The sequence below is a fragment of the Neodiprion lecontei genome, chromosome 4 (assembly GCF_021901455.1).
Source record: "Neodiprion lecontei isolate iyNeoLeco1 chromosome 4, iyNeoLeco1.1, whole genome shotgun sequence".
NCBI classification, from domain to species: domain Eukaryota; kingdom Metazoa; phylum Arthropoda; class Insecta; order Hymenoptera; family Diprionidae; genus Neodiprion; species Neodiprion lecontei.
The window spans coordinates 21,748,572-21,973,133 of NC_060263.1; the positions used below are offsets into that span (position 1 = coordinate 21,748,572).

The 224,562-nt window shown below is 37.7% G+C and overlaps 9 protein-coding genes and 1 long non-coding RNA gene across 27 annotated transcripts in view; 7 read left to right on the plus strand and 3 right to left on the minus strand.

Annotated features, from left to right (window-relative positions):
• Window positions 1–282: 282 nt before the first annotated feature.
• On the plus strand, window positions 283–20,253 carry LOC107225528 (pickpocket protein 28). Its single transcript, XM_046738784.1, has 11 exons — window positions 283–1,757; window positions 10,333–10,470; window positions 11,510–11,713; window positions 11,796–11,916; window positions 12,007–12,155; window positions 13,315–13,516; window positions 13,892–14,162; window positions 14,891–15,014; window positions 15,817–15,942; window positions 17,173–17,264; window positions 17,891–20,253. Exons 2-11 carry the CDS (start codon window positions 10,460–10,462, stop codon window positions 18,076–18,078), a joined length of 1,488 nt encoding a protein of 495 aa, XP_046594740.1. The 5' UTR covers window positions 283–1,757; window positions 10,333–10,459; the 3' UTR covers window positions 18,079–20,253.
• LOC107225529 (uncharacterized protein KIAA0930 homolog) lies at window positions 20,136–36,505 on the minus strand. Of its 3 annotated transcripts, XM_046738779.1 has the most exons (10): window positions 36,382–36,505; window positions 33,952–34,193; window positions 28,441–28,760; window positions 28,043–28,306; window positions 27,090–27,189; window positions 26,691–26,996; window positions 24,535–24,732; window positions 22,940–23,455; window positions 20,402–20,551; window positions 20,136–20,326 (listed from the first exon to the last, which is right to left on the minus strand). In XM_046738779.1, the coding sequence occupies exons 3-10, from the start codon at window positions 28,744–28,746 to the stop codon at window positions 20,286–20,288; spliced, it is 1,881 nt and encodes a 626-aa protein (XP_046594735.1). In that variant the 5' UTR covers window positions 28,747–28,760; window positions 33,952–34,193; window positions 36,382–36,505; the 3' UTR covers window positions 20,136–20,285. The 3 variants fall into 3 exon arrangements, with proteins under 3 accessions (XP_046594735.1, XP_015521520.1, XP_015521522.1); XM_015666034.2 differs by lacking the exons at window positions 33,952–34,193; window positions 36,382–36,505 and adding an exon at window positions 31,634–32,122; XM_015666036.2 differs by lacking the exons at window positions 22,940–23,455; window positions 24,535–24,732; window positions 33,952–34,193; window positions 36,382–36,505 and adding an exon at window positions 31,634–32,121.
• A 1,195-nt stretch (window positions 36,506–37,700) lies between these two features.
• Window positions 37,701–44,707, plus strand: LOC107225530 (spondin-1). Its single transcript, XM_046738778.1, has 12 exons — window positions 37,701–37,843; window positions 39,850–40,037; window positions 40,589–40,773; window positions 41,328–41,522; window positions 41,601–41,887; window positions 41,990–42,393; window positions 42,475–42,646; window positions 42,725–42,968; window positions 43,039–43,222; window positions 43,305–43,468; window positions 43,907–44,083; window positions 44,211–44,707. The coding sequence occupies exons 1-12, from the start codon at window positions 37,716–37,718 to the stop codon at window positions 44,289–44,291; spliced, it is 2,409 nt and encodes an 802-aa protein (XP_046594734.1). The 5' UTR covers window positions 37,701–37,715; the 3' UTR covers window positions 44,292–44,707.
• LOC107225531 (transient receptor potential-gamma protein) lies at window positions 44,550–154,520 on the minus strand. 7 transcript variants are annotated; one of them, XM_046738776.1, is made up of 19 exons: window positions 154,013–154,520; window positions 109,456–109,498; window positions 76,338–76,612; window positions 68,031–68,161; window positions 65,085–65,358; window positions 62,479–62,627; window positions 60,837–61,032; window positions 59,269–59,439; window positions 58,829–59,063; window positions 57,609–57,708; window positions 57,114–57,392; window positions 56,855–56,988; window positions 56,576–56,711; window positions 55,883–56,078; window positions 55,615–55,809; window positions 55,256–55,481; window positions 53,047–53,424; window positions 50,664–51,137; window positions 44,550–50,058 (listed from the first exon to the last, which is right to left on the minus strand). In XM_046738776.1, the coding sequence occupies exons 3-19, from the start codon at window positions 76,506–76,508 to the stop codon at window positions 49,865–49,867; spliced, it is 3,639 nt and encodes a 1,212-aa protein (XP_046594732.1). In that variant the 5' UTR covers window positions 76,509–76,612; window positions 109,456–109,498; window positions 154,013–154,520; the 3' UTR covers window positions 44,550–49,864. The 7 variants fall into 7 exon arrangements, with proteins under 7 accessions (XP_046594732.1, XP_046594733.1, XP_046594731.1 ...); XM_046738777.1 differs by having other exon boundaries at window positions 50,664–51,134; window positions 55,256–55,475; window positions 65,121–65,358; window positions 109,446–109,498; XM_046738775.1 differs by having other exon boundaries at window positions 50,664–51,134; window positions 53,047–53,397; window positions 65,121–65,358; window positions 109,446–109,498.
• A 9,190-nt stretch (window positions 154,521–163,710) lies between these two features.
• On the plus strand, window positions 163,711–168,803 carry LOC107225444 (probable tyrosyl-DNA phosphodiesterase). Its single transcript, XM_015665919.2, has 6 exons — window positions 163,711–163,896; window positions 163,990–164,067; window positions 165,001–166,162; window positions 167,123–167,665; window positions 167,983–168,184; window positions 168,646–168,803. Exons 1-6 carry the CDS (start codon window positions 163,860–163,862, stop codon window positions 168,784–168,786), a joined length of 2,163 nt encoding a protein of 720 aa, XP_015521405.1. The 5' UTR covers window positions 163,711–163,859; the 3' UTR covers window positions 168,787–168,803.
• A 1,639-nt stretch (window positions 168,804–170,442) lies between these two features.
• LOC107225445 (protein THEM6) lies at window positions 170,443–183,922 on the plus strand. 6 transcript variants are annotated; one of them, XM_015665922.2, is made up of 5 exons: window positions 170,443–171,006; window positions 174,365–174,721; window positions 177,604–177,818; window positions 181,013–181,204; window positions 182,239–183,922. In XM_015665922.2, exons 2-5 carry the CDS (start codon window positions 174,565–174,567, stop codon window positions 182,344–182,346), a joined length of 672 nt encoding a protein of 223 aa, XP_015521408.1. In that variant the 5' UTR covers window positions 170,443–171,006; window positions 174,365–174,564; the 3' UTR covers window positions 182,347–183,922. The 6 variants fall into 6 exon arrangements, with proteins under 6 accessions (XP_015521408.1, XP_046592896.1, XP_015521406.1 ...); XM_046736940.1 differs by having other exon boundaries at window positions 174,370–174,721; XM_015665920.2 differs by lacking the exon at window positions 170,443–171,006 and adding an exon at window positions 172,999–173,566.
• Window positions 183,923–204,283: 20,361 nt separating this feature from the next.
• On the plus strand, window positions 204,284–209,815 carry LOC107228131 (protein THEM6). 2 transcript variants are annotated; one of them, XM_046736770.1, is made up of 4 exons: window positions 204,284–204,438; window positions 205,768–205,926; window positions 206,954–207,168; window positions 208,234–209,815. In XM_046736770.1, the coding sequence occupies exons 2-4, from the start codon at window positions 205,773–205,775 to the stop codon at window positions 208,468–208,470; spliced, it is 606 nt and encodes a 201-aa protein (XP_046592726.1). In that variant the 5' UTR covers window positions 204,284–204,438; window positions 205,768–205,772; the 3' UTR covers window positions 208,471–209,815. The 2 variants fall into 2 exon arrangements, with proteins under 2 accessions (XP_046592726.1, XP_015524990.1); XM_015669504.2 differs by having other exon boundaries at window positions 204,286–204,438; window positions 205,675–205,926.
• A 1,360-nt stretch (window positions 209,816–211,175) lies between these two features.
• On the plus strand, window positions 211,176–213,897 carry LOC107228130 (protein THEM6). 3 transcript variants are annotated; one of them, XR_001525737.2, is made up of 4 exons: window positions 211,176–211,425; window positions 212,790–213,004; window positions 213,104–213,397; window positions 213,650–213,896. XR_001525737.2 is itself a non-coding variant. In XM_015669503.2 (4 exons), exons 1-3 carry the CDS (start codon window positions 211,281–211,283, stop codon window positions 213,338–213,340), a joined length of 597 nt encoding a protein of 198 aa, XP_015524989.1. In that variant the 5' UTR covers window positions 211,176–211,280; the 3' UTR covers window positions 213,341–213,379; window positions 213,650–213,897. The 3 variants fall into 3 exon arrangements, 2 of the variants coding, with proteins under 2 accessions (XP_015524989.1, XP_046592727.1); XM_015669503.2 differs by having other exon boundaries at window positions 213,104–213,379; window positions 213,650–213,897; XM_046736771.1 differs by having other exon boundaries at window positions 213,104–213,345; window positions 213,650–213,897.
• A 1,799-nt stretch (window positions 213,898–215,696) lies between these two features.
• LOC124293892 lies at window positions 215,697–217,134 on the minus strand. Its single transcript, XR_006903772.1, has 2 exons — window positions 216,752–217,134; window positions 215,697–216,531 (listed from the first exon to the last, which is right to left on the minus strand). It is a non-coding gene; the product is annotated as an uncharacterized LOC124293892 (long non-coding RNA).
• A 3,254-nt stretch (window positions 217,135–220,388) lies between these two features.
• The window catches only part of LOC107227079 (tetraspanin-9), a 16,834-nt gene continuing 12,660 nt past the window's right edge, over window positions 220,389–224,562 (plus strand). Inside the window, exon 1 of one of the 2 annotated variants that reach the window (XM_046736177.1) lies at window positions 220,389–220,559. The gene's annotated coding sequence lies outside the window, so the exon portion shown is untranslated. The remainder of the gene's footprint in view (window positions 220,560–224,562) is intronic. The other variant, XM_015668121.2, reaches the window with a different exon arrangement.

Genomic DNA, 224,562 nt, shown 5'->3' on the forward strand with positions numbered 1-224,562 from the left:
TGAAGCGAATACTTCATACTATTTTTTTTTTCTTAACTAGACATACTTTGTTTTGTATAACAATAATAACAGCGGTATGGAAACGAAAAAGTAAAATGAACATAGAATATGGTTCGAAATATACAAATTGGTTCACATCCCAATCATTCTGATTCATATTCTGCAAGCGGTATCTTCCAGCTCGTCGAGATCCTTGATTTCGTCGCGTCGAATTGAAATACGAAACCGCGGTAGTAAGTGCGGTATGCGCCTACTGTAGTTTGGGATTAAGAAATTTTTAGCTCTATGCAGTTTTAAATCTTGAAGGTATTCCAAATATTACGTTTACTAAGGAACAAATAAACAGGGACTCTCGTTAAAGAAATGGTATACTACTCAAAATATCTTCCTCGTGGATATTGATTAGCGATCGACCTTCCTCAGTGTAGTTTTGAAAACACTGCAGCATCTTCGTTCCGGGAAACGGAAAATTTTGGATTCCATTTTACAGTAACATCTAATGACGTGTGACGCATAGGAAACGAGATGCAGAACAAAATCGAACGATCTTTGATACGTTGACTCGTGGACACGAGATTGTATGAGATTTTTTAGGCAGTGTTTAGGAAGGTCAGAACAAAGCTGTTACCGGGGGTGTTCCCAGTAGTCAATTTCGACATTGTCGTATATACCTCCAAGTATCAAAGTCCACGTATCTCAAACTCGAAAAAGTGCTTAACAACCCCATTCTATACGCAATTATAATTAAAAACACCGTGAAATTTTCATTCGACGCAAAAATAAACAAATGACATAAATTCTACGAAATTGCTATTGCTCAGACTTGAATGGACGTAAGTGACGCGTAACTTTCATCAATTTCGATTGATTCGACGCTTTCATCGGAATCTATTCCTCAAGAAACCTCCAAGGCCGCAGGGACAATCGGTTTGGATGCACCGTTTCGGTGATATTGGAAAAAATTCTCGTAGTCGGTAATTACAACCAGGGCCTCCCCTTCAAAGTGAAGTATAATCGATAGAGAACATGCAACAAAAACTCCTTAAGGATGCGCTAATACTGATGACCAGTCTTTCAAGCGTAACTAGTAACATGCTCACGTAAGTGAAAGTAGGTCTTGTTAGAAAAGTGTAAAACAAGTATTCTCTCTTACACGGATAGTATAACCGTGATGTAAACTTGCCGAATTTGGAACATCATCGCATCCTCTGGAATCGCGTGATGATTTTTATCGGAGGACCAATTTAGTATGTTTGTAGTACCTTGATCTGCAATAATCACTCGATAGTGAGCGACGCGCTAGTTTAACTTCGATTATGTATTGAATTACATCAATTCACTAGCTTGATAGCCTTCCAACATGACAATTTGTCAACACCACACAAGCCGTTTTCTCCATCAGTTTAAATGGGCAGACAAAACAAGCCTCGTGAGAAACGCAACATTGAGTTTAAGGGCGGAGTCGAAACGCAAGCATTAACGGTTTGTACACGTAAGTTAGTCACGAGAAGGTGACAGTCAAGTGTCGGCCACTGGGTAGGATCGTTATGACCGCGCTCGATGAAATTGAGGTATTCTTCGTTAACTGAAGTTGAATTAGACACGCAGCAACCTGCATAAACGACTTCGAGCAATACATTCGCTGATTAAACTCAAAGTGTATCCGTACCAAAATTACCTGACTAGTAAGATTTGGGTAGCAAAATTATTCAAGTTTCACAAACTGAAGGATGGTATACGATTTTTTAAAGATTTAGGTCAGTAGTAAAAGGCTCGTTTGTATTGTGAGACTAACTATATCCTCAGCAACCAACTTATTAACGTCATTATATTTAAAGTGATACACAGCTATATCAATGTGAAATATTACAAGTGAACAACAATTGAAAATCGCATGAACACTCCGATTGCAATTTCTTATCATCATTATTAGCACATCCAATGATTCGTCTGTTCGTGAAATCATAACAATATACTCGGAGTCAATTTTACCTAATTTTAAAAAGAAACAAGCTTGTTCTGATATGAAATTGCTTTTAGTCTCGTTGAACACTGATTGATAATTGATACAATAATAGGTCACTGGAGAATCATTTTCGAATAGACAACTTGCCCCTTGTGCCGAATTTAGGTCAGCATGCCCAGATATTAAAACGTCAGAAACATTTGCTTCACAGGGGGGTCAATTTTGTGAGTGATTTAGCTCGACAGGAAATACGAACGGAGTCTCATTAGCAACACAGAGTTGGGTTCTAAAACGAAATCATACCCAAACGAAGTGTAAATAATATAAAGTGAAACCAGATATGAAAAGTTCTAGAGACGAGGCTAAGGTAGAAAGAAATAATAAATTCAAGTCTAGAGATACTACAAATTCAGATACTCGGGGTAAAGATAGTTCGCCCTTTTCAAAGTCCATCAACGCGGTTTACCTGCAGTATCCTTGCGACCCACCGAAAGAACTGGAAGTATACGCTTTGAAAAGAGCCTTTCCGACGGTGAGTATTGCAGAGTGTGAAAAATTCATGTGTGATCGCTTCGCCAAACGATAATTCTGATGCGCAAAGGCTAAAATGTCCGCAGATTAGTCAATCGTCTTCATTGAAATACAACTTTTGAGTTGGAAAACAGCAAACAAAAATGCCAAATATATATTCTGAAATAGCAGAACGTTCGTTACTCATTTGATCACAGAGGTGATCACTGAATTTTTGTCCTCGACATTTTCTCAAATCAAAGCAGCTGTAACGTATAGTCAAATTAGGTAATAATAAGCAAATTAATACAATCAGACACACCACATTATTATTTAATCTTATGATACGAGCATGTGAGGAAACATCGTAAGTCTTCAATATTATGGGAGAACTTGAAGTGGCTGTCATTTGTTTTTGCAAACAACTAAATTTTGGGGTATTTCATGATAAAAGTTTTCCCTGCTTACCCAATGACTTGGATGTTAGACTAAATTTGTAAAAAAAGATAAGGAAATTATGTCTTAACTCTGAAATTTCGTAGAGCTACATATAGCTCTATTTAAAAATTTCATGTAGCGTCAAAATCGTGATTGTAATTAATCTGTTTATCGACTGGAGGCGCAAATTACCATTTCGATGCCTGCATTAATAAATCTTTTTCGTGGCAAAAGTGGAATTAATCTGTAAACGTATACGAATCACAATTATCGTCCATGTATCTTGAAAAATGTATAAAAATTATAAATGAGCTGACAAATCACAAGGTCCATCATTATAATATTGAATATTACGAAATAATTGTGCTTAAAGTCTACCTGATCTAATCCTAATCACATGGAAAATTACCATCTTAACAGGCATCAAACAAATCAGATGCGTCTGGTTCCTTATCTGCCAGAAAAATGCCCTCCGTATCGTTAACTTTTAAGGAATCCTCCGGTATATTAATAATGATGCAGAATAATTATAAATTTTCAAAATTACCATTCACGTAATTAGTCTTTGGCTTCAATGCATATGAAGTAGAAAAAATGGAAAGACTGGAATTAATGGTGGTCACCGTTTGAAATGACGAGCATTGACTCCGATGCTACCAGTGCTATGGGATACCAATTTATTTCAAATCCGCTACAGAAACAGCTTAGATGTGTTACGAACTAATAGCGTAGGCAGCTAGAATTCTGGCACCTACGTTCCTCTGTTCCGAGGGATTGAGACATAGCTAAAACAAAAATCTTATGTCGTATAAAAATCTCCATAGTGAATATAATGGGATAAAAAAATCTGGTAAGTCTTGAAATTTCAAATGTCTCGCTTGAATATTTTGTGACGACGTCAAGTCAATTTACAGACGACTTTTGCACGCACTGTTGAGTTTGAATTGACAATCCACCGGAATTTGTGGGTGTATCTCTGACATTTAGGTAACTATTGGCTCCAAATATACCCTCTTCATTGGTCTCTGTTCGAGATTACTTTCTGCCAACAATAAGTCAAAGGTACCTGAGTACTTTTTTTTTTAATTAAAATGCATCATCGTAGAGTGGAATCTAGCAAATCGAGTAAATTTGTGACCATTTTAGAGTGATTCGAAGTGAAGTATCGATATTCGAAATTTCGTTTATAATTCCAAAATTTTCTAGTATTGTATGTTCGAGGAAACCTACGCTGCTTCGGAACATAACAATTCGATACATTCTTGATGTAAGATTATCTCGTAATAAAATCAAGCTATGGTATCGATTTTCGGCCAGCAAGTTTCTTGAGGCAATGTCGCGTTGTATGCGTGACTTACGGACGTCAAAGTTGCACTCGTTCAGTTTGCGATTCAATCGTTTGATGAATGGGCTAATGACGTGTAAAGATGTCATTATTCATTACGATTGTAAGTACTAAGTAAACTTGAAAATACGTTTCATTGAACATATGTCTAGTGGACTTGGAGAACGCGTAAATTTGGATTACTATTCAAATTTTGTTGAACAAGGATATTGCGTACAAAAACGTTGCAGACGTACAAAAAGCATGTAGTAGGGAATGACGAATTTATTTGTGTGCCCAGTACACAATTAAAAGATAGTTGTTTCGTTTGCTATTGGAAAGATCGATAAACGTTGCGGGTACGTAGGTAAACGGTCCTTTTAAATTTTATTCCAATCATTGAAGGAACGCTGAGTAGGTATAAGTGTTGTACAAATGCGATCGCAGTTAACTGGTCATACCGTAATGAAATAGTACCAATTTAAATCCAATTCGATGAGGTGGAGGGCTAGCCAAATTCCAATGTGCATGTCACAATGTAATCACATTTTATTTTAATAACATCACCACAAGTACTTGCAATTTTCAACTTCTTCTTTCCAATTAATCAAAACAATGTTTCTTAATAACAGTAATATATATATATATATATATACATAGTTGATATTTTTTTTTAATTACAAACATCCATCAGTAATACAAATGGCTGATGAATGACACGATACAGTCACTCTCTAAGTATTGTATTGGCGGTTTTCAAGTTTTGTGAGGAGTTGGAGCAGCGTAATAGAATCATAGATATACGCGTTCTTTCAGATTATCTCTCGGACAACGTGTCGAAATTTCTACAGTACACGACGCAATGAAGTCAGCTCTCAGAAAGTGGCATTTTGTACTAGAAATTTCAACATTTCATTCTATGAATCCAGTTAATTCGGGTCGTACCAGCTGCTACCACTATGTGCGATTGAAATTATACTCTTTACACAACACTTTAATTTAAGGTACACATTTATTAACAAATAATTCTTCTCGATCAATCCTTAGGGTTGGGTTTCGAAATAGTTTTATTCTCTCGTGAGGATGTTCAATTATCGCTGCAATAGCAGTACTTTAACTTAGGTTTGTGGTTTCTGAATCCAAGAGTTACTTAATTTCAGTTTACTTGCTCTGCACGTGAATTTGGAAATGATTCTAGGTTCAATTTAGTTTTCTACTCTTCGATGTTGAATATCGTTTTCATATTGCGGCGAGGCAAACCTAACTCGCCTCTTTATAGAGATTTAAAGACATTAGTCGAGCTTGGTCTGGCTTTAAATACGCGCGCCGAGCAGCCATGACAGGTGAAGACTCGCGAAGCCGAGCTTTTGACACGCCGGTTTGTGTTCAGGGCTGGGCGAGGAGTCTTCGTGCTACACTATCTTAGGGAGCAACACGTGCTCTGTTGAAAAATAAAGTGAAGGGAAGCTAAAGATTGAGTGAGTGGGAGTTTGAACATCAGTGAGAAAGAAAATGAACAAGGTACGGTGTCAATGTGCATTCTGTGTAATTTCTAACAAATCCAACACGATCCTCTTCCCAAAAGAAATTGCTTAACTTCGATTGCCGGGAGTTTCGAACAATCATCACCATCCGGTGCCGATATACACACCACGATCTAGTCTGCACCCATGTCCAAGGCAAATTGGCAAAATAGAAAATAGTCTTCCTGGCACCCAATAATACGATTATACTTGATGATAATTCGTTGAATTCAGTGAGATAGGCACCCATTTATCCGGATTACGATTTCGTGTTTAGCCGTCGCGTTTTCGATAATTCTTGCTCCAATATCCAGAATTATTCCTTACTGTCTAATGTCTAATTATGTTCTGTGTTACTCGATGTTAGAATACGTTCTGCTTTCTGTATTTCGAGATTTCTGGAAAGATGGAAGTAGGAGGAGTTTGAGAAGGAGCTTTCATTGGTGAACTAGGTTTTTAGGTAAGTCAGCACGAGACGATTGATCTGTGAGGGCCAATCGGCGGATGCTGAGAGAACATATCGTTTATTCGCGGTTCTAGGAACGGAAGATGTTGCGAAATGCTTACGAATTTCCCATCTCACGCTCTTCGTGTTTGCCGCGATTACTGCCTGGACGTTACACTTGTTTGCGATAACTTTTCAAAGTCACCTAATCTCCGCACATTTTTGAATAATTCAATACGTATTATTTCCCAACTGCAGTTAGTGAATTATTTTGTAATATTAAAATTGAATTCGTTCAAAAACTTCTCTAATTGTTATGTGACAAACGTCTGTCTATGCGGTATGTTAGAGGAGGATTAGCGGATTACCCCATTCACGAAAAGCAGTGATAAGTCAATACGATCCGGTTTTAACCGGATTGCCATTATATCAGGCCGGGCTGACCAACATCACCAGCAGTGCCAGAGCAAAACGCGTACCTGACTCAGGACGTAAAGTAGAGCAGATGAAGCAGAGAGCTTTTCTGACTCCAGGGGGATTTAGGGAATTTACTTTGATCAGAATTCAGATTCACGATTTAAAATTACTAAGTAGAGGTTAGAAAGAAGTAGCATCTCAAAGAACCAGAAAAGTAGACTTAAGGCAACCAAATTTATTTACATTATCTCGCGAATTTCGCGAGAGAACCAGCGTAATTTCTACAACAGAAATTGATCAATATATTCATCAACAAAATACGCAGAGCAAATCAGACTTAGAAATTAGCTGAGCAATGTGCGTCTTTATTTTATTTTTGTTAATTTTCTGCTGTATGATTTTCATCGAGGATTCATTCCATTTATAATTAAAAATTCAATATTCTGTGCGCATTTCATTTTGCGCACTCGCAATTATTTCCTTATCTGACTGAGTTAGGAATTATCTCGTTAGCATGGATCTGAGCAACGGCGATACGAATTCGGTGTACGACACTGTTATTATTCCGTGTCCGATGACCGATATTTGTGAATCCCGGGTCTGATGGGCAGTCACGGTTAATACCCCAGATCCGCAGTTAAGGAACTGGTCGCAACTCAAAATGATAACAGGCACGGGGCAGGCTCGCTTTTTTTCACCCAGCTCTGCAGGACGGCCGCGGCAACGGTAATTAAAAATTGACCGAGCCCGTGACATAGATAACAAGCAGCGACTGTATTTAACCTGAGTCTTGCGATGCGGCAACGGTGATAAAAAACTACCCGAGTTCGTGAAAACTCAACTAGAACAAGCAGTGTAGGATTTTTGAGCGAGCTAAACTTAAACCTTTTGTACCCTATTCCCCAGAGCTGGTTCCTTTTCTATTCATTACAAGTAATCAGTAACTCACTAGACTGTGAACACTTCGACTACTACGTCTTTCACGAGCAAGTGCTCCGAAAAAAGACCAAAAACGGTTACAATATATACACAGTATTAGAAATATCCAGGTACGGTACGAGGGTTGCATCATGCGAATGGAACTTCGGTACGTTACTTGAACGATGGATGGAATTTCTCTTCTGTTGTTCTTGAATCGTGATATATTTCTAACGACGTGTCGGAATATCTGGCGGCCAGAAACTGTTTTATTGCCATAGTTTTTTTGACGAGCGTTTTCCCCTGATTAACTCGCTGGGCCATCCGGTAACGGCTTGATCCGTTGCCGTTGCGACCGCGTCAAAAGAGATCAAGTTTCGCATAGTTTCGTCATATGAATGTTTCTGTACTGTTGAGGGCAGCGTGAGCAAGCCGGATCGAGTTCTAGTGTAAATCAACATATTCACATGCAACTCGAAAATTTATTTCATTACGAAAATGGTACTTTCAGACGGACTGCCTTGATGGTGGTTGCTCATCCTCCGGGAATGGAGCTTTGCCAAACCCGTGAAACTTCTTTCCATTCTCCGCCAGTGTTCGGTGTATCCTAGTCAATTTTCTAACAACAACTATTCTAACAAACAAGTACAATATTAATAACTTGACGTTAGTTAAATTAATGGTAAAATAAATATACTTTTGAATAAGTAACAACGCAACAGATGAGTGTGTAAAATTGACAACTCTCACAAAGCTTCACGGTAACTTGATGATTATAAACGTAATACGAATCTTTGAATGGTAAGAAATACTGTAAGGGTACGAAGAAACGTGACAATAATGTAGATTTCCGAGGAGTTCTGGGTAAAACTCTGATATTTGTTGCTGATGCTGTGAGTGATTTTTAGCGTCTGTTTGCTGAAATTATTCATGACAGCGAAGGCTCCGGAGGGAATGTTTTTTTTCTCGAGTGACTTCTTCCTGGGGGGTGCTGCTTTCGGGGCTGCGGGTGTATTTTTTGTGTTGTTATTGCGGTACGTACATTAATTACTCCACTCTAGACATTTTATAGGAATAAGTTTGAACATGGCCTAGTGGCGGGAGTTTGTGGATATAGTTGCAGATGTTGATGAAGCTGCTAAATCAAAGTGTTGAGATGTACAAGAGATACAAAATTGTTCCCAGAATCGTTATTGAAATGACATGTTACCTCATCATTTCACAAGTTGAACTCAATTATTGGATAAATATGTGTTAATATTATAGGTACCTAAGTATCACATTAAAGTCAGTCGTCCATTCGAACAAGTCTCCTCTCTTACTTTCCAAAAGACACATCATTCAGCCACAAATTTAGCAACTTTGGCAAGTTAGTAAGTAGTGAGCTAAAAATATTGAAAACGATTCTTCGTGGTGTGATGTTTAGGACAATTATTATCCAGAAGGTAACATAAAATCGACGTACCCCTCGCGCAGAACCGCAAGAGGGTAAGTTTACACATTTGGTTAATGACATTGCTAAATTTACGAGTTTGTCAATGTTAATTTCTTACAAGTAGACAATACCGTTAAATTTCAAAATTTACCGACAACGAAAAACCGAATTCTTCGAATAATCAAGTTGTACACAACCCCTTAATGGATTCGGATTTTTCCCGATCGCAGACAGACTTAATCCAAAGAACCAACTGGCGAAGCGATGCCACGTAATTTTCCTCATACCGTGCACTAATAATCGTTCAAGTCTTTATCACCTGCTACGAGCTCATTGCAGGGGTCATGTGATATTTTCCCAGGTCATGTACAACGCAAGCGATTCGAATGTGCGGCCTCGACGCAATAACTTCGTAGTAAAGTACGAGGATCAGAATGGCTCGGCGGGTCTAGACATTAATTCCACGAAGGTCAAGAACAAGGATGGCAGGTAACATGATTCACCTGCCACGCGTCTATTTCAGTCTGAAATAATTTTTTCGGTGACATACTTTTAAGATATATCTTGCTAGGCGAAAAGGTTTCTCTTGTCTTTCAAATGCAGCTGATGTCAAACATCAGTTTTTAGAAAGAATTTGGAAGCTCAAATGGTTCTTAAGTTGGTGTTTCATTGACGTTGCGAGATTTGAGAGTCTTGTTTCTTTATCGAATTCTTTGCAAAGATAAGATTTTAGACTGTGCCAAACCCTGTTTCAACGTACTCTTCGTAGTTTTCAGTTTTCAGTCAAGAACTGAATTTGTGCTTTTCCCATGCAAATCTTCAAAAATCATTTCAGCAGTACACCGCACCGTACAGAGTAGTAGAATAAGCATGAATACTTTGAGGGCTGGAGCCTAGAGGGGTCTCATTGATAGTTTTTGTTTGCCTAAGACGACCCAACTTCCATTAGGGCGTATCGACTAGAGTCTAAAATTGGAGTCTTATGAGAAAAAAATTTTCGGGGCGATCTGTCAGAAGGTCACAAGTCTAACGTTTTTCAACGTAATACTGTCAAAAGATGAAGACACAAAATTTTCAAGTGTTTCAAAAAAGTACCATCACCTAAAAAAATGATAAAACAAAGACCATCTTGTTATCTCGTAACGAAAAATGACCCAATACATTGTTTTGAGATGAGTATTCAGTGTCTTAATAACATATCAAAATCAAGTTGATTAGTTAAACTAATGAAGCGGAGTACATTTTTTTTTTCAATTCAACAAATTGATCTTGTATGTCTGACCTTCAATCTCTAGAGCCTTTCCAGTGAGTGAAAAATTAAGAACGGACTGCAAGCTTACTGCGATATTGTGTTAGATTACAGTTTCCGAGAGATGGAAGTCATCTTTGCCTCAAGAAGAACAAGATCGGTGTTACTGCGCAGCAGTATTGCTTGACGAGTAGCTTGCATGGACTAAGATATGTCGGAGATGCCACTTTGTCGATGCTCGAGAGGTGAGATTTACTCTTGATTGAAAAAAAAGGCATCTGCTCCACCATCTCAAGCTCCAAGCCACATCTTATACTTATTTTTGAATAATTTGAAATGAAATTTCCGGTCAAACTTATACGGCACTATTAAGTCAACTAAGTTCCGAACAAATGAATAACTTGCTATACCAAGTAAGCAATAAGTAAGAATTCGTAATAGGTGATCCAGCGGAGCGGAAAAGGTATAGCTAGGCTAGAGAAAGAATATAAAAGTTTCGGGGAAATGTTTCGTCGCGTTTAAGCTCTAAGGGACCTCACCAAAAGTTAGATTCTGGTAATTAGCTTTTGTGCAAGTGTGTGCTCTGACATGTATGAAGCAGGTGATATAGCGATGATAAGAATCTTTCGAATCACTTTTATTCACTAACTCACGGTCGCTGATTTCGCCGAAATTATTTTTTTAAACGGACTATATTTTGACAACGCGTTTCTAAATACAGATAGTTGATTATGCGCGATGACCCATATTGATACAACTGGAAAAATTTTTGTCACGGTGACAAATTAAATGGTCATCGATCGCACCGGGCAATATTCTTCTGAAAAACTGCGCGCAGGACACATGTGTAATAGACGCCTGTTAAGTACGTAGCTCTTGGAACGATGATTCGACATCACAACACAGACTAGCAAGGTCCAACTTCATAACGTATAATTTCTTGAGACATCGTATAGCGTTTGGTATTTTTTTAAATTTAACCACGGAGATTGGCGATAAGTTTTTCGTGTCTTTTTTTTACCGTGAATTTATTATTTGGTTCTTGGCGGCTTTGTTTATAGTCCGAACGTTTTCAATTGGAAATAATTCTACGCAATAGATAAAAAATTTTGCTACACAAGATATTTAGAAAACAGTTTTCTGATACAGTCGATGTTAAGTGTGAAGTGTTTTTGGAATAAATCTGAAAGGTTTCGATGCTATATGAGACGTGTAAGACTGTAATTTTCACAAAACTGCACACATTGTGGGGTTAAAATATTTACACAGAAAAACTGTCTTCAGGTTTTTCTGGATTTTTTCATTCATCGTAGCCGTTTTGACAGCAGCATATTACATCTGGAATCTTTATCAAAAGTGGACGGACTCTCCCTTAATAATTTCTCTCAGCCCAGACCCCGTATCGTTGGTCGAGATACCGTTTCCATCTATAACTGTGTGTAATATGAACAATGCGAAGAAATCCGAAGCTGATCGTATAAATCAAGGGTCAGTAAGAAAGAATTGCCGCTATGAATCGATTATTAGGATATGTCGAGCTTGCCTATCACAGAATTGCTTTATATTTCAGAACAGATAATTTACAAAAAGTTCTACTTAACGATATTTGTAAACTTGAGAATGGAACATCCACTAACGATCTCGATTCGGAATCAGGCAAGTGGAGCAACGTACAACGTTTCATGATAAACGTGAGTGGAGCTGATGAACTAGTATTTCTCTATTGAAATCGATCCAGGCTTACCGATAATTTGTAAGACCAAATGTCTCCGTCCCTACAGGTCAGCCAACCATGCACAGATATGCTATTCTTGTGTCGATGGCATCAAAATACTACAGAATGTGAAAAAATCTTCAATCCGACATTGACTGATGAAGGCATTTGCTGTAACTTCAATGCCGTGCATCGAAAATACTTATTTTATAATCCGTAAGTACAGTACGCGTTAACTTTGTCCTTACCAAAACTGTTTGATTGTCAAGCTCAAATCATTCTTTGGAAGATAAACCTAAAAATGTCTTCAAAGAGTCCCCATAATTGGGAAAGATATCCTTCAGTTTCACCTAAGAGTCACCCACAAGATGCCTGAAGTATACTGAAAAAAGGCTAACATCACATGTTACGTTATGACGACATTTTCAAGACAATCTTTGCTGGGTGCTGTTAAGACCTGCTTCGCATTTTTCAAAATTATCGTAATTTGTTAGGTAAATTAGTAATAAATGGGCTTCAGGCGTGGGATACGGCAATGCATAGAATTTTCAGGGTTTCCCTGGTCATGCTTAAGCTACAAGAACTTGTTGAATATCGTTTAAAATTATTTCTAAGATTCAACAACTGCAATCTCACATAAGTACATATCTTCGAATTTCAACGAGTTGTTCTTTACAATCCTCAGGAACTACCAGATGATTTTTTTTTATTGGTTGGTAGAAAGTTCAGAAGATCTCAGACTCGCAAATATCACGATGGTGTTGAGGTGCAGAGGTTAGAACAGAGTTTGATTCACGTCTATTATCTAAGTGATCCATCCGTCTCACCTTGGCATTGCTGTACACGTCATAATAGTCAAATCTTCCGACATACGGTGTAAAATACTTCTTTTGACAGTAAAAAAGTTTCTTTCACCAAACAGATCATTTAAAAATTAGAAAAATAATTTGTAATTTGTAATTTGTTTGTAATTGTAAAAAATGATATCAGTAACAAATTAAAAAAGTAACTTCGAATGGAATCTATTAAAAACTGCGAAAGTAATTGACAATCTTTATTGAAATGAGTCACATTTCCGAAATATAATTGTTACTTTTTTTCGAATTAATTACAATTTCGAAACGGGGTTGACGGATCATTTATATATCGTGCGTGAGTGATGATAATACTGAAGAATATCACTTTTTCCAAAAGTTTCCCAAGCAAGATTCACTTTGCTGTGTATATCTGTTTCATACGTATGATTGAACAGAATTTGACGAACATGCAACAATACAATTTAGTGTACGCTTGAGTGTACTTGGCGCAAGGTTTTGAATCTCAGATACTTTTGAGTAAGATGATAACTCCTGCACGATTTATTGAACTTTTTCAGACGTGACATGTCTGATTTGAACGTGACATTCCCATTCACGAGTGTCGACTGGACTCCGGAGCAAGGGTACGCGTCAAAAACGCCTGCCGATTCCATACCTTGGAGACCGTATGGTGCAGGGAGACATCTCGGGCTTACCTTGGTTCTCGATGCTGAAATCTCGGAGTACTACTGTTCATCCACTGCCAGTATTGGTTTTAAGGTACGTGAAGGTATCTCGCTGCAACATTTAATCCAGCACGAAACATCTCAGCGAATCAAGAGTTGAAGGCGAAAATTGAAAAAATTCCTTCGTATTTCCTCAGCGATTGATTCTACGATGCTTTACAGCATGCAATTTTCCAAAGGATTTATTCGGTGAATCCCAGTAAAATGACTTGTAGCTTAGACGTATGTACTTAGCTAACAGTGCGATCACTAAAAGTCGTTTCGTATTTGACCTTGCGACAATGCTCTAATATACAGATAAAATGGAAATCGGCACCCGTCGTGACCAGGTTGAAATCGGTTGAACCACCCCTCACAGATACGCAACTATACAATTTTATTAGGACCGTGAATTTATTATTCCGTACAGATGCTCCTGCATAATCCAGTGGAAACCCCGAAAATAGCGGATTTTGCGTTTACCGTAGAACCTGGTAAAGAAACAAGAATCGTGATTCGACCCACCGTCACATCTGCAAGCAGATCGATAATTAGGGTGCCAAGAAAAAAACGGAGGTGTTTTTTTACCTCTGAAAGATCTTTGAAGTACTACAGGACTTACACGCAAAGGAATTGCATCTTGGAGTGCGAGGCTAACTTCACCCAACAAATTTGTAGCTGTGTTCAACATTACATGCCAAGTGAGGAAATAGTACAACCAAAATACCGTAACGCCTATTAACGTGCACAAAGGATTCGATCTCATTTTACGTCAACACTTGAGGTCTAACAAAGAATTTCTTTGTTTTTATCAAATAATTCGTAACGAACTTACGGATGTGCAGTCTAATGTACAAAAGCCGGGCTTTCCGTGCTAACCTATAATATCTCAGGTGGAATTTTAAAGTCAAGTCAAAACTGAAGATTGTATCACATAATTCGACCGAAACGTCTGAACAAGCCAGTCTTATTTCAGAATGGACTGTACACCACTGAATTCTCCCTGCACTCTAAATCCAACAAACAAGATAAACAACCAGATACTTATCAAATAATGACATGGTCAGGTTGGAAATACCGAATACGTATTTAACCGATGGTGAATTGTTGATTTTTTTTTATCACTGTAACGGTAGTTAACCTCAAAATATTACGAAATTCGAGTGTGGATTACGTAAAACGTAATTTTTCATTTTGTCAAAGGTGATGCGAGCAGGGTAACTGTTATTTTGAATGTAAGTTTTGGTAAACTTGGAAAATGGTTCGACGGTATGTCTCGCAAACGGTGTCGATGATTCAAGTTTAGACAACTTTACACTACAACCCATGTGCATGCTTGGATTGTAGAGGCCACGTGTAACAACGTTCACATCTCTAACAGAATCTCGATGCATATTATGCCTAAAGTACTTACCTATTTTTGACTTAGAATCAGCAAATACCACTATATGTGGAAAAAAGGATGAGAAATGTGCGGATCAGGCTCGACTCATAATGGAATTGAAACTATACGACGACGAAAATACTACAAGTTTGTTCAACGCAAGCCAAACGTGAGTTCATATTTTAATATTCACTAGTGATTAACAATAAGTGCAATTGGCGTAGGGAAGGTCATTCGATGATCACCAAAACATTCAGAACTTCGTGTATTCCATTTAAATAAGACTAACAAGTCGAAAGAAGCTCTAGCGTAGTACCTACGGGGTTTCAGTTGGAACCCAACTGTGAGGTCTATTTTGACGATTCCAGAAAAAATGTTTGAAAGCTTGGGCCGGACTGGGACTTGATCACGGAGCGTTTCGCTTCTCGGGTTACTGTATCTTCAATTTTTGTCAAGTTCGTCCATTTGGCCATAGCAAAGTCGATATAAATGTGGGTTACGCCCTTCTGGCGGAAAAATCGCCTTATGAAATTTACGTGTTGAAGTATAGGACGTACCCGAATGGTAGTAATGACATTGGAAGTGAAAAAATCGTAAATTACACCCCTGTGGTCCTTGTGAAAGGACTTGTGAAAATTGAACGAAGTTCACGTACATGGTGAAGCATTTCTCGTTGTGCACAGCTGCCAACTCGTTGGTGCGAGTGAGAACGACTCATTTTTTCTACAGCTCGCTCAAGGAGCTCTCTTTTGTCGAAGGTTCCGGTAAAAAAGAGTGCACGATCTAAACACAAAAAATAAGAGACAGAAATATCTGATTTGCTCACGTAGGCTTCAGAGGAAAGCAGGAATTCTTGTTCATACTTGCGGGTACTTATAGGCAGTAGATGATGATGCATCGTGTAATTTATATTCAGAATAAATCGATTACATTGTGACCAAGAACTGAGAAATAATTAATTTGTGAAATAGGAGTAGCTGTAATTGTTGGCCGGGATGCTTTGAAATAAATTACAACGCGGAACTTTCCCAGAGCAAATTGGTTCGGAGTTTTGACATTGATTCGGACTACATAAAGAAGGACAGAGAATACTTCGTGTGAGTAAGATATTTCAACACTTTAATTATACCTTTCAATGTCCGTATCATTTTTGGAAATGAAAAATTTGATTACTGAAATCCGGTTGTCTGCCCAATTACAGTGAGTTTCAAGTCTCACTTGAATTAATTAAGTGTACAGAATTGTAGACTACTGTACAATTTTACTTTGTATAATCAAACAAGGGAATCTCAACCCTTAGAGATGAATGCATGTCGTCAATAGATGAATTTCTAGGTTGCTTTGGCAAGCACTATTATCGTAAAAGACAGTCAATCCCCAAACTTCAACACGACACAACGTGTTTATAAAATACACATTTTGCCACATGTTTGTCTGTGTTTGCTGCACTTGCTTTATTTTATCGGACAGCTATATTATTCTAAAGTAACTGAAGTTACAACATGATAACGAGTTGACGAGCATCGTACTGCTTCTCCGAAAGTTCCATCGCTGACAAAAGCTTCAGATTTTAACAAGGTACATCGGTGAAGTTACACGTCACAGCAGAGTCTGGAATATTAGACTTACGAAGATCAAATATCATAGTCAGTGTTACGCTGATGGTTTTCCCTCTCTATGATTTCGAAAAAAATGAACACGAAAAGAGAAAATGTATGCTTTGCTGAGTGGAAGAGATCACTGGTTTTCGTGTGTCATGCAAGATCTCTTTCAGGACCTAGGAAATTTCGCATTATTCACTTTTTGACGAGTTTACAAGATCGCCATAAAACAGGTCTTCTGGATCATGATCCGATATTTTTGTCAGACGAAAAAGAAAATCGTGCAGCAATTGAAAAATGATTATTTAACATGTGACGGACCAGATTAGAACTGTTGTGTGGTTGCGGAGGAACCAACTCTATATACACAGTTTAAAGCTCGTTCGATGACAGATTATTCTGAATAAGATTTAGCTAACGTGAGCACGGATTTTTTTTGCCTTGAATCCGATGAATTAAATTTAGTTTGAAAGGAGATGAGCTTTTGAAATAAAAGTTGTCGCTTACCTTTAGTCGATTTGTATTGTCTCGGGCTGCGTGTTTGGATATGGTATAAATTACGACGTCGTCTCTACCTTTGCTAAAAGTATGCCGTTAAAAAACTTCCTGCATTTTATTCGGGTCTACTTTATCTTTCATTTGGGTCGATGCTACCGCTTCAGAGTAAAATTCCCGTTCGATTGCCTGGAGTTTGAAAATTTTAAATTATATTTTTCAAACTTTCAGAGAAAACATTGCTGTAGTTCATCTATATTTTGTGGATTCGCAATTTACGGCACATGTCAAAAATGAATTATTCGGATTCACTGAACTATTGTGTAAGTATAAATCCACCTTTTCGTTCCTAGATGGAATGAATTGAATTATGTTACGCAGACAAGTTATGGCGTCTGCAAAGTTATTTGATTGACATGGAATTTCGACTACAAATTAAGTTTGATGTAACAAGTTCTTTCCTGTTTTTCGGGATTAATGGTTCAAATTTCGTCACATATTAGTATTTTTTAAAATACTACTTGTCACACTTCCTCATGAAAATGTGATACACATATTTCCAATACACAAAGGATTATTGATCTAGAACATCTTTAACTCGATTTCTTCAATGAGCATGTATTTGAAATTAATATCTACGAGTATTCCATTTCTTGGTGTCATAGGTCCAAAGATACTTCATATAACATTGATACGGCTTACGCGTATTTTTTCACCTGCGTTCCGTACGTAAATTAAGTAATCAAATGATGCTTATGATCTCCTAAGCAAAACATCTGATATTTTCATCGTTAATGTCACCATTGTGTAAAACTTTGGCTTGTCAGGCACCAGATACCTTTAGTGACAAGTGTGCTGAACAAATATAAAATAGAATTTCAATTACTGTAAGTAATGCAAACCAAACGGATAAGAAGCGAAAAATTGAAGTAACTAATTCGAATTTCAGCAAACACTGGAGGCCTACTTGGACTATTTATGGGTTTCAGTTTCTTGTCACTAGTGGAGATAATATACTTCATCACTTTGCGACTCTGGTGTCGAATTTATAGACGAAAGTCACTGTCTCTGCAAACTCCTCTTCAAGTAATGCCGCAGCCTCATCAATATGCCACCGTTTATCCGTTTGCTCAATAGGTAGAACACAGATACACGCAGCAAGGTGACGTTGTGCCTGTGTATTGTACGCTAATGAATACATCTTTGATTACAAGTAACTACGGAGAGAGGGTGTCGATAATGTACAGTACAAACGGTTCACAGAGATGCGGTACACAATTCGTAAATACGTATTTTAATAGCAGAAGTTAATAAACGATCGGTAAACAGTACTGCAAGTAGCATATCCCTGTAATATATATCTGCCACATATACCGAATAATATCCGCAATATTTCTAGAAACAAAAGTACGAGACGTTAAAATTCGTTAAATTCGATGGTTATCGTCTGAGCAGATCGAATATGTATTATTACATTGCATATTCCAAGTTTTGCATTGTCACACCTTGTGTCCATTCAATTCAATCGATGAGACTATTTCTGATAGAGTATAAAACAGTAGATGTCACCAACTGATTAAGATAAATATTAACTTAAAACAAAAAGAATAATTTTATGCTCACGGCAATGCTAATAAAAGGAAGAAAATATTTAGTTTAGATCAATAAAGAAAGATATTTTTGTTGCTGTACCTATAAATAGAGATTTGAGTTGAATTACGTAGGAGGTATGTATGAGTAACGGATCCCTTATCGTTAGTCGAAAGTTTTCGAGAATGGCCACTCGAGCCGGGCGCTACAATCGGTTATAAAAGACGTGAGCGAGGGTAGCGTACCAGTTTTGAGGATAGTCCGTCGTGGTCCAGACGTGGTAGAGACGAGAAGCGCTCGAGACAGCCAAGTTAATGTCAGTTTCTGAGTTGAAAACGGTACGAGGGGAGAGTCCGTCAATTTGAATTTGAACACGAGTAGGCGCAGATACATGTTAGACGCGCCTGGTTCTCTGCGGCGTGGACACCGAGGTGTTCATGTCAGCTCGTGGAGATCCCGGTGTCAATTATGAGCATTTGCATGTATCGAATGGATTCTTTTTTTCGGGTTATTGGCATCGTTGGAAGAAAAAATTGACGGCTCCTGTGGCTTAAACTTGAGGTGTTTTTGGATCGAGGTGGGTTTAAAATGTGTGCTGGAGCCCCTGACGTCACGATTGATGAGTTAGTGGCGGTGGCGTGGACTTAAAAATGTCCATGTGACCGTGTTGGGACTCTGGCGTGGGTTGCACTATTTACATGCGCTAAATTTCGATTTTCATTTGTGACTACTTGATCAAGAATCAAGACATTTTGATACATTGTGGTGTATTATAATGATTGTATCTGACATGGGTGTACGCCAGGCTGTGATGAATTATGAACTATAGAATAGGAGAGGATATGAACAAGAATGAAAATGATCTGTGATTGTGACCACGAATTTGTAAACTGTAAACTCGTTGAGTCGGTGACCGGTAGTGTCAGGGACGGTAAAAATCGCAGGTTATACTTTATTTATTTCTTTATTTCTAGTTTGGGATATGTGAAGCAAGAGCCAGATGGTATTCCACCATGGTTCATAAATCTTAAAAATATTTATTTATGAGGTCGCAAGTAAATCATGTTGATGCACGATCGCAAATTAATAAATTAAAATACGAAATCGATATAAGAAGATGTAGAAGGTTCGTTGTTGATCAGGAAAGGGGGTTAATTCACCATTGAAACGAGTATGAATTGTGGACACACCTGATGCTGCTTTCCATACGTATATCTAATTGTTAGTTTTGTGTGAACGATAATTCTGAGAAAATTGAATGAATAGTCGTGTCTAACAGTTAAAACTGCCGAGAAACAGGTGTGGTAATAATTTACAAGAACAAAAATCAGCGCCCAATAACTTTACTAACGCAGCAAGTCCGATGGAGTTTGTGAATTGATTAGTGCCACTCTGGCACGTCTTGCAGCAAACCCTGCGCTGTTTCCGGGCGAATCAATCGCCTGCAACGAATCATCCTACAAGGTATTTTAATGTGAAGATGGATTGGAAACGGGAGATTTAAATCAACAATTATTTTTATTTGCTGTATTTGTCGAAATATATTTTCACTGTATAAATCAAGACGATTTTTTCTTGGTACATTATGGATAGAATTTATATACCTTTCCATTTGATTTTTTTTTTTACATCAGCCTTAAAATGTTCAATTTTTTCAATGCATTCGTACAGTTTGAACCATGTAATAACGTTGTAACTGCACAAAAATGTGAAGTAATAAAACAATGTTGAGAAAAATTCACCTCCGTGACCGGCTAGAACGTCAGAATCGGACCTTCTCTGTGATCTAATATATCTGAAACATCGAAACGAAGTACGTTCAACTAAGTGATTACAGTTTTCTCCAAGTTGTGTCGAACTTCCATCCTACCTTTGGCTATGCTCCACCAAGGTAGCGTGATGTATGTCAAGAAAGCGTTGAGAGGAACTGACTGGGCCCGCCGCGTCTCCTTCCAGAAGTGAAACGTCTGCGTGAATCCGCGCATGGTCCACAATGGATTGTACGCTCCGTCGTCGAGTTCTGCCAGCAGACAGACAGGACATCGGTAACTACACCATCCTTACTTGAAATTTCGCAGTGACACACCCTCCACCACACCCAAAGTCAGAGGCTTCTATATCTCAATGCTCAATGATCTTTTCGACTACCAAAACAATTGATTTCTCTACATGATTTGTCGCCATTTTCTGACAGCCGATTCAACGTTTATTTTTTCACTGTCAGTTACCGAATGCATGACTACGGTCAGGCACGGTTTAAACGCATGGAATTTGATACTCTATGAATCTTTGGAACAAACACCGTTTGAGTTTCTAAATTTTTTGCAGCATTACAATCAAACGAAAAGCCGAAACATTCCGTTGCATTGGTACCCGTGAGGGTACAATCACTTTTAACCAAGATCGAAGCTCCACACGTCCAACGGACCACTTGTGAAGCATGACCGACAAGCATAAGGGATCACCCCCAATAATAGAGTTTCACGACCTGTATATATGACCGTGGTTGCAGCTGAGCGGCGTAGTTCAGTGGTCAGAGCAATCACGCGAAAAGCCAAAGGTCCTTGGTTTGAATCCCGGTCCAGTTCAAGCCGTGAACCATTTACCATATTCGCCAAAATGCACGTCACGATACTCACACTGCACAATGAATTTCGCGTTCTGGTGCACGAAAATTTGTAACTAATACTGGTCGACTTCTACCGATACGTTGTACTCTAGAGCAGTAATATCTTGAATTTTACTGTGATAGTTACCAATCATGCATTCCACGTAGCTTTACCAACAACTACCAGCAGAGCATAGTTTGAATTCGAATTGTTCGGAATGAAATTGTAATTAGTTTTACCATAGTTATCAAGGAAAACGTAGAATTTGAAAGGTTAAGCTAGCTTTATATCACCTGTACACAGTCATGGAGTTCGTATTTTCACATCTCAACATACTCTTCTTTTTAATACTCCGAAATGACTTGGAAATATGTTTTTAGCGCTGCGTGCTTCAGTGGGCAATAGTAAAAGCAGCAACGTGTTTACGCGAAATGCTCGACATTACGATTCATCAATATGATTGACATACATTTGTGTTATTCATGTTTATTAGCACAAGAACGTTAATCGTTCATCTTCATGTTATCTCGGTACACATTAGAGTGGTTCTTATTAGAGTTTGAACGAACTTTGAAACAGTCGTCCGTCGAATCGGTTCTAAATAATTCAAAAACAATTCCCTAATTTTGTCTATTCTTCATCGTAACCCTGCCTGTTAGAGGGTGGATTTCCCCATTTAAAATACACGTGTTTCGGTTATATTCTCATTATTTGATGCAAGAGTAATAATTTTCAAAAAAATCTGTAACTAAGAAATTTTAGTGGGCGTTGGTGCGGTTATCTAACGAAGAAGTTCATGTTATACCTGACAATCAAAATAAATGTAAAAACGTTGGGGAAAAATTAAGGCATCGTTATTGAATTATTTGGAGCGGATTTGGCATGTGACTTTTGAGAAAATCGTTCGAGCCCTAAATAAGGACCAACCAGGTATGCATATTATATGTATATTTATTGGTCAGTATCTGGTGGCCCAAAAAGTTTTGAGGAAAATGCATCGTTTCTTACAAACAAAATAAATCTCTGCAAATCATGTCGGATAAAATTTTTCCCACATCCCTATCTTAGTTAGTCAATAAATCGTTCCACACAAAATCATTACAAGTCATAATTAATAAAGTCATGCATTATTCGAAGAGATGTGTCATCAACACTGAAAATTAGTAACGAGTCCATTCATAAACTGAATAAATCTTGCTTTAGAAAAATTGGACAACTATTACGATTTACTCTTTTGAAACGCAGATAAAAAATATAAGCTTCATAGAGTTATTCAAAACCAAATTTTAACCATCTAAATCTGCTGTTGTTAATTTCTTTTTTCGGGCTAAACACACCTGACGCATCCTTAAATTTTTCTCGATCTGTTTTAAATGCATCGTCTACTTTGAATACAGAAATGTCTTTTCACTCGGAACGTTTGAAACGCCAAATTTTTCTCTACTTCGGGACCTTCATGGCGAGTAACCCATACCCTTGGAACTTCAAAACACGCACATCGAATAGAAAAAAATTAATCGAACAAATTACTTCAGAAAAAAAAAAATAAAAACGTGATAACGTAGTCGCAGGCAAACAAGCTTGGTATACAGAAATATGGCTGACAAAAGTGTGCAGTAGAATGAGAAGCGTTCGGAACTACGATACAGACTGTGAATGAATTTCGAATGTATCGCAACGTTTAGGCGAGTAAATGACAGTAGATGCAGTATGTAAGCGCAAAGATTATTCGCATCATCAACCTCGTCGTTACAACCGTTACAACTATTCTTATAATTGTCATAAAAATGGCTGATTACCCTGTGAACCGGGGCGGCGCGGGAGCTCGCACCAATAGTAGATGGCCGTACCATCGGGAGTGACCCGATGTGGAGGCAGCGGAGTTCCTCGAAGGCTTCCGTGAAGAGCGCGTCGCCTTCGCCTTCTGGGGAGTGTCGCACTTTGTTTTTGGGCGCATCCATTGGTTCTCGGTATTTTAGTGTTTGCGTTTTTGTCGCAGGGCGTCGACTCGTTCTGGTTTTTGTTCTTGAGGGTGTCATCGGCGATAACCGTCGTTCCATTCGCGAGTTCGATATCGCCACTGTCGATGGTCCGATGGAGCGACTCGGCGCTCAGACTTTCCGTGCTCTTAAACATCCGACGATCGGCGTCGGTGCTCACGGTGTTATTATCGTCCTCGTAATTCAGAGGCAGCTCCTCTTTTCCGTGGACTAATATCGCTCCGGAGTCTAACTTTTGCCGTACGTTGTCATCTGTCAGACACGGCCCTGGTGGCAGTATTTCACTTCCGACTTCGATATGGTGATTCTGGGGGCCTATCACGAAACTCAAGTGAGTAATGGTTAAACCACCCCGTCGCTGCTCTGTTCGGTATCGTGAAAACATTTTGAAACATTTTCGATCGGTCTCTCAACGCACCGATTCCTGTACTAACATCGAACTCGACACTCGCTACGGCTCTGATTTGGTGAGGGCGTACAGTCCGGTAGAATAAATTTTAGAACAATACAGTGATGAGGTATGAAGGAGGTCAAAAGTGAAAGCGAATATTATTAAGTGGAATTTTTATAAAGAATTGAGTTACCCCAAATCAATTGTAGAAAGTTTAATTAATAAGCGGCTGCTGGACTTCCGTCAAATACTGCAAATCATATCATCGGTTGATCACAAAAACGTTATGTGCGAAATCATTGCGTGGTTAAGATATCAAAAGTTATGCATATTCGAAAACATTATCGTGATCGCAAATTGATTTTAAGTGAAATTATATTTCCATCAATCTTTGAACTGTATACCAAGTGTATTCCTAACATACCGATCGCACTTCCAAATTTCCACGTCTGTTCTTGATCCTATATCCGGACTTTAACGCTTTGTTTACCCCAGTAAAAACCCGTCATATCCGCCCTTTCTCCCGTACTGTGATTCGAAATCTTTGGAATCTCCAGAATCCCGTCGTTTCTTATTCCAGATACGCGATCATTTAAGCTCTGGAAAAATTAACAACTTCAGGATCTCTAATTTGTTATTTCCGCTTTACGACCTCTAATTATGTGCAAATGAACGTGCTTGGATTTTCCTCAAGACCGATATGGCTAAAAATTCCAAATTTCAATTAGCTACGTACGTTCAACGAAATTCGAAGTTACATCCTTAAATTGCCCAGTTGGTGTAATTTAAACTCGGTACGTTTCGCTTGGCCTTTTTTCCCCAGCAACGTCACGATCACGATTTCGAACTCCATTCCGCGGATCAACATCGAATGACGTTTCAAAGTAAAGATTTTGGCGAGGTGGGCAGTTTTGATTCCACGATACCACAGAGCCGGGTATAATCCACCGAATCCGCTGAAGAGACTTGAATGTCACTCGACACGCCGCACTCGCTCACTCACCGCCAGTCTCGTGATAGGCCTCCTTGCGACTGGGTGACACATTTTCATTTGGAAGTTCCCGGGAGTTTCGTTGTTTCCGGTTGACGTACCTCGCAGGCAGTAGAGGCGATCTTCTCCGTTGCGAGCGTGGACTTCTGCTATTTCCAATCAAGTGCGGCGAGCCCCGCCCGCCCCAGCTGCAAGTCTCCTGCACTTCCGCTATAAACGAACAGCCAGCAAACCAGGAACGACAATTAATTAAAGAAACAAGCTCGCATAAGGAGATACGATGTGTTCTTGTACGTGTGCTCGCTTCGTGATACACCTGTATGCTGGTCTGACAATGTCGTGTACTACGCATGCCTAAAGACGTCTCTTTGGTTGTGCCAATGCGTGAATGCGGAGCTTCGAATCAAGTTTAGACTTTCTGAAAATCCTCGTAAAGGTAATAATTTTTAAGTAACATCAGACTTCGCTGTGCGTTTGAAAGGGTCAACCGTCACTGCTGCATATTTTGACAATGAGTAATTATCGAGTCGGCCTGTTCCAATTAACTGCTTGAAGTGAAGATAATTTTTTATAAGGTTTTTGCACCAGTGCCAGTATATTGTTTGCAAGGAATGAAATTACAGCTTCTTTTTCGCCTAGTTTTTATGAGTCTAATTAAAGCATTGTGCAGAACAAAGCAATACTCGCTATTTCACTAGTCATAGATTTGATGAAAATAATATTGCTCGTAAGGTGTTCTAAGCATGCTGCACATAGACGAAAGCCCGTGAATATGGTCAAATAAAAAGCTTAGGAAATTTGAGTCTCGCTGTTGGATTCAGTAGGTATCGCTACTTCAATATTGAAATAGTTTTTTATTTTACTTGCATCATGTAGTGATACCTTGAATTGAAAAACATTCGAAGATTACAAGAGCTTTTGCATTTCACGAAATTCGCGACGGTACGAACAAGTGAATGCCCGATTTACCGAGGGTCGAGTTTATTCCGGTTCGTATCAATGAGATCTGTGTAGCAGTTTTCTACCATAAACGTTGAGGATAAAGTGTAATTTCTAATATATATAAAAAATGTTGAAAGGTTTGAGTTGTTATTTTTCTAAGATGTTTCATGTTTTCTATAAAATTTGGTATGACGTTTTTCGTATCATCGCTATCTAATTTTGATTTGGTTGAAACCAGGATCGCCACAATACTAAAAAAAAAAAAAAAACTGCCATGCAAAACATTTAAAGGATAATATTTTTCAAAGAGAATGTGAAAATTTCTATTGTGACAATATTTTTAGGATATTTAAGACTCCATTAATGGTACTTTAATCTAATATGATTACATTTGTTCCTCTTTTGACGAAGAAAATAGACATAACCTCTTTCCGTAGTCAAATATGACCAGAGGGCTTAGATTATCTATAGTTATAGATTATAACGGTTTCCATTCTGCCTAGGGGATACTTGGATTCACGATTGACGTTGGAATAGATTCCTAGATTCACAGTAAGCGAGAAAATGTAATTTGATTTTTTTTTTTTTAGGATTTCTTCATAGAAGTATTTGAGAATGCATAACAAATTTTTTGGGATCAAGATACTTCTGAAAGCTCGTAAAAAATTAAGAGTAAACTTTCTTTTCAAACGAACCGTTTAAATGTTACCCGATCCAACTATCGATATCGCACGGCATAATTTATTCGCATTCTCTCAAGGCACGTATAAAAATTGAAAAATCCCGTAAAAATATGACGTTTATCTACCTGAGATTTCTGAGAACAGTTTGCTGTTTCTTGAGGATCGGAGCAACAAAAATTCTATACGTAAATAATACATACATACATAAATACATACATGTTCATGCGGAGTGTAAACGAATGATAAAAAGATAAGAGTATGCTTGTCGAGCCTTACGATTTAATGACGACAGAATCGGATTCATTGTATTTGAGTTGAAATTTCAACGCCATTATTACCGACAGTAAAACACTGGCTACTTCTCCGCGATGTCGCAAGAATCGAAGTCACGTGAAGTTTTTCACAAATACGTATAAAATCAACGAATGTTGTAAAACTACTTCCGCAAGCTTGCGTACCGTTACGGTGTGCATTGCAACCGATGATCGATTAGTCGCGCATCTGTCGTTACCATTACGTAAGTCCCGCAGGATTTAGAATTACCATCCCGAACATCGCCCGCTTCTATCTCACTAAGCCCGTTGGCCATCGAGTCCAGTCCTTCGTTCTCTGACCGAGCTTTCGTGGCCGCAGAATCCGGCTTTGTCCGCCATCCGCCGCGAACAAAGTTGTTCAAATTCGCACTCGGATCTGAGAGACGTCTCTGGTGACGGTACATGAAGATCTCCTCGGCGTCATCCCAGTCGGCGTCCCACAAGGCGTCTGTAGCGCAGTAACCTGGCTCGGAAGTCGGAGTCTCGGCGCCGGATCCTTTCGGCTTTGTCACGGCCATTTCTGCGTGACCTTTACCTGGGACGGAAGCAATGGAGTAGATTTCATCCAAAGAAAGCGTACTGTACCGGTAGCGTACAAGTCGGGAAATCAAAGACACTCGGACCCTACCTTGAGGGCCTTTCATTCGAACGAACTCGACCCTCTGTGACGCTGCTCCAGAAAAGAGACCGAACGTCATTCGCTGTGCCATTTTTGTACTCAAACTAGACTGGAAAAATAAGGGGGAATTATTCACAGGAGGAAGTGACGAAAGACATATTTTTCGGTCATTTTTATTCCGTAACATTAAAAACAAATTTGTTTACCAAGTTCATTTTATTCTTATCATACAAATTGAGAATAGCCGTTACGTGAGTTCAAATTTGATTCGAATCACCCAAGCTAAGATATCAACGATACGACCAGAAAAGGATTTATAATTGATATGTTAAAAATTATTAATCTACTATGAACTACTGTTAAATGACGATAGTGTTTTCGATTTGAGTCTGATATATTTGGGTGTATTTCCTTTGCGGTAGATATCTCTGGAAATCGTTAGAAAGCTATTTTAAAAGTAGTCATCTCCAGAGTAGATAAAAATTAGATTAGAGTAAGTATGGTACAACAGATGATCGTCAACAATATTATTTTCTCGTTATAACTATAAAATAATGTTATATTTTTTCATATATTTTCAAGACAATATATGAGAATCTAGTCAGCGAAAATGTGCCCGCAAACGTGAGACTTGAATGAAAATCACCAAAATCAAAGCACGGTACAAATTCATTTCTCCAATTGTTAATATCTTAACTTAGCTGTTCGATTTACTGCTCAGAATCATTTCTTCAATAGTATAGAAGCAACGTCGTTTTATTTGTGTTCCCAACCATTGACACAAACCATACAACTTGAAATTCTTGGACTGTTTCAGCGTGTTTTTTTTTTTATTTTGACATGATTCAAACAGAGCGTCTCATTTGTCTTTAACTGTTACCAACTCACGTTGACGAGGCGCGACGAGTGGCAGTCGAATCTACGTTTACTCCGAAATACCCTGAATTTGGTTGCATACGTACCCTAGCATCATATACTTTCTTTAAAGCGTCATAGCGGATGGATCCGAGAAAAATGACACCTTGAACAGCACCGTCTCTATCCGAAGCCACTAGTTCAACACAGACCATTTCACCATCCCTGACTAAGATATCACAGAAAACTTCGTCAAAGTTATCCACCATAAAACAGATGTGTGGGTAAGTCATTTCTTCCAGGTCGCCCTTGGCATCCATGCGACGGCGGCTTGGACTAGCGTAAACTTTTTGCGAGTGTCTTCGAAGAACCTGAAAACACGGTTATGCTTAGAAATCGTCATATTTGCTTCAGCAAAAGTCTGTGGAGAAGAGAGAAGCGGAGAGAAAATGATAGAAAATTGAAAAATGATCGATGAGGTATTCATTATTTTACTCGCTAATACCTGAAGTTCTTTCGGGCTCGTTCTAGTGCAGATCGCCAACGTGAGGGTGTAATCAAATTGATGCACTACAAGATTCAGGTACACTGTTTCTTCCCAGTCAATATCTGGATCGCCAATAGGAAGTTTCTTGCTATCCTTGCGGAAGACGTCAACTTCTGTTTCGAACTTGGGTAAGTAACGCGACGAAGTTTTGACGTGTTTCTTGCGGACGAAAAATAGCAGATCGTCACCGTCTATGGTGTGCTCTGCTTGGAATAGGAAGTGACGCACGAATAAGTCTGTCCAATATGTTGTACCCTGGAGCATGACGAAACCCGAATCTAAAACAACAATCTTTGGCGTTTGAACTCTAACTCGAGCGAGTGCTTATCGGATGATCTTATTAAAAAAAAAAACCATCCAAATAAATGCCTTCACGTACAAAAAATATTGAAATCAATCCTTATTGCCAGCTATATAAATATAAAATAAAAAACGAGGGATGCAATAAAAAATTCGAAGATAATATTCCTTGGCGGACCTTTTTAGAGAATGAACGATGAATCTAGGTAATGCTCAAGATTTTCTTTGTTCATCATGTCGAAGAGCTGTAGTATAGCCGCAAATGACATCGTCGACCATGATTTGACTAACGAGCACGTCACCAGAGTAAAGAAACTGCAAGTTATTATCACTTGGATATTCAAGGCTGAAGGCTACTGTGACTGCCGAATAAATAACCGATTCTTGGGAATTTTTTTCGCAGGGACAACTAATTAACAAAGGGATCGGATAGTTGGTACTTTATAAAGTGTATACTAAATTTGTTTTGCAGAAATTTGATTGAAAAATATTTGAAATTAACAAAGATATGGAGCTCGACCTAACTACTAATAAAAAAAATTCCCCTCCTTGCGGCATTAATATCTTTTTGAAGGGTTATCTCAAAATAAAAAAAATAATTTTATCAATACCTATACAAATGTAGCTATCGTTGTACGTGACTGTTTTTCCTTTCTTCGATGATTTACAAAATGCCGACGGCTTGAAGAAAAAAAATGACTTGTAAATTTTTTTTCAAACCGTCGATATTTTGTAAGTAATGAAAAAATACCACCACATACTGCGATAGCTACATTTGTATAGAAATTGATAAATATTTGTTTTTTATTTTCAGAAAATCCTTCACCGAGATATCAATGCCACGATGGAGGGGAAAGTTTTTTTATTAGTCGTTAAGTCAAGGTCTTATCTTTGTTAGTACCAAATATTTTTTAATAAAAAGTTACATGAAACAAGTTTAATATACACTTAAAATAATAACGACAATCCGATCTCTTTATTAATTAGTTTTCCCTGTAAAATAAATTCTTTAAAATCGGTTATTTTTTCGACCGTCACAGTGGCCTTCCCCCTTAAGACTATCAAGTTGTTTATATTGATCAGCTGACGCTTAGTAAACAAGCACTTTCGTTACGTATAACGTATTGGGTTTAAGTAGCCGAAACTGAATAATCAGAATCAGAAACATGATGGAAGTAGTAACGTTAACGTAACCAAATTTCAAAAGAAAAAACGCTATTTTGAATCTTTGGGTTAACTCATAGGAGTTTAATTTTTAAAGTATAATGAATTGTTACGATTACAATCTTACGGAATCTAAACGGAATTCAAACAATGCCAAAGTCCCGAGACAAAAAGTTTTCATGAAACTGCGTCGTTACAGTAACTCACAAAGTTTGAACTTACAATTAGAACGGGAATTAAAATCTGTACATAATTGAGAAAATTGACTGTCATGTTCCGAGCAGCTATCCTCGCGGTAGTTATAACTACGAATGTCTTCCTATGCAGCTGGTTTTGCTAAAGTTGCACCTGCGTTAACGATTTGTGGTCAAGTGATAACTGACGTAGCGGTAATACTAGATAATAATAGCTTGTGAATAATTATTATGCTAATGTAGGTATTATTATCCAAAGCGGTGTATAGTAGAATTGACAACAATTACAATCCTGTAAACAGTCAGTTGAAAGACACCGTTCAAATATTACGCTACGCAGTGTTTTAGGCCGTTCTACATGAGATTGAAGTCCGCAAAGTTGATATAACGATGCAATTGTACGAAAAATTGTTTTCCCAGCAGTGATAAAACTGCAATCCTTTTATCTAAAGTATCTCTTATCTCCTAAAACATTTTGACATTGCACGATTGTTATTCTCTTTCACGGCCTCCATCCAGTACGTGCGGTGTATGGGATTTTAAGCGTGAGTCTAATGAGAAGCGAAGCATCAATCGATTGCTTGCCATGAAACCGATAAAAAAAAATTTGAACGGTGCCGAGCATCAGACAACCGTTGAAAGTATATTATAGATTCTTGGTGATCGGTCAATTAAGAAAACGTATTTTTAGTTAACGTTTCGACCCGGATATGGGCCCTCCTCAGAACGATTTATTTTAAAAAATATAATAGGTTCACCTTCACTCTGGATTATATTGTTTTCTCCCATCAGTCGTTATTCACCTGTTGACCCAATTGGTTCAACCAACAATCTTTCGTTAGACATGTAGAACTTAATTATAAAGAGCCTACCTCCACTTAATTGACACCTGTGAATTAATTTCATTGCTAAAACGACCTTCTTTAATAACCTTTTAACACTATGACATACTGACTGTGAAGAAACATAGTTCTCTAATCTTTTTAATTAATGACTACCAACTTTTAACTCCCACATATAAAATAACTTGAAGATTGACATTGTCTACCGTCACTCAAAAGAACACTGTTTCCACCAATTGTAATTGTGAATTCGACTACATCTTATTACACTTACTTAATCCAAAAGGTAAATAACACCAAAAAACATCCTTATCTCAATTAATCATAAGGTCTTACTATCAACAATATTTAATAGCTCTAAGAGTATTACATCTACAATATTTAGGTCCGATTACTTCTAGTACCATGATTTATACTATAAAATTCTTTTTTTGTTATTTTTGACAGTTTTTTTAAAATAAATCGTTCTGAGGAGGGCCCATATACGGGTCGAAACGTTAACTAAAAATACGTTTTCTTAATTGACCGATCACCAAGAATCTATAATATATTACATACGAGGTCGAGAATTCTTATTCTTTCGCTATCTACATAATATTAAATAATGGTGAAAATAACATGGAAAACGGCACAGTTCGGGGGAATACAAACCATCTTTGAGTAGCTGACGCATCTCCTTTGTCCTCTGAAAATTAATCTCCTCCAATAGCTGTTCAAGCATCGTCGGAGGACGCAATAATCCGGTGGATCCACCGGCCAAACTAGCCATCGAGAATCACTTGTCAGTATCGGCACGGTCGACTCGAGCCGCGTCACGATTGAAGAGAATATTGTCACGAACCGCGCAATGCACTGACTCAAAGAAAAGAGCCGTCTCTCTCTAGCGCGTAAAAAGAGAAGAACGTACTATCGTGACTAATCGAACGGCAACGATAGCCAGTGTGAGAAATTGTCCGATTTCTCAGTTTCTCTGAATGTAGCGCGTCACGAGGTATTCATCTTGAGCAAATCGGATTATTGTTATTGAACGATCGAACCGACAGGTAACCCTTGAACACACTTTTATCGTTATCCACGTCTATGATGTCAGTCCGCGCCGCTTTTCTCTCCTTTCAACGAAGAACGTACGCAATGTTCCCCCCGCCTTGGCGACTTGCGGTCGATAACTACGAGTCGACGCGGCGCTCCTTTGGGCGTCTAACCGCGCGCTAGATTCGAACTTTCATGCTGGTTTAGCCGCATTGAGAGAAATTTTTAGTACCGGTTACGGGCTCAGTCTTTGACTATTTTCATTTTTTACCACGATCGAAAAATATAGTTCCGGGTAGAAAATGAATATTAGTTTTATAGCCGTTACCGGCAAGTCTGGTATCCGTTGCTATTCTTTCTCGTTACGATCACTGTTACTATGCTTTATCTTTGTAACTTTTGCGAAAATTTAATGCTCGTGCAACGATAAATTGACGTTAAAGCCTTGTTTAACTAAAAAAGTAGAGTAAACCGAAGAAACTGATCTTGCGTTGCAATATTTAACACGTATGAGTGAAAACTAAATTCTGTAGCTTCTGACAAGAGCTCTATAGATAGCATTGGAAATACGGGACATTTTTTTTTAAAGTAAAAAATCTGGAACCTTACGGAAAACCACTTGTTCAACTCTCACTTGCTACGCCCGTTCAGGTCGCTTTAGGCGTGGCAGCCCTTTTTGTTCTACCAATAACATGTATAGAAGCAGCTTCTGATGAATTTCGTCACATTATAAGACCATACCGAAGTGCTTCTTGACCGATATTCTAACCAAACAGACTGGGCACGAAAACTGGACTTCGCATTGCAGTTATTCGTGAAAGAAACGCGATTGCTGTCTGAGGTTAGGACGAAATGGAGAAAAAAAATACCATTCGTACAGATTACAGTCGCGAGTTTAATTATTTCGACATGTACCGCGATAATTGGGTCACAAAACGTATCTGAACCGGACATGGCGATCTAGAATTGAAATCAGGAATCAATAATGATTGCCGCTTCGGCTGGTTTTTGTATTCCATTTGGACAGAAAACGTGTGTTTTTTTTTCTATCTTAGAAAATTTTTAGTAGTCTCGAAATATTGGGACATCGCAAAATCAGTTTTACCAAAATGCCGGATGAGAAAGACCGTTATTAGGATGGTCTCGAGGTAACGAAATATTGAAAGAACTCTGTCCTGAAATTTTAGAATTGCCTTGCACAAAACCCGTTTGCAAAATGCATATGAACATGTTTTACTTCATTACGATTCATTGTATTTTTTGTAACCCTGAAATTATGAAATTGCTCGTCAGTTTTCACGAAAGTTTCACCCTTAAATTGACGGCAAGAACTTCAACGGCTCATTTTGAACATCTAAACCTTCTTCAATCTAGAAAATATTTTTCCCTCATCTACAAAAAATAAATATTATCTCAAAATTAGAAAAATTTCAGTAGATCTAATCGGATGAATTTTTTACCGAACGTAACGTTCATTTGCCAACTTGCGATAAAATAATTTTGTCAACTTCGATCTATGATATGAAACCTTGTATATGAATATCATCAGAATAAGCTCATTAAAAATAGGTAAGTGCCATTACTTTCTCGTCATTCATTTTCATCCTAATCCTGGTAGTATTGAGACCACCGCAATAACAAATCGATACTGCTGACGTGGAAGATGCTGTATCGAATTGCGTTACACAATTTTTAACTTTTACGTTGAGTTCGATCGGCTGAATACTGCCAATTTTAACGTTTTCCTTTTCATTAAAACAGGAAATAGCATCGAAATCTTTATTAATACCATCCAAATCAGTTATAAATGTTTGTTTAATGTTTCAAAAGTATGAAATTGCAGCTTCTATAGTTCAGCAATGATGAAAAAACTTTACTCTACAAACTACTCACGTTAATCTCATCCCGCGTACGTTTCGTTCGTACCCTAACTTTCTCACCTGCATTCAAGCATTCCCCAAATCTGTGCAGGAGGTAACGTCTCGCAGTACCATACAACGATAATCCATGTTAATTTCTTGACGGACTGTACCCACAGAGTTCGAGACAGAACAGGTGTTCACGTCACTTCTTTTCCTTTTCTCTTGGATCGCAGAATTCCAGTCCCTACTACGTCAGGGCACGTTCCTGTATTATCGTAGTTCAATGAGCCCGAGCGTTAAATTTTGAATGTCGAACCAGGCTAAACAACAAAAGAAGTGTCATCTTGAAAATGGATTTACGCATTGGGAGAAACGTAAATGTCGTAGGATTATAAGTGATACAGAAAATAACGGAAACAGTGCTGTTTGCGTGAATTAAAAAATTCCAATTTCTCACGAGTATTGACAAAATAATCAAACCGAGCTGTGAAACTCAACCAGAATTACCGATTATGTGCGAAAAATCATTTTTCTTCGCAACGAAAGTAGATTTCTTAGAATGATTAATTTTTTCTGCCCAAAAAATTTGACTTAATAATTTACGTAAAAAATAACCGATCAAAAAGGAAAAGTAAACAAAAACTGGTGAATTTTGCTGTGATTATTTTTAATTTTAATTCTTGTCCTACGTACTTATGGAGATACCAAGTTCCTTTGAGTTATTTTCGATGTAAAAAATTCTGAATTTTCCGAAAAAAATATTTTCCACGATCTAAAATTGAGGGCAAGGGCTGGAAAATTGATTTTTAGATTTCAACTTTGATTTTCGAGGTTATAAACATATATGATTAAATTTTCGCTGACAAATGTGAGTGTATAATATTTTATTATTTTATGACAACACAACAACTATAACAAATAATGGCATTTATGTATACAAATTTTAATCGAAAGTTTAAATTGTAAAATATGTTTAATTTAAATTAGCTAATTTTGTAATTTTCTGTATAATATTTTTTAAGAAACCTGATGATGGCAGGCGTGGTCCTGCCGAAACGTCGTAAATAAAAGCATCATTCCATGAATTGCATCTTGTCATCATTGACTGTTATTACCGACGAAAATTTAATCATACAAGAAGCACGGTCACGAAATTCAAACCTCAGTTATAAACATAGCATTGGTTATTGATATATTTTTTGTTTAAAACTTCAGAGTTTTACGAAAAAAAACGTCTCTGAAGTTTTTTTCTATCTATTCAGGGAAAAAAGATATATCGAGTTGAAAATTTTGTAATTTCGAAGACTCGAAAATTTGCCGCCGCCGTTGCTCAAAAACCACTGGCCGAAAAATTTTTCAAAAAAACATGGATATCTTTTTGAGTACTATCTTTCGAAAAGCAAATTTAGTTTTTTGAAATTTTGACCACTCGGTACAACTTTGGCCAATCTTTGGCGAAACGACTCACTATTAGTGGTTCGCTTGTATTAATCGAAAGATACATGTTAACTGTTTTTGCTGGAAACGCGAAAAAATTGACGTCAACATTTGGTAGGCTTCTTTAATTCAACCATCAATTAACATCGTCTGTTAGCAGCGATAAAAACTTATCTTCACCGAATTTCAAAGTACCATAAATCTTCTTAAACATGTACTCATTATGGAATTATTTCATATGACATTACAATCCATGAAATTCTTTGTTTTCTTTTTTCATACAAACCAAAGTTCGATAATTAATCTTCTGTAACTCTTAGGCTCGTAAAAATATTTTATGGCTTCTAAAAGTCGAGACTCTCCCCACAGATTCAGCAGTTTCGTAATTACAAACTGTGTGTCAATATCCGTATTGTATGCAGATATTTTCCCATAATCTATAAGTTTTTAAATACTTTGATTTTCGTATTTCGGCCAAGCCTTGTACATTTTAAGACTCCATCCATCCGTGAGAAGAATATAAATGTAAAACTTATGTGCAGAAAATAACATTGATTCTTGTAAATTGTTTACCCAAAGCGATCGCGCTACGCAAGTCCGTCGTGTCAAGTGATACGATGACCTGGACGAACTGTATGTAATTACTTTCAAAGATACGAGCTCTCGACATTCACGAGAAACGAAGTGGCGTGGGTGGGGTGTTGAGATCGCTGCTTCCTTTTCATTACCTACATACTATTTTAACTATAATCATTATTTCAGCGATTATAAATATGAAAAACGAATAGCGCCAATACACTGATATGTAAATTTAATTCCCACGGATAATGGAACGCCACTGAAGTATTAATCGATAAAATTTACGGCGATTACGATCGAGTTCAAATTATTACGCATCGTATTTCTAACTAGCCTGGGGCCATTTTCTGTACGAGCTGGTTTACCCTCCGCTGTATAGTCGGAGATTTACGATTAAACCTGGCGTAAATTATTATTGGAAATTTCGTGATTACACACGTGTGCACAGGTGGCGAAATAAGATAGGCAATTAATCTGATACTTTCTACAAACCTATATGCAACAACGCGCGAGTTATCCAACTACTCGTGCAATTATCCAAAGCAGGGCAAAGACTCTTGGGCAACTATCAAGTCCGGTGCAATAGATGCGAGCCACAACAATTCAGTTAAAGATTCGCCGGTACAACGGCGTCGAGAAAAGGCTGAAGACGAGAAAAATTAAGAGTGAGAATTGTGCATGGGCAATGAAACGGTTAACAGATATAGTTGTAGTCTGAAGGGGCAAACGCACTGATTCCATTTCTTGCTACGTCGTTGTCGTATCAGTTTCCGGTGATCTGTGGACGAGTAAAGCTCGTAGTACTGAGAATCTGTATCTTGACACGTCGCGGTCAGTTCGCTTCTGTCACTGTCCAAAGCATCTTTCTGCTCTCCTTCGGCGGATTCATTCTACTGAACGAGAGCCGTTTTCGTGCGGCTGAAGAAGCAAAACTGGTACGTTAGTTAACTGTTACTATAATTATTTCAAACAATCTTATACCGCGAACGACTGATGAAGGTTTAGCGACTAATTTCAAGTTTACGTAGAATTGTTGAGCGACGGATCGTTCGACTAAATTCAAGTGCATTCCTTATCCAGAATGGATAATGCATTCGAAATCGACTTTACGTAACATTCTTTCTTATGAGATCCATAGATGGGACATTTTTTAACATAGTTTTGACAAAGTTGTGTAAAGTTGTTACGTACATTTGGTACATTATTTTTACATAGGTACGAAATGTAAAATGAGTTTTGGTATTTTGAATTTTGAGCAATGAGGGTGAAAGGACATTATTAATCGTTATCAGTTAATGCACCAAATAAGGAAAAAGTATTATCAATTTGTTGTTAATGTATTTCCTTATTCGTCAAGACGGAAAATGGGTTCAATGACAACTGTGATTGTATATCCAGTCCAATATTCTGTCTTCTCGGCAATTATGGTGATTCATTTTTTCTTCCATCGTTCGAACGAACTCTTTATGTGTGTTTTTTTCATTGTGATTACTTTTTCAGTGTACGATCACTTACATCGAATTGTCTCGTGACCACAGCGATAACCATTCGGCGTGGGTGTAAAAAAGTGATGTTGAGGCCGTATTTAACTTAGAAAAAACGTGATAATAAACAGATCGTTGTTACAGTCAAACGAAAGTGCAGTTTTGTTGACTGTAATTACAATTAAATATTATTTGGCGTGCATTTATTTATTAAAATGAAAATGATGTCTACTCATGAATGTAAAAGCGATGCTCGTGTTACTTCAATTTCTCAGTAACTGTTTTAACCATTATAGGTTTTAGACTCGCTTTCGGTAATACATGTAGCGATAATATAAGAGTATGCGCAAACCGGTTTCCTCAGATCTCATTTCAAAGGATCTCATTGTTAAAATAGAGTCCAGTTTTTACAAACCTGTCGTCGCAAATTTACACAACACAGCTGCAATCTTCCAGCCACCATCCGATGAGTGAGCTTGCTTGATTAAAAACAAATATTTTTTTGTCTTGATAACTTTTGCAAGTCGTACAGTAATCGAAGAAATTTTCCGCCGAACGAAGTTATCTTGATGTACATATGGCTGTGGCTATACATATGTAAACTATAGTTACATAAAATAATCCACATTTTCCCTCATCACTCGCAGTAACGTTCGTTGTAAATTTATTACACGTAAGTGGAGCAACGTAAAAGACGATATTTCCGATTCGGGGTCTTACCTTGAACTTTTCACCCGATGCGATATGATTACGTCCGTTGGATCTTATTTCTTTTACGACAGACATAAAAACGTTTCCGAGATTTTTATATACTTCGCAATTTGATGCGCTCTAATATTTTTTGAACTCTTAACTGACCGCGTGCCCAAAGTTACGCAAGAAGTATTACGAAATACGAAGATCGTCTATCAATTGCTCCGATCGTTCCAGTTTTCATAGTGAATAAATTTCTCAATTTAACCGGTCAAGCACTGGTCCAGTAGAGTTGCAACTTTCCGCAGTTAACACTTTACCTTATCATGCACGGCTACCAGTCATCAAAAATTTGAATAACACTATTAGTGAAATTAAAACTAGTAAAAAACTGTTGAATATTTCAGCATTATTTGAATTGAATTTCTATCGTTGCAGTACTCTTGACTTACGTTGGCAGTATTTCGATATTATAGCAGACGGTTATCAAATATACCTAGGCCGCAGTAACCGGGGGCTTCTGGAAGGAGTAATTGTAACTTGATATTTTTGTTGCGTTGATCGCTTAGCAAAAAGCATCTGGGTTCTTCGAACTATCATCCAATTCAACGACATCCGTTCTTAAAAGTTTTTTTAGGGTTCAAAGAATACAATCATAAGCCGAGGAGTAGTTTAGTAGAATGTATTCTCTTCCAGTTTATTGGATACAACTGCATTATTGTAGACTAAAAAATTATGTTGGGACAGTGTAAGATTTCAGAATTAATTTCACCGGGAAAAGTACGAATTCACGATCTTTGTATAAATGTTTCTTAGAAGCAAGAAGATAAGCCACACAAGACTCCCTGCTGTTGATCGCTTTCTGCACGCTCTCCGTATTGCGTAATTAAACCCAAGTTTGCGGTTGGCATGACCAGCACGTGTTCACCATATACTCATTACGATTTTCTTTCTTTGGAATGAGTACAAGTTCCCCTACTAGTCATGGTTAAATACTCAAGCTCGCCACCACATATGAGGTCAGCAGATGCAACAGTAACTCGTCACTGCTTAATAAAAGAAACCACAGTCGAATGAATCCTGACTTGGCGCCGAGACTTTGTCAAAAGAAGCTGATCTTTCACTTCGAGTCTCTTTACTTAGGACGATGGCGTAATCACTAAGAAATTCAGAATCGTCAGTAAAACCAAAAAAGTTATTTTTCTATCAATTCGAAAACGAAGACTGCGAAAATAAGTTGCCGATTTGAGCTAAAAATGTGATTTTTCAAAGTCGTCAGAGAAGAAATTGCGTGCATTGATAAAGTACACATCGAAAATTGTAGTTTCTTTAGCCCACATTGTTTAATCAATTGAGAAAGTGAAACATATATTGTTTTACACTGCAGTGAATGCAAAATGGCATGACGACAAGTGTTACTTTTTGTGTAAAAGATGCAGATTTCATTGAAAAAAAAACGACGAACTTTTATGGAAATACTGTTTGTTTTTTCATTCTATTGAATAATAATACAGCTGCCATAATTCGTCTCTCTTTACATTTGATTGATAATGAATACCACCCGGAAATTAGATACCACGACATTGTTTACGGGTTGATTCAAAAACTATATGGGTGATCCAGGTCAGCCAAGAAAGACGCTATCTCGCTACAAAAAAATATTGATAACCCACGTCCAACCGAAAATTATGAAGTTTATGTCGCTAACCGCATATATAAAATTCTGCACCTCGTTTTTGTTTGAAAATACTTCAGTTCATTCACCGTACGTTGCATTTTATAGAGTCATCATGATCCGAGTTGTGTTGACGCTCTGTCTCTTGGCAGAGGCACTTGCCAGCTGCCCCATGAGACCTTCTGCACAATATACCACGACCCGACGCTACCCTGGTGACGGTGGTTACCAAATCGCCATAAGTGGAACTTCCGATAAGTACATACCAAACGCTGTGTACACGCTCAGTCTTCAGGGTGAGTGAAATTTTTCTTTGTTTTGTTAATCTGAACCAGGTTAGCACACTTGTTGTGGTGTCGATTGTCATACTTTTGACTATTCGATGCTGACATAAAGTCGGCGAAACAAAATTTTGCTCGGAATTGGAATAAAGCCGGCATACCGGCACCTGTCCGAATTCGAGTAACTCGATTGTCGGAAAGCTTCGGATCGAACCTTCTCAACAATCCTGTATCCAAAAATGTCTTCAAAAACGTTAAGATCAAGGCGAAGTCAAAGTCAAAAAGAAACAAACAAATGGCATTGCCATAAATTGACTGCTCAAACATTTGGAAACTTGTAGTTGGCATATGATCGATCATTCGCTTTGATTACCTGTTCTCCATATATCTCAAATTAGATAACTTAATTTTTTGCCGGAAGTAAGTAAAAAATGAATCTACTGTGCACTGTCCGGCACTTGGTGAAAAATTTTGCCAATTTTGCCAATCCAGATCGGATATTATTATTGATTATTTTGCTCGGATAATGTAACAATATTATTTACATATGTTCTTGTCTTTTTCAGGATCACGGACACATGCAAAGTTCCAGCAATTCACGAGATTCACCCTCTCTGTCGAATCTCTATATTTACGCGACAGTCCAATCTCACGCGTTGGGTTCTTCCAACTATTTCCCGATTCCTTGACAACATTTAATGAGGATTGTGTGAACACCATCTCTGAAGCAACAGACTATCCCAAATCCGAGGTATGGTATGGTATATTTCAACTTCAAAAATCGGGGTATATACCGCCTCTGTAAGATTCATTCATATTTACTTGAATGGAATCTTATCATTGTAAGGTGCTAACCAATTATTAACAAATAGTGTTTGTAAGAGAGGTTATCATCAGATTTTTCTGTATTATTTATTGTTAGCCCTTGTCGTGTTGTTGAAATAGGTTTTCAACAGATTCTTCGCTTCTTTGGAAAATAAGTTAGTTACATACATCGAAAAATGGCCCCAGGTGATTCTCTAGACTTTGAAACCTCGAGATCCATTAACAACTCGGTTGTTGTTAGGGTGATTACAATAACTGCCTTCTTCTCTAAAAACAGAAACGCGAAGTTAAAAAACAGATTTAAAAAAACACGCAGAAGTGGTTTATGCGGATTTTGAATATCTTGTCGAATCGAATTATTGAAATATACTCTTCTTCCCATCTTGTGAATGGACTAACGAAATTTAAAGCTCTCCAGCGTTTCAACGAATGTAAAGAGACCCTGCTCTAGTTTGAGTGGTAATCAAATTTCGGGCACAGGTCCAAGTGATGTGGAGGGCTCCAGCTTCGGGTTCAGGTTGCGTTGTTTTCAATGCTATGGTATTCGAAGGCGTCGATCGTTGGTATGCCGAAGATGGCAATTTGACAAGAACATTCTGCGAAATTAGTGACGAGGAATCCGCAGATGTACTGAAAGAGAAACGCTGCTGTGCGTGTGACGAAGCCAAGTATTCCGTAAGTAATTGTGTGTATTGATTTTGATCGGAAATGCGGAGAATGTTAATTTTCTAACCATCACTTCTTATTCGACAGATCATATTTGAAGGAATTTGGTCGAACCGCACTCACCCTAAAGACTTTCCATTCTCAACATGGTTGACACACTTCAGCGACTTAATTGGTGCATCACACGAACCCCGGTTTTCGTTTTGGGGTCGTGAGCATACTGCAACTGATGGGTTCCGACAGTTGGCTGAATGGGGAAGTGTTTCCGGTGTTGAGGCCGAGCTCAGAACCAAGACTAAACATTTGAGAACATTGGTCAAGGCTTCGGGTCTCTGGTATCCTAGAGTGAACACAAATACCACCACCAGCTTCAGGTGACACTCTATGTGTTCATTCAACATATATGATATACTTCATAAAATGGGAATAAAGTTGGTTGCAATGAAAAATTCACGTTTCATTCATCACTGTTGCAGGGTCGATCGTAAACACCATATGCTCTCTGCGGCGTCGATGTTGGGTCCGTCTCCTGACTGGGTCGTGGGAGTCAGCAAATTGAACCTTTGCCAAGAAGACTGTACGTGGATTAAGAGTATGATCATTGATCTTTACCCATGGGATGCTGGTACAGACAATGGAATCTCGTACATGTCACCCAACTCCGAAACTAAGCCGCGAGAGAAGATGAAGCCTATAACCACCTCGTATCCAGAGGATCCACGGTCACCGTTTTACGATCCTTCTGGTAAACCGATGCTGCCGTTGGCAAGGTTTTACATAAACAGAGAGAAGATATTCAAAAAAGGCTGTGATGAAGAGACTCTTAAGGAGCAAATTGCTGAACTCGAAGTCGCTGAGAATACGGAGGATACATCGAGACGTGAATATTTTATTCTACAGTGATAAGTGGTCTACCAATTCATTTTAATTCTAGTCATACAATTGGATAATACTATTTCAGCCGAATGTGTTACATCGGAATGGACCCCCTGGTCATCCTGTTCGGTAAGTTGTGGGAAGGGCCTCCGAATGCGCACCAGAGAATATCTAATGTTAGAGAAAGCCACCATGCTGAATTGCAACCGTCAACTCGTATCGAAAGAAATGTGCGTCGCCGCTATCGCTGAGTGCCCGTAAGTAACTTGAGTGGCCAGCACTTGCGCTTCATATGTTACCTATAATTTAGTCATAAAAAATCTTTATCCGTTAAGTGGACAGGAAGAAGAACCTGAAGCGCCATTACTTGGAACTGAGGAAATTTGCCAAACTACAAGCTGGTCTGGCTGGTCTGAGTGCTCAAGTACGTGTGGTGTAGGATTCAAAATGCGTACCAGAAAATTCAATAATCGTATGGGTCGGAAGAAATGTCCACACATTCAAATAGTCGAGAAGCAAAAGTGTATGGAGCCAGCGTGTGAATCCGGAACTGAGGAACTTCTCGATCCAGTTTGCAAAGTAACTTAACACGCCTTTACTACCACGTAAATTTCTTTTGTAATAACAACTTGGAAAATATATTCTCTAGGTATCTGGGTGGTCTGACTGGTCACCTTGCAGCGCTTCTTGTGGTAAGGGAGTCAAGATGAGGATGAGATTGTTGATGGTAGATCCGTCCTTGCAACAAGAGTGTTCTTCTCGCGTCGAAATGCTTCAACAAAGACCTTGCGAAGGCCAATCGGACTGCACCTTCGACATGGCAACGGCAAAGGGTAATGCAGAGAGCACTTGCCGTCTCTGTACATCGTTTGCGTGCAGAAAAAATGATGGAAAGTTTTCGCTTGGTGTTTTTAGTTGTTTGCATGGAAGAGGCTGATCCAGGTCCTTGTCGAGGATACTTTGAACGTTGGGCGTTCCAACCAAATAAATTGATGTGCGTTCCGTTCGGATACGGTGGATGTCGTGGAAACCGCAACAACTTCCTCACCAACGAAGAGTGTACACAAACTTGTGGCATCGTAAGTGAACTTTGATATGTGTCATGCTTACTTGTTAAAATTCATTTCATATTGTCCTTCAATTAGAAGTAAATCGGTGAAGCCGTTTTCAAGATATCGTGGGTACCTTGAAACGTGTGACTAAGCGAAATGGTTAATATTGTTACAATTTATTATCAATAACAATGCCTCTCAATCATTGATTCTTCGAGGAAAAAAATATGTTAATCGCTATCTATCTGTACACTTTCGATTAAAATAAACTCCACACGAAGTGAATGATTCATTCTTGAGGTACAAATTCTCCAAATTTAGCAAGATATACTCCTTGAAAGCAGGTGTTCTGTTCGATATCAGTTTAGCCAAGTTAAATTCTGTTCATTATTGGAATAAAAATAGTCTTGTCTCTTTGAATTTTGGGTTTTCGGCGAAGCAAAAAAACAATCCGTTAATCCGCAGGTAAGAGCAGCTCTCACCGGCGAACCGATTGCAATTCCGAATTCGAGGACGGCGCCAACTCCACATTCAACTCAAAGTCTGCCTCCTATCGATTGCATGGTTACTCCGTGGTCTCCATGGACGCCGTGCAGTGTCACTTGTGGAACGGGTCGAGTTTCCAGTACCAGAATGATAAAAGTGAGCTGCATTTTGAACGTGCTATCGAACAAGGCTACACCTGTGCTACGAAAAGCTCAACATTGCATGTCGACTACTGACTTTTAGCGAAGCCAAACGTCTTTAATTTTACATGTTCTATTTCTAGCGTCGTCCTGAGAATGGTGGACGAGCTTGTCCAAGGAAATTGCATCGTCGGTCTCGATGCCAGCTTGCTCCATGCGAATGATGACTCAACTAAAAAGTGCCTTCACCAAAATTACTTAAACTAAGGGACAAAAATACGGGCATTAACGCAGTTAACCTCAGCCTGGATATTAATAATATAATATATATAATAATAATAAATCCAACTAGATGAACAACATTTAAAAATGAAATTAGAAATTGCAGAAGATTGGAGGCTGATAGGCAAAAAATAAAAGTTTGAAAGAAGTTTCCTATTCATTACTTAATTGTTGTGCTTGGGTGATAATATTTTTGTTTCATTACGATCGACCAACTAATCCTTCAGCACCATAAGGTGTGTCAAAATTATGTAAATATTGTGTGCAATCGTTCTAGAAAATGACTAGAACTTATCGCAGTATCCCAAGCAAAAGAATGCGTTCTTATAAATCTCAATATATAATATGTTTCACTCTATATCTGTCTATTGTTTTATTTAAACAACATAGCATAAATCGTAAAAAACATTACATTTTTTACTTCTATTTTTGTACAGGGTAAAGGGTAGATAATAAATTAATGTATCAGAATAAATGGTATTTATTAGGGAATAGTTTCACCAGCATAACGGACCATTTAATTCAATTCAATTCAATTCACGGATTCCATTTGAAGTAACGTCTGATATCTACGCTCAACTCTGTTAGAAAGAGGAAACACAACATACGTTTTAGTCACTGGGTTCAGGAGTACATTACTCATCTGAGGATCATGCGTTATTCCCTAACAATGAACACCAGTTTGGTGTTCCCTTTCGGATTCGTTACAACTAATGTATGTTGTAAAATATTAGAAACTAAACACGTTTTTTTTTTCTTAATACAGCGGAAAAAAGGTTTAAAGTGACAAAAACGACCCCCAAAGATTGGCATCCGACGCGGTGATTTCCCGATGCGTTCAACGTATATTTGATTGAAAGCAACGCTGAAATGTTCCTATTGTTGAATAAAATATTTCACTGTTGGTTCCATTCAAGTTGTGAACGAGTTCTCAGTTATCACTTTAGTGTCTTTAGCTTTCTGCTGGTGTTTTGTTTCGGTAACAATAAGTTACACAAGTGATCAAACTTTTCATTTGTATAAGTTCTTGTGTCCTTTTATAATGGCAGACGAAAGAGACGATGCAAATATTTACGACGAATGCGCGGACGATTTGTCTGACGTTCCGGACGACTTGGCCGATTGGGAAGACATTGAAAATGAGAACTAACGACGAGATTAGTAAAACTTAACAATTTATAATCTCCCGATAATGTCAAGAGCGGCCGGCGACAAGTCAAGTGATCCGAATAAGCGCTGCCGGCGCCAGGCGAATAAATATTTACGAATCGTGCGGACGGCGAAGTGTTATTATATCAGATACGGGTCTCCACGAAGTGAATGTCCGAAAAGTATTGCGTAGTGTGTGTGGTACGGGCAAAAGTGAGTGTGAGGATTTTCCAATGTTTTGCAAGAACCTGAGACCGGAGGACAATGAATCAAAGGTATTGTGCTGTTACGATCTTTACGACCTGGTGTCGCATTAAACAATATGCCGCGAGCTGGGTTGGGACTACGTGGCCAAGGTATGGGGGCCAGCATAAAATAACCTTTCTGGAGCTCAGCTTTTCCTATTTAAGTATAAAAATCAAGGATAAAGTGGATATATTGGCACCCATTTGTTCGAATTGCGTATTAGTTATAATAGCTGTAGCTATTATTCACGATTGGTGTTACAAAGTACATTAAGCGATTCTATCCGAAACTGCAAAACCACCCCATTGAGCGATCACGTTTGAAAGTCGTTTTCATCCCGTGAAACTGTTTTTCGCTGGTTAAAATAAATACGTGTTTTTTAGTTTTCCATATTCTTCAATATATATGAGCTGCAATGAAATTTGAGGGGGGCATCAAAGTCCCTTGTCAGTAGCGCTTCAATTTCATTTGATTGTGCTTAGTATGAGTCGTCTCTTACAATAAACTTCGTGGACAATCATCGTTGTATTTGTGTTTGAAGAAGAGTGACGATAGAATATCGATGTAGAGAATAAAGCCGTAAACTTATATTTGCTTGAAATTCCGAAAGTTTTTTTCAAGGAAAATATAAACGGGCTTGTACTAGGCTGTTTATTTCGTAGAATTTCTTTATATAGTGTGCAACAGTTTTCTTCAAAATTACAACATGAATTAATATAATCAGTTCGTAACTTGATTTGCAGGAAAGTTTAACAAAAACCTTTTATGGTATAAATTGTTAAAATCGCAGTTGAAATTAATATTTGCAACTTTAGGTATGTTACACTCGTGCTAGGCGTAGTTACTTCCAATCAACATTGACTGTTTGAAGAGATGAGAAAAATATCTGCCCAAGGAACATCGATCAAACCATTGGTGATTGTGTGAAAGATGAACAAGATACGCTGAAAACACGTTCAAAAATGTAATACATATTTGCCAAACGAAACACTCGTGGTCCAGTGAACGAAACCGAATTAGACATTCTGCAGTGAGTGCGATATTGAATTGTTTTCTTGTGCCTTGAATATACTATGTATGTTGATTCGGCTTGTTGGAAAAAAAGGTATTGTATTCTCAGCAATTAGGAAAGATTCTTAGATTAGGAAAGATGAATTCTTATTCATCAGTTCTTATTCATCAAAGATTCCTTAGCTTTCATTGCACACCTTTGAAACGAGGAAACAGATTTCCAATCTGACTCATGGACGGGAGGGGAAGTAGGTTGACTTTGTTGGGTCTAATTAACTTGCTTCACTGCACCATTGGTATTCCTTACTTTAATTAGAGCGATTGAAAGATTCAAATCTGATGAGGTGTAATAATAGTTTCCTTCATTTTCCAACCTCACGAGGAGACGACTCGTAATCTCTAAGACTTAAAATTATTAGTTTCATATGAATAACTATACATAGTTGTGCTATGACGACAAGTGTACTTAAGCTCACAATTAGACTGTCACGTTTGCCGGGTAAGAGTTCAAAACTCTGTTTTGTGATTTTTCGGCACCAGACTTGGTGGTTTTCTGACTTCGGCGCTATAGCAAGTCGTTTTCATATTTTTCCTAAACTATGATTTTATCTATACTAATCGTAAGTGAAGTTTGGTCGTGGCAATTTCTTTCAACGTGTACCAATACCGTGTACCGTGTTTTACTACACATAATTCTTTTACTAATTTTATTTTTAAGATAAATAATTAAGAATAAACTACGTACTAACTATGGGCGAAAACGGTTCTGCATTGGAGAATAGAAAATTCGGAGAAACAGTCAATATCCTCAACTTCTGTTTCAAAATTTCTTCGTTGAGATTTGTCGTAAATGGATCACAAAGATCAAAAATAATGTTATTTCCAATCCATGCGTGGTTCCATTTGCGGCAACTGTTTAACAATCGTAATCGTAATGGTGATAATAGTATTGTACATGAAGATAGGGACACTAATAATAATAATAATAATTATAATATTGTATTAACAAATGCTTATATTTAAATGACTGGCTGACAAGACTAGTTGATGATTCTGGCCCGCGAAACTCATTTTGGCAGTATATTATACGTCTGAAAGTTCAGGAGCAATCTTGTGTAGGATAGATACCAAGTAAACAAATCATGAAAGTACGAGACATGGTTCGACACTTCTCGAAAAAATTCAACTGCAGCTGGAGCCGAATTGTTGTAAAATAAATTTAAACTAATGGTCTGATCGTTCAACATGCTTTACGTGAAACATTCAACTGTTCCATACATCACTGTGATTATCGGTAAAAATATTTAAAATGGGTGTGGGTCAAGGTAAATCCATTATCGAATCGAAAAGATCTTTATCATCAGTAGAGAGGTCAAGATGCTTTTGAAATAAGGACAATACATTTTTTCAAGGCGTAGTGCAACGTTTTGGTTCGAAATAAGGGTCCTCCTCGGACGTACAGTTTGTCAAAGAAGTCTAGATAGAAAAAAAAAAAAAAAAAAAAAAAAAAACGAAAATAAACACGAAAGGACCAAGGATCAAGCTCCGAGGCCATACAGATTAGAGGTTAATTTAGCTTTAAAACAAGTAGCATTGCCTCCGTTTTTTGAAGACTATACCTTTTTTTTTATTCCCTAGGTTAGTTTTTCCTCTCTCTCTCTAAACTTCTTTAATAAATTATGTGTCTAAGAGGCGCCGCTCTCATTTCGGGCCGAAACGTTACGCTTCGTTTCGGAGAAATGCATTGATCTTATTCCCAGAATCTCATCACCGTATTCAATATTTCACACGATACAACCGATCCACTGACAAGAAAATATCTTCATCGATTGGACGTGCGCTAAAAAATATTCTGACGTTACATCCCAAGTATCACAATTGTCAAAATTTCGACTATCATTGGGCCAATTAAAGACGACGTAATGGCAATAGATGAAAAATTTGACTTGAAGTCGGCAGGAAGTCGACAAGGCGGTGACTGTTCGCCTAAGAAGCGATAGTGACTATTAATGATTCAAAAATCTAAGCAGGGCCAATTGTCTGTCGACGAAAGTCCTAAAAAACTTTAAGATCAAGGACAGTGTCAAAACAAAAATTGGATATCGAATAGTAGCCACCATTGCGAATGCAATAGGATTTAAAAAATCTGGTCATTCTCGAAATTTCATAATTTCGCTTGATTATGTTTTAATGACAAGTCAATTTATAGACGATTTGTACACCGTTGACTGCCAAATTACAATTTAGTGAACATTTGCGAACACATTATTTACATGTAGTCAACTATTCGCTTCAAATACGCCCGCTTTTGAAATCTGCGATAGATTAACTTCATTTATTGCCGGCAATAAATCAAATGTGAGTCGACGGTGCTACTTGGGATATGGTCTGTACAGTGGCTACTATCAAAATTAAAGAAACAACGCCACAGCAATATAATTTACAGTTCCGAAAGTGAAAAGCCAGAAGTTATCGGTTTAATTGTTGACAAGTGATATACTGGCAGAGCATGTGAAAGCTTTACAACATCGCTTCAACTCAGGTTGGGAGACGAAAAATAGATGTATTTATCGTGGGCCTTGCAGTGGGTACAGATAAGAGAGTTTTCAGAAATATGTCGTGGTCAAAGTGAATAAGGCCAAACATAGGAGATTCGGGGCACTCGAAGACATTTCGTATGTTTAAATTTTAAGTGAGGTATCTTCGTTTCTCTGTCGTTCCTTATTAGAATATTGTAAAATTCTGCGAATCATTTGCACAATGGTGGATGTTAGTGGTTACAAATATTCTTAGACTGTGTAGTTTCAGTGATCGATAACCGCACGAACTCTAATGTGAAAAATCAAACAGAAAAATACGACTGAACACTGAATAAGGAGGAACGTTGAGAATCCGAGATAAAAGCACGGGCTAGAAAAGTTCAAGTCAACGCGACCTCGAAGCGCGTTGGCATTAAGGCATCGTTGTGCATGGGCATGATGAGGACTTTTCACAGCCGCCGCGCCGCAGTGAACACTCGAAATCTCTGCTAGATATTACAGCTGAGTAGTTTGTAGACTGGCAGAGACTCTTCTCAACCAGATCATACTACGTCAGCTGATGCGGAGTTTCACAGCCATCCCGCAGACACATCGTGGCCAGAGATGGGCTCAATGCCTGGCAATCGTTGCAATTGGGTGGCGGAACCATTTCTCTTTACTGATGTCAATGAAACTGGAGTTCCAGTTCCGGTTCCGGTTGCAGTTGCGATGACACTTTCCTCCGTCGTTGATGGCGTCAATGGCCCGGCGGCAACAATAACTCCTAAATAAATTTTTAATAAATAACATCCTTTTCTTTAGATTCGTATGGTGAGCTAAGTGCAGGTAGTTACGAGTACATACGCAGAGTGAAGTCCTAAGGACTGCATGAGCTGTTGTTTGCTAAAAGTACGCATGAATATGCCAATTTTTTTCATCCGCTTTTCACGCAAAGTGAATTTTCAAAGGGAGTAGGATAAGATGAATAGTGTGTGTGACGGGCAAAAGGCGTTTGCACTCGCTTGATTACTACCCCTACTCCACTCGGCGGGAGACATCATACTCGTAATCGTCTTCTTTTCGCTCTTGATACACAATGTACTATTTCGTGATTTACGTTCTCCAGGTAGAACGATTTTGAACGGTCGTTCTACGACTCCCTATTTTGTGTCTTTTCAAGGATCACGATCATCTGGTTCCTGAGGTTGATACAAACCGTTTTACAGCGTGCGAAGACAAAAATGACCAAAAATATTTAAAAACTTATACTCGAATGAAGTTTCGTCATGTTAGTTGTACTATCTGCACTTAGATATTCTATGGAATTAAAGCTTCCAAACTTGAGCACCATCAGAGAGATGATGAGTGAGATACGTTAACGATCCTTACCCTGTGCTTCGTGGCTAGCGATCATCTCAACTGCGTCTAAACTTGGCTGCTGACTCTGGGTAACCTCGTGACATCGAGGTGTGATCGGAGGTATTACAGTCTCGGGTCCTCTCGTTGGAACGCTGCTTGCTCTCTGCAACTGCTTCCTGGTGACCTTTAATGCTAGGGCGGAGGTTATCGGATGCATAACACTTTCTACCGGATTGGTATGGCTCGCCATTGCTGGCGTTGAAGCACGAGATGCTGAAAATTTCTTCCGCTTTTTTCGCAGTGCTGCTAGAGCTGGTCCCAAACCGTGGGAAAACATATGGTGGACATCGTGAGGATGATGATGATGGGAATGGACATGCTGATGAGCATGCGAATCTGGCGTCGTGACGTCTAGAGATGACTTGGAGTCCGATGAACCATCAGATCGGGAGCCGTCATCCGATGCTGGTGAATAAACTGAATCCTCCGACCGAGATCGACCTGCTTTATCATGAGATGACGATAATTTATTACACATAAAAATGGATAACAGAAAAATTAGGTCAATTTTGGAAGATTTTACTTCGAAAAGCGATTATTTGGTTTAATTGGGACTTGTCTGATTTATAAGTGCGCGGGTCAAAATTCAATCGCACATTTTTTCTATTAGAATCAAATAGTCGGAAGCATCGTTATTTTCAATAACGTCAACCATTTTACTTGGTAACATATTTTGCGGTGCCAACAGTATCTCAAGAATGGCTCAAAAGATTTAGTTCAAATCGATTTTGAACTTGAGATGGTCTCCGTTTTGTGAAAAAAGTCGGATATCAAAAAGGATGAACTGTCCAAAACTACTGTACTCAAATTTAAAGTCAATCGTCCGAGCCATTTTCAAGATATCGTGTGCAATGCAGAACATTGTCATCGGGTGAAATGAGTGAGGTTATTGTTAATAACAATGCTTCCATTCATTTGATTCTGATGAAGAAAAAAGTGAATCAAGCTCAATCTAAATGCTTTTCAATAAAAAAAAAAAAAAAAATAAATAAATAAATACAATGGAATTCACTCATTGGTTGTCTAAATACAAGTCCTGTTAGAAACGTAGAGAAAAAAAAAAAAATTTCTGATAGTTTTCGATTTTGTTTATTTACTCCGCAATTATCGCGTTTCTAAATAAAATTTTTGCTACGGTGAAAACGCGAAGATGCGGCTGTTCTCGGGCTGATCTCGATCGCTCGGTTAGAATGATTCAAGTTTAAGTTGGAAGAAAATTTAATGTTTAATTTCTTATTGTCGTCACCGATAAATCAAGGATTGGCCGCTTTAGGCGCTATTATCATGCTCGTTGTATTTCAATACAAGGGTGCAGGGAAGGGTAGAGATCTAGTAAGCTGGTTTGGATAATTATGTTTATGTTACGATAAGTTTAGTTGGTTACGATGAAAGATTATTATGTTAAGTTTGTAAGTTGAAACGTAACACGATAGAACGCGAAATATCATAGGCGACGACTCTATTACGAGCAAGCATTAATTTTACAATATCGCATAGAATAGTGATTGGAAACTATATCAGCATCTGATGTATATGTTAATTTACGAAAATTAAAGTAATGGCAATTGTTGAGGCGAAAGGGCGACATATCTGATTGCGCAAGAGCCAGTAGAATCAAGTTCTGGCTCCGAAAATGACGGATAGTCATTTCCAAATTAGTGGATTCGAGCGACCGAAAAGGTTGCGCGTCTCTCTCACGGTTCGACGCTCGCCCACGAACGTGCTCGAACACGTGATATGTGTCATCGAGTACGTAACGCCAATTCAGCTTTGGGGAGTATCTCCCTGAAGGCTATAGACCTCCCGGGAAATTCGTTTTTCTCAAGCCCATGCAGGTCACCCTAAACGGCACGACGAGGTCGCAAGACCGATCCGAGGCCGATGGCCGGGCGAGCGTAGGAGCGAGCGAGAGAGAAAATTTTGGAAAGCGACCGCCGAAGGCGCGTCGGGCCCTACCAGCAGGCCTTCTAGGCTAGCGGCGCGGTGGTGGGGGAAAAATAGCGCGACGCGTGAGGGGCGCAGCTAGTCTTATCACTTCGGCTCTGATCACCAACCAGGCAGGTCGCGCTTCGGCCGTAAAACTTTGTACGGCGCTAATAAATTAAACCGAACAACGTTCCTCGGCTACTTCCCGCTCACCTCAACCTTAACAAGTCCCCAAAATTCACCTACTTTTTAGCCCTACACTCGTATAATATACCCGCTTGGAATTGAAATACCAGGTCACTCGAGTGCTATAAGAATATTCGGGTTGGTTTGAATCCATCGCGTAATGACTGTTAGTGAAAAAAGCATGCTCTCTATTAATGTAAATTTCTAACTTCTAGCCCTGTGACGTCTCATTTGCGCTCACCAATCAATTTCGACACGCGTCCCACTTTTGCAGCTTCGATTAAGGTGCCCCACCTCCTTTTTCTAGAACTTTCTCTAGTGCCCCTTGGAGGTCTTGGACCTGTCGTAAGACCTGGGACACTGTTAGTACTTGTGTGATGAGGATGCTTCTTTGGTGTCGCTCCAGGACCGAAAATCCCACTGAGGGTGCTACCAAAGAGGTCATGGTGAGCGTGTTCGTGGTGTGCTTGCTGAAGGGAGGCTATGAATTCTGCCACAGGTGGTAAGGTCCCACTTCCTCCTGGTTGAGGGGCGATGTTGAACCCTTTCATCAGTCTCCGTTCTTTTTGTCGGTTCTTCTTTCCACCAGCACCTAAAGACAGTGCTTTAAAGCTACCACCTATAAGGGAAACAGAACCCAAAGAGCCCACTCTACATCAAACTACGTAAGCAGAACTGAAAGAAATGATAGGATTATTGAAATGAAAGAAAATTGGTCGTGGCTTGTACAGCGGAGCTAAATCATACGTATGTAAGTTACTGAGACGTTTCATTTATATAGTCCCAACTGAATGTATTTTATCTCTAGTCCGTAATTATTTCGGTGATTGATTAATTATATGCCCGCGTTTAATGCTCACAATAGGTGAAATAAGTTCATGTACTCGTATGTGGTTTATTCATTGCGGTAACAGGATAACGCGATAAATTTTTAAACGTAGTTTTATGGGCTCAAACTTGTTATAATTTGCAGCCTAACGTGCATAATTATCTCTGAACACAACTGGCGATAACTAAATTGATTATAGAATAGGATTTTGCACCTGATTGTGAGACGTGTTTGGATTTGTCATGCGTGTAAAATTATATGTATAATCACAAAAAAGTGTAGAAATCAATCCAGAAATACAGAAATTTGAAATAAGTGGGGATGATTTTAAGAACCTTGAGAAAACTACAATAGAAGCTTCATATTTCTTCGGGCATGTTCGATGTATAATCCACACAACTACATACCATGCATTGACTATCTCTATCCAATGATTCACGATTAAGTTACATATAAAATTGTATAATTTTACAGTGTATTGGAATTTTCATACTAACTTGGCCAACGTCCAAGCCAAGCTTAATCTTTCGAGTTCTGTACTAATTTTTCACTGAATTTGAAATGAAAACCGGACAAAGTAGAAACTAGGCGTCGTTTCCAAGTTTGATTCCCGTACAATTCTTGTGATATCAAATTTTTATTCAAAGATTTTCGCCATAAAAAATAATTGACTTGAATCGTTGTCGGATAACGATAACACACTATGGTAACTTTGCCGAGGAACTCGTCAGTAACTAATATTCAGAGTCGAGATTGAAAGCTGCCTCCAACGAGACAGTACAATGCGATGGCTCTCGAGGTCCTTCTAGTTGGAGGAAACCTTAACACGAATTGTGCTGTCGCTTTGTGAAATGACGCAATAGATTTGCTGGATATCTAGTACTATTTTTGCTCTCTGGAATCAAGCTGACATATGACAGCAGATTTTCAAGATAATGAAGAGTTTAGGACGTACTTGAAAAAAAATACTACAAATAGGATTATCGTGTCACTCTCAAACTGTTCGTTACTATGTTTGAAAAATGTTGACATTTGAAAAGAGAAATTGCAAATTTTAGACTTTCTGTAAAATTGATTTCTCAATTTTGAGGTACGATTTCGTTGCCTAAACATGTTGTAAACTTTGTAAGTCCTTCTGTATTTTTTGTTGAAAGTTCATTTCGCTTTAAACAGTTAGATCTTATAACTAATGGTCCGATTTGGCATTCAGGATTTATAATCAATTGAAAACATTCTTCCCAGCGGAAATCGTCGAAATTAAAAATTTGATTTAGCAAAAAAAATGTTCACTTCAATCTAAGAAATATTATTAAAAATTAGAATAGAAATGATCAAAAGTAAGGTTTGGACGTTGGTCAAGTCGGTATAAACTTTCCCATACATCTTAGCATTCAGTTAACACTCGGTTTAGTCTAAGAAATTTAATCGAAAAACTATTTCCCTGGATACACAAAAAAATACTCCTTTCAAAAATGATATTCACGTTGATTACTGGTGCGTTAAACTGACTAAATTGAGATAGTCAGAAAACAGCAAAAAAAATTCCAACAAGAATTTTTTTAGGTTTGATTCGCTAAAATCTGAAAACCTTAACCGTTGGTGTCAAAATGCGACCACTCACCGCCTCCAGCGCCGGTCGCTGTTGACGTGTTCATGCCAGAATTTTTCAAGATCTCGATAAGCTCGCATCGGAAGGCACTAATATCTTGCTTGATCTCGTTCACGTCGTCCTCGGTGACACCTTCGCCTTCTGCCTTGCGTTGTTCAACCGTAACGTACCGCCTTACAAGATTACGCATGATCGTTTGATACCTGAAGTCTCTTTCTGATGCCTGTTTCACCTTTCGCTAGAAAAATTGGCCATTAACCACTTATATAGTTATTTGTAGCAAAGCTCCTCCGACCCTTCCCTTGGATTAGAAGCAACATTAGTTCTCCAACCATGATCAAACATCGAATAGCACTTTCCAATCGACTCACCCTGATCGTCCGCATGTGCTCTTTCTTCGCGGCACGTCTGTGACCACACAACTTTCGATAAATCCACTGACCGATGTACCAGGCACTCTTCGGTGCTGGAATGATGTTGAATGGAGGAGGTACTGTACCACCTTCTTCAAAGTAACTAATCCACAGCTTACTACGAGCAAATTTCCACTCAGTGTCAGCACGGTCCTAAATATTTTTCAGATCTGAGTAATCGTTAACCCAAATACAAAAAAGACGATCTTCGCAAGAATTTACGTACGGATATCAGCTGATAGGAGTGATTCATCATGGCAACGAGAAGATTCAGAAGAACTACGATGTTGATGACCGAGTAGGTGCCAAACATGAGCATTCCCCAGAACCTCGTGAACACCTTGATTCCGTCCAACTCAAAACTCTCGAGTTCAACGAGCCCAAACACCGCCCAGAACAAGGTCTGCGTTGTCTCGAATAGACTATAGTAGGGCAATAATGTAGGTATGTACATATCTTACGTTTTGCAGTTGCATGATGAAAACGTTATATTACGCGTATCATGAGCAGAAAGTCTAGTCTTATCAGTATTTTAACTCGCAGATGAATTTATTTAAAACGCATAAAAAGCAAAGTCATCATTGCTAAAACGCTTTATTTCGAAACTTCACATTTTAAAAATACTATTGAGCTTCCACTGAGGGGCTGAAATTAAATTTGCAGTTTGGTGAAAATCGATTATGGCCGGTTTTTAAGAGTGGCTATGTATCGCGCTACGACAATTTTTTCCAACGTACGTAAATCGCAATGTTTTCCTGCTGCTATGGGTTGAAGAGGTAAAGTAACGTAGATACGAGTTCATTTTTTAGGATTATAAGATTAAAGATGGGACACGTTCAAGTAGATGTCAAAAGGTTTCTTGCTGATTTTTCAAAACCTTAATCTACCTATATACCGCACTCCCGAAGGGTATACTTACTTAGCGAATCTTCTCCACAAAACGCAAGAATTATTATTGGAATTTGCTGTACTGTTGGTACTCGAGATGTCAGAGCTATTGGATGGACAACGTTTCTTCTCCATGTCAGCGTAGTACCACAAGAGTTGGTTGAGGCCTGTTAAAAAACGACATGATATGAACTGCTAATACCGGAGATAAACAGCGGTCAGAGAATTCAAACAAATGATTTACACGCTTGGAAAGTACGATGTATATCTATAACAATACAAGGGACGCAGCAATCCAATGCCAACTTACCACATGAAAACGCGAAAAGAACCAAAACGTAGAGGAAAAAGAACTTCATGATGTCCATCACCATCCTGGATAGCGATACTTGTAAAGGTCCCAGATGAGGGTTTACAGAGAAGATGTAAACAAGCTTCAGCGAGCTAAGAAAAACGGAAGAGGAGAGTGTTTGAAGTGACATTGCCTTTAGCTTACGATTGGCGGTTAGTTCATGCAACGGATTGATTATAGCGTCCAGTTGTGAGCTTCGTGCGAAAAAATGGTTTACCTGAAAATATTAGCAGCCGAAAAGAGTCCTTCGGAAATCAACATAGGATCCCACGCATCCCATTCTTCCCGACGGAGACGCTCACTGTCAGTGAGTTTTTGCTTTTCTTCCTGCACTCGGTAGTAGGCCACAATCCTTAACGCGAGAGTAGCCACGTATAAGGAGTTCGTTACAAAGTCTATCACGTTCCACATGTCATGCACATACTCCTCCAAACCGACGTCCCACAACTGTTTCACCTCTGACCATATCAGCCCGGAAACCCACGCTATGATGAATCTGGTGTATGGATTTTGTATTAATGAAAAAATTAACGAAATTGCTCACATGTTGATGCGAAAGAATAATATTCCGAAAGTTAAAAATTAGCTCGAATTGAGTAATAATAATAACATGATGAAAAAACTTTGAAAATCGTATTAATGAAAGTTCTTAGACTTGTCTTGATCGAAAAGGAATCGGGTTTGCTTTCTTTGATAGTAATTTATAGCTTACGCTTCGACGGGTGAGGGCATTTCTCCTCTTTTCTCTAGCTCTGAAGGATCTCCAATTCCAAGTAGATTCTCTATTCTTTGACTGGCAAGAATCAACATGACTGAAAAATGAGAAAATTGGTAAATTCTTAAGTAGCCACATGCAAATCTACAAGTGATCGTTCCGTATAAAAATAAAAACTTTAATCGACCAAGCGCTGTCGATACTTTCGTATGTAAAAGTTTAATAGAGCAGGAGATAATTGGAATCTTAACGTTTTGCAATAGAAGGGTGAGTAGCTTGAGCCGATAGAACCAGAACGTAATTTAGAATTTAATTTTTCGACATTGGTTCAGGATTGATACCCTAACCTCTGCTTCTCCCCTTCCACCCATTTGTTCTAATTTTGCCCTTGAACTATAAATTGACGTTGTCCAGCGAGTAAGGTATTCCTGTCAGTATACTTATAGGCTCGCAGCGAATTGTCGACTGATTAATCACCGCAAAACATCCGCGACGCCACCTTCATGATTGATCAAGATAAGTTATAGAGCAAGAAATGGGCTATCGCTAATGCCATTATTATGTGCTGCAGCTTATGTTTCCCACTTAAATAATTACGGTATCTGTATGAAATGCTTCTTCGAATAACTTATCAAAGTTCGGAGCAGCCAGATCAAAAATAAATAGATCCATCTCATTGGTGGATAAAATTATAGTCACATTTTCTAAATTATTAGCGAGAATCATTTCTCATATAGCACGTCAATAGCTTACAATAAATATACATTCATATTTAACGGACATGTTGGATAGAAACGTTGATATTCCTTGGCCGGGAAAATTTGCTTTGTATGCTTATTAAGCAATAGCTTCTTATGAAAGTTGGGGAGTCAAAATTCAATACCATTATTTTTGACTCACCAATATCCCTAATATACGACTTAATATTCACAGTAAGAAGAAATAGCTTAAGTTACGTGAACAATCAAAGAGTTGACCGTAATTGCTTTTCGCTTCCGGCCAGTGTTTTCAATTCCATCACGCACTTTGTCGCGAAAGGTAAGCGTCTACGTTTTTTGCATTCCGCTTCAATCGACTGTACCAACCTTATTGATGAATACATAACATTTTTCTCCGACAACATTCTTTCCCATGACACGATGCGTATCGATACAATCATTTTGCCACCGTCACTTAAATTCTCGAAAAAACATTAACAGATATTTTGAAACACTTACACAGAAACGTGAAGTATGAGGCGGAATGACAGATGAACTTGATGAAGGGTTTTCTCATAGTCTGACCGACGACACTGTGAGGTGCTATGATGTAAGCCACGCTGAGAAATGGGAAGAGAATTCCAATCCGCATAGTCTCCAAGGCTTGAAGCAAAATATTTTTCCGACGGAAACCAGGCAGTCCCTCGTACCAAATGGATGCAAGCAGCTGCTGCACGTTAGGATGTGCAACGAACTAGATTCAGACAAATAAAAGCTTTCTCAGATATCTCAACCGGCCAAAATTTATGAAAATCTTACTTACTTCGGCCGGTGTCATATTATGTCTAATTTCTGTCAATTACTACCCAACAGTCGGATGTCTCTTCAGGTCAAACTCATCTTTATAGTCAATTGGCGTAAAAAGCGATCAATTTCGAATGCGTTGTGCGATTCCCTACCTTCTTTTGACGCAACTTTATTGCCAATTTCAGACGGTTCAAGTGCATCCTTTCCCCGTGCTCAAAGGCTGGTCCCGTGGGGTCATGGTTCAAGAGCACTTCAAGTTCGTAAGAGCTCCTCGTGTGATCCAGCAAAGCTGTTGCGAAGTCCTGGCACTGTCGTCTCAGTTCCTACAATGATAAATCCACAAAGTTCTTAAGATTGATTTCATCTGCAGTACATCTGGGAACCGAAAGAAAATATTCGACTTTCTACAAGTAAGGAGGTAAATTTTTAGGCCCTCTTCGAAATGAAGTTTTTGAATGGATATGCAGGTGGTCAATTTCTTTCTTCCTGTTGTCCTAGATTTTCAATTATCCTGGTTTTGTGATATGTTTTTCCCGGCTCTATTATACTGTGAAGAAATCACGAGTTTTAAAGGTTCCCATAAGTTTCGACCACCTTATAAGTCCTCTGCGCTCAGCAGTCGGATATCGGACAGCATCCCGTTTGGAAGAAACTTTCGCATTTCCTCCGAATGAAGCTCGAACCGTTCGATACTAGTAAGAGATATCAATATAGTTTCTCGATTAAATTTAAACCCATTGAAGCTCTACCAGCAGAAACCCGCGGGCTGAGAAATGATCGGAGAAAATCAGAGAGAGTACGGAATTGAAAGGAAGGAGTGATTTAATGCCAAAATCATCCCCCGTGTTACAAGACCACGATTTACAACCGTATAAATCAAAAGTTGGGTACCAATAGTGAGTATCGATAAGAGGTTGTGATATTTAGAGTATCCGCCAATAATATAAAAAGAGGTTACCGTGGTAATCAACGTGGTATGTGATGATTGCAAAATACATAGCGGAAAAAATAAATATGTTCTGACAAAGGGATGTGATTTGTTAATAACTGATTATTAATTACAAGATTTTGAGCCGATGCGAAGTTGTTTTCGTAGTTGAATAGTATTATATTAGCTGGAATATAGAACAGATGTATACTTTTTCGTAAATTGAATAGAAGTACTCTTTACGAAAGATGGAATCGATTATTTATAAAATTTTGGATTATTCAAAGGAAAAAAAGAATATCACATAGTACAACATGCCCGAAAAAAAACAATAGAAAATGATTGAATGTCGAGGTAAATATCGGATTGATGTGGCTAGATCCATTTATAATGTATTATTATTATTATACGAATTTACTTTCATTCCTCTGTCTTGTTTTTTCTCAGAGGCTAATATCGGTAAAATTCCCAAGTTTTGGTCCCACCACTAACGACTGAATAAATGAATAGATGAATACGTAAATGAACAAATCAATGAATGAGAAATATGTGAAAACTAATTCTACGTACATTTCATTTAGCAGTTTTCGAGTAATCATGACGAAGCAGGTGCCAGATTTAGGTACATGCGCAGTTCCAAACTACTGCGATATTTTTAGGAGGAACTTACGTCTTGAAGGAATTGCAAACAGGATGAAGGATCGAATGAGACTTAAGCTTATAATATGGTCGCATCGAGGGATAGTTTTGAGATTCATGAGCTGAGTTTGAAGGGCGATCCGGTAAGCTCACCTGGTATTCAAGCTTGAATTCGTGCTCGAGGAAAGACAGCCGCCGAAGCTCCCACGAAAGTTCGAACGCAGTAAGTATGGGGTCCTTGGAAGAAAGTGCTATCAAAGACGGCGATGCCAAAGCCCGGTAAGCGTTAATTCTGCTCCGTGAGTGCCTCAGAGAATCTTCCATTCGTGATGTTACGCATTCGTCACACCTAATTAAAACATTAAGGAAAATGACGGACTCGTGGCTCAGATTTTAATTGTGCTTTATTGTTGGGTAGATTCTTAATTGTATCCTGGGGCTTTTGCTGGAAGAGAACTTTCCTAAAGTAATTCATAGAAATTTGACGATAAATTTTTTTCTAATTGGAATCAATTTGTGTGACGATTGCCAAATTTGTTTGCCTTCTCAATGAAGCAGGATTCTTAATTTATTCATTCTTAGACGGTAGCGAATAACCTTACGTAGCAAATCAATTGAATTTATTATACGTTACGGTGTTCTCATTTCGTGACTAAATGAAACTCGCAAAAAAATTCTCTATTTCATTACATTGTTCGTACGCAGCAAGAGCTATTCAAAACATCCTGTAGGTTTCCGATAATTTCTAATTTCTGGATTTTGATAATATGCTGTAGAAATCTACTTTGAGGTAAAAATGACATGTCAAAGTTAGATCATTGTAATTTTCGTCCATCTTTAGGTCCAATGATCAAATTCTGAATAAGAAAAGAAAAGAAACGCGAATTGAAAAGAACTACGGGTAAAAGTAATAAAAAAGTGCTCTTCTGTCGCATGCGGGAAACAGTGTTCGTTATTATTCAGAATTTGTTTCGACTTCCGGACACGGGGAAGTCAGTCGGTTCCGGTGTAGCCGGAAATTAGACCGGTCGGAGAAAAGAAGGTTCTCATTTTAGATCGTGACCGAGTATACCTTGAAAATTTCAGATGTCTATCTACAACCGTTTCGCAGATAATCGTCCATATGATAAAAGTCAATCTGGCAGTGCAACAGTTTTGTTGGGTGCTAGAGTTCACGAAACTTGAAGGTATGTCAAAATTAAGAGACGCAGTTTGGTTCCTAACCGATTCTTATCCTGTTACCAAAGCGATGAGCAGGAAAAAACGAAAGGTTTTCGGAGTGAAGTCTCAAAATTGTTTATGAAACTGTAAAGAAATCGTTATTTCGGTTTTTCTCTTTGCTCAAGTAAAAATGCTAATCTCGTCAGAGCATTTCATTTTTTTTGTTTTACACGGGCAAAGAACCAACTGAACTCTGGTAGAACCTTCCTGGGATCACGCGGATCAACTCCTCACGTGAATATTCCGTAACGCTTAAGTTTGGTTGGATCAGCATAATTATAGAGGTTGACAAGTTGATGAAAAGAGTGATAAATATACCTCCTAATCTCGCCATATTTTTCATACTCTTCGTCGCAACGGTCGTAGATCATAGAAACAAATCAAGTTCTGAGAGTATAATGTTTCCTGAATAACGTGTTTAACTCATTTTATTATTAGTAATCAGTGAACCTAGTTGGATATGTTTCACGTCACCATTGTTAACAGGATCGTTAACCCGGGTGATGCGGCAAGGGAAGCGTACAACTTGGTATAAGATTCAAAATGCGAAAATCGCAACGCATCGATCACTCACCCACAGCGAACATCATGCGGCATCGGTAACGTGGCGCCTCTGTCTAGCAGGATCTTAATGATTTCGTAATTGTCTCTGTGCGCGGAAAGAATCAACGGAGTGATGTCTGGGGTGAAGGTGGCCGTATCGGGAGGAAGTGCCTCCCAACTCTGCGAATTCAAGGCTTGTTTAGTATTACAGCAATCGCCAACTTGTGTCGTGATTCTCTATGGCTTTACTTCATTCGCGGTACAGTTCATACACGGTACCACATATTAAACATCGATGCAAATAACTTTTTGTTTTTACTCGTAACGTCAATTCATTTTTCTTTCTCACAATGATGATAGTACTAATAACAAAACAATAAATTTCAAAATAAATGATAATAATATCTGTTAACATGTATCATGACAAGACGTTACGTTTTTAGCTTCACTAAATCATGCTAGTACTCTGTTCAATTCGTACGGGGTGCACTTATTATTACGGACGATTAGCGGATACATGTAATTTTATTTCAGGGGATGAGATGAATATCGTCAATGAAACGAAGATTTATAATTATTACATTGAAGTGGTTGATTTCTTGAATTCTCTCATATTACTATAATTCTTCGCTATCATGAGGCCTGATGCCGGAGAACCATGTTTTGAATGTGATGTACATAATGTACCATATAGTATATCGGTGTGTCGAGAAGTAGGTAAAAAACGAATATCCTAAGCGGCAAAAAGTTGTCGACAATATGGCATGAAATAGATGTCTGTAATCATCATATATATGTATACATTGCTTACCGGTTTAGCAATCAGATTGTTCGGCGTGGTATAAATGAACCTCATTGTTTCGATATGATTATAATTAGATTATGATTCAATGCTGGGGAGATTGATCGAAGTGAGTTAATTAAAAATTTGTACCGACAGTCAAAAATTGTACAACACGAGCAAGCACCGCACTCAAAAAAATTTTTGCTTCGACAGCTAAAATTTTCTTCAACGTGAATAAATTTGAGGGAAACTATTTTTGATTGACATCCAACCGTCGATTGATTATTGGTTGCTGAGTGATTGAAAACGACAAAAAAATACTTAGCCATAAGAGTACATTTTAAATTATACAAAATAGGTTTAATGATATCTTGGCTTGAATCACAATAATTTAACGGATTTATCTTTACACGATTAGGTACCCATATTTTAAGTTTTGTCATTCTCTAAGCGTCGAATCATTTTGCGATCGAACTCCTTTAATTTCAGAACCAGAAATTGGAAGAGATTATAGAATCAGACGATTCTGTAAGGGTAGTGCCAATCTTTGACCTCATCATCTTGAATGCAATTCGACTTGGAATCTGAAGATAGTCTTTGACTATTTATATCAAAATGCTCTTTAGAGCATTTTTCTTAAAAATTTATAACTCAACCAGCCTTAGTAACTGGCCGGAGAATTTAAACTCTCTTCCTCACAAATACACAAAATATATTTACGTCACAGACCAAAATAGAAATAAAAGTCTCAACACGTACAAAAATCTCTAGTGCGATTAGAAAATAACCTCTTCTTATTCTACCATTTTACTGTAACGAAAATAAATACACCCCATCGACCGTACGTACACATGAATACATAATACATGAATTGAACTTGAAGTATCAGAGGAGGGACAAAATCAATATTCATTTCAGTTTGGAAACCTCGCAAAGAGGCATTGATAAAAAAACTTAATTGAATTGAAATATGTAGTTATACAAAGAATTGGTATCGATTCCGAGGTATTTTCAACATACAGAGTACGTATGACATGCATTCACATGAATACCAAAGCGGAAGGATATTGATATTGACAACATCTGCCTAAAAGTGAAATGGTCCAAGGACTCAAAAACTTTTTCAAAATTTAGTGACTTGAATTTGAGGTAGTATAATGACGATTTACGTTTGTGTTATAGGAATTGTATGTAGAGCATCTTCCATGGCGATCGGTCCCACCCAAATTCTGTACAGTCCTTTGGTTACGCAGGACTTTGGAGCAATGGAACTTGAGCGAGGGAGTGGAGGATGGATTCAATTCGACAGAGGTTCTGCATACAATTCCGATGTAACTTCACTCATACGTATCACAGGCAAGTGCGTTTACTCGTTAAGTTATTGGTTGTTTGTATTGGCTCAGATATAACTACAAACGGAGGAAAAAAAAATCATACAACGCTACTCGAAAAAAGCACCATAAAAAGATGTGGTGATTTCAAAGGTATGCTGACTCACAAGAATTTCATTAGCTCGGGGTAACGTTCGCTTCGGAACCAAGTAATTTTGTTTCGAACGTGTGTCGTTCAGTAGGTATCTTCAGTACTCTAGAGTATATGCGAAGTGTTATCACAGTGAATTAATTAGAATAAAAATTCTGTGTAATTCTGTTGTATCCAGATGTATTATAAATCATTCACCACGGGCTCGAGATATCACACTAAATTGATGTATGGATGTTTAGATGAGTAACATTCTCCGCAACTGACATGCATAACGCGTAATATCGAGCTATGATGAAGGTAACTTATAAAATCGGCCGGGATTTAATTTGTTTATCCATAAAAAATAAAGTACGAATAAGACTACGAACTGGCAGGCGGCAAGCCGACGACACAGAGCTGCTTACGTGAGGATCTCCACTCCTGTGGAAGCTCTCCTCGTGCTCTAGAAGAACCTCGACAGCCTCCACAAATTCTTCTGAGATGGCGTGGAGCAAGGCATCTTTGGTATCTACCCGATGCTCTATTAGTAGCTCTACCATTTCCAGGTTCTCGTTGTCGATTGCCATTAAAAGAGCAGACCTTCCCAGAGGATCCACGCAGTTGATGTTCGTGTAGTCGGTTTCTTGGGCACGTTGAAGCATTCTGTGAAATAAGTTGGCAATTTTGTAGCATTTTAGCAAGCTCACACAAACAATTTTCCGACCTTTAGGGGAAGCTGGTAGCCGGTCGGCATCTAGTACCGGACACTGCTGTTATCTGTCGAACTAAAAATAGTAGAACCAGTTTCTTTGCGTGGTTCGAACGTGTTAAGGGTACGTTAACTCTCAATGAAATCAGTATTTTCGTACACCGTTTTCTTATTTATGAAAAAAAAAAGAAGCGAACCATGTATGACAAAGTCTATTTATCAGCATAGGATCGGTTTTGTGATCAAGAAAAACCTGGGGTTCGTTAGGGCCCCAGTCATGCGATTGACGGTAGAAAAATAAAGTCATGCGTTGCAGGGTTTATCGCACAGCACTGCTATTTACTAGAAGCTATATGTACAGTGTACTCCACAGGGACCAGTCCGATTTTACCGTGATCGATAAAATTCATAGTCTACTCTCTTCTTTTCTTTCTTTCCATATTTCGCGTCCCAACGGATATAAGTCTCCTCGATAAGAGACTCGGCAACCAATTCCAGATCGAGTGTGTGCAAACTTCAAGGAAACATGCAACACCATTGACATCGTGAAATAATATTTTATCGGTCGTACGTGAACTTTGAGAAGATCGAGACACAGGTCTATCTGTGTTAAAAGAATGAAAGTCAACGCCATTACATATCCAAGTTTAAGAACAAATCGAGTTGACTATCTCAATGCGTATAATTCTACACTACTCGATAATTCAGCAAGCATCCTGTTTAATTAAATTCTTTAATTGGAGTATAAACTTTTTTTTCACAAGACATCTACTGCCTTGCAATGATTTAAAGTGCAGTTCACGAGATTTCAAAATCACGGCATTCACAAAATATTTGCAATGTTTCCTCTCTGTGGTTGAACCACTGTTACCTGTTTTGCATCTCAACTTTTATTCGATATCATCTGATGCTGGTGATAGAACCGAATCTGTTCGAGTCATTTTAAGAGCAGCCAAAGTGCTTCTAAAGACGTTGCCCGCGGTTAGATGAAACTGAACCAATCTGTTATTGCGCAAGTTTTAGGTGAGTGCTGTATGAGTAAAAGATGATTAGTAGGCACGATAGATTTATGACGATTCTGTTGATGTAAATATTTACCTACTTTATCGAAATATATTATTCAAAGTTACTAAAGTCCTGATCATCCTTTATGTCAAGGTCCGAACTATGAAGCATTCTCTGCGAACATAGCCGCTGTTTTCGCTTGATCACGTGAAATTTTTTGGAACTTGGCCAGTGGGATCGTTTCTCAACTGTCCGATGGTCCAGATTCAACTTCGGAGGTGGGAACTGATGTTTTACATGCATCATACGTGGAAATCGTATATTATTTACTCAATGACGTGTCAGGCATTGAGTCTAAAAACGTCAGTGCCAAAGAAATGATGTATAAAAATTTCAGAAGTCAGATTGGAGTCAAGTAAATTTGATATCTTTTATTTAAATGCCAAAATGTAGAACTTTCGAATCTGAACTAGAATAATCCAACTATCAATAATTTTACATAAATTATATTGAAAGAGTGCACAGTTTTCGAAACGCCAAGTAATTTCCACATCAACGTTCTGAAACGACTCAATTTTATTTCTAGTTTACAAAACTACCTCCGACGTGTTTTAAGCAGCTAGATCCTAATACCTAATATACAAATCAGGAGACCAATCTTGATTAGGAGCTATCGAAATATTGCGACACGCTTTGCGGGGTGTATTAACTTCACTGTCACAATTTGCGACAGGGTGGTGGGGGGCACACACTCGCAGTGTCACGTCACACTCTGGTATGCGTATTTGTTTATTTTTTGATCGGAGAATTAATATTATCCGTCATATCATTGACAAATTTTCAACAGTGCAGAGGACTTATGCGAGGCGAGTATTACCCGTCCTTTAGATTTTTAACAGTATTTTCTATCGGGTTGAAGTTCGTTTATCCAACGTTTTGACAACTGTATAAGGCACCGAATTTCAAGTATATATAGCCTCTAGAAAATAATAAAATCATATTTTTTTGTAGGGGCAAAAGAGATAATGTAACCCTCTCATCGACAAGGGGCATCAAATTTTTAACAAGGTGAAGGAGTTTGCTTGGATATGTTTTTCGAAAACGGGACCGTCGAGTCTTTATCATTTTGCCATCACTGCTCACTCGCCAATTTATTTTGTAAATCTATTCTTCTCTTGTGCGTTGATATTGTGCCACTCAGCCGTTCTGTCTAACGTAGCAGTTTTTACGTATCTGCAAGCGGTATAGGATGATTACGTTATTTGGAGGGATTTCGCAGGATCCTCTCTACGACGCACTTGATGGATCAAGTAGGTTTTGGGTTGGGAGTGGGGGACGAGGGACTTAAAAATGCCTTGAGACGAGTGATACTCATCCCTCCCTTCGACGATCAAGTAAGCGTTACTTTAAGTATGCGGGGCTCGTATCTGGTGTACTGTGATCACAAGAATGTATGTGGTATTCCATACTACGTAGACTTGGGTCTAATCCTTGACATCTCGGAAAAAGCCAGCGATTATTTTTATGATCGTTCTGACTTTGAATTGCATTCAGGTTTTTTCGCATTTTTTCGTATCAATTCTAACAATATATAGAAAACGTTAATCGCATAAAAACTTACCGTCTTACGGAAGCAATGTCACCACGTTCAACTGCCAGTAGATATTTTTTTTCGTCCAGAGTGAGACTTGCCATTTCTTGATGAGGTCGAACTACGTTCTCCTCCTCCATCATTCCGTGTATGCTGTGCCTCTGAAGAATAACATCCTTGTTCATGAGACTGACTTGGATACAAGCATGATATTTTTGAAAGTAATGAAGCTCTAAGGTAGTAGCCCTACAAAACATGGAATTGCAATTAAGCTCAATTTAATGTAGCAACATTTTACTTTACAAGGAAAATGTCGTTCCGAAGTCACATTCATCCTCGCCTCGGAGGAGGATTTATAAGCCATTCGACATTCCCACAATTATTATCACATTAGGTATGTTAGATGCTACTCAAATTACACTCACGCCCGGTCGAAACTCGATTTATTGAATTCTCACGGCGCTGGAATCCTTGATCATTACTTAACATTCACTACGTTGGATCAAAGTTTATCCACTAAAAATTTGTAATAATTGGATCCAGGTGTTAACTTGTTAATTTCTGGAAATAGTTCTCGATTGGCAAGAGGATACAAGGCACGCAGCATTCGCATTGAACGATTCAACACCCGATCCATGAATACTTTTCACTAAATAATACGCTGGTATCTTCTTTGTGCAGTTCTGATGCTTTCAAAAAGCTAGGGCATTGTCAATCAGCCTATGCTTTCACAAGTGCTTACACGCGGCAATCACACCGTGTATGATATAAAGGGTTAACAAATGAAATTTTTCATTCTGTTCCACATTCGAAACCAATTTTTCAGGTCCACTGAACTTTCAAGCGGGTTACTGACTGTAGACATTGTGAGATCCTTAAGCTCGATACACATTTATTGATTTGCCCCTCCGTACAGCTTCCGGTAATCACAGTGGCATTTATAAGTCATTAGGAAATGTCGAATATTTTTATCGTTCGATGACTTGACGTGATTAACGCTTGCAATGAATCGTATGTTGACTTGTAAAAGAGAAAAAAAAAGAATATAGTCTAAGATAAATTGAGAGTCAAAGCTGCAGAGATACGAATGACAATCTAATAAAAGAGATATCATATCAATCAGTTTGTTTTCAAGATTCTTTAAAACATACTGAAGCGTGACACTTCTTTCATTCGGTGAAATCCACACACCACAATTGTCCTCAAAAGCGATAAATATGAAAAAAAAACCCCCAAAAAAAAACAAACCCACGGAAACCTGACTAGCTTCTACCGCTTCGCCTTATAAACTAGACTATCAATTTCATTCGGTAAGGGTAAGAAGTTGGTTAAAATCGTGCGTGACAGTCAGCGATGTTACGCAAGCTTATTCAACTAAGTGACTTTCTTATTCGAGCTATATAATGCGACTGATCGTAGGGTGAAGTTGGTTATGTTATGCAAGATGCTTTCACGCTTATGATGGTCGGAGAGAATTCAAAATTCCAGACAGCATTCCGGGTGAATTAGACGATTTAAGAAATCTAGGAGTTTATTTTTTATAGTTCAATACACGTGTCGTCTAATCGTAAATTATCGATGGTTACAAAATATCAGCTAAATCGAACCTCCTTTATCTTCTTAGATGTTTCGTTAAGAAGAATCGACCGAGCAAACACGAAGGCAATCGTCTTGGTTGGGAATTCGTAATTGTATAGTTTAGATTTTGGTTTCGAAGAACGTCATTTTCGCGTGTGTAGATTTTTGGAAAAAGTATTGGTAGAGGATTAGGAAATGTGTATTGAAGGACAATGAAGCGTGTGTGAAGAACCTTATGATGGACAGTGTATGGTAAGGGCGTGGCGCGGCTTGACAATTAGGGAGCGCCCGGATAAACACGGAGTGCCAGTCTCCGGCGTCATCCGAGTGGGCTAGTTATGTCTTTCCCTTTTTATCCATCTTTATCCCCGTCATCTTTCTCGCTCTCTGGACGTTCACTCCTTTTCAGAGTACCACACCCCTTCTACATTACACCCTTGTACGTCGACCGGTCAACCAGCGCTTCAATTTCTCTCAGGAATAGGAGAAGCTTGTTTTATTTTTCTCCGTCGTTATCGCTACCGACGATGACGAGGACCTTAAAGACGAAGCTCTGAATTGTGTTTCTATACTCAATTTATGTAGCGGATTTCGTCCTCGCGTTGGCACTACCTTATAATTTATCATCTTGAAAATATCCACTTTGACGGATAAGGGAGACATCGCATAATTGGACAAACTGATTTCAACGACCAAAACTTCGAAACCACTTCTGGCACAAAGTAAAGCGACCCATGTTTCGGTGTTCCAGTAAATGGACATGTTATTCCAAAGAAAACACATGTTAGAAATTTGTTTTTGTCATATGTGGTGACAAAATTACTTTTCTCTGTTAATTTTCTCAAAGCGTACTGGCCATTTTTCTCAATTGCCTCATATTTCCAAAGTAACTCACGCTTAACGAAACTTGAATACCGATTTGTTGGCTACGAAATTATCATTTAATAACATTGATAAAAATAAAAATGCAAAATTATTTCCATGCAGGGGGTAATTTACGGGGTGTCGATTAAGACTAAGTTGCTACAAAATTTTGATATGCATGTACTGCTTGAAAAACAAAGCCCGATTTCTTTTCGAGTCATTCCTATCTAAGACAAGATTTAATGTACCGTTCCTAGAGCGCTGATTTTCCATAATCTGAAAAGAATCAGAAGAAACTAGTGAAATATAACCAATTTTTGAGTCCTCGTTGACAGCGGAGTTTTTATTACAGCAAAGGACACGTGAATATTGAAAATAATCAAAATCTAAAATATGGGTATTGGAATGAATTTCTAATGCCAAAATGAAAAGAAAATATTTTTTGTAATGTGAGTTGAAAAAAAGTAACGATGTGAATTGCGCGTCTTTGACTATTACGAAAGCTGTGTTTTTGAAAAGGAAGCAAAAATGTTAAATTTCATGACATTTTTCTGATTGTTTTCAGATTCGATAAAATGGGCATGCTATATTCAGGAACTCAACAAATACGCTTCGCTTTATTTTTCCCAAATGTGTTTCGATAAATTTGTTACGAAATCGGACTATCCTATTGCACGACCTCTTCTTGTCGGCTGGCCACGGTGTTGAATAAAATTTTGCATGTTGCTTGGCCACAGTGCAATCCTTGACAAGTTGCGGAGAAGTTACTTGACTTGGCGGATTTTTGTCTATAGATATAGTCAGAAAATTCGTACAAAATCATCTATTTAACAAGTTATTCTTGGCATAGTAAAATGAACGAAGCAATCCCTTGGAAATATCAGAATTCTGTAGCGTAATAAAATTTCTGAAACTCGGCTATAAAACTTTTGAATGTAAAGTTTGACACGAGTTTTCAACGATGAATATAAAAAAGGTAACGAGCTTGGAGATCAATATAATGTAAATGTTTGCCTCTGAAACCTGACCGTCTTCGATTTTTTTCCTTCCTGAATCTTGCAGTGACTACATTTGGTAAAATGCGTTAAAGTTTTCCTAAATTTTTCTGAGTGACCTGTTCAATAAAAATGACAGATAATTTTAAAAAATGAGGACATCGCTATGAGTTTTCTTACAAAGAATAGCCAAAAAATTTTATCAGATCTAATTGGATTGAGATGAAGAATTTGAAAGATATATTCAGGTTATGTCCTACACGTTATTCAGACATATATGTGTACCTAACATTTATATAGAAATATATGTAACTCTAATCTCGTTTTATCGGTCAGTGAATCGAGAAATGAATTGGCTTCGGACAACCACCTGGCAGTTGTTAGCTTCAACTTCTCTTCTTTCCATTACATTTTATGTAATTGTTTGCCCACCAGCGAGGAAAAAATAATGCCGAGAAAAAAAAGACCCGACGATTGTAATTTCATTTTGAAATGCCCCTCGGCCATCGAAATAATCTCAACTAGTCCAGTTAAAATGAAGGACCCTAAGGATGGACCAACTTTCGAGAGATCGTAATTGTCAGCGTCTCTGCCTTCGCTCCAAGTTGAAGCTGCGACCCTCCCGAGACTCGGAAGTTAATAACAAGAAATTAGAGCAGCCCAGATCTTGAACGAGTTCCGTTGAAATTATCGGTGCTCGATACTTTTCGAAGATGGTTATAGGACAGTGGTTCTCAGTAGAAATTGTAATGTCTTCGCGTAACAGTTGCCTCGATATCTAACGTGAGTTGACATTCGTCTTACCTTACAAACAAGAATTGGTTTTAGCTAATGCAATGCAAGTGCCAAAAAGTCTTTTTTTAATGTTACGATTGACAATAGTTGTTATTTATTTACTCGAGCACATTCATTTGTCACTTCTTGTTCATGTCTTATTGTTTCTCAAGGCATTGAAAAATCAAACTTATTTTAACAAAAATTATGCGTTGCTGGTGAAATATCGAATAACAAAAGTGAAGGAAAGAAATAAACAGCAAAAAATTCTAGAGTAAAGAAAAGAGTCATAACACGACCAATCATAATGATCGAAACTCCGCAAGCTCTTTTGCGCGATGTTCATTATTTGAATTTTTATATGTATACTCGTATATGTACAGAATTATTCATTCGAACACGTTCCTTCCAACCGGCAATCTGAAAAGAAAGTGTTGCGAAAAGAAGATAAACAACCAATATTATTTCGAAGAAGAATAAACGTCATTCAATCGGTCACACCGATCGGCGATCCAACGATCTCTCGTTTATTTGAATAGTTCCAACATCACTTGTACCATGGCTAAACGTAATAACCGATCAAAACCACAAAATTGCAGAGTGCAGCGACAGTACGTGTCGTAGCATCAAAGGTGCAGCAATCATGCTGCGTTCACTTCACAGGTCGAAGCTTACACGTTCAACTTGTATTAATGGAAGATGACTCAGAATGCCATCGTCTAATGGAACGTCCCAAGTCTGGCGATGGGAGAATACTGCGTTGCATAAAATGCGGTGAGTATAAATAAAAATACCGTTCGGTTGCCAAAAAATAATGAAGTATCAACAAGAACACGGAACGCATGCGCAATGAACCTACAATCACTTACTGCGATGTAATATAATTTAGAGTTTCGGAGTTTCGACGTCTGATTAAGAATTTAAACTTTCAAGCTCACAATGATACCTATTTACATGAATTTTCCTGAACAGTTTAGCTGCTTCTTTTCGAAAACTTTGAGCACGGAAACTGTCTTGGGTTGACTAAAAGACTTCGACTAATGCATCAAAGTTGAGATATTTCTGAACATTATCAAGCAATATAGTTGTTGAAAATTATCCTCTGTTGAGTTATCGATAATTTTTAATAATTAGCGTCATTATAAAACTGCTGGCATTGTTTTGACATGTTTACTATTTATGGAAATCAGTTTCGCTGAAATTTCAGGAATATCCCATGCTCACAGAACATAGGTACTTAAAAATTATTGCTCCCAACACAGTTGCATTTAACAATAATGTGAGATCCCCTACTAGCCTATAATGTTTCGAGATTTACCATTTTCCTAAAACCAAAATTTTCATACTTGTACCTATGTGTTTAGTAAAGTCATTTCAATATGTTTTTACTGGGGACGAAATCCCTTCGAAGTTGAACCCAATGGTTGTTGGTTGACTAATCATTGCCATGGCCCGGAGCACCTTGTTGGTACCTTAAGAATTACCGTGGTAGAGCGAGGTTAACAATAGAGTGAGGGTTATCGATTACACAAATATCGAGTCCGTTCAAAGCTCGGGATGTATTTCAGTGAACATCTTACTAGCACATAAATCACGAGGCATCAAGATGCGAAATAGATTTGAAAATCTCAAGGAACTTCGAAGGCAGTGATCCCTTGAGAAAACTCCGCCGTCTTATAGAAAAATTGTAGCTGAAAAAAAAGAAATTTGGTTTGCTTTAAAATTTCACTACACTCAAAAATGACCAGGAGCGAGACTGAGAGGAAAATAAGAAAATCAATAATATCCAATGACCAAAGACTCGATTGGATTCGTCCTCTGTTTTCAGATTCCTAATATTATTTGTTGCGAGATTAAAGATACAATATGCTCTTCCAGCATTCATAAAGTCACTTAATTGATTATAGTTGGACATATTACTTAGGCAGTAAGAATCGAAGTACTAGTAAAGTCTCCATAATAGCTTTATAAAGAGCCATTTGTGTTTCAAGAGTACAAATTCTTTTTTATAAGTCGACGAAGACTCATCAGTTTTTCTCCCGTTGTGAAAGATCGTATCATAATGCGAGCAACAAAACAGTTTTTGTTGTTCTAGTTCTTCATCGTATTTTCCGAAACCGGTACCATTCGAGCAGCTTTAACATTGAGAATGTTTATGTTATCGTATGTGACTTATGTCATCAATTAAATATGAAATTGATTCCAAAAAAATAATTCCACCTTTTATTGTCGTAAAGTAATTCTTTGATAATGGCTTTGTTTAAAGAAAACTATTTTGTTGGTGTAAATATTTTCAATCAAATTTTATAACCTCGGTCAACGCCTGATCAATTTTGTCGGCATGAATGTAGAGATCATTCAAATCTCCTTGAATAATTTACGTTAAATTTATCGTAATTTTATAGCTGTTGATTGACCATAACTTTGGAGGCAATAGAAATCGAATCACTTTCGTTGGTGAAAATCATCATCAAAATACAGCGAGCAGATACGGAATAAAAAATAAACTTAAACATGGGAACTGTTTAAATTTGAAAACGACTGAGTTATCAAATAAACATCCCTCAACATATACGCCATTGAATGATCGTGAAGATGATTTTTAAAAAAAGTGGTCTCACCGCATTTCGACAATTCTTGCTGTCAGCATCCTTCGGATGTTATCAATACTCTTCTATATTTAGGTATAATAAGATAAAATTCTCTGATCAATTACCTAACTCGTGCATTAGATGCTTCGTTTTTATTATAGGTAAAAGTTGGAATTGTCGATAAAAGATAAAGGTTAAAATGTCACTGCAATAATTATGGTTTTTCAATGATGACATGAAAGGGTAATCTTTTTTTTTTCTCTTTCTAAGTAATTTTCGGTAACGAAAATGTGTGTCTGTAATCTAATTTTTTTTTTCACAAAGTTTAATTCAGCACAAACATGTTGACCACTTCAGTTTTATTAATACAATATCTCATTTCATCGTCAACATCGATGGAAACTTCTTGGATTTTGTAAATTATCAATTTTGGGTCCTGATAACTCTAGAAAAGATACTCTGGGAAGATACTTCTCATCGTGCGAAAATGCAACTGAAGTCTGGCTTATCATTAGTCACTCTACACCCATTTCCTGCAGTTCCTCATCCAACACATAATCATATTTACATCATCGTTCTTGATTATGGAAAAGAGTGGCTTAAACTGAACCGATTGGTTACTCATCAAAAGCTGTGATTATTGATTGAGCTCGAGTCAATACTGTACCACGAATTCTCTGAAGTTCTTGCGGATTTGGAATCAGTTGCCCAACTGCTAAGTAACAAATCTTGTGTAGGAAATGGGCCGATAAATGCCACTCAGCTAGACCGTTGTTAAAGTTTAATTACCTAAGCGCGTTGCTTCCGTTCCAGTTATCAACACCCTGCAAATTTAAACGAGGATCCTTCTGTTTATCTTTGCAACTACGCGTATAAGATGTGAGTGTATGCATGCGCATATTCGCTCTGCTGTAAAACTCATATCATTCAGATTCAGTGACACGTTTCAGGTAGAGGAGTAAAATATGTTAAAGACTTTTTAGTATATCATGAATTCTGTACTCTTCTATTTTCTCCTGCACTTATACCAGCACCGCTTAATTTATTGTGGCCTACACTGTTCCAAGAACCGCGTATCGAGTACTTTGTTCAACAGTTAAAACATAACAAGGCTGAGGGTTGGGTCTTCACTTATTTACCCTAAAAGTACACACTTGGATCTTACAGAGACAATCGAATTTTGCAAGTTCTGATACCGCGAGGAAGATGATATAATAAGAGTGTAAATTTTTTACTCAACAGATTGTTCCAACCAATGAGTTTCCGATAAATAATTGAATGCTACAAAATTGTGACAAGATTGCCCCAAAAATTATATCAAGTACCATCAAGTATAATACAAATTCGTGTTAAACATTTAATAAAACGAAATATATAAATAAAATCGGGATCAATTGTTGAAGTCGTCAAAGTTTTAAAATATTGCAGAGATTCTAATGGAAACGAGAAAAGTTCAAATTCGGTTCGGCAAATTTCACATCCAAACTTGTCACTATCGAAACCATCCAACAGCTCAAGATGATGTTTATACACACCTTGACTTTCTTGTCGATTTCCGGTTTCTCGAGTAGATTGGCCGTCTGCATCGTAGACTGTAAAAATAGGGGTGGTTGCGGTGGAGCCTCTGGGTCGTAGTTCGGGTTAGACGCGGGAGGGCCGCGGAGAAATCCGCCGGTACCGGAACGCGCCCTCATCGCAGCCGCCATTCTCAGCGGAAACGACCCTCCGCTACTTCTCCTTCCTTCGCCCTCTTGGTCGCCTGCCAGGCCGATGCCCCCGGCGATGCTCTCCTCATCCTCCCCCGCGCTCTCTGTAAAGACACGCAGAAAATCGAGAATCAATTCCAATACTGTTGGAACTAATGAAAATATTTTTCAACCTGGTCGAACCAAAAATTTGTACGTAGATCCAATCTCTTTCAAAGTTTCGATACAGTTTGCTACCGTATCGTGGTTAGGCGGTACCCTTTTTCGTTTCGTATAAACCGAAATCAACAGTAAATGCATGTTTCTGATCGATAGTCTGTCAGGTGGTTTGTTTTTCAGCTAACCAAAAAATGTTCCAAATCATCACCCAATATTTGTTTCTCATGAGGACATTGAGAGACTGACAGTATCTACAAGTAAGAATGACTATATCTTATTGTGAGCCCATGCTGGCTACCAGATTCCATCACTGTTCGAAATACCCGGTGCAATACATCCGAAGATCCCACGAAGAAAATAATTATTAATAAGTGACGTCCCACGAAATTACGCATTATTAATCACCCGAGCCTAAGGGTATCCATAATCTAAATGTCTAGTATCTTGATATTTAATTATGAAATCAGCCACGCAGAGCCGAAAAGCTTCCATGTAATCCATGAATGTCCAACCTCCCAAAACGTCACATTTTATAGAAAAGTTTGGGATGGATGAATTGCTTTTTATCCACCATTGACGGTTTTTCTTCTCGTATCAACAACAGAGAAGCAAGAATTTTTGTTCACGCAGCATGTATTGTGAATTGCGTCAGAGGATTCTGTATCCGGTTTCTGAAATGGTAATATATCATTACCGAGTGCGTCCACCTGCCTTGAAGCTATTCCGTCAACTCGGACGCAAGATTCCGTACAAAATAAATCTCATGTTCAGCCCCTTGAGATCAATCAGTCTTTCGTTTACGTGCTGCCACTTCGCTCAAAGCATCCATTTCATAACTTGAACCATCATCGTTCGAGTTTACTTCTGCTCTAGTTCAGTAAAGGTTACCGCTAACACTATTCTTATCGATCAAGCTGTGGCATAGAGTGACGAAGGTATTAAGGTAGTGTATAAAATGACGAAAGGAAGGTTGAACCAATCAAAGGTATCAAAAGAAATTTAAATAATTATTGCAAAGTAATATCCAAATCATTTAACAACCGGTACGTTGATTCAATTCAATCCTTACAACTTTTTCCAGTTGTCGCTCAGATCGTCATTGACTCTGTTGGGAATTTAAACTCATGTTTTTCTGTTTTGTCGTCTAGCATGCTATGCGTGACGCTACTACGGTCGGTAGGGCAGTGCGATTTTCAATATTGGGTCAATAAAGTGTCGATACAGCATTACTGATCAAACAGAACGAAAAGGTGGGCAAGTTCAATCATCAACAGTGGCAGTGACGTCATTGCAGAAAAGGGTTTCCGTCGCCAGCTAAATGTTGGTGAGTGCCGTTAACAGGAATATGTATACAGAACTTTCCTTGTATGTCAACTGCAGGATATTTGACAGTTCGTGATGATTCACAGTATTATAACAAATAATTAAAGGTTGTTCACTGAATTAAAAAGAGATGCAAAATTAGAAACGACTGTGATAAAGCAGTCATAATGCCAAGGCTTGAACATTCCACAAATCCATGACATTATGCCGAGAGATAATTTCCACATTTGGAGTTGTATATCCTAATAGTTTAATTCGCAAAATTCCATTCTATGATTTGATTATCATTACTGTACAAACAAGAACGTGTGAGCTACCTCAAATTGAGTAGATATTAACAGTTTGTGTGATCATCTGGTGGAAGTTCATGATTCCCGGATAATTAATGTTATATTATAAATTTGAAACCGTGTAACATCTGTCTTTGGAACAAGGCTTTGGAATGTGTTTACGTTTCTATATCAATTAAGTTGTACCGAGTTTTCAGTCTGAGCAAAAACATGAGAAACCAATAAATAATCGTTTTGATATCCTAAAATGTAACTCAACTTGAGAAGATCGATTATTACTTCCTTCTAAGAAATTAAAAATTTATCAATTCAATCAAACGTTTCTCAGTTTATTGACAAACGCTTCGCATTACCTTGGACACATTTTTACCAGCTCCTTAGTAAATCAGACGAACATTGCATTCGAAATAATTGTAAATCAATAAATCAATTAACACAGGCTTTATTGAAAAATATGTAAATATTAATGGAAACTCATTTCAACAAAGTGACTGAAAATATTGATTAACGAAGAGTATCATGCATCATACATCATACATAGTATTAAAGTTCGAAACCAAAGTGTGAATGTTCGAATGACGGATGTTCAGAAAGTGACGTCGCCCAAATTTTTTTCTCTCTTGACGTCATCGATCTATAGTAATCGTAACGACCAAAATCAGTTAGCCGAATTCCTCAGTCCCGAAACAACCGCGCAGTAGAGCCGACGTATGAAAATCGCGCTCCGGATCTGCTTCCTGGTGCAACTCGAGTTTCAGGACAAGTGCTCCGTAGTTTCTAGGCTCCGGGTCCGCTACCTGGTGAAACTCGACTTCAGGGACAAGCGCTCCGTAGTTTTGGCTGTCCAGGTCCTTGACCTGATGACTTTTGACCTTCCGGACTAATTGTCAAGTTTACAAGTTTTATTATTGAGAACGTCATGTTTTTTACTATCAAACCAATATGCGTGCTTCAGATAACATTTAGAATCGGAAAATAAAACCGAACGACCAGGATCAAGAAATTGCAATTGGTGAGTGGTTGGCATTGTATACATAGGAATACATGACAATAACGTCGTTCAGTTAGAGCTAAAATTGCTGTGTTTTGTGTTTCAAATCTTTTAGCACGTAGCTGATTGTTCTTTGGTATTTTTTGACGAAATTCATTGTCATAAAATCACAATACTTTATACTTACATGCATGTGTAATCGTGATTTGTAGTATTGTATAGAAAAAAATCTTACGGGCAGATTTGGTTTGCGTCACGTGCACAAAGACAGTGTTCATTCTGTATACTGTGAAGCAAATACGATAATTTTTTGGGAAGTCCATCGTGCCCCAGTCTCCCCTACAACTATGTCATCTCGTAAAACACTGACAACGAGTAAGTGAGAGCACGAGCACAAAAACTAGTTACCCTAGGCATCCGACCCCTGGCGAGCTTTAGCGAGCGAGTGTTTTAAAACTAGTTAGTTTTAAATAGGCAAATCATAAGATTTTATATGAACTCGCTGTATTCGTATGACTTTTCTCATGGAATTCTTATTGGAATTTCTTTTCGGAAGAAGAAATTTTTTAGAAAGAAATTTTATTTGATTAAGGTCATTTTGATTCGTAGATTTGGAAGATACAATTAATCCAGAGTAGTATGAAATTTGTAATCCCTAGACAGATCAATTGCACATGAAACAAAAAACGCTGAAAGTAAGAATTAAATAAAAATGTTACGGATATCATTAAGTGATAACACTCCACAATGAGATTTATCAAATAAAAAAAATACATCTAGGTCTGATTGCGCGAAATTTTCAGGATTCAAGATTTCTAAACTCCGAACAGTAGTTGGATAAACGTTTTATGATGTATTTTGCGTTTTATTTCTTATTTGCGATTCGAATAGAACATACGATGAGTAATTATTGTTTCGGAGCGTAGTATCATCTACATGCGTAAAATTAAGGACCTAAACGGGCTCACTTTGTAGCATCCAAGCCCGAGAATGACGAGAAGGTTTGAAGATTTCACGACGATTTTGCTTGGGAATCAAGCGTCTGAAATTCTACGTTATCACAGGCAGCATTTCTACTCGTGAGTATAACAAAGCAACTGCATGCTATGACCAAGTTTGTGCCGAGGTTATTGACTTGAAATTCAGTTGCGTGTTCGCGTTCAGAGGTTCATTCATTGTTAATTCTGCATATTTACGAGAGATCGCGGACGAGGTAAAATCGCGATAGGACGAAAAATGAACCAAATGTTGAAACTGTGAACAACGAATACAAATAATTACGTAATTAACCATGCAAATGTACTACGTTTCATTTTTACTTACGCTATTTTGGATTACGAATATCCATAACTTTATAGCCACTAAGAAATTGGCTTTTCGTGTCGCTAACGCATTGTAATTCAACGAAACACATCACAAACCCAATCTTAGTTAGACTACTCATTTGCTCTGTTCGTAAGAAAAAGATCGAAAAAAAATTGCTTCTCACTTATTGTTTTTCGAAACTGATGGAACACATTATTATTTCCATTTTCACGCTTGCTCGAGCTTTCACATGACAAAATTCTCTGTTGCGAAAAATCATTTCAGATATATGATACGTGACAAGTTGCAGGTGACGGCTTGTGGTTTGTTCGTTGACTGGATAATCTACTGAGGTACTATTAGAATTATCAGAGGTATACACTTGAACTGATATTTCCATATGTCAACAGGATGTTAATACCATAATGTCTTACCGTTTGCGCCATGAAAATTTGTCACTAAACCAACTCCCGTGACACATGTTATGGTTTTCGAGAAATGATTTGCCAAACTAGCATGCCATGTGTAATTCCCGATAAGGTATTCTGCGAAAACTAATCTGGTCCATATGGTGAGGCGAACAACGCGAGCGTTTCGTAAAGGATTACGGCGACGTGCATTTCTTCCGTGTTCTAAAAAGGCATACGTGGGCGTCACCCCTGGGATTTTGCCCGTCTGGCTTGCCGCTGGCCTGATTGTGCGGTAAGCAGATCCCCGTGGCTGGCCCGATGTTACCGACCCCAGACCGACGAACTGTCGACTTCCCCAAGTGGTCCAAATGCGAGACCCGATGCCGTTACAGCACTTGTAACGGGCGTACGGTTTAAACTACGGGTAGATCGCGAGAATGGATTGGTAATCGAACCAGACAGGGATTGAATTTCATTCAATCGAAATAGTACATTCCATTTCAAGTGCAGAGAGTAAGCGGTTTCCGACGAGTAGAAGGTTTACAGCGTGAGCCAAGAATCGTGCTCCAATGACACATGCTACTTTTTCCAACACTTGTGAGGAAAAGTTTGCTTTGAGAAACACCGAAAGTGCCACTGATGGCATGCGACACCGGGGTTAAGTAGCTCAACTTTAATAACATAGTGCGTAAAATCAAATTGTCTAAAAGTGCGCATGCGCCAAAGAAAGCCCTAGTGTTCGAAATCGAGCCTTTCAGTTGCGCACGTGCGCCAACGTCGTTTTACCGCACCGTTCGGAAATGGGGTGATATACGCACGCGTCACAGACTTCGAAAATCGAAATTTCCAAGCAGATGTCGGGAACATGTTTTATTCGAGCTGCTAATAGACAAGTGACGTGGGCACAGGCAATATTGAGCGCGGTATGAAGAAAGCGTTACCCAGACGAGAGAGAGTAAAGGATCGAACTGGCGTGAGCCCGTGACAAGGCGTCATCCAGCGTTTACTCGTATCTTTTGTCTGTCTTGATTGCACTGGAGGGTGGCCTTTTATACGTATTGATTGACAGGGTGTTTCGTAAAAATCGCCTGTTAGCTGAGAGGTGGAAAATTGTTCAGGTCGAAACACTTTTAGCGACACGGTTTTGGGGACCTGCAGGTTTAGTTTTCGTTACGCACTGAAACGGCTCCGTGTAGTTTCTTTTATACCAAACGTAAGTTTTCCATATATGAGTCGTAGGCAATCGTGTACGTAAGCTGAAGACGAAATTCGAAAACATGCGAGACGTAAAGTACGCTTTGTCTCCATTGTGCATACGAAACTTTATTTAAAAAAGTATAGTTTCCAAGTTTTTGTACTGTTCGGAGTACAAAAAAGTGCACTTTTAATTATCAAGAACGTAAAAGTGCATTTTTTAACGTCGCAGAAGCGATTACTTTAAACACGAACTGCGAGAAAAAAAATACGCATTATTCATAACGTTAATGTAGCGCGACATATCTATGATGTTTAAGTAATTTGAAAACTGATACATAAATCTCTACATTTGATAAAGCAAACAGTTAATTTTTAGTCTTAATTACAGCGAGGTTCTTCGCCAATTTCTGGAATGAAATTTTATTCAGCATGTATGAATTGGCAGCAAAAAAAAAAAAAAAATCGAACCACGTGAGCTTTTGTGCACATGCGGGATTCTCGATAATTTCTTACTATGACGAGCACTGAAAAGGGATTACCTACGCTGTCTGCTTGCGAGTAAGATACCTAAAAATATTCCAAGGAGAGCATCTGAAGGGCCCAGTCAGGTTTTCGTGTGAAATGCATCTTTCAATCGCGTCAGACTTGCTGTGCACTAAGTTTTATCTAGTCTTAGAAATAACAGCCTTGTAGATATCTGTGTTTGCCTTACAGAATTTTATCAAATATTTCAGGGGAAAACTCGAGCCGCGATAAATTCTTTAAGGTTTAAATTGCTAATTACTGATGTAATTTAAAAAGTCTCTAAGAGCCCACTAAATTCAGGTGTCCGTAGGCTATACTCACGCTAGCTTATGCTTAAAGACGGTGTTAAGTAGAAGCAACAGGTTTTAAAGCACCAAGAACTTCAACCATCTGGACAAACGGTGTACTTGGTCTGGTTTATCAAATTTGCACGTCAAATCATCTAACTGTCCTCGCGAACAGAGACGTAGATTCTTTCTGAGAAAGTTTCGACATACCCTTCCATTAGCTTCAAGATGATGGACGAGATTCATCATTAGAACAAGCCAACACCATGCTAATATTTGATCGAATGTGAAGTGCAACTTGTGCGTACAAGATGATCGAATTCACGAATGACGGATCGAGCGATGATTGTAGCTTGGCACGAAGCAAATGCGTATCTCTTGTTTATAACAATAAAACGAAATAATTCGAGGCAATTTTTTCCTGGTCTATTGTTCTGTGCAGAGGTGATCCATTTTTTTCATACGCTTTCTGTGCCCGCTGATGAGTGGGGATCAGCCTGGAGTCAATCCTTTGAACGAGGAAAAGTAAATATTTTGAATTAAGGAGATACATGGAAATTTTCTCGATGCGGAAGTGAAAACATAATATTGCAGTGTGTACGCATGGATGCAGACGCCTAACGGCTCGTTCCTTACTGGATCTCAGCGCAGCGATGGGCTCAGTTTGCCAAGACAAACACCAATGTGCGGTGATGAACGTAATACAGTAGAAGAAAGTGCGTCTACCCCCTTTGCGGTACTATTGAATAACTGCCATAAGTTCGCATGATGTACAAGCCCGTGGTGCAGTGGTTATTATTATTTATGACATTAAGTAAACACGAACGGAGTGAATGCCCGTTCGTGGCGTACATATCGCAGTTTGAAGTATGGCAGATTTTCAAGTATGGTGAATAAGACCAAGTAAAACGTTGGTGCGAATACGTGTAATAAAAACCTCCATGATCCGTCGATGAAAATTTTTGCTGACTTAATGTCGATGAAATTTTCTCAAAATGTAATCTTTGGCGATGTATGTACATACGTACAGTAATGTTCAATAATGCCTTCCCTTTCCGGCTACCTTGTTTTTGGTCCGAAACAAAATGCGACCTCCATTCTATACAAATTACGTGACAATGACTAGCGATGTAGTCGACGCGAGTGATTGGGACTTCTAGAAAATTTAGAAACTTTCCGCAGCAACGGATCAGGCTTTTCGAACTTTACTGTTATGTATCGAAGTGATTTCTTCTTCGTGTACAAAAGATAATCATCTCCTATCGTTAGTACGATGCAAGTGCTCAATGAATAGTAAATAATTGGGGATTATCTTTTTCAAGATGATGTGTTAAAAATTTCTCAGTGCGAGAAGAATCAAATTTAAAGTGATATGTAGAGGGTAAAAAAGTATATGAGACTATCTCTCAAAATTGCATTAGGTAATTCCTTTCATTATTCCGATTTCATCAAGAGATAATGGAATGAGGATTAGGATTCATAAAGGTGTAACTTATTGTTGGGAAATTTTTGCCAATACTACGTAGGTACATTTCACTGATGAATATCACATTTTCACTTAGCTTGACAAGTAGCCTTGAATCATTTATATCAATCTGTCCGCATATAAATAGGATGAAAATCGTGGATTTACGTTTGCTGTATTCCCCGTGAGTAATTACAGTAATGGATGTAAAGAAAAGTAGCTCATTATGCCTCCGAAATAAGCTGTCGTACAGAGTGTTTGGTATCAATCGCCCCAGGTGAATATTTTAACCATGAAAACATATAACGAGTTGTGTATAAAACTGGACGAGTTTTAAGGGAAAAAGATGATGCTGATATGGATCGAATTTTTGAACTAAATTGTCTTACTTTGGCGTTGTCACACGCGATCACTTATGAAAGTCCTGTGATCATAATTCGCGATCCAAAGCAAAATTGCAAACAATATTACCATACCAAATTCGCCAATTTTGTATCCGTGCAACAAAATTGGAATTTTAAGAATTATTTTGCTGTCTTTCAATTTTTTTCTGATCTCGCTATCAGTTACTTACATTAAAAATACGAGTTTCCTATCGGAACCAAACGTGACTTAGAAAAAGTTGATCCAAATGAATGTCATCTTTTTACCTCGAAATCCCACAAGTTTGTATCAAACTTTTTCTTGTATCTCTTTTCATTGCTAAAATATTTGCCTCGGACGAATAATACCGACCACCCCGTATACGTTACTCACGTAGGTATACATGTATACAAGTCCACAAAATTTTAAAACACCTCGTTCAATATCTGCTGAAAAAATATCAGCCTATTTTCTGCTTATCACGCTCCAATTAGGTCTATCTCTCTCATCACTGTGTTGTATTTTAACGCGTGACATAACTTCGGGCCATAATGACCTCGTCTAATTTGCAATGGATTCTACGGCCACATAAATATTTACCATATGGCTAGGTGCTGGATCAAGGTCTTGGCACATTGGTAGAATTCCCCAGATCTGAAGTACGTTGAAGAATGTGGGCTTAAGATTTTTTAAAAGAGATGCTGCTGACTTGGTAGAAACCTTTCAATATTTTATTTTTTTGATTTGACAGCACTGATGTAACTAACGATAAGGAGACAATATTTGACATTGGGGGTTTAATGACAACCAGAAGGTTGAAGATTGATGTAGGAATTTTTATTCAGATCTAAAAAACATCAGTAATTCGTATTTCGTATTACTTTAATGGATAAACAAAAAACTTAGGTCTACCTTTCGGTGCAAAGATGCGTAAATACAATTACGCTAAACTGTCGAGATTCCTATTAATTTCACCCTCGAGCGCACACGAGAGGTTTGGAATACGTGAGCAAAATGTAAAATTGACATGGGGTACCTGTGTGTTCCTAACGCAAAATCTAAACGAACAAAAAATTTTAGGCGCACACAAATTATCTTATAACATTCAACCCTGTATTAGGACCTGATCCTCATTTCAGTCAGTACGTGACGCAATGTATTATTATAATTCGATTCGAAATTGAAGGAAACGTCTTTGCAATATTTTTAATGTTATTACTTCAGTTCATTTTTCATATACCGAACGGTATGACTTCATTTCCAATGGATGTTGTGGTGAGCAACATCTAGTCCCTTGCTTATCCATCCACATGCGATGAAAATTATCTAATTTCTTTCAAATATGCACAAAGCCGAGAAATATTTTGTTAGGAAACTTTCTCTTTTGAATTATGATATTGCTTTCAGAAACTCGTCGCAAAAAATGTAAGTGATGTATGAATATACACTTGAGTTCCCGAACAATCGGTACAACTCAGGGAAACGTGGAAAATATTACATGTTCTTGACGTTACGTGTACAAAAACTTTCCAAACGGGAATTTTACCCTGTGGATATGTCGTTGACTCTGTCATTACCATTGAGAATTGACGTAAACACTACCAAAAGTTATACCTCCACCTCCTGGCTCGAGTTATAAAGCAGAATTTGTTACGTAAACGTACTCGATCACACCTTAGGCTGGAGTCTTATGCACTTGAATTATTTCGCAAGAAATCCACTAAAAGGCGAAGGCAGGCAAGTGATAGTATGATAAAATGATTAATATTTGATTCTGCAACAATGATGCGGCCTGCATAGAACTCCAGATTGGCTCTGATTTTCACACATGTCACTTGGCCGAAAGTCATGTCGTACCCTGGCTCTTGATCTACTAATTTAATCCCAATTTCCAAGTTAATTCTCGTTGGGTTTGCATATCACATTCAATCTCCATTGTTATTGAGGCCTAAGCGCATGTGAAACTGAGCCATACAACGTAATGTGAGAACAGGAATTTGAATGGAGCCTAGGGTATAATGAATTGGTGTAATATATTATCGACGGTGGTAAGAGACATAAATTGTTCGTAATTTTCATTCGCCTTATCACCGAATTCTATTTCGTAAACTAAGAATTGATTCAAATCTTGACATTGCGGACAATTCTGTAGCAATTGACCATGCGTACACGTGAAAGATACACTATGAATGTAAGTATGTTATTCTGCAGTATCCATCCACCACAAATGGTATTGCAAGTTTCGTAAAAATAGTCAGCGAAATTTATTTTGAAATCTATAACCATCAATCATTTTAGATTCTCACAGCGTCAACTGTTAACCAACGCATTAAGTACATATGATAGAAGCATCGCGGTACTTGATACAGCTTTTTTCTCTCGGTATACCGGAAGCCCAATCTCAGATGAATGGCTTTTATTCAACTCGGAAGATATTTCATTTGATTCTGAGAGAGAACGAATAAATTATAGACACATAACGATGGTCACTAATACATCCTCTTCTTGCCCTGCACCACAACCCAACGGCCAACATTTGACACGAATAAAGTTTCCGTTGACAACAAAGTTAGTGAAAGCTTGTCTAACAAACATACCGAATATATCAATATACATATACTGAGATGCATCCGTATATAATATACTCTAATACACGCATGTTGAGTCTTGTGCATCGTAGTGCCGGTATAGAAAGTCGATTTTCTGATTGTGTAAATCGACTGAAGGAAAATAGAGCTTTTGTGTCAATGAGAACACCGAATGCCGGAAAGATTGTCAGAGACGGTCCTTGGACGATACGATGCCAAAGGAGCTTATATCTATGGGACGATCAGCTTACAACCGTTGCCTTGGGCATTTGAAGAAAAAAACATAGAATGCGGTGATTTCAACATCAAAGGAAAAGCAGAAAAACGAAGTAAAGAAGATACAACAGTAGCTACTGGAAAACCAAGGAAAGAAGAGAGAAGATATTTCAGTACTCGAGGGTCGACCAGAGAAAGCTGAAAAGGCAAGTGACAACAGTGTTAGAGGTTGGGGGAACACTTTTGAATGAAACACGTTTGACGAACTTAATTCCAGCTTACATTCGAAATGCCAATATTGCGCATGATCTGCTCGATGGAGTTCAAACTGTGAATGAAAATTTATATATATATATGTATATAAATTTATTTTATATATATATTTATTTATTATATATATATATATATATATATATGTGTGTGTGTGTGTGTGTGTGTGTAGTCGCGCGTGATTCGAAGGCGGCATTCTGAGCAGTATTCGCCTACGCTTACGCTATACAAACATAAATATATCCCTTTTGCTAATGAGCGGCGAAGTGGGGGATACGGGACGATAGTACCCGATACCAGGGGTCCTTCTCGAACGTGGCCGCAGCTAAGGCGGTAGATTTCTGATCATTCAGTCAAATTCGGAATCTGGGACAGAGAGGTTGTCTCCCTCAGGACCCAGAACCGCGGTGGCTCGGATATTGTGTGAGTGATTAGTGACTTGTGCGGATTTACTCTTGGTTACTCGGGTTGTTTGGCGCGTCGACAAATATATTGTTGTGCTACGCAATCGTGTCCCCTTCCCTTCCCCCCCCCCCCCCCCCCTACCCATCGTGTCAAGAATACCCCACTCCAGTCTCCCCGACATCTATAATATATTTGTTTCGACAAAGTGGTGAAGTTGCGAAAGTTCAAGTTCCTCGGTGAGTACTTCACATCAAGCCACTTGCTCATGGCGCTCTTCGAAATAGATCGGCTGGTTCACATATCATTATATTGTCTACTGTCATCTGCGTACAGGTATTACTTCAAATTTGTACATCTTTTATCTCAAACTGACACCTCGCGCAGCAGCACGAATTGTTCTATAGAAGTTGCAGGTTTAGTCGCTAGAGGACATTTAGGACTTTTAAGTGTATGTGTGTTTACATTTATGTGTTTACGTTTACGAATATAATTCAGCACATGATATTAACTTTAGCCAATTAGATCGGACCCAGCCGTTCATAAGAAGGATATCCAAGACTCATATCAATTATTTCGCGAGAAAAGTTCTATAGAAATATTCGAATTTGCAATTTCTATCGAACTGTTCTATCAAATAAATGAAAACGTGACTGTCAGTTTGATTCTCGACGGTTTGCTCATTTACTCATCCAGATCACTCACTTCTTGTATCTTCATCGCTAATTTACGAATCCCTTGTCAACCCAGTATCTATCTCTTTAAGCAATATCAATACCGCAGTACATTTATGTCCTCTTTCTATGGTGTTTTTCTGTGATAACTTTTTATGCCATAATTTTTACCCTAACCATCTTAAACTTTTTGAAAGAATTACGTTTCCGGGCTTGACTTTTGGTTTTTTAAAGAAATTAATAACCATGTATACTTTATGTTTATTTCATATTTTTTGAGTGCAATTAATATATAAGAGCAGACGGATTCTGGTCATTGAAACGGTTAATGACGCGTTGATTGCATAAAAGTAAAATTAATTAACTTGCTTGCGCAGAGACCTGCGGAATATAACAGAAGTTCAAAAATCGAACACTGATCTCGTTATTATTGAAATTGCTCGCAATTTTCGTATACTGCATATACCGTATGTAATCAATAATCAATCACGCCCCTCTACAAACGAATTCAACGTATTTCATCGCATTTTCCCAGACAATTCCCACTTAGTGCTGGGGTTCTGCTACCTAATAATTTATCGATGAATTATTTTGCCCAACCAAAGTAAAGTAAAATTGCTTGTTACTAAAATTAGGAATTGTAATTCGTACAGAGAATGGCGATAGGAAGCTCTACGTAATTTATTCGCTTGTAATTACGGTTTCACGTTATGTACTCCAGTGAAGAAAGTATTTACCAATTTTAGTTTATCGTAAGCGAGTGTATTTTCGACAAATCAACAAATCTGTTAGAATATATGTAGATACAGTAGAGTCTCGCTACACAAGCACACGCGTGTCGTCCGAAAGATGTTTAAAGACGGTTTATGTATGAAAAATATGTCTTTCAATTTCACTTACGGGATAATTCAAATTGCAATAATTTAAAATCCAAATTTTCGTCTATTCTTGATACCATATCAAACCTGTCGATTTCTCTCAAGGAATTGATGTAAGAATAAAGAAATTGAACAAGCAGGACAGATCGATCTTTTTCATATTTATATGATGTATTATGTATTTTCGCATTATACCGAAGTACCTCACTCCTATCAAATATTGCAACTTTCGCACAAAAACCATACCGTTTTTATGATCCCGCAGAAACCTTTCACGGTACAGGAAGCTGATGAAAAGACGTTGTGTTTGGCCGGTAATAAGATATATTTGAACGAGAAACGTCCATGGAAAGAATGGTAGTATTATATTTCCGAAAGATATTTCAAATGGTAGCGTTTCGTACTTTCAGAAGTTCGTTTTTCATAATTTTTTCTTATACTTCGAACCGACTCCTGATCTCTGATTATATGTACGATATCATAATATTTCTACAACTCTACAACAAAGTGGCATTGAAATGGTTGGTAATATCGCAAAATGTCGGTCCGGAATTTCCGCTGCGTTGCTATAAAAGCGTTTACCACACTTGCACTGTATTGAAGTGCACAAGTAATTCTTCATCTCGTAAAAAGATTTCGCCACCATCGTGTACAAGTAATTTAGAGGCTGTTACAGCACCTGTGGGAATCACCCAAACCCTCATGAAAATCCCATGACTTAAACGCGTGATTTCCCTATAAATTCCCTCACAAAAATTCGATTACCTACCCAACAATTTCTATCCTCGTTTCCGTCATACGTATATCTGTTGCGAACAGAATTATTTTTCAACGTCAAGTCCAATGAAGTAATTTTGTTTTTACCTGCTTGGTGTAGCGTATAGCCATGCAACTAATTGTAAAAGCCATAGTCTCTTCATACATTTCGGTTGCGAATCATTCAGAATTGTTTCGTTTCGGTTCCAATTTTTACGTCATATTTGGCGAACATCACACGCCATCATTAAACTGAAACCCCAAAGATTTTACGTTTATTCATAAACCTTTTCCGTTTCATTCAAGAACCTTTACCTTAGATTTTTCCACCGCTGAAGCATTATCCAAAAACACGTGACCCACTCGAGGAATCACCGCATAACGAAGTCTCCGGTTAGTCGGAACAAATCTCGGCGCCAAAGCTTTGGCGTTTCGGTGAGACTTGAATCGAAACCACGGTCTTGGAAACAAGTCCCACAACTCCGCTCAGGTTTCGGTGGTGGGGGGTCCCCAAAACTGTTTCAAAGTTCGTTGTGAATTTCCTCGGTAGGGGTGCTGTGGTTCCGGTGGAAAGTTAGCACATGCGATACAGACAGGGAGAGAGACAAAGGGAGAGGGTGCAAGGAACAAAGAGAGCATACCTGCTCACACGATACCAGCGCAACTCGTGGCAAGTATATCACCTAAGTTCAATCCAATTTCGGGGACGTCGTCTACTACCTAAGTTCTGAGACTAGTATACAAGATCTTGTCCGTAACTACTTGGGAAAAACTCGTGTAACCTATTCGAAGGGGAAATATGGGTTCATGTTTTTAGCTGGTCTGCAGGCGCGAGCTTCGCGTAATTGATTGGTCAGAGTAATAATATCAGAATTAGAATCTGTCAGTGCACCTTTGAACTTACCTCAACTTCAAATTTTACCCAAATTTTCAGACAAGTATGACCGGAAAAACGGGTTTGGCATACTAGGGCTCATTGGTACTACATAACAGGGCACAGTTATTCATGCCAATTAACAAATTTCTGATTTAAATAGTTTTACAATTACGGCATCAGCGTGCGACGCAAAGATAACGGAAGGGTATCTTTAGGCAGTACGAAATTATGTGGATTACTCCATTAAAAATCCTTGCTCGAGTTTTATACCTGAGGAGTTTAGTTAGAATTTGACGTATCTTGAATTATCTCATCAGCAAGCTGTGAGATCATGCAATATTCATGTCACATTATATCAGGGTTATGGTGAAGGAAGCTGTTCTATGTTCAGATAATTCATGTTGGTAACATATGCGAATGAATCTCACTCCCCGTATACAACGAACTTCTACGGAACTTATATGGCTGAATAATCGTCGTGTCAAAATGCTTTTGAAAACGATACGCTTACTTACATACAAGATTCCAAGTCGATTATATACTAGAAAATTTGTGAGAGCTAACAGAAATTTTTTCCTTATTTACACAAATCGAATTTTGCAATTTTCGCTTACTGACTTCTTAACGTGCGATGCTGCTGAGATTGCAGCAGGATCCGGTGTAAATTTTTTAAATGACAGCGTGTCTTTGGTATGGATACAGGATGTAGAAAACGGTTGGGCATCGCTATCTGTCAGAGACGCCAATCTTAGCAGTAAAACACACACTGTGATTTCATCTAAACAGGAAAACTTGGTGGCGCTGTCTACATAACAGGTGAACGTATTGCGTTAACGATGCAAGGAGCATACGATACCAAACTAGGTCGAATTTGCAGGAAAGTTGGAGTGTTAATTAAAAGTTTGCGGAAGTCTGAAAACCTGTGAAATCTTAGGGTGCAGCGCTTCGATAGTATAATTATTTTGAATACACTTCACAAATAGAACACTCGAAGTTCGGTATTTTGAAATTATGATTTCCACTTTATACATACATGCATTCTTGTTTTTAACCTTAATTTTAAATTTGGTTTTTCGGATGTACTTTTAAACTTTTATTATACTAATTTTGCGAAAGGAATGACTAAAAACTGACTATTTGACAGAGATATAGAGACAGTTACTGTTCGTGTAGTACAGAGGAGCGAGCAACTAGCCCTAAAAGAATTACAAATTAGAAATGAATCTGCAAGTCGACTCATTTTTAATATGATTTTGACAAACCTTTTACAAAAAAAAAAATTCATTTTTGTCTAAAACATTTTTATCGAAGGTATTCTAATGAAATCAAAATTCACTCACATCAACAAAGACCGATTGTTAATATCAATCCATTAGATTTTCATAAGTATCCCGAAGACACAGATATATTAATCAGATTTTTCATCTTCTAATTTTCGATCCCTACCATCGTTGTAATAACTTCTATGACGAAGTGGAAAAATAAATTATCGATAATTCTAGAGAGGTTTGCTCTGTTGAAAGTTTGAAAAACCGCCAGGGTACCGTTTGCGAAACATCTAAATACCTCCAATTAGTCGTCCAATAAATCATTATTCATAAAAACAGTACTGAAAACGAAATAGGGACATTAAGGTGATGTGATACTCCTTTTTCAGTAACAAAAACTGTTATCCGAATTCCTCGGAGACGATTAATCTTTCGGATAAAAGACCAGAACAGTCAACTGCGGAAATTTTTGGCTCAGTTTCCTGTTGATTGGTGAACGATTAATTGGACCACGATACAAAAACATAAACTAATATATACATAAGTCCGTAAGGGTTACACATAAAGATAAATAAAAAATATTTAAATAATTGGTGGCGACCTCTCAATATTTTCTCACTTCCTCCAGATCTTACGACAATTTTTTTTCAGTATTTATCAAAAATTTTTCGTGTCGCACATTAAAAAAAAAAGTTCAAAAATGAACCACCCTAATACACGTACTAAAACCAGAATGTAATTGCATGAAAATTTTATTCTTTGAGCTGTCAATATTTACTACTTTTGAGTTGTGTTATTCCACTCGGTAAAAATTGAAATGCATTAACGTAGATTCCACAAGATACATTGTTGTCATTTTGTTGAAGCATGTCACAAATCTCAATTTATTATTTTTGCTGTACACCACATTTACAGCAATTGGGCCGATTCTTTGTTGTGAATTAATCGTATTTCGTATCGCGAATGGATAAAAATATTTAGATTTTTAGCTCAACTGTTGTTTATGAAGTTATTGTTATTAATTGCTATACAGGGTGTCCTATTGTTAACAAACCAGCAGAATATCTAAGAAATAAGCAGCTTTATAGAAACTAATTTGAATTATTTCGTACAAAATCTTCATCTGAGATGTTTCTATTTGTGCTTGACATTTTTTTTTTGATCATGACATTAAATTTCAAATTAAAAAATAATTGAGCTCTAATAGCTGGCGAGATTGTATAGCAAGAATCTTTTCGTCTTTAAAGCAGTGAAGCTAACTTACAATATTTATTTATTCATTCGTTGATCCTCTTTTTCATTTTTTGCCTTCACACTTGACACTATTTGTCAATTTGTCTCTACAACGGCGAACGTTTAAAATAGTTGGGCATATTCTTGAGTGAAATCAATTTGGACTCTCAAGAAAAATAAAAAACAAGAATGTTTTGCATAGGGCGGAAAATATTAATATATTAGAAAGAAGCAAACAGTGTAATGTACTTACCTTCCAATCGATTGAACGTTAAATGACTTTCCCGGATATATGAGTAGGCATTGTTCCAATTACTTTAGCAGCAGAAAAGGGATTACATCCGCGGTCGAAAAAGAAACGCGATCGCAATGAAATCTGCAGAGCTTCCCTCCACCTCTGGTAAACACGAGGCAAGTTTAACCATGAAATACATGGATCCTCTCGGTGTATACACACACACACACAGCCGTTTCACCCTCATTTCTAACAACCGGGTATACAAAAAGAGGATGAGCTCATTTATTAGCTCGAGGTACGGGTGACGTAAACAAATTGTTAGCCGACACATGTTGTTGCTCAGGGATTGATACGGCCTGCGAGTTAATAAGCGCAATCCACCCACGCCTATACATACTCAATCACTTCGGTCGATCGAGTGCACCGAGGAAATATCTATATGCAACAAGTTGTAAAACTATGGCTAACTGAGATTCAAACTTTTAAAGGGAATACCGCTGGGATTCGAGAAATGAGCTCGGCGACTGGTCTGTTTCTTGATCTGTGAAGCGCAATGGCTGAACACTTATCTGGCAAAGCAACCCTCTCTTTGTTAACTTTCGAGCACCTAATACATTTCCTACGTGTCAAAGTGACAAGAATGCAATACAGAGAACAACGATCATACGGGCACAAGGAAATAATTGACTCAAACCGTCGTCTGTACACCTAAAGTCTCTTGAACTTCTCAAAAAGCGATCGTAGGCGCTGAATGCCCCAATATAACTGTTTGTTTTTTCTCAATCTACGATATACCTAGTTCTTGGCTAAAAGCAAGCAACTTATCCAAGAAAAACTTCATTTTTAATTGCTATTTTTGATGTTCTAAATAATTGGCATAGTGAGAATAATGACTTGTGGTCCTTGCTGTAGTGGAAAACGATAGAACTATTTGATTAATACTGAAAATGATCAATTTTTTGATTGAAACACTTTGAAATCGGTCAAGATATACTTCGTTCGCATTATTCAACCCAAAATATAACTCTAGTTAGGATCCGTTATTACACAAAAAAGTACTAACACACAATGGGAGCAAACAAAACTTTTTTCAAAAATTGCTTACGCTCATACAATGGTACGGATATGTCAGATTCGTCCGTGGAAGCGATAGTGACCCAGGAATTGTAGCCAATTGATATAAGCCTGATCTGCAAAATGTTCACTACACCAAATCCAAATGTTTACTGTTTAATCAAGTCTGTGTCTAGTTCCAATGGAGCTTCGACTCACATATTATTTATCTATTTATTCCGTACGTAACCATCACTATACTTTGTAATCAAAACCATGTCCATTCCAATTGACAGAGTGACCTGAATTGCGATTTTTTTTTTATTTTTCAACTTTTATTTTAGCTCGCACCCAGCTTTAGGTTTGGTGTTTAAGGGAGATATCGCCTCATTAACGATGGAAAGTCAGGAGCGATGGAGATATCAGTTTCTTGGCAGGACTTAGCTATCGGGTGACGTTTTCCAAGGGGGTTGTCTGCGAAAACATCCATCACCCGTAACCGTCGAAGCGATGGCCTCGACTGCATGATTTCTCCCCAACCCAGTTTCGCTTTGATCATTTTTTTACATGTCGTATCGATATGTGGAGGTGGTAGAGGAACGGTTCGTGCGGTGGTCTTGATGGACCATTATTGAATATCGCACGTTCAAGTTGAAAACGATTCACACGACGTGTGTATGCCGATGCAGAGGTACCGTAAAGATATTTCTCATGCTTGAGATAAGGCAGTTTCTCAATACAGAGACATCTTGGATGCATTATGCGGAAAATGCAGTTTCTTTGCAAAGCAAGGGAACGAGCTGTATTCGGTGAAGTGTGCTTTTGAACTAGAGTGAAAAGCTTTGTTCAATTGTGCAACAGTCTTGTTACTTTTCTTTTTTCGCAAACGTCTGTCGTTTGGTTTGAGTTCTTTATCAGTTCGAAGAAAGTCAGGATATTGAAATGCCTTTGGGTCATATATTATTCCATTATTCTGTACTGTATCTGTAACCAAACTTTCGGTCATGTATTATTCCACCCTTGGAACTATGATATAACTTGTGTGTTTCATTTATCTCGGTTTCCTTCATCGCACCCGTAGCGTGCTTGTCAAACGTATGAAAATTGGCCGTACATGTGGGGAACGGACTTCAGTTTTCAGAAATATGATTATATCTATTTTGTGTACTGACGTTTACAACCATATTAAAGCCATACTGCTTGTATGCTCTACGTCCTCACTGTAACGACAAGTATTATAATTTTATAATCGTATGCGACTGGAACAAAAATATTCAATCTCAGTATACATACATACGATATATCAAATTGACGTGCGATTTAGGGAAATTTGTGGCACAATTTGAGCAAGTCGTTTCGTATGAAGCAGTATACGAGGATTGTGATGAATGGAAGGTACGAAGGTTCCTGAAAGGTGATATTCACCGGGAACTGAAGCATCATAAATCCTAGGATCGTGACAGTTTGAATTAACGCGAATCGTGCAGAAAGGAGTAGAATCGTAGGTACGTCAATTCACTCCAGTTATAACATTCGTACTCGGTACATTAAAACGTGATACGCAGCATATGCGTAATGAACAAATACTGCGATTAAAAGACTATTTCTTATGCTCGTTTCCGGCATGGGTATTAAAATGATAACTTTAATCACAGGGCAAGTTATTTCACGTTTGCTTGTTACTAAAAATAATAATTGATATCGAACTTTCACAAACATCTTGATTGTTTCGTTGAAAAAATATATTCTTTAAACTTCTAAGTAGATAATTCTTACCATAATATTTAGTAAGAATCATCCCTTTTGAATTTTTTGCTAGATTTAAATTAAATACTATTTACAAATTTCACTTAGCCATCACATACCACACCTATTTTTTTGGGACATACTTTCTGCTATAAAATACTACAAAACACAACGGCAACGTATTAATTACTTGTGTAGCGGGTTGTGGCGAGATAATTACATTGAATACGTCTCATTCATTAGCGTTGCCTCTGGGGGGAGATCTGTACGTACGTGTATGAGTTGAATAACGAAAATTGCTCTATCTGACTCAGTCGAACCCATATAATTTTACGTCAGTGGATAATTGAAAATTCACACACTAGAATTTCGCTAGTACTAACGAATTCCAATTTACAGAATTGAATGCGTCAAAAAATGCATGATTCAGGTATATGCTACGAAATAACAGTATAATGGGTATCATAGTTGAAGAGAAGTGTATGTATTACTGAAATCATAAGAAAGTGGGATGAAGAAACAGTTTGGTGAAATTGAAGTTGTCAACACTACATCTTTTGAAAATTGACTCATTGATCTGGTTATTTAATTTACTGCATTCTCTATTTAATTTTGTCCCGTTAGCATCAATTAATGATCGCAACAGTTACGACAAACCATAGTACGAGTAACCGCATTCAAAGAGAACTTTAACACGTTAGATCATCCGGTTACAGCTACAAAATTCATTTTCATCCTGTCCTCATGACAATAATTTTCAGTTGTGGTAATAATTAAAATATTTCCAAGGACTTTAGAGTAAAAATAATATTTCATTCGGACGTCGCATATTCTGAGTCAGTAAGTGTTTCACGAAACAGATTTGGTGCGAATCTAGAAAATATCACATTTTCTGGAATAAAATGCACAGTTGTTAAGATAAAGTATCGAATGAAACATTAAATTGGTTGAATTGCGGTATACGTAATAGAATAATGTATGTTTTCACTCATGACACATAATTTTTTTTCGCGGTCGTCGATCACCGTTTGCTTTAATTCTGGTAATAATAGTTTTAGTAATATCCATTTTATACAACTAATCAAATGCTCCAAATAAAAATCTCGTATTATTGTTCATCCATGAAAATATACCGGACCCGAAAAACGACGCTGATTATGCTTGAATTTTTATATTTAATAAAGCTAACCCTCGTCTTACAAGAATAACCCTGTCTTCTCTGATTTCAATTCTTTTCTACGATAAAAACTTGATATTAGATTTCATAACAAGTTCAGAGTCACTCTGTCTACAGGCATTCGCGAAATTTCGTTCGACGGGCGAATTCGCCCCATATTTCCGCTCTAGATAATTGAAGTTTGTGCGGATTATTGATTTGTTGCGGTTGAAGAATTACCATTGTCAATCCCACCGTGTTCGCCGTTCACATGAAAACCAAAATCAGGTATTCGTAAATTGTCAAGAAATTGCGTATTTTGCGAATTGACGCGTGTCATTTGCCGAAAAAGCTGCGCTAACGATAAAAACTTGACGGAAGTTGTGATCCGTTTTGGAATAGCTTGATGTTGCTTATTTTCGCGTTACACCATTACACGTATAAGCTTTGGTTCTGCGAAACATTTTGCGACGCATCACTTTAGCCCAGGGCTTTTCAAAACCCTGAAACCTTGCCACTGCGAACCCGATTCGCTGACCTGTTTCTACGACCTCAAAACCTCAGGCCCATTAGCATTGCAAGCGCCGTCTCTAAATTGCCCAAAGCGGCGGTCTAGCCTCAGATTAACCAGTTCATCTCGAACTCTGATCTCTTGGACGACTTTCAATCTCGGTTTTGGAAGCACACACACCAGCATACGTAACAAAAGTTATCGAAGCAGTATTGTGTTAGTAGTAATTGCGTTGATTTTCGTTTCATTGAAATAATGGAAAGCTGTGGTCCTGGGTTCGTTCACAGTTAGCGCGGATCCGTGCTTTACGTGATTAGACCGAAGTTGGAGCAGACCCTTTTCAACTATTCATCAGGGTTCACCGCTCTATCCTCCAAGTTTTTCACTGGTGTTTGGATCCAAGATTTTTCCGAGATGTCTTGAATTCCGCAAAAGTCGTCTCTCTGTTTCAAATACGTTGATTTACGTACGAACTACTTCATTTTTGTGAAACAAACGTGACAATGACTCGTATCAATAAAGACCTGCGAAACGGACATGCTTAGTAGACCCGCCATTAACTCCAAGAACATCTGGTACGAGTAATTAATTATAGGGTGATTATTGCTGTCAATAGCACAGTTTTTGGTTATTGAAGCATTAAATTAGTTTCTTTGGTTTGCTACGTTTTTTCAGTTGAAGAAGGTCCTAATAGCAAGTCATTGTTGCGCTAGCCTAGAATTATTGCAAGAATCACTAGAAATTACTGTGGAAGTGATTATTATCAGAGAGAATAGTAACTCGTACTACACTAGTCATCAAAATTAATAGGCAGACTATTTTCACTCTGAAAATCAGTAATTTAAAAGCAGTAAAACTCTGAGAAAATTCGCGTAAAAAATTTGTCAAAGTAGCATGTTGCAGCTTAGAACATCAGCTTCAAAATTCTTTCCACAGATTTCGTGTGCATCGGTTTGCTTCCAAGTTATGCCACTTTGAAGCGACACAGATCAAATTTTCAAATCGAACTTCGAAGCTAGAGTGCTGTACGGAACACGGTAATTTTTCTGACATAGCCAACGTTGTTTCAAATTTGTTTTGCGTTTTTTTGTCGCGTAACCTTTCTAATCATATACCCAAAAATCAAATCCATTTACTTTCACTTGAAAATCATCAATTTAAATTTGAAGTTTCCCTGGACGCAGCTTGCGTAAAAATGATTTCCGAGAAAAATTTTCAAACTGAGAGCCGACTCGTTCGATACAAACGTGAAGTCAAAAGTTTGTCCAGAATCTAGCTGGCATTCGAAACAAGTAATATCTGACACCGGATTCTCAGTTGAACGATGTAACCGGTGTTACCATCTTTGCGAGTTGCTGCTCAGGTCATTCTCGATGCGTCGTTGGGGATTTGAACCCAAGTCCTTTCGTTCCGTATTTCCACACGCTATCGCAAAGCTTCTATAGCCAACTGAGCTCCTTCTCTTCTCGGAGTTTGTGCTGACTCTGCTTGTATATGATAGCTCATTTCGATCGGAAATAAGCGTTCTGCAAATTGTCCGAAGGCAAATGTATTTTGTAACAAAAACTTTCAATTACGGAAAATGGTATCGGGATTATCATTATTCAATAGAGACCTCAGTAAGGAACATCTGATTAATGCAATTAAAAAATTTTCGCAAGTGATTTGCAAAGAATCAAATCGCGGGCCCAAACGGCTTTACGTATAGATAGAAACTGTTGAAAATATACAGAAGACAAAGGTGAATGACAACTTTTCACTGCTATCAACTAACATAGTAAACTCTAGTTATCTACTTTTGTCGCTGCGGTTCTGTACTGACAATTAATGGGAATTCACGGGACGTCAAAAATTTTCAAGATTTCATAAACTGTTGTACATCGGACATAAGAGAGGTTCATCCCTCGAATAGATCAGTAAAACTTCATGTTTCAAATTCATCTACCATTTTTAACGATAATGAGCCTACCTGATTTCCTTATTTTGCGGATCATTTATTTCGACCACTTTATTCATGTAATGAGAATCCGCGGCTGTGACTGACAATCTGCCTTACTTGAAAAATGATAACAATTAACAATTGGAATTTGATATTCCAATTTAATTCGCCATTTCCAACGATAAGTAGGTGTTTTTGATTTTTTCTCTACTTTACTCTTGTGAATTCGTATCCGCGGCTGAAACTGAAAATCTACCTTGCTTTCAAAACAATAATCGGATAATTAAGCTTCATTTCCCACGATAATTAGCATTTCCCGATTCTTTGAAAAATTTGTTTCGACTACTTTACTCGTGTAGTTCGAATCCGCCGCCGGGGATAAGAATCTACCTTACTTGAAAAATAATGACAATCGAACCGAGGGGTCAACCACTTCGGAAAATGGCGTTCACCGAACTTGACGGTATCCTATGAAAACTTGCGTCAAATGACTAACTCGGGTTGTTCGAACGCCATAACAATACACACGTACCACAAATTGACTTCCAAGGGTCTTGTGATTCTATCTTCAGATCCCAAGTACACACAACATACCTATACGTCAGTTATTGCGCGTTCGTTTTTGGAGAGGCTGTTACCGCCCTCGTAATCCGCCGTTCCCATGTTTAGTTACGCGGGGAAATCGCCATATACCAAATGCACACTTCATACATAGAGGTACATAGATATGCATGCATATGTATATCCACGATATGTGCCCGAGGTCGGTTTATGGAATGTACAAGATACGTTTTGTCCCATTTTCAGTCTAACTAACCCTGTATCCGAGAGTGATTTTCTAATCTGTTGCGCAATCTTTTTACGCACCCTGCACAAGGTGCATTCCGAATGAAAAAAATTCTTTCAGATTTGATTTAAAATCTATAAATCTATATGCTTCTCTTTTCACGCTATTTCCATATATTTTGTATACTACTAGGAGAAAAGCTGCCAACAGTTTCAAGTAATTTATGAAGTTATTTTGGCCCTCGAACTCCAAAAGCCTGTGTCCTAAATAACATTGCCCATTCCCCTTCCAGACCGACAGCCATGACTTGCCGAGGAAACGTATGTCAATATTTTCTTTGAAAAAAGTAGCCTTAATCCTTTAGATGTAATAATACAGACACTTGAACCGTTGGAAAGTTTTACTTAATTTTACGGATAACTTCATCGCATGTCTCTTGTGATAAGAATTAGAATACATATAAGGTGATTATTAGATTATGTCTAATTGCCACGTACATGAACTTGGCTCGCCAATTGTCGAAAATGTGAATTCGGACTATTGCATAATTTGCCGTTAATTAGCCGTAAATTAGTCGCGCGACTTATTTTTTTGTCGCACACAATTCTCAAAAAAAAGCGGATGGCGTGCTAACTTTTTAAAAACTTAGCGCGCCATCTACCAAAAAAACGCACAGCGAGCATCATGCGTAATTCTGATTTGGTTGATAATTTGCCGTAAATAAGCCGCAAATTAGTCGTTGAACTTTTGTTTTTGTCGCACTCAATTTTTAAAAAAAAAGCGGATGGCGTGCTAACTTTTCATGAACTTAGCACGCCATCCACCAAAATAACGCACAGCGAGCATCATGGGTAATTCTGATTAGGTTGATAATTTGCCGTAAGTAAGCCGCAAATTAGTCGTTGAACTTTTGTTTTTGTCGCACTCAATTTTCAAAAAAAAAGCGGATGGCGTGCTAACTTTTTTTTTATTATCACAATTCACAGCTACGTTGGATGAACTATTGACTTTTGTATTCTCCATAGAAAATCGTCAGTCTCAATACAAATCATGAGGACGTCCAACTTTAAGACACATTCGTTCTCGTACCAAGTGAATAAATAAATTAGAGATGTAAAAATAAATTGTTTAAAAAAGAAAAACTCATTTTCATCCATCCATTTACTCTCAAGATTAAAATAACAAATAAATAAATCAAAGGCGTATAAATAAAATGGTAAATAGAAATCATTAAAAAATTATTCATTCATCCATCCATTCCATTGGAATGAAAAGAGAACCAAGATATTTTTATGTAAATATTTTGTGTGTGGGAAGTGTATTTTCAATCTTGCGAATGAATGGATGGCGTGCTGAATTCTTGAAAAGTTAGCACGCCATCCGCTTTTTTTTTTTGAAAATTGAGTGCGACAAAAACAAAAGTTCATCGACTAATTTGCGGCTTACTTACGGCAAATTATCAACCTAATCAGAATTACCCATGATGCTCGCTGTGCGTTATTTTGGTAGTTGGAGGTCTAAATTCTTGAAAAATCAGCACGTCATCCGCTTTTTTTTTTGAAAATTGAGTGCGACAAAAACAAAAGTTCAACGACTAATTTGCGGCTTACTTACGGCAAATTATCAACCTAATCAGAATTACCCATGATGCTCGCTGTGCGTTATTTTGGTGGATGGCGTGCTAAGTTCATGAAAAGTTAGCACGCCATCCGCTTTTTTTTTAAAAATTGAGTGCGACAAAAACAAAAGTTCAACGACTAATTTGCGGCTTATTTACGGCAAATTATCAACCAAATCAGAATTACGCATGATGCTCGCTGTGTGTTTTTTTGGTAGATGGCGCGCTAAGTTTTTAAAAAATTAGCACGCCATCCGCTTTTTTTTTGAAAATTGTGTGCGACAAAAAAATAAGTCGCGCGACTAATTTACGGCTAATTAACGGCAAATTATGCAATAGTCCGAATTCACATTTTCGACAATTGGCGAGCCAAGTTCATGTACGTCTAATTGCCTTGTACATACCGAGTCATAAGCTATTGCAAATTATGAAGATTATAATGTTTTCTGAATTGAAAACAAATGTTCGATACTTGACATTACTTTGTTGGTAAGCACTGATCAGTGGACTTTTAATTTAAAATGTTAGGTTTTGATAAGCATGATCAATCTTACTAGATTCCCAATCACGAAAAACTTAGCTCTGAAAATATCACAGTATGTGAGTTTCCTAATTTTGATAACTTTTTTTTATTGTCTACTGATTTATGTTAAACCACGATACATAAAAAATTGTCGGAAATGTTTTGACAATTTATCGTACCGTCGCAGCTGAATATTTTAGTTTACGTTCGGTGGCATTCGAAATACAATGTTGCATAAACAAAGCAAAATATATTTTTGAAATCTTGGTATTACTCGTATTTAGTGTGTTCGTTGACGGGTCTTTCATTTTTCTTCTCAGAATTGAAGATATAATACAAATTTGTTCTGGATATAAAAGCTGATATGGCCAATTGCAGTAAATTCATGGAATGTCAAGGAGAGCATAGTTTCGTAAATATTGAGCTTGCGAATTTCAGAACGTATTGCAGAAGATTTGCAACATCGATTGAAAAAAAGTTAATATCGAATATCGAGATCCAAATCTTTGCGCTCGACGATGGTTAAGCCAAATTGAAACCCTTCGGCCTAGCGATTTATTCTGAATCGACGGGCTTACTCGACAAATTTTATGATTGGAAGCTGCTTCGTCGGATGATAAGGCAGAGACCGATGCTCGTTATTATTTAAAGACAGTGGAAAAATTCAATACTTTTAACGCTCACAAGGTGTGATTAATGGAATTAAAAACGCGGTAATCGAATGCCGCTAAGGAAGTTTAAAGTTTCACCATCATGACAATCTGTCCGAAATGAAGGGTTCATAAAGTTGGAAAGTACTTTATACCAAATGATTAAAAGTTATTGATCATCAACGCGCCGTCAAGGTGCTGATTTATGGGTATCGTTATTCAAGTATGATGCTTGCTGACGATCTTCTCAATGATAATCGTAATAAATCTCACGATAAATTATTACAGTAATGTTTTAACCCTCTTCCGAAGTTTATCTTCCGAAGATATTTAAGCCCAATAGCGGAATTACCTTCTTCTGGTAAATCACACTGGATTTCATAGTGAAAATAAGCAGAAAATTATTTTGAAGAAAATATAGAAAAAGCTTTGGAAAGTATCGGGACAACTTCAACCGCTTGTTGTTCAACGGTTCAAGTTGAATAAAAATATGAAAATGCAAGAAAAATTTTTAATATTAGTTGACCAGAATATTACCTCTTTGGTGACAGTAGGAAAATTTTCATGAATCGAAAATCATTTCGTGAAGTCATTGGGCGTATTAATGATGTGAATCCAAAAGATTCAGAACGTTTTAACTTGAAATTCAACCACAGCGCATAAAAGGAGCAATGGGTTTTGATCAATTATAAAACTATGAAAATCTCAACTATCTGACTAATGTATCTTTTACTATTCAAATTAAGGTTTAATGTAAGCAATATTATTGAGACGGTTTTAATTTTTAAAAACCATCAACCACATGTAGTGCTGTGGAAGTGATGACCGCATGTCGGTGTATAACAATATATATAATCATTTACAAATATTGGTTTAAAATCTTAAAAATAAATCGGAAAAAGATCTTATGTTATGGAATGTAAGAAATTTAAATATTTCTTTCATTTTTGCTGCATAAATTTATAGTGATAGCCGAAAAACATTATATATTCATTCACTCATCCATTCAATTATTTACGCACAAAGTACATCGATTATCGGTAAACAGGTGAAACAGATTAAAATTGAAAATATAAATCGTATTTCTTTCATTCAAATTGTCTGGCGAACTTTTCTTTATTCCTTTTTAAATATTCTTTTTTCTTCATTCGTTTTCAAATAGTCTCTCACGTTAATTTATACTTGTTTCATTGAAGCTTTGTCGTTTTAATGTCTTGAACTGTCTTGTTAACAATTATTCACGTATCTTTTATTACCAGCAGAGCAGATCAACCGATTTTATCATGTAATTACATTGTCGAAGATACCTCATATGGTTGATGTTTTGTACATCTCTGATTTGATTATGTGAAACAAAATCTTCAGATTGATAAATTAATTCATCCGTTCTCGAAGTTGAATTCTTCGGGAAAAAAAAAAAAATAAATAAAATAAAAGACAGATATGAGGAAAAGCAATATCCACACGTTGTGCTTTGACGATAAGTTCGCAATGAGAGATCGCTTCCGAGCAGAAAGGTGTACATTTGCGAAATCGGACACCACGTGATGTACAAGTTTTAGTCAATTTCAACTGACAATGAGTTCTTATTTCGGTTTGAGGCGGGGACATTTAAATCGTTAAACATTTTACGAATAAATTTTAAAAAAGAATTCTTAAGCGCGTTTATACCCCGTACCGTATACTTGAGTTTTATTTCACTTTTATAGGAAATCCATTCCAATATCGAATGTCTCGTTAACGTGCCTTATAGCTGGAAGCCAGACCAATGTTCCCGCTAACTTCTGAGAGTCGATAAAAGCTCAAGACATCATAGAAGATTGTGTCATTGACTGTTGCTATAAACGGAGATAAATGACCGGGAATGAAACTCCTCGATCGTCAAGCTACATAGCGGAAGAATTTGATCAGAAATTCTTTGTTATTCACGAACACTATCTTCATACGTGCCCTGTAGGTCTCAAATCTCTTGTACCGCCGAGCCAACAAGTCATTTTTGAAACCATTTCCCAAGTTTTCAAAGAGAAAGGAGTGTAGCTTGACTCAAAAATCCGCACAAAATGCGTAATTTTCATTGAAAAAAAAACATGCATTATATGTTGGCTACACGTTTTGCATGTTATCGTTTAAATCACTATTACATGTCTCAGGTATAAGGATATATTGTCCTTGAATGTTCCGTAAGCGAAACTCTGACATAAATCGATAGAGAAAATTGTATAAAACTCTCGTACAATACGCAGAATTATTAAAGTATTGAGTTTTCGTTGCATGGCTAGACTGTTTGAACCATCAATTAACGATTAGACGACAAAATAATAAACCTTGGAAACGGGTCCAAATTTTACATTGAAACGATTTGAGCGCAGCAAGGATTAAATTTGTACCATTTTTGTACGCACATGTATAATACGATCAGGATATTCCCTTGAGTCTAAAGACAGCGGTGGAAAGTATACCTACGTAAAAAATCCGACAGACTTCTGTCGGATTCGACACAGATCCGACACAAAATCCGAAGTTATCATCCAGGCGAGAGACAAGGATAGAATATGTGAACGGATCCTAATCGGCTCTGTCGTAAATGAACTCGGTTTGCGGCTTGATGACCAAAATTTTATTTCGGAACGTGTCCAGTTTCTATTCCCGCGTCCCGATGAACCTCCCCTACATAAAAAATCCGACAGATCTCAACGACACTCGAAATATTTGGATCACAAATTGCAAACGAATTTTTCTTTCATTTTGTAAGTAGAAATACCGCGAGGTGGGCAAAAAAGTCTGAGATTGAAAAATTTCTCAGTAACGAAAATGATAACGACGATAATAGTAACAATAACAACAATCACAACAGCGAGTTGCAATACTAATGAGAATAATAATAATACGCACAGACGAATTCCCAGACAGACGAGATTCCCGAACAGACGCGATTACCGGAAAAACGGACAGACGATCACGTGCTTTGCTTATATAGAAGATTGTTATTTTTCTCGTTCAACGCGTTCCACGTTAGACGTTTGGCATGACTATAATGTGTCTATATACATTCGTATATACATACAGCTACACATATGTACACCAAAAGGGCCAGTCCGAAAGTGTTTCTAAAAATACTCGACATCAGCTTACGAATTTATCGTATAAACTTTCGCTCAGATTCTTACCTTCGTTTCTCAAACCAAGTTCTTGACTATATTGATGAGTGACGTTCGCGCTAGACTCGATACAAGTATATTTACACCATAATTTATTTTTATATTTTTAACCTGATCTTTTTTTTTTTTTATTCTTCGGTTCAAATCGTGGACGTGTCGTGCTAAATTTGTCGATTAACTGTATATTGATGCGAATATACGTGGAAAGGTCGTTCAATACCCGAAAATTACTATCTTGGGTCAGTACTTCATAAATTGTCATAATGAATTCGGTGAGTTTGTACGAGAAAAAGAACGAAACTTTCGCAGACTCAGATCAAACAAATTACTACATTCGTGACGTTTTTTTTTTGTAAAAAAAATGTTGTCAAGCAGAGATCATAAACAGTTTCCGATCGGATCATAAATTTGTCGGATCGATTCGTTTTTGGTAAAATATTACTTTTAATCTGATAAAAAGCAGAAAATTAATTAGCCTAACGGCAAGAATTACTTTCAAGGGGAGTTCAGACAAAATTGTAGGAAAACTTTCATCAATTTCAATTGAAATCGAAGTATATAATATTCAGTGGTTTATACTTGAGGAAAGAAAACGCCTATAGCAATAACTGAAATTGCATCTCCCTCTAACATCCACGACCCCATGGTCCTTGGATATATATAAGTTATCGCTCCCGTGAGGAATGACGCATGTCGTATTTCATATCACTTTTTACCAGCTCAAAAATACAAGTCAAGTTGACGATGAAAATATCAAAGGTCAAAACAAGATCACCTTAAAACGCAGAGTCTATTAGCCAAGCACTGGATGCTGAATGGAGATGTTACAAAGGGCGATGTGACGATTGCTGATACTAAAATTTTGAGAGGCTTTGTAGAGCCACCTCAGCCCGGTAATACGATCAGTCAGACAATAACAGCCGTCTCGTATCGAAGTAATTTCGTCAAGTCTCGAGTGAACGGAGAGCGGATATTGAATTGTGTGTGAGAATCGTGTGCCTGAGAAAGTGAATATTTATTGAATACCCTGAGCTTTTGGGATTACGTCAACATCGAGAGGTAATAAAGCAGTTTACTGTTTACCGCACATACCGATCAGAGCCGGGTTTATTAATTGTTCCCGTTACTCCGGCGATCATCCCTTGAAATAGTCACCCCAACTCGGTTTGAGTAGCCGTGCCATAGTCGCGGACACACGACCCTCGGGCCATCAGATCGAGCTAGCTGGATGAGGATCTCCTAGTTTGGTTCCGGGCTAAGTAAGCCAAATCAGCCCAACTAATAGGCAAGAGACGAAGGACCTCGGAAAACCGTTGTGACCCTTTATAACTTTGAGCATTTACCTTCTTGATCGTAGACAGGATGTTCCGTCACACGGTAAAGGCGTAGAAACGATTAGTCGAGATTTCATCGTACGATGCTATTAGTCGTATTCCTTTATCCAGGACATATCTCATCGAGTGGTAATTTTTTTCACTTTTCAAAGGAATTTTCAAACATCGGTAAAACCAGATCGGGACTGACATTGGTCCAATACTGATTTGTATTTTCAAAATTCTTGAGGAACTTTCTTTAATGTTACTCACGTGGACATTTCTTTGAGGAATTTAATTGAAACACATATTTGATTCAAGATCGCGTGCGAACCGGGTAACAATTTTATGTATACAATATTGTGATTATAACACGGCAATGGTGGTAATATTGAATTGCCGATTTAAAACAGAAATTCCGCTAAAAGTCGGGACTAGCCAGGCCCAACGCTCATTTTCCGATACTCCACAAACAGTTCTAAAATGAATTTTTCTAGACGTAAAAGTATCTAGACGAACAAGTTTTCAGAGAAATGGAATTCTGAATACCGAAGTGTCCTAGACGAAGAAGCTATCTGTATGAAAAATTCTTTTTGACGGAGAAGAAACAACCAAGTTAATCGTCTTGCCCCATGAAGCCTGTTTAATTTTACAGTCCCATCGTGTAAACTAATATGCATGTAGAAATATTTCTCGAAATGCTTACACATATATTTTCAAAACAAGTTTCACCGTTACATAGAGTAATATTTTAAGATGGTACTCTACCTGTACTCACCGATCTCCGGAATGTTCCTGTCATGATCGCCCTCTGCTGAAAACTGAAATGAAAATGTCACAGTTGTATATTACATTCGAATAAACATCCCTAATAATATTATTTAAAGCAGTATTCACGCGTGATCGGAAACACGGCGTTCACTAGATCGTAAAACGAAGTTGGATTAATTAATACGGCAGTCAGTTTTGCGATTCTCACGATATGTCGAAGACTGCTCTACGGGTTTACTTAAAATTCAGGGACAGTGTTCTTGGATAATTTAGCTTTTTTTCCAAGGTCTGTTATTTCCTTTTCTTTCTTTGTTTATAATACGTCGTACGATGAGGATCAAAATTTGAACTTCTGTTTTCTCCTCCGGACTTCACGATCCTTCGATTCTGTTCCCACACTCTAACAGCGACCTTACACCCTGCATACACTTCTTATCGTCACCTTCCTGCTTCAGTTCCCACACCGAGTCGGTGTGTTGCTCTTTTCACTGCCAGTTGCAGATGGCAAAAGTTGAATCCCAACTAGTCAATCACTTGCACCCTTCCTCTGATACACTCACTCTCAACTCATCTTCCATTCGGCCAACATGTCAATTCAGCTCTCGTCCCGCAACCAAAATGAAATCTTGCCTTTTCCGTCCTAAGAACGATTTCTCCTCCAAAATCTTCTCTCTGTAATCTTCATATCTTTTACAACAAATCAATTCTATAATCAATCATTCAACTTCCTCGATGTCACTTTCTTTCGTCTCCCCTCGTCATTCGTACTTGCGCCTAGTCGTTGGGTTACGAACCCAAAATAGACCGTAATGCGATCACCCCTTGGTGCGGATGCGGTCATCGATTGCCACTTGTCGTGATTACTTGTCGTCATCTACCCCGTGACACTTGAAACGATCGCCATTTTGTTAAGGGAATAAATAAAAATAAAAATATGCCGTCGTGCCAAAGAGGATAAACTGTTCAATGATACTGTCTCCAAATTTTAAGCAAATGATCGAGATGTTTTTGAGATATCGTAGGCACCAGAAAACATGTCACCGATCGAAATGGTTGAGGTTATTGTCAGCAACAATGTCTTCATTTATTCCAATGGGATGAAAATCTAAACGAAGACTGACTCTTGAATAAAAGGAACCCCAACGTAACTGAATAATCGACTGTCGATGTAGGAATTCCCAAGTTTCGCACTTTTTTTCAGCCTGCTTCTCCGTCGAGTCGTAAGAAAATTGAAATTGAAATTGTAAGCGAAGATACGAACACCTTTGTTGCAAATTCAACGCAAGTCAAGCTACGACGCGTTGTCGCTGTGCCCGACCGGAAAGGCTTCGGATTTTTTGATATTTGAACATTTGATGAATAGTGCTCGTTGGCCGTGGATTTGACGGTATGCCATGCCTGTGGAATATACCGATGTGAAGCAAGGTTAGTTGAGCGCGAATACGCAGCGCTCACTCATGAATCATTCATGCTACCTACCTTCCTTTGTCGAAAATTTTATCTCCGGCCTCTGCCTAGCATTCGACGGCTGTGCTCAAATTGCGTTATATTTCTTCATCTATGATATTGCGGTGCGCTTGACAATTTGAAATTGACGGATTTTCTTAGAATTTCAATTGTCGTGGATTTTGTTAAGTCTTCAATATCGCAACACCTGTTTACGGTATTTTCTTAGCTGCCGATAAGTGAAACCTTTCCGTTAACCTGAAGAATAGATCTCATCAGCCGCCCCAAAGAATTGTATACTGCAACAATAATCTTATTAGGATTTCGGTCCTTACTTCTCATTCTATAATTCTTTTTGTCCCACTGTCACGCGATACCGAACCAAACAATTATGAAACAGCTGGTTAATTTCTCTCTCGTTTAATTACGTAGCTGTATTGAGGTTATACCAATGCATTTGTTATACGAGTTTACGGTAGCCTTGAATAGCAACAGTCTACATGGGGGGCTAAATATAGATAACTAATGGAATCAAGATAAATTCAACGAGTCGACAAACACAACGGATAACAAATCGCGTGGTCGACTCATCGAATACCCACATCACTCATCCACGACCCGTGACTGTTATTCACTAATAATTCGATTCGAGAGTAGGAATGGAGTGAAACAACGTGAAAGCAAAAAGTCTATAATATGTAGCATGAATGAATAAGAAATTTTAGGGACGAAAAAGTTGCCTCAGCTGATTCAAGGAATAGCTTACTGAACCCATACCTATTTATTTATTTATTTATTTATTTATTTATCTCTTAACTAATTCTTTTATTTTTTAACTTATCTATTTTAGCTATATTTATTGCCAATTTTAGTTTTACTCACTTTTATCTATTTTTATCACCTCTTTGTTATTCTTTGTCAACGTTAGTTTTAATTTTGTTGCTGATTTTCTTTTAGTCTATACCTGTTCACATTTTATGTTCATAATTATGTCCCATATACCGCCCGAGGGGACTTTTTTTGGGGCGAATAATTCTCTCTGTCTCTCTATCTCTATCTCACACACTCGCTCACTTTCCTTACACGGCCTTCTCTGCAGCTGACAAAAATGTATCAGTGTGAAAATTTTTATGGTTCGTGTTTCCCACATTTTCGGTATAGTCGCATTATAATTTTTAATTTCCGACACAAAAGAGACCGTGCAAATCTTTCAGACAAATTTTGATTGCGTGCGGCCATCATTCCGAAACGACGATTCAATAATACATCATTTTCTCATTCAATTGAACAATCTGTAGAATCTAATAATGTCAATTAGACTGAAAAGCTTATATTCCAGTCGAAACAAAAAGGGCTGATTAATCAAATAGCCATTCTTGCAGGCTAACGTGTACAGATTTCGCCTGAGAGAATAATATTTTACGAAATAAAATCGTAAATCCAACAATTGAGTTAAATTTATTAGATTCGAGTGAAATTCGCATTCCTTACAGTCGGATCACGTACCAATGGGGTGATATTTCGAGGGTTAAGTACCACAAGGGCGCGTCCTAACTTCATTTACCTTAATTTGGATCGCTGAAAACTCTCAACAAATAGTCACGCAATACTACGAAAGCCGAGATAGAAAAGAATTTCAATCTCTTCAACAAATGCGCACCATTCAAACAGTCCTCATTGCTAGCCGATCAATAATCGCTTTGACGAACAAAATAATTCGTGAGATCGAAAGTGTCGAATTATATTATGGCAATTTGATTAAAAATAAACCTCATTTCGGTATTAATTACACGTTTATACCGCGTCTTATTGTTAGGTAGGTGAATAATGTACCTAAATAGAATTGACTTGTTCATTTTTTTTCCCCGTGAAAGTGTTTCCGCATTTGAACTTCTCTTCCATTACGTAACTCTTTCAGACCCTTAAAAGTTTGATGCACCGTTCTTGGACCTCGGGGAGAAAGGATGTGCCCAATCTTTTTTGATACCAATAAAATGAAGCACTTTTTCCACTTTTCGTTATAGTATTTTCAGAAAATGAAGTAGGCAATAATTAAACTGCGATTTGCATAGATACGTGCACAACACGTAGAACGATGCTGCGCTTCACATGTCCATAGATAGATCAGGGAATTGATTTATTTTTATCACTCGCGTCACGATTACGATTCGGCATCGGTAAGGTTTCCGGCATTACTCCTACTTCGACGCTGATTTCTTTTATGCACACGGTGAAAATTAATGAAACATAATATTGCAGGCCTACGTCACCTTGAGATAAAAATAAACTATCCCATCAGTGGAAATCGAATTGAGTGATATCACAATCGAATGAGCTGCACTGAAAACAACAAATGCGTTACAGTAAAAATGTTGTTTACCTAACTTGTGTACAGCCGCATGACTTCATTTTAACCAAAATAGTTTGAAGTATAGCGCCATCTGCTGTAGTGCCAAAAATAAAATGTATAAACGTGAGGTTGCGGGAAAAAATATTGTGGAGCTAGTGATGCTCCAATTAAGACATACCAATGTTAGCATTTGTACACGTGCCTTGTTCAGTTTTATACACTAAAAATTTGACAGAAGCAAAGTACGCGTCGTTAAACTGAAAAGGCTTACTTTGACGTGAAGAAGCTAATCTGGAATAGTTACAAGCTGTTCCCTATATCATCCAAAAACGTTGTGAACCGACGGGAAATTTGCTCTTCGATCATTTTTTTATTACAACTCTGGGAATGTGAGCTACAAGCGTTCTAAAATTAAAATGTTCGATGAGTGATTCCAAATAATCGAGTCAATCGAAAGGTATATGATAATATTATACAAGCGTGGGCGACCATATTTAATTGTAATAGAAGACTGTTCGAATGTTTGATTGTCTTAAACTATCCGATGACATTGTTTAGAAAATATTTCGGCACGAGTAGATTCTGAGTACGTAGACTTTACGACCGTTTGAGAAAATCAGTTTGGCTGAAAACCGTCGAACACTCGAGAATATTTACAAACACCGAATTTTATACCTCAGATGTTTCGGAGTTCCGAAATTTTACCGACACGCTGTTCAAATTGAACGTCAGAAGTACCCCGTTACGAACCCTGCAGCGTGAAGTGAGAACCTGCCAGGGAAACTTATTGACTCGAGGCCTGAAGTTAGCAGCCCGTTGCTCGTTGAACTCTCTCCGGTTGTACCCTTGAGAGATAATATTTTCCCAGCGGTTGAATGGAACAAGAGTCGGGGTGTATTATCTAGGAAAACAGAACCGTGCGGGCGACTCGGGCCGTGCTACTAACGAATTTACATCACTGATTCCTGCGGCTATTTCTCCTCTCGAGCAGTCGAATTTCGCAATTCTTTTTTAAACTCGGCGAGGCTTTCCATCATCGAATTCCCCGCTGCTAATGTACGAACTTATATGTTCCGTAAATTGAAAGCATTTTTTCAACAACTCGTTCGATTCATACACACCCGTTTATTCACTTTATCGTGCCTCAGAGCATGAAGACGACGGTTTGAGAGTGCCAGCATTCGAAATTCGAAAGAAAGCAGTTTATCGGCGTTGCTGGGAGACGCTGTTTAGAAATATTATATTCATTGAATGCGGGTGGAATGGATTTTGTACACAAAGTTTTCCTGCGATGGAAAAAGAAATACTACCAACATGCGGAATGATCGTGGCTTTTGCTTCTATTACACGTACGTCTTACTTCTGGAAAGTAATTCTTAAGATGAAATAACGATCTTATTCGGTTGATTTAACCATAATTGCAAGTAATATTTAGTTTGAGTAAAGATTACTTGAAAACCTGTTATTTTCAAGAATGCTTTGCCCCGCCCGGGGATAAATTCTTTTTATTTTGAATATTCAATCGAAATTTCAGGATAGTTTTCACCCCCGAATTATAATGTGTTACCAATTGAACCAAAAATCACGTGTCAACTCACTCTCCATACTCTAGACACCTACCGAGTCACACACCAATTGAACAAAAACCCTCCTTGATATGCAATAGAAAAATTATTTTGGGAATGAATGATATGTAATTTTTCATTGCAAATGTATAGTAGGTAAAAAGTACGATAATTTTGTTATTGAAACTTTTTTCCTCACTCTCATAGTGCATGAATTATAAACAAGATATGAAAAAATGTGCAATTTTGGAGCGTACAGAAATTTATGTCTGCGAAACAGGGTTCAGCAGAAATGCAAAATTACATGTCGAGTGTTTTGACTCACTCTACAATCCCGTAAAGTTTCTTCGAAATATGTGGTGGTGGGAGGTAGGGGGGTTCGTTGTCGGTGGATCCATAAATACGTTAATGCAAAAGGGTTCAGTTTATTGGAATGAACCTGACATCAGTCTGACAAATATTATTTTAGACCAGGTATAACGTATGGCACGGTCAGGAGAATCAATTCGATAAACTTACTTGTTCATGTATACAGATTGTTTTGTCTCTTGATTTAAGGAACGTTTATTGATCGGTTGAAGCTAGATCCAAGACAACGGTGTACTTGAGTGAATTACAGTGATTACAGATATTCGAGTTACTCTTGAACGGAGTAATAAAATTGAATGTCGTTACCAGCTTTTTCTTACCATCTTATCAACAAAGGAAGCAGGTTATATTAAACATTTTGATGGACTTCTACATTAAGCGTCATTCCATCGGATAGGCTGTGAATTGTTGAATGCCAGAAAAAATTTGTTTCATCACGCCATACGAGTTTAATCCTGAAAAGTCTTTGAAGGGTATCCAGCTGGTTAAATCCACCACTTGAGCATGTGTCTTTAGAACAAACCCATTCGATTTGAGTTTTTACCCCCCTACGCTGAAACGGCAGGCATTCGAAGATTTGTTTAGCCATAGAAAAGGTTCATAAGCTATTTGTTTGCTGGCCCAACCGCTTGAGAAAATAAATATTTAAATTAATATTCACGAGCTGTTGAAGTCTTGGCTATTTTCATAGGAAGAAATATTTTTTCCCCTCGTTCTCAATGAAGGTCATTTTTGGTTCAGTTGTTATTTTTACATCATCTTCATCCAACAATGTTACGATGATACGAATACGGATTTTCCGCAAGCAAAAAATGCGAAACCGTCACATCAGTGACGTAATACTCCGACCCAGCAGCAAATAACGAGACCTCCACGTATTTTCAGATGAATTATAACCGTGGAAATAAGCTCTTATCCGATTCAGGCGATGGTGGCAAGGTTGGTATATTCTGTTATGGTTTTTTGTTAGTAGAATTCGTCTTTTCGTTAGGAAAATATCATTATCCGAGTTAATACTGGGCAGATATATTGTCATATTGTCTTCATGTGATATTCTCTGTTAAGGGAGAGCAAAAACCATCTTCTTGCCTATATCGGAATTTTTCTTCACAACACACGAATCGCGAAGATTTGCAATGTATCAAAACGGATGGGGGCCACGAAGCTGTCGGATTATACTGGTGATATATAACCTCGATAAGTCATTTTCCCGACTCGAAGTAAACGTGCAAATTTGAGAATTCGCACCATCTAATATCCATTTATCCACAAGTTCTGTTTATATCGATATCATAATAATGTGTGTAGGTGAAAATACTCCCTTGGCATTGTGTAATTGCTACAGACGACCAGTCATTACGGTAGCTCAGATTTGGCAACCGGTATAAATTAAGGATACCAAGAGGTTAACCGCCCTTGAAATCAGGTGTACACCACTCATGAAATTTTACGAATTTCCGGGAGATATTCTGAAATCCTTTGAAATCCCGTGAAATCATTCGAAGTTTTGTGAAAGCTTATGAAACCATATGATTTTTTTTTAAATCCTACAACCCCGGCAATATCTAGCGTACACGCAAACCGATGAACGATTAATTCCACGGAGGCTGCGAAAAAGATGTGACAAAAAAATTTCCTCAGTCACAAGCTGAGGGAATTTCACAGTATCGTGAAAAGCGTTATAATGTAATAAAGATAAAAGCGTTATCGGAGGAAGGGGCTTTTAAAATTTATCGGGGTCAGCTGGCGATGCAAATTGGTCGGCTTCGTCCACCGCGTAAATCAAGCCTCGTTTCATCTCGTTTTATCCCCTTTCACTGACTAGGATTGAAATTCGACTCACGATCAGATTTTTCCTATCGGTCAGCGGCTGCGGCGAAAAATTGTCTGTAAGGTTAACAGTCGGTATTACAATAGATACAGCAGGTCGAAAAATAGGTTAACAGCGGCTCGGAGGGGCAAGGGGGGGAGGGATTATATCGCGGTGCGATAAATCAGTAGACGTTCCACCCCAACGTGGAGCAAAACTCGCTGGATGTAGGCGCTGAGCGGAGGGTAAACCAAGCTGACACTTTTTTCATGCCTGTTCTTTTATTATTTTTATTTATATTGTTCGTTGTGCTTTTGTGCCGAGGCAACGACCACGCGAATAATAAATGAGGCTCGTTTTCTGAAACTGCAAAAGCGACTTTGATACCCGAACATGTGGTGAAAATTTATACAAAAAGCGGTAGAACTTAATTCGTTCTTAATAGCTCATCAAGCGTTAGAACAACAACGAAACATTGGCTGCATGGAGATAAGGATATTTGATTACGAATCTCAAGACGGTGTTCAGCAGGAAGGTAGTAATCCGGCAGATATAACTTTTCAAATCTCACAGTTTGGAACGTTATCTTTTAGGGGCGATCCTCATTTATTCACATTTCCACGTTCCTTTGCTTATTGACATTCGTCATATGTACAGTTATGTGGATAACAACCATAATTAACCGTAAAAATGAACCATAATTCGTTGAAATCGATCAAACGATACGTCTTTGACTTTGAAAAATTGTAATGCTACCATATAAATCTCAATATTACGATGAATAATTGGAACTTCGTACTTAAAATTTATGTTCTTAAATTCGTATGCCTGCTGAATATTATAACCAGAATAACGACTCCGACAAAGGGAACAAAGCTGTCGTTATAATCGATACGTTCTTGCCCCCCCCCCCCCCCCCCCTCCCCATTTTAGGCACGTTTATAGAGTTAGCAAATTTTTTAAATATATTAAAAAAAAAACAAAAAAAAAAAAAACAGGCTGCTTTTTACCCGGGAAAAAATCTTTACATCGTAACCAATGTGCGTGACTGCGGTCATCTGAAAAATCTCGACGAAACAACCGCCGCAAAGTGCACCACTTTAGATGGAACACTCTCGAAGACGTTCAATAAACTGTTTAGCCGGAATAGGGTTTTTCTTTTTTTCTGTTCATAAATAATTCAACCGATTCATACCCAAGAAAGCAATCTAACTTCGTAGTAACATTTCTTTCCAATATGTGCTTGGAAAGTTCGATTTTCGAAAACTGTGGAACGTGCGTAAAAAATGCCCTCTCTTGAAACAGAATGAAAAAATAACGTAACGTAGCAACGGAAATATTCTATTTTACACACTAGAACTTTCTTTGGCGCATGCGCAATTTCGAATAACTCAATTTTACGCACTGTGTTATTGAGCGTAAGTTATCACACGTCGACTTAAGTACTGTCAGTGACACCTTGGATGCTTTTCAATTCAAACTCAAATAAAAATGGAAACAATTGAAAATTAACTGCTTTCCGCCGATTATGTTAGAATTTTAATTCAATACATGTTTCGGTTCGGGATTCGAGATAACGAAGATGACGTTCTAATTGATGTTACCAGGATATCCTGGATGGATAATTAACTGTGACTCTTGGGATTGTGGGGGACAACTGTGGCTTCACAAGTTTTGATTACAGTCGAATAAAGCAGTCGGTAATCTCTCTAAGAGAAACAGAGATGACTTAAACAACGTGCCGCCGTGACGTTCCTTCTCTAGTCTTTAGAGAAAGGAAACTACCCTGATTTCTTATTACTTTTTACCAGAAATAAATAAAAAGTAAAATTTCCAAAGACGAGATGAATGAAAAGTTTCGATTGGTTCGAGGAAAACGCGACCATAACATACCGAAATGACGCTGACTGTCTTAGAAGTATAGAAAAATTTCATGGAGAAGGTCCATATTCGTTCTTTCTGAGAAACAGTCGACTGTTAGAAAAAATATAAATATCAGCTCACATGTGCGTTGCTTATGTTTAACCCGTTGCCATTCGTACGTGATATGAAGTAAAACAAAAACAGTATTTTATACATGATATTGCAATGTCCGTGTACTATATGAATAAATTATAATCTCGATTTTGGAAACTGTAATTCAAATATCGTTGACCGTTATTGTAGATGAGCATTGAGTTCCTTAGAATCAGGTTACCTGTAATTCCAATACTTCGACGGCCAAAGGCGTCCATTAATGCACCTCACTTCTGGAACTATTGAGTGCCAAGTATTTTTCGCTGTGTGGACAAAAAATTCCTCTCGCGATAAAACATTCATCAGATCAACTCGAAAGATCGCATCAGATCGGATTCAGGCAATTCGCGGCAGAGATTCCTTCGGGCATTCCATGCTGTTTCGAAAACTTTTATGGAGTTGACAAAGTTTTCGCACTGCGGTCTTATGAGAATTCCTTAAAATTTCATAAATTCTTGGGGAATGTCGAGAATCATGACCACGTAACCTTTTTGTAAATGTCACGAAGTTTTGAAAAATTTTGTACGTTTCTGAGGATTCGCGTGAGAATTTTACGTAGTTTTGCGTTTGTCTTTTTCATTTGACGAATCGTTTTATGAAATATTTCATTTGTTTCATTATCATTATCGTTGATCTAGTTCTAGCGATAAAAAAAATCCTTTTTGCCCTCATTTGGGAATAAGTGGAAGGATGCAAATGTACGGAAGAAACTTGTCGTCGTGAAAAAAAGCGGTGGAAGTTTGAAGAAATACGTGAATGATTAAACTGCGTCTCTTCCTTCGAGCCCGTAAAGCCCTTCGCGAAAAACCATCCTATACCCACCCTTAGCTGAAGCTATTGCCGGGAGCAATATTTCACTTGCCAGGTTATTTAAATTCAGAAAGAAAACGGTTTTCCCCGTTTCAGTGAACGGAATTTTATATTACGTATGTACACACCGAAGATACATGGATTATATCACGTCCGGGATATTACACGGGAAAAGATGCCGTGTTAGGATTCTAATCTCTGTACCTGCTACGAGAAGAATCCCAATGAGACAAAGTATACGAAATTGTGTTGAGTGGTATGTTTAAATATTTTTAGAGACGTGAGATAAAATCCTAATGAAAAGTTCGTTTCTGAACGAATCGCTCATGATTCGCTATAATTTTTGTCACGAGAAAAATAATACAATAATAGAATCACTCTGAGTGTATTGATGACCTAAATTTTTAAATTAAAATACGTGGGCGTGAAGTTTTTTCAGTTAGGCAACGCTCGAATTAAACTAAACTTGATTGACCTCAGGCATCGCTTCAAAAATTCTGATTTACCATTTTAATTTGTAACCCCAGAGGGCTTGAACCCCTCTGGTACAACATAATTTGCCTGAAACATGCTTACGCAAAATTAAAAAGCGCTCTCCAAATCGAGTCTTATTTACAATTGTACGTGCAGATTTACGTATAATCGTAACCAATACACGTCAGTATAATAATTACAATACCTGTATAGATAAATGGATAATCTACAAAAGAAATATGACGATAAACTGCACAAATTTGTAATTAGCGGATCTGCACTGCGAATGTCCCCAGTTCAAAAATTATTGGGATGTGATTTCTCATGAAAAAGTAATGAATTTATAATTACGGGATTCTGTAACGTGACATAATTTTTTTACCTCCAAAAACGTGTCCCGCTCGTTAGATTTTATCGTTATTTGAACGTGATAATTCGAACAAAATTCGAGAGCTCGTTTGTAAGTTACGTAATTTTCAAAATTCCGCATAATATTCCAACAGAAAAAAAGCTTCTACGGTTGTATAGAACAAGTTTCAAATTTAATTTTTTCATCTTGATATTTGAACAATAAACTTATGCTATACGAAGACTATTGAACAAAATTTTTATGAAATTCCGGCATCATTTTTAATCAGAGGAGTTCAAACTCTTCGAAAGTAAAAGGTACTTGAGTTTGCAAAGACTAATCGTGCAGCAAAATACCGTTATTTGACTCGTGATCGATATCTGAGACTAATGTGCCTCGATTCAGGATGATGCAGGACCATTCTTGAGATGGCAATCACAGATGATAATCAGATATATGATGTCCGAATTCCCTCCTGCCCGCCAGATACCAGTCAGACTGTTAACTAGGACATCTAGGCAATTCCGTCATAATAATGCCCGTCGGCCACAGACGTGGACGTATTACTACACTCCATAATCCATTCGCACCAATTAGAATAAGACGTCGGTCAAGTCTGATGAATATCCTGCAATCAAGTATATCATGTGACACCAAATGCAAATATAGTATAGGTTTTGAAGGAACGAAAATATTGAAATTCGAGTGTGTTTTGTTTTTTTACGGTTTACTGAATTTCAGACAATTCGGAAATCTCGAAATAACGGTTCTTCCTCGGCACGAATCGTTAAGATAACGTTACTAACTTTAATATGATTTTTTCGAGAGATCATCCCGATTTCTTACCGTTGAATATTTATGTATCAAATTGAACTTTTTGAAAGTTTGGATACGGAAAAAAGTATTATGATACCCTCGGTGCTTCAACCGACTCACCATTTTTTCGTATAAATAACGCCTGAACGGGCTCTATATTTTATCCCGTACAACTTGGTGGAAAAGAATGAAAGAGATACTCGACGGATAGCTGCGGAACAAAGATTCGAGATTTTTCCACCGAAACACTTTACATGATGGAAAAACCTTTTCTTAGAGCCTGTATTGAAGGTGTAGCATATGCATGGTTACGTTCACCGATTGGATCGAATGGGATATATTTTCGTGGCATGACTTTTAAATTGCTGGTTAATGTTTTGAAAGTACAAAAAAAATTATTTCAAACATGCGATTTAAATTTTGACGTGTATATTATATATTCATGTAACACACCAGATTTTAATCCTTCAATAGATTTCATGAAAATTGATTGGACTTTGAGAGATTTATGAGATTTCATCGTGTCTACTAAACATCGTGAATCACGGAGTTATTCGAATATTTCACGAAACTTCAGAGAATCCAATACATATTATGGGATTACACCAAATATCATAGAATTTCAAATTTTTAAGGAATTTTATCCGACTTCAAAATACAGAATTTGAAGCATTTGATTGATTGAACAAAATTATTAACTATAAGTTGAATACCGTCATAGTTGTACGCTACGCCTCTTGCGCCTCACCTTAGCTTCAAAAAAGTAAGAAAAATCGAGCAAGAACTTGAAAGCTGTCAAGCATTATGAAAAGGAACGTTAGAGTACAAATGTTAAGCCCTATTCAGACCAACGCTACTCAAAAATGTCATTGTTTGTCAGGCGTTTGAAAAATTTTGATTTCAGAAGATAAGGCAGCGTAAATACAATTCATAAATTTCAAAGGCTTTACCGAAGCTGACGCGGGATTCTTTGGATTTACAGTAGAACCTCCGTCATACGGACCCTCCGTTATTCGAATCACGACTTGCCTTGCCCGAACATTCTATTTACCGAACAATGGCCCAAAATTTTGGAATCCACAAGCACACGTCCATTCAAGTCTGATGTCTACATTGACGGTATTTTGATTAACGTTACGCGTCAGAGAGGTACAACAAAAAAGGTTAAGTGTATTCAAGTATTAGGCAACACGTTACGTATGTGAAAATAACGCAAAAAACATCTGAGATTATAATTGATGGATCTCGTGCCTCGCGTAGAAAACGCATCAGTCATTCAAACTTCGTTTCAGCAGTTTTATACAGAACCCACTGACAAGTATCGAAACGAGTACTGATACACAAGCGGTACAATTTTGGCATGAAAAAAAAAAGAGGAAGAATAAGCCACTTTTGTATAATTTTACAAACCCGAACTTTCTTCAGTTGAATTTGCAATTTTTTTTCTATCCTTACTTAGCAAAAATTGGGTTAGTAAGATTTAGTAGAGTTGTCGTATAAACTGTTGTTTTGGAGTCAGTTTTTTGGATAGAAAAAATTTGAAACTTCTCAGGTTTTTTTTTCTTAAATTGTTTAACGCATATTCATGAATCCTTGATGAATCTTTGATTATTAACGATCTTCCTATGTTTTCGCTCCTTCTACGATTTAAATATTACGTACAAAAAAAAAAAAAAGTTTTTTTGACTCAATTTTTCTGTGAACGTTGAAAAAAATTTTACTGAATGTGCATACTAAATCTGAGCTCAATCGGTCGATTTTTCATCGAGATATCCTCGTTGCCGATTTGAAAAACATAATAAGTTTGAGAAATCCGCATTCAAAGTTTTCGTACCGTTTGATCAGGTTTAAATGAAATTATTGATACTTACTGGTTAATCAGGTGACCCGAATCCATAAATGACTCAATCCTCTCTCTCTCTCACACAAATTGATTTTCTTCAGATAGTGTTTCTTTGTTATGTTAACAGAGACGGTTCTTTCTCAGCAGGAACGCGCAGCTGTGTCCCGACCGTGATTTTTTATAACTTCGATAACTCAGCTAATATCATGTGTATCACTATACGATTTCAACAAACGTACTTAGAAAGGTCTAAAGTAAAATAAAATCGAAAAACTGAAGACCGATTTTGTTAAATTTCTACTCAGCGATACCCCCTCAACTCAAACATGAATTCAAAAGTCTCGTTATAATTGATGATAGTTGGTACGAATAACTTCGATAATTCAGCAGCACGATTTTGGCAATAGATTATCAAAGTGCCGCCAGCAAGCCACGTTGCTCCATTCAATCAGCGATAACAGACTTCGAAACGAAAGTAAAAACCTCGAGCACAGTATCCGGAGCGCAAGCGTTGGGTTCAGGCGCAACATTTGCTACCTCAAAGCCATCAAAAGCACAGACTTCTGCTCCGGAATCTGGAGCAAATTTATCGTAAATCGTCTGAACTGATATCTCTGAGTCAAGATCCGGCGATCCATAGTAACCGTGATCGGTACCCAGTAGAGACGTAGATCAAAGTGGCTTTAGTGGAAATCTCGCATGTGAACCCGACGAATAAACCGATTGCAATTAGTTTCAAGTGGACGGAGTAAGATGAGAATGTAAGCTCGTTTCATTCGACTCGACTTTGCTTCAGCAAATTATTTATAACGCAATGGAAAAACGTTCTGATTGCATTACGTAACTACACTTTCCTCGATCATCTTTTGTAACGATCACCTCACGGTTAGTAAAAAGATGACTTACTTCCTGTCAAATGAACGTATTGTATTCCCGGAACTGATCCTGCAGTAAACTATCTCATAGGTGAGCACAGTTTCGGTATCTAGTCGATAATGGCTAGAACATGTTGAGATGACGCGTGAGCACTTAGCAATCCGTGTTCGGTAACCCAAGTGTACTGTCACCTTGTGAAACTTGATGTGACGATAACCGCATTACCTTGGATAGTCAGTGCCTACTTATCGAGGTATGCTCTGATCGAAGAATCGTTTAGTCAGATGAGGAGTCACTCTAGAACGACTGACAGGGGGACAAACGACTCCCCTAACAGGGGTTCAAACTTGGCAAGATTCTGCACTTATCCGTCACTTTCGTTCGTTTAAACAATTTTTTTACGAACTCACCATTGACAAACTTGACTTTAACGCTCACCGTTCTCTTCTTTATTGAAAAGCAAAGATGTTCACAAATAACCTAGCTCCATTATTCCTCGAAGAAACCATTGTTAGATAAGGAGTGGAGGTCGTTTGCGTCCCTGCGTCCATTATCAGACGATTAAGGGCAAGAAAAGCGAAGCAGTCGTTTTAGCGTTAATTGAGCCATAATATATCAAGATAAGTGAAACATTGTAACCAGTGATCGGTAAAAATGATATTTGCTCCGATATAGGTATCTATTTTGGTGATTTGGTGTGATTTGAAATAGTGACGTGCGAATTTATCACTACCACGTTAATGGGAAATTGTCACGGTATGACGTAACCCCGCATGTAATTAGATTGAAGTAATGGAATAACAGATAATTGACATAATTTTTGAACGTGTGAAGGTCTGCCGACAGTTGGATTCCGTTCAAATTCCAGGATTAATGTCGAGCTTATCGTTCGACAAACTTCAGTTCATTAAGCGGAATGAAAGTAGAGTTAAGCTTCGTATCGAACGGTTGATCCGAAAAAAAAATCGCCTTATTATAATTATTTTAAATCTATTGAATACAGAGAATAATATATGTAAGTATACGTACAGATTTTTGGTACATCTTTGTTTGAATACATTTCACAATAATTTGGGTGAATGATACATTCGTAAAGATTTTAAACGTAATGTTACATTCAAACGAGATCTTAGTTGCCCATATCTGTTTGAATGAATGTACAATTAACATATGAAATCTCTGCTTGGGTGGGGTTTAAATTAGAGATCACGCGGCTGACTTTCGTACATTTTCGGACTACAACACGCATGATCTGAATTAGATTTACAATAATCGACTCTCAATGTAGAAGATCCCTAACCCCGGGCAACGGAATGTAAGAAGCACACGCGAACCGAAGCTTGTCCCAAGAACCCTGTCCAATGAACCGCTAAACGTAGGGGTGTAAAAACAAATAAATTAAATCCATTATACCTGCTATCGAAGTTTCGGGTTTCTAATAAACACGCGTGTGTTTCCAGAGCTTCAACGCGACTAAGATAATGAAATCAACATTTAAGTGCTGAAGAAATCCGAAAGAACCGTAAACAACTGATTTGTGGGTGGAAAGATCAAACAGTCGTCAGTTTGAATAATATCGGTGGTATTATGCCGTCGAAAAGCTTCTGAACATCTGTTCGGAGCGGGTTTTGGAGTTCATCAACTAACCGTGCAGACTATCTGGATCGGACAAAAAAAATTTTGGCCTACCAAAAGTCCGAGGCTAACTTCAATATTTATCACTCGGACATATTTGTTCCACTTTTGCCATGGCCATAAAGCTGAGTTCTCGACTAAAATTAGAACCGAACGCATACAGGCAAATTTGCATATAATTTGAATCGAAGCGTGGCATGTGCCGTCAGTGGTACGCAGAACCTCCAACGACCACGAGACGATGTCTTGGCCCACTGCCAAGATTTCATTGCAATTTCTGAGCCGAGCATAACTCCCTTTCAATTCAACGAATAATGCAGCTGCGGAAGCATCCGCTGCCTTACTTCCCATCGGATGATTAATGTCTCGCCCCACGATATCCGATAGCCGGCTTTTATTCATCCCTGATACGGATTACCCCATCATGCTCCGTAATCGTAAAATGACTAACGACGTCCTCATCTGTCGATTAGTCAATCGATCCAGGTGTGATGTCCCAGATCGTTTTCTGACGGTGGAATAAAACCTTGCGAAGAGCCAATTAGAGCGACACTTTGTAAGCAAACAGCCTTTTCCGAACAATATCTTATTAAACCACGAAATGTTAAATTTGCTGGGTTATACAAAAAATTATCAAGTAGAAAGGACTTGGAAGTATATAAAAGATATTTAATGTTACTTTTTAGGGTGAGACGTTGGTTGAAAAATACAGGTCTCTAGATTTTTTCGCGTATCTCCGAAACGGTGAATTCAAATCGTTCTTCTTTTCTGCGGCCTTGGATGTTTCTTAAGAAATAGATTCTCATAAAATTATAACATCGATCGAAGTCGACAAAATTTTACTTCGCGTGAATCGTTAATTGCGGGGCGTCACTTATATCGATTAAAATCTGAGCCTGGACATCTTCTATCTAAAAAAAGGAACAAGGGCGCCATTCTACGTACAATTTCGAACAAAAAAATCTCAAAACAAGTGTGTTCTACGCTGAAATGAAGAAATGGCATGTTTTGTAGGAAATCGTAAAGATATAACTTTTTACGAATGCGAACTTCTCGATTCGAAAAATAGTAGCTTAATCCAATGAAAAACGAATTAATTTCTTTTAAATATATATAACTAAAAATGTGAAACAATCGAATTGATGCCTGCACATTGTTGTTTCAACTGATGCATAGTTGCTGGAATCGGGAAATTGTTTAATTCAATCGAACTGAAAGTCCAAAAAAAATGATTTGTTTAGTTTGATAACTTTTTTTTGGGTGCAGGTGTTTACATTTTACCATATTTTTAATCACTCTTTTACTGCATGTATACGATACATATGTATTAGCACTAGCGTTGAGTCGCGTGATGAATATTCGGCCTGCTTTGAAATTGATTGCCGGGATTCAAACGCGTTGGTATTTTTGTTTACACAAGATACGTATAAAGCATTTATAAATGGCATTTGAATCTAGGCATTTTTACGAAAACAAACATTCCAAACCGTTTGCAGTAGCACTATAACAAACATCCGAACAGTCCAGAACAATGTTTTCGTCCCTTATTCTGACAGAACAGCAGATGCAAACGTTGTTTAGAGAAATTTTTTGTTGCGTTCCAAGATGCCCGATCGGAGAAGAGGAAATTAGCCATTGAATAAATTAACATAAAATTAAAACAATTAATTGAAAAAAAAAATTAATGTTAATTTGATATATGTTGTGATTTGATTCGTCGTTAAGTAAATATAGCTCTTGTAAATTGGTATGCTTAAAATTTTCATTTCGAATTTGTGATCAAATCTCTGAAACAATTTTTACTTTTTAAACATGTGACAACTAGGATGGGTCGGAGATTTTTATGGAAATTACGCGACCCGGCAAAATCTGGTTTTCAGAAACAGATATGTCGTCGAATTAACTTGGGAAATGGCGGTAGTTAAAATCGAACTATCAAAAACAATCAGAAACAAGTAAATGGGGATCTGTAATCATAAACACAAAATGTTACGATTCAACATAAATTGACAACCGAAGGCTGGGAAAATTTTATGAAAAAAACGCTGATCCAAATTACATTCTTCACGTCTATCATATTCCATCTGAACCTGAATCTAACACAAATCATTGCCTAGATATAAATGACGATGCATTGATCAGGTTCACTAAAAAAATTCCGGAATTTCTGTGATGAATAGTATGAAAAAATATGTCCAAGTGCGTTCCCTATACCTCTTAGTTTCTTAGCTAACCTCGCTTGATTTATTATCTACTTTATAGCTTCGGAAAAAATTCGAAGATCTCGGGCTTCCTCTATAACGGATAAACCGTGTGGTCCGGGTTATTCTGGTCGTTAAAATGCTGCTAAAATATCCAAGGTAGAGCTGACGTGAGAAGGCTTACTAAATATTATGTGGCTAATTAAACTATGCTTGTAATTGGAGCGATTGTTCTTTTCTTTTTTTTTTTTCTTTAGAAAGAAAGGATTCCGAGCATCGTATCAGAATATATTTCGTAGTAAAATTTCGGCCCGATTCGAGGGCCTTTTTCATTGTCAGACTTAATTACGAAGAATTAATTACGAGTAATTTGCAGATGAAGGAAAATTGAAATAGAAAAAATAACGAAAATGTGTACAGTCGATTAAGGTTAACGGGAATTCGACCTTCGGACAGGACATGGATTCTCTTTTTCAGATAAAATTTTTGTGCGTTTTAAGTCGAGATTTTCGTAACTTGAAAGGTTCTGCCTTTCGAAAAATTTGTAACCACCTTAAAATCAAAAATTATTGTTACGAGTTTGTTTATCTTGCGAAAAACACTTGAGTGAATAACCAAAAAAAAAAAAAAATTCAATTCAAAGTATTAAATTGATTCGGTGCATAACTCCAAGGTGTCAGCAATGTTATTCCAGATTAAGGTGTCAGCTGAAGGTTAATTTCACATTTTCATAGAGATGGAGTAGAGATCTTATACTTACATTGATCAAGTGATTGGTCAAAGTCTTGACTGGTGTTTTCTTTTTCTATTTCTTTTTCGCCTTAAGCAAGATAATATAAATTTCTCACGTAACTTTCTCAACGTTTTCGACAATTCAAATGCAACATCTACGTTAAACTAGACGTATTTTTTAGCAAGACAGTATAAACCTTTACCATGTGTGAAAATTTTAAATTACACAAGTCTGAAGAGTGTATGCCAATGCACAATAATTAAATAATCCGAGTACGATTTGTTACAAGTTTAAGTAACTCACGAAACACAGTAAACGTTTTAACTTTTACGAATCGGTGATCGAAGAATCGCTGTTCAGAATATCAATCTTCCAAAAATTCTAAGAAATAACATGGAATTGTTAAGGTTTGGACAAACCTTCGACCATCACGCTTGTGCTGATGTACATATCAGCTAAAAGAGAATATGATGAAAGCAAATTGAAAGTCGTAGCAGGACGTTTTGTTTCGCAGTGTTCTGACCATGTTCGAACAAGTATTGCACAATATTTTCACTAGTTCGATGTAACGCGCGATCGGCAAAGTTTGTCCATCAGGGCACGTAAGCTTTTTTCGATCCCAAGGGATGCGTATTTAATTCGAATCCGAGATTGAGAAAAATCGCGAGACGTTATTCCGCTTGCAATCACAGACCTTCAGCGACTAAAGCTACGTATTCGAATCCAGAAGCTAAGAGGTTTTCATAATGTAAACAGGCTGCCGAAAGAAAAATTGACGCCCACGTGTGTTTCTGCTTTGTTGAAAACTTACTCACTGATTCAACTGCAGCCATGGAAGAATATAATCGAATTTCGTTCCGACTTGCTCGGGCAATTATTTCTTCTCGTCAAAATGATTGATTTGGAGGATCTATTTGCTTGACAAAATCCTTTTGTCATGCTTACTCATCGTTATCCATATTCCAACCTTGAACGTTGTACGTAATTTGATATTTTTGGAGGTAAAAATATGTTGCACAAGCGCGGGTCAAAGTTAATACAGACCATTAGGGAAGCTTACTGAAATTAAAAATTTTTTTAGTCACAGGAACGATTAAAGACCCTTCAATCAGAGTCCAGACGCCCCGACTGACTCCAGCTGTGATTGGTTCCACCATTTTCACGCAAATCTCTCATGTACGTACACGTTCGTTGCTTAAACCAGTGATCTTTGATTAAATATAACGGTTTGTCTTCATTTGCCTTGAAAACACTTTACTTGATTCAAAGAATTAGAATTCTTAATTAGGTCTACCAATTAATGCAGAAAATAATGTCTTGCGATCGAGAAACGATGAATCGAGTTCTAAATTCCATCGAGTCGAAATGGTAAACAAATTGTTGTTTCGAGTCTAACACAAGTAAATTGTTTCATTGAATCAAAGATTCGGAGTTCAAGAAATATTTTTCTCATCGTCAGTTAGTGTAGAGCACTGGTCGTTCAGATCTGAGTAAACGAAGCCAAGAAAACCCGAGTTTAAAGTAGTTTATAACACGGTACATGCGCACGTACTAAACGTAGTGTGTAGATCTAAATAGCGTTTCAAGAAGGGCCAACCTCGGTTCTGCACCGAGGAACATGCTGTCACTTTGTTTAGCCAGTAAATCACATGGCGAGGTCAACGTTTTTGATGATGCGCGATCCCGCGCCCATCTGCCTTCAAAGAAATTGGGCGTCTTCGCTGAATCCAACGCACACCACCGGCAGATCCATGGCCAAATAGCTAGTCTTGGTTAATGCCGATGAAACTAGAAGACTCGCCGTTTTCCCTCTCGCATTGTCCTTTTTTACGTGTATACATGGGCAATTCAACGACGAATCGAACGCACTGAGAGAAATTTCATTTGTTACAGTAACTGGAAAAATTCAGTAAAACAGGTATGGTTAAAAAATACTGTTCGAACATTGTTGGAATTACGAAAAACGAGGTACGCGTACCATTTTTCGCTATTGTCGATCATTTTTTTTTTGGTAATTGCAACGCAAAATCGGTTTGTTCGGTTTACTGTACTTTTTTAGTTAAATGAGGATTTAACATAAATTTATTGTCGCGCAAGCAGGAAACGTAAATAAATAACGTCTAGTCATTTAATTAGGAATAACATAAATATTCGATAAGTAAAACGAACACAAAACTTTTTATTTCTAACATTAAGCAAAGAAACGATACCTCATAAAATTAGTCTTTTTATCGTTTACTAAGATTCTGCTTGAAATTTCCACCGGTAAGAAAATGTTTCAATCAATTTATAAAAAAAAATACGAGGTCAATTCTTATCCGATTTGACGGAATTGCCCAGGCTGAACAGTTTCTTCAATAAGAGACGAATAGGCACGTATTTCAAACTTAATCGTCTCTCACAAACGGCTTTTAGATAACAGACGATTTCGTTCATCCATTGGTCAATCGAATACTCGTACTTGCAAGTAGCTGATACATCTTCCGTATCGCGCTTGTAGAATTGCTACGGGAATTAATTTAGCAAAGAGATAGGAAGAATCTAGTTTTCAGAGTGAAACTGAAATGATAAGAACAAAATGTGTTAGAATTAACAAACATTGGAGAAACCGCAGGCTTATCTTGCACACAAAGAAAGAAAACTGTTTTATTTATGTAAGTGCTCTATAATTACTGCTAACAATGCATGTAAAAATCAATTGAAAATTATATGATTGTCGATTCGTTTCTGTCACATGCTGCAAAGATTTGTACTATTTTTATTATTTCAAGTTTCACTTTATTGACTGCAGTTGAATTCTTTTGAACTTTTTTGTTACCAATTTTTTAACTTCTTCATTTTGCTGTACATTTTTGTTACAACCTCAATCACCGCCCATTCCGCCGGATCAATTCCAGGAGCTTAAAATTTTTAAGACTCGAATGTGTGTCATTTTCTTTTCCATTTTCTTTTTCTCGTTTCCTTTTTTATATTCGTCGAGTAAAGTCTGGCTCCGTCGTCTCGTTCGTCTCTGCGATAGGTGTTTACGTCTCTCTTCTGTTTAGCTTATCGGGTTTATAAAACCGTATAGCCGCCGTAGTCTGTTTCATTGCCACCGCTAATTATACACGCGTTTTCCAACCATTTCGATTTTCAACCGACTCACCTATTCGTTTCATTCGTTCCTTCGTTCGCATCGTTGAGTTAATTTTTGCATGGTTTTCGGCAATCGCAAACTAAATCGAAAATAGTTCGTAGTCGGTACGAATTCTACGATTCGATAGAATTACTAATTTTTATTTATGTTGACGAAAAAATTTACTCTACTCAAAGAATTTCTTCATTACTTCAGAGTGTAACCTATTTTTGTTCAATTAATAAAAGAAAGAAATAATTTCATATACACCATTTATTTTATGATAAAGGAAAAAAATCAATAAAAACATTCTCAGTTCAATGAAATTATTTGCTGCTCTATGAAAGTAAAAATCATCAGTTTCTTGAGGTCGAGTTAAGTTCTTTTAAATCAAATATTCACTGGAGTCTGAGAAATGTATTTTTCTCATTATCAGTATATATTCGTTCAGAGTCGACTAACGTAGTTATAACTTAATAACTCGTAACAATGAAATAGTAGCATAATATTACTATCACGCACGATCTAGCGAATTGTATCGACAGTTGATTTGCGCAGTAATCTTTCGATTTCTGATCGATTTGCATGCTTATAAATTTCTTTATCAGTCACACAGCTTAGCGAAAGATATCACTGGAACAAAATTATTATACCACTGGAGTTTGGAGAATGTAAATAGAGTCGATGAGATACTATTTTATCGGAAGAATCTTTTCACTTGTCACGGAAAAAAAACAACTAAAAACTGTATATTTAAATGTAAAAAGTTGAGTTTGCAATAACCGTGTCTCAATTTCCGCGGAAATTCTAGAAATTCACATCCAGTCGATTATTTACGTTCGGACAACGAACATCACGTGTGTGTTATTTTTTCATCTGAATTTGATTTTTTTCCAACTCACGTACAAATAATCATCATCCTATAAATATTCCCCAATCTCGGTGCGAGCCACTGATGACGGATGACAACCTTAGCGTCCATCGCACGTTTGTGTTTCTTGCACCCAAATTCGGTTGGATGAATTTGGAATAACGTGCTTGCGATGAATTTTTATTTCACTCGTCTCGAGCCAAGCCGTATGTGTATACAATGTACATGTATAATGTAAAGCTCTTTCCGTGTTAAAAAAGCTTCTGACTCTCACGTTTGGCCTCCCTTTTAAGACTGTCTGTAAGTTGTTCCAGCGATTTGCCAGTACAAAGCATACCCTTATTCCTGTTTGCAAGCGATCTACGGGATGCCGGGAAAATCTTGGAGGAGGAAAAAAAATTAGGGTAAAATAGCGTCACTTGTAGTCGACGGTGTGGACACTAAAGTTCTTGAGAATCACCCAACTGTAGCTATCACGAAATATTAAAGCATTTCTTGAACAGCTGATTGTGTCATCTGAGAGTGTAGATAGCAAACGATATATACATACCCTCAGGGTGCATATAATGATTTTGATCACAGTTTGACAAGTTTATTTACATAGTTATCTAGAAGCAAATGAGTTGAGCTGAGAAAATTTAGCAGCACTTTTCTGTGTGGATGATCCTCTTTTCACTTGAACTGCGACACACGTCCATCATGGTAAGAAATAATGATGTGTAATGAGAGGTTTGCTTTGTGTCGTTTAGCTTGGATCGGAGACTGATAACGAAGGAACTAGCACCAATGGAAAGATATGGGTAAGACGAAGCCGCTGATGTGGCAGATGAGACAGAAAAAGATATGAGACATTTCCGAATCACGCGCTGCAACGCAATGTCCTTGTTATTTGTGGCGAATAGAACGTTTGAAGTATTATCCGATGCCCCGAAATAAGTTCAAAATCATGATGGTTCAAATCAGAGCTATCCCCATTAAGAAGGCACTTTGGTGAAATTTTGGATAAAAATTAATTTTTTAATTCTTAAACGATTAAAAATAAAGTCGTGTAAAGAAATCTTTCCGCCAATTTTTAGGTTTTGGTGTTATATGCATTAAAGAAAAGTTTCAAGACTCCCGCTATGAAAATGTATGCGTAAGGAACCTTTCGAAAAAAATTCTTCCCACCGCTGCGATAAATTTCTTGCGCGTAAACTTTTATCGCACATGGTTGAAACTTTGTTACAAGGTATATAATACCATAATCTAAAAATCTTTGAAAGAATTTACTTTATACGAATTTTGACAACGATTTTCAAAATCTAACCGAAGTCTCTCCTTGAAGTAAACGAAACAGTCTCTTTGGTTTCAGTCAATTTCGCACCGCAGACAAGGGTATGAAGTTATAAGGGGATGTCGTGTAAGTCATGGAATAATTTACACAATTTTTCGATTTTGCAAAACATCCACCACGCAACTGCTGAATTCAAAACTCAAATGATCAATAGATGTGAACAATTTTGTTGTATTTTTTTGTTAGGTTAACTCGTTTGGAATTTTTCCTGTTTTAACCTTTTTATTTTACCATTCCACCAGAATATTTCTTAACATAATTACTAGTTCGTTTACAATTCGTGGTATTTAGCAAAATACGAGCTATTACCGGTCGATCTGATGATTTTGCAAATAAATAAAACTACTTGATACATTAATTGTAAATAACGATTCATTCTTGTACCGATTTATTCATTCATATTCCGATTCATTACGTGGTTGAGGTTCCAAGTATTTAGAGAAAATTTATAGCTTCAGTGACGCGTCCCTTTTGTACCTGAGAAAAGGTGACGGAAGCTCCAAACGAGAATATTTTCCACCATGAACATAACGAATTTCGCGTAACAACGCATGGTAAGTTAGGCATTGTGGTAATAATTATTGCAATTATTGCAATTATTGCATGTAAAGCAACGCGAGTTCTGGTAGGAGACGTCGGAAGCTGGAGGAATAATTAACCAAGTTTAATGAAATAGAAGCTTTTGCGCCCGGCCCATTGTCTGCCTTACTTCCATGTACATGCACCTGTATTAATATGGGAGCTGGCGCACGTATAAACTAAATGTAGGTAGGTTATGTGGAAGAGGCAAGCATGTTACCCAAGTTCAACGTATCCCCTGATGCGCATTTGCAAAGTAGGGTGACACATGCGACGTTGTGTACTCCTCACTCTACCATACAGGCCGACGACGAAGTTGACGAGTTTCAAATTGTTGTAGGTAGGTCGACCAATGTCGAATTAATTATTCAACGCTGCGTCGATAGAATTTGGATCACTGTAAAAATTAGGAGAAGGTTTGAGTCATTTGCGCTGTAGGATTCTCACAAAACTCACGATCGTGCATCCTACTTTTTTTTGTTATTGCATTGAATTTCTTCTTGTTTCATGTTAATATGACTATTGTATTTTTGTTGTTCTTTTCCCTAAAGCAATGCATAGCAGAGGTCAAGGAGCACGGACGCAATTTATTTCAATTTGCACTCTTCAACATCCTTATCCCCCATTCAATTCCCACAATAGTCTGGTAAAGTGGATTGAGGGTGTAGCAACGTTCTGACTAACGGTTAAATAACTGGAACAATTGATCAGGGCGCCAGCCAATCTCGCACCAAGACAGCATTCATCATGACGTGTCCCGAGTCTCACGATCAGACATCCCGAGTTATCGCCAGATACTCACATTCCAATCCTGTTTTATTGATTCGGTGGATTATTCGATTTAATTGATTCCCATTCGTCTGTTCAACAGCAATATGTTCAAAATACTCGTTGGTATTGTATAGTTTGATGTTGAGTTTAATTTTATTGCGAGTTAGATTTACACCCGTGATATCCTAATTTAACACACGTTTCGTTGCTCCGGTGGAAACAGTTTCTATGATATTCTACGAAAATCCCTGCGATTTTTTCAATAGAAATTTTAGAAACCCGTAAATTCCCATCGACTGTTTTAGAATTGATTGTTTTTTTTTTCGCAATTGTCGTGAATAGCATGATTTTTTGAAGAATATCGTAAGATCTCTGATTTGGCGGAATATAACTCACGTCTGTTATTTTCATACGATTCACATATCAAGACGAGGCGAATGAAATGACCCGTGGTGATTACACGAGTAAAATCGCTTTTTGCCCGTCATGCACGCGATTTTCTTCCGCTTATTGCCTTTGAAAACTCATCAAAATTAAGTTATTGGAAAGTGCGCACGCGCCAAGATTGTTTTACCGCACTGTTCGAAAATGGGGCACTTTACGCACGCTCCACAGACTCTGAAAATCTAATTTTCTAAGCAGGTGTTGGAGAGAAAATAATTTTTCAATTCTCAAATAACTTATTATTTGAATAACTTATTGAAATTGATTTATTTTTCACTTTATTATTATTTTGTAACTCTCACGTTGAATAATCAAATGGTAACATAAAAAAACAACTATCATAAGTAAAAAGTTCATTTTTTAGATGGATTTGAATCCAAATTTCCGATTAAACCTGATCTTATATGATCCTATGTTGAAAACGGACAGGTTTTTTTTCATTCTGCAAAATGACGTGGCACAGAAGTAGTTTAAAAACGCTCCAATCAAATAAATAAAGTGTCAATGAAAACAACTTTTATATTAAGAAACTGCAGTCTAGTATCCGGAAGTTTCGTCCTTGGGTCAATGAATGCGTAACTTTTTTAGGAATTTCGAAGTTAGAGAGCGTCTGAAGGCACCAATTATGTTGTGTGAATGTTTTCGCCGGTGTCAAGAATTCGCCTCGTGCGATATGCGGAGCAGTGTAATTCAGCTTCACCTACCTCCGAAAGTTGAGGCCAGGGACAGAAACGTATGAAACGATTCCATCGGTTATATTCAAAATTGCACTTATCCACATGTTCGTATTTTCTGAATAAATCAAATTTGACCACTCTGAAGAATTCCGCGGTATTCACTCCAAGCAATAATTTCAATATTTTTTGGATGCCTCCACTCTCCTGATTTATGCGCTCTTCTTTACTTTGTGGAATTCTTTTCAAGCGAATAAATCAATAATCCCGCCAATATAGTACCGGCCATGAAAGAATGTTTCTAAGCTTTTGTGAGCTAAAAAGTTTTATATCTCTGTGTCAGCCAACTGAAGGGCTGTAACAGAGACTCTCTTCAGCAGGACTTTCTTTCCATTCGTGATATCATCAAGTTATCTGCTAAATTCAGCAAGAAAATGTGATAAAAACAATGAGAAAAAAAAGGATTCGTTCGATAAAATCGGCTTTGTTTCGGACTTACCTCAAAAATTTATTAACTTCCAAAAAAATGTGTACAACTGTTTTTTTTTCAAATTCTATTGAAACAAGTTTTTGAAGTTTTCAGTGCTTGCAATTTTTATTAGCACTGCCACAGAAGACCCTCGTAATCGCGTGGAATCTTTTTACATATTTAAACAATCAGCGTCAACAATTTTTTTTACATCGAAGAGTCTCAACTTCCTGTTATTCCATTGGAGAAAAGTAATGTTATACTATTACGAATATCGCGGACGACAACCAGACCTTGCAGGAGGGTTCAGCATAATTTAGAGATTCTGTGATAAATCTAGTTTGAAAATTAGCATATAACTTTTGGTGAGTCAAGTTGAGAGGATTAATGCGAAGTCCACCCGGCGTTAAACTTCGTCGTTTTTTGATAAAAAATCAATATCAATATCTAATAAAAGTTACGAATTATTATTCCACTTTTCACCGAATTATATTTGACTTTAGATAAAGCTTCAAAAGTCAACGTAATTGTTATGCAAGATTCTTGAGGTAAACTAATAATTGAATCACCGTATTATTCACACATTTTGACCAAAGCATTCAATCTATCTAACACATTATCGAAATGGCGTAAGAAATTTTGAAACGTTTCATTATCGGATGAAGAAATGTGAAACGTTTATGCACGCATATGAATAATAGTGTAGTTAGTTTTGGCGACGTCGCGCGTCGTGCGAATATTGTTTTTATCTACGTTGGCCAAACGCTGTTCGTCAATGTAAGAGTGAAATTCTTAAAGCGATCAATTATCCGATAAACTCAACCGAGCGACATAATTAAACAATCTGCACAGATTCTCAAGCCTTCGGGAAAACGTTAATTCCATTTTGTTTACGGGTGAAACAATGGTGGGCTGATTTGCACGGTCTGAAATTCATAAAGGACAGAAAAATCAGCAGCCCTTTTGCCTATTCATGATAAGCCTTTGAATATTCAACCTCTTTCAACGATGTCGAAACCTATGGCTCTGTGTACCCTTTCATCACTTATTCCATATTCACCAGGTGTGGTTAGTTTTGGCATAAATCTTACTAATGATTGCGATTGTTATTAACATTCAAGTCAGGTCTTTAGCGAAGGTATCACTGTTTGCAAAAATAATTTTTCTTCCCAATCTTTCAGCATACATATATGGGCTGATGTCAACGTAGATATTTTGTAGTGGGTAGAATACAGTTTAGATTTAAGCACTTTGAAATGTGAAAGGTGAGTACAGAGAATATACGAGCAAAGATCTACGCAACACGTTAAACAATTGTATGTATAATTTAATATAGAAATGAATCCTTTTGATTCGCCAAAGGGGGTAGTTTCTAAAATAATATATCATTCGTGTTACGTAGTCCTCCTGGTATTGAATAAATAGTTTGCTTGGAAATAAAAAAAACTGTCAGCTGAGCGAACATGATTTTATAAAAATGAAAAATGGAAAATAATTCTCTTATTCTTGATTTTGTAGTATTCTTTTTTCTTAGCTTCCGAATACGTACATCAAATCATTTATATAAGGACTTAATGTGCAAACGTTTCGTGAAAAAATTAATAGGAAACGGTCATTTTCAAGTCGCTAACTTTAGTAATGAAACAGATTCTAAAATTTATCAATTTTCGCATTCATTTACTAATTATTTGCCAACCCGAGTGTCTTCCGGAAAATATTTTTAATTTCGTTGAATTTTTCCTCCTTGAGATTACAATCAGAATAATTTATTGAACTTATAAAAAAAAAAAAAAACTTGTAAGGTTATAAAGTTCAAGAAATTGTTGCGCGAAAATTATTATTTCTTTCTTATTGTTAGTATTATATTCCGCCATAATCCATTTTTAATGAAATACGAGGAAATTACGAGTACAGTGAAATTGAAAATAAAAATTATATATCATCTTGGGCTGGTTTGAAACACGTGCATTGTGGAAGTCGTAAAATAAACTCTTTTCCTGGGATTTCTTTGTCAACCAGGCTACCGTAAATTACAAAGTCCAATTAGTAATGACCATTCGCATTGATTGTTCTTCCCCTCCTTTATTCGAACGTTTTTTTTTTTTTTTTTGCTAATAATTGCCAATTCCGTAACTTGAAAGTAATTCACTCGAACATTCCAAAGAAAATAGCTTGTGATTCAAGACTTCGTCCAAATTATCTTCTTGTTAACGGTGCTAGCCAGAAATGATTATAATATGCGTCATAGTGTTTCCCTTTCAAATATTCAGGAGACTTAATACGACGTTACACATGCTAGAAGATGCGATAGGTATTTATGAGGGCTTCCGTTCGCAATTTCTTGTTATTATTTTCTAATATTAGACGTTTCTTGTCGCTACTTGGAAATATAACAGCCACCCTTAGCAAGAGATTTTCTGGCTCGTTATACGACACAGATATTTACCTTATTGCTAAGTGGAGATCGACTTCACGAGACGCCACAAGGACGATTCCACGCCCAGAAATATGCACAGCAATGAATCCGATTCATTCGAACGATTCGCAGCGTCAATTCTACGGTGGCGGTTACACGGTATAATAATTTATAGCTGAAAATTAGTCAATTTATAGGAAACAATTTTGAAGTGTAATGAATTCTTCAGTGAAAGCTGCTAATGAACACCCTTGCGAACGTTTTCAAACCCTCTGTGAGATTTTGAAATTTATTACGAAGTTGATTGATCGTAAAGCTTGCACGATATTAGCATATACATTCATACGGAAATATGGTGGCTTCGTGAAAAGAAAATTATCAAACTTTTCAAGAACATACTTTATTATTACGAAGATAATATGACCAACGGTTTGAAAACAATATCGAAATCGACAATCGATGGCAAAAAGTAAGGTCAAAGAATTGAACCAGTAAATTTCATGGCCAGATGGTTGAAAAAAGTATATATGTACGTAATATAATACATCAGTTTGCAGAGTGTTTCATGCACTTGCCGATTCCTTTTTATTTGTTAATTTATATCGTCATTTTTGAAGATACAGAGACCAGAAGGAGAGCGAGCGTAGCAATTTTAAAATTGTAATTTTTCGTTTGAAATAAAGAAAATACGAACACTGAGTTTCTTTCATTAGACAACTACCGATGAAAAATGACGATGCTTCAAGTTTGTTCAATTTCACGTAAAATGACTCGTAACACATTGCGGGTAACGACTATGCGGGTTTTATGTTTCCGAAACCAGAATGATACAAATCAAAAGCACCGCGTGTTCATCAGATTTTTCGTAAAACGGGAGGGCTCGGAGTACTTGGTAAAAAATTACCGCAAGTCGTTAAGAATTCTCAAAGAGATTTGAAGACGGAAATGGCAGAGAGGCATCGCTGAGCCCTCTCGCTTATCTCCCACTCTCTCCTCTCTTTAGCCAAGGGAACTTTTTCGGAGTTGGGAAAATGACTGCTAACTGAGTCTTGGCTATTGCCGGAGGAATGAGAGGATCAATGGGAAGGCGTCGGTCCGGGGCGTCGCTCGGATATGCGTCGCGACGCCTCCGCGTTCCTCGCACATCGGCGAAGGCGTCGCGACGTGGTTGTGGCCCACAGCATCCCCGGCAAACACGGCCGACCCGACGTGACGAAAGCCAATTTTGAAGCACATGCCGCCTCGAGAGGCCACCCTCGAACTTTGAGGAACACTATTTGCTCATTACATCTTTACTGCGAATCCGTCATCCGACAAAACTGACCGAGCTACTCCGACGGCTTCTATACGCTTCGCAGATTGATGTTGCGTCCCGGAAAACGGCGATCCGTCGAAATTATTTGTCGATAGGTAATTCTTACATCTGATTCAGAACCGGAACTTGGATCTAATCACGTCTCAAGATTGTGTCAAAAACATTTGATACAGATTTTACATCTTCTGTGGTGAACATATGGACACGAATTTTCCGGAGTCAAGTTTACATGAATTGTGGTAGATCTAAGTAAGCATATCATTACTCTTAATATTGGTTTTGTAACTCTTGTTATCGAATTTTTAAATGTTGCCATAATGCTGTAGATTGAACACGCAAAAAGTTTTGCCCATATAATCACCCCCGGAGATGTAAAATTTAGAATTAATTTTCTTCACGTGTACCCGTCGAGCATTGGAAGATTAATCGTCGAGTAACAAATAATGCGAATGCAAAAGTTTCGATCAAAGTTTCCGAAAAATTACTTCGCTTGCAATGAAATACGTAATATCGTAAACTCATTCCCAAAATGTAAGCAAAAATGTACAGTGCTTAGAAGAAAAGTATTCATTTGTCGGCAATAAGAATACGTTCGTCGTTAATGATGATTAGCATATTCAATTCAATCTCCAAAACATACGTATGGTACAAACTCGGGCAAATTTTACATAAGCCAGCCTGTTTCGTACTTGACAATCACCCAATCATGTTTCGACGAGGGAGATAAATTAAAAAAATTATAAGAGGATACTCCGAGTAGTAGTTAATGAGATCGAGACCCTGATCCGAGAAAAGTCGAGAAAAACTTTGGCGTGCCAGTTAACTTGCGTTATCAAAAGCGATAAAAAGCGTAACATCCGGCGTTACATTCTTCCATCACCCACGTAGTATAAAACCGAACGGAGTTTACGCTTTTATGACAAAATGTTTTTCGACTAAATTCTTTGAAGTAATAAAACGTGAGTTGTGATGAATTACGTAAATGCGGTGGGGTGGCACTTAAGTATAAAGTTTTATTTCTCCTGCCCACCGTATATATGTAAGGTACCCAGATACACAATCGATCACGGCTATACTGCAAACTTTTAACTCAATTTTACTCCTTCGTTATAGCTGCCCTTTTCTTTTCCTTCTATAACGGTTTATTCGACGTTCTAAAGCTTTGCGGTATCCGCGTCTCACCGACGAGTAAAACTTGAGGTTAAAAGAAAAAAGAAAAATTTTTTTTTTTTGAACCCAACAGCGCAACAGCGGTGTCATTTTTGCTAAACCATTCTTGAGACCATAATCGGAGGATCGGAACTGATCAAATCGTGAAAAAAAATTCATCATACAAAATCTCAGTGTATAAAAATTGAATCATCACGAGTTGCTGGATGCATTTTCACAATGCAAGTACCGCAGCATGAAAGTTTAAAATTCCAGTTTCACAAGGATAGGAATGAATTTATTCACAGCTGAAGCTTACAGTCTTTATTACTTCAGCGATTCCTTACAGCAATTTAAAAAACGTTGTTGAAATATTTTTAGAAGTCAATGAAATTCCTACATCTGATTGCTTATTCTTTCAGCCACAATATGAAACCACATTTCATGGAACTGAACCTGAAAAATTTTGCAACAGGCGGTGAATTTCGTTTATTCATTTATTTTTATCATTTTAATCATTTTGGCACGATGAAAAAGTGCCATTTGCATATTAGGAAAAAAAAAAAAAACAGAACTTTACCACAAATGAGATGAAATTTTCATTGTAAATCTAATATTCGGATAAAATATTCCACGTATCGTTTTGAATTCCTACTGTTCCGAATTTCGAACTAGATATTTTATGAATCAGGTAAATTGAAAGATGTACGAAACTTTGAAAATCTGTATTGTTTCCAATTGAAAGAAAAAAAAAAAACTGCTATGAAGCCCTCGTGAACTTTGTAAAAATTAAAGTGTTCAATAAATCTTGTGTCGACTTTGCTTCTTGAAAAGACAAAACTTTTTTATTCATCCCTCTGTAGGTTTCTTTTTCATTTCTTTTTTATCCATGCTACTTCAAAACACTATTAAGAATCAAAGCTGAAACTTTCCCCCTTAATTCCAGTTGACATGCTGCTTCCAAGCGTGCATCACAGAGCATTCAAGTCTATTTACAAAGCAATTCAAATGATGTCATCGATCATGATAACTATTCTAGGTAATTCTTTTCGCCATTTATTACCTTGTATAACTGAACCGTATATAAAGCGAGTGTTTTCTTTGTATGTTTTCAGAAAAGGAAGGGTCTACGCCTAAACAACTCAGGGCTTTCGGCTGAAACGCAATTCACTGTCCCATTCAGGATCCGCGATCGCAACAGCTACAGCGGTTTTCTCGCCAAATTCAAATCGAATTACCGAGCTCTCGATGCGTCCAAACGATCGATAAAGACTGACAACGAGGTCGGCAAGAATACGAGTTTATCGAATTTCCTTTCGCCGAAATTGCCGCGCTTTTCGCACGCCTCGCAATTTTCTTAAAGGACCGATATCCCCGTCAACGAAAATCGTATTTGCTTGCGTATTGCAACCGCATGCCAAATTTCACACGACAGACATAACGCAGGCACGTACGTACGTCAATACATCACGAGTGTGACGCGGTATGTTTTCATCCCGGAAGATACGTGGAGCTATTTCCGCGATAAGGGGAACAGAAATGTTGAACATCATTCTTACACCCTGTTTATCAGTCTAGCAAGAAAATGGATTTTGATCAACGTGATTCGATTTACACTCAAAACCATGTGATGAAAATTCTGCCTGAAACATTGACACGCATCGCGGTACATCAGGAGTAATCTTGACACTGGTTTAACCGCTTTTTTTTCAAATAATGATGATAAAGTCACATGTCGCTGTTATAATCGCGTTACTCATCATTAAGCCTTGACTCAGTATTAGAGTCTCTCGGTGTGCCGTGTGAAAAATTCAGCGCGAGTATAACTGATTGGAGTTGGTGATAGTAAAGCAGGGTGGAAAGTAATTATTGCCATAGAAAGAATTCATTTCGGATCACAAGTGATAATTATTAAATATCGTTAACAATTTCAAATAAATCACGAAAAAAAATTTCCCGAGTGTTTATCATAGGGAGTGTGTCTTGTGTTACCGACCAAATGAAATTGAACAAAGAATGAGCAATGTCGGTATCACTAGCTTCAACTAATATCTTGAATTGTAAATAAAAACGGCATCCCCAAAATCTTTCCACACATTTATATGAAGACGAGAGCGATTTCATAATACCGGAAGTCATTGATTCACTCTGACAGTTGAAATAATTAAAGTAGCTGAAGTGATTCAATTATGAATAATCAAAAAATTAGGCTTCCCTAATTCAGATGGTTCAATAAAACTGCAAAAACGCGTCGGTACCATCCGTTGATCAACTAAATGGATCAAGTGACAAAAGTTCAGCGTAAAAATAATCGAGCGCAAATGGGACGTCTCTGTGAAATTAATTGCCATGAAAATTCCTATACACGTGGAATGTGCAAGCTTCCGGAATTCGGGATAAGAAATTCCCTCGGGCTTCATCTACGAGCCTTCTCCTGTCCTTTCTTCGAGTGTCTGTTATTCGGTGGGTGTCATATTCTTTTACTATTAGGCGACGGGGTTCCAGCTCCTGCGGCACCCGCAGCTCTGTCACTTTGCACATCCCTTCGACCATCAATCCTTTTCTCGCACCCTATGTCCTGCAGCCCAGCCACCATCCGCTATCTCTCGCCACCACTTTGACATTAAACGGATCTTTTACCACGACGCATCTCTGGCCGCGGTGATCGAGTTAGATGTCGTCGAGGCTGCCAAAAGGTTGTTTGACTCAGCGAGCAAAATTGGAAATAGTAGGTATTCCAGGGTAATCCTCCACTCATCTTTGAACCGACGAAATTGGTTTCCAGTATATTCCTGATCTTTAATGTACGGTGCTATTGCCTTGGAAAATATTACCCTGTTGATCGAGTCCCGCTTTATTACAACAGGATAAGAGCTCGTAAACGTCGCTTAGACATTGAAATAAATTGGCTTTCCATGAACTTCCGCGGAAGAATGGAAAGTATTTACTGCCTGTTCGAGTTTAGAAACGTTAGATGCTCACGGGAATGTAAAGTTGAAACATACCCTTTCTATTCTACGTACGCCAGGTCCTTTGGACTCGACTGAATCGAAAAATTCCTTTGGATCATGCTTATTGTCGGCCCCTTAAAATTATGAAGGACTGAAGAATCGTGTATTTGGGAACAAGTGTTTGACATATGTTGACTAGTATTGGATCAGTATAGAATCATTTTGACCAAGAACAGTGGGTAAGTGTCCTTCGTGAAGCCTTGAAAAAGGTTGCATCATCGTATTCGATTCGTTCTGCCCCTTTTTGACGCTTGAATAATCACAACACGTTTCTTTTCTTCCATTTTGCGAATGTTCTACAGGACAGACACAAACGGAGATTGGATCCATAATCAGTCGACGAAGGAGCTGTAAATATTGGACGATTATGAAATTACTGCGGGTGCCAGACCATCGAGAAAGTTGAGAATATGATTACGGGTGCAGGTGAGTGTTAGACGGTGAAAGAAGCTGCCCTTATTTCTTGATTCAAATAGAAAAACGTTTTTCGTGCTCCCCGTATATCATAAACACAATAGAAGACCCTTCGGCAGCGCATCTGTTTCCCGATTTCACAACTTGGCACTTTTTTCCCGGCCCCAAGAATAAAACTCTGTACTAAGAATGAGTCAAATCGAAAACGGCAGGCGAATATATTTAATATCAAGAATTCCGAGCACGCCGACCGACCTTTTTACCATCGTAGAGAAAAGGTGAAAGTATTTTTCTGTAAACTGTGAATGACTGAATGAAGATTTATAAAAATCTGTCAAAGCACTCCTGGAACTGAGTGGTAAGATAACACTAATTGGTGACTTATAAACGATTCTCTTCTAGAAATGCTATACATGTAATAGATATACTGTTTTACCTTGAAAATCGAATTAGATATTGCAGTAACACTTAAGAAAGTTCGACCGGAAGTAATACGACAAGGTAAGTGTACTACCATTTGAAATTCTTATCATCTTGGCCAGCGTGAGCAATTTTTCACTTTGGCCCAACACATGAAAGCTCTCGAGTATGCTGTAATTTGATTCACCCCAGGACGAAGCATCCACTTTACAAAACCAGCTAAAAAACGACCGCGCATTGTCTGCCGCTAAAGCTTCTCCACCCCCGCATACGAAACACCTTACGTCAAGCACCAAGTTCCGCAAAATTAAAAGCTCTACGTCCGGAAGGAACAACTGTGTTAAAAACTGGGTAAGCCGCGTGCCGGAAAATCGTGACAGACCTTCCGGTGGTATAATTACGGAAATTACTGCAAGCGCAAAGGTTTCATTTGCATCTTCGTGTAAAAAAAACGCACCACCCGTTCAAGGGTTAAACCCACGGGCGTATTTGAAAAGATAATACGTGGCCGAATGTGATCGACCGAGACATTACGCTCATACACGCGAATGTGATCCCGAATCGAGGATCAAATAGGTACATGTATAATTTAATGGACTGGTAGTAGGTGATCTCTGACGAGATGATATGGTCTCATTGCTTATTCCCTGTATCCCCAAAGTGTGTTTACCTCGTTAAACTGGCTGCAAGTTCAAGCCACGAGCTACACAGGGCAATATTGAGATTAAACACGGCCTACGAGGAGTATTTATCGTGAATGATCGGATCAATCCACAAATCCAGCAACGATTCAGGTTTCAGGCTCTTTGCATAAACTCTCAGGCGTGTGCGCACGCTTGGAACACGGTTCAATCTAGGCTGCACGAGACAGAAATTGCCAAGAAAGACATCAGCGATGTACCTGAAAGAGTTTGGAGAGTGATGATCACCGCTTTTGTACTGCGCCGATGGTGGATCTACAGGAAAACACTGTAAGTAGATTACTGTTGATCGGAAAGATTTAGTAACGATGACCTTACACATCGCGCGAATCTTCGTATCATCATCATCGATATGAAATGTTTCTGTATCTACCTTTTCGCAGGACAGCAAAATACTACTCAATTGTTACGTCAATTTACGAGGGTTATAACTCAGACAATGGCTACTTGAAAGGATCTACCTGAGAAGAGGGTCTATAACCTCAATATCTCCCAAGTGATTTCGGCAATAGCAATTGTCTAGTATCTACTCGAGTAATGGCACGGTTCGAAATATCGGTTTCTCATCAAACCTTCTTTAATGCCAGAAGTAGAAGTGACGGTTTCTTACGGCAAACTGGTGTTATTTCAATAACGCTGTAATCTATACAGTGCGATTCGGTGCGAATCCCCAGAAGAGGAGGAGCTTAATTGATCAATAGACTCCACCCGCTACTAATCGAATCAATGATTCGGTAGACCATGTTGAAAAAACGGCAACATTGATATCGCCATTAATGAGGGACTCCTACAAGTATTCCTAGGTGGTCCAAAGCTACCATCTCGGCTGTAAGTAACGCAGTTGGCTGCTTTGATAAGAGGGTAGTAAAGATACACATGAATAATACTGGACAATTTCGAATCCTTTGCCAAACATTACTTTATTCAAATGCCGGCTGGTTTCACAAAATACTTTTGAATAAACTTTTGTATCGAACGAGACGTCTCTCAGTTTGAGCATTTTTCTCGAAAATCATAAACACCAAAATCTAAATGCTAATTATAGTTACTGCGAATATTTTGTTTGTCATTGTACTACAGTCAGTGCTCTCAGTAGGGTCACTTCTAATCCATCCTCAAAGGTCACTCCCACTCTTGACTTATCACAAGGCTCGTTGAACTCCAAATTCCAAGAACGCCCTTTATCGCATGTGCACTTGAAAAAAAAAATATAAATAAAATAAATAACAAACTTTAGGACTTTGAAGATCAGGCAGTTGCCCGTCAGCCGATCTTAAGAGTAATAGCGCAAAGTACTCGAACTTTGCCCCACGAACGTGTAAGCTCCGAGTTTCAGCTACAAGCGCGAGTCAAGTTTGTACAATTGTATAGGGGTATTAATACACCGGACTTTGCCACAAATAATTCTGAATCGCAAGTTTGTTTATTTTTTTTTACATGTGTATAGTACATTGTACCGGAAGGATTCCTGGGAGGTTAATGATACAAACGTAGTTCGCCGGCAGAAATGCAACTGAATTTACGTCTGGGGTACTTAATGTCTGTAAGATGTCACTTCGGTTGTCTATTTAATTTGTAGGTGAAGTGTCGTTCATATCGTTAACGCTTTAAGAATCTTTTTGGCGTGTGTAAATATTCTTCCGCATAATAACTATCTTCTTCAGATCAGCGGTTGTATTAAAAAAATCTTACTTACATCGGCGATTACCCAGACTAATCTCAAGTAAAATGACAGTCTCTTCGTGAATACGATGTATTGTAATTTCGAGTCCCGGTACTTTTGTTACTGCGTGAAAACTGCACCATCAGCGACCAGTACTAACTAATTGTTTCATTAATAGATATTTACATATCATTGTTGTATATAAAAGCCTGTTTGATCTCGTTGTTGCAAATTCTTGAATGAAAAGCTATATTTTCTGAACATAAAAGCCTGTTTTCTCTCGTTATTACTAAATCTTGAATAAAGTGACGTACATTGTTAACATAAAGGTCTGTTTTCTCTCGTTATTTCAGTACTGCAACCTACCGGTGGTCTCTGGACATTCAGTAAAGGGTCAGGAGACCCCCAGACCCGTTCGCGCACTACATCAGGTATTCCCGAATCCCAAGATCCACCTGGTGTAGCCGAAGCATTAAAAGATTATAACGGTGCGTTCAAATATCAAGCAACATTTTTGTAAAGAGGTGAGTCGGTGGTACGGTAATAATATGTAGGTGAGGAGGGAAGGGGGGCACCGAGCTTTTGTTGCTTTGGAACCTGTATTATTCAACATGTACTGTAACCTGTGAACTTCCATATTTTTCGCGTTAGCATGTTGCGTTTTTTTATTACATGTATTGTTGAATTACATGACAGAGTGAAACGAATGCGTTTGTAATTTTAGTATCGTAGATTCATACGGCCGCAACATGTTACGTGATTGGTGGCAGTAACGGAGTGAAAAATTACCAAAAAAAATGTTACTGTACCGTACTGAAATATTTTAACGCCCTATCAAGTTGCTAATAGCATTACTCGAAATAGCTCTGGCTGAAAAAGTTTTACCTTCACGCAAATGGAGCAATGGACATATTTTTTTATGGAGTACAAACTTGAATTTTCTCACAATCTGATATTCAACTTGCAGTGATCTTTTGAAATTTGCTCTTGCCATTTCCAAGATTGTGCCTGCGTAATCAATATCCAGAGCAGTCCAAAATATTGTCTTTTTTCTATAACTGACGCTTTCAAAAAGACCAAAACCAACTCCCCGACTCAGTGATTATTCATAAGTTCATTACAATACTTTTTCATATGGAGAAGTGGAAATCATATCGGTCAGAATTATCATGGCTATTGTTTTCAGGGGCTGATCTGCGTGCCAATATGTTAATTTGGAAACTCAGGAAACTGCTGGGAAGCTGTCGCATTTTTATGTCAATCTGTCTCTTTTGATATACATCAGGTCGAGATGTAAAACTATCGATCTTATTTAACTGAACGATAATTTCCATTCACGCTGCAGATATGACTCTTTAATCTTTCCTCGTTTCTTTTCTCGGTCCTGCGGAAAAGTTGATCGATCTCACCCGATCGAGAATCGAAAACGGCAGCCTGGTCGCTGGTACAGGGGAGAATAAATATTTCCAACTTCCTCTGCGAGATAGTTTTTCCTTCAAATAAATTGCTGAACCGAGTCGCAGCGATTTTTTATCTTGATATAGGTCGAGGGGCGAATAAAAGTAGGCTTTGCACAATCTCAGCTACTTTTCCCTGGCGAGTAAAACTTCGCGGCGATTCCTTGCTGCTCGCAATCAGAGAAAATTCTCATCCCTTACTTGTGGTCACAGTTCAGCTGAACAGTCCGCGAACATGGTTTGACAGATTTGTCTTGTCAGATAATCACCTCGAACGTCCGTCGTGTTTCTGTCAATTCTTATAACACCTCGCCTCGGTGGCAATCGTTTCTGTTTCGAAATAATGATGAAAATATATCTGCGCGTCTGTGGCAAGTACTCTCGTTCGTGATTGAGAGAAAAGATATATGCAAGGCACGTGTCGTACAAATAAGACGGACGATAAACGCCGTTCACACGAATTTGCTCCACCAGCTCACGCCAGCTCGAGTGAACTTGAGGTCGAAGGCTTCTCCGGGTGCTTATGTACTTTCACGAGTAGATTTCTGAGTGCCTAGGCATGAATTTTATAGAAGCTTCGAGGTTCGTTGAAGGCTGAAAACGACTGGATTCGGAACTCGAGAGTCAATTGGCATCGGCATATCGTGAGTTACGAAACAGTTAATCAAATAAGAGAATGTGGAAATTTATCACCCAGGATCCCTGGGGTGACTTTACAATCGTAAATACGCGTCAACCCCGGTAGGTTTGCATTTACACGTCAAACGCAGGGCAGCTCTTGAAAGCATCACATTTGAAATAAAGCGTAAATTACGCCTATTTCCTCCGGCCTATCGCCTCTTTCAATCGTTGGCTAATTAATTATTAGGGGTGCATCAAGTCCCGGAATCGAGGAACCATGTTTCGTCACAATTACGATATCAAAACCTCTTAACATCTCAAATATCGACGTCAACGACATTTGTACTCCCGTCGCATGTTGTATGCTCTCAATCATCTGCTGAATTGACAAGCCCTGAACAAACGGTAAAATCCTCGCTTCGATCTTAAATTCTCTGACGACACTGTCAAAGTAATTCGCATGCGATCGGGATTTTTCTTTAAATTATTTCAACCCTATCCTGGGTCCATAATTCCAATATCGGAGCAAAGTTATGAAAATCTTCCAGAAATAGCAGTAGAAATATAAAATACGCGTATTATGTAAACTTGAAGTTGACTTGAATCTCAACATACCTTCAACAGAGACGTAAAATTCGCCTTACCGACGTATGTTGCCATAGGTTTGCCTTTGATATCTCAAGTTGCCGTCGCTTTGTTTAGCACTCCACCTTCTCACAGCTTTGTAGTGCCGATGAGCTCTCCGATCAATAGCAATGCTCCCAAACAATTTAATTCCGTTTAGATAAAACTTCCTGAATCCGTCAAGACCAAATTCAAAATCAAGTTCAAGAGATCTGTTGATTAACTTTTTATGAAATTCATGTACGCAGGTAGGTAATTGATCAGGTGAACAATTCATTATTAATCGTTTGAGTAAAATAACGCATCGGTGATAATGTTCGTGCGTCACGAACTTGTTACCTAAATTTTAAGAATATCTTGACTGATTTTTTATCGACATTTACCAAAATCATCTTTAAGCTGTTCAGCCAATTGGTACGAATGAAAATTTTCTCATCCTGCCAACTATATGAGAATTCATAATTCAATCGCAAAACATCAAGATAAGATGTTTAAGTTCATACTGGTATTCTAAAATTAAATGTCACTTTCTTACATAATTCGATAGATACTTGAAATGTTTGAAACGAAATAAAAATGCAAAATGTGTCAAAGACTGTATTGTTTGCTGTTTTGAACGTACAAAACCAACTATATTCACAGTCGAATAACTTGATACATCGATACACGTAACGAAGCTGGATTCAGGAATATTGCTACTTCCTTTTTTAAAAACGAGAGTAACCGAGGTTCACATGTTACATTCCTAGCTCATGTCTCTCGGAACTTATACCTATACGACTTAAATTTTAATAAGAAATAGTTTTCGCATAAAGCGAGTATCGATGCCCTCCACGTCACTTGAGAATGGAAGTACACTTTGGGGATATTGGCAGAAGCTGTGTGACCCTCAAGCATGTTCTCGGGTCGCGATATTACATATCAATATTTTCTCGCAGATAACAGACACCGCAAGCGTCTGTAGTATTGCAAATGAGATGGTATTTTCTATCGTAATTTATAATTGGCAAACTGCATCGGTCTATTTCGTTACCCAGCGCATCTTACACGTGATCGAAGTTAGCAAGACTGCTTCGATAACGCGAAGAAGATAGTGCTTCGAATTCTATGCTACCTCAAATTTCAGATTTAGCTTTTGACGCTTCGCTTCTGACTGCAAGGTGTGGGAGTTGATCGCGTCAGGTGTTCAGGAATAAAAAACCAAATGGATTTATAGTCTTCTGTAACGTAAATATGAACGAAGTTTGGGTGACCAAGTATTTCGAATTTTAATGAAAAACCTATGAAATTATCGTAACGAATAGAAAATGCTCGGAATTCTGCAAATTCGAATAGTTCATAAATGCGATAAACGTTAGTTTCGAGGCTGAAAACAATAATTTGAGCCAATGAAAGTCTCCTGTGCACTATACTCGTATACGCAGCTGTGACAATTTGCATCGAAGTTTCGAATTGAAACGCGAATTTCGAGGTGATATCAAATAATTATGCACGAAATATTTCCATGCCGCAACGCATGAATTCATCCCCGATGGATTTTATCAACGAGCTTATTTTTTCATTGCAAAATTATTCTAAAATATATAACGATAGAAATACGATTGTTCCAGAAAATAATCTAGCAAAACTAGAGTTGCACCACTTTGGACAGACTTCACGTACGGGCGGATATTCCGGTGTATGTTAACCTGCCCTGCAGCTAAACTTCGTCAATAGCAACGGTGGGAACCCGGCACCTGGAAAGTTTCAAAATTGGTGAATATAAAGTCAGCACTACTAACACCAGCGGTAGTTCGCAACTTTCGACTGCGCATAAAAATAGACCGACCAATTTGATTGAAAAAATGGCGCAGTGAAATAAACTTGATTCTAGTTCACGCGGCGACCGTAGATGTTGAAATCGGGATATAAAAGAGTGTCATTCAACAGCTATCGTGGAGTGACAAAGTTCTCGATAATGGTTCACACAAGAGTTTCGAAACAATTCTTACCCATAGTTAACAGGATATAAGCGCCATGAACTTAACGCTGTTTCTGCGCTGCACTTTCTAAGAATCCTCTTGATAGCACGTTGTGAGAACGTTTCGGTAGAAATTGAAAATGCAGGTTACGCCCATTAATAATTTATGAACAATTTCCTCACGCTCGATACAAATTCTCCAATTTGTTACATTTGGCTTTTCGGTACGTGTAAAAAATTGAAGCATTTTTGCTCCGTACTATCGAACTCTACAACTATTTTAAAGATACTAGAGTCGGATTTATTCAATGAGAAATGAAAAAGAAGTGGTATTTGAGAGCTGTTTTCCTCTTACAATTGTTATAAGTACCCAGACTCTGCAACGACACAATACCAATTTCAATGATGAGAGGAAAAAAAGTTGTGCACAAGTGATCAGTGACTTTGACTCGCTTCCAAGTCGATAGTTCAACTACAGTCAAAAACTACGAAGAATAGTTTGGATTTGGCTCGTCTTATTTAAAAACTCATTCGAAATCCGTTTTTCTTTTTTCACTACAATTGTTTGAACTGTTTTTACACGAACCGTCGGAAACTCCGAATCTATTCCATCAGACATAACTGCGAACATCTCCATATTTGTTTGCAACAGAAATATTGGTAAAAATTTCTACGCGACTAAAAATCATTCGCGCAGACAAAATGTAATTACATCTTCCACCGCTATTCCCTGAAGTACAAATTACCGAAGTGAAACAGACGAAGGTGAAATGAATTTTGGCACTTTCCGTCAATTGCGGCATCGTTACTTTTGCATATCAGAGCCGCGTAAATGCGAATTCTCATTGCTGTAATGATTGTAATTGTCAGCGACCAAACAATCCTCAATTAAGCATCAAGATCACCGGTTGTTATTCGCTCTCAACGATCAAGCTATCTCTGAGAAACGTATATTCCGAAAATCGTTCGCCAAATACATTTTTGCGACCTGCGTCCGATCATCCCGACACGACAAGTACAATATGCAGAACATTTGTCAACAGCGAAGTAAAATCCCGCAAGTTGACAAAGCCTCCGAATCCCGTACACATCCTTTACGCTTCTCCGGGTCCGAAGTTGAATCCTGATCAAAATACGAACGGTGGGATGAAAATGAACGCAGGCGGTGACAACGAAATAACGAAACGCATCGACTCGTCGTCGGACGCAGGTTTCTATCCATCGTACGATCAATTAACGGCTAAATCGCGTTGTTCCGACTAACCTTGACTTTCCGACATCTTCTCGCAGCGATGAATCTTGACTGTCTTCGTAACGCCTCCAGAGGAAGCGACTGCTGCTGTCGTCAGGATGCGGAGGTTTGCCCTCCACCCTGGCTCTGTTTCACCGAATCAAGTTCGAGTCGTTGGTGTTTCAGGGGTGCACCAGTGTCGTAAGCTTCACGGTCAACTTGTGCAAATATTAACACCCCGTCTTAATTGACGAGATGAATTTCACCGAGCAGCGGGCCGTTTACCTTTCGAAACTTCTCCGGCGGCCGTTGTCACTCGGTTATCGTCGAAGTTCGACCCTGCTGGCGAGAAACGACCCTCACCTGTCTGAGCTTCACTCGCGGTTTTTCATCTACCGATTGTTCATTCGTCGTCTGTCGGCGGGTGCTCGGTCGACACGTTAACTTTCATCCGGGATACTTTGCGTTCGTGTAACGCGTGCTCGTGCGTCGGGTTCAACGGGGTATCGCTCGCGGCGCGGCCTGGGCGGTGACTGAGTGGACGACGTCGCGACGCTCTCCGTCGACTCCCTACCGCTCATCTTCCAGAGCCAACCTCTCCGTTCCACTCTCATCCCTTTCGCGCTCTCTCGCCGTCTCTCCCACCCTCTCCCGCCCTCTCTCTCTCTCTCTCTCTCTCTCACTCTGCGACGCTCTTGTCTTTCTTCTGCTTTCCATTCCACCCTATAATCCAGTTGTGACTTCGTACGTTTTCCGCTCACATGTGCGAGCTTTAACATCCTTGAATCGTATCAACCGATGGCGAAACGCATGATCCATGCATTTAGACACTCGTTTTCATTTAAAGAAGATAATTCTTTCAAATTTGAAACAACTGAGTTTCTTAGCAAAATTCTTTGTGATACGAGAATAAGGAGGATAAGCTGATTTTTTCAAATTTTATTCGTACGTTGATCGATTGTTGACAGTATGTCGGAATTTTTACCGAACTACGATGCACCTAATCTTTTGATATTGAATCGTAGTAGAATTTGACGTGATCATGGGGACACGGCAAGCGCGGACATGAAAGGAGATGTTAATATTACATGTGAAAGGAAGGCAGAGGTTTTTAGGACTTTGTGTGAGTAAATTTAAATAATGCGGTCGAATACGGCGCAATAAATGTTGTTTTTTTTTTTTTTTTTTTTTTTTTTTTTAATTCAAATGAATGTGGTTCCACTTGATAACAAAAATTGTCGCTGTGACGACTCTTTTGTTGAATCAAATAACATTTTTATGAAACGTGAAAATGTTTCCTTCGCCATATTTGGCAATTTCAACAGACCCTTGCTGTGTGTGCATATAATTCAGTTCTACTATATTGGAACTGGATCGTCAATACCAGTTATATTGCAATAAAATAATACAATAACCGATCTTCGTTCACGATTGTATTGGTTTTGTGAGCATGTGTTCTATACCAGCCTTCAAGGATCACTACCAGAGTCGTGCTACAAGTGACTGGTTCCTAAGTAAGGTATGATTTTGAATTATTTTTGATTCAGTTTGTTAGTATTTTTTGTATTGCGTCGACATACTGTAATAGCCAGTAGTCAAGTAGAAATTCTACCGTATCAACAATTACGATTTCTTTTATTTTCAAGGTATTAAAAAATAAATTACCGACGACACGTTAATAATAATACGTTCCACTTTATGTGATATGCGAGGCATTATTTGTAAAGCCAAATGAAATTGCAAAGTCGAATAACTATTTACATTCACTTCGTTTCTTTCACCTTTTAATCAGCTTATCGAATGGAGCTTTTCTAATTGTTTCTTACTTTTTATTACGAATGGTATAATTGTAACTTTTCGAAAATTTTTAATTCATGATTTTCAAATGAATATACAATTCGAAAATAAAAAGCGGTGTTCGAAAAGCTCGGAGGATATTTTATTTCGTCTCGAGTCATAATCAGAAAAAAATACGGAAAAAATTATAATTTGTACAAATCATCAACTTTTATGAATTTTACGCACTTACATTATTTCTTCTCGTGATGGTCCCGTTTTACTCACTTGCAAAAATGTCCCCTAAAGTTTCGCCTTTTTTGGAAATTTTGAGCCAATGTCATTATTGGACGATTACTCCCAATGTTTTATTATTTTATTTTGCACATTGTGTGCATTTATCTCGTAATCGAATGAATTTTTATATGATCTCCCGTTTCGAAGATCCTGTCCCCGAAACCTATGTTACATTGGATAACTGTTTAATATTACTAACAATATTCAATCAAATAAAATGTATCAGGATCTTTTTTTTTTAATAAATGGAAAAAGAAATTAGCTAGCTGCGTAGTTGGTATATGACGGATTTCTGCCCGCAATTTCCTTTAGTCGACCGCTACCTGCACGACAGACTAGCCAAACAATGAACTAATTGAAGTCGACCTATCCACTTCCACACCCTTACTGATGAAAAAAAAAATTGACTGTATTTTTCCACGACGTTCATTATTTTTGCTCAATGAGGTAAACCTTAATTTTTTTCTTTTATTAAACTGACCTCGGTTATGTTCACGCAGTAAAATATTTCGTTTTACATTTCGTATGTTTTTATTTGCTTCGTCTCATTTTCGCCCGAGAATACTCACATTTTTTAACGTGGTAGTAAATTTAGCAGCCTTGTTAAACCCATAACGCTGTCTGTATGTTATTCTCACGATATACTAAAAGGTAGGAAATGCTGGAATAATAACCGCAGTCAGCTCCTCTGTGGGTACATAACGCACACGAAGTGAGCAACATAAAGTATACAACCGCGATGTAGAATATTAGCACTTACGCATGAACATCGCGGACGACCAATCAAGTGCGAACGTTTGCCGAGGCGCGAACTGCGTTCGTTTATTACCGAGAGTATTACACCTGGTCCTGTGAAAGATCATAAATCACGAAGTGAAAATAGCTGGATTGACAAAAAAGCTTCGGTTATTTGCTGGAGTTACCATAGCGTCGAAATTTATGAAAGCGTATTTCACCGAAGCCAAAAAGAGCTGGTTTAATTTATGCCAATCGGAAATCGTAAGGGTGTTACCGGGTTCCATGTTTAACGCTGTTTGGAAATCAACTGACAACGAGATGCTTTGTTATTCCGAATGCTGCGATGAAAAACGTGGACGGAGGACTGAGGGATAACTGATCTAAACCGAAATGAAATTTTTATACCCTCTTTCGGAGTTCGTAATACACATGATAATTCTTCCAGAGTTCAAGCATTCGCCATTTTGTCATCGGACATGTCAGAGTTTCAAAAGTTTCCTGAAACATCTCCACCGAGTACCTACTTGAGGTTTCACGCAAGATTATGAGAATCATTCGTCCACATGTTACACACACGTACAAAATGTGCCAGAAATTATAGGTATATCAGAAAATGAATTTTTGAAGATCGAATCGTGTTTCCAAGTTGACGATACATTTTTTTGTGCTGAATAATTTACCAGATATAAAATACCCAAAGTTACTTACTAGGGTATATTATATTTATATATTTTTATACACGGGGCATTCTATGCTGTTTTGAACAACGTTCAACCCTCACCCCTTACGATTTCGAACTTCATTTTTTATCTTGTATTATTCCTTGATAAAAGGAATCCTTGCTTGACAAACATTTTTCCCATTATTCTGATCTTCGTAGTCTTTGGGCTCTAGCTAATCCTAATGCCGTACAGTAAAAACTCACCAGACAATAAAGTCGCACCTTTGAATGAACATTCCAATAAACTTGAAAGGAATTACAGCCTTTCGAAATTGTCCAATACGACTAGCACATGATGGCTCACAATCAAAATAGTGCTGGCAGATCGGCATTTGATTGTCGTATACTCTGAAGCTGTCCTGATTCATCAGATGCTACCGTATTGGCCAATTTCAAACGGCTGTAATTCGCAAACGACAAATTCCCCATCAGAAGTAAAAAGCATCGCAGTCACGGATTCTTGGGAAGAAAACATTGCTAGCCTATAGAATGAAAGTGCTGGATCACCTTGTACGTACATACCATGACATTTTTTTCTTGAAATAGAAATTACGAATGTTCATTGAAATGATCGGTGATTGAGATTGAAAAAATTTTAATGAAATTTGAGATAGATTGACTATTTCAATTTAGAAATGAAAAAATTATTCGTATAACTTAATTAATTTGATTGAAAGAATGAGTTTGTTCGGTATAATGAGGGTGGTTGAAATGTTTCCGAAATTTTTGACAGGAAAACCGAGAAATGACAGAATACTCTGACATCCCTTTGTCACGATATACAAACATTCATTTCTCTCGCTATCTATTCTCCTTACTTGGATATCACTTTCATTAACGCACCTTCGATTTTGTTTAAAAAATTAGCGAATATTCTGCAGCGAAACATACGAATTTTGAAAACATTTCGGAAGTGGTGATTTTGATCGCACCGGAAATATCCGCATTCATAATTGTGAAAACCGACAAACTTTGGTGAAAAATTTATTTAATCGTTCGTAATTTAGACTTTATAGTAAGTTGGCAAAAAAAATTCTGCATTCTGAAAATGAGCAGTCTAAAAATGATAACTGACCGAGAATTGTATCAAATTTTCGGATTCATATTTAGTCAGGAATGCTTTTGTTTTTATTGTTCCAACATACCGTGTATTTCCAGTTGCTTTATGACTGAAATTTGAATGCTTTTTATCATGCAGTACAAATCACGTAATAAATAATGAAGTATAGATTAGGAGATACAATACATAACAAATCATATACCGAAACCTATGATTTGTCAAGTATCTTATTTTAAAATCTATACTTCATGATTATTTATATGATTTGCTATGCGTTAAGTCGTATTCACATCTTAAAATGCATGTATTTTATATACGTACAAATTTTAGTCATAACATTATGTGATTTATTACAGAATAATTTTCAGTAGGTTCGACTTTACTCATTTGTCATCACCGGTCCGCCATAGTTCAGGCGTTGGCTACATTTAGCAAAATTGTATGCTCGGCGAATGTTCTACCATACGATTAGCACGATACTCGGTAACAATTGCTCACTTAATCGAAGTCGTTGAAGTACACTGTTCTGTGTAAGAAGCGGTGAAAGCTGTTGAGTTAAAATCGAACTTGAACCGAACAGAGGTGCGATTATAGTTACAGAGATGAAGTAGGAATACGCCGCGAATGAAGTATGCAGAGACTCGAACGTTATATTAGGCACATGCCGTTACCACGGCAACTAGATTATAAAAGGTTACAGAATGTATATCCATGTGTATCCAGCTACGTACCCACTTCCTTTTCACGGTAACATTTCATAATTAGAGCTACTCGCGAAATGTTTTTGCTCTCTAAATTCAGCATAATTTTACGGGATCAGGTTCAGCGTGGTGGCGACAAGTTGGGGAGCAACCTTTCATCGTTCGACGGGAAAAGTTTCTAATAAAAAATAATCAGAGAAGGATGCAACGAGACTGTGCGGTGGCGTTGAGAAAACTATTAGTTTTATTACCAGTGACCAAAGTTTAACGTAAGTATATTCATATCTATTCTATAAGATCTTGAAAGTAACGTGAAAATTCGTATGATCCTGCCCTTGTGAGTAATGATTATTCTTAACTGTCAAGACCGTTGAACGAGCTGCAGAATGTACAACGATGTTCAGCTTAAGAGAGTTCGCAAGCATAGTTCCACGATCAGTAGAATACTAAGCTAGTGCTGCAGCTCAAAATTGAGACGCTTCAAAGCTAGCTAACGCTAATCAACGCAGCGAAGCACACTTGAGAACAATTCGCAAAACTTACAGGTACGTGTTGAAACACTTGAAAAGCTATCCGACTTCAACGATTGCAGTTACGAGGTGAGATGACGAGACGCGGAGAAATGAAAACAATCGTTTGCCGAGTAGAAGAAGATTAACGATAAGTAGGTAACGATGAACTCGGATACGTGTAACCAACTACGCAGTCTTACTCAAAAATTAACCTTCATCGCATATGCCAAAAATTACGAAGCTACGTTAATGTAAAGCAAAGTTACCGTTAGAGCTGAAAATTCGAAACTGGGACCTTGGTGTTCCGTTGTTGAAAAATTTCATTGTGCCTTGCACAGGGTCTCTTCTGAAAGTGAGAACAACAATTGACTCTCGGCGGAAGTGTGGTACTTCCTCAAAACTCTTGCTAGTTTGATGTGCGGTGGTTCACGGTACCGACCCAGTATAATGAATACTTGACCCTCTTTTAACGATGCCCTCACTATTGCATACGTGTTACATGTGTCTGCACTCTACACGTTATATACCCTGCACTGAGAAAAGAGTCTTGTTACAGCAAATAAATATATTTCGTTGTCTATTTTCGGGAATCATTTTTCAACTGTTACAAAGCGTGTTCGTTAATGTGAAAATCAATACGTGTGCTGTTACAACTACAATCGAAATTTTGTAGTATTCGAAGCGAACAGAATATCAACGTCTCACTAAAATACGTCTATTATTGTAAATGTACTCTAAAATTATGGCAGATAAAGCGAGAATTAGTACAAATTTTTTTTTTCTATTACCAAAAAACTAGCACTAACTGTAAGGAATTTCACACCATGTTATCCCAAATGAAGATTTATTAGCAGTTAACAAATCTTATTCAAGGATTCGAAGTTCATAAACCCACCAATCGCACGTTTGAAACACGTTCTTTACATTTTGCACACAGTTCGTACGCCCAGCGGTTGATTTATAATAAAAGCCAGTGCGACACTGCAACAGTAATGTTATGGTGCTGTTTTTTTCCCAGAAGATACTATCACCCCCTAAAACATATCCGGTATTCAAATCAATCGATTCATAAGTTTCTGAGAATAACAATTTTTCCTGATTTTCAGTATTTTTCGATTTATTCAGAAACAGTAATGGATAGAGATCTGAAACTTGCAGAATAAAAGTACCTCAATAGTACCAACATTCCCTGAAATAAAGAGCCTGACCCTTCTGGGGCCGATTCGATATGCTTATCGGCCTACGGCCTTCCTAAAAATAATTTTGTGCGATTTTTCGTGCCCTGTTAAAGTATAGTTTTAATGAAAAATCAACGAAAATTTTCTGTAACAAAATAGCGCTCTAACGGAATTGACTGAAATTATTACACGCCATGTTTTTTTCAATATCAAAGATTGTCTGTCAGTTTCGTAGTAGGTGGAAGAGTAGTTCCAACGTTACGAGTAACAGTTTTCATGGAACTGTTAAATTTCTCATCCATACGTACTAGAATAATGTCGCGGTATAAACGGTGAAAGTACTCCTACTCCTATTCCTACTCCTGATCCTTCTCCCGATCCTGATCCTACTTCATCAAATATTATAAAAATGTTAAACTCACCGTGTACAAATAGTAACGTAGCTTTTTGTTATTAGTTTACATGAAAATAGTTGATTTTAATTATTCATTCCGTACTATTATCGTATACAAATGGTTCAAAACTGTAAGCAATCAATAATTATATAGCTAAATATTTAAGTAACACCGAAAGAAAGTCAATAATAAAATCAGATAATAAAGAAAAAACATCTTTCATGTCGGTTTAAAGTGGAAACCGGGTTCTCTAAATGCTGCCATATGAAAGATCGGGAAAAGTACACTTTTTTTTTTTTTTTTAATCAATCAAATACGATAATTTTTAAGCGAAACATTGATTGTCGGTTATTTTTTTTTTGGGGCGGGGGGGGAGATAACTAACGAAGCTTCTTAAAATTTCGAGTGTATTTTAACTCACATTTGGACAGTACAAGAAAAATTTGCTTATCATCAATTGTTGCAAAATGGCGAAGTTATTAGCTGGCCATTGAAGCGCCTCGCCGAATCTCGAACTGGCAGGAAAGATGGAGTGCGTAATTTTTGTCTGAAATGTAAAAACTAGTTACTTTGAATTGATATGTATTTTTATCATCGATTAACTAAAAAACTCATCAAAAAACGTTGAATCACATTCATTTTCGTTCAGAATTTTTTTTCGTAAAAATCGTTACTTTTTACGTTTGAGCTCGACAATTATTATGATATAATTGTTTTTTGGATTATTTTGGTACATCGATAATAGAATGGTGCGCGAATTGAAAATAACTAGTTTTAAAACACTCGCTCGTTAAAGCTCGATCGGGGTCGGATGCCTAGTGTAACTGGTTTTTGCGCTCGTGCGCTCGCTTACTCGTTGTCAGTGTTTTACGAAATGACATAGTTGTAGGGGAGACTGGGGCACGATGGACTCCCAAAAAAATTATCATATCTGCTTCACAGTATACAAAATGAACACTGTCTTTGTGCATGTGACGCAAACCGAATCTGCTCGTAAGATTTTTTCTATATAATACCACAAATCACGATTGCACATGCATGGAAGTATAACGTATTGTGATATTATGTCAATACATTTCGTCAAAAAATACCACAGAACAATCAGCTGAGTGCTGACAGATTTTAAACATTACGCACAGTTCTAATTGAACGACGTTATTGTCATGTATTCCTACGTATACAATGCCAACCACTCACCAATTGCAATTTGTTAATCCTGGTCATTCGGTTTTATTTCCTATCCAAAATGTTATCTGAATCATATATATTGGTTTGATGGTACAAAACATGACGGTTTCAATAATCAAATTTGTAAACTTGAAAATTAGTCCGGAAGGTCAAAAGTCATCAGATCAAGGACCTGGACAGCCATAACTACGGAGCGCTTGTTCTGGAAATCGAGTTTCACCATGATACAAATCATTGCTCGTACCTTTTAAATGTTTGTTGAAATACACTCGACGTTGCAAGAAGCTTCGTTCTATCTCTCCCTATCAAAAAAAAAAAAATCGCCGACAATCACGTTTTTAGGCCTTTAAATTAAGGTACTGCGTTAAATACTGTCTCATATACGGAGCATGTATTTCATTTCGATCAAAATTAGCAAATCCGTGATGTATTACAGTTACTCTGAATTATTTTCCATCCAAACACTTTTCGAAAAACAATTCTGCTTCTCTACCCAACGTAGGTACTTCACTTGCGATTAGCTAAAACAGCGTTTCGATTCTATGCCTACGAAAATTCAAGATCGAGAGAGCAAATGAAAAGTTGTTGGAATAATTATGAATATCGATGTTATGGAATACATCGAGCGCGTGTCGAATAGAATCCCATTTCGAAATGAATAATTCTTGTATTTTCATATTATAGACGTATTATTGTAGGTAATCTAGTTTGTCTCCCGGAAAATTATAAAATTTATAGTGTGCATCACGTATTAATCGTAAATGGAACACGTATATTAATATCGTACATGGCCGTATATATTATACATATATACTTGTTGGTCTCTGCATCATTATTACATCTGATCTATTGTTATTTATGATCTATATGTACATTCTTCTCTCGGGTACCTATACTCTAATTAAATCACTGTCTTGCTACGAATTTTGGATAAAATTGGTTCTCATTATTAATTTCTTGAATCGCTGACGATTCGGTAACGTTATAAGTCGGTAAGTACGCACAAGCTTATTATTGACTTGGTCTTACCATTACGACGATTGTGTTACTCGGAAGGTTATTGCAACCGACGTCATGTCGTGATCGGTAACCCTCTGAAGCTCTGCAGTAAGTTCTCAACTCTGCCACTGAAACACCGCAGAGAGCGCAAGCGCGCGACGAATTTCTGTCTTTATAGAGATTTCTCTCTGTTTATAGTCTCCGGTCAACGTTTAGTATTTTCTACTCTCTGGTATTGGAATCTGTACGAAAAGTTTTCTTTAGCGATATGAAATACAAATCGACGACTGATTAAGAATAATACACCTATCAATCATGAACATTCATCCCGGAAATTGCACCAGTACTGACGGTAAATTTTACCGCACGCATGTTATTAATTCGTTAAATTACTGTCAAGAAGGTTATGTCTGTTTATGATTATTTTTTAAATTTGTCTTTACAGGTAAACAAGTTTGTCCGTACAAGGAAAAATGTTATCGCAGAAATCCTATACACTTCACCGAAATGTCTCATCCGCACCGTAAGCATACGTATTTAGTTACAATCTGCATAGTAGTTTTATTTTGTCGACTTAAATTTTTTCTTCACTAAGCATTTTGTTACATTTACATCGACAATAGACCCGTCACCTACTTAATTTTAAGTTTGTCATTTTGAAATGCCACTGTCTATTATCACTGCTCATGCATGCTGAACTAACGAACTTTTCAATAACTTTAACAAAGAATCTAGACAGGTCGTGGCTTGAAACGGCAGCGTGGTTGCCAGCTGGCGAACGGCATGGCTCTCAAAATAAATATTTTCTGGTGTATCGCATCTCCAAGTGAGCGGGTGGTGCAGTAGCTAAGGTTCTGGTGTAAGGATTTGGTGAACTTGGGTTCAAAATCCCGGCGGATGAAACTTTATTCGTTTTTTATTTCTTCAAAGAAGTTTGACCTTTGTTATACTCACACTACAGGTTTGATAAATTATCATATTCTGACGCTATCTGAAACCACAAGACATGTATGAGGTGATAACTATACGTGGACTGTGGCCGCTATCTACGCTGCGCGACGCTCGCTGCTAATATGAATGTTTTATTTTCCAATTTGAAAGAATAAATGAAACTGTGTAAAGAGTGATTCGTATTCAAATGACCTACTAGATTAATACTAGTAACGTAGAAACTTGCCCATTTAGTTATACATACACAAAATTTGAAATCTTCTTCTTCTGGTTACACCATCAAAATTTTTTAAAAATGACAATGATTTTCTTTACTTTTAAGGTAAAACAAATAAAATGTGTTACCGAGGCCCACAAATCGTGTTGACTGGTGTTATTTATTGACCTAATTTATTTTGTCAGTAATGCCCTGATAAAATTGATACTTGTCGTCTTACTCATATATACTAAAAATTAGTTCATCGGTAATTCATCTCCAGTTGACCAATATTATTCAAATTTACAGTGGAAAAATTGGTGATGGATCAACTCGATGGTACGATAACTGTTCCTCCCCGACTTGATTTTGAATGTAGTGACAGATCGACACTGCTGGATCAGTTAAAAATACTCCAAATGGTGTTGAGGAAAGAAAGGGATAGGAATGATGAAATCGGGACAGGGCAAACCTCGATAGAGGATAAAAGAAACAGCATAAGAAATATTCCTCAGTTCACAAATAGCATCCCCCAGGACCTTAAAGATAAGATAGACAGAAATAAAAAAATCGCCGTTGAAAGGCGTGAGGCAAAATTACGAGAGATGGACAAACGAGCGATTTCGCTCTCAAAGCCATCAACGAGCGATTCCAGCGACTTAACAATGGCCACGGATAGTAAGAGCTTAATCAAAGATGACGTGTCCAATGAAACATGGAGCAAACTCGCTGACAGAATTAAAAAACAGAAATTGGAAAGCAGGAACGAGATGACGAGCACATTGGGATTGAAAAGAAACTCTGAACACTTTGACCAAGACTCAGAGTCTTCTAAAAGATTTAAAAATCATCAAGCTATAGAGAATCGTAGTAACAAAGTTGGAGGGCAAGCTGGTGGCGCGAGCACAAGTAACGGAAATTCTCAGCTTGGTGATCAGGAGCCAGATTTAATGACAGCTTATGCTGGTAGCACCACGAGTGCATTGAGAAATGAAATGAGATTGAAGGTTATAGAAAAGATAAGAAGCAGCGGGATAAAAATGTCTATTGTCGAGCCAGGGGAATTTGCTTTGAAATATGCCTTGTCTGCGCCGTACCATTTATTCTTCACAAGAGTCGAGGATTGCAAGGAAACTCACGATCAACAATTTTCCCTAACATTCCCTGAGATTCTCGACAGAAGTCTAGGTGAGATAGTATCTAGCCTCCAGATAAATTTCATGCTCGATGCTGGATGGCTGTGTGCTCAATATTTACTTGCCGGACAATCGTCGGACATGCTCATACTCTACGGGGAACGAGAAGACCAGGAAAAATTACCACCAAACATTAAAACTATTCATATTAAAATGCCAACGTTCGGTTGTCATCATTCAAAGCTAATGGTATTCAAGTACCGCAACAACGGAATCAGAGTTGTTGTCTCCACAGCGAATCTCTATTCCGATGATTGGGAGAATAGAACTCAAGGGTTAGTCAGCTAAGAATCGGGGGGATACCGCAGCGTCTTGTTTCCTACTTTTTAGCACACCCATATAGAGGGACAATCGATCTTTACTGCTGATAGAGAACTCACGCGAGTAAGAACGCCTGATTTTACCTAAATGGTTGACATAAACGGATTTGTTTTATTCACTCTGACTTATATGATGTAAGTCTAATTTGACTAACATAGAATATCCCATATTATATATACTGATGATACCTATTAAGTGAATCTTATACTACAGATATCTAGTTAAAAAAATCGTCTCACCTTTAAAGTTCTTATATCTGTTGATTATAAAACAAAATCGTGCGGTATAGAGTGCGAGGTAATTTTTTTTATGTAATTCCTTTGATGTCTCATTGTATTTTCATCTAAAAATGTCATCACAGTGAATTGTGAGATATTTATATTGAAGATTGTGCCTTGAGAATTCTGCTACCTCTCTAAGTTGCAATTTATGTACTCAGCAAAACTTGGCACTTCTAATTCCGCAGATCAAGCATTTGAGTAGTTTGGACGTAAAATATTTAAAAAATACAAGGTTCACGGTATTAGGGGATGAGGCTGAGGTTCATAACGTTAAGAAAACGATGCATTATCATGAAAAATTGTTGTTTCCAATTTGAAGATTTTTTTAATTCAGTGATACGTAATAAAGCAGAAAATACTCATATCTTGGAATGTTGATTCATTTAAAGTCATTGCGTCTTAACGTAACTAACTTCAACCCCGTATTAGGAGAAATCTGACGGAATGAAATTCGGCAGCTGAGCGTGGTTTTCAATTCTCAGGTCACATGTTGTTATTTTTAGATGAAGTAGTAACAAAAAGGAATCAAAAAGTTGGGAACGGACTGTGGTCTCCCGTTACATTTAATAATTAATTAAAACTATAGACAGAAATTTAATCTGGCATAAAATTAATACAACTCGTTTAAATTAGGGTCTGGATATCGCCTCACTTGCCTCGCCTGCCAGATTCTGCAAATACTAGTGACGGTGAATCGCCGACAGGATTCAAAAAGGATTTTGAACGTTATTTGCAGAAGTACAATTTGCCTGATTTGACCGAATGGGTCCAGGCGATCAGGAAAGCTGATTTCTCAGATGTTAAAGTATTTTTTGTTGCGTCAGTACCAGGAAATCACAAAGACGCAGAACACAATGCTTGGGGTCATAGAAAACTGTCAACTATTTTATCCCAGCACGTTACTTTGCCACCAAATGCACCCGAATGGCCGATAATTGCACAGTGCTCGAGCATCGGAAGCCTTGGACCAAATTATGAGAGTTGGCTGTCTAAAGAAATCATACCTGCCATGTGCAGGGAAAAAAATCAGGGATTGAAAAGTCACCCAAGATTCCAGTTCATCTATCCGTCAATTAATAACTACAAAAACAGCTTTGACATGAGAAAAGGTGCTTGTTGTTTACCCTACGGATTAACAACCCATCAGAAACAACAGTGGCTGGAATCATATCTTTAGTAAGTTTAATGATTCTTGATTCGTTCTGTTACAGATGTATTTCACTACCTGAAAGCTTGGTGTCTTCTCAATCCAAAGATACAGACCCAATCTTTGTCAACATTTACTCTTAAAGCTATTGATTCAGTTTTTCAAAACTAGAGATTCCAGATCCAGAAAGAGATATTTTTACTGATTTGCGGCAATTGCTGAATTCTTATTTCACAGACTGCAACAAATATGATTGATTGCCTCCAGTGTATCCTTGTTGGGATTTCACATGATTCGTTAAAAATTTTTGATCCATCATTTACGTCTCATGTATTTATTCCGGCAGCCAATGGAAGGCGAGCAATACCCGGCGAGACCGAGCGATTCCACATATCAAAACTTACACGAGAATTTCGCCAGATCAAACTGAAATTCCCTGGTTCGTACTGACGAGTGCTAATTTGAGTAAGGCTGCATGGGGACATAAAAGAGGAAATCATTACATCATGAGCTACGAAGCTGGAATTATCTTCGTGCCGAAATTAGTCGTAAGTTACGGTATTTTGTACACAGGAATATGATATTGTTCTCTTGAAGCTATGAAATCGGTGTCGAAGGGACCAGGCTTTACAAAAATACGCAAAACGAGAGTGTTCTGTTGTGCGAATAAATTATTCAAATCGAAAAGCGATCTATCCATGAACTTGTTCTATTAAATACAAATTTTTCGTCTAGTCTTACAACAGCATTCCATCTAATTGTAAGCTACGACATCTTGATACCTAATTGCTCTAACTATTGTTTGAATAAATGTGTAAACAATGTCTCGCTTGTGGTGCAGTGAAAGAACTGCCCCCAAAAATCGCAATCTCAATGTTATCAATTCGGTATATTCTCAACAATTTATTATTGAAAACATTTTACACGCCTAGCCCCCTCAATTTGTCTGTAAAAAAAATTCAAATTCCACAGCTGCTAGTAAATCAATCATAATCCGTATTCTTCTCAGACTGGAAACACTGTCTTTAATATCAAACGGGAAACGCCTGACGGTACACCGAGGTTTCCAATTCCATACGACGTTCCGTTAACCCGTTACGAGGCTCAGGATAAACCCTTTGTTATGGAATTTTTCAAAGGATACGAATAAAAATATTTGTAGTTTTACGTGATTTGTAATAATTTCGATCTGAGTATTACCCTTTCTTTCGGAATTGATCAATTCTATTATTTAGCACGTTCTGTCTTTTAGAGTGAACAATACGTATACATAAAACTTCGTTATTTATTCGTTTTTCATTCTTATATTTCAAGCCAATGTATATTGCAGTATTTCTCTACTCAAAGCATTCCCATTTTTCATATCCTGTTGTATTATTCCAATTATTCCAGTAAATAGAATATTGTATTTTTTAACATAAATGACAGTTCCGGGTTAAAATATTCCTTTGTAAAACCTACAATTTTCAGAACGAAAACTAATGTTATTTGACCAAGTCGGTAAGTATAAACTCAAAACTATTTCAAATCCTGTGCTTCAAGATAACCTTCGAAGCTAGTATTTTCAGATTAGTTTTGCATTGAAAATAAAATGCATGTATTACATGCTTCATGGGTTGAAGCATGGGTTCATTTTAACTTTACTCATCTTTCCAAACTTCAAAGAGATTAAGATTCTTTTTATTGAATCCAATTGAAGATGTCCAAAAACGGAATTACCGCGAATTGAAGAAATTATTTCATTGTTAAATTATACATTGTCAATCCTTTGTGATATACAATTTAGCCCGGTACACGTGGATAATTTTACAACTCGCAATTGATAACCAAGTTTTTAATCGATCCGCCTGAATATACATGTACGTATCGGTACATAATATAATTTTTCTTTAATATCAATGATACTGTGTCAAATGATTTGAAATGCCGGAATTTTTCTCAGCTTTTTAAACATCACAGGCAAACATTTTCTTTATGGATATAAATTCACTTGGTACAATTATACGTCATTTCTTTGTAAGGTAAAGTGAACTGATAGAATCTAGCGTGATATTATTTTTATAAAAAAAAAAAATTAACCATCGGGAGAAAAAGAGAACCCACTGAAAATTGCTGTGCAATAAGGATAACTCTGCACAATACGTGAAAAATCAAAGTTGACCCTCCTAGCATTGCTCAAAGTTTCACGGACGAGTAATATAAACGATAAAGTTCGCACTGTCAGCAGTTCGTCTCTTATACACTACGAATACCTGGAGCTTATAATTAAACAAAATATGCTAGTATATTTATATCAATATACGCTATTCTAAATCGCTTAAACCAGCATATATTATACTATTGTTTTTATTATTGTCGAGCTGGATTCTAGAAACGAGTAACAAGTACATCGACGACAAAACGCAGAAATTGAATGTAGTCGGCGAGTACTAGCTCTTGGAATGATGTTTCGCTATCGCTACACGAAAAGCGAGATCCGACTTGACGACGTGTACGTGCGAGGAGGTCGTGCTTGGAATTTTATCCGATATCACGGCAAAGGTTGACGATTAATTTTTCCATTTTAAAGGTGATTTCGGTATTTGGCGTCTTCTTCTTTTTTTTTTAAGCTCGAAATCATTTTGATGCCGATTACGTAAGGGATATAAATTTCCCAAGTGCAAAACTACCGCGGCATATAAACGCGCAGAGGATCGTGCGTTTTCATTGAAAGACCAACGGCTCGTAGGAAAGTATTTCCTGATCAAAAGTATCCCAGGCGGCAAGGTAAGTCGGGCCTCGCGCATGTTCTGCCTTCAAACTGTGCGTAACAAGCGCCGACTCAAGTGCCCATCGTCATGATATTCGTTTCCTATGTGAGCAAGTGCGTGCTTCGCAATGTCTACCGCCGATAAATCGTTCCTTGATACAACTATTCCATTGGACCGGTGCTGCAATTCGTGAAATTCGGTACCAGAGCGATTATAGTCTCTGTGGAAATTAGGACATTGCCTGGTAAGAAAGTTGTTTCTGATTTTTTTTTTTTTTTTTTTATTCTTCTCGGACAATAAAATTATACCGAACGAGTGACCGTGTTCAGTGTTTTAAGTACTTAAGTAAAATAGAAATCTTAGATATCGAGTTAAATACGTAGAAAATCATTCGGTGACGATCTAAATTCATCCGTAGCAATAAATCGTGCTGCGGTAAAAAATTTAAACCCATCGGTGTTTTGGATTAAAATTAGTCGTTACATATGCTTAATGAATAAGGCTCGTAGATTGTTGCTACACCTTGAAGTGTCAACGACTAACGATAAATCGACGAGATACAGGAAGAGGAACAACGTTACCGCGTTTCCTGAAGTTCTACTTCTGATTCAAGGTTCACGGTAAGTTCCCGCATTATGGCAATAATAAACAGACATGGATGCGTGTATAATACCAAAGGTAAGAGGGAAAAATCATGTAAAAAGCGAGTTGGAATAAGGTAGAACATATTTCGACGACAAAAATAGAAATTTGAATCATGTGTGTAATAGAAATCATGTTTTCGAATCATTTCGATTATGAGTAATACTTTTTACTAGGTTTTATAATTAGAATCACTACAGATTATCAATAGTATCATTGTCAGGGAATGAAACGATTATTTGCATGCCTGAGTTTCAATACTCGAATTTGCACGTTCAGCAAATTCTGTTTGCGACCGTAACTTACACATCGATAAATTCACTGCACAAATTTCGAAGGCTTCATCGACTTTCCTTGAAAGCCACGTCCAAGTGTACAACGTTATTGGTGAACGAAACAACTACGTAATAATCACACGCGAGCAAGTCATTACTCTGCTCCTATATTTCAACTGCATAATTTCGTTCAAAGTATATTACTGCGTATCCGTTTAAATGTAACTATTCGACACCAATTGACTACCACGTTTCGAAATGGGAAAAACCTCGCATGTTACGTTGTGTAAAAAATTGTTTGAATCATCAATCCTCTGGTTTTCACCGGAGGTATTTCCTGCGGTACGAAATGATGCAATATCTTTGACATTTCGATACGTGTAAAAAGATGTATAATATTTCGTGTGAACGACTCACTAATTGTGAAAAAGCGTGTTCTTGAATATAACAGTCGTTTAGCGTTTCTGTTTTAAAAATTTCAAAAAATCTGTGTCATATATAGAAAGTATGACAAGTTCTCTAAAATCTAAAATCAGTTTGTCCAATAGGGTGATTACGTTGTATCAATTTAATCTGAATGTCACTTGAAATTGCATGAATAAAAATAATGAAATTTTATTTACACGTTTTCCGTAACGAAATGTGAATGTTCCAGGAGAAACACCCATTGCATGTATTATAGTACGCCAAGAAACCACGTGATAGTTATAACATGTAACAGCTCCGAGCAACATCGAGCAACGGCTGCAACTGCGCTACCTGTGACCTACACAGACTCGTAACAAGTTCGTACAAACCAGTTTTCCCTCAATAAAAGAATTCTCCAGTGAAAATCCGCACTCGCGTCATTAAGATTGGCGTTAACTTTCGGATAACGCCGTGCGTTCGGATCATTCAACCGGTTCTAAGTCGCTGGCCATCATCTCGTGATGTAACAAATCTGTCCTAATAAATCGGCGCGGAAAACTATCACGAAACTATTATGAAATTTCAAACGATCGACGTGGAAATTTTAATCATCAATTAGATCTCACCGAGAATTTGAAAGTCACTAAGAAATCTAGAGTGAAATTATGGATTGCTCACGTCATAAATGGACTTTTCTCTGTAAGTAGGCAACTCGCTGTCTCAGGCACTTTTTAGCAAAAAATTTTTCAAGTAAACATCGAACAAAGTTTCTTCTTCTTCTTCACCAAACTTTAACTCATTCATTTATAATAATTTTTGTAACACCTCCAAAAACAGTTCCCTGGCGTGTCCCGAACTCAGGATTGGAGTGATAAGACAAAATATTTGCCGTTTGTTGCAATTTACCAAGATTTCGCTACAAGACGTTGAAAGTGTATTATATAATACACAATATTTTTTCATAATAACATTTTGATTTGATTTAGTTTTTGTCCTAATATGATTTAAAAAGTATCCCAAAGGGTTGAAAACCGTCCCTTGTAGGCGATTTGAAAATAATATAAAGATATTTACAAAAATATACTATATTATGCAAATTTTGACGGGCAAAGTCAACACCAATATTATAATACAAAACTAACGGTGTCTTTTTATTCGTTGTAATTTAAAGATGAACGTGACATGGCCGCACGGGACTGTTCAAATTCGCCAACTTACAGAGAAAGACCCAAATACATCGCAATCTGTTCCTACGACGGCATGAAATTTCGTCGAGGAAAGTCGGCGGATGCTTTATTTCGTTTGTTCGAAAGGTCTTTTCCCGTTTCGCAATGCGGCCACACCACGATCACCGTACAGGTGATAAGAGCCACCGATAAGGCACAGGCGCGATCTTCTAACGCGAGCGGCTCTCTCGATACTCGAAAAGCCTCGATTGGGGGAAACCAGCTTCGGCGCAGAGGTATAATAGCAGTTCTCCCGGAAGGGGTGGAAATGCCAGCGACGCCAGGCGTCGCGAGGTTGATACCAGTCCGCAGGTCGTCAGCTGCTCTGCAGCGTTACTCGGTCGTTCGGTGGTGTCGAGTGATTTGCTGCCTGTTCGTTGTGATCGCAGAGAAGAACTGGGTCTCCTTAAAGTTGGATCGAGGAGTTCGCAGTGGCGAGATAAAAGTGTGGTGCTCAAAAATCCGTACATTATTTGTTACAGTGGTTGACATTTGAAAGGGTGATTCGAATCAGTTTGAAAGATTCGTTTTTACTCCGTTGGCATTATTCTTTCCTCTTTCATCTTGCTGTCTTTAAGCATTGGCAACGATAAGTTATAAATGAGAAATATCTTGCCTTGTAGTACAAGGTTAGTTACTATTAGTGCGAGCTTAAATTTAATTCAATGTTTTATTCAGACTTTGTTTCAGTTGTTTATTCGCATATTTTCTCTCTCTCTCTCTCACTTTCTCTTTCTTGGTCAGATTCTGTTAATATTATTTTATAAATAAATTGATATGAAGCAGTGGAAAGATAAATTATGGGAAAATTCATCTTTCATCTACGTCGTTATAGGCTAGACTATGTCTGGTACGCCAATAATGCGGCACTAACAATATGTATAATAATAATGAGTATAAATGTAATGGTAAGTAAACATCTGCGTAGACAATTTCAATTGCAGATTTAAATTGCACAAGGATTCAATGCCACATTCTTGTGTACTTCAAATCTGTTGACGTCGTTCCTCGAGTCAATATTAGGTACTTCAAAATTTTATTACGTCTTTGTAGATATTTTTGAAAAGGGTTCTATACCGTCATAACGAATAACAAGAGTCATTCTTCAGAAAAAATATGAAATATGCCGATGAAAAATTTAAAATCCGATATGCTATCTCATTCTTCGCAATATTCGCTAGCATTAATTTATAAACGAAACAAGAAAAGAGTTGGACATAGTTAGAGAGAGAGAGAGAGAGAGGGATAGGGGGAGACAAATATAGAGAGAACCATGTCTTTTCCATCAGGCGAAGATTTTCTCTGTGTCTTATGTGAACATATTTTTCCTAACAATTTTAGTTCATTAATCTATTGCCACCTACTTGCAAGCACGGATTAATCAATGGGATTGATAAAAAAGACGCATTATTTTGCATTCTTTGCAGTACAGGGCGATGACGCCGTCGCGGACCGAATTATTGACGAAAAGTAAAGGCGGAAAGAGGGCCGACAACGAATCAATATCTCGCTCGCCCTTACGCACCTGGAGATCATTCCTGCAGGAGGGTTGAAGGAGGATAAAAGTTCTCGCCCCGCAGCAGCTGATCAGAGGATAATCAAAGGGACATCAAAGACAGTTGACATTATGATAGCTTGCTGCGTCCTGGCCGGTGTCCTTGGCGTCGTCGTCCTCTTCTACGTCTTCCTCGAGGTGCACTACTTTCTGCGCATGTGCCTGACAGTGCTCTTGGCGAGATTCTGCAAGAAGCAAGTTCACATCCTCGACGAAACATCGGTTTACGGTACGCATTTTTACGCATAAAGCCATTCGAAGACGAAGTAAAAAAATTTTCTCATACTTAAGGCACTGGTAACTGTCGTGTGAAAATCCCAGACTATAGTGACGATGAGGGATATGTATCCTGGTATTTTGAACCTAATGACCATCCATAATTATCCATCATCGGTATGCTTGAAAGATCTCTGAAATCAACTTGAGTTTCGTAGTTTCGCAGTACGACTTACTTATGTACTTTACTTCGTTAAATATCTGACAAGAGTTATGCAAGATTTCAAGGTTAGGCAGTGAGTGATCCACCTGAAAAACTCTGGAAACCAATGGTTTATATTTACGGAGAACTGTTCACAATAAAAATCAATATAACTTACACCGTTGAAATCCTGAAAATTTTACGCATCAAAATCAATATTCCAGGATTTGTAGATTTTTCTTTCAAGTATAATTATCACCGTACGTCTTCTGAGATCTAATTTCGCGAATCGCTGCTTCTCTCGGACCGAAATCTCGCAGCCAATTCGTTTCGCTGTTACGTTCTACGATATCTCGGTCAATAATGGAATGTTTAATTATTGGTTTCTTAATATTTAAATGATACGACCCAACGTTTGGAATATGTTACAAACGTCAAGCAATCCGAATATCTTTTCTCCTGCGCAGCATGGATGAAGAACGTCGAATCGTTCATTCATCACCACCGGCAATACGGCAATCTAATTTCCCCTGTAGCCAAAATTCGACATGTTGAGATTTGAAATATTTCCATTCACAATCAACCGTGTTTCCCAACCAACGTCCACTTCGAGAAAGTACCCAATTCTTAATCCAAATCTGGAAACCTTACGTGACTCCCTTCGCTCGCAGACCGTGACCTGGTAGCCGAGAATCGGAGGCCACCCACGTAATATCCAGAACCGTATAAAAATAAATAATCGTGTAAGTGAGTAAACATTTCCAGTTTCCATTCGGTTGTTCTTATCTCCGCAAACATCCTTACAAGCTGCACAATGAGCGATTTTTAAAATTATCTTTGCAAAATATGAGTCAGTTGTCAGACATATGGGAGAACGCGATGAAGCAACAACTATTTTATAATAGATGGGAGGTATATGTCGCCATGGGCACGGGAGAGGTGGTCGTATTGCAAGCTACTTCACCGGTTTGTTGATAGATCGAAACGCAACTTTCCTACGCTAAGAATTCCGATCGCCGATTCACATGCCCTGTATGCCTATTCGCTCGGTGTATAACGTTCTCAGTACGATCGATGAAAGTGAATGACTGACCGAGAATAGCGATCGCACATGGAAAGAATCCGTGCGGCGATGCTTTAACGGCTTCCATCTGCAGTGATTCACTTCTCGTTGTCGGTAAGTAATTGGGAGAAATGTTTCTTTCACGCGAAAGACGAGTTATGAAAATACTTGGACACTGAGAGAAGCGATCTTTGAACAATCCCACCATTCAAATGTATCAGAAACTATGACTAACTATGATTAAGACTATGGTCTGCTCTGAATATGTTGTGCTTTTCATACACATGGGGGTAGTCAGTGCCGATATGGTTGGCCAACCATGTTCGGTATTTATCATGAAATTTCTACTTGAAATAAAGTTATTTTAACTAAACACTTCTCTCGGTATGACGGTTCGAACACTTTAACGTAGGATTGAATTACTGAAGTTTTACATGCAGAGAATGGTTTTAATCAGTCGTTAGACTTGTGTCATCCTTTTCGTATCGAAAAACCGAGACGAAAGACGCTAAGCCCGGTTGCGTATTAATGATAGTTAAAAAAAAAACGGCAATAACGTTATGCAAATATTGTTTGCTGCAATTATTAGGCAGCCATCGCTCTAGTGCTTTGAGCTTGAAAGTCGCACATTACATGAGCGACGGAACTGTTCGCTAATTACTTTTTTGTAAGGCTTCTGGATAAACATGTTACCTTGTAGAATCTTACTGTAATGAAGAACCACAATAAATTCAATGGAAATAAAATCAATTAATTTCTCAAGCATCCGTCAGCGCAGAAAATGAGACCATGCGGTTCGACTACGTCAATCTTTGAACTTTTAAACTTAATCCACACACACGAAATAATATTAAAATTACACTGAAAATCCTCCGGTCACATGCCTAAATAAGTTTGTACTTGCAGAAAATTATTTATCGGTTTCAGATGTTTTGTGGCCAGATATTATTACGCACGAATCGATTGATATTTATACCCTCGATTAGTTGGATTCTATCTTAGGCATCGAAGCACTAAACAAATATCTGAGCATTGATTCTAATCTATTTCAATTCTCGAAACCATCATCAAAATACGTTTGTCGGAAATTGGGTAATTAACATGTACTACGAAAAATTTTCGGCCATGTCAAACAAAAAGATGCCAATCGTTGGTCAAGCTTATCCGTACCAATGTTTTTCGAATTCAGCATTCTTGAGGATGAAGTAAAGTATTTTTCTAAAGTTTCGAATGGTCAAAAGCAAATTACCAAACCCTTGAAATTATCATCGTTTGTGTAGTATAAAAATAATTTTGTAAATATGAAAAACTATTTTAGGTGCTCTTGATAAATAAATATTCCACACAGTGGTCACTTGCAACTTTTCATTCCATGAATATTTTATTATGTCACACTTTGAAAATTTATTTTCTTCAATTTTCTTCTATGGACGACTTTTTATCAGTTCATAGAACAGTCTGATAAACTGGTAATCTGGCATGCGGTAAATGGATTGAAAAATGCTTTCCAATTCCAAAACATCAATCTCAATCACTTGTAGGTATCACTGACAAACCGTAACAACGAATATGTACAGCCCTTTTCACACTGCAATTGGTATTACTCTATATTTTCTCTATTTCTTTTCAGGAGTTTGTATAACCACCGACATAGACACGCTTCTTTATCATATGAACAACGCTCGTTATCTACGAGAGCTCGACTTCGCCAGAGTTGACTTCTACGAAAGGACTAATCTCTATCGCGAAATAAGAGCACAGGGATCCGGAGTCGTTCAGGGTGCAGCCACCATTCGCTACAGGAGATTTCTCAGGCCGTTTTCCGTTTACAAAATTACATCAAAGGTGAATACTCCATGTTTTATTATTTTTAACGTGTTGTGGATATTGCTTGTCTTGCCGAAATCTATGTCTATATCTATTCTGTGATGATAGACCAGATAGACCATTCGGCTCTGGATTTTAGAGCCATAGATTCTAGCATCGCTGATATTATAATTTCTCGTAAACGATGATCAATGAAAATGACTCTTTTACTACTCCTCACATTGAATTGAAAATATTCGTTACCTGTTTTTCATTATATTTTATTGGAAATGAACATCGATACTTATTTTACTCTTATCGCAAGTTTATCGCTCGAATAGGCGTACAGAAATTGAATTACGTTTCTTACAAGTTTTTGATTAATAGAAATTCATATTTTTGGTGGCATCATTTTGCGTGCACCTTTTCCGCGACGATAACTCCTCTGACTTATCTATTTCATTATTTCACATAAATGTAGACTGAGTATTTGCAACGCAGCTTATGTATTATTGTCGATACTCGTCAGTTTTGTGCGTATGAATATAATTAAAAATCAATGTTTGTGTATTTTTGAAATTTGTCGGGGTTTTCAGCGGATTGACGTCGTGCAATTCGTGATCCCTGAATCGTATCAGATTAAAATGACGTGACAATGTGTGCTCAGTAAGCAATAAGTCCTTTATCATCAGGGATCAATACAATCTGTGCGTGTTGGTTTAGTAATTATAACAGGTTTGCTATCTAGCCCTATTAGAACGGAGATTGGTTTTGGGCGTTATCAGCTTTCTCTCCAACCGCACTAAGCCCTGCAATAGACTTGTACAATTAATCGTTTAGTTGAGAGAATGATTAAGTGAAGCTTGCGATGAATCCGTTAACCGCACAGACCTACTCTGTAAAAACCTAGAAGCTCAAAGCTCTCTGAATACGTAAAAAAAGCCTTACGATGATACAAATATTACGTATTTGTAAGTAGAATGCCAATAAGACACGCTCCAATGGCATAAGACAAGTATGCCTATTACCTGTACACGAAAACTATTACAAACATCTTTGTGACTCACACGAATTGTGACCCACTGCAATAATCATCGCCCGAAATTCCTACTTTGATGCACCGGTTGATCCAGCAGGTGGAAAAAATTCAATTGCACATAACTGATCACGGTTTCAAAATGATCTGTGCCATAACGTCTCTGATGAATCAAAATAGGCAAGAATCAGATACTTTCCATCGTTTCATGCATTGTGAATAATTTTGTAAGCAGAATTATGATGGTTTTTCACAATTCGTGCAGTAAGTCAAAAATTTCTGTGCCATAATTCGGCTGTAGGCTTAAAAGCCGGTCGTCATTCTCTTGTGTGTCGTATTACTATGTAACGACTAAGTTCATGCATCAATCCAATCGTAAATTCATCGTCAATATATTTCACGTCGTAAAGTTATCGGTTATTTTCCTTGTGCACTAAAATGGCGTATACCAAAATGTGTTCCATTGAACCGCCCGCTGAGGTTTAAAGTTTCCTGTACCGTGTTTCCGGTGTGAGACATATCCGTGTGTCACCTCTCTGTGTCATGCTCGTGTGCCAAAAAGCTGTCCGCATTTCATTACGCCAACCAGTGAACAAAATTTTGTAGCCGTCACGTAGAATTGACATTACCTTGATTCAAAGAAAATCACAGTTATAACACCCGGAGCGTGAATGACCTCTACAGGAACTACACAATTTCCACCATAGGCGGCTATGACCCATATGTTAGACTCATCAGAGTTACAGAACAGAGATGTAAAAGTTATAAAACAGATACATAGAAGATCCACGAATCGTATAATTTGTAACGCTAGGATGTTTCAGAAAAAAACGATCGCGATTTCCCGACATGGCACTTCCTAAAAAGTTTGTTTATCATTTTGCACCTGAAATACTTTTTTGAAACGACACTCTTTTCAATATCATTCAAGCCTGGTACCGAAAGTAAGTTCGCTGCTGATGAAATGAATCACATTCTTTGACTTGGACACGAATCCGCCTGTCGCATTTGAATAAGGTTTGTGAAATCCTGTACAACAAATCTTATCCAGACAAACGCGAAATTTGTACTGAGTCGTATATTTGCTCCAACTGCTTGCACACCTTACTAAATTCCGGAACTGCGAAGTCAGATTACGCGAATGGATTCTTGCGTCAAACGGATAACCGTCTCTCGGTAGTGTTATCGTCTGAAAGCGGCCGTTAGTCACCTCAGTTTCAATCATCATTTCCTGCATGCGCAACTGACTCCAGCAAACAATGAGCAGGAACCATTCTTGCTACGGAATCTGCTCTCTCAAGGCCTCGCTGGCCATTAAAAAGAATATAAAAAAACCTTGGTCACACGACTTTCCCATTGCTATTCGTCCCGTGATATTGGTTCGATTGGACTATATGCATGATTTTGAATAGCATCCTGATAGATCGTACATAGCTCAAGACATGACTTGTGCCAAAGTTACGACTTGCATTTAAACGTTCAGCAGTCTAACTCACTCCTTTTGTACACGCCTATCTATTTATGGTGTTTCATTGATCAATTGGCCTACTTCTTGTACAAACTGCTTGGATATTTTCTAATTATTTAACGGTTGGCAATACTGGTGACGAAATTTTTTCAGCGTTTTTACATATTTTTCAAACGTTTGCTTCGAAGCACGCAACTTGTTTACCTCGATGGTATACGTGTAATCGATACTGTGCATTTTTTGAGGAGTTAACCCCTTGTAGCCCATAATCATAAAGTTTAAATAAATAGCATTTAAGGACTTGTCATTAATACCTTCCGTATGGATTTTGTAGGATCTTATTTAGTTTGTTACAGAAATGTCACAAGGGGCTACAACGGGTTAATGCATTGAAATATAGCAATGCATAGACGTGTAGATGTAAAAAAAAAAAAAAAAAAACAATCTAAGTCTACGTTTTTTAAAGCAATTCCAGCTATATTAATATCGATCTAGTGTATCGTAGTAATCTAGTTATCGTTAAATTTAAATTCTCTGCATCATTTACGAGAATTGTTGCTACGTGAAAGAATACGTAGAGCGATTCCTGAATGTTCAACTTAATTTTATACATTAAAGCTCGTCTGAAATTGCGAATGAATTTTTTTTAAGCTCTTCACTTTGCAAGTGCGAAATAAACAAGGGTCTTCCATGAAAATGTTGAAAACGAGGTGTCTTTTAATTTTTCAGATCATCTACTGGGACGACAAGTCTATTTTCATGGAACACAAGTTCATCAGCTCCGGCGATGGATTTGTTCGAGCTATCGCAATTTGCCGTCAACGGGTACTCGAGTGCAGTGCCGAAGCCGTTATGGGGGTGCTGCTTGATCGCGGAGGCAAAGTGAACGGAGGACTGGAGGCCGGAATTGCCCCGACAAGTGTACGTTAATATTGTAACATTATTTCGTCAAACAGCCCTCGAGCTCCTAGAGAGACGAAACTGATACGGCGCAGCTGAAGAGCAATAAGCGTTAGAAATAAGGATGCAAATCAAGATGAAAAAGATGTCCGGCAATACTGTTGTATGTTTTTCTATTAACCGAGTATGAACTCGGTTTATTATTAGATATTATTTATGATTCCTTCCACACTTTTCTGTAAGTAGGAGTTTATAACTTTATCAACCGAGTCACGCGACTCGTCTACTTTTGTTGAACGAATTAACGAATATGAAACTCACTTGAATTTTAACAGGTTATCGCTTGGGATAGATTGAGAAATTAGGGAAAGTCTTTTACATTACTAGAATTGGAAATGAGGAAAAATTATTGCTTTTGATATACGCTGTCGTGTTCGAATTGCAAAAATTAAAAAAAATTATAACGTACTAGTTGTGGGATCTTTCGGAATTCTATAAGTGACAACTTCTGTAATGATAGTACACCAGACATTTTTTTTATGACGCATTTAAGCGAGGAGAAGTAATCTAATATTTTTAACTTCATTTACTGCTTTTGGATTTCTCGAACAATACAAAATCTTAAGACAGGCCTCAAATCTGCAAAAAATATATGACCGTAATGTCTGTTTCCGGGATAAACCTGTGAAACCTGTTATTCTTGGACAAGTTTTTGTATCACTTAAAAATCCGTGAAAATTCATTGCCAACTTTTCGAGTTCAATCAGGGAACTTATTGAAGTGAACTTCATTGTTCGAAAATCTTGAAACAACTAATTTGAGATTGAGATAAAGGTCGTCCTTTCTCACTTTTGTTGTTCCTTTTACACGAAAGGCGTGATTACGCTTAAACAGGCATATTTTTGGATACTCAACATCAGTTTTAAGTAATTGTGATTTCTATATTCGATTTCAAAAAATGTTGTAAAAACTTGTCAAATAAAGGATCAAATTTGCATAGCTATTCTGCAGTATGCGATATATCGTCATTTAACAAGCGGCGTATTGATTTTCAGGCACCACACGTGAGACCGGAAATTCCACCGGAAGTTGCCTTGTGGTTGGAAAGTAACGAAATTTCTTCGGCGAGCTTGCGCCCGACGCCAGAACCCCCTCGCTGCTGACAAAGGGATGCCGGAGTTTCCGTTGTGAACGACGTCACGCCGGCGAATTGCTACGAAACGACTGTGGTTTAAGAACCATGAATGCGAAAGGCGACTCATTTTTAGCCTTTGAAGCGTGAGAACGAAGGAAAAAAAAAAAAAACGAAAAAAAACGAAGGACGAGAAAAAGAAGAAGCGGACCCAAACGAAATCTATTGATGTGGATAAAAAAGTATCGATAAACTTTTTATCCTTATAATAACTTTGTATAGGAATTACTCATGTAAGATGTGACTCGTTCCGTATCAGATTGCGCAGAAAGGTCAAAAAAAAAATATATATATATAAAAAATGGCTTTGAAAATATGCATCATTTTTTTACATCATTTTTTATATCACTTCAAAAAATACGGCTTAACTGTACCGCCTTGAAATTTTTTGATTTATGAAACGACTTTTTTTCGAAAAGAACCTGTTTTCTACATATTTGCGAAATTCACTTTTACCAGTATTTAATTGATTAAGTCGTGGCTCTCATCTACAGGCATCGTGTTGCCGATAGCGTACGTGTACTTCGATTCTGTTTACATAAATGACGAGTTTTTATAGAAAAAGTTTTCTAGGATACCTAATTTTTGAAGAATATCCGAGAAAAAAAAAACTGGCCAATTGTGAATGAAAAATGTGTGATTGCCGAAAATTGTTCTTGTATTTCGTTCTTTAATTTTCACTGTGATAAATAGCTCTAGCAGTTATAGATTGATCTCCCTAAACTCCGAACGGCAGCATTTTGAAAAAAAAAAAAATTCGTTAGCATATTCCGTCCATTGGTTGAAAATTTATAAGCTTTCAAAAAGAGTACATTCGTGAAATATGTGAATAAAAATTTTTGTAAAAAAAAGGCAAGAAAATGGTGATATCTGTACATTAGAGCCAAACTTTTTTGGACCAAAATAAGATTACGGGTGTTATTAAGTTTTACTAAAAAATTATATGCCTTTTATTTAAGTAATTTGAAATTTTGATCTCGGCCTTCCTGGGCGATTCGAATTTGAGATGGAACGAGTCATACTTGTATTGGATACGCCGATCGATTTCTCAATGAAAGCGGAAATACTTGTATTGTGATAATAATCGACGGAGGAAAGTTTGAAAAGTCTCTCGACGTTTACGGAATGGCGTATCTGTCTTCGAATGTGATCAGCACGCGTGTTTAAAAAGAAAAGTTCCATTTTGTTGTGTGCGGTTAATCTTTTATACCCGCGTTACTTTTAGGGAAAAAGCTGCGTTGAACATTTTTACGGTAAAGTGCAATTCCATGGAATGAGTATAAATTAGTTATAAAATAACCAGTGTCGGAGTGATCAAATCGCTCCCTTCTAGTCTCAGTCTTGTGTTCTTTGTAATCCTTACTGTACGATTTGAATTCTCTGTCTAATGACAGAAACCGAATTTAATATTCAAACGGTAACATTTAGCCTATAAATTTGCTAATCAAAATCAACATTACTCAGGTAATTTTGTCAAGGCTTCGCTCGACTGAAATTCTTTATTCAGATCGAATCGGAAGTCAAATAAATAACGATTTAGAACTAAATTGAATGAATATTATTTAAATTTAAAACCCAATGCTTATAATCCGAGGATGAATATTTTTTTACTAATTTTTATAAGAGTCAACCCTTTGAGAGGGAGATAACGTTGAAGACTTAGGACGTCGGTCAGTCGTTTTCGCTCAGCTGCTGAGGTGATAAAAAAGCCAACCGATGGACGTTTTCGAACCAAAGTCAAATACTATAATTTTTTTCTACGATATGATTATCGAAGTCGACAGCATTATTTTTACGCATAATGTCAATCTGGAGAAACCAGCTGTTCCAGTTGATGTAGAAAAAAACAAAATTCGACAAATATCGTGAGGCACGAGAATTTTCCCGCAATCCATGGGGTAGGTTTTACTAAAAATGATCATGTCTTAAATTATAAAACGTTTTGTAATTTAACACATGATCATTTTCAGTAGGGGGGTCATTGAAACTAGTTATTAGTATTTTTCAACAGACTTAGGAAACTTTTATGAACCCAACAAAGTATCCATATCTACTGATGAATATTACAATATAAATTACTCTTTTACTGGTCTGGAGACTCACTAAATAACTTTATCATAAACAAACTTTTGGCTTGAAAACTAATCGCATGGTCTGTACACCTGCAAATCCGTTACCACGTCCTTAAGTGAATATTGTTACACGTGAGCAGTTGATTACTCATTATTCTTTCGACGATCGGAAAGGTATACTGAAACTATAATACGTAATGCAAACTCAGGAGTAAGTATTACGGACTGTAAATGGTGCTAGACTCGAAAAGATCGACATTGTATCGTTGACTTCTAAATTATATACAACACGAGTATACGCGTAACGTAATTATATTTATTATTTATATTTCAAATTTAAAATAATAAAGTTTAGGGCGAGCGTGACCGTACGAAGGAGATACTGAATTATAGACATTATAATTAGCGGTCTATTATATGACACACTCACAAGTGAACTATAAACTGTTATCAACCGATATATAGACGTTTAAAATAATAATCAAACACATAGTATCGTAGGATTCGAAGTTAGGTTAAATAATAACTAAATCTTCTACAAAGTAAAGTTAACTCTCAAAGATTTGGACATGAACTCATTGCATTCGCGCTTTGCGAATATCAAAAGATTGCAGGTACGATCTTGAATGCTCTAAATCATCGAACGACATTTATATCTCAAATCGATTTACTCCTTCATCGTGTACCAGTTTTTTATGTCAGACTAACAGTATGAAAAAACAGCTGGTTAATCGATACATGGGTGCATATTCCAATCCCTTAATGATTCCGATTTTTAATACGGTGCAGTTCCTGTTAATATCTTGCGACATGCCATAATTTTCGAAACTCGCGTCCAATACGATCGGAAATATAATTGCGTATGCCAGAAAAAAAGTGTAAGCGCTTCTTCAATAGTCAAGATACGCATCAAGTTTTTTTAAACAAGAACCAATGAACGTAAGATGATACTCGAAGTAATGGGTTCAATGGCGTACGATGGCGGTCAGTCGATTAAGCAGATGTGAACGAAAAAATGGAACTGCAGAGGCATGAAATATAGCCAATACAATTTTTGTGGTTTGACAAAATAAATTGTATTCAATCATATTTGTTCTCGTAAACACTTGTGAACTACCCAAACCTTCATTTACACTTAAAGAAAAAAACGGAGGTAATTGTTACATGATTACCCCAGAAAATGAAAATCAAAGGACAAAGTCTGAACAATGTGTGCGTTTTGGCTTGGCTCGGTCCAGTAGTTTTCAAGTTATTTACGCGAGATTGAGATATAGTATATTTTGTGCACCGGTTATAAAAAGGTCGATTTTCGGTAAGTGACCACCGTCCGTAAGGTGCGACATTTATGAACAGTGAGATAATAGTGCATGAAAGAATTTATTCCAGCACTTTTTAAAATCTCGAAAATTTTCGCAAAGAATGCAAAGGGGTTAGCCTTACTTTTTCTTCATTTTTGGAGCCGAAAATTTATGGTCCCAGATTCGATCTAAACGACCGTTTCCTGACTAATTGGACCCCCAGGAACTCAGAAAACGCAGCGAAAAAGGCGTCGGATCAACAAGAGAGGAAATACGAAGAAAAAAGCACTTGCTGAAAAATGTCGAAAATACTGGTTCTCGTTTTTCGCCTGTAACTTATGATGCGTTGATCGCAGCGTAAGGGGTTCGGTGGGTTTCAAAATTTCAAAAAATCGAATTTTTTTTTTTTTGCTTATCTTATAATTGAATATGTTGAGAATATTCCTTTAAAATTTTAAACGATCCGAGTCATATTCTAAGAGATATAGCCTTTGGATGTTTCACCCATCAGGCTATAACCGAGCGCGACGCAGGTATATGGAGGTAGGTATATCGAGGCAGCTGCTTAGCTATTGTTCGTTTGTCGTCTTTATCCCTTGTTTTTCGCTTACCTTTTCTCCTTTCTTTCCCTTTCTATGGTCACATTGAATTAGTTATTTAACCTATTTTAGTACTGGAATTTAGTTGAATGTTGTCAGTCGAACTGCAAGGTTGCTTGAAGTTATAAGTATTCGTTGTGAATTTTATCGAGGTTATTATAAATTTTGTGAAAAATGCATAAAGTTACAAGATCTGATCAAGCATCGGGTGCTCAGAGAAAAGATAGACCCAAAAAAAAGACAATCTTTCAACCCTAAGAGTGCAGAGGTAGACGAGATATCTTTCACCAGCACGTCTGCGAAAAAACTGAGGAGTCAAGACGAAATACACGTGTCAGAAGACGGTACTCTTGAGTATGTCATTATAGACGTTTTTTTAGTATTTTCAACACTATCAACTTTAGTGAAGTGCGGTAATATAATAAATGAAAATGGACAGGACAAAGTGTGTAATGGTAAAGTTGATTTTAAACAGTGTGTGAAATTTGGTCTTGGATTTAAAATTTAGGTGGAATGCGAAAATTGTATGCCGAGAGAAATTTCATCATGCCGAAAAATTGGTAGATCATACGAAATAAATCGCAAGTTTATTTTTGTGATGCGAATACTAGGCTTAGGACTTGCCGGATGTAAAAAATTCTGTGGTTTGATGGATATAAGTTCCTCATTCTTGAATGCATCAACGTACAATTTTTATGTTGATAAAATACATGAGTGCGTCATAACTGTTGCCGAATCAATTTTGTTGTCTGCTGCAAATCAAGAAAAAAAATTAACGTGTGATGAGAATAATGTTGAAGATACGACAGATGTTACCGTGCCAGGATCAAAAATAGTCGACATTGCTGCATATGTCGCTGCCGGTACTTATAATGAAGGAATCGCAGCATTATTACTGTTTATGCACGGGATGGATTTAAAACTTGGCCGAAATAGCCACGAGTACGCGCAAAAAGAGGATGAAAGCCGCATACTTGCAGCAGAAAAAAAAGCTGACGCTGAGACTAGAGAAGCAAGAGTTCGTCGCAGACAAGAGCAAAAAGATGTTCTGGATATTTCCACTGCAGCAGGCACTTTATTATATAGTGCTGGAATCGATGACTCTATGTGAGTTAAAAAAAGAACTTTTTTTGTACATGTTATTTGAATGTAAATCTTCAATCGCGTTTTGTCTCGAAACTACATTTTTGAAATCGGTGGTCACGATTTCTCGGAAACTTATGAACCGATCTCTTTCAAATTTTGCACACTTCTTCAAAATAACATTATCTCGTGCTTGAACGATGGAATTTTTTTTTTCTATTCCAAGTAATTTTTCAAGGCCATGAAGGGTGCAAATTTTACTCAAAATAAGGGTTTTTTGTTTTCAACGCCGCCAAAAATGTAATTTTTTTTTTTTTTTTTCCTTCGTCCAAGCACGAGTTTTTAACATATACTAACAGAAAATTTTTGGTTTTTGCATTCCAGATGAATCTGTCGTGAGTTATCGTGACTACGCTGAGAGAACTTTTTTTTGCGGGGTCATAGCAGACGACGTGTCCACGCCTTAATTTTCAATATTTTTCAATGAAAATTTCACAAACTACTAATGAAATATAAATCTTATATGTGTGGAACTGATGGAATGAAATATTCTGTTGATTAAATAAAAAAAAAATCATAAAAACGTACCTATTTTGAGCTTTTGAAACCCACCTAACCCCGTAATGAGACTGCGCCGGAAATTTTTGGTCCCAAAGTCAATCTAAAAGACCGTTTCCTGACTGATTGGACCCCCCGGAACTCGGAAAACGCAGCGAAAAAGGCGTCGGATGAACAGGAGAGGAAATACGAAGGGAAAAGCACCTGCTCAACAATGTCGAAAACACTGGTTCTCGTTTCTTGCCTGTAACTTTTTATCCGCTGCTCGCAGCGTATCGGGACTGCGCTTAATCGATTTGTCTCGCAAAATTGCGTCCGAATAGTGCCAGAAAAAATTCATTCCAGCACTTTTCAAATATTAATCGTCACGTAATATTTTTGATGTGTTCTGATACTGAAAATATTTATTGCTATTCCAGGTACAACCCGAGGTGGTTATCGGTGGTAGTTCGAGGTGGTTGGCGATTGTTGGTGGTGGTCGGAGGTGGACGAGGAGGAGGACGAACTGAACTGAGTCTCAAAGCCCTGTTGACATAAAAGCAGCTATTTGATAGAAATTATAGTTTATAGTTTACACAGCCCATTGCATGATATTTCATTACAAATACATATGTTTCAATGTATTTAGGAATAATTTATCAAATAAACGATAAAATTGATGCACCGGATCATCGTCGACTTTAACTTTTGAAATGTCCTACCATTTCCGAACACCTCCAACCATCCTATTTACCTACATTACCAGATTAGCTATGATATGAAAAGAGAAGATTTATTCATTTCGAAATGGGATTCTATTCGACGCGCGCTCGACGTATTCCATGACATTAGTATTCATAATTATTCCAACAACTTTTCATTTGCTCTCTCGATCTTGAATTTTCATAGGCATAGAATCGAAACGTTGTTTTAGCTGGTCGCAAGTGAAGTATCCGCGTTGGGTGGAGGAGCAGAATTGTTTTTCGAAAAGTATTCGGATGGAAAAAAATTCAGAGTAACTGTAATACATCACGGATGCGCCAATTTTGATTAAGATGAAACGGATGCTTCGTATATGAGACGGTATTTAACGCTGCGTAGTGATTTAAAGACCTAGAAAGGTGATAGGGAGAGAAAGAACGACGCTTCTTAACATTTCGAGTGTATTTTAACACACATTTGAAAGATACGAGCGAAATTTTTCATCATCCAACTGTCGCAGAACGGCAGCGTTATTAGCCGAGCCGTTCACTGAAGAGAATATCTTCAATCAACGGCTGACCATCGAAGGGCCTGGCCGCTTCAGTCTGGAATCGGCAGAAGAGATGAAGTGTGTACACCATACATCATACATCATACATCATACATCATACATCATCATACATAGTATCAAAGGTCGGAACCAAAGTTCGGATGTCGGATGTTCAGAAAGTGACGTCACCAATTCAAAATCAGCTAGCCGAATTTCTCAGTCGGGAAACAACCGCGCAGTAGAGCGGACGTATGAGAGTCGCGCTCCGCAAATTTCGAGTATCGGGTTCTCAACCTCCCGGATCCCGCGCTTCGGGTCCGCTACCCGGTGAAACTCGACTTCCAGGATAAGCGCTCCGTGGTTCCTGGTTCACGTTTACAATAAATTATTTCAATTCGTTTTTCGCGCAACCCCAAATTCGGTAGCTGTCAGTCCGCTAATAAAATTTCTCGACTTCCAGGATAAGCGCTCCGTGGTTCCTGGTTCACGTTTACAATAAATTATTTCAATTCGTTTTTCGCGCAACCCCAAATTCGGTAGCTGTCAGTCCGGTAATAAAATTTCTCGACTTCCAGGATAAGCGCTCCGTGGTTCCTGGTTCACGTTTACAATAAATTATTTCAATTCGTTTTTCGCGCAACCCCAAATTCGGTAGCTGTCAGTCCGCTAATAAAATTTCTCGACTTCCAGGATAAGCGCTCCGTGGTTCCTGGTTCACGTTTACAATAAATTATTTCAATTCGTTTTTCGCGCAACCCCAAATTCGGTAGCTGTCAGTCCGGTAATAAAATTTCTCGACTTCCAGGATAAGCGCTCCGTGGTTCCTGGTTCACGTTTACAATAAATTATTTCAATTCGTTTTTCGCGCAACCCCAAATTCGGTAGCTGTCAGTCCGCTAATAAAATTTCTCGACTTCCAGGATAAGCGCTCCGTGGTTCCTGGTTCACGTTTACAATAAATTATTTCAATTCGTTTTTCGCGCAACCCCAAATTCGGTAGCTGTCAGTCCGCTAATAAAATTTCTCGACTTCCAGGATAAGCGCTCCGTGGTTCCTGGTTCACGTTTACAATAAATTATTTCAATTCGTTTTTCGCGCAACCCCAAATTCGGTAGCTGTCAGTCCGCTAATAAAATTTCTCGACTTCCAGGATAAGCGCTCCGTGGTTCCTGGTTCACGTTTACAATAAATTATTTCAATTCGTTTTTCGCGCAACCCCAAATTCGGTAGCTGTCAGTCCGCTAATAAAATTTCTCGACTTCCAGGATAAGCGCTCCGTGGTTCCTGGTTCACGTTTACAATAAATTATTTCAATTCGTTTTTCGCGCAACCCCAAATTCGGTAGCTGTCAGTCCGCTAATAAAATTTCTCGACTTCCAGGATAAGCGCTCCGTGGTTCCTGGTTCACGTTTACAATAAATTATTTCAATTCGTTTTTCGCGCAACCCCAAATTCGGTAGCTGTCAGTCCGCTAATAAAATTTCTCGACTTCCAGGATAAGCGCTCCGTGGTTCCTGGTTCACGTTTACAATAAATTATTTCAATTCGTTTTTCGCGCAAGCCCAAATTCGGTAGCTGTCAGTACGCTAATAAAATTTCTATAACTTTATATTCTTCTCATAATCTTTTTGGTCAAATATGTCGATAAAAAAATTATATTAAACCTCACACATTATTTTTGATTTGTTCTCATGCTGAAAATATTTATTAGTATTCGAGGTATAACTCGAGGTGGTCGGCGGTGGTCGTTGGGGGTGGTTGAAGATGGTCGGCGGTGGACGAGGAGGAGGACAAGGAGGACGAGGATTTGTGCTCGGTGAGTAAAACACTTTTATAATATTTCATGGCAATTGTAATTATATTTTATTTGAAATATTTCAAACTAGTCATGTTTACAATAAATTATTTCAATTCATTTTTCATGCAAGCACATATTCAGTAGTTATAAATAATCTTATACAATTTACTATATTATTAATTGATTAATTAATATTCTTATAATATTTGATGGCAATTGTAATTATATTTCATCTGAAATATTACAAACTTGTCACGTTTACAATAAATTATTTCAATTCATTTTTCGTGCAAGCACATATTCAGTAGCTATAAATAATCTTATACAATTTATTATATTATTAATTAATTAATTAATATTCTTATAATATTTAATGGCAATTGTAATTATATTTTATCTGAAATATTACAAACTTGTCACGTTTACAATAAATTACTTCAATATATTTTTCGTGCAAGCACATATTCAGTAGCTATGAATAATCTTATACAATTTATTATATTATTAATTAATTAATTAATATTCTTATAATATTTAATGGCAATTGTAATTATATTTCATCTGAAATATTACAAACTTGTCACGTTTACAATAAATTATTTCAATTCATTTTTCGTGCAAGCACATATTCAGTAGCTATGAATAATCTTGTACAATTTATTATATTATCAATTAATTGATTAATTACATTAATCCTTACACAATATTTTTGATGTGTTCCTATACTAAAAATATTCATTACTATTCCAGGTATTACCCGAGGTGGTCGGAGGTGGACGAGGAGGAGGACGAGCTGGACGAGGAGGAGGACCAGGTGGACGAGGAGGAGGACGAGGTGGACGAGGAGGAGGCGGGGTGGGTCGTGGGAGAGGACCTCTCCTCTCCTCAGAGGAGGGGAGGGGGAGGGGCAGGGAAGGGGGAGAGGTGGGTGGGGAGGAGGAAGGGAAGGGAAGGGAAGGGGTGGGGAGGGGAGGGGAGGGCGGCGGGGAGGGGGCGGGAGGGAGGGGGAGAGGGAGGGAGGGAGGGAGGGAGGGCGGGTGGGTGGGAGGGAGGGAGGGAGGGAGGGAGGGAGGGTGGGAGGGCGGGGGGAAGGAAGGAGGGGACGGATGTCAGTGCAAGCCCATTAGAGTTAATAGAGCAGAACACGCCCGCCCGCCCGCCCCCCCCCCCTTCCCTCACCCTCCCGCCCTCCCTCCCTCCCTCCCTCCCTCCCTCCCTCCCTCCCTCCCTCCCTCCCTCCCTCCCGCCCTCCCGCCTCCCCCCCCCTTCCCCTCCCCTCCCCTCCCCTTCCCTTCCCTTCCCTTCCCTTCCCTTCCCTTCCCCCTCCCCGCCCACCTCTCCCCCTTCCCTGCCCCTCCCCCTCCCCTCCTCTGAGGAGAGGAGAGGTCCTCTCCCACGACCCACCCCGCCTCCTCCTCGTCCACCTCGTCCTCCTCCTCGTCCTCCTGGTCCTCCTCCTCGTCCAGCTCGTCCTCCTCGTCCACCTCCGACCACCTCGGGTAATACCTGGAATAGTAATGAATATTTTTAGTATAGGAACACATCAAAAATATTGTGTAAGGATTAATGTAATTAATCAATAATTAATAATATAATAAATTGTACAAGATTATTCATAGCTACTGAATATGTGCTTGCACGAAAAATGAATTGAAATAATTTAATGTAAACGTGACAAGTTTGTAATATTTCAGATGAAATATAATTACAATTGCCATTAAATATTATAAGAATATTAATTAATTAATTAATAATATAATAAATTGTATAAGATTATTTATAGCTACTGAATATGTGCTTGCACGAAAAATGAATTGAAATAATTTATTGTAAATGTGACAAGTTTGTAATATTTCAGACGAAATATAATTACAATTGCCATCAAATATTATAAAAGTGTTTTACTCACCCAGCAACCTTATCCTGGAAGTTGAGAAATTTTATTAGCGGACTGACAGCTACCGAATTTGGGGTTGCGCGAAAAACGAATTGAAATAATTTATTGTAAACGTGAACCAGGAACCACGGAGCGCTTATCCTGGAAGTCGAGAAATTTTATTACCGGACTGACAGCTACCGAATTTGGGGTTGCGCGAAAAACGAATTGAAATAATTTATTGTAAACGTGAACCAGGAACCACGGAGCGCTTATCCTGGAAGTCGAGAAATTTTATTACCGGACTGACAGCTACCGAATTTGGGGTTGCGCGAAAAACGAATTGAAATAATTTATTGTAAACGTGAACCAGGAACCACGGAGCGCTTATCCTGGAAGTCGAGAAATTTTATTAGCGGACTGACAGCTACCGAATTTGGGGTTGCGCGAAAAACGAATTGAAATAATTTATTGTAAACGTGAACCAGGAACCACGGAGCGCTTATCCTGGAAGTCGAGAAATTTTATTACCGGACTGACAGCTACCGAATTTGGGGTTGCGCGAAAAACGAATTGAAATAATTTATTGTAAACGTGAACCAGGAACCACGGAGCGCTTATCCTGGAAGTCGAGAAATTTTATTAGCGGACTGACAGCTACCGAATTTGGGGTTGCGCGAAAAACGAATTGAAATAATTTATTGTAAACGTGAACCAGGAACCACGGAGCGCTTATCCTGGAAGTCGAGAAATTTTATTACCGGACTGACAGCTACCGAATTTGGGGTTGCGCGAAAAACGAATTGAAATAATTTATTGTAAACGTGAACCAGGAACCACGGAGCGCTTATCCTGGAAGTCGAGAAATTTTATTAGCGGACTGACAGCTACCGAATTTGGGGTTGCGCGAAAAACGAATTGAAATAATTTATTGTAAACGTGAACCAGGAACCACGGAGCGCTTATCCTGGAAGTCGAGAAATTTTATTAGCGGACTGACAGCTACCGAATTTGGGGTTGCGCGAAAAACGAATTGAAATAATTTATTGTAAACGTGAACCAGGAACCACGGAGCGCTTATCCTGGAAGTCGAGAAATTTTATTACCGGACTGACAGCTACCGAATTTGGGGTTGCGCGAAAAACGAATTGAAATAATTTATTGTAAACGTGAACCAGGAACCACGGAGCGCTTATCCTGGAAGTCGAGAAATTTTATTACCGGACTGACAGCTACCGAATTTGGGGTTGCGCGAAAAACGAATTGAAATAATTTATTGTAAACGTGAACCAGGAACCACGGAGCGCTTATCCTGGAAGTCGAGAAATTTTATTAGCGGACTGACAGCTACCGAATTTGGGGTTGCGCGAAAAACGAATTGAAATAATTTATTGTAAACGTGAACCAGGAACCACGGAGCGCTTATCCTGGAAGTCGAGAAATTTTATTACCGGACTGACAGCTACCGAATTTGGGGTTGCGCGAAAAACGAATTGAAATAATTTATTGTAAACGTGAACCAGGAACCACGGAGCGCTTATCCTGGAAGTCGAGAAATTTTATTACCGGACTGACAGCTACCGAATTTGGGGTTGCGCGAAAAACGAATTGAAATAATTTATTGTAAACGTGAACCAGGAACCACGGAGCGCTTATCCTGGAAGTCGAGAAATTTTATTACCGGACTGACAGCTACCGAATTTGGGGTTGCGCGAAAAACGAATTGAAATAATTTATTGTAAACGTGAACCAGGAACCACGGAGCGCTTATCCTGGAAGTCGAGAAATTTTATTAGCGGACTGACAGCTACCGAATTTGGGGTTGCGCGAAAAACGAATTGAAATAATTTATTGTAAACGTGAACCAGGAACCACGGAGCGCTTATCCTGGAAGTCGAGAAATTTTATTACCGGACTGACAGCTACCGAATTTGGGGTTGCGCGAAAAACGAATTGAAATAATTTATTGTAAACGTGAACCAGGAACCACGGAGCGCTTATCCTGGAAGTCGAGAAATTTTATTAGCGGACTGACAGCTACCGAATTTGGGGTTGCGCGAAAAACGAATTGAAATAATTTATTGTAAACGTGAACCAGGAACCACGGAGCGCTTATCCTGGAAGTCGAGAAATTTTATTAGCGGACTGACAGCTACCGAATTTGGGGTTGCGCGAAAAACGAATTGAAATAATTTATTGTAAACGTGAACCAGGAACCACGGAGCGCTTATCCTGGAAGTCGAGAAATTTTATTAGCGGACTGACAGCTACCGAATTTGGGGTTGCGCGAAAAACGAATTGAAATAATTTATTGTAAACGTGAACCAGGAACCACGGAGCGCTTATCCTGGAAGTCGAGAAATTTTATTACCGGACTGACAGCTACCGAATTTGGGGTTGCGCGAAAAACGAATTGAAATAATTTATTGTAAACGTGAACCAGGAACCACGGAGCGCTTATCCTGGAAGTCGAGAAATTTTATTAGCGGACTGACAGCTACCGAATTTGGGGTTGCGCGAAAAACGAATTGAAATAATTTATTGTAAACGTGAACCAGGAACCACGGAGCGCTTATCCTGGAAGTCGAGAAATTTTATTACCGGACTGACAGCTACCGAATTTGGGGTTGCGCGAAAAACGAATTGAAATAATTTATTGTAAACGTGAACCAGGAACCACGGAGCGCTTATCCTGGAAGTCGAGAAATTTTATTACCGGACTGACAGCTACCGAATTTGGGGTTGCGCGAAAAACGAATTGAAATAATTTATTGTAAACGTGAACCAGGAACCACGGAGCGCTTATCCTGGAAGTCGAGAAATTTTATTACCGGACTGACAGCTACCGAATTTGGGGTTGCGCGAAAAACGAATTGAAATAATTTATTGTAAACGTGAACCAGGAACCACGGAGCGCTTATCCTGGAAGTCGAGAAATTTTATTAGCGGACTGACAGCTACCGAATTTGGGGTTGCGCGAAAAACGAATTGAAATAATTTATTGTAAACGTGAACCAGGAACCACGGAGCGCTTATCCTGGAAGTCGAGAAATTTTATTACCGGACTGACAGCTACCGAATTTGGGGTTGCGCGAAAAACGAATTGAAATAATTTATTGTAAACGTGAACCAGGAACCACGGAGCGCTTATCCTGGAAGTCGAGAAATTTTATTACCGGACTGACAGCTACCGAATTTGGGGTTGCGCGAAAAACGAATTGAAATAATTTATTGTAAACGTGAACCAGGAACCACGGAGCGCTTATCCTGGAAGTCGAGAAATTTTATTACCGGACTGACAGCTACCGAATTTGGGGTTGCGCGAAAAACGAATTGAAATAATTTATTGTAAACGTGAACCAGGAACCACGGAGCGCTTATCCTGGAAGTCGAGAAATTTTATTAGCGGACTGACAGCTACCGAATTTGGGGTTGCGCGAAAAACGAATTGAAATAATTTATTGTAAACGTGAACCAGGAACCACGGAGCGCTTATCCTGGAAGTCGAGAAATTTTATTAGCGGACTGACAGCTACCGAATTTGGGGTTGCGCGAAAAACGAATTGAAATAATTTATTGTAAACGTGAACCAGGAACCACGGAGCGCTTATCCTGGAAGTCGAGAAATTTTATTACCGGACTGACAGCTACCGAATTTGGGGTTGCGCGAAAAACGAATTGAAATAATTTATTGTAAACGTGAACCAGGAACCACGGAGCGCTTATCCTGGAAGTCGAGAAATTTTATTAGCGGACTGACAGCTACCGAATTTGGGGTTGCGCGAAAAACGAATTGAAATAATTTATTGTAAACGTGAACCAGGAACCACGGAGCGCTTATCCTGGAAGTCGAGAAATTTTATTAGCGGACTGACAGCTACCGAATTTGGGGTTGCGCGAAAAACGAATTGAAATAATTTATTGTAAACGTGAACCAGGAACCACGGAGCGCTTATCCTGGAAGTCGAGAAATTTTATTAGCGGACTGACAGCTACCGAATTTGGGGTTGCGCGAAAAACGAATTGAAATAATTTATTGTAAACGTGAACCAGGAACCACGGAGCGCTTATCCTGGAAGTCGAGAAATTTTATTACCGGACTGACAGCTACCGAATTTGGGGTTGCGCGAAAAACGAATTGAAATAATTTATTGTAAACGTGAACCAGGAACCACGGAGCGCTTATCCTGGAAGTCGAGAAATTTTATTAGCGGACTGACAGCTACCGAATTTGGGGTTGCGCGAAAAACGAATTGAAATAATTTATTGTAAACGTGAACCAGGAACCACGGAGCGCTTATCCTGGAAGTCGAGAAATTTTATTAGCGGACTGACAGCTACCGAATTTGGGGTTGCGCGAAAAACGAATTGAAATAATTTATTGTAAACGTGAACCAGGAACCACGGAGCGCTTATCCTGGAAGTCGAGAAATTTTATTACCGGACTGACAGCTACCGAATTTGGGGTTGCGCGAAAAACGAATTGAAATAATTTATTGTAAACGTGAACCAGGAACCACGGAGCGCTTATCCTGGAAGTCGAGAAATTTTATTAGCGGACTGACAGCTACCGAATTTGGGGTTGCGCGAAAAACGAATTGAAATAATTTATTGTAAACGTGAACCAGGAACCACGGAGCGCTTATCCTGGAAGTCGAGAAATTTTATTACCGGACTGACAGCTACCGAATTTGGGGTTGCGCGAAAAACGAATTGAAATAATTTATTGTAAACGTGAACCAGGAACCACGGAGCGCTTATCCTGGAAGTCGAGAAATTTTATTAGCGGACTGACAGCTACCGAATTTGGGGTTGCGCGAAAAACGAATTGAAATAATTTATTGTAAACGTGAACCAGGAACCACGGAGCGCTTATCCTGGAAGTCGAGAAATTTTATTACCGGACTGACAGCTACCGAATTTGGGGTTGCGCGAAAAACGAATTGAAATAATTTATTGTAAACGTGAACCAGGAACCACGGAGCGCTTATCCTGGAAGTCGAGTTTCACCGCGTAGCGGACCCGAAGCGCGGGATCCGGGAGGTTGAGAACCCGGTACTCGAAATTTGCGGAGCGCGACTCTCATACGTCCGCTCTACTGCGCGGTTGTTTCCCGACTGAGAAATTCGGCTAGCCGATTTTGAATTGGTGACGTCACTTTCTGAACGTCCGACATCCAAACTATGGTTTCGAACTTTGATACTATGTATGATGATGTATGATGTACGATGTATGATGATATGATATGATGTATAATGCTTTTAGTTTTCACGTTTCATACAAGAGATACACACTTCATTTCTCCTACCGATTCCAGACTCAAGCGGCCAGGCCCTTCGATGGTCAGCCGTTGACTAAAGATATATTCTTCAGTGAACGGCTCGGCTAATAACGCTGCCGTTCTGCGACAGTTGGATGATGAAAAATTTCGCTCGTATCTTTCAAATGTGTGTTAAAATACACTCGAAATGTTAAGAAGCGTCGTTCTTTCTCTCCCTATCACCTTTCTAGGTCTTTAAATCACTACGCAGCGTTAAATACCGTCTCATATACGAAGCATCCGTTTCATCTTAATCAAAATTGGCGCATCCGTGATGTATTACAGTTACTCTGAATTTTTTTCCATCCGAATACTTTTCGAAAAACAATTCTGCTCCTCCACCCAACGCGGATACTTCACTTGCGACCAGCTAAAACAACGTTTCGATTCTATGCCTATGAAACTTCAAGATCGAGAGAGCAAATGAAAAGTTGTTGGAATAATTATGAATACTAATGTCATGGAATACATCGAGCGCGCGTCGAATAGAATCCCATTTCGAAATGAATAATTCTTCTCTTTTCATATCATAGCTAATCTGGTAATATAGGTAAATAGGATGGTTGGAGGTGTTCGGAAATGGTAGGACATTTCAAAAGTTAAAGTCGACGATGATCCGGTGCATCAAGTTTGTCGTTACAGATTTTCTTTTCCCATGAGGCATAGAGTATTCAACAACGATAATGCAGTCCTTAAAATTCATCATTCATCTCTGACTGGAAAGCTAATTCGCAAGGCGTGGTATTCTATTCTATTTGCATTATTAGAAAAATACCCGTACTCTACATACAAGTACACTGTTTCTAATCTTTTGCTACATTTGGTTTAATCCCCATGCTTCGACAGCACGATTAGTCGGAAATGTTTTTGATTATCCATAATAAAATAAAAGAAGTAACAAAGCCTCAATTTATTGTCAAAGCTCTAATGAATACATCAAACTGCGGTCGAATCAATTCATTTATTATTTTCACATGACTTCTGTATATTTGATAAATTATTCCTAAATACATTGAAACAGATGTATTTATAATGAAATATCATGCAATGGGCTGTGTAAACTATAAACTATAATTTCTATCGAATAGCTGCTTTTATGTCAACAGGGCTTTGAGACTCAGTTCAGTTCGTCCTCCTCCTCGTCCACCTCCGACCACCACCAACAATCGCCAACCACCTCGAACTACCACCGATAACCACCTCGGGTTGTACCTGGAATAGCAATAAATATTTTCAGTATCAGAACACATCAAAAATATTACGTGACGATTAATATTTGAAAAGTGCTGGAATGAATTTTTTCTGGCACTATTCGGACGCAATTTTGCGAGACAAATCGATTAAGCGCAGTCCCGATACGCTGCGAGCAGCGGATAAAAAGTTACAGCCAAAAAACCAGAACCTCAGATTTCGACATTTTTCAGCAGGCGCATTTTCCTTCGTAACTTCTTTCCTGTTGATCCCACGCTCTTTTCGCTGCGTTCTCCGAGTTCCTGGGGATCCAATAAATCAGGAAAGGGTCATACAAGTCGAATCTGGGACCACAAATTTTTGGCTCCAAAAATGAAGAAAAAAGTAAGGCTTTTCGAAATCGCGAAAATTTTCGCCAAAAATACAAAGGGGTTAGCCTTGCTGTTTTTTTCAGTCAAAAACTTTTACTCTCCGATTCGATTTGTATGACCCTTTCCAGACCAATTGGACCCCCAGGAACTCAGAAAACGCAGCAAGAAGAGCGTGGGACCAACATAAAAGAAACTACGGAGAAAAAAGCACCTGCTGAAAAGTGTCAAAAATACAGGTTCTCGTTTTTTGGCTGTAACTTCTGATGCGTTGATCGCAGCGTCCTGGGACTGCGCCCGATCGATTTCTCTCGCAAAATTGCGTCGGAATAGTGCATGAATGAATTTATTCCAGCACTTTTTACAATCTCGACAATTTTCGTAAAAAATGCAAAGGGGTTCAATGGTGTAATGGTTCAATGGTTTATTTTCATCTTTTCCATCACAATTTCGGAAAACATTCTTGCAACCTTAAAAATAAACAGAGCCCTAATTACAAAACCTTGTCCTAGTTCTATATTACTATTTAAGATCTAGGGATAAAAAAATTAAAACGGAGAATAGAACAGAGAAAGACGGCGAAGACAATGTCAGAAAAAAAGCGAAAAAGAAAAGAAACGACAAGAAAGCAGAATAAAGCTAAGAAAGCAGCATTATAGAAATGTGGGAAACAGGAGGTGGAGAAGACTAGATGACACGTCGCCATCAAGAGCGATTCTCTTCTGTCCGGAAGAGATGCTGATATAGATCGCGTTTAAAAACCGGGTTAGCCTTACTTTTTCTTCATTTTTAGAGCCGAAAATTTTTGGTTCCAGATTCGATCTAAACGACCGTTTCCTGACTAATTGGACCCCCAAGAACTCAGAAAACGTAGCGAAAAAGGCGTCAGATCAACAGGAGAGGAAATACGAAGGAAAAACACTTGCTGAAAAATGTCGAAAACACTGGTTCTCGTTTTCTGCCTGTAACTTCTGATGCATTGATCGCAGCGTATTGGGACTGCGCCCAATCGATTTCTCTCGCAAAATTACGTCGGAATAGTACATTACGATACAAGTGCGCAAAGTACGTGATTTTTGCACGAGTGCAGTTTCTTGGCTGAGACAAGAGAGGGTAACAAGACACGACTGCGAGGATCACGTACTTCCCATTTTTTGTCACGTATGTAATGGGAAGTTAGACTCGAAAAAATTGTAGACGTAGTTGTCTAACCCGAACGTAGACGTGGTGCTGCAACACAGCAGACTCGATTGTAGTCACGACTCATCACGTCCAGTGGCGCTAGTTATGCCTGAATTCTCTGATTAGCGTGCGGGAATAAACATTACCTAACAGTTTTCCAGCATTACCCAACAGCAGGGTCTTGTATACAGGTCTGGGCACTTCCTATTCTCACCATGTCCTTAGAGTGCAACCATTTGCGTCGCTGGTTGATACCATTTTTGTCCGCAAGCGCTAGTATCGGAAAAGCTGGGTGCGACAAGGACACGACCAGGGTATGGCTCTCTCGATACTAACGCTTACGCGGCAAACTTTTGTATTATTTAGCCACTGTAACGGCACGGATTTGGCCCCCAGACCTGTATAAAAGAGTGTGCCTAACAGTTTTGTAACTGTTACGGAATCGATCGCTTTCCGCACGCTCTATGATGTGCAAAGTCGAATTTCCCATGCGGGTGTTACAAAAGACAATGTTGGCGCATGCGCACAACTGAAATGCTCGATTTTTTACACCAAGGCTTTCTTTGGTACATGCGTGCTTTCGAATAAGCACTGTCGTATTGAACGTAAGTTACCTGCTGAGGCGCTGCCAGTGGCAACCTTCGGTGCTTCTCAAATCAAAGTTTCCTTCACAGGTGCTGCAAAAAATAACACGTATAGTACGGATCAGCGATACCTGACTCGTGTGATCACGGCGCTTGCCTTAGCTCGTACTTCCGGATACCCGGTCAAACCTATGCTGCTAACTTCTGCTTAAAGGCATAAAACATCGTAAGCGAAATTAGACCTCCAGCCTTCTTGAACGTAATAAAATTACGTTGTACGTCTGAGGGTGAAGCTAATTCACCAGATAAAATTTCAATTTTATTTATTCTATTCGTAAGCCTTACGCATTTGTATTCTAGAATAGAGGAATATCAATGGTGAATATGTAGACATTTATTATGAAAAATTTGACTTACTGTTTCGTAAAACTTGACGGGTGTGCAAATCTGTATAACGCACCATTGGAATATTTTACTCCTACTAGCGCATTTTTATTTTTCACTTTTCAAATATTGAATCAAAAAATCTTACACGCGAATATGTAACATGTTGGGCATAGTTCATCTAACAGAGTTATGCTTTCCTTAAAATTCTATTGAAATTGGCATGCAATAGTATGAAAAATAAACTGAAAACTAAAAAAAATATTGGATATTATTTTAACAGAAAAATTAATAATCACATGAACAATGAGTCGTATTATTTTTACATTAACGGAGTCACTGGTACCGGAAAATCTTTAATTTATACGACTTAATTTCATTTACTACAAAATTAAAACAAACATGTATGTACTCAGGCCTTTATTGGAATTGCGACAACACTGCGGTCTGACGGTAATACTCTTTGTGAGACATTTGATTTATTCGCTCATCATGTCGCTGATTCGTCATTGAAAATTACAAACAAGAAATTATGAAGCGCGCTGTAATGCATAACGATTTATCAACAGTCAACTTTTAGCGGTAAATTAGTTTATTTAGAAAAGATTTTAGACAACTGCTACCAACAAAAGTCCAAGAAGCTCGGAGTGAATGTTTCCGCAAACTTTTTTTGACACAAGATGTGCGCGCTCTACCAAGAGAATTGGTATTTACAATATTTTAAATAAATGTTGGTAATGGAATTTTAACTGATTTTACTAACAATCTATAAATTTCGGTTGCATAGTAACGATAGATTTAGACATTGTGGAATATAGATACAGAAACTTATAATCAAAGAGAAGCGATATCAGAAATTAGCCAAGTCTGGAATACTTCCGTCAAGAATAATATCGAACCTAATGTAAAATAATATGATAAAAGGAGGTATAATAAACTGAAATCATTGAAAAGATAAAATTATGGTTATAAATTCAAAACGCGGTACAAATTGGAAATAATATTTATAAGTATTAAAATTTTTCAGGACTACTTGGACTTCTACGTATAGAATCTGAAAATAATTTCTTCTTGTCTTACGATAAGTAGAATCGAATGGTTAATATTTCACAAATCATCAACTGTCATCACGTGAAATGAGACAGGGCAACAGATCAAGAATAAATTTTCTGAAGTCGAAAACAGTTCAACTAATTTGATTAGAAATTCTATAACTGCAGCTTGAAGTTCATATATTCGTATCCATTGCTTTTTGTTTCGGTAAAAGAACAAAGCGAAACATGAAAAGCGCGTGCGTTTTTCCCAATATTGTTAAAACTCATATTCTTCTTCGCGCTTACTCCGCAATCCTAGTAGGATCGAAACCCAGGCCTTGACCTAGGATTCATCGAAATATTCCGGAAGTACTTATCGTATTACTGGGACACAAATTTTTTTTACTGACTAGGGATCGTGAATTAGTAAAAATTTTCAGAGTTACGTTTATATTTGTATACGTTATCAAAATGATTGGGTTGACCCGCTGCAAGCTTTTGGAAATTAGTACCGTAAAAATAACACGTGGTTAAATTACGATTTTTGCAACAACGCTTTCAGCTAGTTGAACGTGTCACTCGCGCAACTTGAGAGTTGAAAACAACCAAAATTTCATGATCCCGTCAAAGAACACCAGCAGTTCAATCTTCGTTCTAAATATACGTTTTGGATTATTCCATTCTGCTTGTTAACTTTCAGCGACAGTGGCTTGCAGCCAAGAATTAGAATTCCAAAATACAATTGTACTTTAGTCATTAGCGTAATGACCACTGCTAATCTTTACACAGTTCAATGTTCTCCATGAAAGATGCGGGGCCATGCAGAATATTAATTAGTTTGAACGGATCATTGTCCTTCCTGCTAGACTCGGAGAACTTCACTCCGGAAACCTGCTATTCCCATTCATTGTGCAACGGTTCTCCTGCGACTTACCGAACTTACATGAACTCATCAATGCACATTCAATACTGTAGCCGAGCTGCACGTTGTATATTTGACTCAATCTTATTTTATCATCCACACGCATACTTCGTTCATTCTTGAAATATACTTCAATCTTGTTGAGAATTAACGTCGCAGACCCAATAATCACAGACATCTTCTTCAAAAAAGTCGGAAAATTGTTTTTTTTTCAATTTAGTCATAGATTAGGAGTAGATTTTCATCTACGGATAAAAGGCTGGAAGATTGGAATTCTCCGGATTCGCCTCGATGCGAATTGAATACCGGTACTATGATAGAATTGTTAAAAAACACCGTTTGAATGTCTTCGAACAAGTCAACCGGCTGAGACGTCATCGACTGGCGACCAGGCTTCGTAAGCCATATAATGACGTTGCCGCGTCCGTTATCTAGAAGAAATGGAACTCGGGCTTGAATCGAAACCTCGGCTAAGTCGCGATCAGTTGGCGATATTCTTCCAGTCTGTGCGGAAGGCGATCGGTGTGCAGAGAGTGTCGTGGGTTCATCACTTCGCTGATACAGTAATTTATGCAATAAATTAATAAATTAGCACTTCCAATATACCCAGATTTATTCATCACTGTCGTTTACTCGTTAAAAATTAAAGTAGGAACAAAACAAAGTGCCTGAACGATACCTGAAATTTGTTTTCTCTAATGTATTTTTGAAAGAAGGCACCTTAAAGTCCGTCATTCCGTAAAACGATTTACCGTTTTCGTATTTGACAACGAGCAATTCTATGCATGAAACGATTATGCGATTTACCTAGGAATCTTTTGTGTCTTACAATTGGCAACACTTAGTCGTCGTGCATTCGACTAACTGTATCGTTCGAAACTTGTGAGTTAGGACGTTTTCATATATTATTGAAATGCTTCTTAACGATTCATGGACGAAGTTATGAAATAAAAATCAGTTTCAGCAAGTTTCGTGGCTTGCGATGTTGTATCATATCAAATTTCTTTTGAATTCTTGAACGTACAATTGCTTAGATTGACAAATAGTTTTCGTTCGAACATGCATTGAGGTGTCAAATTGAAACAATAACTCTTCTGTTTCTCACAATCCTATTCCCAACATCGGAAGTATGTACCTGAGTACATATTAATAATTTATGTGCATCGGACTGTCTCAAAAAAAATCGAGTCGTCGAATTTGAAACAGTTTATACACTATGCCATAGAAGACACAAAAGGAAAGGCATTCCCAAAGTTTCATTGAAATCCATTCGTATTTAAAGGTTGTTCTAATGATATATCCAATTTGCAATAAGAATTTTATTGCGTTGATTTACTACTTTACTATGACAATTTGTTGTTAAAATTTGAAGTACAAAATATTCAATAGTTCAAAGTTAAATGATATTCATTGAGGATTATAATGGTTAAATGCAATTTCGAAAGGGTAAATTTTCATTTCTTCAAAAACACGTTACGGTTTTATGTTATTAAATCATATCTTAGTATCTTTGGCAAGTTTTAGTTTCAAAATAATATACTGTACATAGAAAAATGGTAATAAACCATAAAATTTCAAATTTTAATCAACTTGTATTATATAGTTCACAATGAAATATTTTTCCAATTGTTATAGGTAACAGGCTAATATTCCTTTAATGTGATATTTTTTGAAACATCAACTGACAAACTTTCAGAAACGCTTTTATTTTGTGTTTTTTGCGACGTATTGAAGGAGCAGCTTCAAATTCGACAAGTCGATTTTTTTGGCACAGTCTAATTTGCATGTGTTTTTTTCAGTAAAAAATGACAGATTGACAAAAAAGGCGTTCCTCGGATCTGATTTGTTCCCTTCTGCTCAATTGTTACGATTTGTTCACATTCGCCTTACAGCGAGCATGGTGTGTCTATTTTATAACATCCTTGCCATTGTGGCAGCGATGTACAGCCTCTTTGATGTCAACTACTTTGTTCGCCTCTTATTCACAACTCTCTGGAGAAGGATCATACCGAGAAAGAAGAAAAGGTTCTCTGAAGATATTCGTACTTACGGTAAGTTCGCAGTCTATTTTCAATTTTTGCCTAATGAAGTGACCGAGTATTCCAACTATTCAAAGCTCAGATTCTCGTGACTGATTTCAATCCATTACCAAAAGAACTCTGATGAAGTTACCACTGATCGGCATCCTATTTGTATAATATTCGTAAGCTAGATATAATTTTTTCAAAAATAATGACAATAGGAAAAAAATTTGCCATCGTTGTTTTTTTGGATTAGGTTGTACATTTTTGCTGAGGTAACTAACAGCAAGTCTAGAGAAGTCCAATGTTGTACGAAACAGATGTTAGCTCGACGATGTGTGGAATTATAGTTACTTGAAACACAAAAGTAAGATGGATTATTTTCAAGATGCAATAAACGTGACTTAAAACCATCTTTTGTTGGACTTGAAGCAATAAGTTCTGGTGTAACTTTTTGTGTCGTTTTTACCGAAACTTCGCATAAATTATTTGTAGAAAAAAGTGATTTGTATAATCGTTTTGACATGGAATTTACTCCATACAGATATACAGTTTACCTTGCTTCAACGTTCCTTGGCATGCAAAAGAGCATGCAAAATGTAGTATCTGAATATCCGAACATTTTCCTTAAGAGGAATATCGTTTCACGACACTTCTCAACGATACTGCTAGATAAATATTCTAGATACGAATGTCGTAAACAGAATCCATGTTGTATCTAGGTATCTTGAATAGATTTACTATTTTTCCATCGAAGAAGTGTCTACTTACTTACGTAGTTGATTTAGCATCGAGTTCAGTTGCGTCAATCATAAGAGTTTTTTTTTTTTTTTTTTTGTAATAATATGATATTAAACCTTTGAATACGTAATTTATAAATCACAACCATTAATTCATTTATGTGATACGGAGTTCGTCTGGCGCATCGAACATTTATTGTTAGTGTGAATTTGTTAGATATGGCAATAGTTTTTATTTTTTTTTTATTTTTTACTTCATTGTCACGACAAGGTGAAACCTAGATACAGGATAGATGCAAAAACTCTCATCCTTGCAGGATTTTGCACTACCAACGACGTGGATTTCTTCATGACGCACATGAATAATGCACGATTTCTGAGGGAGCTGGATTTTTCTCGGATCGACTTTTACCACCGAACAGGGCTATACGAAGGTGTCGTCTCAAGGAAGGCTACCGTTCTTCAAGGCGCAACGACCGTCAGATACCGAAAGCCATTGCCGATTTTTGCATTCTACCAAGTTACGACAAGGGTAAATAAAAAACCAAACAGATATAAAATTTTTCCAATTACCACTACAGTGATAACCGTTTACAATATTTCTTCTCACTTCCTTCCCGATTTTTCAGCTGATCAAATCTCACCCGAATCATAGTCTGGTTTATTATTCTTGCTTGCGTCATTTCACGACGCACGTTAACCCGCTTAAAATTCTATGATCTTGGATCTGATATTCCAACTTCAGTTGAAATATATTCACTCTGCGTTCAGTCTTCTTATCTCTGTGCTATGGTCCGTCCATCACAGCATAACTTACACTCGGTAGTCTGGATTCAGTTTAGCCCGAATGCCTTACGTGCACAGATCAATCCGATAGATACATTATAAATTTGCTATCAGTAAGCGGACTGATGATGGCGGGCTGGAGACAGTCAAGCTTGAAGGTTAAAGCAGCGTGTTAGAAAAATATCCATATACCTTCTGTACGAACATCCTGTTTAAACTGCCAAGCTCTGGTACGCTGAATACTTGCCGCCAAGTGGGCAACCCTAAAAAAAAATTGGTCGTAATGAACGAAATTTCAGGTTTAATATACATCCGACCAAACAGTATTTTCATACAGGCAAAAAATTTGGTTCACTTTACAGTGCATACAAAACAAAATGTTCAGTAATGTCGGAGAGCAAAGATTTTTATTGCAACTGAAAATATTATTGTCTCGTTGTAATTTATGCTACATGAATTAAGTTCCCCATCAAAATAACGACTATGACATTGTGAATTGACATGGTAGCTTGAGTTCTTTTAATATAACGAATCAAAATTCTGATACATGCGATTTTGGTGCCTTTTCCGCTTACAGAAATTATAACATTCAGCCGATAACTAAATCGTAGAAATGGAATTTAGGTGTACGCAAGCGAGTATGAAGAACTAAGCAAAAGTTTATTCGGTTAAAGTTCATTTCTAGTTTCAAAAAGAAAAACTGATTTCGCAGCTCTAGATGGTTGACGATAAGTCAGAAAACTGTAATGCAAGCGAATCAGGTTAGAAATCTACTCAATTTTTCATCATTCATTTACGCTTTTTGTTTCAGTTGGTGTATTGCGACGATAAAGCAATCTATCTGGAGCACAAATTTATCACCCTTTCGGACAACTTCGTACGGGCAATAGCAATCAGCAAGCAAAATATAACAGGTCTGGAAGTAACCGTTTCGGAACTTATAAGCATCGTTGATCCGGAGTCGCTCCAGCTGGAAGCACCGGAAGATTTGAAACATTGGCTGGAATACATCAACGCTTCTTCGGAGAAACTGAAAAAATCCGATTAGCGATATTATTATTGCATTTTTAAAGTAAATTTTTAGGCCAAGTTTTGTACGAAGTGATGATTGCCATGTTGAGTAAGCCATTCTGCGCTCTGTTATGGACATGAGTAATTTGCATTAACGGACAATATTCGCAGTATGCACACTTGCATGGAGTCATTTACAATCCTTAGTTTAAGGGGTAGTCCAAACGAATGTGAACAAGTTTTGACCCCCACTCGTACCGAATTGGTTACCGATTTATTTCCTACTTCTACTCCACCAACTATACATGTTCTAATTTTTTCAGATTGTGTACACTCGTCATTTAGATTTTGGTATTTTAGATCTCATCTTCCACAACTCGAAAACTATGCATTTGGGAAAATGTTTTATGGGGAAAACATTGTGTTTTCTTCTTAATTGGTCAAAACTAATTTTGGCAGAATTTTTCAGAAATCGTAAGTCATCGTTTTCAACGAAAAATGCACAAAAATCGATTTTTCTCACAAACTGCATTGTCAAAAAATATTCAACTTCTTGTGGATCTTCTTTGTCTGAACAGGAAACTCTTTTACTACTGATGCAAAATGAACCCGACCGTCATTTGGGAGTTACGCTTCTTTTTGAACATCAACGTGAATGTTATCGGATTGTAACATTTGGCTGCAACTTTTCTTCAGTCTATTTTCCATCCGATAAAATGGACATGGATGTGCAAAAAGAAACGTATTGTACAAGTTTTCTGTTTATTCAAAGAAAATTCGTACAAGGTTTTAATTTTTTTGAGAACGCATTTTTTTAGAGTTTTTGTACGTTTTTCGTTGAAAACGACGATTTACGATTTCTGAAAAATTCTACCAACATTATTTTTGACCAATTAAGAAGAAATCACAATGTTTTCCCCTTACAACTTTTTTCCAAATGCATATTTTTCGAGTTGTGGAAAATAATATCTAAAATACCTGCTTGGCAGGTATATTCCTAAACTGCAGGTGGAAGAAATTTAAAAAAAAATTAAAAAATGTAAATTTGGTGAATTAGAAGCCGAAAATGAATTGACGATTAATTCTATGGGAGTTAGGGTCAAGTCATGTTAACGTTCATTTGGACTATTCCATATGTATTATGACTTCACTCCACTTCAAATGAAAGAATTTTCAATGTACAAAAAACAGACATATGTGACAGTCGTAAATAGAGTGAGTCAACCAACCAATGTAAAATGACCAATGAAGCTTTCGCTCTAAAATATACGCATGTAGTTGATCGTAGCAACTACGTAACTATGTAATCATAGCTTAAAAATAAGAGACTCGGTAGAGTTAATGTACTAATAAATTACCCGCCTATTGAAGGCGTTTCCATATTACAGTCATTGATTAATCTCCAAATACTGATACAGCCATCCTACTTTTTAGAAAAATTCTTCGAAATTGAGCTGACACGGCTCACTATACGCATTATTTTTCTACTGTTAGTAGTTTTAAGGTTTCAACCTATCAATACAATAGCCTAAAAAAATAAGTCAACTTTAAATACTGGTATGATTATATGAGTGCACAGTGATTACAAAATCTTTAAATATTCTCTTTAATACTTAGGTGGTGTCTAATCGCGTCGCTTTTGTTGTCTTTTACGAAATTCTGTCTTTCAAGCACCATCTATTGACTAAAACTTAACATTGATATCGGACGTGCGAACGTTTTGCTTTTGAAATTTGAATTTCTCCCGAAAATTTATTTATAATCAGGATATTTCCACAATATCGTTTGTAAATATCATTAATAAGACGATATTCTTTACGATATGAAAATCCTCTTGACGATTTTTCAAACGTGCAAAGCTGGTACTATTCTGAACTTATAGATTTTTTTTAACTTTTCACGAAGAATATCTTAACAGGTAAATCCATATTTCATGTTTAGAGAAAAAAATCTGCTCGTTCGCAATTAAATGGGGCATTCCACGCCAACTCAGTAAACGGTTGACCGTGACATTGTTTAATTTCACTTAGGATTTTTCCTATGTTATATCTACGATTTACTGCGAACTATGAACTAACGATAACAGGCAAGTATCAGGCAAAATTCTAAAGTTTTTTATTATTAAGGTAAAATTTATTTCCATTCAATAACAGCTGTCGTTTGACTGGCACCCTACGAGTAATAAATATTTCCTATTCGCACTTTATGTTTAAATATGACAAATTTTAGACTAATGCAAAATTCAGTAGCAAAACTTGTGTTGAAATTGGAAAGGACCAAACACTTCTCAAATAACGCAGAAGCTTTCCCACTTATATTCATTTACCAATTCTACGATGCAAGGCGCTCGTAGTGTAAAACACTGTACGAATATTGATTACACGATTTCTGATTTATCATCTAGTTTAAAGTTTTATTGACTGATATATCGGTAGATACGGAAGATGCTAAGCTCATGAAAATTCACTGTTAATGTTAAATTTCTCTAAAGATAGAATATGAGTTGTTATTTTTATAAAGAGCTTGCGAGCGAGAGAGAGTTTAATATAGTCGATTGTTTTTTATAGTCATTGGAAGGGTCGAGTCTAAGTGCTTGCATTTACCCAATTTTCACTACAACGTATCAAGGTATTAAACTTCGACGACAACGTGCCCTTTAAACTCAAGAAACCTGTTACGGGAGCCGCAAGTTAACAGGATGCGACTGTTCGCCATATTTAAATGCTGAGCCGTCGACAGTCTTTGAGCAACCGTTACGTGGTGAACATCTAGAACTTGGACGTAGAAAACTGCGGTGCCGTCTGGTGGATAGAAAATAATTTTCCGTAGCCGCAAGAGATATTCACAATGTTCTGCTACTGCACCGTAGCCATAGTTGCAATTCTGTATATGCTTTTTGACGTCAATTACTTTCTGAGAATAGCGTTCACTCTCAGTTGGGGAAGGCTTTTTCAAAAAAAGAAGAAATTGTTCGAAGAGACGACTATTCACGGTGAGTCTTTTAACGTACCTCTTGTTAGGATCAGGAATATTCTTTTCGTGTATATAATATTTCCCCGGTATTCGTTTCTTGACAATATTTTTAATCAGGGTTGTCTTACAATACCTGTCTCTGATGTTCCCCTAGAAACAAACAAAAAACACTTTGAAATTTGCTCGAAATCTTATTCTTCGCTGATCGAATTGGTTTAACGTTTCTTAGCGATGAATGTCCTTCTTACTAAGTTACAAAAGAAAATGACATTTTTAATTTAATATAAACTCACGAAACGTACTTTACACACTAATGACTTTCCAAAACAGAGTGCAAATTATGCCCGCTAGCAAAGTTCATTGCCTGTTTTCAAATTCAAGTTATACAGCTCGCTTTTGCTTAAGTATAAATTACTAGAGGTATAATCCCAACGCTTTAATTTACCGTTACACGAAAACTGTGCGTGTGTACAGTACCGTCCAAAAGTCTGCGCTCATTTTCCGTCATTAGATCTCTCGGTGGAAAGGAGGTATAATATAAATGAATGATCCAAGTGGGATTTGAAAGTGAGAAAAACGAGAAAGCTTCATTACAGTCTTCTCAAAAATTCTCTTCAACTTTTTTTGCGCTCATTATTAGCTGTTCAACATCTTTCTTATTGGGATATGTATACTTTTATCATTCGTAAGTAATTTCGTGGATAATAGCAATACGAATTCCTTCTGCGAGAGCGGCGAAAAATAAAAATTAAGCATTATATTGTTTTGATGAAATGTATCACCGATTTTTTTGTTAAGTTGTCCAGCTTTTTTTACGGAAATTCAGTACATGGAAAATGCGTTGTAACTTTAGATCCATGATGTTCAAAATAAAATGGTACGAGAAAATTTCGAAAACAGAAACAATTAAACAAAAATTATAATGAAACCGGTTCGTTTTACTCTCAAATGTCACTTGGATCATTTATTAACGCTTTTTGTGATCGAGATTTTTAGTTTTCTATTTTGACGGCAAATTCGAAAGGTAAACTTTTGCAATGTACTATACCATCATTTCTTATGCATGTAAGTTTCATCTCAGCACATACGGTGTAACGGTTATTACAGTAAATATGATCACGTAGAGAAAGAAAATGCTCATCTTCGGTTACAGTGCAGAGAAACTTTTGGAATGTGGTTTTCATGTTTTTCGATGTTTTTTGACTACTGAGAAAATTATCTAATTATGGTTACGGTCATAACGAACCATAATTCGCGTAACCATATATTATAAGTTATAGTATCCTTACACGTTTTTCTCGATTGTTAATTCTGCTCTGATTGTTATTCAGATTAAATTTTCATTTTAAAACTCGCAAATCGTCTTGTCTTTATCGTACTCAGGCATATGCACGACCCAGGATGTAGACCTCTTCTTCAGAAACATGAATATCGCAAGGTACGTCAGAGAACTGGACTTCGCCCGGTTCCACTACTACGACAGATCTGGAGTATACGGTGCGATCCATGCCAAAGGCGGAAGCGCGGTTCAAAGTGCCGCATCTGTACGTTACAGAAGAGCACTTCCAATATTTACGCCGTACAAGGTCACCACAAAGGTCAGCAACCACGTTAACATTGATTAGATATTCAGTATACTCGCATATGTATGTATAAACATAGGAGAAATTGCAAGCCACTCACTTTTATTTTTTCAGTTAATTTACTGGGACGATAAGAATTTCTACCTAGAGCAGCAGTTGATCAGTTTGCCCGACAATTTCATCCGCACGATCGTTTTAAGCAAGCAAAGTGTAACCGGTCTTAAAATCCCAGTATCGGAAATCATCGCCAAAGTCGAAGAGGGAGCAAAGAGGCCGGAACTATCGAAAGATTTAAGACTGTGGCTGGAATCGATGGAGGAATCCTCGCAAAAATTGAAGAAACAGAATTAACGGATGTAAGAACATCGTTGATAAGTATTTATTCGGAAGGTGCGTCGATCGTCGCAGGTATAATCTGAAATTCTAATTGATGTCAATTTTCAATCCCTGAAGTAGCCTTGTCATGGTTATTCAATCGATGTCGATACTGTAGATCAGATAATTTGGAAAAATATTTTGTCACATATGACGTGTGAATGTTCAAAAAGAAGTTTATAACCGATTCCAAAGATGGACATCTTGATTCGTAGTTACAAGTAAATATAAGATTTCAGAAATTTCAATATTCTCACTTACAACGACGAATTTCCTTCTTTTCAGTTTGATCGTCAGATGAGTCTACCGATCTACGTACGCTACTTATCGTGTGAAAAATAACATATGGACCAATTTATTCGTCGCGTGGTAATGCTGTTCAATGTCAAGGGTATACTTTACTTCTACTCGTTAAAGTTTGATTATTGCATTTGTTAGATATATATATTCGGTTGTTGGATTTGTACGTTTTTGTTACATTTGTATTTCTGTTTTAAAAAAAACTTTGAATGGCTTAAAAACGGATTGTTAGTGACAGACCTCACAGCCGGGTACTACAAGTACCCAAATTTCTTTTTGTACTAGCTATAAGTCTCACAGTCACTCTTCTCGATAGACTCAAAACAAGAATAGTGAGTTCGGGGTCGATTTGACGATTAATAAACATGGCCACCAGATATGAAACTGTACTTCAGGGTTTGTTGGACAGGCTTTACATTCAATCAATCAGTAATCATTCAACACTTGTGTCAACTTGGGTAACTTTCTAACGGTTATCCGTTCAACACTAAAACACTAAATCCGGAAAGATCGAGTCTTGGGCCATATAATTTAATTACCACCTTTGATATTGGCTGCACCTGATATCGAGCAACGAACTGCCGAAGAAACCTTTCTCTCACATCAGTTTTCACCGTTTGTTTACATGACATGAGGCGTGCAAGTGTAATAGAGTTGAAGGGTGTATCCGGTGTACAGTTCACTTGAAAATAATGTTCAAGCAAATAAATTGGGAAATATAGGTGTATCGAAACACTTTATCTGATGTTAATAAAGTTGACCAAAGTCAAAAAAGTCTCCTCGCCATGTGGAGAAACAGAAAAAAACGTCGAATTTTCTTGGAAATAGTCAATTGGTTATCAAATTTTTTTCAGACATTGTACATACTGATCTGAATTTTTTCAACAAAGAAACTATACCGTACGTTCCATTCAAATTAATCATTGCTCATTTTTATTTATTTTTTTGTCAATAAGTTATTTACCGGCAGTTTAAAATTCAAGTCTTATTACCGCTACGATTTATCGTAAAAACTTATTGATTGTGAGTCAAATCAATACGAATTGCAATGCAATGTAATGACTGATTTTTCAATATGTTTATGTCACGAAAATTTATCTCAGATGACTTGTGTAGAATTCATTTATTAACAAAACGTCTTACGTCTTAATCAGTGAATTAAAAAAACAAGGTTGTGCCATGATATGATCTACTTCAAATTTACCATTTTAGTTATATGCTCTTCAATTTTTTTTTCTTTTCCTTTTTTTAATCTAGGAATGGCACAGTTTTTCGTTAAAACCTGACAGAACTTGATTTAAATATCATCTTCAAACTTCTGTTTCATTAATTTTCCATTTCAGACTGCACACCGGATACATTCTTAACGTGGAACGTCGTTGCGTACGTTTTGTAATCCATCTGGACCACTGTAGAAGGTCTTGAACGTCTGTTGGTCACGGTTACCGTGACACAAATGCTTATCTTATCTGAAACCTTGTTAATTGCCCGCGCTCATTAGGGTGATAACCACAGTTTAAAATCACGGTGACCCAGAAATTTTGCAAAATTACCGCGCTCATTCGGGCGGATGCCTGACGCGGTATTCTGCGCATTTTCCTCATTAGTTCTTGTCTTTCCCTATAAAAAAAACCAAAACTGCAAACTTAGGGGTCCCCTATGGCTTATCTGCTTCATTCTTGATAAAAATTTCACAAATTTACATAATTAAATATTTGCTGCGCATTCGCGTATCAGTTTAATTAAAAATTGTCCCACAGTCGAGATAATTGATGATAGAACGCGTAACGATTGCAATTTGATTCACTCTGTTACCATCAAACTATCTAGTTTCACTCGAAAACAATTTTCAAATCTGACAACTGACTGCAATCATAATTTGCCGTTGCTATTTTCATCCTATTCGCAGTGGTGCTCGACTTCCTGTTTGAATGTCATTTGAGTTGCCTGCCGAAAACTTTCATTAATTAATAATATATGTCGGAGTTATTAATGGGGAATAGAGGTGATCGGGAGAGTCACTCATAATTTCTGATTTTTCTCTCTTCTTTTATTCTTCTTCAAAAAAAACTAACACTAATGTAGCAGCGGGTAGGTGTGTGGGGATTTCGAGACGCTCTCGGTCCTTCACGCTCGAGCCTCTGACTATCACTGCTCTCTCGTCTCTCGACTTCCCCAAGGTAAACTTTAGGATTCGAGTTAGATACCTTACCCACCCCTGCTACATTACGAAGATCGGAACTTAATAACAATACTCGTGTGGTCTAAATCAAAACAAAAGCACTACGACAGTTACGAGCGTCAAGCGGTGAGGCTGCCGGCTTCTCGCGCCGACATATATAATAAATATCGCCAAAAGTATTTGACTAGATAATACCAAGCATTCGTAATTTATTAAATACGTTCTTCCAGCGACGAGTTCCACGTCACATTCTTGTCACGTACTCGGCCCGAGTTAACCCTTCGCAAAGAGATGCATCCGCTGCTTTGTCCCACCGCTGGCGAGAACCGATTAAGATATTATCAATTCCGAGGATTGTATGTGATCAAAATATAAACCATTTCACAATAATCTTGCCGATATGTCGCGAGTTTGAATGTAGAATTAATCTTGTTCACGGAAGGTCGCACAATTGATTAGTTATTCACCAGTATTAAAACATTCGCTCGTTAAAGCTCGATCGGGGTCGGATACCTACTGCAACTGGTTTTTGCACTTGTGCGCTCACTTACTCGTTGTCGGTGTTTTACGAGATGACATAGTTGTAGGGGAGACTGGGGCACGATGGACTCTCCAAAGAATTCTGGTATTTGCTTCACAGTACACAGAATGAACACTGTCTTTGTGCACGTGACGCAAACCAAATCTGCCCGTAAGATTTTTTTCTATACAATACTACAAATCACGATTACACATGCATGTAAGTATAAAGTATTGTGATTTTATGACAATGAATTTCGTCAAAAAATACCAAAGAACAATCAGCTAAGTGCTAAAAGATTTGAAACACAAAACACAGCAATTTTAGCTCTAACTGAACGACGTTATTGTCATGTATTGCTATGTATACAATGCCAACTACTCACCAATTGCAATTTCTTGATCCTGGTCATCCGGTTTTTGACTGATTCAGAATGTTATCTGAAGCATGCATATTGGTTTGATAGTACAAAACATGACGTTTTCAATAATAAAACTTGTAAACTTGAAAATTAGTCCGGAAGGTCGAAAGTCATTAGGTCAAGGACCTGGACAGCAAGATCTATCGAGCGCTTATCCTGGAGGTCAAGGTCCATCAGATGGAGGACCTTGACAGCCAGAACTATGAAACATTAGTCCTGAAAGTCAAAAGTCACCAGGTCGAAAACCTGGACATCCAAAACTACGGAGCGCTTGTCCTGGAACTCGAGTTGCACCTGGAAGCGGACCCGAAGCGCGGGATCCGGGAGGTTGAGAACCAGGTACTCGAAATTTGCGGAGCGCGCCTCTCATCCGTCCGCTCTACTGCGCGGTTGTTTCCAGACTGAGGAATTCGGCTAGCTGATTTTGAATTGGTGACGTCACTTTCTGAACATCCGACATCCGAACTTTGGTTCCGACCTTTGATACTATGTATGATGTAAACATGAACCAGGAACCACGGAGCGCTTATCCTGGAAGTCGAGAAATTTTATTAGCGGACTGACAGCTACCGAATTTGGGGTTGCGCGAAAAACGAATTGAAATAATTTATTGTAAACGTGACAAGTTTGTAATATTTCAGACGAAATATAATTACAATTGCCATCAAATATTATAAGAATATTAATTAATCAATTAATAATATAATAAATTGCATAAGATTATTTATAACTACTGAATATGTGCTTGCACGAAAAATGAATTGAAATAATTTATTGTAAACGTGACAAGTTTGTAATATTTCAGACGAAATATAATTACAATTGCCATCAAATATTATAAGAATATTAATTAATCAATTAATAATATAATAAATTGTATAAGATTATTTATAACTACTGAATATGTGCTTGCACGAAAAATGAATTGTAATAATTTATTGTAAACGTGACAAGTTTGTAATATTTCAGATGAAATATAACTACAATTGCCATCAAATATTATAGGAATATTAATTAATTAATTAATAATATAACAAATTGTATAAGATTATTCATAGCTACTGAATATGTGCTTGCACGAAAAATGAATTGAAATAATTTATTGTAAACATGACTAGTTTGAAATATTTCAAATAAAATATAATTACAATTGTCATGAAATATTATAAAAGTGTTTTACTCACCGAGCACAAATCCTCGTCCTCCTTGTCCTCCTCCTCGTCCACCGCCGACCATCTTCAACCACCCCCAACGACCACCGCCAACCACCTCGAGTTATACCTCGAATACTAATAAATATTTTCAGCATGAGAACAAATCAAAAATAATGTGTAAGGTTTAATATAATTTTTTTATCGACATATTTGACCAAAAAGATTATGAGAAGAATATAAAGTTATAGAAATTTTATTAGCGTACTGACAGCTACCGAATTTGGGGTTGCGCGAAAAACGAATTGAAATAATTTATTGTAAACGTGAACCAGGAACCACGGAGCGCTTATCCTGGAAGTCGAGTTTTACCGCGTAGCGGAGCCGAAGCGCGGGATCCGGGAGGTTGAGAACCCGGTACTCGAAATTTGCGGAGCGCGCCTCTCATCCGTCCGCTCTACTGCGCGGTTGTTTCCAGACTGAGGAATTCGGCTAGCTGATTTTGGTCGTTACGATTACTATAGATCGATGACGTCAAGAGAGACAAAATTTTGGGTGACGTCACTTTCTGAACATCCGAACATCCGAACATTCAGACTTTGATTTCGAACTTTAATACTACGTATGATGATCAATTATGCAAGTTTCTACCGTGCATTATATCACTCGGCAAGACTTACACGTGAATCCAAACGACTTTTCATTATACGCGCATACGCCTTGTATTTATTCACGCATAGCAAAGTTACAGCCACCTGTTTACATGTCCGAAAATAATCATTACGCGTCACTCGATGTATGCGGGAGCAAGTGAATGAGATGAAGTAACGTCACACGATACAGGTAAGCGTGGCCTGTAATGAGTCAAAGTGTATTTTTCTTCCAGGCTATCGACAATTATATGTATAAACACAATGCGCGTGCTGGTTGATTTATATTTATTCAGAATTTCTACATTCTTGAATGATAAAACTTCTTCTTCTCGATACGGCGAGAATTATTTCAGAAATGTTTCAAAAGTACATCAGATTACAACATGCGATATTATCCGAAGATATTGCTGAAAAAACGCTGCTGAGCAATTTCTGAAATATTAATTACCATCCGCTACAAATATTATAATCTGAACAAATATTTCAATAATTAGCAGTTTTTCGATGATTATGACATGGGTGAAGCATGGAGAACGATTAAATATTTTCAACTGAAAACTGTTACTGCAATTGAAATGTTTTTAAAATAAATTTGTGGCCTCAGAAATGCTATTATCACCTAAAAAAAAAAAATGTCAACAAACTCGGCAATAGTGAGGATTAAGTTCGGTTGATTCGGCATAGAATACCCGATATGTACGAAAGGTCTTACCAATACCGAAATGATATTGTCCAGCTGTAATATTACTATACTGCAATATCGTCAAACAAGGAGCACGCTTTGATGGTTTATTGAGATCTTTCCCATGGCAATGTTGGGAAATAACAAGAAAGGTATACAAAGTTGAGCTATATTCAGAGTCTCAAATCCAAAAACTTAGCCTAGTTTGATGTCTAGTGTAAAGAGGAGCACAGAATAAAGACAGAGAACTACGACATAGACAGGAGTAGAAATATAGAGATAGAAGGATGCAAAAATTGGAAGAGCGAAAGACGGCAAAGACAATGTTAGAAAATAAAACAAATAGAATAAAGTAGAAACATAGAAACATGAGAAGCAGGAAGTAGAGAAATCTAAAATCTAAATGAAGAATTGCCATCAGGAGTAAGTCTTTTTTATCCGGAAGAGATGCTGATGGAGTGCACGTTTAAGACGTCAAGCGTCAAGATAGACCTGAGTTCAGTTCGTGTGGTAGCCTGGTAGCAAGACAACGGAGTCCGAGATCTGCGAATGGAGCCAGGTTTCAGTCATCGCTTTTGGCGATAACATTTTAAGTAAACCGAACAGACAAACTACAGCGCATAGCAAACGTTTCAGTTCGCTCAAAGTATCGCACGTCATTTTCAGCAAGATTGCGTTTCAACATTACTTTATAGCTCGTGAAAAAAACTTACTCAACAGTACCATCCGATACTAAAAATCTATTCTTACGATATTGCAGTATTACATAACTCGGAATGGAAATACGAGGTTATCTGTAATTGAGATATTATACTATATAAAATATCACCGCAACATATTCCCGGCAACGAAATCACGTGACGCAACCAGTCAGGGAACAAACGATCGGCCCGAAAATTAACCGTCGCGTCGTAAGATTTTATTGAATAATTCATAAATCTCGTAATCGGAATTCAACGTTTTGCGCAGAACTATGTACGCGATTACACGCGTTACCCGCAATACGTGCGTTCGTGTAATCGTTCACGAGAAACTTTTTGGTACCGTTGGCGTCCCGCCAGGTGGCAGAACCGACAATCGAACCGGGCGTCAAACGGCTCGGCAGTGTTTGGTTGGCGGTAGACTTGAACCGTTTAGTTTATTCATGCTTGGCCTTCGTGGCGGGACGTTGTCGCGAGTGCAAACCGTAGTGAAGGAATCCTAGATGAAACCACTTACGCTCGTCTGTCAAGTCAAGAGCTGTTGACAGCCCGTGCAACGAACACTGGCTGTTTTATTCACTTCGAGTGAGTCTCTTATTAAATATGAAATTTTGCATATTTGTGTCCATGCTTCGAATATACTGTATAGTGTGATTATTGTTCGTTGGGAGTTTGCCCCTCTTGATACTTTCCGCATTTTTAACTTGTTTCTATACATTTTCACTCTTCACTGTGAACAAAAATTGTCAGTTTCAAATTTTCGTTCATATGTATCAATCGTGATTGTAATATGAAAATAATCTTGACCTCTTTCAGAACAAACGGAATATCGATCTTTTTTTCAGGTCGAAAACGTAGCGTGATCTTTTTTAGATCATTAGCAACTAAACTTATTCAATGACGATTTTTTGTTTTGTATTTTGTTTCTCAAATTCGTTTTTTCTTTCTTCCATCTCGATCAATTTCGGATTCCAATTGTAGGACCGATGTATGAATATCCTTAAAAATTCAGTAGCGTCGGAAGTTAATTACGCCAGTTATATGTACAAGTACCAATAAGCCGGGTTTTGAATTTCTACAATCATGAGCGTGATTGAATAAAATCATTCACAATTAGTAAAGCAAACCAGCGGCGTAATCAACGGGTTGAAATAAAAAACATTATCCCTTATACACGCCTCTCTGACCGGATGAGCCACATGAATTATTCTTGCTTACGTTCAAGTTTGTTGGTATCAGCGGTTTCGTAGTGCATTTTGATATCTTTCTACGATGCAGAAGATAAATAAAACTCGAGTTGTAACACGCTGCAACGGTTATGTAATGCTTGTCGTACCGTTGCAAGGGCATACAACTGTTATACTCAACTTTGATTAGAAATATATCACTTCACGGTCCTTTTGTCACGTATTGAAGTATCCTCAGATTGTGGCACGAATTTTATAGTCAAATTGTTCTTTAAATTCCGTTACTTCAAATTTTTAAACGAGAATTTGTGACAAATATATAGATCCGTTGAAAGAATTCAGAAACAATAATATTTAATCAGAACACGTTATCTACGGCACTATTTACGAAAGTAGGCAGCAGCTCGACTTGGTAATTAGACACTTTTATCATAACTAACGAGGTCTCTGTGGCCTCGGTGAGATTGTTGAGGAAAAGAATTCTGGCACTGAACAGCGACCTCTGTTTATTGTCAAAAGGTTGTTGTACTTCGTAGCTAAAACTAGTACATGACGACATGTAGACATAGAATTGGATATAGTGAATTCCGTTCAAGGGACCAACATCTGACACAGTGTATTTTTTTTAGATTCTTTTCACGATATGATTTTTTTATTGTGACGATTTTCATTCTCACAGACGCGTTTTTAATTGATCATAGCTTCGGGAGTCCGGATTTATTGAATTACAAAGTTCTGTGTCAATTCACATTTTCTTGTAACATCACCTTCTTCCAAGATCAACCCGATCTAAGTTGTATAAATGATTGTGAAAAAATTATTTTTCTGAAAGGATTGTTTTGATGATTGAAAAAAATCACGGATCATTGGTGATATCTGACAACGAACGGGTCCGAAAAAGTGACAGAATTAACGAAGAATATCCGTTGTATGAACTTTTCTTTTTCAAAATACGATGAGAGTACATTTTTGGCTGTTTTGAATTGTTTCTTTTTACCGAAAAATTTTACAGCATCATTCGGCGCATTTTGTTGCTAAATAATTGGTGAATTTACTAAATATGGCAAAAGAAATATTTTATCCAGTTCAAATACGTGTAGTTTGATGTGATAACACAAATTATTATTTTGATCACCGTTTTGTTGAAACAAATGTCATTTATTTGAATTGAAGAATTATTTCTGTGCCGATGTTTAATCGCGATGTTTGGTAAAGTTGCTAAATTTTCTCTCCTTGTGTAATGTGTGGGATATTTGAAAATTCGAAAAAAAGACTTGTAGAAAGGAAGCAGTTCATTTTCACGGCGTTTTGAAAAAAAAATGTTGTTAGTCTACTCAAAAATTACACGTGGCAATAAATCGTTTTTCTGTTATAATTAAGCATAATTCCGTTGATCTTAAACGCGTTCCTCGTTGATCGAATATTTTTATACAAAAACTCCGGTTCCATATGGACAAGTGGAGTCGATTAGGTGTGGAATAGCCCATATATTATTACGAATATTTGTGACGGCTGATTCTGCGGTATAACCGAAACATAATAGATTCACTTGCCTCTTTTGTCGTTTGGCTGTGACGATTTGAGCGCTAAAGAATTTTAGAATTGTCCAATATTGAAATTTCTGTTTATTCACTGTTGTTAGCTGCAAATTTAGTAATTTTTATATGATCGGATAAATCAATGCCGGACGGTTGATTACATCTTGTAGATATTCTTAACGGGAATCGATTCAGAATCTTTCCAATTTACGTGAACTATTCACCCCAGTACTTGTGTATCGGTTCTATAAAAACCAAACGATCTTTACAGTGTTCGAGAAGTTAACTTTTTATGTTTAACAGATGTCAGAAGTCTGTCAATTGCGATATCAGAAATAGAAGCTAGAATCATATTGGTATAAACCTATTACGAACAATTCCGTATTGCGTACCGTTTATATAGATATCTAAAAAACTTAAAATTTTCAATCATGTATTTGGAGTTTCTTTTTGCGCTAAATCATATGCTTTGATCGGAGACATAATTGGAAGCCGAAACAGTGAGAAAAACGTGAGCGATCAACGATAGATTTTGGCCATAAACAAAACAATTTTTAAAATCGATGGACGAACGTAAGTTTCGCTTAAATTTGATCTCAATACTACACATTAACGAAAAGAAGAGCTGCAAATTGCAAATAATTGGAGAAAATATACCTTCTTGAAAGTGGGGCGCTAGATTCGCGTAGGTTTACTAACGACCTCTTCTACTTAAGTATCCCAGCCGATCATCGAGTTCTGCAGGAGATGGAATGTTCTATATTGTAACACGTAATAAGCTCGCCTCGATAATAAGTTGTATACGTTTTTCTACGCGTATTTTTTCATGGTGTATGACATGCAAACATGACACGAATATGCAGTTGTTCTTACAATGAACCTGACGAATTTTTACCGCCCACTTTCCCTCCGGCTCCCGTATAATAAAGTCTATATTGAAGCGGGGCTTTCTGGATGAATGTAAACCGGTGACAATATTTATTTTCCATTTGAATGCCATTCTTGTATGTGATATTCCATTATTATTATTTTCGTATCAAGTCTCCTACGCCATTTGAAAGTATCAAATTTGTATATATAAGTTGCAAAAAACATTTAGCTATCTAAAATGTAATTTTTCACATAGCCGCAGATCGATGCGCCTGTTAATGTTGGAATAACTTTTTTCAATCACGATATTTAATTAGCTGAATCAGAACTCTTCTTACTCCTTGATAGCTTGTAATGTATGAGTTCACTGAATTTTGATCGAATTTGCTAGAATCAAAAATGTTGGATATGTAATTCGAATACACTACGTTCGCGTTCGATCAGTTTTGTTAACGATTGCTAAAAAGTTTGCACCAGATTCCGAAACCCTTGCATGTTTGCGACAAAATTTTAGAAGACAATTTATTGATTGTTGGATAATACGACTAATGCTGTACGTTTGGATTCCCTTTCAATTATTGAAGCAATTCGAAGACGCAAATGTCAGACAGAAATATGAGTAATCGCGTCAAATTCTATTCGAGAGATCATAACAGTAAGTGATAATGTTGAAAGTGATTGAGGTTTGAGCCAATTATCCCTGAAATCGTCGGTGATTTCATTAAATTCTAGTCAAACAAATTGCGAATCTGTAATCTACAAGTTTTACTTATTCCGCGGTATTTAAATACGTTAAGCCAGTTGTTGTTAACACAGTCCATGTATTGTATAGATACACAAATTTCTTATCGGATATCATCGATGGATCGTAATGTTAGAAATTTAGCCTTGTATTGCATCCTCCGTGGAAAGTATAATAATATAGATAAATCCGTCTACGTCGCTTTTTGCATCTGCAGTATTGTACCTTTCATGGCATTCGCAAATCAATCA

Bases quoted from the DNA above. Each gene is read 5' to 3' on its own strand.
- LOC107225528 (XM_046738784.1), top strand. The intron at 14,163-14,890 runs GTGAGGAAATAG...TTTTTGACTTAG, and splicing joins TGTTCAACATTACATGCCAA to AATCAGCAAATACCACTATA. The intron at 17,265-17,890 runs GTAAGTATAAAT...TTCGAATTTCAG, and splicing joins CGGATTCACTGAACTATTGT to CAAACACTGGAGGCCTACTT.
- LOC107225529 (XM_015666034.2), bottom strand. From the start codon at position 31,751: ATGGCTAGTTTGGCCGGTGGATCCACCGGATTATTGCGTCCTCCGACG. The intron at 24,733-26,690 runs GTAATTCTAAAT...GTTCGTTTATAG, and splicing joins AGCGGGCGATGTTCGGGATG to CGGAAGTGCAGGAGACTTGC. The intron at 20,327-20,401 runs GTAGGATGGAAG...TCGATGTTTCAG, and splicing joins TTGGTGGAGCATAGCCAAAG to ATATATTAGATCACAGAGAA.
- LOC107225530 (XM_046738778.1), top strand. From the start codon at position 37,716: ATGCGCAAACCGGTTTCCTCAGATCTCATTTCAAAGGATCTCATTGTT. The intron at 37,844-39,849 runs GTGAGCTTGCTT...TGCATTTTATAG, and splicing joins TTCCAGCCACCATCCGATGA to AGTCATCATGATCCGAGTTG. The intron at 41,888-41,989 runs GTGACACTCTAT...TCACTGTTGCAG, and splicing joins AATACCACCACCAGCTTCAG to GGTCGATCGTAAACACCATA.
- LOC107225531 (XM_046738771.1), bottom strand. From the start codon at position 109,479: ATGACAGGAACATTCCGGAGATCGGTGAGTACAG. The intron at 62,628-65,084 runs GTTCGTAGTCTT...TTGAATTCGCAG, and splicing joins CGTCGGCTTGCCGCCTGCCA to AGTTGGGAGGCACTTCCTCC. The intron at 57,393-57,608 runs GTAAGCTATAAA...TCCATACACCAG, and splicing joins ATGCCCTCACCCGTCGAAGC to ATTCATCATAGCGTGGGTTT.
- LOC107225444 (XM_015665919.2), top strand. From the start codon at position 163,860: ATGAACATTCATCCCGGAAATTGCACCAGTACTGACG. The intron at 163,897-163,989 runs GTAAATTTTACC...TTGTCTTTACAG, and splicing joins AAATTGCACCAGTACTGACG to GTAAACAAGTTTGTCCGTAC. The intron at 167,666-167,982 runs GTAAGTTTAATG...TTATTCCGGCAG, and splicing joins TGGCTGGAATCATATCTTTA to CCAATGGAAGGCGAGCAATA.
- LOC107225445 (XM_015665922.2), top strand. From the start codon at position 174,565: ATGATAGCTTGCTGCGTCCTGGCCGGTGTCCTTGGCGTCGTCGTCCTC. The intron at 174,722-177,603 runs GTACGCATTTTT...ATTTCTTTTCAG, and splicing joins CGACGAAACATCGGTTTACG to GAGTTTGTATAACCACCGAC. The intron at 177,819-181,012 runs GTGAATACTCCA...TTAATTTTTCAG, and splicing joins TTTACAAAATTACATCAAAG to ATCATCTACTGGGACGACAA.
- LOC107228131 (XM_046736770.1), top strand. From the start codon at position 205,773: ATGGTGTGTCTATTTTATAACATCCTTGCCATTGTGGCAGCGATGTAC. The intron at 205,927-206,953 runs GTAAGTTCGCAG...TCATCCTTGCAG, and splicing joins TGAAGATATTCGTACTTACG to GATTTTGCACTACCAACGAC. The intron at 207,169-208,233 runs GTAAATAAAAAA...TTTTTGTTTCAG, and splicing joins TCTACCAAGTTACGACAAGG to TTGGTGTATTGCGACGATAA.
- LOC107228130 (XM_015669503.2), top strand. From the start codon at position 211,281: ATGTTCTGCTACTGCACCGTAGCCATAGTTGCAATTCTGTATATGCTT. The intron at 211,426-212,789 runs GTGAGTCTTTTA...TATCGTACTCAG, and splicing joins CGAAGAGACGACTATTCACG to GCATATGCACGACCCAGGAT. The intron at 213,005-213,103 runs GTCAGCAACCAC...TTATTTTTTCAG, and splicing joins CGTACAAGGTCACCACAAAG to TTAATTTACTGGGACGATAA.